Raw genomic sequence first — 275,938 nt, forward strand, 5'->3', positions numbered from 1 at the left:
CTCTCTACACAGTCCTGATTTGTTTCCTTTTCCATTAACAGGTATGACACCCCCCAGACCTTTTGTATTTCTAACTCCATCTCAGCATCTGCTTCCCCAAAAACTCAACTGGTAACACTTGATACCAAGAATGGTCTGAAAAAGCAGGTGATAAGAAAAGGCTTTCAGTCTGGCTCATTCACCACTCATCCGGTGGTAAGGACCCTATCCCTGGTGAAGTACAGACAACCCTTGGCATACGATGAGGTCCAGCTGTTAAAACTCTCATCATGGTGGACTGGGATGGCACGTGGCAGAGAGAAGAACACTGGTTCAAGCATTTGAAATGTATAGGGGGACTTATAAGTATGAGGATAATGTAATGTGTTGATTATTACTAAATTGTATTAAAAGGAGGGTAATTAATGAAAAGCTGAGAGCAGCTACAAATAATGGAAACTAAATATGAAAGGAGTCTTTACACTTTATCTTTCTCACTAGAGGTAAGCAGAAAAAGTTTAAGATAAGGCACATGATTTAATGAAGTTACTGAACTTTAAAGACAATTGAGTTTTCAACCAAAGCAGGGGTGTAATGCCAAAGTCAGGTCCTACTTGTCAAAACCTGGGACCATGACACTTGGAGTTGGAGTGTTTGAATGGATGTTCCTAGTCTCCTCTGAACCTACTGAACCTATAGTGTGGCTCACCCCTTTCAGTTAAGACCTAGCACATTCCTGTGCAGGAAGATCATACAAGGAAGTTTCCCCCAAAAGGCAACAGGTGACTCCCTCCTCCTCTCCTAGATGTCAGGCCTAAACCTAAGACAGTCAGCAATAATCTGGGCCTGGTTAGGGAAAAAAGTGACCATAACTTAAAGGAACTACAAGATGGCATCGGGGTGTGCTAGCAGAGATCAAGATGTACCATCAAGAAGGGAAGAACTTAAGTGTCTAGTTAAATTTGCATTGCAGAAGTTTTTTGTGTCAAGCATACTACCATTGCTGGAGCTGATTAATATGGTCTCAGGTATGTGGTATGCAACTTCAAATTGGTAATGAAAGCTTTTTCCAATTCCAAAGAGTAAAGGCCATCAGAAGCTCTTCATATTCAAATAGAATGGGCAATATTATTGACCTGGGGACCTCCATATTCCTTGGACCAAATGTGACTGTGAATGGACAAATATGGCAACCCTAGCCTAAGAAAGGCATAACAACTATGCACTCAGAGTTGGGGTCTCAGCACTGCATAGACCACTAAGAGTAGCAAATATGGTATCTTAGAGCAAGGAGAATTTAGAATGGATCACAGGAGAGGAGATTATGAATATCTGTTGTAGCTCCAAGATCTACAGCACCAGTGGGGGGGTGGTGTTAGTTTTTCCCACTAACCTCCCTCTTCTAAGTTTCCCCTTAGGAATGAAGACCCACCAGAGCCTTGGAAAGAGGCTCCTTACACAGTCTAAGGGGTAGACTGTGTCAGATAGAGATGTGCTACTCAGATCCCCCTTTAAGAAAAAACTCATTGCCTGACTATGAGGAGTGTCATTCATTGCAACCTTTGATTGTTACCTTCCTTTTTTTAAACAAACAAACAAAAAAAAACAAAACCCTTTATTTTATTTATTTAAATTTTTTTTTATGTGATGCTGAGGATCAAACCCAGTGCCTCCCATGTACTAGGCAAGCGCTCTACCTCTGAGCCACAACCCCCGCCCTTGTTATCTCCTTTAAGGTCAACCTCAGCCTCCCAGTCAAGGTCATTCTCTTCTCAGAGCAGCCCTTGGCCCAGAACAGAGTGAAAAGGGCTGGCCATTTCCGAACAACACAGAATTGCCCTAGTGGGTCATGTACTCCAAAGGTCCCTGTTGACTGGCAAAGACTCTCAGATCAGCATCATGGTCTGACAGCCCTTCCTGGCTTCCTTCCTCTACTGGGCTGAATGGAATGTCAACTTCCCCCATGAGAAAAGATATGTGCACATCTCCTCCTTTCTGGAACCTGTTTATATTACCATATTTTTTAAAAGGAGTCTCCTTTGCAGATGTAAGTTATAGATCCAAGATGAGGGGATCATCCTAAATTATCTGACTTGGCTCTAACTGTAATCACATGTATTCTTAAGAGACAGGCAGAGGATAGAGACACAGAGAAGAGCAAGCAGTCATGTGACTACAGGAGCAGAGGTGGAGTAACACAGTAGCAAGCCACCAAGGAATGCCTGGAGCCCCCAGAAGCCGAAAGGCAAGGATCAGAGTCCACTGGAGCCTTCAGAAAGATTGCAACCCTGCCAAAACCATGATTTTGGACTTACAACCTGCAAAACTATCACAGAACATTTTTCTGCTGTTTCGAGCCACCAAATGTGTGGTGATTTATCACCTTCACAGATGACCCTCCTCAGTCTCTGCAGCTGCTTCTTGAAGCAGTGCAACCTGCAAGAGTGTGATAGGATAGTGTGAAATGGTATGACTGGAAGGGCATGTAGGAAGGGCACCTAGACCGGTCCAGGGGCAGAGGAGGGACTAGTGGGACAGGCAGGAGGACAATCCAGAGGAAGAGACATCAAGCAGCCCAAAGGACGGTGGGAGCCAGCCAAATCAAGAGACACTAAAGAGAAAGCATATCACACTGGAGGAACTACAACTACTCAGGATGAGAGAAAGGAGTAGTTGTGGGAGGTAAGTGCGGGGAGAGAAGTGAGGTCAGATCCAACTGGGCTTTGTAAGTGATCTTAAGTCTTTGTATTAAATCTGAAAAGGATTTTAAACAGCAGGAGCCCTGGCCAGCACTTCGCTAAGAAAGACGAATTCATTCAGCTTAAGAGAAATGTAAGGATACTACTGTTCCTGAGAAAGATACCACTATAAAACCTTCTCAGTAATTGATGGCTTCGTGTGAACAGCTGCATCCCATCCCATTCCACCAATGTTTTTGCTGGGGACATGGAGACATTATGATGGCCTCAGGCAGCTTTCTCTTCAGAGTTTGATAAGGATTATTTACAATCTTTTCTCAACTTCATATAAAGTGTAATGCAAAAACAACTTCAAGTCTTACCTTCCACCATCAACCCCAAATCCCTTCTACCTACAGATTCTGGGGCTGCCTTTGGCCATGGGCTTTAGGACAAGGAGTATTTTCAATCTAGGGAAGAGCAGAAAAATGGCACAACGATCTACAACCTTACGTTACTCTGCAGGGACAGACCAGGAACTGGATGGGGTTGTTATCTCTTCAGAAGCAGCTGTGGGATGTAACCAGGGAGAGATGGCAGCCCCACCACACTCTAGGAAGGCCCGGCCTACACAGGAAATTGTTATCTTACCTCCCTTTGGGAACAAAGGGGAAGCGTTGTTTGATGCAGACTTCAAAACAGAGTGGCCTTAGGGGCACATCTGGTGTATTTTCTTTGGTCCTCCAGAGCTGTTGTTGTATTTAATTGAACCAATATTCAAATATTAGAGGAGTTCCCATGACAGTTCAGACTGCCAGTGTCTCTTGTCGATTCACGCTCCTTCCTGTAGGGATCAGAGCTCAGCGGTGACCACCCCTTCATGTGTATAAGTGGGCTCCCTTCTACGCTGGGACCCATTCAACTGAATTCTCCTCATCACAGAAACCAAGTGCTTTGTTTTCCTAACGAAGGCCTGAGAAATACTTATCTGTATCCACATTCCCACCAAAAGTGGGGAAGTGAGTGTTACATAGAGAGGATCAGAATTTCTGCATGAAGGGGAAGATACTATCATATTTCACCTCTGACGCCAGTCAGCTCATTTGATTCATTTACATGTCTGATTTTGGAACCCTTTTCTTAAAGGTTACAGGGCCTCAGTCCCTCAGCTGTCCTAGTACAGTTTCTTTCTTCTACCTGTGGCATCTCTTGCCAATTCTTCCAGATTAAGCCTCCCTCCAGGTCTTGGTTTTGAGCAACTAAGCTTCACCCTAGGCTGGAACCACAGCAGCAGGGACCATTCCTGGGAACCTAGGGGAACTGCAGAGAGAACTTCAGCAGAAAGGCTCTGAACAGAAAGAAGATTGTATGATTTCTTTCCAGGTGCCTCTCTCTTTTTCTCCTCTAACTGGTTAACACACCCACATACCCAGTGATGCCAGGCCTCACTCTTGAGGGCATCAAGAAATGGAATTTGAGCTAGGCAGGGTGGCGCATGTCTGTGATCTCAGCAGCTCAGAAGGATCACAAGTTCAAAGCCAACCTCAGCAAAATGAAGGTCCGTGAGACCCTGTCTCTAAGTAAAATACAAAATAAGACTGGTGATGTGGCTCAGTGACTGAGTGCCCCTGAGTTCAATCCCCGGTACCCCCAACACATGAAAAAAAAAAAAAAAAAAAAAAAAGAAAGAAATGGAATTTGAGTTCACTCACGAATGATTCTTCTTTCTCCTTTAAAATCATTGGTGACTAAGTGATCAACCTGAGGAACTAGTTCCACAGTGCCAGCCTGGTAGTAGGGAGTGGAGTTGCATCTCCTGTCTCCATTTGGGGGCCATTTGGGGGAGAGGAAAGAATCTGGTGGTGGCAGTTTCCTTTGCTAATTCTGCAGTCTATATAGTGTGCTACAGGGTGGGGTGGAAGATAGGGTAAGTGGAGGCAGTAGAACAGATCACCATTACAAGGGGGAGAGTTTCATCAATGACATTGTTAGAATCACAAGCATAATTCAATGACCACGAATTCAGCATTTGCAACAAATCTTCCCCTGACCCCATGTTATTATTGCTTTTAAATTCTCTACAGAAGAGGTGCCACCTCCTTATTTCCTATACCCAGGGTATCCACAGCCATCGCTTACCCCATCTGAGATGCCTTGTGGCTCCCCACTGTCCACTGCAGCTCTCGCTGTCTCCATGTCCAGCCTTCAGCTACATGGTTTATTATTAAATCAGGTCTCACTAACTTGTGTGTCTGACCTGATCCCCATCCTCAAAACCCTGGAAGGTTATATAATCAAGTTCACTTTCTACATGAAGAACTGAGACTTAGGGAGGTGAGAAGACTTTTCCAAAGTCAGAGTAGGAAATGATCAAACCCAGAGAAATTCAGGTTCATCTGATTTCAAGTACTTGTGCTTAACTGACCTGCACACCCACTTTGTTCTTTCTGGTTCGTTTCCCAGTCTTCCCAGTTTCTGGCCTGAGATCTATAGCTTCTATTTAAACTTTGGTTCTCCCCTAGGACAGAGCACTGGGGTACCTGGGTTTTTCTAATCAACCATACTTAGGATTCCTTCTCTTCCATGGGGCCACTCGCTTTCCCAAGGAAGATCCCCCATCTAATGCACAGTAGGTCCTTGGTCCTTGGTAGGTTTGCCCCTTTCTGTGAGCAGGAGCTGAACAACAGGGAAATTCAAGGTTGTTTTTGCATGTGCTGGTGTGCGTGCCTCTGTGTGCGTGTGTTGTGTCATGTAGAAGGCTGGAGATGTGGAGTAGTGTGGAGGTGCCTGGAATGGCCAAGTCCTGTGGGACAGAGTAAGTAAGTGGAGACAAGGGACAAAACTAGGAAAGGCAGATCCTGACTGAATGCCCTTGTACACTTCATAAACATTTCTTCCATGTAGATTTCCTGCCTGGAAGACTATTCCCTGTGTTAATGTTTCCCTTTCCTGCCTGATGTTCTTCAGGAACAATTCCTTTGAGCCTTGAACAGTCAGTACAAATCCCCACATTTGAAGAATAAAGAGGCATCTTCCTTGTCCTTCACCAGGTCCTGTCTCTCTTCTCTCAGACCCAAGACATTAGGACACAGGCATAAGCACCTGGTCCTCCTGTGCCACATACAAGAAAGCCAGGCAGGCCATTGTTCTCAGGCCAAAGAAGGAAATGGAATAAAGGCATATTTAAATCAATACCTTTTAGGTGCTACAAAGTAGTTTTAGAAATAGATTCTGATTTCATATGTAATGCACATTTGTTGAAGAGAAATAGAAAATCTATTTATACAAAGTTAAAATTCTCACCACATATATGGGGAATCATTGATAACATCTTATTGCATATTACCCAAGACTTTTCCCATTAATATGGATGTATATATGCATGTACATGTTTTTATAACAAGCATGAGAGGTACATATAGTTTTATAACCCACTTTCCTAAGGAACTGATTATTATGGTTTTGGTACAGTTCAATACTTTTCTAGAAATAGAGGTTTCCTTAATTTACACTCTCTTAACTATATGTAATTTAATACATCATTTACCAAACAAATGACTATGGGTGGGTCAGGAGCAATTACATTTCTGACTTAAGTTTGGCCTATTATGTGCTAGAAGAAGTACATGCATCATCTCATTTAACCCTTACATTAAGATGATTTTATCACACTCGTATAGACAAGAAAACTCACCCAAGCTCACAAAGATGAAAAGCAGCAGATCTCCTAAATTCTAACATAAAATATAGCTCTTTTCAAGTCATTGATCTTTTAGGGAAGTAGAATTGACTTAGGGCAGGCAGGAGAAATATGTAATTCTACCAATGATGTGATTTAGATGGTAAAAGAACATGTCCACAATTACCATGGGGCTTATGTCCAGCACTTGGTGTACTGTCTCGGATGAAGGCCCTTATAGATGAAGAATGTCAATCACAGTCTCTACCAATGATATGCTTGATAGCAATATGCTTCTTACATGAAGCAATATGCTTCTTACATGAAGGAAATCAGGGAAACTAAGGCAGCTAAGCAGACTCCTTAAGAGTCAGATCATCTTCGTTTTCTGAATAATGAGAAAAATAGGCAGATATTTAACCAGGGCTGGGCTGATTGAAGCTGATTAGCAACAATACCAGCCCTGCATTGAGTTCCTAGGAATCCCAGGCAAATACATTCAGGGCCTATTAAATTCAACTTCTCTTTTGGAAAAAGGTCCCCTCTGTACTGTATCCTGTAAAAATTCAGGATAAAACAGACAAATCTCCCTGTGGTCACTCATGGATATTGGCTGACCACATTCCTAAAGAGCAGGACAAATAACTGCTCCATATTAGGAATCCTTTCTTCTTCTGGAACTGAAACCCAAGAATGTATGTGCCTACTTACAGGTTTCGGTATTCCTGCTCTAGGAGTTGGAGGATTAGCACTCTATAACTTTGCCCTTGGCTTGAAAGGGGAATGGTTATTTGCTAGTACAACAGTCATTCATTTCCTTCAGTGCTTCAGTCATAACTCAAAACTATTTTAATGTCTTTGAAGAGAATTAATTAACTCTTCTGTTGATACTTCTAAAGCACTTTAATGCAGGTCTGGTTTTTACTTGGCCTTTAAAAGAATTTCCATGGCAGCCATTTAACAGATAACAGACTTTTCAGGAAATGTCCAGTGCTTTGTAGCATTTGAAAAGGATCCTGTTTAATGGACATTTGTGCAATTAAAAATATAATTACTCATTGATAAAAGTGTACTATTGATGAAAATTCCTCTAAAATGAAAGGTAAGTCTCATAATTGATTTTTTTTAAATCAGGAAGTAATGCTGTGGTCAATTTGTTTAATTATAAGGAAACTTTAAAGTTTAGGGCAGTTCTCAGACAGTGCCAGGAAAATCACAAATTATTTAAAATCTCCAGAGTGAAATTCATTATTTCTCCTGGTGGTACATCCCTACGTCTGACAAGCATTTTCACTGCAAATGTTTTTCTTCATTTATCCTTAAATCGAATTTGTCAAAATCATTAAACACCTGCTGTGTGCCAAGTTAACTTGGCAATCATTATTTTAAATAATTTTCAAACACAATTCCACACAACAGGTAGTAGTAAAGTAGAAAAATCTCCTCATATTCCAGACAACAAAATTAAAGACTGGGGTGTAACTAAAGTCATACAAGTTATAAAGATCAGAGCCAGAATCTGAACTCAGCCTTCAGCCTACCATGCCCAAAGGTGTCTTTGCTGAGGAGCTACTGTGGAAGTAGGCCTGACTCCACAGTTACAGGCACACCTGCCTCCTCTTTCTTCCTTGTCTCTAGAGTAGGAATTGGGGGCAAGCTCCTAGGCCTACTGATTCAATCTTTGTTTTATGCTCTGGGCACCTATATCTTTAAAGCTTTACAAATCATTTTTTCATAGAAAGAATTGAGAATCCTGCTTATAATCTATGAATCCAATTTCTTTGGCCTCTGTTCATAAATCTCATTTCTATAAACCATCTTCATTTTGCTGTTATTCCCTTTGGGATCCATTCCTCATAATTAATGTGGAGTAGCCCTGTAAGAGATTGCCAGCTCTAGGAGACAGAACAATAGAAAGTGCAGCTTGCTTCCTTCCTGTCAAACCTCCTCAGTATCTTCTCACTCATTCAACATCTAGGTTAAAAAAAAAAAAATCAGCGACTTTCCCACCCACCTCCCCAAGTTAAAAGAAGTCTGAATGTAACTTTAGAGACAGAAAACATTGGTATATCTGAAAGAACATGGAAAGTCCAAGAGCCTTTTATTGAAACCCTTGTGGCATTTTTACTTAAGTCATTCAATCTCCCAGAATCTGTGAAATAGGAATCATCACAGATATCTCTTTCATCTATTGAGGGTGTCATACTCAAAGGAAAAAGAAATTCCAAAATACTTAGAAAAAAAAAATAGAGATTGGGAAAGAGAGAGAGAGATTCTTTAAAGATGACAAATGGGACTTAGAAATGGCAGTACACATATGATTAAGCTATGGACATGAGAGCCGGACTGCCTAAACTCAAATCCTGGTTCCCCTGTTTATTGGCTGTGTATCTTGAGTAGGCCATCAAGGTCATCTCTATGCCTCAATCTCTTCATCTGTAAAATAGATGTAATAATAATATCTATCTCATAGGACTGGAAGTAGAAGAAGCAGAACAGTGGACGCATAATGTTTTTGAGGTTTTCTGTCTTGTTTCATAGAAACCTGTCTTGATCGTAGGTAGACTAGAGCTTGCAGAGCTTAGAGGCAACACTTGTGCCTGTCCCCATTGGCCTTCCTACCACCCTGACTGCTGTCCTCACTTCTGCCTAACATAAGTTCCAATGGTCCTGAACCTCTGGGTGCCCAGCTTCTCTGGTCAAGGACAAGAAGAATAGGATTTAACATATTAATAAACATAAAGAACAGTATCTGGAACATAGTGCTAAGAAGCATTTGCCATGATAATTATTATTGCAGCACAGAACAAAGCAGCTTTAATATCTTTAACATGACCAAGTCCCCAAAGTCCCACACTGAGGGGCAGCTGCCCAGTCTCTTGGCTCTTCCTAACATTTCTTTTTCTTCAATTAATGCCCTCTGTCTGCCTTCCAGATACTTTCTTCACATTCCCCATCCACTAAGCTCAAGTTCTTTCATATGTAATGTGGTGTGTCCCTTCTCCTGTCTGTTCAGTCCAGTGCTCTGAACCTTTGCTCCTATCAGCCTAACAGAGATTGTAGAGAACTGGGAAAACAGAAGGTGGAAGAATTATTTTGTCTCATAAATACACAAATGTATATGTAATATATCTATGATGGACAGCACCTGGTGGGTACTCAATGATACAAGTTTTCATCTCTTCTTTATATCAGTTACAGAACGAGGGCAAAGTGACCCATTTAGATGTTTATGGAAAGTCTGATACCACCAATTTCTTCTGATTCACAGTGTGTTAATTAACCTTTCTGATGACTCTAATTCTAAAAACCAGTAACACAGATTGATCCACAGGTTGGAGCATATGCAATCTGAGACCTAGAGTTGTGCGGCTACGTGAGCTAGGGACTTGCTAAATTTAAATTAATTAAAATCAAATAAAATTAAAATTCAGTGCTTCAGCCACACTAGCTATATCTCAAGGGCTCAGTAACTCTGCGTGACTGGTGGCTACTACATTGGACAGCACAGAGGTGGAACATTTCCAACATAGCAGGAAGCTCTGTTGGACAGAGTCAGTCTCTAGAGAGGGAAACGTGCTATGGTATGAATATAGGTAAGGTCCCTCAAAGTTCAAGACTTGGTCCCTAGTTATTTAGAGGTGGAACCTTTAGGAGGTGGGACTAATGGGAGATCCTTAGGTCACTGAAAGCATGCTCTCAGAAGGAATTGTGGGACCCAACCAGTTCCCTCTCTCTCTCTCTCTCTCTCTCTCTCTCTCTCTCTCCTCTCTCTCTCTCTCTCTCTCTCTATCAGCCTCCCCTCTTCTCCCCAACCCTCTCTGTCCCTGGAGCAGGATGTGACCTCTCACTTTGACACAGGCTTCTGCCATGATGTGTTTCCCTGCCCTAACCAAAGACCTAAACCTAGGGAACCACCCAATCTTGGTCCTGAACCTCCAGAACTGAGAGCCAAAATAAACCTCTGTTTCATGAGCAGCCTGTCTCAGGTACTTTGTTGTATTTATGCAAAGCTGACTAAAAAAAAAACAAAGAACAATTTGTCCACTCAGAGCACCTCAATTCAGCACTTCCCAAGCTTCTAGGCTTCAGTTATAGGAGAAACCGAGCCTCCAGAGTTTTAAGACCATCAGAACTGCTTGTTGGGGCAGAGTTGAGGGTAGCAGAGAGGATGGTAGGAAGGAGAATTGGGACAAATACAGGTCCTGTATGTAACTTCTGCCAGTTTAAGTCTTCTTAAGATCAAGACAGGTCTACAGTGGCCCTCAAAATGATTTGCCAGGCACAGTTGCACGTGTGTGTAATCTCAACAGCTCAGGAGGCTGAGGCAGGAGGATCTCCAGTTCAACACCAGCCTTAGCAAAAGTGAGGTGCTAAGCAACTCAGTGAGACCTTGTCTCTAAATAAAATGCAAAATAAGGCTGGGGATGGAGCTCAGTGGTTGAGTGCCCCTGAGTTCAATCTGCAGTACCCCCCCAAAAAATAATTACTCATTCTACCTCAGTCATTCTGCCTCTTATAATTAAACTGGGAAAAGAAATCTGAGGTTTTCTCTTGGCTTTTAAAGTGAAGTGGAAAGTGGGAGCAGTTATTAGGACATTTTGAAGAGAAAAATATCTGAAAACTTAAGGGGCCTTCTGAAGTCTCCTGCCTCAGTTTCCCTCCTTTTCCTGCCCTTTTTCCTACTTTTTTTTTGGGGGGGAAGGGTTACCAGGAATTAAACTCAGGGGCACTCAACCACTGAGTCACATCCCCATCCTTATTTTGTATTTTATTTAGAGACAAGGTCTCACCAAATTGCTTAGCACCTCGCTTTTGCTGAGACTGGCTTTGAACTGGAGATCCTCCTGCCTCAGCCTCACAAGCTGCTGGGATTACAGGTGTGTGCCACTGCCCTCGGCCCTTTTTCCTACCTTTTTTTATTTCTTTTAGGTACTGAGGGTTGAACCCTGAGGTACTCAGCCACTGAGCCACATCCTCAGCTCTTTTTATATTTTATTTTGAGTGGTTTAGGGCCACGCTAAATTGCCAAGCCTGGCCTCAAACTTGCAATCTTCCTGCCTCAGCTGGGATTACAGGCGTGCATTACCACACCCGGACCTTTTTCCTACTTTTCCACAGAACCAAGAAACAGAGATAATCTCTGATGTTTATATAATTTACCAGGTCCTCTTTAGGAAAAGGGATTTAAAAAATCATAAATATAAATTAAGTATAAAAATGAGTATTTATTTAAACTTCACATTCCTGGAATCTTAGAAATTTGGGGCTATTCCTCTGAGATCTCTGAGGAATGAGATCTGAGATAGCTTTAGCAATTTACCAGAAATCAGTACATAGAAATGCTTTCCCAATAACAACATGGTTTTCCCTTCCCACCCAGAACATTCCACAGCTCCCTGCAACAACTGGAATCACAGGAGCTGTGCAAGTAGAAATCTCTAGAACTCAAACTTTATTAGCTCGACAGTAAATCCACTCCACCATGGACCATGGGACTTCAGGTGGAATTAGAGGGTAAGACTCAGGTATTCCAATCTTCCATTTTTTTTTTTTTTTTCTTTTATGAATGAAAATGTCCCAGCAGAAGTAATTCCCCCAATCCCACATCTCTTAACATTAGGGCTGAGTAGCTGGGTCTCCTGTTTCTCAGCTTGTGTTATTTTATCTGATAAGTGGTAGCTTCATGAAGTAGCCAAAGCCCTGAGATTATAGTCGGAAAATTTTAGTTAAAAATTCCTCACCGGCATTTTACCAAAAGTGGGATCTTGGGCAAGTCCAAAAGCTTCTTTGAATCTTGGTTCCTTTGTCTAAATACAGAAAGTATCCTGGAGACCTCTTGGTTTTGTTGTGTGTAGCAAGTGAAATAATGTATATGCAAATGTATAGACCATAGTAGGTGCTTAATGAATGTAGATTGTCTTTCTTATAGGAAAATTTATAATACAATTATAATTTCTTAAACTGTTTTTTGCAAGTCAAAATGAAAAAAGACTCCTTCTATCATTTTTGCAATTCAAACAACCCAGATGTTGGGTATCCAGTGTAAAAAAAAATGCCTTTAAAATTAGCTCTAACCATCTAGAAAAATAAAGTGCAGGAGCGATTTACAATTAATATATTCTGCATTCTGTTTATGATGTCTTCATGGGTAGTTTTATACATTTAAAATATGAATTCAAACCAATATTTAAAAGGAAGGGTATTGATTTTATTTCCAGTTTTATCCAATGCCAGAAGAGATTTCATGCTGTCATATATACATTCAAGCAGAAAGCCATTTCGCTTTTTCCATTTGTTTTCATTACATACTTTTTTTCTATATTTGTTCTTTGACACTGTTTGTATTGAAGCCAGGGTTTGCCTTCTTTTCACTTTATCTCTCCATGGCAACAGATAGATTGCAATGCCACACACAAAAAAATGCAGAATTACAACCTCCCTGCCAGATGAAGCAGAAAGTACTGTGTACTGTGTAACCAATAATGAAAACTTGAGATAGTTAATGAATAAGCCGAATCTTTCTTTTTCAGACAGAATATAAATCACAATTCTCTTTTGCATCTTCTTTTCTCTCCCTAGGAAAGACCCTTAGTGGGCACTCAATAAATATGTGTGCAAATGAAGGACTGATTGACTATTACCGCTTCCTTTTTAAGCATTCACCAGTCATCTGATTAATATATTTGAAAAGTTGTAAATAATAATTATAGTTCATTGAATGCTTTCCATCTGTTGTGCACTGTACTACATGCTTTATATACGTGAGTTCATTGCACCTTTGCCACAGCCCTATAAAGTGATTATTATCATCTGTTTGCAGATGAAGAACCTGAGGCTGAGAGAGGCTAAGTGATGTGCTCAAGGTCACAGCTCACACTAGGAAGTAGAAGAACTAAAATTTGCTACTTTAAAGTCTGTCTGACACTAAAGTTTGGCCTCTTAACCTCTCTGCTGGCTTGCAAGTTCAGAATTTTGCAGGGAGATCAATGCCAATTTTGTTGCTCTATTTTTTTAAATAAGTTAGCACCTCCATTTATATTTTAAAAGAGGGTACATTTGCTCATCTCTAATGTGTTCCCAGTGCTTTCTCAGAGGTTTTGACTGTGCCTCTGCATTATAATCCTAGTCTCCTTCAGTGCATAGGATTTATCTCAATCCAGAGACCTGGAATCATCTGAAATAGGTATACGGCCTCTTTCTTTATGATTGTTATAATCCTTCCAAAATTAAGTCCAAGTTCTTCACTGAAGATTTTTCTCTTTGATGACTCATTTGCCTTAGAAGCACTTGTAGGATATTGACATAAGCACATGCTCTGGGCTCCTAGGATTAAATCCTGTGAGATTTGGATCATGTCGCTATCAAGATTTTCTCATTTGTAAAGTGGGAATATAGTAATATGGTATCAATCTCTTGGTATTCTTGGGTGCTCAACAAACACTAATTCCTTCTTTTTTTGATAGAAAATGAGAGATTAGACTCAACCTTCAGATATGTTATCTAAAACATTGCCTAAATAGGTCTTACCTGATCACTTGCTGTAAAAAACAAACACTGCTCTTTCTCCATACCCGCATGCTGTTTGTTTTCTTGACAGCACTTATCTAGCATTTGGGTGTTTATATTGCTTAATTTTCCTTTCCTTTATGCATCAAGTTACATAAGGATGGCAACAAAATCTTTTCTATTCCCTACTGTACAGTCACCATGAAGTGCAGTGATTGGCACGCAGTGTTCAACCCAATAAATATTTGTCAGATGGGGTTAAAAAGTTAAGTAATGCCTTCCCACCAGTTCCTTATCAAAGTCAGCCTGTGCACCATCATGTGCTATGTCACCGGGCCCAGAACTCAGGTGCCATGGTTGACCTTCCTTCATCACTTACTGTCGATTTTTTTCTCAGCAACTTGTTTCAATTCTGCTCTTCCCCCCACCCCAATTCTGTAGCAACATGTTTAGCAAGTCAAGACATGTTTATATCACCCCTAAATTATTGCCACAACCTCTCACACACCTTTTCTTTACAATCTCTTTCCCATCCAGTTCTCCTGCAAAAGCACTGGGGATTCTTTTGTTTAGGGATTTACTGAAACTTTATGGCACTTCACGTGATACCCCTTCACTCTCATTGAAATAGCCCATTTACTCATTCATCCTAAGACCAGACCTAGCCTAGAAAAATTTATAGTTCACTAATGCAGAGCTTACTCATTTCTGTTCTAAATTTTTTTTAGTATTATGCTCCCAACTAAAATTCCTTCTCCATTCTTCTCTGTCAAAACTTACCCTCTTCCTACAAATTCCTGGTTTGAAGCGTAATTCCCACGACTTGAGATATAGCTTCTCTCTCAGATGTATTATTAACTAGTGAGGGATCATGAATGTGCCCTTTATCTTTCTGGCAATTTACCAGAAACTTCTCTTTGTTGTTGTTGTCATTATTGGGATTGAACACAGGGCTGCTCTACTACTGAGCTACATCCGCGACCCTTTATTTTTTATTTTTTATTTTGAGACAGTTTCTCACTAGATTGCTGAGGCTGACATAGAACTTATAATCCTCCTGCCTCAGCCTTCAGAGCTGCTGGGATTACAGATGTGCACCACTGCACCCAGCCCAGAAGTTTCTACATAGAAATGCTTCCAACAAAATCCAGTGTTCTGGGATTCATGGTGCCTTAGTCAATTAAGGTTACTCTTTTACTGGTGTCCACAAATATTTACAACTTGGAGCACCAAAGTAAGATTTTAGGTGAGTGAGGAACATGTCTTTCCTTTACAAAGTTGGAAAAGTGATTATTGTGAATATGAACCACTTATTAACCATATCAAATTTAATGAAAAAATCTAATTAAGTAATAATAATATGGAAGTCAAAGATCTTGAAATGCATTCTCTTCAGCTATCCATGCTCAAGTATCCCTTGGAAAAACTTCCTATTGTCCTGGAAATATTCTCCTGTTTGAAGGTCACTGGACTAGAAGACACTTGAAGTTCTTTCCAATTTAAGATTCTATGTTATGGTGTGGATTTGAGGTGACCCTCAAAAAGTTCCTATTAATGCAGGAATAGTCAAATACAATGATTGGATTGTGAGAGCTGTAACCTAATTAGTTCCTCACAGTTTGAATGCACTGACCAAGTGGTAACTATAGGCAGGTGGGATGTCAATGGAGGAGAAGGGATACTGGAGATGTGCCCTGGAAGGGTATAATTTCCCTACAACCCTTTCCTCCTACCCTCCCTCTCTGCTTTCCTGACCCCACCAAGAGTTGAACAACTTTCCTCCACTGGACCCTCCTCCACCCCTGATATCTTAGACCCAGAGCAATGGAGTCAGCCGTCTATGAACTGAGACCTCTTAAACAGTAAACACCAAATGAACTTTTCCTCCTCTAAGTTGTTTGAGTTAAGTATTTTGGTCATAGCAATTAAAAAGCTGACTAAAACATTATGATTCACATTTAAGTTACTATCTGGGCCTTCTGTGAAGTAGATTCTAGAGTTAGTTAATCTGCATTCAGAGTCCAGTGTATTCTACCAATTGTTAGAATTACCAATTCTACCAATAGCTGAATAACCTTGGGAACATTACTCATCCATTCCTTGACAATATAGATTGAGTATCCTTCGTCCATAATGCTTGGAACCAAAAGTGTTTTGGACTTCAAATGTTTAGGAGGTTTTAGCATATTTACTTATACATGTTGAGTTGTCTTGGGGATGAACCCAAATCTAAAAACAAAATTTATTAGTTTCCTACATGTAACTTATGCACAAGACTTAAGATGACTTTATACAATACTTTTAGTATTCCTGCATTTTTACTTCAACTCATCACATGAGGTTAGGTGTGGAATTTTCCACTTGTGGTGTCATGTCAGTATTCAAAAATCTTCAGATTTTGGAGTGTTTCCGATTTGGGACCTTCAGATTAGAGATACTAAATTCGTAGTACCTCTCTTCCTAGTTATCATGAGGAGTAAATGAGCTAAAGTAGGTCAAGCACTTAGAACAATTTCTGGCATATACATTAAGTTTTTAATAAATATCTGTCACTACTTCTACTGCAGCTACTGCTACCACTAATGTAATCAGAGAGATGCCCTGGCAAGAGTTTGAGAAGTCAGTCATTTCGGCATTGTTGAAAAGGTATCTGCACACAGATGGTAAAGAAGGCTTGTGCGCTGATGCTTCTAAGGAAATTCTTTCATTGAACAAATGCCTATTAATCACCAGCTGACTCTGTGCTACCAGTAACAAATGAGTCAAAGGCCTTGCACTCCTAGAGCAAACAGCTTGGAAGGGAAAGTTGTGTCAGTGCATGCTAACGTGCAATTCAGGGACAAACTGGTAGACAGTATTTGCTACAGGAAGTCAGAAAGGGGGAGTGTAGCAAGGGCTGAAGGCTAGAAAATCCAGCTATACTCTGAAAGTGGACTTGCTTTGGATCAATGTGGAGGGGACTGAATACAAGCAAGCTTTCATATTTTATCTGCAGCCAGAGCTTCAGGGGAGGAAGAAGAGCTAGTATAAGAGATCCGTGAGGTGACAATTGATGAGAATGAATGCAAAGACCTGTTCTCATGTCCCAAATTTTAACTGAACAAGGTCAGGAGTAGGTAAGCCTAAGCTGACAGTATTTCTTGTGAAAAAGAAAAAAAAAAAAAAAACAACATACAAGAAGGGTAAATTAGGTATCAGTCAATTACAAGCTCCATATAAGCAAAAGTTTTATATTCTGGACTGAAATGCTTGATTCCAGAGTAGGAGACTATTGATAAAATTGGGGAGATCATTATTCAAAATGAGGGATTTTGATTTTGCTTTGGTTTTGTTGTTGTTGTTATTCTGTAGATTTTTGTTTTTGTTTTTTGATTTTTAAAATATCGTTTCCTATTTATGGAACTTTTGTTTGCTTCTTTAATGCTTTAGGGTACATATTTTAAAAGTTTAGTTTTTAAACTTTTAAATTAAGATTATAAAGCCTATCATTCAATTCTAGTAAATTTAAGAATCATTTTTAAAGGGATTTTGAAATAATACTTGGTCCTAATCATAAACATAAGGATTTGAAATATACATATATATAAATATATATTGATATAGTCTTAAATTTTTGCAAATCTCTTTAATGTCTGACTTAGAAGACAAAATTTCCCAATCACTTAAGTAATTATTATAAAAATAATGTAAACATGACTCGATTTCTATTAAATGTTCCAATACTGCATATACACTGAATAAGATTTTCACTTAATATCATAAGTTTAAGTTATGAATTATTGGGACCCTACTCTGCACCTAATCGCCTGGCTATGCGGCCCTTCCTCTGATCCGCCACCTGGAGCCCTGTACAATAGCTCCGATACCCAGAGACCCGCCACACACCTCCTCCTCTGGACAGCCGCCCGGTTTCCGACGCAGTCACTAGGAGTCCAAGCAACTCACTTCACGTCTCCTCCTCCCGCCAACCTCCCATAGCCCTAGGCAGTCACTCCAAGCCCAAGTGACCCGCCCTGTTCCTCCTCCTCCTCGGGGTAGTCCCCCGGGTGTTCAGGGGTGGTGGCTCCGAGACCAAGTGACCCACCATGCTCCTCCTCCAGGCAGGCCACCGGTGTTCAGGAGCGGTCGCTTTGAGTGCAATCAACTCACCACTTGCCTCCTCCTCTGGCAACCGCCTGTGGCTCTGATGCAGTCACTCCTAGACCAAGCGACCCACCGCGCTTCTCCTCTTCCTCCGGGCAACCCCCCGGGTGTTCAGAAGCAATTGTTCTGAGTCCAAACAGCTCACGATGCAGCTCCTCCTCTGGCAACTGCCTGTGGCTCTGATGCAGTCACTCCTAGACCAAGCGACCCACCGCGCTTCTCCTCTTTCTCCGGGCAACCCCCCGGTGTTCAGAAGCGATTACTCTGAGTCTAAATAGCTCACCACGCAGCTCCTCCTCAGGCAGCCGCCCGGAGCCCCAGTGGTTGCTCCGAGTCCAAGCGCTGTGCTGAGCCGCCTCCTCTACGATGATCCCAGTTGTCCGAGTTCACTGCTCCAGCCGGCGGAGGGGCGTCTCCCCAAGCACCTCTACTTCACAAAGTTCCCTGTGTTCCGGGGCTACCGCCCCATCCGGGACGCCTCGAGACTCACCCGGCGGCTTTGAGTTGGTCCCAAGTCTCTCACTATCTCCTCTTTTGAATCCTGCGTCCTGGAGCAACGTGAAATGCAGCCGCCCTCTAGGCCGCCATCTTGAAACTCCCACTTTATGCTTTGAATATAGCCGTGGGTGCTCTGTCCATATTGTTATATTTTGACATCAGGTATTTTTCTTCTATCTCTTTATTATTAACCTTTTTGTGTGATATGTTTTAGGAGTGCCTTTTGTAAGCAACATACACCTGAATATTGAGATACTCAATATGAGAGTCTCTTTTCATAGACATCTGTGATTTATTTACATTTATTTTTATTTTATTGATTTATGTTTCAATGCTGGGGGTTAGATGTATGTTAATTACAGACATTCGAGCTTGTTTATATCATGTTATTTTGTATTTTATTTTTGCAATTGTTTTTGTTTGCTTATTTTCCCCTCCTCTTCTACCCTCAGATGAACTGATTGAGTTTTGCTACTCTTACATAAATAAGTAGTAAAGGTATAGAAAATGTGAACAATTAAAAAAAAGTTATGAATTATTTAAATTTGTGTAATATGAATGGCCTTTAAAATTTTCTAGTTATTTCAAATACATAAAATACTAAATATGTACCAATTCCTTGACATAAAAATATTAATATTCTTGGCTCGATTTTCTTAAAACATACTTATATAATTCTAAATCTTCTAAGGTTGGAAAGGCCTTAGCCTTTAAGTTAAATATTTTAGTATCCTGCACAATTTTGGGAATTACCTTCTTATATAATGTGGGAATGACCTTCTCAGAATGAAATTACAAAATGATCAGGGATTTCAGTGGTGGCTGGCTGCTTATTTTCCTTTGGAAGGTTGATGGAATGCTTTGAACCAAATTAGCTTTTATTGTAATGACTACATAACTTCAGAGTTTTATGGGGTAGAACAAGGGGGAGAAGGAAGGACAAGTTACCCATTTCCCTGGACTCAAGTTTTATACATTACCTACTTTTTATTCTTCGCACAGATGTCTGTAATTCTTATCCAAATCAACAACTTGACTAGATTTTACATTTCCTTGGCTCTTAAGATAATGTCATTTTCATCTAACTCTAAAAGGTTCTGTACTTGATGAAATATTTCAATTTTTGTGTGTGTGTATTTGGATTGCTTTAAGATCATGCCTCTCTTGCAATTAGTATTAGGATATGTATTAAACTTTTGCTATCACTCAAGGTTTTGCTTTACTTTTCATCCCAACCTGTAAGACCACTCTACTGAAAGTCCAAACCCATGGTATTTGGTGCTGGGCAGACCATGTCAAGTGCCTTCTATTCGTGGCTACTCCAGGTGCTTTGAGAGAGATTATGACAGTGACATGAACATCTTCCAAGGACAGTCATCTAGACTGCGAAGAGGAATAGAAACAATCATCCATGTGGAAGGGTGAAAGGAAGGGACGACAGGGAGACATGACAACAACCCACAAATGTGTGGATGACTTCTTCTATTTGACTCCTGAGACCACCGGATGGATGTAACAGAGTAGCAAATGCAATTCAGCATAAGGAAGAACTTTCTAATAATTGGCTTTCTTTATAAGGGAACAGATTACCTTGGAGAAAATGAGTCCTTTGTCACTGCAAGTATCCAAGCAAACCTGGGTACCCATCTGTCATCTATGTACTAAAAGTTTCTAACAATAGTTGTGAGGTTGCCTTAAATGATTTATAGAATCTCTTGTCTACCTTTGAAAATCTCTGATTATAGAAAACAAAGTTTACAAAGCTAAATGGCTCATAAAAGGAATCTATATGTCAAAAACTTAATGATGTCATTCTGTTGCTCCAGGTACTGGACCATGGGTATGTCAAACCTCTTCCTGATGCTAGAAGTCTTCCTTTTTCCAGGAACAGAAAACCCTTTGAGTTTTACAGAGAGATTATAAATGGAGATGGATCAAGGAATGAGGTGGAGGGAGGAGAGAGGAAAGGAGTTGCAATAACAGCTGGAAGAAATTAGAACCACAATCAAATCAAAGGAATAGCTACCCTGAATGGAGAGAGAAAACATTACCACTCTGTACTTTAAGAAAGGGAAATGCTTTACCTAAAGACTATTGCCCTTGGGCTGGGGTTGTGACTCAGTAGTAGGACACTTGCCTAGCACACTGAGGCGCTGGGCTGGATCCTCAGCAGCACATGAAAATAAGTGAAGTTTTGAAAAAATAGGGACTACAGCCCTTGAAAACAGGTGTGTTTGTGTGTGTGTGTGTGTGTGTGTGTGTGTGTGTGTGTGTGTGTTTATCTCCATGTGTTTATCTCATTCTATGTATGAGAAGTAGGCAATTATAATTTGGCCAAAAATCATTATCAACTAAATAAAGGTCATCAGGTCTTGGACAAAACAAGTCATCTGGACCCTTCATTAATTTTATATCTTCAGAATATTAGCTAATATTCATTGAATCCCTGATCAGTGACTGGAGCCACACCAGGTATTTTCCGTACTCCATCCTGTTCCACACCAGGTGTAGGCTCTGTACAGTGCCAGAATCAGAGAAGACAGGGAAGTCTAAAGGACATCATAGAAAGAAAGATATCTATTAACCTCTCTTCACACAATTAAACTTTCAGATTCTCTGATAATATACTTGGCTTTGAAGCTTGGCTCCACCATTTCATCAGATACAGAAAATTTAATTTCTTCAGTTTTCCTAGGTGTAAAGTGTGGATAATGTGGATAGATGATATACCCACTATTTCATAGGAAGCATTATGAAAATTAAATGAGGAGATGCATGTAAAGTGATTACTACAGTACATTTTTCTTCCTTTTTATTTTTTGCAGTGCCAAGATTGAACCCAGGGCCTTACTCATGCTAGGCAAGCACTCCATCACTGAACTACATTCCCAGTCCTAAATAAGTGCCCCCAAAATGGAAGTTTTTTTCTCTTTCAGAGTTGGGTGAGCTTTTTTCTGTCAAGGATCAGATTATAAATATTTTAGTTCTGCTTGGCCATTGAGTCTCTACCACAACTACTCAACTGCCCAATTACTTTATTTATAGACACTGAAATTTGAATGTTATAAAACTTTCACACACCCTGAAGTATTCTTTTTCTTTTATCTTTTTCAACTATTTAAAAATACAAAAATCATTCTTAGCTCCGGGTCTGCGGGCTGTAGTTTGCTGATCCCTGGGCCAGCATTCAGAAAACCTTTGCCTCCACTCTACATTAGCCATAAGCAAGGTCCTCAGGTCATTGGCTCTTGTCCCCAGAAGACTGTTTCCCTTTTTAATATCTCATCATTTTCTATCTTCGACTGCAAAATGAAAACATCTCTCCACTGTGCTAAATCTTTCCAGGGAAGCAGGCAGTTTTTTGGGTACTTCCAACCTTGGTAGAGGCAAAGAGTGAATTCATGGAAATCTGATGGCCACAGCCTCCTTACCAGTCATCTCTTTTACCCTCCCACGATACTCATTCAAACCTACCTGCCTCCCTATTAGAACATTTCATACTCCATCACTTTCATCCCTGTGCCACAAGGGTGGCACAACCTAGATCCCATGGCAACCACTTGAAGCTGATCTTGCAAGCAACATGGGCTCCATTAAAGTTAGAAAATTGTAAAGTGATAAAAATTGGGAAACCCACAGCCTATTAAGTCCCCTTTGTGAGTTGTCATTGCCACTTTTTTATCAGAACTATATTAATGGATGACCTCTGAAATAAATGAACATTGCCATCGTAATGCAATCCGAAATGTCAGCCAGGAACTTTATAATGCATGAAGACGTGCGTTCTACAGCTTTCCTGGAGAGCAACTTGGCCATACGTATCAAGATTTTTAAAGTTTCCAATCCTTCCGACTAAGTAAATGACCTTCCAGAAATGAGCCCTAAGGATATAAGCATACATATACAAAAGATTTTGAGCAAGATATTCATCACAGCCTGTGTCCATCAGAGTAAAATCTTAAGAAAGACTAACTGATTAGCGTAGTTGGACTTGTGATTTTTCTACCTGTCTTATGGTAAACCATTGGTCCTTTTCAGGAATTATGGGTAGGAAGACAATTGTTCTCACATAGTATTTAATAGCATAGGAAAACAATCACAATATAAGAACAGGAGAAAAAACCAGATATAAACTGTCCATATTATAGATCTTAATTTCAAATATACAAGGTAATTCAAAAAGAAGTAGTTATTTGCAAAAATTAATTATTCAGTAACTATGTTATATGTGATTCAAAATCTATTTGGAAAGAAATTTTCAGTGTTCTTTCTGCACTTGTACAAGTGTTTCATATGTGCCACACTGCAACCACAGTCTAATTCATCCTAGCATATCACTGCAAACTGTTAAAGTGACAGCTGGGATTCATTCCTTCATTTCCTTAAGGCTATGAAGAAAAAGTGGTACAAACACAAGGTTTTTGACATAGACCCACAAGGAGAAATTGAACAGCAATTTGTTCAATTATTTTTAATTCACATGTAGCTACATCACATAAACATTTTTGAATAAGCACAAACACATATAGAGAAAAAGGCATTAGAAGGAGGTACACAGAAATGCAAACGTTATTATCTCTGGGTGATAAGATTACTATTGTGCTTTGCTTCCTTCTTTATATTTTTCTGTATTTTGTAGATTGACTATCTCCATAAATGAGCATGTATTTCTTTTATAATAATAAACAGTAAAGGGTTTTTTTTCCCAAGATACAAGTATTAGTATTCTTTTATCAAAATAATAACAATAATGACCACACCAGGTCCCATCCCTGAGCCCCCACCTCCACTCTCTTTTCTCTGCTCCTACATGTGGAAGGTGAACCCTCGAGGTAGGAGGAGGATGCAAAACCATTTTAATCAGTCATGAAACGTACTCTGTGCTGATGGTTGGTGCTTCTGCAGATCCACTCTCTTCTCTTCACTCCAAGGCCAGTGATCATGTGGACAGATCTGCAGAGGTCTGCTTTAAATGGGCTTCTTTGCCCTTCAGCATCAGTCGTATTTGGCCAAGACAGGGTGTATGCCTGCGGGATCTGCAAAAGCCACAGCTCCATAGCTCCTGTCCGGCAGCCCTTTCCCCACTTTTCTCTCCTTAAATTCTAGTAGCTGGTTTTGACCCTGCCCCTTCAGACCTGGTGGTGAAAATGACTCCCCACTATCACTGCTCAAGAGGGTTGCCCTATTCCTTATAGAATTCCCTAAGTTCTGTCCACACCATTGGAATCAACCATTTATTATATTCTCTCTCCTGACCTGACTTGAGCAGCTGTATTTCCTGCTGAGTTGGAGACAGATGGATACTCACATTGCTCTACACATCCTGGGTCCACCACACTCATCCCTGTTTACATTCGACCTTTGGACCCTCCTGGGGTCTCCCACATGGCATTCTCCCCACAGGAAGAGTGGACTCCTGGGATTCCCTGGGCCTTGCCAGACTTACTTGCCCCTCAGATCTCTGCCCCTGGGATTAGGAAGTCTGGAAGATGAGGCCTCTCATAGTTCATAAAAGCAATCCTCCTGGAGAGTCCTGTTTCTAAATGCTACTCCAATGTAGGCTCCCATATCTGTGGGATACCCCAGATATGCCATCACTGTCCCTTTCTCCTTTCCATTGCATTTTTCCAATACATCATCTATTTTTATTTCTAATCCCCAAATTCAAACTTCGGCAACAGATCCCTGATTTGAGGAAAACAGCCTCAGCCTCTCAGTTGTCTGGGTCATAAGAAGTTCAGTCTTGTGCTCCTATTTACTTGTGTCTCCATTTACTTCAAACATTGCTATACCTCTGTTTGTTGCTGTCTCTACTACGGTTCTGGCCCAGATCCTAAAAGGAAGTGGGAGGTGTTAGGAAGTAGGAGAGGAACCAGAGAATAATCCCAGCCACACATTCTGGTGGCTGATACATGAATCACTTGTGACACTCACATATAAGAAATATTCCTTCCTTACCTTTTATAAATTAAATGAAATCTGAATTCAAGTCTGCACATCTGGAGGCTAGACGTGTCTGGTTGTTTGCCTATCACCACCACTTAGCAGAATCATATAGAAACCCTTGGTCTCATGTGACACCAGGAAGATGTGGACAGTACCTGGATCTAATGCTTCTGTCCAGAGCCAATTCTCCATTTTCCATCTGGTACTGGGCCTTTCTCTGGATGGGCTAGTTTCACATCCACTTACAGGGAACTTCTCCACCAAACATAGGTTCTACTACCAGGACTGTATCCATTATCTTTTGCCATTTAACAAACCATCCCAAACTTAATAGGTTATGACAACAATGATTTTTTTATAACTTGTGATTATGAGACTGGCTGTCTCTTCTGCTGGTTTTCTCTGGGATAGTTCACATGGCTATATGCAGCATCAACAATGGGCTGGCTCAGATAAGACATGGGGGTGACTAGGCCTCTCTTCCACATGGCCTTTCTTCTGTATGTCTTCATCTCATGGTGGTCTCAGGATTCCAGGAAGGTCAGAACAGAAGATATACATTCTCCTGAGGCCCAAAGCAAGTTGGACAGTCAACCCAGAACCCAGGGGACAGGAAAGTGATTCCTGCTCTTGATGTGAGTATAACAGGGGTTCACTTGATGCTTTGACTATATCCCTTGTCACTTTAAAACTTACATGATTTTGTCTTTTTCCCAACCTTTTCCCTGAATTTCTCATCCCTGATCTTCTTTTCCCTAAACTTCTCCTCCCTGATCTTCTTTTCCCTGATCTTCTTCTTGCTCATCTCTCCTCCCTAAACTTTTTCTCTCGAATCATCTCTATACAAGTCCCCTGTTCCTACTGATGGGCAGAATCACACAGCCTTTGGGACTGGAGTCCCCTCTGTTTCTCCTTTGCTACCAAAGCAATAAAACTTCTATAATATAAAGTTGCTCCCCCGCCCTTTACGCTGCAGCCATTTCTCCCCCTCCCATCTTACAACCTAGCTTGTCAGTCTGTGAACATCCTAGCTAGCTATTGGTCCATTAGTCACCTGCAAGTCTCCTTCTCAGTCATTGGTCCCTTGTTAACCCCGAAATTCCAATATTTAGGAGAAGCTCCTGCGCCATTTTCTCTCTCTCCTCCTGCCTTTCTCTCTCTCTTTCTCTCTCTCTCTTCTCTCTCTCTCTCTCTCTCTCTCTCTCTCTCTCTCTCTCTCCCTCCCTCCCTCCCTCCCTCCCTCCCTCACTCTGCAGGGAGACACTCTGCCTGTTTGCTTAATAAACTCTCTTATATGAGTTCCCGCTTCTGGAGTGGTTTCTGGGTTCTTACACTTTCTTTTTCCTTTTCTTCAAAACCATGTTCTCATTATTGGATTGGCATCAGGGACAAGGATCAAACTTTCAGCCACAGGAGAAGTGACAATATCACATTATAAAAGGACCTGCAACATGGAAGAGATTGTGCCATCTTCCAAAACAATCTACCAGAAAAGAGGGAGGTAAAATGTCTCTCGGGTTTTCTTGAGAAACCTTTAACAACAACGAAGATATCATTGATTTTTTTCAATCAGATTATTTTTCCAAATTACTATTTTTGTAACAAGCTATATTATACAAGAGCATATGTAATATTATAATAAAATAATAATAATTAAAAATTAAACCATTTTTTTTTTAAAAAAGTAGCATTCCCAAAACCTTGGAATACATTCCTCAAATGCTTCTTCACAATCTTCCCCTCAACCCCTACTCACCTCAGTGGTAACCACCCCACTGCATTTCATGCTAATTAGTCCCCTGTGTTCTTTATAGTTGTATCATAATGGTGTATATGCCTAAACTATTGCTTAATTTTGCCTGTTTGTTGAATTTTGCATGAAATAAATCACTGTGACTTGATTTTAGCAGTCAATATTGCTTTTGAGATTTATCTCTGTTGATGTAAATAGATGTATTTTTTTTTATTTTCACTTTTACAGAGTTTATCATTGTGTAAATATACCTTGATTTAATTATACATTTTACTGTTATTGGACTTTAGGTTTTTCCATTAAAAAAAAAATATGGACAATGCCATATTTGTGAACATCCTAGCTAGCTATTGGTCCATTAGTCACCTGCAAGTCTCCTTCTCAGTCATTGGTCCCTTGTTAACCCCAAAATTCCAATATTTAGGAGAAGCTCCTGCACCATTTTCTCTCTCTCCTCCTGGTTTTCTCTCTTGAGAAATGCTATGAGCATTCTTTATGTCACTTGTACATGCATATACAAGTGATCATCTAGAGTACAGAGTAAGAACCCTGAGTTGTGGTGTACACACTGTTGCTTTGCTAGGTAATACCAAACTCTTCCCCAGCCTACCCCCTTTCCAGGAGCATGTGAAAGCTCTGATTGCTCCACATCAGAGCTAACATGTGACCTTTGAAAGTTAATTTTTTCAATTAAATGATCATTAATTAGTATCTCATTAGGCTTTATTGGACTTTTCAGTCAATAGTGGGGTTGAGAAGGTTTCCATAGGCTTACAACAGTGGTCCACTTTATGCTTTGAATATAGCCCTTGCTGCTCTGCCACTGCAACTAATTTTTAGAATGGACATGTTTCTTTCCCTTCCTCTCTCCCTGTTCCTCCCTAATCTCTCCCCTTCCCTAATCTCAGGGGAAATAGGATTACCTTGCTTCCCCATTTTAGGCAGATTTAGCTGTCTTTGAGCAAACACCCACTATAGGAAGGAAGTAATCCAGATGTTGGGGATGGTTCCAGAAGATCACAGAAATGACGGTCTCCCAGATTAGCAAGTGAATTACAGTTCCAACACACAACACGTCAAATGTAGCCTTTAATCAACTCTTTAAAAGCCCCCTGTTCTTGCTGGTGGGCAGAATCACAGACTATAGGACAGGAGACCCCTGTTTCTCCTCTGCGAGCAAAGCAATAAACCCTCTTTTACTTTTTTCTCAAAACCATGTCCTCATTATTGGATTGGCATCGGGGACAAGGACCAAGCTTTTGGCAAGATTTATTGATCATGCTTGTTTATCTGTTATTCTTTTGCCCAACTTGATTGAGTTGTCCTTTATTTTTACATTTTTATTTATTTATTTATTTATTTATTTTGTGGGTAATAGGTATTGAGCCCAGACCTACTATTGAGTTATATTCCCAGCCCTTTTTATTCTTTATTTTGAGATAGGGTCTCACTAAACTGCTGAGGCTGGCCTTAAATTTGCAATCCTCCTGCAACCTTCCAAATCTGGGATTATAGGCCTGCACCACCACACACAGCTACCTTTTATCTAATCTTAAAGCTTCTTGAATACCTCAGTACTGTCTTTGTAATATATACTGAAAAAATCTTCTCTCCCAGTTAATGGCTCATCTTTTTATACTTGCCAAATTAAGTTTCCCTAGTATGCCTCTAATTATATTCAAAATGATCCCACATCTCTGACCTCAATCCCATGTCCTTGAGCTACATTTGTACACTTAAACTCCCTTCTTTGGAGGGGGACTAAAGTTATTAGGCTAGAGATTCTCATACAAACGAGCTTCTGGTAGCCCCACCCATTTCCCTACATGCTCACAAAGCTACAGCTTCCTAGAATTCCAAGTTGAGCTATGAATGGTCAAACAAACTACTAAGGGAGTTTGCGGATGGAGTCGGGCAATGGAGCAAGGAGGCCACCCAGCCCCACTGCTCAGGTCATCCATCAGCAGACCCACAAACTGCAGAGAGTTGACAGGAGGGAGTGGAAGATTGGAGTCAGCTGGAGCTGTGCATACATCGGGAAACCACCTCTCTTTCAGCTTTGGGTCTCAGTAGCTGTTCCTGCTCTCCCCCTTGCCTCTTATTCCTTTTCTCTCTCCTTTAGGGTGGTTCTGTTTGCAGTCCACAGCAAACTCAGGGAAGCATGGCATAAGACATTTTACCACCCCGTGGACAACCTAAACAAGCATCCAACTGAAGACTCCATGGGAACTTTCGGTCATCATCTCTAGTAATTAGAGAAATGCAAATTAAAAACACCCTAAGATTTCATCTTACTCCAATTAGAATGGCTGTAATCAAGAACGCAAGCAATAATAAGTGTTGGGATGGATGTGGAGAAAAAGGCACATTCATACATTGCTGGTGGAGTAGCAAATTGATATAGCTACTCTGGAAAGCAGTATGGAGATTCCTCAGAAAACTTGGAATGGAACCACCATTTGACCCAGCTATCCCACTTCTCAGTTTATACACAAAGGACTTAAAAGCAGCATACTACAGTGATGCAGCTACATCAATGTTTATAGCAGCTCAATTCACAATAGCTAGATTGTGGAACCAACCTAGATGCCCTTCAATAGATGAATGGATAAAGAAACTGTGATATATATACACAATGGAATATTACTCATCCATAAAGAAAAACAAAATTATGGCATTTGCTGGTAAATGGATGAAGCTGGAAAATATCATGTTAACTGAAATAGGCCAAGCCCAAACAACCAAAGCCTAAATGTTTTCTCTGGTAAGTGCATGACAATATATAACGAGGGGTGGGTGGCATGGGGAAGAGAAGAATGAAGGAACTTTGGATGCTGTAGAGGAAATTGGGGTGGAAGGGGGTGGGGACCGAAAGATAATAGAATGAAACAGATAGTATTAACCTATATATATGTATGATTACACGAATGGCGTGAATCTACATTGTCTACAACCATAGAAATGAAAAGTTGTACTCCATTTGTGTACAATGAATCAAAATGCAGTCTGTAAAAATAAAAGATTTTAATATTAAAAAAAAGACATGTTACCACCCCATGGACAACCTAAACAAGCGTCCATCTGAAGCCTCCACGGAAACTTTCCATCAGTTTGACACTCCTGCTGTTCCACAGCCTAAAGGGATACCCGGACTTAGACCTTTCAAAGCATTCCCTTGGCAAAGTACCTGTGAATTGCATTTTGTTTATTTTCTCCCACGTGTTCAACGTGAGAAACAGGGGGATCTATGTCCTTCTGAACTTTCCCAAGCAAACTTCAGAGTCACCTTGGAGTAATCTTAGGTTCTTTTCCTCTAATTCCAAAAGCTCATCAACTCCCCATAAGGCCTAAGATATTTTAGAAACTACAGGGTTTGCCTCCTAGGTGGAAGACAGGATATAGGCACCATGACATGTAGAATATTAAAAGTCATCTTTCTAGCGACTCAGAATGTAAAGACATCTATAGTGACAAGCTTAGATAACAGATTTTAAAAAGCAGACAAAGATCCTCAGGGTGACCACTAAGCCTTCACAACCAGGGCTTTCTCCACTCAGTGTCTGGGACAGAGCCATTGGTCCATAAATGTTGATTCAATAAAAGGCACAAGGCCCCTCCCTTGGGGGCCCACACATCGCCTCTCTGGCTCCCACCACACCACCACCCCAGGCCTGCCTCACAACATCAGCACTGTCCGCATCTCCACTTCCTCTTCCCTTCTTTGGCTTCTTCTTTCCACTCAAGCCACATGGCATCGTCTTCTCAGATTAAAGTTGAGATTATGCCTTGTTAATGCAGATTGTTTACATTACGATAATTGCAAGGAAAAGATTGTGCCCTCAAGCAGCTTCCACAGAACAGCCCTGCAAACCACCTGGAGGCCAGGCTCCACTACGGAAAATTGAACAGAAACAAATACAAGAGTTCTATAAATTACCCTGCCACATCCGCTGGGAGAAAGCTTCCATGGTTCTGGTCTAAAATGTCTCTGGTGGCAGGATAGGGTGGGGTCAAAGGGTTGAAGCAGAGTCTTGATGGCAGGACAGCAGGTCCATCTCAAGGCTGGGACTGGCGAGATGCACCCAAGACTGCAGAGCCTGGTTAACTGCATCACTCATTTGGCAGTGGATCACATGTTGCATGCCGCACATTCTGATGATGTCATCTTATGTCTCCACTGAGTTCTCGAATTCTCATTTCTCTTACATGGTTTTGTACCCTGCCTTGCCAACCATATTCCAATTCTATGAGAGCAGGGACCCAGATATATGCCTCCTTATATAACACGTAGAACTCTACAGGTGCTTGATAAATACCAATCCAATGAAATCGTGACTTTTAAACATTTAACTCCCTCTCTTTCCAAAGGAAGATCCTAATTATTCTAGTCTTTCTTCTCTTACAGGTGATTTCTCCAACATTGAATAATTATAGTTATCTTCTCCAAATAATCTTTCTATGTGCAAAGAAAGGTATTTCAGTTAGAGAAGAGTCATGTATTTAGAGAAGCAGATATTTCATTTTTTTATGAAAGACTTTTTAATTTCCTAAACGAGGTTGATGAGACTGTGCTTTTCTTATCTATCTTAGGTGAAGTAATGTATCTACTGCGGGCATCAAAGTGTGACCCACAACCCTTAAGCGTCTTGAGACCCACTAAAAAAATCATTTATAATCATCACTTCGCTGTATTAGCACTGACAGTACAAGAGCAATGGTGGGTCACACTGCTGGCTCCTTAGCATGAGTGGTCACTGTATTCTTCGCCACCATGCATTCAGTTAAAAAAAAGAAAAACAAGTCAATTTCATTTAAAAGTCCTTGATGAAGCTGTAAAAAATATCAATTATATTAAGTTGTGAGCCTTATGAACATATCTTTTTAGTATCCTGGGTGACAAAATGAGAACCATACATAAATCATTTCTGCTGCATTATAGATATGAAGGTTGTCTTGAGGAAAATCACACCTGCAATTGAATTGTGAGTTACACTCATTGCTTTTTTGCATAGAACACCAGTTTTATTTGAGAATGACTGACGGACAAGTTTCGGGTATAGGAATTGGCAGATATTTTCCTCAAAATTAATGAAGTGAGCCTATCATTTCAAAGAACTAAAACTGACAGTATTTGTTGCCAATGATAAAATTCTAGTTTTCAGGCAAAATTTAGAAGTTTAGAAAACTTGTATCACTCTGAAAACTGAACAGCTTCTAAATGCCTATAGACTTTTCTGATGAGATCCATGGTAACATTAACAACTACGTAGTTTATATTATAGAATGAAAGATATCAACCTTAGGAATGTCTACAGAATGACTGGAACAGTAATTTACAAATGAATAATTCACTATGTTACAAAAATTATGCACATGTTTAAAAATTATTAATTATTCAAATTGGAAGATAAGCCAGAGCATTTATAATGGAACATGAACATTAATATGGCTTCAGATTCCCCATTACAACTAACCTCTAAAATCTACCACTTGCTGAGTTTAGGTATGGTCTCAAAGAAGAATATCTGAAGTCATCAAAAAAGACTGAAAATATATGCTTCTTCCAACTACCTATCCATGTGAGACCAGAATTTCTTCATAAACTTCAATTAAAACAGCACTTCAACAACTTGAATGCAGAAAAATATAATCTTCCAACTCTTTTCTACTCTCATGCATGACAAATTTGCAAGAATATAAAACAATGCTATTCTTGTCATTTTTTTTCATTTGGAAAATATAGCTAATTAGAATTGTCATATTTACATTAACATATATTATAGATTGGTTGTAATTTTAAATTAACCCATATATGACTCTTTGGAGTCTCAACAAATTTTAATTTTTGGGTCCTAGAACCAAAAAGTTTGAGAACCACAACTCAACTTATAGGTCTCCTTCTTTGATTGTACTTACTGGTAGGGAATAAAATCTTGAAAGGATAAACTCTATAAAGTAGAACCAGATTATTTTGCCCATGTGCCTCTCTCACCGTTGCCTACCCTGCAGCTCCTGTAGCATGATTACAGTGGTCCACATGGCTTGATTAAAGAAAGTCCTGTTTCACTTGACAGAGGTGCTGAGTGTTATTTGAAAACACGAGATTCTGCCTTTCCAGATCATTCACAAACATCTTGAGAAGGACTGCCCTCTGTATTTATTACCCTTAAATAGAAAACCTGTCTCAAAGACAATCTTCTGCCCTTAACCACACATTGCCCTTGGTTTCACAAAACTTCCCCATCAGATTGTCAGTGGCATGATCTAGACAAAGACTGATGGTTGTCAAAATCCCCTTCATTCATAGTTCCCCTTCTCTGTGAATACATGTAACCCCTTGAGGATTTGTAAGGGATTTTTTTAAAGCATGATTTCTCCTTACAGGACAATTTCCCCAAATAATTCAATATCCTTGCAACTCAAGTGACTTATTCAACAGGGTCCTAATTACCCAGAGATGCTTCATGCTAAAATAGCATTCCCTATTCTATGTGATCTTATAATTCCTGCCTAATTTCTGATCTAAATTTGATCTGAGAGAAGTTAGTTATACACGTTCCTGTTTGTCATTCATGTAAGCTCTCCCTTTTCCCTTGAACCTTCTGACCTCCAGTGACTTCTTTTATTGATCTACTATACAACATACAATTTTTCCTCCAACATCTAATTATTAAAATTGGTGATATTCATTTCTCACGAATGAATTTTTATAATCTTCGGATCCCTTCTGTATTATTTGTTTTAAATGTAGCTACAGATATTTATTTCAACCTACCATTTTAGTCTTATTTCCTTTTTTAAATTAGGCATCTTAATGTTTTTCCCCCTTATTTTACTCTCCCTCTAGATTCTAAATTCAACTATGTGACCACTGTTATGTAACAGTTCACCCGCAACTACTTTCTGTAGCTATTCCTGATCACCACTCAAGACAAAATGGAATATGATTATTTTCTTGTGGATTTAAATCTAACTTTTCTAAAACAAACAATTTGTATGACCCCTAACTCCTTATTTCTATAGTGGGTCCTGATCCAAAAGAATTGCTACCAAATGTATAACTCCTTATGGGGAGAAGTACCTGGTTCTTAACAGTTGATCTAATTGTGTAGCTTTCCTCTTATTGTAACATATCAACACAGTTTCATCACTGGCAATAAACACTTGTCACTGGGATAAATGCTGTTGAGGGTACAGTTGTGGAAGACAATACAAGGACCGAGCACACCATGGCCTCTGACTTCCAGGAGCTCAATCTAACGAGGAAGGTAGAGTCTAAAATGAACTATTCAAATTGGCACAAATCATGCTTTGGGAGCTCAGGAAGGGCAGCAGGAACTCCTGGTACAAGAGCTACATTCTTGAGGTTCTCCATCAACCTTTTTGTGCTGCCCTTGTTTCCCTGAGCTATACTGGTCTCGGCAGTTAAAAGACTCAGGTAACCAGCCAAGATGTTGGAATCCATCCGCCTGGAGAGGTTATATTTGACACCCTGTATTTCCCAGCATGCTCCTTTCTGATGGGCACTTTAATTGATGTCAATCTGCTTGGAACCCCACTGCACACCCAGACTGTGACCATGCCTGCAAGAGCCTTCGGGGTTGGGCTCTGCTGCTCTTGCTGCCATCACTGAGAAAGTTCTCTCTCTATATTTAAACACTCATACTCATATATGGATTTTTTAAACAAGATAATATTATACTATGCTAATTATTTTAAAACTTCTCTTTCCAATAATACATTAACAAATCAATTCATAAAATTCTACTTTTTCCTTTTCATTAGACTCATAATATTCCATAATCTGCATATATCAGAACTTATATAATCATTCCCCTACTCAGAAATATTTACATTATTTCCATTTTTTAAGACAATACACAATGAACATCTTGAATGGCAAATTATGTATATGCACATTTTTTATACATAATACTGAAACAAGATCTAAAACTTCCTACTAATCATGCTGCTTTTCACATACAATGTTTCACCTTTTTCTATTTGTTCATCCCCATAATACATCAAAAGCTTTTTGTAGCCTCATAGTTCTCTGTTCTTTTATTTGTTCAAAAATATGTACACTATTTTATCCTCAACTGATACTATGTATCTTTGTTGTATCTTTAATTCCTAGCACAGGTGCCTAGCACATAATAGTTATCTAGTAGACTGGAAGGAGAGAGAAAGGGAGGAAGGGAGAAAAGCAGTGAGGAAGGAAGGATGCAAGGAAGGACAAATTGACAAGTACTTCAGTGCCTTCATTGTCTTTCAAACTTCCATTCGCATGTCTTTAGTATGACTTTCCTACCACTTTCCATAATAGCAGGTTGCTTACAGAGGTTTCAATTCAGTCTAGGAGCCAGTCTATAGTGATAGAATGTGACCATAGCAATTTTTTGTTCCTTGACTTTGGAAGCCCTAGAATCAAGAAAGAGTTCAGGCATTGCAGATTATTTGCAAAATGGGCCACCATCGGTTTGGAGGCTGAGGCATGAGGATTGTGCACTCAAAGCCAGCCTTAGCAACAGCGAGGCACCAAGCAACTTAGTTGAGACCCTGTCTCTAAATAAAAAATACATAATAGGGCTGGGGATGTGGCTTAGTGGCCTAGTGCCTCTGGTTCAATCTCTGGTACCCTGTTCCCCGCCAAAAAAAAGGCCACCATCATTCCCGTGCTTTAGTCATCCATTCATGTGTCTTTAATCTTTTTCAACCAATGAGACAAGCAAAGACTTGAAAAGCATTTATATACTTGGGCTTATTTTTTCTGGCTGCTTTTGGGAACCCTGAGACCACCATGTGAGAATGCTACAATTCGAGCTAGCCTATTGGAGGTTTAGAAACCACAGAGGTGGTTCTCAACTAAGGCTGTCTAATGAACCATTCCACCATCCCAACGTGAACCAGGCCTATCAGTGCTGCTATCTCAGGGCCCCAGCCACATTGACACCTGACTGATCTCAAACCAGAAGAAACGCCCACAGCTAACACAGAATTACATGAAATACTGAACGTTCTTCAAGCAACTATGTTTTGAAGCTTTCTATTTAGTACATCAACAGCTATCTGATATATGGAATTTACTGGAAAAGGACAGCATGAAAAAGAATAATTTAGATTATCTCTTAACAAACACACAAAAGCCATACATAAAATATAAGGATCACAAGTTCAAGGCTAGCCTCAGCAACTTAGTGAGAACTTGTCTCAAAATAAAACATTTAAAAAAAGCAGCTGAGGATGTAGCCCAGTGGTTAAGCACCCCTGGATTCCATCCCTAAAACCAAAAATAAAAAGTTAAATTAAATTAAAATTAAAAAACAATTTCTAATATATACTTTAATGAACAGCAACGGAAAACAAAAGGAAATTTTAATCTTACAATGTTATCTTCCCCTAAAAACTCACATCAAATATTATAGTTAATGATAAAATTTAGAATTGTGCCCTTTAAAGTGAGGAATAAAATTAGAATATCTATCACTGTTTCTATTCAGTAACATTCTAGAATTCCTAGTCATTGTAATAAGATAAGAAAAATAAGATATAAAAAATTGAAATTCATAGACAATATGATTGTGTAATACAGAAAAATCCAAGGACATCTGAAATTGCTATAAGGTTAAAAGATTTAAATATGTGGGTAGGACATAAAACCAACACGTAGAAATCAATATCCTCTCCTTTAATATCAGCAGTTACCAATTAGAAAACAACACATTTTAAAATAATTAGCACCACATTCAAAGCCCAGTCTACTCATGATCTATTTACTCATCTTGGTTATATTTCCAGGGGGTGTGGATGGACTAGTTGCATGTTTCTAAGTCCCATGGAGGCAGGAGAAATGTCTGTTTCACTCACCACTGTGACTCTAATGCTTGGGAAGGAGAAGGTACTCAATAAATATTTTTTCCTAAACAAACTGATAGGGTGACCATCTGCCATGGTTTGCCTGGGACTGAGGAGCTCCCTAAGACTTTTAGCACAAAAACCTTCAGTGTCAAATACAGGATGGCAGTGCTGAGCAAAGTACAACAGTTGGTTGCCCTACCCATTAATAAAATCCAAATGAAGGGAGAATCTGAGTGTCTCTCCTTGCTTAACCAAGGATTTAGTTGTTGCTTTTGGGATTAAAAAAAAAAAAAAAAAAAAGAAAGAAAGTGAATTAATATTTTTACTGAGGTTGTTTTGGTCAGTAATTAACCACATCAGGCAGAAGTTAAAGAGTGGGGTATGAAACAGTGCTTTTCCATAATAAAACTCGTACAATGATATTTTGGGATTTATGATAATATAAAAACCACTAAGATTATGTAAAATTTATAAACACAAGATTCTGCCTACATTCTTCCTAACACAATCTAACAGCATCTCAAAGTGAGAAGTCATTAAAGAATTTTCTTTTATTTGCAAATAACTGCAATATCTTTTCTCCCAAAAGCAAACAGAAAAAAATCAAGAAGCCCTATTGCTCTAAGAATAATAGTGAAAGAATACTCATCTGATGAAACAACTACTTCTGATGAGAAATGTAAGTAATTAATTTGCACTACATTCAAGACTTGAAAATTAATTTTTCTTAAAGTCCCTCAGCAGCACAGATTTCTATTTCAAAATAATATTCATTTATTCAAAATATTGAGAAGGAGATAAGTGCCACAGACTAATCAATAAATAAATATATGCTGTGATGTGAATATATGTGTTCCTCCAAAATTCTTGTGTTGCAACTTAGACCTCAAGTCTGGAAAGTGATTAGGCCATGAAGGATTAATCCTACTCTCATGAATAGGATTAAAGCCCTTAGAACCAGGCTTCAGTGAACTGTATGACCCTTCTCTCTCTCTCTCTTTCACCTTGTGAGGATACACTGTCCATTTCTTCTGTCATGTGAAGACAGCAGCCAGATGCCATCTTGGAGGCCAAGAGTGAGCCTTCACCAGATACTGAATCTGCTGGCACCTTGATCTGGGAGTTCTCTGTCTCCAGGGTTGTGACGAATACATTTCTATTGTGTGTAAATTGCCCAGTATGTGGCATTTTGTTATAGCAGCAGAAACAGATCAGGACAACATCACTTACCAGAAAGTGTCCTGTCACTTCCCATGACTTACCTACTCACAAAAAAAGCACAAATTCCTTCCACATTTGTGACACTGTGAAATGTATATTTAGTCTTCATTCCTGTTTTCTGACATACACCTCCTAAAACATTTGGCATCTCTGGAGTGGCATATCTTCCATATGCTAATAAGGTAACTGATGACTGAGGAGAGGACTCCTAGATAGCTTCAGGAAGGGAGCTGGTCACCAGAAAGACCAAGGCAGGATTAGAGGTTTGGAACCATCAACCCCACCCTCCAAACTCCAAGGAGGATAAAGACACTGAAGTTCAAGTTGATCCCCAATAGCCAACAATTTAATCAATCACACGTATGTACTGAAGTCTCTGTGAAAACACAAAAGACAAAGGACAGTTCATATGGGTTTCCAGACAGTCGAGCAAATGGAGACTCCTAGAGAGGACATCTCACCTGGAGATAACATGGAAGCTCTGTCTTGCCCTAATCATCTTTTCCATCTGGCTGTTCATCTGTAGCCTTTGTAGTAGTCTTCATAATAAATGGGTTAACATAAAATGTTTCCCCGTTTTGTGAGGCACTCCAGCAAACTAGCTAAAACCTAAGGAGAGGGTCATGGGAACCCCAACTTTTGGCTGGTCAGTCAAACACCTGAGTCACAACCTGGGACTTGTGATTGGCATCTGATGGGGGTGGGACAGTTTTGTGGGAATGAGCCCTCAACCTGTGGGATCTGATATTATAGTCAGGTAGATAAAATAAGCATTGTCTGTTGCAGAATTGCTTGGTGCAAGGGAGGAAATCCCCGCACAACTGGTCACAGAAGGGCTCTGTGCGAAGTATTGTATGAATGACTATAATAGAGTAAGAAAGAACACTCTGTTTTTACCTCCTATTGATTGCTTCTGCCACCAAAATTAGTGGTTTGTATGAGTAGGAAAAGCACTTTGGTCTTTCCTATATCTTTACAGCATTTTTTTTGACTTACCACTTCCTCCTGAAATCGTTATCTCATGTATGGCTTCTGTCTTATTCCTCTTCTGTTACACAGTCTTAAAATATACACCTTTATGATAATTATTTGTAATTCTTAATTCTACCTAAGCTGTCCAATGTCTGTTATAGTAGAAATAAAAGCAGATACATTTAGGGTGCTTTTGAATTGATTAGATAAGAAGTAACTGAAAAGAAGATAAATAACATATACTAAGCTCCTACAATAAACTGTTAAGCAAGTTGTCTCATTTAATCTTAAAAACAACTCTGAGAGTTGGTTATTGTTACCTTTGTTTAACTGTGAGGAAACTGAAGCTTGATCAGTTTGATCATATTGAATAAGGTCGTCCAGCTACCAAGCTGTGGAGTTCAGATTCAGTTCCAGTAGATCCATGTTGGAGGCTGTGCCTGCCACTGCAGCTCATGTGGGTTCAGATGCTCAGGTGGTTTGGGTAGTCCATAATAAATTAAGAATTTGGACCTAGGTCACTGAAAAGTGACTGTTTTTGGTTTTGGCTCATAAGAAATAAAATAAAATTGAGTAAATGTGTACTTCTCATTTGAGATGTGATTTATATCTTCAAATATAATTAAGCTCAACTAATAAGTCACACATAATTTTTTCTTGTTTTCCTCCAAAAAGTAGTAAAACTCACCACTCTGTAGATAAATCTGTTCTCTTATTTGTGCTTCAACATGTATTTGTAGTTTAACTGAGGATTTTATATTATTTCAAAACTTCATCTAATTTAGGATATCTCATTTCAGATCAGATTATCTGATTGAAGGTGCAACAGACCATCCACAAAACCACAATTCCTAAGTAATTTTTCTTGCATTAAAAAAAATTTTGCCTCAAATGCTTGACTTCATTAAAATTCAGATTTTCAAATGTTAATTGGCACCACTGAATTCTTTGTTAAATCAGTTAATACTTTATAAAAAAATCTTTATAACATAACAAAAATGTAATTTTGTATTCAAAAATTTTTATAATAAATAAGGTTAGAAAATGGGCAGGTTATACGGGATCCTATAGATCAGATAAATGAGTTGTGACTGTAGGTACATTCAATTGGGAACCAATGGAAGATCTGAAGCAGGGAAACAACATAATTTGACTTACATTTTAAGAAAAACACTCCCACCGCTGTGTGGAGAGTGGATCATAAAGGAAGGCAAGAGTGGAATCCAGGAGTTGCAGTCCAACGACATCAGGGGGATAGTCAGTGTTGGCTGGGAATGATGAGGAAACAGTGGAAACAGAGAGAAGGGTCCTCTTTGTTATCCTATCAGTGGTCTGCATTGCGGGTGAGATGGCTAGAGAGAACAAAGTGTCATAGATACTTCTTAGGTTTGAGGACAGAGCTATCGATGGAAGCATTTCTTGAAATGGAGAACAATAGAGAAGCAAGATGCTTACTCTATTACATAGTTTATGCATGTATGTGTTTAGGGGTTGGCATGCCTCCTAGAATTTCACCCCGTTCTACCACTCATATACATTTTGTAGTTTTCTAATTGTGGCAGAGACACTCTAGGGTAGACCCTATGATTCCAACCCCTCAAGGATTTCCTCCCCTCAAGTAGGGAACCTGTGACTTCTCTGTACATCATAAATGTGTCAGGACATACAGGAAAATATGTCCATGATTGCATTACACAATACTATAACCCATTGCTAGAAAACTCTCTCCCTTGGGTTTCTTTGAAAGAGTAAGCTGCCATGTTGTAAGCCAGCCTATGAAGAGGACTCAATGCAAGCAATGAAAGCAGCCTCTGGTTAATAGCCAGTATGAAACCAAGGTCCTCCATACCACTGTCTGCAAGGGACTGAAAGTTGCCGACAATCACATGAGCCTGGAAGCAGATCCTGCCCCACTGAACCTCAGGTAAGGCAGCAGCCCCAGACAACACTTTAATTGCAACCTTTGATACCTGAAGAAACTAAGCTGTGCCTGGACTCCTGACCCACAGAAACCATGAGAAAGTCAGTAGGTGTTGTCTTAAACCATACATTTATAATAATATTGTTAAGCACAGTAATAACCAATATGCCAATTTTCTCAAAAGATCTTCTTAAAAGAAACTGTAGTCATAATGGAATTCATATTTATCACATATATAAATCTTTATTCCTGTTTTGAAAAAGTCACTTTTTGTAAATGTATATGATGTTCATAAAAATGTAAGGCTACATACTCTCTCCAAGAACAAATGTATAAAATTGATGCATATAGCTGTAAATTTAACACCTATATAGAACTACAAATTATAAGGAAATCTGAATGGGTGAATCAACTTGCTTAAATTCCTACAGGTAGTTAGTGACAAAAAGCAAAACTTACCACACCAAAATATGATTTCAACGTACATGTGACACATAACCACGAGGAAAATCTTGATAATCTTCTTTTTTTTTTTTTTTTTTTTGGTACCAGGAATTGAACTCAGGGACACTTAACCACTGAGCCACATCCCCAGTCCTTTTTATATTTTATTTAGAGACAGGGTCTCACTGTGTTGCTTAGAGCCTCACTAAATTGCTAAGGCTGGCTTTGAACTCGCAATTTCCTGCCTCAGCCTCCTGAGTCACTGGGATTACAGGCATGCACCACTGTGCCCAACATTCTTCTATCTTTAAAGTAGGTACTATCAAAACTTTTAAGAACTCCTAAAAGGCCAAAAAACATTTTTGACCTTGAGGATCTACTACCATATATAAACATCAGCATTATGAAGCTCATCAGCGCTGAATCAAATGGCTTTCGCTTGTATTTCACTCCTTAATTCACTCTAAATTATTTAATAATAAAAGAGAAAATGGTTTTTTAGCTCTTCTGTTCCATTCAGGTTGTCATTAGATACATATGCAGCTATAGCAGGTGCTGAAAAAGGAAGAGCACACAGTCTCTGGACCTACAAAGCTGGTCATTTGAAGAGGCATGGATAGATCTGTCTCAGCTTAAAAAAAGGCTGTCTGAAAGTATTTCATTTGGTCTTGATAAGAAAGCTTTCATGGTAACACATGCACAGTGCCTTTAAGAGTAAATGTGTCTGCTGTTCTAATTTCTACACAGAAAGGAAAAGAGAGGCCTGCAGAGACAGTGCATATCAAACTCTAAGCAAGTGATGGAGCAAATCACATTTTCATCATTTTGTCATCCTATTCAATAAAAACCCCGATAAACAAAAAAAGAACATGTTTTTATCATACTGGGAGTAACCGGTCAAAGTGAACAATTGCCCAACCACTATCAGGTGTGTAAAGTGGCAGAAAGTTGCACCGATATCACCAAAAAACGTTTGGACTTTGCTGGAAGCCTATGAAATGTTAATAGATAAGCCTCAGTGTTGAGCAGGCAAAACCTAATGTCCATTCAATTCTTGAGCACTTACTATGGATCAGACACTGTTCTAGGCACTGGGAATGTCAAAATGAATAAGATGTAACCTTTGCTTCCAATAAAAATAAATTGCCTTATAATAGAAAAATATTCAAGCCCCAAATATATAAGGCTACACAGAGAAGTAAAAGATTAACTGCACCATGGGAGCTAGAAAAGGCTTCTTAGAGATGTCTGAGTTGAGTGAATTTTTGAAGAATGAATAGGAAGATAATCAGGAAAAAATAAGAGACAACCAAGTATAAAAATCACAGCAGATGCTTCCCAATTTCAGAACTCACTACTGTAATCAATACAGTGTGGTGCAGGCATAAGGACAGACATATAGATCAATGGGATAGAATTAAGAGTCAAGAAGCAAGTCCTTACATTTAGAGTCAAGCTAACTTTCGATAAAGGCACTCAAGACATTTTGATAGGAGAAAGAACAATCTTTTCAATAGCACTAATCACCAGATAGCCATATGACCAAGAATGAATTAGACCACTACACATACCAAAATCAATGTGAAATGAATCAAAGACCTAAAATGCAAGAGAAGAAACTCAGAAGAAAATAAAGGTGTAAATTGTTTGATACTCTAGAGTAGACAAAGCCTTATTAGGTATGATACTAAAAACTCAAGTGTCTAAATTTTTTTAAAATCGGATTTCATCAAAATTAAAAACCATTATGCTTCTTTAGACACTTCATTTAGAAATTAAAATGATAGCTAACACAATGGGAGAAAATATTTGCATATCATTTACTTAGTGAAAGGCTTATTTCTAGAATATATTAAGAAACTCTTACAACTCAATAATTAAACTACAACAAATATAAAATGGTATATATTCCAAAGGATATGTAATAATGGCCAATTAGCATAGAATTAGATGCTCAACATCATTAGCCATCAGGGAAAGTAAATCAAAACTACAATAAGTTGCCACTCTGCACCCACTAGCTAAGTTAGAATCCAAAAGAGAGACGAGAACAAGTATTAAAAAGACTGTGAAGAAATTGGAACCCTCATATGGTACTGGTGACAATCTAAAATAGTGCAGTAATTTTGGGAAAACAATTTGGCAATTCCTCAACGTTAAACATAGAGTTACCATATGAGCCAACAATTCTACTTCTAAACATGTAGTCAAGAGAAATGAAAACATATGTCCACACAAAAACTTGTACATGAACATCCATAGCAGCATTATTCATAATAGCCAGAAAGTAAAAACAACACAAATGTCCATCAACTAATGAGTGGATTAATAAAATGTGTTATATGACTACAATGAAAGAGTATTTGGAAATTAAACAAACAAACAAAAAAAGAATGAAATATTGATACATGTGACAAGGATGAACCTTGAAAACTTGCTAAGTGAAAGAAGCCCGGCATAAAGGACCAGATCTTGTATGATTTCACTTACTTTAAATGTCCAGAAGAGGTGAAACCATAAGACAGAAAGTAGATTGATGACTGCCTTGGAGTGGAGATTTGGAAGGGAAATGGGAATAACCAAAAATGGATCTAGGGTTTCTTTTGAGGGTGATGAAAATATTCTAAAAGTGGTTGTGGTGATCAATGCACAATCGTGTGAATGGGGTAAAAATCATTGAACTATATACACTCTAAGCAGGTGAATTGTACAATGTGTGAATTGTATCTCTACAAAGTTGTTAGAAAAACACAATGGATGTAGGATTCATGAGGGTGTGAATGGCCCAGATTCTTCACCCCTCTCTGTACCTACACCCTTTTCCACATGACTTTCCATTTCCTCTCATAGAGAGAATCATTTCCCCATCCACTGAATCTAGATTTATCTTGTGACTTGCTTTGTTCAGGAGGGTGCAGCAAAGTGACTTGATGCCTGGAACTTGAGCCCAGGACTCAGTGCCTTGGTGACTTGAGCCTGAGACTCAAAAGTCCATGCATGTTTCCACTTCACCTTTGCTCCTCTGCATTGCCACGAGAACCTGCCTGGATTAGCTGATAGAGAATGAGAGTTATGTGATACAGAGAAGATTCTTGTCATTCATTCCATCTGAAGTCACCCCAGAGGAGTCAACAACCAGCCAATTCTCAGACATGTGAATGAGCTCAATGATGACCAGAAAAACTATCCATTCAAACCTAATTATCAACCTTTAAATTCATGAACTAATTAAATGTTTGTTGTTTTAAGTTACCAGGGGAATTATTTGCAGCACTGTGTGTGTGTGTAAATATAGGCAACTGATATGGCAGGATAGCACAGCATTCAACTGTCATCTTAGCAGAAACTTGAAGGAAAAGGATGAAGATAATATGCAATGAAATTTGGACACTCCTGACCAAGTCCCTTACAGAGAAAGAGTAGGAGAGTTAGATAAACATGTATTCAATTGTGTGCATGCATAAATATATAATACTGGTAAAAATAGTACAATGTTGGGAATTCCATAGTAATGTTTTAAAAATATAGTTTATACTATTTGTTATCTAGACATGATCACACTGAAATTTTTACCTTAATTTTTTTCAATGTAAAAGTTTGACCAAGCAACATCATATCTGTGATATTCTTGCCACAAATATATAATCTCTGTCTATTCATGAGGAAATATCAGGGTAATTCAGATTCTAAGACATTCTGCTAGTAAACTGACCAGTATCTTCAAAATGTCATGATTATGAAAGAGAGAAAGATTGAAGAACTTTTACAGATTGGAAGAAACCCAGAAAACACTATTAAATGAAATGTGGAATCTTTGGGTTTTAGAATCATAAAAGGACATTAGTGAAAAGGTTGGCAAATTTTGAACAAGATCTTTGAACTAGTTAATAGTGTAAAGCATTAAGTCGGTGTTTATTTTCTGGTTTCAGTAACTGTCTTATCAATAAATTAGCTTATAACATTTGGGGAAGCTGGGTAAAGGATTAAATGGGAATCCTGTGTACTGTTTTAATAAATCTAAAATTATTTCAAAATAAAAAGTTCTAAAAACAAGTTAGACTAAGTGTACAATCACTTTTATAAGTATGTGTGTGTGTGTGTGTGTGTGTGAGAGAGAGAGAGAGAGAGAGAGAGAGAGAGAGAAAGAGAGAGAGAGAGAGAGAGAGAGAGAGAGAGAGAGAGAGAGAGAGAGAGAGACTGGGGATTTAACCCAGGGCATTCTACCACTGAACAACGCCCCCAGTCTTTCTCCCTTTTATTTTTATTTTGAGATAGGGTCTTGCTAAGTTGTCCAGGTTAGCTTCTAACTTTCAATCCTCCTGCTTCAGCTTCCTCAATTTCTGGGATTTTAGGTGTATAGTACTGCACCAAGCTCACATTTATATTTTTTTTTTTTTAAAGAAGAGTACACAGAAAATTGTTAACAGTAGTAATTCTCCAAAAGAATTTGCTGACATGCTAGACACTATTTTGGTAAGGGGGCTACAGCAGTGGACAATAAAGCAAACTCCTTGCTCTGATGGACTCTATTTCTCATATAAAGTAGATAGAAAACATACCGGACAATTTCAGGTGGTGCTAAATACTATGTAGAAAATAAAACAGGATAAGGGAGTAGGAACAGATGGGGTGAGCTACTTTAGGTGGTCTTTGAGGGAGTGTTATTTGAATGAAACATGAGTCAAGTTTATGAAGATTTTTTTAGGCAAGGAAAAGCAAAGCTAAGACCCTGGAGCAGAAGCAAGGATGAAGTGTGTCTGGATGGCATGTTACTAGGTCAGCCTACAGCAGTAGGCATTGTCTAAAACAGGAAGGATGGCATGAGGAATTTGTATTTTATGTACAAAAGGAAGCAATTGGATGGGCTTAAGAGAGGTGGGACATGATGCAACTGGTTTTCTTTAAAATGTCATTTCATTTTTGGTGAAAAATGACTGATAGGAGGATAAGAGTGGCAGAAGGGAGCCCTGTTGGGAGGTTTTTGTAGTAGTCTCAAGGAGGGATGGTGGCTTGATTAGGGTAGTCAGTGAAGTTTGAAAGCAGTGAATGATTCTGGATAAGAGTTTGTTGGAGGTAGAGCTGACAAAATTTTGCAGATGGATTGTCTACAGGTGTGAAGATAATTCCTTGTTTTCTTGTCCAACTTGGATGGATTTGGGTGCTATTTATCAGGGAAGCATTATTAAAGAACAGGGGGTTTTGCAGAGAGGGACACAAGAATTCTGAACATTTTAAATTCAAGGCATTTTTTAGACTTTCATTATTTCATCTTTTTGCAATGGTTATGTAATAAATATGTAAATGCAAAGTGAGGTTTTTTGTGCTTACATTTTTAAAAAGATAATGAAGTAAGTTTTGGAACATTCAAAAAATGTTAAGCCAACTGGATACTTCAATTATTCAAATAAAGACAGGGGGCCTATCTCACCTGGAAAAGTTATTGAGATGAGACTAATAAATAGGACAAATGCCTCCGTCTTGAAAACAAGTAGTTGTAGAATTCACAAGTAAAAGTGATGTATTAAATTTGTTCCTGAGCATGAACAATGATGGGCATCCATGAGTGAACCTTTTTTACAATTGTCACAGCCCATAAAAACACAATGTTTTTTAGGAGAAAAACAAGTGAAATCATGCAGCTCTCCTTCAAGTTTAGAAAGGGGACTCTGACCAAATGTGCATGTAGGAAAAGATAAAGTGATAATTTCTTCTTTAAAGGAACAATGCAGAGGGAATCTGAGGCAGATAGGAGGGCAGTTATTGCAGAGACTAGGAGATACTGGTCAAGGCTGTGGTTCTGGAACCATATCAATGGCCTGTGCTCTGATCTCACCTCCACTACTTAGCTAGTTGTATTACTTTGTTCAAGTTCCATAACTTCAGTTATATGCTATATAAAATAGGGATGTGCCCCACAACCCTCCTTTTCAGACTCCCCTTCTCAGCTATTAGCTCTTTTGGGGGGATTGCCTTGGCTAAGGAAATCATCTCTCCTAAGATCACATCTTATTCCAGGGGCAGTCACCTGAGTGATCAACAGGGTGCATGAAGGAAGGCCTGCCTGTGTGGTTACAATGTAGGCCAGCTAGCAGGGCCTCTCTAGCTGCATGCAGTGGGCTCTGGCTCTCTGCCCAATCCTGCTTTCTCCTCCTTCCTTCTCTATGTGTTGATCCCAAGACCACTAATAAACATCCTGCATGCTAAACTCCCCCTTGGACCCAGTTTCCCAGGGAACCCAACCTGAAACATAAGTGTGCCCTCTGCATAGGGTGATCCTTAGGAATAAACAAGTCACCGTAAAGAAAGTACTTAAAAGGGTGTTTGCACATAGTAAGGGAAATGTCTGTGTTGGCTGCCAGTATTGATCTTCCTGGGGATTACCAACTCCTATAATAGTCTTTATTTTTTCTACAGTCATAAAAGGTCATTGGAGTGTTTCGAGTTAATTTTCCATATGTTGTAAATAAAATTAACTGACTTATTTTATGTGATAAGATAGAAAGTTGTTTTGGGCCTGCTCGTTGCTATTGTAATCCCTTTATTCTTGGTGTCAGGGGCCATCTCCATGTTTGAAACCCAACCATAAACATGGTTGGATACTGGAGTTTGGGGTTTTGTTTGCTTTTAATTGAGAAAAGGTAGTAGGAGTGAGCTGTGTTTTCATTAGGCTTAGATTACATGTATCTCCTAATAAAGCTTATTCATGGCAGGAATCTGCATTTGTAGGGTCCTCTTCTGAAATTTGAGGAAACCAATGTCCTGACTCAGTTTATTCCGTTCAGACAGAAAAAAAAATTCTAATAAACAGAAGGTTGACTCTTAAGCTCACTTTGTTGTTCCTCTCTCTCTCTCTCTATCTCTCTCTCTCTCTCTCTCTCTCTCTCTCTCTCTCTCTCTCTCGCCGGGTTCAAAAGTTCTAAAAATAAGAATAATCACAAAACTTTCATACTCACAAACAATGAATACAAGATCATATGAGACAAAATTGGAAAACGAATGTTCTCACAAAAATCAGATTATTCATTAGATGAGGCCACATCCCAACATATCAGGAGAAAGAACTGACCAATGCAAACTGGCTTAAGTAGCAGCTATGGTTGCTAAATAAAGATAAATAAAGATATCTTTATTTTACCTACAAATCTTCAAAGAACATTAATGTTCATTTTACCTACAATTCTTCAAAGAACATGAATGGTTTAAACTATGTATACAACAAACAACATGTGACTCTGTTCTTCCTCTTCTAACTGGAAAGCCAAAGGGTTATGATCCCATTCTTCCATATTTGTCTACTATTTATTCCCTGATAAGGAAGCTTTCACACTATGCAAATAGGTAAATGATTAAAGAGGTGGTCCAATTCCCACTGCCCTGTTTAGTGGGAATTCTGTGCTGTTTGTTTCTTACGCCCCTTTGTACCTCCATGACAGGTCACAGCTCCTCACTCCAGTGGGCACCTCTTTTCTCAGCCACAAGTTGGATAAATCGGGAGTGGCTGGCATAAAGCTTGAGCTTATCGTTAACATCTACCCACTTAACTTCCTTGGCATCATCACCAGCTTTCAGGGGAAGATGGTCCATTATTTCCCCTGTTTCATCATGGTAGTTCACAGCCTCTGTCTCCATCCACGCATTATCTGTGTTCCGAGGATCATCCACATAGCCTTGATAGACCACAAAATGTTCCTGGCTGAAAAGTCTGTGCAAGTCTTTCTCCAGCTCCTGCCTTTCTGCTCTAGATTTCTGTAAGGAGTTCATGGCTTCCTCACCAAATTCTCTCTTCAGCGTGGTGCTAATCTTCTCTCCTGGATCCACCATCCCCCCTGGGATTGCCCATTCACCACAATCCTTCCTTTTGATGGCTACAAATTGCAGCACGTTTTTCCCAGAAACAGGATGGATAACTGTGTTTCCCTTGGCGTCCCTTTTCCACCGCGTTAAGATGGGATCTGCAGCATGATTGGGGCCCCAGCGCCCCAAAAGCCCTCTGCCAGCCAGCCCTGTCCGACCTGCAGGATTTCTGGGTCTACCATTTTCAACTTCATATAAGCCATTCTGGCTCCTTCTCTCTACAAGCCCATCCTTTTCGTTGAATTTGGGAGAGAAGCTCCTTTCACCCACCTGGGGGTCTGCCCATATGGGCCCAGCCAAAACCGAGCGGGCCGTGTACTCCACCGGGCTATACTCTCGCCACTCAACCAACCAGCTGACTTTCTCATTGGGGACCTCGCTTCGCTCCACATTAGAGCCAGGGTATGGAGATGTCCTGGACTTTTTGTGCGGGTTCACCTCAGTAAAGTTCGAACCCGACATGACAAAGTTTAGAAGAAACCCACCGGAGGAAAACGGACTCCCGCTGGCCTGGATGTTGGGGCGGCTGCTGGGTCTGACTGCTACAGAGGCCAAGGTCACAGAGAGAGACACAGTCACTACAGTCTTTGCTAGATGGCGTCCGGCCATCCGCAACCCAGTGATCCACAGGAGTTTTGGCCACTCTTTGCAGGTCCAGGACGCAGCCTCTCTGCAGATCTGAAGATCTCCCTGAGGAGGTGGCCACGTTTATCCCATAAATGCCCTCTGACGGCCCGACTTTCCTAAAAAACTACCTGGTGCTTCCAACCGCCAAAACTTGGGAAGCGCGTGGGACTAACGTAACTGCGGAACAGTTGGTTGTGCACCCAGCTCTGTGCCCCGACCCAGGGGCTTATCATGGCGTTTTTAGTTTAAATTGAGAAATCTGGACATCTGAGAGGGTTCCCAAGCAGAAAATGCCTGGGTTGAGAGGATCGTCCTAACACCACCAATAAAATCAGCAAACAAAAAATTTTAAGGTAACGAGTGCTTTCTTGTTTTCTAAGTCATTAACCATTTGCTGGTAAATTTAGTTAATAGGTTTAAGACTGTTGTGTGTTTGGGGGAGGGCAGAAGGAATGTGGGGGCTAAGGTGGACAAAATTTTGTAGTTGGGATACTCAAAAGACCAGAGAAATTGACCTTCAAGGAAAGGGAGAACTCAACTGGTACACTGGGCATGGTCCTGATGAAAAATTCGTGTGTATGATGGAGATAGTTTCAAAACGTGGGTTCAGCTTCCACTACCTGAATAGTTTGAGCAAGTTGCCTAATCCCTTATTCCAAATGAGATTGGCTACAGCTTGGCAGGTGCTGTGCAAGCATCCAAGGTTGTATTGAGAGGCCTTTGCTCTTACAGGATTCTCTGTCAGGAGGTGGTACTACATTTATTTAAAAATAAAACCAACTCTGGAAATGTAATGCCAGATAATAGCTAAGACTAAAACACAAATTCTAATCCCATTTCCAATCCTCTCTTAGAAATGGGACCTACTTGGACAATGTTACTTAAAACTCTCTTCAGATTCCTGTGTGCACAATGGAAATGTTAATGATAACTACTTCATAATATTGCCATGAAATATAGTATGTTACAGGTAAAGCTGTTAGCATGATGTATAGTCCACAGGATACACTCAATAAATTCTAGTTTTCATTGCTATTAGTTAATTAACTTTTTAACTCTGCACTTTGAAAACTGTGTAAAACAGAACAGCCAAAATGATTATGGGAATTGAGCAGCTTGCATATGAGGTCAGATTTAAACAACCTATGATTTCTGTCTGCAGAAATTCAGGTTGAAAAATAATAGCACCTAAGTCCTGAAATAATAAATAAGAGGAAGAGACACAGGGAAAGGCATATTATCATTTAAAACAGTTTTAGAAAAAAATGAGTATCTAATTGAAATTCAAAGAATATTTAACATTTCCCATAGTTTGTTCCATGTTGTATTAATCCCATTAGGAAGAGTTTCAGTCAATAAATGATTTTATGATTAAATATGTTTCAGGAGTTCTATGTATTTTATCACTCTCCATCCTCCCAAAAATTGTTAGTCAGCTTTTTGTTGCTGTGACCAAAATACCTGACAAGAACAACTTAGAGAAGGAAAAATTTATTTGGGGCTCAAATTTTCAAAGATTCAGTCAACCAACTCCATTACTCTGACCCAAGGTGAGGTGGAATATCATGGTATAAGGGTGTGGCAGAGGAAAGCTGCTCAGCTCCTGGCAGGCAGGAAGTGGAGAGCCAGGCATTAGGGACAAAATATGAACCCCAAAGACATGTCCTCAGTGACCTATTTCCTCTTCTCATGCTCCACCTGCCTATAGTTACCACCCAGTTAATCCATTCAAATTATTAATCCATCAAATGGGTCAATCCACTGATTAGGTTACCATCCTTATAATTTAATCACTTTACCTCTGAACATTCCTGAATTGACTCCCATGAGCTTTTGGAGGGGACACCTCACATCTGAACCATAACACTCCCCTCAGAAATTCAGGATTTAGAGATCCTACCTAAAACTGCTGAGAAGAGAAACTGAGAATATTTTGAACTCCAACAGAAAGAATTCTCTAATTTTTCATCAAGATTTTTAAAAATTTCTTTTCACTGTTTAATTTTGACCTTAATGATACATGGACATTTATACAGTTTCCTATATTTTTTTCCTTCTCATCTCTAGCATTTTTGAAGCCAATTATTTTCCATGGGTTGTTTTTTGTGAACTAGTATATTTGATTAGTATAGTTAATTTTGATTTGTATTCTTTTATTTTCATTTTTAATTTTATTATTTAAATTTTTGCTTTATATATATTTTTTCTCCTATTTCCCTTGATTTTCTCTTTTCTTCTACTAACAGCCAATCCCTATTGTTCTCTCTTTCACTCTTCCTTTATTCTTCTACTTCTATCTTCTCTCCTCCTCCCTCATAATTATGATATCCTAAATCACTTCTATTCTTTCCCTGTCCACCATTTTTTAATGTAAACTCTTTTGCAAATTTGCTATTTTTATTATAGGCATTATGTGATAATTATTTTGTAATTAACATTGTAGATGTCACAGTAGGAACTATTTGATTTAATGCTTGTAAATTGTTTGCTCTGATTGTTGTTATTTCTCTCCCCCTAAACAGTGAGATACTGGAAATATTCAAGGACACTATAAGTCCACAGGGTAGAAACTCTACTGCCTCAGATCCATACTATTAGATGGAAAGACACACAAACAACATGAAAAAGCAAGGGAACAAATCCCCCCAAGCAAACCAAGATACTCCATACAGAATTCATTGATACCACAGTGGAAGAAATGTCTGAGAAGGAGTTTAGAATGTACACAGTTAAACTGATCTGCAAAGTAAAGAATGATGTAAGAGAGCAAATACAGGTAGCAAAAGATCACTTCAATAAAGAGATAGAGATTCTGAAAACAAACAGAAATCCTTGAAATAAAGGAAACAATAAACCAAATTAAAAATTCAATAGAAAGCATCATCAACAGACTAGACCACATGGAAGACAGAAAATTAGGCAATGAAGACAAAATATATAATCTTGAAAATAAAGTTGACCATGAAGAGAAGATGGCAAGAAACCATGAACAGAACTTCTAAGAATTATGGGATAACATGAAAAGACCAAAATTAGGTTTTCATCTGTTCCTAATTCCAAGTTCCATGCCTTTTCCTCTCAGTCTAAATCCAACATATTTTTCCAGACTCATCTCAAATCCTATGCTGTGCCTCTATATGTTTTTATGCCTTCACAAATATTTCAGTAAATATTTATTGAATGAAAAAAAAAGATCAAATTTAAGATTTATCCGGATAGATGAAGGTGCAAAGGAATACACAATCTTTTCAATGAAATAATATCAGAAAATTTCCCAAATCTAAAGAATGAAATGGAGGGCTGGGGTCGTGGCTCAGTGGTAGAGTGCTTGCCTAGCATGTGTGAGACACTGAGTTTGATTCTCTGCACCACATATAAAGAAAGAAAGAAAATAAAGGTCCATCAACAACTAAAAAAAAAAAAAATTATATATATTTATATAAAAGAATGAAATGGAAAATCAAATACAAGAAGCTTACAGGACTCCAAAATTACAACAGACCCACATCAAAGCACATTATAATGAAAATGCCTAGCATACAGAATATGGATAAAATTTTAAAGACTGCAAGAGAAAAATATCAGATTACATGTGGGGGAAACCAATTTGGATCTCAACTGATTTCTCAATCTAGACCCTTAAAACTAGGAGGTCGTGGAATAACTCATATCAAGTTCTGAAAGAAAATGGATGATAACTAAGAATCCTACACCCAGCAAAATTAAGCTTCAGATTTGAAGATGAAACAAAAACCTTCCATGATAAACAAAAATTAAAAGCATTTGCAACCAAAAATCCTGCACTTTGGAATATTCTCAACAAAATATTCCATGAAGATGAAATAAAAAAAATAGTGAAAACCAGCAAAGGGAGGAGCTACACCAAAGGAATAGTCAATCAAAAGATAAACTAATTCAAATTAAAAACTAAAAATAAAAGAAAATGACCAGGAACACAAATCATATCTCGATAATAATCTTGAACATTAACAGTCTAAATTCAACAATCAAAAGACACCGACTAGCAGATTGAATTGAAAAACAAAACCCAACAATATGCTGTCTTCAAGAGACTCACCTCATAAGCAAAGTCATCTATAGACTAAAGGTGAAAGAATGGGAAAAACATATCACTCACATGTATCATATAAAGAAGCAGGGGTTTCTATTCTCTAAAATAGACCAAGTTATGTAAGCTATATAATTGAAATTATACAATTGTAATATTATCTTATTACAGTTTTAGCATCTGTAGGGTTGTTTTGATAGCTCCCTTTCCATTGATATATTTTCTTGTTTTTTTTTCCTTAGATTTTTATCAACTTTTAGTTGTATTATTTCTTTTCTATTTCACATATTTCTGCACCTACTCTTATTTTTTTCTACCTATTACCTAATTTGAAAATAATTTGGTTATTAATCTAGCTTCTTTCTGATACAAATACTTTATAAGTTTTTAGTGTACATCTGAGTACTATTTCATCCCAGAGATTCTGATATTTTAAGCTTTTATTGTCACTTAGTTCAAAACACTTTTTATTTACTTTTTTTTGTGCTTTCTTCTTTGATCTGTGAGATATTTATAAGTGTGCCCTTTAATTTTGAAGTAGTTGAGAGTTGGGGGTGAGGTTTTATATATCTTAAGGTGGTTGATTTCTAATGTAATAAATCATGCAGGAAACACAGTCTGCATGATTTCAATTTTTAGAAATTTCTCAAAGCTTATTTTATGACAGAATATAGTCTATCCTTATTAATTTTCTAGCTGTCATTTTTGTGTATAGTTCTCTATAAATAACAAATAGGTCAAGGTGGCTGATAATGTTGTTAAAACTCCTAAGTCATTACTTCTTCCAGCAAAATTAGGGGGCTTAAAATCTCCAAACATGATTGTGGATTTGTTTTTCTAGTTTTAGTAATTTTTACTTCATATATTTTGAAATTTTGTTAGTAGATACATACACATTTAGGATTATATACTTTCTTGAAGAAGTTACACTCTTATGGTTATAAAATGTTCCCCTTTATCTCTGAAAATACTTTTTCTTGAAATCTATTTTATGTTAATAGCTCTACTTCAGATTTCTCATGCTTATTTTCCCCTTCTTTTGCTTTTAACTTATTGATGTATTGATATTTAAAATGTGGCATATGTATATAGTATATCATTATTGTTTATTTTTCTACACATGTTGAACATTTATACCTTTTAATTACAATATCTAGATCATTTATATTTAAATTAATTATTGATATTGTTGAAAAAAAGAACACCTGACCTGGAGGTCAATGGAAAATTAGATAAATGATAGGCTTAATGATGTAATATTTTGGAAAATGGGTTGAATAGTCCTGTTGTCAGAGAGAAGATTGTTGGAATGCTTTTGCTGCAATTGTTCATTCTCTCATTTATCATATGGTACACAGCAACAGATTTATGTTATTGTTTGTTAACACTTTATTTTGCAAATAAAAATAATATAAACATGTATATGTATGGTACTATACCATAGGCAATCTCTTATGGTTTTAATGTGGAATTCTCTAACAGTAAATAATGCTGGGTATGTTTTCATATGCTTATTTGCCATTTCCTTATCCTCTCCAATGAAATGTCTGTTTATGTATTTTGTTAATTTTTAATTGCATTACTTGCTGATTATTGAGTTTTTCAGTCTTTGTATATTTTGTAAATAAGTATGTGTAGTGCAAATGTTTTTTCACAGTCTATGGATTGCTCCTTTATAAATGATTTGTTGACGAAAAAATTTTTAAAAATATATAAAATAAAATAAAATATTAAAAAAAGAAATTCAGGATTTACATTAGTGTTTTAAAGACCTGAGAATTCCTTAAGAACAAAGGAAATCAATTCTAAACTGTTTAATTTTGTTTCATCCAGTATTTTCCCAAAATTATTTGACCAGAAAATGCTTCTTTTGTGTAGTAACTGGTAAAACTTTAGGAACACACTTCCTCAAGTTTAGAAAGGTTTCAAAGTATGTGTGTATGATTGGGGATAGATCTCCAACCATTTGAAGTCATCTCCATCATCATTACTATAGAAGACAGATAATGTGCAGCCAATGCTCTCATAAAGAACTCTAAACTAGGTGCATGAGCCAGGCATCCAGAAGGCTTGAAATCCAGAAATAGCAGGGACTATGGAGAACAAAGTATTAGGAAAGTACTGAGAGCAGAGAAATATGGGACTGGGTCATCACTAACCATTGTTGCCATCAATATTGTTGAGAATTTACTGAGCACAAGTAATGTACCAAATACCACAGAGTGATCCACTAAGGATACAGTTCCAAATCTGTAACTCTTGTTATGCCTGAGTTTTTTTAATCATGGAAGTCCTGTTCTTCTGTGCCTCCTAGAAATGTATTAAGAAAACCACCAATATAAAGACTTAAACATTTTAGGAGACAATACTTTTCAATTCCTCATTTATTATTTCCAGATATCCAAATTCGTCTCATAAGAAACAAATGAAGCAAATGTCTTGGGGCTGGTTCTAGCTTCCTCCTGCCATGGGCTGTGTAGCTTTGCTCTTGATACTTGGTTTCTCTGGGTCTTTGGTTCTTCACTATAAAAGGAATCTGTTGCCCTCTATTATCTACAAAAGTCCTTCCGGCTTTAAAGTTTTATGATTCTAGAATCTATAAAAATCTCATTATTAGAAGGCCAAGGTCAATTTTTGCTATGAATCAAAAAGACCAGATGTTCAAACATAAACAACCAGATGCTTAGGGGGAAGCACACACACACACACACACTTGAGAATAGCAAGAGAGCAGAGAAGGCATGATGTATCACATAAGGTGCAGAAATGTAATGGGCCAAAGAATTCATGGAACACCTGGAAAGAGAGTTCCAAACCAGCAATAGAGCATTTTTGTTTATTTTTAGCATCATCAAAGGGCTTAAGACAGTTAAATCAGACCATTTGATGATCATTTGGAGTCATCTCCATCATCAAAACATGCACTAAGGGAAGGAAATGATATACTATAGTAGAAACCAAAAGAATTATTTGCAGGGAAGCACTGGAGAGAGACTCTTTCCTAAATTGTCCTCTGAGGCATAAATGTCTGAGATAGCAGAATAAACAGAGCTAAGCAGAGAATTTTCAGGTCCTCTCCAAGAGAAAGCCCTAGAAGAACTATAAGGGATAATCAGAGAACAAATTTTTGACCTGTCACTATGAACTATGCCTGGTAAGAGATTTCCTGTGTGATTTCCATTTTATTGAGAATATTATGGAAGGCAGAGGGGTGATGAGGAGGACCAGGGTGATTATAGGGCTCAGGCAGTACAAGAACCCCTAACTATCCTTCCTGCCTTTCTTTGGGAAGTAGAAACAAGTGATATCTAGCACATTTGATTATAAAGAATTATCCTTCTCTTGCTAAAGTGGTGCTAAGCTCAATTTCAGAAAGAAATCTGAAATGAAAGCAGACAAAAGTTATTTCCTTTATTGAATGAAGTAACAATCATAATACATAACAATAAAATAACTGTCATTTATGAAGTTCTGGATATCAGACTATGGTGAACAGTTTTGTTCAGTTTTTAATTCTGGTTCAGCAACTTAGTTGGTTAACCTTAGGAAAGTTTCTTAACTCCTCTGGGCCTGAGAATAATAATGGTATCTATGCTATAGAGTTGATGTGAGAGACTTCATTTAAGGAGCTCAAAATAATGGTCATGGCAGGACCTCAACAAATACTATCAGCTGTCACAACTGTTATTATTAAGTGCTTTACGTGTATTTAATCCTCAAATAACTATGGATTAGGACCATATACTAATAATATCACAAGTTAACAGACTGAGAACATCGTAGTTTGTGGATCACAAAGTTAGTATATTTTTCAGAATTGGAATGACTGGACAATAATAAACTCATACTTTATTGATAGTCTAAATGAAGGTTGAATTTGATTGTATATGGCAAAACAGCACTATTCAGTTATAACTAAAAATTAGAGTTACATCAAGATGGTTCTGGGTCTTCCTCTTACTCTCTGTAAGAGGAAGAGGTTGGAGACAGTGGAATCCTTAGCAATCTATTGTAACCACAGAGTTGTCAAGTAAAAATGTCCTCAATTAGGGGCCAGTTCAGACTAAAAAGATAAAAGAGACAAACCGAAGTGCAAGTGGAGGCCTAAAGATAAGGAGGAGTCAGAGATCACTCATTTTAGTCCAAAAGACCCAGTGGAAATGATGGTGATCGGCAGAAATAGGGAAGTCAGGCAATGATGGTTTCACCAGTAGGGAGCATAGGATGGGTGCTTCTGGAACTCAAGAGTCTGCCACTAATGTTTTTGTGCCTCGGTTTCTTCTTTTACAAATGAAGAGTTGATCTAAAATTGATCCTTTGGATTCCTAAAAAAGGCATGTGAAGGAAGTAGAAAATGTAGAAGGTAAATTTCAGGGACTGAAGAAGCATTGAGTGGGTTGAGGATGTAGCTCAGTGATAGCCCTGAGTTCAATTCCCCAGTACTGGGGGGGTGGGGAACATGGAGTGATCAAAGTATTAGATTGAAATCCTGGATTAAAATTAAAAGAGAAAAATGAGAAAACTGTTGACTTTTTTAAGATTAAGGAAAATCATACCTTTTTAAGAAATTACTTAGGATATTAATTCAGCCATATGTAGAACCAATGCTGTCCATAAATTAGTTTAAGAAATCTAAAGTAAAATGTGTGACCCTGAAAGTCAAATAGCCTTTATTTGTAGGAGATAAGCTTCAGTTTGTGTAGTGTGGCATGAAGGTGTTGGAAAAGTCCAGCTGCTCAAAAAATGTCTTCCTGGCCTTCTTAAAATACTGCTTGGATTTACACCATTAAAATAAACCTCTTCGAATGCACTTTATGTTGTAAAATGCACATTTATTTCACATTCAGCTGTTGTCATGCTTTCCGGTGAATTAGTGTAGCAGGATGACAACTTGCTACAGAGACCAAGATCTGGAAGGGCAGGAGAAAGGGATTCCTTTGGTATGTGTGGTATTGCTCAAGTCAGTTCAACATGTGTGGGCACCTGTCTCGCTCCAGACACAGAGCGAGGTTCTAGAGACAAAAGGGCAGGTGCGGTTCATTGCCTCAAGATGCTTACAGTCCAAAGACAGTGGGCTGCATAAAGATCATGGGAAAGAGGGAGTTTTGAAAAGTGGGCCCAGTGACTACAAAAGGAAAGGCAGAGGGAAAAGAAGATTGTTGTCATCCATCACTATTTCGTTGTGTAATTGGATACCCTAAATTTAAGGAAAGGCTTTTTCTCATTCCCTGTAAGAACCTACTAAAATTTAGGCTAGTGGGTGTGATACTCTGTGGACTAAGGAATAACAGATCATCCAAATCCCTTTAATTCAATGAGTTTTTGGTCCTTTGAAATTTAAATTTGAAAGATTTTATATCAGATCTTATAAACTATATGGTTGACTATGAAATACAAGTCCATGGCTAATTTTCATGCTCCCTACTTCCCTGGTACTTTACAGTATGGCAGGATTGCTGAGATTGATGGGAGGAATCAGGGTTGGCAAGAGCAGGAAGCAGTAAATACACAGGAATTGGAACAAAGGTATATGAGAACTTCTTTCAACAGTAAACTACAGGGGCACCATATTTTCACAGATGACATGAAACAATCAGCATAAGATATAACTGCATGCAATGCAGGGCTTAAAAATTTGGGGAACCAGTTTTGGCTTTGGTATCTACTAGTTGGATACCATGGGAAATCATAACATTTGCTTGTCCTTACTGAGTACTGACCGTATACCAGGCGTGTGCTTCATTTTTTTTAAATGGACACATTACCTTTATTGTATTTATTAGTTTATTTTTCTGTGGTGCTGAGGATCAAACCCAGTGCCTCATACATGCTAGGCAAGTACTCTACTACTGCCCCTGTATTTCATGTTTATAATGGAATGAATTTCCCTGAACCCCCAAATTATATCTGTTGAAATCCTGATGGTTTTAGGAAGTGGGGCCTTTCAGAGGTGATTATGTCAGGATGGTTGGAGTTTCATGAATGGGATTAGTGCCCTTATAAAAAGGGATCCCAGAGAACTCTCTCACTGTCTTTCCATTGTGAAGATACAAGAAGTTGGCAGTGTGCACTCTGGAAAAGTACAAGTGCTCTTACCAGAACTCTGACCATGCTGGCACTCTGATGTCAGAGAACTGTAAGAAGTAAGTGGCTTAAACCACTCAGTCTATGGTAGTCTGTTATAACAATTCAAACTGATTAAACCAATATTTTTACATGTCATAGCAGTTAATTCTTATGACAACCCACTGAAGCAGATTACACCATTTACCCTACTATATAGATGAGGAAACTTAATCAAAGGTAAGTTCAAGATCCTACAATCTTTTTCAAAGTAGAAATTTCAAGCGGGGTAGTCAAACGCTAATGTCCATTTTTAATCGCCTTGATTTCCAAGTGCCCCAGTCTTTTAGGCCTTAGATTCCTCACTTAAAAACAGATATGTTGGAGCACAATAGTACATGCCTGTCATTCCAGGGACTCAGGACACTGAGGCAGGAGGACTGTAAGTTCAAGCAGGCTCAACAACTGAATGAGACCATATCTCAAAATAAAAAGGGCTTGGAATGTAGCTCTGTTGTATAGCATCCCTGGGTTCAATCCCTGGCCCTGCAAAAATATGGAAATAAATAAATAAATAGATAAAGAAAACTACTTCAGGCTGGGAGTGTAGCTCAGTGGTAGAGTACATATTTCACATAGGCAAAGTCCTAGATTGGACCCCCAAAATAAATAAGTAATGAAAGAAATAAAGAGCATTACCACATATACTATAAAAATAAATGGACACATTAGGCTTGACGATGTTGAGATTTCTTGATGGCTTTAAAATATTATGGTTCTACTTATATGAACTATACTTGTATTTACTATGTTTATAGCGAATCTGCATTTCTGAGACGTAAAGACAAATTTCTGAAATATGGTCTAATTATCCTAGCCTTCCTTTAGATTTCAGTCAAGTCAGATATTATTTTCTGTCCCACCAAAAATACCCTTCCTTAATAGATTAATATCCTTTCAAATTCTATCCTTTCTTCAAAAGTCAGCTGAAATGCTATCTCCTCTCAGTAGTCATGCTAGATATTTGGAGATTTTGAGTGAGAATGGGTTAGACAGTCAGGGGTTGAGATTTGGGGGGAAGTATCTGTGCTAGTAAAGGGAAAAGATATCGACTAAGAAGAAATAGTGGAGGGAAACACAAACATGACCAGTTAAGAGAACTGTCAGCAATGTTATGGGCGACCTGCACATTCTCTGTGACAGGCAAAAAGCCACAAATTGTCTTCAACTATGCCCAGCTAATAGGTAGGAGATGAAGATTAAATGAGATAATGTACAGAAAATATCTAACACAGTGTCTGTAAGAGCAATGTTGTGGTAGTTCCCATTGCATTGCCTATTAAGGAATCTGGGAATCTCTTCATGCTGAAGAAGGCTGAATCCTGCTCAGGGAGGGATATGATAAGCAGAGGTGAGAAGAGACTCAGTGGGGGAAAGAGATGTCAGGAGGAAATAGTTGGGAACACAAAGAATATGGGAGCCATAAATAGAGAAGAGAGAGCAAAAGAAATGTCAGGAAGTCATGGTAGAGAAGAGAAGGATAGGAGGAGAATGGAGCCAAAAGGCAAAGAGAAAGAGAAAGGAACTTGGGAAGAAAAACTCTGGTTGTACTGCAGATTCTAACCTGGAGGAAGAGTCCCAGAGGTAACCAGGACTGCACCCAAGCTCAGGGCCACAGTCACTTCTCACTGTGCTTTCAGATCCATTCTCCTTTTCCTTTTCTGGCTTGTATTGTGGGAATACTGACATCACCCTCAGGTAGTCCACTGGCTTGTCCTGCTTTCTACCACCGGGTGGCCCTGGAGAGGGGGAGGAAATGGGTAGCCAAGGAATTTCTCCCCAGCCCCCTGCTTTGGAAGGGGTCTCCAGTAGTTGCTGCACTTCCTTCAAGGCTTCAGTTCATGAACAATGGTTCAATGGACATGAACCAACCGCACACCGGTTCAGTTCAATGGACTAGCCTTTCATGGTTCTGGCAGCCTTCTCTTTCAGTCCCTCAAGCCCTAGGGGAAGAGATGCTTCCAGCAGTTGCTAATCTCCACACTACCTCATCCCCCTTCATTTCTTTCAACAATTTCGTATCTAATTGGCTGCAATAAATTATCACTACTGAATTATCTGGGAAAGAAAACTTCACTTTCATTTGGATTCCCCTCAAGTTCAAAGACACTTTCCCAATGGGAACATAAGCAGCACATCTAGAGAGAAAGGAATCCAGTCATCCCAAGAGTCCAGGGTCAGGGTCCATCCAGAGGACGACGATTAGAAGCAGTGTTTGATCAGACAGGGACAAATCCACACCAGTTCTTGGGACTGGGGGCTCCTAGCCCAGATAAATATCTGTAAAATGACAGAATTCATGTCTGTTCATGTCTATTCCTCCATGATTTACTTTATTCACTTTGATCACTGTGAGCCTTGGCTCAAGGAATATCTCTGTAGAATTCAGTTTTATTCCTCCAAGGCTTAAGTGCCCATTATGAGTATGGGGGTACACGGTGGTGGGAAATAAATGCACAGACACAGGAAAAATGGAGGGTATGCTCAGCTTTGGGAGGTATTTGCTTTGGGCAAGAAGAAGTTTGTGATCATTATTAATTGAGACTTTAATTTTTCCAGTCTCAGCAACGCTGCAGACACTGAAAGACTATAGGGTATTATTCTTACTACTCTCATTTCTCTCATCACCAACGCCCTATTAAAACCAGGCTCCTCTTAAGGAATCCACAGAACAGTCGGCGTACAGCCTAGGCACAAGACTGAACCCCAAGTCAGACTGATGCCAACCACAATCAGTGGAATCTAGGGGGGGTTTTGACAGGTGGAAGGAGACGGGGAGTTTTCAGGCAGAGATTAGAGCAGACTCCAAATAGAGAGTGTAAAAAGATAGGCATCTGACGTTCTGTCTGTAGACAGGGGCTACCCCGTCTGTAGAAAGGGTGACAGTTGGGTAGTGGAGAGGAGATGGAAAGGTGGAGGCCAGTTGTGGGAGACTCCGAGTTTTATGCATTGGAGCTTGAGGCCATGGGGCGGGGTGGGGGAGTCATAGGAGGCTCTTGAGCATCAGAGTGACAAGGTCACTTCTGGGAGGGCAACGTTGAGTGCTGTGCAGAGGACAGATAAGAAGCAGAGAAGCCTGAGGTAGGGGAAGGAACTTCCAGCTCCCAGAGGGCAGCTTATACTGGAAGCCTCGATTTGACCATCGCCAAAGGAGCATATTCACATTAGAGGAGCTTTTCTATCTATTCAAGGGCAAGCTTCCTCCGTCTGTGTGTGTGGGATGAGGATGTGTGTGTGTGCGGGGCAGGGGGTGCCTCTTCTGCTGTTGGATGATAAGAAGTCTCCAGCTTAGGAAGTTTCGAGTTTCTCCTTGCCAAGGTCGGTCCACTACAGGTGGGCGATTGCAAGCCATGGGCGAACGCCTGGCTCCACGCCTGTCCTGGACAGCCGCCGCGCTCGTCCCCTCCAGGCCCGGGCAGTGCCGTGGGCCGTGCCGGGCAGGCGCTCGGGGAGCTGTGCGGCGGCAGCTTGAGGAGGCCTGGCGGGCGGCGGCGAGAGGCTGTGCCCCAGTTTGTGTCCAATCAGGGAGTGCGGGCTGTGCCCCGAGCCCGGCAGCAATGCGTAAACAAACCCACGGCAACTCCTCCGCCCCCTTGGCGCGCTCGCCCCGCGCCCGCCGCCGCCGCCGCCGCTACCGCCGCCACCGCGAGCTCCGCTCTCCTTGCGCCCGCCCGCTGGGTTGCCCAGCCCCCCGCCCCGCGCCGCTCGCACCCCCGCTGCCCCGCCCCGCCCCCGTCGGCGCGGGCTCCCTCACCTACCGCCCCACGCGCGCGCGCGCTCACGCACCAGGCGCCCCGCGCGGCCCGCCCGGATCGTGGCCTCTCGAGAGCAAGGTAAGGGCGATGCGCGGAGACCGAGGCGACTTCCTCGCCCGGCACAGCCCGGGGAAGTTTCTGGCGTGGCTGTTTTCCGCTGGGCTAGGGGAAGGCCCCCGGCGCCAAGCGAGCCTGGCGGGCGGGAGGGGGCCGCTCGGCGCCGGGGGTCACAAGTTGCCTAACCTGACATTGGTGCTGGCTGCGCGGCGGGGCGGGCGGCGCGCGGAGAGGGGCTGGAGGCGCGGCGGGCCCCGGCGCTGTGCCGGCAAGGGGAGGGCCCGAAGGAACTTTCTCCTCCCCAGAGGGGCGCCTGCCAGCCCCGGCAGCGGCCCCGTCACAGGAGCAGCGGCTCCCGGGCTGGAGGGAGACCATGAAATGTGTTTGAAGAAGCTGACGCAGTTTGTGACGCTCGCAGCTTCCTGATGGGGACCGGCAACAGTAGCGCCTTCGCCTTAGAGGGACAAGCCGAGTCGGCGCTCGGCCCTTCCCCCGCCCCGGAGCCGCGCGTCCGGGCGCCTAGTTCGGGGGCCGGGGGCTCGGGGTGCGAGCATCTCCTCCCGGCCGGGAGACGGGCCCCGGTAGCGCGCGTCGCTTCCGTTTTGATTAGCTCGGGTTATTATATAAGATGTCACGGAGAGGAAAGGGGCGAGCGGGAGGCGCGTCGGCGAGGGCGCTCTGGCCTTCCGCGAGTGGCAGGGAGCGGCAAGAAGAGGGCCGGGCGGGGACCCACCTGTGCGCCCTCCGCGCCCCCTGCGGGCGCTGCCCGCGCGCGTGTCAAGGTGGGGTAGGGGAACAGCCGTGCCCGCCACTCCCCTCCCAGCCCCGGGAACACTCGGGCCGCGGCCGAAATGTGCTGTTTCCTCTCCGCCCCCTCTCCTGGGTCTACACGTTTCTGGCTCCAGGCGTTTGTACTTTGAAACATTTGTTTAACATTAAGGAAGCTGCGTGTGCGGCCGTCATAGTACGCCCAGAACGTGTGGCCGTGAGCTGCAGGGCGGTGAATGAATCATCGCCCCGCGGACCCGGCTCGGATGATTCATGCGGGGTACACACAAGTGCGCGTACTCGCCGTGTGCCTCAGACCCAGGGAGAGCGGCCCTTCTGCAGTGATGACGCCTGGAGGGGCGGAGGAGAGTTAGTGCACAAGGGCAGTGGATTTTCCCTCTTTCCACAATAACTTTGAGGCTGTCAGGTTCCCCACCTTCCTCGAGGCTTGTTTCGCGTTTTTGGATAGGTGACAAGATTCCACCTGGCTGCATTAATGAGTCGGTGGAGGAGCGCCGATTCGCTGCAGAGCTGGGTACTGTCTCATTCAGAATTTGGATGGTGTCAAGTGAGGGAGGTATCGGACTCTGAAGGAATTCTTCGAATAATTTCGTGTACTAAAGCAGCTATCCAGTAATTAGCAAATATGAAAAGTAAGTGTATCTTGAAAAAATAAGTGGCTCCTTAAGTGGATGGTCTTAGAGATTAAATTTTGGGTTTTTTTGTTTGTTTGTTTGTTTGTTTTAAAGGCCGGATTCTAAAGAGAACCTAGTTTGTCATTCATAAACCGATTTTTCCCCCATGTGAACATCCTTAAACACTAACTTGACTCATTCCCTTCCCACTCCACACTTGTAGGATGAATAGTTTTGTCATCATATTGGGCTCCTCTCAAACGGTGTCTATCCACCCAGGCCTTCTCCATCGCCCTACTAACCTCTTGACCCTTCCCGCTTCAACCACCCTATGTTGTCGTGTTATATTTTCTTCATAGCATTTAATCGTTGTTTGATATTAATTTGTTCAGGTATTCTTTAGGTCCTGTCTCACAGAGTTGCAAGCTCCACTGTGGTAGGGGATTTTGTTTGTTCATTGCTATAACCCTAACATCTAGAACTATGCCTGGCATAAATGAGGCACTCGGCATTTGTTGACAAGTGAATAAACTTTTTTCCTGATTTCTTGATAGGACTATCATTGGTAATTTAAATTGAATGCCTTTTAAGGGAAGTCACCAAGGTGGTACAGTTTTAATTTCTCTTTTGACTTCTTGTTTTCATTGATTGATTTTCTCTTCTGTGCTGTTAACTTAAAGCACAAGATGGCTTTAAGCATCTTATGCTAAGATGCTTGGTATGAAGAAAGAAGGCATTTGGATCCTTGTCAAGATAAAGTGCATTGCTGTGTAGGTTAGTGGATGATTAAAAATATTATCTGTGCTACTTGAAAAAGGAGTGCAAAACACTGAAGTAGAATCAGCAAAGTAAAATTCTCACATTCCTCTATGTTTCCACTCATTTCAAATACTGATATTCCATATTCTTTCCAACTACTTGTAAACCATCCTCAAATTTAGCTGTACTTTGGGAAGGTCGACAGTAGATATGAAGTATTACTTTAACTACGTGAATACAAGGTTTATTCTACAGAGGCCTTAACTCAAATTTAAATTTGTTGTTGTCGTCGATGTCAGTAACTCCACAGAAGAGTACAGTAAAGGAGTTGTTTAAAATTATAATATAAACATCTTAAATGAATTGGAAAGAATTAAGGATATAAGTCAGGAATGCAATGAAAGAAGGATTTGGATACTCTTCTAGGTGATTAACTTAGGTCTTGTAGCTATATTTTTCGTAACTTAGCACTCCAAAGTTAAAGAAGAGTGGGCACTTCCCATAATAGTAGCTGTGATCACTTTCAGAAGTGATTAATCTCAAGAGTGATCTCAAAGACAATCAAATTTTAGAGCTAAACGTGACCTTGAAATTATTTGGCATAGTTCTTTCCTTTTTACCAATCTGTTTACTGAGGAAACTAAGGCACAGTGACTTGCCCAAGTTTCAGGTCTGGGATTAGAACTGAGTCCTGACTCCTACTCTGGGCCTTACATTGTTGAAAGTCCCTGAATTAGTCCGGGGTGGAGGGGAACGGTTTGTACCATCAGTAGATTGTCTCTTGTTTGTGAATGTTCAGGCAGCAAAATCATGTCTTTTGTAGCTTTGTACCCTTCAGTACCCCTGGGCATATAGGGGCTCAGTGAAACTTGTTGAATGTGATTGGATAAATGGATTTTTAAGTTGAAAATATATTTAAGGTGGGAAAAGCAGGAATACCAATCTGTTTTCTAGATTGAAGAGGTTTTCTGATAACAGAATGAGAATGTTGGGGGCTGGAGATGCAGCTCAGTGCTGAAATACTCACCTAGCATGTTGGAGGTGAGCTAGGTTTGATTTTCCCAGCACCACAAAAAGGTGGATGGAGAGTCAACCTGCAACAGTTTAGGGCTGGAAATATTGCACAGTGGTAGAGGTCTTGTCTGACGTGCATGAGGCCTGGTTCAACCCCCAGCACCACAAAAAAAAAAAAAAAAAAAAAGAAAGAAAGAGAAAAAAGAGAATGAGAAAATGTTAGCAGTAAATAGCCTTGGGGCGGGGGGGAACCTACTGCTTAATTGCTAAATTTTCATGCTCCCAAGAGTTTTTTTAATGACTTAAAACTTGTTAAGTATTCAGATCACTTAGTTGGCATATTCACTGGAAAACAGTAGGAGACAGGAGTCAGAACATCGGAGTAGGGCTTGTATCTGCCACAGAGTTCAACAGAAAAACCTAGTCTTTCCCGCCAAACAGTTGGGGCTGAAACTCAGCTCTACCTCTAACATGCAGAATTCTATACAGCAGGCTACTTAATGTCTTGGGAAATTCTCTCTCTCATCTCTAAAGTGTGTGTATGTGGTAGTGGTGGTAGGGTGCCCTTTACCTTGAGGTATTGTCGTGAGACTGGCATAATGTATAAAAAGTCTGCTGTATGAGGCCCTGTAATAGTGCTATAGTTACAACTATTGATTTATATGACCAGGGGATCAGCAAAATGTCTCAAATCTTCAAATTCCTCAACTATAGAATTGGTTGTTGGGATCAGGGGATGAGAATTAAATGAGTTCTAAGGTCTTATCCAACACTGTGTGATTTGGGAAACCAATTAAAAAATGTACAAGTCAGTGAGTTTAGTTTAAATAAAATGAGTCCTATACTCTTGATCTAACAAGAGGAACTACAAAAATAATGGTTAGTTTCTAGGCCTAAGAATTTGCTTTCATTAACCTTGATGATATAAAGTCTGTTTTATTATTTTGTATGCTATAAGATGGGTGCAAATGTAAGCTGAATATTCTCTCATTCAGCTTACTATATATCAAGCAGTGCAAGGAGGACATGGGTTAATCAGACATGGAATCTTTTCTTTGAGAAGTTCAACAGTCATATAGAGAGGGTAAGACAGGTAATGAGAAGCTGTGTCACATGGAAGAACTGTGACAGAGGCACAAAGAAAATGCTTTTCAGAGAAGGAAAAAATCTATTATTAGCCAGAAAATTTGGGAAAGAATTAGGGAATTTTGAGCAAGACCTTAAAGAATTGGTAGAACTTCAACCGGTGGAGATTTGGAAACCTTAAGACTTGAAGGAAAGAATATGGGAACATATGCAGGAATGGAGAGGACTGTGGTTAAACTGCAGATTGAGGAGCGTGAAGGCAGTTTAATGGGAAAGAAGGCTGCATGGGAGGATTAGGACCACATTGCAAAGCATCTCAAATGCTAGATTAAGCTGTCGATTAGAGAACCATCAAAGATATACTAAGTCTGGAAATGATGTGATCAAAGCTCTGCTTTAGGATTGAGCTGCATTGGGAGCCATGGGTAGTCCCAGTTAGGGGACTATTAAAATAGCCTCCAGAAAAGAAGTGATGAAAACCTAAATTAGGGTGGGAGCAGGTGGGTTGGGTTAGATACATTTAAAAGTACATGTGAGAGAACTTATTGGCTCATTGGATGTGGGAGTTGAGGAAGAATCAAAGATAGAAACTGAGTAACCTAGGATGGGATTGATAGGAATCCAAATAGGTAGTCAGGAAGGACCACTAATAATATACCTGCAGGTAGTGTTCAACATCTAATTAATATCTAATTAATGGAGACGATTATATATTAGGATTTGGATATGTTAACTCTTCTGTGCTGAGGAACCATCCAGATGGAGAATCATTAAAAACAAAGACAGATTGGGGGTATCCTTTTCAGGGAGAATGGTAAACCTATGAGAATATCCAGAGTGAGTAGGTGAGAATAGGCCTAGGCAGAGCCTTGGGAAAGACAGTGTTTGAAACCTTGGAGGAAGACAGAAAAGGCAGCCAAGATATGAATAAAAGAGGCATAAGAGAATGAGGAAAAGATAGGTGTCCCTAAAAACTCATATGCGAGACAGTGTTAGAAACTTTTGAGGGGAAGTGATTGGGTTATGACAGCATTAACCTAATCAGTTCATTAATCCACTAATAGGGATTAACTGGGTGGTAAATAGAGGAGGTGGGTCATTGGGGGTGTGCCTTTAGAATATATATTTTATCCCCAGAGAGTGGATATATCTGTCTCTCTGTGTCTATCTCTATCTCTATCTCTATCTCTATGTCTATCTATCTATCTATCTCTTCCTCTCTCTCCTTCCTTCCCTCCTGGTGGCCAAGTGCTAAACTGCTTTTCTCTTCTGCATCTTTCTGCCATGATTTTCTGCCTCACCTTGGGCCTAGAGCAATGGAATTGGCCCTCTACAGACTGAGACCTCTGGAACCATTAACCCCCAGATAAACTTTTCATCCTCTAATGGTTCTTATCAGATCTTTTTGTCACAGCAGTGAAAAAGCTGAGTAAAACAATAGGGTAAAGAAGGTTGGCTGGAGTTGTGGTGCAGTGGTAGAGTGCTTGCCTGGCACATGTGAGGCACTGAGTTCAACCTTCAGCACCATATAATAAATTTAAAAAGTTATTATGTTCCCCTACAACTAAAAATGTTTTTAAAAAATAAAGGTGAGGAAGGAGAATTTGGAGGAGCCTGATAAATTTGAGGGCTGACTCTGGAAAGCAGTGTGGAGATTTCTCAGAAAACTTGGAATGGAACCACCATTTGACCCAGCTATCCCACTGTTTGGTTTATACCCAAAGGACTTAAAATCAGCATACTACAATGAAGCAGCCACATCAATGTTTATAGCAGCTCAATTCACAATAGCTAAACTAGGGAACCAACCTAGATGCCATTCAGTAGATGAATGGATAAAGAAACTGCGGTATATATACACAATGGAATACTACTCCACCATAAAGAGGAATAAAATTATGTATTTGCAGGTAAATGGATGGAGTTGGAGAATATAATTCTAAGTGAGATAAGCCAATCCCCAAAAGCCAAAGCCTGACTGTTTTCTCTGATAAGTGGATGCTGATACATAACTGGGGGGGGCAGTGGGTAAGGGAAGAATGGAGAAACTTTGGATTGTGTAATGGGAAATGAGAGGAGGGCAGGGGGCAAGGGGAAGGAAAGATGGTGGAATGAGACAAACATCATTACCCTATGTACATGTATGATTACCCAAATGGTGTGACTCTACATCATGTACAACCAGAGAAATGAAACGCTGTACCCCATTTGTATACAGTGAATTAAATGCATTCTGCTGTCATCTATCATTAAATAGAACAAACAATAAAAAAAACTGAGGGGCTGAAGAATTGGAGGTGTTCATTAGATTTGTCAGGGAGACCATTATCTGTAGCCTTTGAGGAGCAGGGTCCAATGGACAATGAAAAGACAGGTCATTTGTATATCTGAGGAGTAACTAAATGGAAGGGCAATGGAGAAAGCAAATATAAACTATGACTAAGCTTTGAAAATTGGAGAACACAATCACCCAAGATTATGAAAATATCAGTGAAATTTTCTCAAATAAAAAACAGGAAGGCCCAAGACTGTGGGTGGAGTGACTGCCAATAGAGAGGAAGGGACCGAAGGTCAAGGAAGGCAGTAGGAGAATTAATGTGCCAGGCACTCCTTAAGAATGACAAGAGCAAGGTTGGGTGACCACACATCTGGATTGCCCAGTACAGGTCCCAGTTATCCAAGTTTAATTAATTATGGGATAATATTTGGATAGATAATGCCCATTTTTAATCCAAAAGAAATTCTTTTGAAAACAAAGTATATGATCACCCTAATTATGATAAAGAAGTTATTTGTGAAAAAAACGTGGTGATAAGACAAGAAAAGGAAATAAAAGTATACTGATTGGGAAGGAAGAAATAAAAATGTCATTATTAGAAGATAACATGATTCTATATAGAAAATCTGAAATAATCAACCAAAAAGCCTTTTGAAACTAATAAGCAATTATAGCAGAGTTGCAGGATACAATGTTAATATACAAAAAATTAATCACTTTCCTAAATACCAGAAATGAAACAATAAAATTTGAAATTAAGAATATAGTTCAATTTACATTAACACCCAAAAAGAAATGAAATACTTAGGTGTAAATCTAACAACATGTATAATATTTATGAGAGGAAAACTATAAAACTGATGAAATAAATCAAAGAAAAATTAAATAGATGGAAAGAGATTCTATGTTTATGAATAGGAAGACTCAATATTGTCACGACTTCCCAAATTGATTTATAGATCCATTGCAATCTCAGTCAAAATTCTAACAAGTAATTTTGTGGATATTGAAAAACTTACTCTACTCAAGTTTCTAAAGAAAGGCAAAAGACTCCAGAACAGCCAACACAAAACTGAAGAGAACAACAAAATTGAAAGAAACATAAATGACCTAACTTTAAGACTTGCCATAAGATGTAGCAATCCAGGCAATGTGGTATTGACAAAAGATTAAACAAATAGATCAGTGGAACCGGATAGAGATACCAGAAATGGACCTCCATAAAGATAATTGACTTTGAAAAAGGAGAAAAGGCAATAAAATGAAGAGAGAGTCTTTTCAGCAAATGATGTTGGAACAACTGAACATCCACATGAAAAAAATTAATCTAGAATACAAATCTTATACTCCTTACAAAAAGTAACTCAAAATGGATCTAAGATCTGAATGTTAAACTGTAGAACTCCTAGAAGATAGCTTAGGAGAAAATATATATGATCTTTGATTTGGTGATTGCTTTTTAGATATGACACCAAAGGCATGATTCAGGGAATAAAGATTTCATAAGCTGGGCTTATAAAAATTATTTTTAAATCCTGCCTTGCAAAGGACACTGTGAAGAGAATAAAAAAATGAGCTATAGGCTGAGAAACAATATTTGTGACAGACACATCTAATAAAGGACTTTAACTCAAATATACAAATAACCCTTATAATTCAATAATTAAAAAAAAAACACCTGGATTAAAAAAAGTGGGCCAAGGTCCTTAACAGACATTTCACCAGAAGAAAATACATAGCTGGGAAGTAAACATATGAAAAGATGTTCCACATGAAGCACTATCAGGAAAACACAAAAAATAGCAGTGATACACCACTACACACCTCTTAGAATGGCCCAAATCCAGAACACTGACAACATCAAATGATAGCAAGGATACGGAGCAACAAAAACACTCGTTCATTGCTGGTGGGAATGCCAAATAGTACAGTTGTTTTGGAAGACAGTTTGGTGGTTTCTTAGAAAACTACATATACTTTTACCATGTAATTCAGCAGTTTCTTTCCATAGTGTTTTACCAAAGAAACATGTTCACAAAAAAACCTGGATAGTGGTATTTATAGCAATTTTATTAATAATTGTCAACACTTTGAAGCAACCAAGATTCCTTCAGAATAAACTGGTATATCCAAAGAAGAGAATATTATTTGGTGCTAATAAGAAAGGAAGAAATGAGCTATCAAGCTATGGAAAGACATGGAGGAAACTTACATGCAGATTACTAAGTGCAGAAGCCAATCTCAAAAGCCTACATACTGTATGATCAATTTCAATTATATGTCATTCTGGGAAAGTAAAAACCATGGAGACAGTTAAAACATCAGTGGTTGCCAGGAGTTAGGGTGGAGGGGTAGAGATGAATAGGAAATGCACAGAGGATTTTTAGGGCACCAGAAATACTCCATATGATACTATAATGGTGGAACATGTTGCTATACATCTATCCAAACCCACAGAATGTACAAGCAAAAAAGTGCAGATGTGGCATGGAAGAAGAGAAATTAGATGAAGGCAAAAAGAATTCTGAGTTTTAAGGAGCAAAGCCAATAGCTGGGAGAAGGCTGTATTTGAAATGTGTTGTTCTCTTTTGTTGATTTGCCACAAATAAGGTGAGAGTGAGGCATGAAGTTGAGGTAGAGGATCCTGAGTCAGAAAGACTTGGAAAGCTGCAGATGTACATGCAATTTGAAGATCCGAAGGTGATGAGGGCTGGACAAGTTGCTAGAAGGCCTTGCCCAGTGATAGCATAAATCGTTATTGTATTCCTGACTTTTCTCCAGCAATGTTCAGAAAATTTGGAAGTGGAGATGGTGTGTGGGTATCATTGAAACTTCCTACTCTGTGTACTACAGTGTGATGGGCTGGGGATTGAGTAACAGGGATGACATCAGTGTGTGTGATAGTTGGTTCTGCAGGAGCGAAGGAAAGTGAGAAATGGGAATGTGGAGGGACGTTCTCAGGGTAGTGGTAAAGGGCACGAGGAACTTTCAGGGGAATTTACAATCATGGAGGGATCAGTTCTGAGTGATGATGAAATTGCAAAGTGTGGCTGAACTTGAGGATGGTGAAGGGACTCAGATCATTGCAAGCAGAAGGTCATTAGTCCTGAGGCCAAAGTATCAAAGTGATTGTATATCAACGTCCATGTCTGTTTAAAAAATTAGAATAGAGGATACATATTAAAGCCTTTCTGAGCATTTAGTCCATTGGATTGGAAAGTGCTTTAAAGACAGTAAAAAGATATTCCTTCCTTTAAAAGAGGAGGAAGCTCTAAAGTCTTTCAGACACTTTCTAGAAATGTGCTAAAGATCACAGACATGTGGCAGAGCTGGCACTGGAAAGAACTGTTTTCCCTGAATTTCAATTAATATTGCCCTGTAGGGCAAAAGTAACTGAAGTATCCACTGAACAAAATGTTAGAAAGCTTCCCCAAGTACAGCTTGCCTAGTACTTTAGAACACCAGTGTAAATGGGCACAGAAATCAGCCGAGGGGCGTTATGGCATACAAGTTCATGTGCTCTGACTTCTAACTAAAGGCAGGTGAGAGCATCTTTGAAAAACCTTAAAAAGCACCACCAATTTTTAAAAAGATAAGAATCAACAGGTAAACAAAATATGAACTTCATTACTAATGAAGCCTAGATTGGAAAATATACCTTGGTATGAAGCCCAAAATGATCTCATGCGCCTCCCTTTCCCTACCGTAAACTTCCCACGGAAAGTTTGAGGCTGTAGAGCAGAAATAGTTACCCAGGTTTCTACCTTTTACTGTCTAGGTGGAGAGCAAGAGGAAGAAGCCAAATACCTCATGCTGAATATCTTTGGTAGAAAATCTCTACCCATTTTAGAACTAACTGATACCTGTGAAACAGTCACACACAAACTGAATAAATTGTTCTACCTCTGTGGGGAAGAACATGGTGTAGGATGAGATGCCAGGAGTGGATAGTGAATATCCTTCCTTTGGAAACCTCCTGAGTGGCAAAGAGGTAGTGTTTTCCCTTCCACATAAACTTACTGACCACTTACAACTGTTGTTTGCTTTAAGTTAAACTACCTTCTGAGGCAGCAGGTGCATTGTTATGAGCTGGGAGTGGGTGAAATGACTACAACAGTTTGACCACAGACCTTTGGTTTGTCAGTTTTGCAGCCTTTCTTCATGGCTCCCTTCTTCCTCACTGGGCATCTCAGGAAACTCACAGATGTCGTGACAAAGACTGCCAACTTTGAGATCCTGTCTTCTTACTAAGAACTTCAGAAAAGTAGTTGTTTTTTTCCCCCTTGTAAAATGTTTAAGCCTTTAACTAGACTTACGTTATTATTTTATGTCCTGATTCTGTCACTATTTTTAATCCTTGACTTTTTTTTTTATGGTGATGGGGATCAGACCCAGGACTCAGACATGCAAGGCTCACTCTACCACTGAGCTATATCCCCAGCATACTATTTGTAATCTTACTAACCAGTGTTTAAGTGCCCCAGTTTCCTCATCTGTAGCATGGGAGAAAAATAATATTTGTGCTATCTCCTGGGGATTTGATATGAAAGTTCTTTGCAAATAAATAGTGATATGCAGATGTAAGGTATCAATATTATTACCATTGAGGATGGAATGTCATCTGTGAAGTTTAAGAACTTTTATTTTAAATAAAATGTTTTGAATAAAACAAACTATTTCAATTTGGTGGACACTGGTTTAGCCTTTTAAAATAAATCATGGCAGTTTTTCTCCTTTATCTATGTCAGACTATAATTAATTCTAGCCATGTGAGATGAAAACAGTAAGTTCTCTGACAAGTGAAATTTCTGCCTTGTCTATTTCTCTTCTAACATTTTTTTAAAAAGTTCTTTTTATTGCAAAATATAACATATACAGAAAACTTTTGAAATGTAAATGTACACTTTAATGAATTGTGAAAAGTAAGCAGCCATGTAACTACCATCCGACTCAAGAACTAGATCGATAGAATAAAATCAGATTCCCCATGGGAATTTTTTCTCCTCTTAGATGCTTGGTTCCCCCAACCCCCTGGGAAGTCATAAGTAGTAACAGGAGGCAATTATCAAGTTTTGGTGGCTCCAAACTTTATGCTTCTTTCAAATGGAATTAGATCAAAGGTGTAATATTAGTGTTTTGTTCTAAAAATTCTCTTGTAATTTCTTATTTTTATATTTGCAATTTAGTGTTTAGGGCAAGCACTGGGTTTTCAGACTTAAAGAGTAAAATCTGTAGGCTAATCATCTTCAGATTTGTGTCCTTTTACATGATAGTGAAAAGATTGTGATCCTTGGATATGAGAAAGGTCTTCAGGCTTGATTATTTTTTAAAAGTTCTCTTCTTTCCTCCTTTGCCTGTTTTTAGAAGCAATACAGACAAGATTCAAGTACTGATGATAGCTTTGTATAGTACACAGAGGTCTGCTTGGAAAATACTTGACAGTTATCAAGGCAAATACCTTTCAGCTCAGGTCACCCACCAGAGGAGGATATGAAGTAGCAAGGAGTCAGTGAAAAAACTTTATTGCATGAAAATACATATTTACTTTATTAATATTAGTTTAGTGTTATAAGTCCTATTGTGTTTTAAGACTAATGAAGTAATAGATTAAAAGTGTTTTGTGTTATTCAGAAAAGAATTCTCTTGAATAATATTTTTCTGTGATTAAGAATGAAAAGACTTTTCTCACATTTCTTACATCTTAATAAATAGTACGATAATTGGGAAAATAGCTACTTAGATGGGTCTATTAAAAAAAAACAGAAAAAGCAGTGGGTGCTAAAATAAATCAAAAAAAGAAAGAATCTTCTCTGATGGCAGTTTCTGTGGTTGTAAGATTTGGTTAATGGATCTTCAGTTTAGAATTTGGTATATTGAATACATGTGTTTACTGTCAGTCCCTCCTGAAATTGAAGAACTCTTTTCTAAGTAAAATGAGAAGCCTTAGGTAAAAGACCTAGAGATGCTAACATTTGAAGTCCCACAATGAAAAAAAAAAAAAAATGACTTACAACTTTTTCTTTCTACAGTGAACCCACCAGTCAATAACCCTACAACCCTATTCCCTCCCACCCATCATGAACATGAAACTCACAGTCAGCTCTTTAGTGCCTTGCTCTTAAATACAAGTATGTGGCCAATAAATATGAGACATTTGAAGAAAACCTTCAACACCACCACCAGCAAAAAAGGCTGAAACCAAAACAAATATGAAAGCAACAACAAAATCAATCATGGAGAAAGCAGAAATGCAAAGAAAAAAAGAAAATGAAAATAATCAAAGCTAACCTGCTTAATATGTACAGAGGTGAGAAAATATTGCTCTCTAAAATAAGAACAGAGACTGTGAAAAATCACCAAAGAATAAGAAATAGACCTTAATATTTAAAAATAAAATGGCAAAAAATTCATCAAGCAGGACGAGTAGAAATTAAAAGCAAAAAAAAAAAATCAAAATTAGGAGAGAGTAATAGAACTAGAGGATCAGTTCAGCAGCTGTAATATCAAACTAATAAGAGTTCTGGAAAGAGGCTCCAGAGAAAAGCACAGGACAGGAGATATTGCGAAGAAGTAATACAAGACTTTTCCCCAGAACTAGAGGACATTAATTTGAGGATTAGCCAGGAGAATGAGGAAAAAAAGACCACAAAAGACACCAAATGTTTAAAACATATCACTGTAAAATTTCAATATACTAAGGAAAAGGGAGCTATCCTAAATCCTACAATATAGGTTGCATGCAAAAAGATTGGAGAATGGAATGGGACTAGATGTCACAATGGCAACACTGGAATCTTCAGAACAGTGGATGCATTCCTTCGGAATTCACAGGAAATTATTCTCAATCTAAAATTTTAAATGCCATCAAACTATCAAGTGCAAGATAGCATACAAACATTTTGAGGCCCTGAAAGATCTAAAAAAATTTTAATTCACTATGCATTATTTCATAGGAAGCTACTATAAGGTATCTTTTATAAAATCATAATGTGGGAATAAGCTATGAAAAAATAATACATGAAATTCCAGAAGCAGATAGTCTGATACAAAAAGAAGAAAGAAAAAAAAGGAAATTTTAGAATGACAGTTTTAGAAACCAGTCCAGATCCAAATAGAAGGCAGGATGATTCCAAGTAAAAATAAAAACAAACCTGATGGATAATCTGATACATTTGGCCAGGTGTAATTATCAATTCAAAATAACCTTATTGGGGGGCAGTTATAAACTCCAGAAAAATAAATGGCTGTACAAGAAAAGAAACAGTGAAAATGACTCAGTAGATATTTACAGAGCTCATAATACTATAAATCACTAGAATGCTGGTTAGAGTGTAAGACTGTGCTTTTGTAATAGACACTCCCCAGATTGTGACTTAAAGAACAAAGTAATTTATTTTTATCCCATGTGTCAGTTCAAGGTGAGTATTTCAAGTGGGTTGATGTGCTTGCTTCATACAGTCCATTCAGGAACCCAGATTTCTTCCATCCTGTGCTCCCAGTATTCTCTAGGGCACTGCCCTAATCTGTATGGTCAAAACCTGGTCAGTCAATGTACATGCTCCAGCTCATAAGAAGAGGAAAGGGTAACAATGGACAAGTGTAAGACCCAAGCCTGGAAGTGACGGACATCGCTTTCGCTTATATTCTAAAAGCAGAAATTTAGTCACATGGTCACACCTAGGGGCAGAATTCAGAATTTTTAACAACTGGTAGCCCAGCCACTGACAAGTTGGAACACAGGTCTGCTGTGAAGTGGAGGCAGGTCCTGAAAGCTCCCAGATGCATCACATGCTAACCCTTTGTTTGCTGGATTATGGGAAATGGTGGGTTGGGGCGTGTCCAAAAGAGGGCTTGGATGAAACTTGGGTAGCAGCTATTTACCAAGTTGGCATTGAAGTCTTTTAATAATAATTAGTACAACTATACTAAAACATACAGACTAAATATTGACCATGACTATATCTGACTAAAGGGAGACTGGGGAAAGGAGGTTGCCATGATTATATCAGGGGAATGGAAAAGCCTCAGTTGGTATACAGTGGGACATCTGCAGTTGTACTAGTTAATAAATGTCTAACAATAAATCCAGAAACATACACATATTGTTTAGAATATGAAACTAAATTTCAGAAGAAATAGCTAAACATTTTATTAGTAATTCCCCTTAGTGGAGAGGTAAAATGGGATACTGCTATTTTTCATTTTCAACTTGATAGTAGACTTTGAGTTTTCAAATAATTTGCATGAGTTTCTTGGATAAAATAAAATTAGTAAGAAAAAAAGGGTAATACAGCAGTAATGAATGAAGAATGATTTACCTTGTGTCTGGAGCTTTAAATATATGTATATTAATTATTAAGAAGCATTTTTACTTTGAAGTTAGAATTCTTCCCCACAATTGAGATCCCAGCACTCATTCTCTCTCCAAATAGTTTAGGGGAGCTTTTAAAAACTTCACATGACTCCCCTTCCAAAGATTCTGATTTATCTGGCTTATTGCCAGACCCCAGGGAATTAGTAATTTTTAAATCTCCCCAACTGCTTCTGGGCTAATCCCTCCAGCCAAGTAGTTTAAATATCTTTGCTTCTAAAAATCTTTTGTATTCTTCCCAGCCTGTCCTCTCTCACTGCTTCTACTTCAGGTGAGACCTTCTCTACCCTCAGGTCTGAAATAGTTTGATCCCCTTCACTTCAGACAAGTAGTAAGAGAAAAAGGGAGAGAGATGGGGGAGGGCATTCAGATGACCTGTGAGTAATGGAAATGGTTTTCAGACAGCCAGTGTATCTTTTTGTTCTGCACAAACTACTTAAATTGATGACCTTATCTTGAATTTCCTATGGAGTAATTTTAGAGCTCTAGTTCAAGCAAATTTGACCTTAGTAGCTTATTGTTATATCTTGATCTTTAGTGTTAATTATTGGGGCTATATCAGCTATACCCCCCAGGTTGCTCTCCAGTTCTTTGCTCTTCCCTAGGTTTTGCCACTTAATTTCCCAGCAGTGTTCTTCCAGGAATTCACCAATAGCAATATTTCCACTTTGCAACCAAAATCATCAGCACTTTTCATAGCTCACTACTTTCTATGAAGGAATTCTTAGAAAGCAAGCAAGACATAAAGGGACATAAGAACTATATGGTTTCCCAAGGTTGGAATGTTTTTGTATTAGATTTTAAGGAGATTTTGTATTACCAAAAGAAGAAATGTTTGTTGTGTATATGGATAAATGTGCTAGACATCAAAGAAAACCTTTTCTTTTCTTCATTACTAGGAATGGAACTCAGGGCCTTGCCTATGCCTGGCAAGCACCCTATCACTGACTCAATTCCAGAGCCCCAAACTTCTTTATTTTGTAGAAAGTCTAACTAGATTTTTTTAGAACATCGAGTTACAGATAAAACTTCCTTCATACCTTTCCCCAGTTTCATTTTCTGCCTCCCTAGACTCAGCTGCCCCCATGAATCAGATGTGTAAGTGATCTACTTAAAACTGATTCACATCAAGCCAATGCCCTCTCCTATGTAGTGCTAGGACTTGCCTCTAGCATTCTGTGTGTGGAAAACTATCCTGACTGACTTCTGGGAAATTACTTTACATTATATACATTCATACAATTGGGCCTGAATATGGTTTTTAAGGTGAAGTACTGATCCATCTTATCAGCAAATCTTAAAGTTTGCACACTTGATCCAAGACTCTTCTAGGCCAGTGTTTCTCACACTTGATTGCACACACATCACTGGGAATTGATGGCTTTACACCACAGCTTCTGATTTAGTTGTTCTCATATAGGACCTGAGAGTTCGCATTACTAAAGTTCTGGCTAGTGGTCTCAACCCTGGTTGCATACTGGAATCATCTGAGAGTTTTTAAAAAGTACTTGTATCTGGAATCTATCTGTGATGTTTCTGATTTAATTGGTTTAGGGTAAGGCCTGGGCATAATGAACAGATAGAAATGATTGAGATATACATATGTATCAATTTGACATTAATGTGCGAATAGGTTGAAAACCAACCACTGTTAAAAGTAAAGGTAAAGATCTTCATGTGTGGATTTTGTAGCAATTTGGAAAGCACCTCAGATAACCTCTATGATGTGAATATACGTGCTTTGTGAATATAATGCATGGAGAAGAGGATCTTCTTCATCACCAGGTTCCTGGAGATGATATGGAGGAGACTTCACACCAAGAAAGAAAAAATGGTCTTTTAATAAATAACAAAACCCAGGTGTCACCTGATACAGGAAGGTTTGAAGTGATGAATGAATGCAAATTTGATATCTCTTTGTTCAGGGGACCCTTCTGTTTTCTGTGTCCTTTCAATAAGCATGTTATAAGCACAACCTTAATGCTTTGTTTTCTTCAGAGAAATCTATGTATTTATTTCTTATCTGTTTATGTTTACCTAAAAATATACATGCTTGCAAAGTTTCTGCATAGCCAGAATTCTAGTATCTACATGTTTCATGGCCCTTATTTAGAAAAATTTAGAGTATTTTGTATACATTTACTTGTCCTCAAAAATTGAGTAACTAAACATTCTTTCGGAAGGACCCTTGTAATACTCAGAAGCTCAGAGTGCTAATGGCAAATTGATGATTTGATTTGCTCAAAAATCATGGACCTTTGTTCAAATGTGAAGTGTTTTGTTATTATTTCAAAGATGATCCTAGAAGCAGAGAAAACACTTTTATATATATTAAAGTTATGGCTAATAACAACTTCTTGGAGACAATAAACCTTAACCAGTGGATTAAAATGAAATATAATCGTGCTGTTAGATTGGAATTCTCTCCTCCACTCCCCACTAGTCAGTCATCAAACAGTCCTTTGATTTTATTTTCTTGATATGATTTTGTCTCCTGCATGGTCACTGCCTTCAGTGAGATGCTTATTATTTGTATTCATATTAATTTCCTCACTGAACCTCCCTACCTCCATCTTTCCTCTTAGATTCTTCTGTCAGAGTCCTTTCTTGTGGAGAATAAGTTAGTGGGTATGGCCGCTCCTTTTGGAGAGCTTAAGAGTGTCATGTAGCACCTTCTGACTTTGCCTACTTTTTCTCCACCCTCATGCCCTATCACTTCCTTGAGTTGAGATTGAGGATTGGGGAGGAAATATTGGAGGTGTGAAGAGAAAGGTAAAGAGGCATGAAGCAGTGGTTTAGGAGAGTGGGAGAGTAAATGGCACTGGGGAAGTGAAGTGTAGTTCCTGGGCAGTGTGAAAGGTCTACTGAGATGGTTGATTGTGGATTTGAGACCAGCCAGTGTGTGGCTGCAGGGGCACAGGGGTAGAGGGCATGAACCTTGTCTTCCCCCAGTGCCTCACCAACCCTTTGCACTTCTCCTCTCTACTTTTGTACAGACTGGGGCTCCATCTGAAACACTTTCCCTACCTTCTTTGCCTGGTGTCCTCTCTTCAGACCTTCTTCCTTCCCCATGGTATTTGGTCATCTCCCTCCATTCTGTCCCCTTTGTCCCATTAGCCAGCCATTGTTATTGCCCGTACTCTGCCACAACAAGCATCTGTTCACATGGGCCCCCACTAGATTGTGAACTCAGCAGGGGTAGGGTGTGATTATTTGAAATTCTTGCTCATAACATGGAGTGTGGCACATACTAGACACAATTAATAAATAATGAGTGAATGAATGAAAGATTCTCAACCCTGTAAAGTGTTGAGACATGTACTTTATGGATTGAGGGTTCAAAATGAATTCTTCTTAGTAATATATGATGTAAAAATTATTATTACTAAATAATTATCTAATTATTATTCTGATCTACCTCTACCAAATATTAAGTTAATAACATCTCTCCAGATATAGGTACAGTTGTGTAGATGTATATATATATATATATATATATACATACATATATATATATATATATATATACATACATACAGATCTGCATAAAAATGGAGAGAAATTAAAAAGATAAAAGGGTATTCATAAATATTAGATATCTGGGATAACAGACTTCAAGGAAGCCTGCACACTGTACATGGTTTAGCTGTTATCTTTCAGATAGGCTTCCTTGGCTAGGAGGAAGCATGTCAGCCAGTTTTGAACACACCTATATTTTCAAGTTGCCTTGAAGGTATAAGTGTAAAAATGTAGTTGGAAAGGTTTTCTTCAATCATGTGGAAATACATGGAATTTTAACTGCTAGACAATTTAATATCATTTATAAATTAAAAACACATAAATTAACATGTGCCATTTGTCCTGGAACATCTTAGTTTATTTTGTCTACTATAACAGAATGCCATAAACTGGTGGCTTATAAACAACAAAAAATCATTTCTCACAGTTCTAAAGACTGGGAATATCAAGATGAAGGTGCAGGCAGCTTCATATCTGGTAGGGACCCACTTCTGGTTTCTAGATGACTCCCCGTGGCTGTATCTTTATGTGATAAGGAGTGACTGGTGGATTCTGCGCTCTCCTTTATAAAGGCACCAATCTCAATTGTGCCCTCATGAGGCAATCACCTTCCAAAGGCCTCACCTCCTAATGCCATCACCTTAGGGGTTTGTATTTCAATGTATGAATTTGGAGGGAAACACAAATATTCAAACTAAAACAGACATAATAATGTGACTCACATATTTCTTAGGAGGGAAAAGACTTGGATCCTGGTTATGGTGGGTTACTAAAGGTTTCTGGTGTCAGACAATCTGCCCTGCCTCTCTCAGCTTTAGTTTCTCCATGTATAAAACATGAGGTTTGGTCTAAATTACGACCAAGGTCATTTTGAATCATCTGTGATTCTGGAAAGTTATGAAACACAGCCTGTAACCATGGTGAGGAAAGTTGATTGGTGGCTCCAAAAATAGACTTATTTTCTCCTTCTGTATAACATTGATGCTCTCCCATTGAGTAAGTCACTCTGTGTATCTTGCCTTAATAAAACAATTTCTTGATTTCTTTTTATGCCAGCTGCTCAAAAGTGAATGGAAGACTGTCTGAAGAAATACCAAACAAATGAGCCCTTGCCTCGTGTTTTGTATGTGGATCAGAATTATTGTGCTGTTTTTCATTTCTGTCATAGGTATTCAAAAAAGCAGAAGGTGGTGATTTGCTAAATTTAGAAACTATTTCACGTCAGTTCCTGCTGTCATTTGTGTTTGTATGAGAACCCCATTCAAAATATATCTTATTTATCCTTCTCTTAAAATATACTTTCTTTCATTATTGCCTTTCTGCTGGCAGAAAGTCCATATCTATAAATACTTACAGATTTTTGTCAAGATCCTTGCTTTGGTAGTTATTTTTCTCTATTAACCTATAGGTAATCTAGTTAGACACCATCATATTTTGCCCCTTAAGCGCTTTGACTTCTCAGTGTGTCGCATCCTAATCTTGTCTTTGATGCAGTGATATCCTAAATGGTCCTCTGAAAATTACTCAGGTTCCAGGGTCTGTGGTCCTGCTCCTTGGTAATTGTCCCTGCTCCAGAAATGTCCCATCTGAAGTGAGATGTCTTGTCTTGGTTGGAACAAGTATCAGGCTGGTAGGCACTGTCTTCCTGTCTGCAATCATCCATGCTGGATCCAGCCCTCTGACGTAGAAAATCAGCTCATTGAATGAACATTTTCAATGCCTAAAGAAAAAAAAACAAATTTAATTTTCACTTTCTTTATTCTGTAATAATCTGTATTCAAAGTATCACATCACTGACCAGCTACGTGAAAATAGGCAAGTTGCTTACCCTTTCTCAGCCTCACTTTCCTCCTCAATAAAGCTTGGATTTTATTTCTAGAAAGTCTTTCTCTCTAAAATTGTCTCCCTCCCTTTCTTTCTCCTTTTTATTTTTTTCTATATAGCTTTGTCATCCTCTCTCTAGCCTTAAACTAGCTGGGTTTCTGTACACTTTGAGACCAGATTAACAACTCATTTTGTTTTGCTTGCATACCTGCAGAATAGTACAAAAATAAAGCATTCATATTTTTTTTTTAGAATTTATGATTAAACGCATTTTCCCCAGTGAGCATTTCTGTGAGTCTTTATTAATGAGAATTAAATTGGTTAGACACTACTGACCACAGCTCTGGGGAAATACTGAGAGAGCAGTTCTTTGATATTTACCAATCTTGCTCATCGTCAGTCAGGGATCTTTGATCTAATTAGCATTTTCAAACTGTTGAAATTAAAGGGAAAATTCTATGGAAATGGGGTTGGAAAATGTTCTAGAAATAAGTTCTCATTCACTCATTCAAGAAATAACTATTGAACTGCCTATAGGGAGTCTTTGGCTATCAATGTATAAAATAAAGATCCTTGACTTAATGGAGTTAATTTTCTACCAGGAGAAGACAGACAATAATCAATAAGCATAATAAGTATGTTATATGTTTTGTTTGAAGATGCTAAGAACTATGGGCAAATGAAAAAATTGAGTAAGAAAAGGGGAATCGAAGGTGGGCAGGGCATGGAGACTGGGTTGTAGTGTAAATAAATACCATGATCAGGAGACAGGGTGTGATAGGTAGTATGACCCCCCCACCAAAAGAGGTCCATGCTCTAATTCCTGAGACCTAAAAATTGATTATACTGCATGACTAACGGGACTTTCCAGCTTTAATTAAGCTTCCATACCTTTATGGAGATGTTTCTGTATTATCAAAGTGGCCCAATTGAATCAATGTGTCCTTAAAAGTGGCGAGATCATACTGGGTGTACTCTGGGAGAGGCGGCAGAAGTTGGAGTGAGTCAGAATGTGGGACTCTACCTGCCAGTGCTGAGGGGGCCACGTGGAAAGCATGAGAAAGAAAGGGACCAGCCTTGAGCAAAGATCAGCCTCCCAATGATAGCCAGCAAGGAACTGGGGCCTCAATCCTGTAGCCGGGAGAAACTGAATCCAGCTAACAGCTGGAAAGAGATTCATCCCTAGAACTCCAAAAAGGAATGAATTCCTGCTAACATCTTGATTTTGGCCTTGGAAGACTCGAAGCAGAGGACCCACCTGATCTGCAGTGTACCCAGACTTCTAACCTGCAGAACTGGGAGAGAATAAACGAGTGTTGCTTGAAGCCGCTTTATTGTGGTAATTGGTCATGGCAGCAATAGAAAACTAATCCAGAGCGGAAGGGAGTTAGCCAAGCTGGTGGTATTGGGGAAAGAGTATTCTAGGCAAAGAGAACAGTAAGAGCCAAGTCCTAAGGTGAAGTACACCTGAGTGTTAGAGGTGCAGCCAGGCAACCAGTGTGACTGGAATAGAGAGAACAAGGGGATTAGTAGGAGATGAGGTTAGAAAAGGAATTTGGTGGAGGGTGGAGACCATGAAGGGCTTTGGCTTTTATCTAAATGAAATAGGGAGGTGCTGTACATTTTGATCAGAGAAGCAATATGACTTACTTCATTTAAAAAAGGATCACACTGGCTGCTCTGAAAATAGCCTCTAAGGGAGAAGGGGAGAAACTTGAAGGAATCCTGACACAAGATATAGTGGTGGTGCAGACCAGAAAGAGTGGAGAGGGTGAGAAATGGTCAGTCTTGATATTTTTTGAATATAGTGTCTATTTCTTTGTGACTTAGATGTGTATGTGAGAGAAAATCCAAAAATTATTCCACAGATTTAGGCTTGAATAGCTGGAGAGATGGGATTGTCAGCTAAGATACAGAAAGCTGCAAATGGAAAGACCTGTTGTTTATGGAGAGCTGGAAGTTAGTTTGGACATAGTACGAGATGTCTGTTAGACATCCAGTTGGAGATAGAGTTTTGTAGGCTGAGTATTGTCTCCCAGAGATGTCCACATCCTTCCTAGTCCCCATAACCTGTGAATATGTCACCTTAGGTAGTAAGAGGGACTTTGCAAACATGAATAAATTAACCTTGAGCTGGCAGAATTATGCTGGACTATCTGAATGAGCCCAATATATTCAGGAGTCCCTGTAAGTAGAGAACCTTTCCCATGGTGTTGAGAAGCCAATGTGGTCAGAGAGAAGCAATGTTGCTGACTTTGAACATGGAAGAAGGAGGCCATGGGCCAAGGAATGTAGGTGGCCTTTACAAAGTGGAACTGGCAAGGAAATGAATTCTTAGAAATGACTAATAGATATGTTAGGGAGGCTATTCACTGTTAATCCACTTGCTCCTGTCCATTACTAGTCAAGTGTTTCCCCATAGAATGTTAAGTCCATCACAGGACTGTGCATGGTTCAGAGCATCCCTCCAGATATCCCCATGGTGGTAGCAGAGCAAGGCCATAAGAGATTAAGGTGTAGTTGAAGTGAGACGCCTATCAGCAGGGCTGGAGTGAAAAGGTCCACCAAGAGTTGTGAAGTGGTTCATAAGTGTCCAGTATCAAAATTTATTGGTTACCGAAATCTATGCTAAAATTTATTATAACACAACATAATCAGACCTGAATTTTGATATATAAAGTTCAAATTCTGATTTTCTTAGATTTCCTAGTCTGAACTAGGGATGTTGCTTAGAGGTAGTGTGCTTGCCTAGCATGTGGAAGGCCCTGAATTCAATCCTCAGTATAAAAACAAAATACAAAAAATCCTAAGCAAAGCACATGGGCATATACATTGAAACAGCTGAGCAACCGCAGCTTGATGGAAACTCAGTTGCATGCCTCTTCCCACCCCAGGGACTTTGCACTTATGCCTTCTTGGTCTTTTGTTCAACTCTTTATGTGGCTTCACATTCAAGCAGGTTTCAGCAGAAATGATAACATCCTTAGATTTTCCTTGCTACCCTAATAGAATATCCCATCCACCCTTGACATATTCTCACCCAGCTCCTTCCCATTGCTCTGATGTATTTTTCATTATTTCAGAGAGTGACAAAAGTGATTTGTCCATTACTTATGTGTTTATCGTCCATCTCCTTCCACGTTTATGTACATCTTACAGCTTCATAAGGGCAACTTGACAGTAGTATCCCCAGCACCCGGTGAAAGGAGCCAGGTCCATACTTTTTGACTACATGGTTTTCATAATTCACCTTCTTTCTTCACTTTTTTCCTGGTGCCTGGTTTCATCCCATCCGATGAAGTCATTTACTAGATGAGGAACTGCTGAGACACTGAGAATCTCTGGAAGACAAGTTACAGTCCCTCCCCTCAAGTCTCACAGTCTGTAGGGGACCTTCCAGGTTCTTTTTATCCTGTGCATGTGGAAGCCACTCACGTCTTTTTTTAAAATCAGAGAACATGATATGGTCTCTATGTTAGAAGTAACAGGGGAGTCAATTAATGGCAGTGTCCTGGTTGTCTGATGCTGAGTGACAAACCACCCCAAAACCTAGTGACTTACAATGACAGTAATCATTTCTTATCTCTCTCAGTTTCTGAAGTCAGGAATCTGGCATTCAGTGGACCGTGCGGCCTATTCTCTTTCCAAGCGGCATCTGTAGGGGTGGGGTGGGGTGGGAGCTCAATGACTGGAAGCTGGAATCCTCTGAAGGCTTGCTCATATGTCTGGTAGGTGGTTTGAGATACCAGGGCTGCTTGGGCAAGTCCATCACTGTGTGACCTCTCTGTGACATGTTATTTTCCAAGGATGGCTGCATCACCATGTGTCTGTGGAAAACAAAATCTCTGCAGGCAATCTTAACATCACAATAGCTACTGGCATTGTTGAGGCTTACCGTGGTCCAGGCAGTGCTAAGTGGTATGCATGTATTCTGTTATTTTACTCTTTACACATCTGTAAGGTAGCCACTTCTTTTTTTTTTTTTTTTTTTCTTTCATTGAAGCAGTAGAGACTAGGTGAGGTTATGTGACTGGTGTATGCTCCCAAAGGACTTCAGAACTTAGTGGTGAAAGGGCTAATGATGGAAGATGTGTGGGAGCCTTGCTTCCAGAGGAGAAGCGGAAGCACGGATCTGCTCCTGACCCCTCCGTCAGCAGTCCCTCCACTCCATGTGGCCTCCTTTCTCTTTCCTCCAGTATCCGTTTATCTTCATTTTCTCCAATTACATTCCACTAATGTTTTTCCTACTCCTTTTTTCCCCCTTTGAAAATATAAATCACTCTAGTTGTGTTTTTGAGACTGAGGACTGATGTGGAAATATGTCAAGAAAAAGCATCCAAAGTGATTTTTGAAAATCTTTTAGGACAATAAATATTGCTATATTGAAAACTTTTATATAGAAGAGGGACACATTTCCTTTTATCAGTGAATCCCAAACTTTTTTGCAACCAGAGGTCACTTTTGAGAAGGACCTATATCAGTGATTTTCAGAGGAGGGTCCTCACCCTGATAGAGGGAGACCAGTGTACTTTGTAGGTGCTCCCCACCCTTACCCCACACCCCACAGGTTTCTTCATTCCTTCTTGAGAATCACTGGCCAATCCCACCAGAAAGGTAGTAACTGCAGACTCTTGTTCATTTTCAACCTTAGCCCTGAACCTCTTTAGATACTACCGTTTGGCATATGTTTAATGAACTGATTCCATAAATGTGCAGCCTCCTGGACTGCTGATGCTTCTGTGTTTTCCCCTGAATCTTGGCATCTGGTTTTTAGAAGTTAGAAACGTATCTGGTGTTTAGGGCCTCTCCTAAGTGCCTGAAAGAGATGACAAGTAAGTATTTGTTGTGATGTCCTCATGACAGCGATCTAAACACAGACAGACCTGCCAAGGATGCAAGAACAATGCTCCTTGTCTGGTTTTGTATTGCTATTTAGGAAAGAGCTCAGGCTCTTCTCAAGATGATCTGAGGATTCATTCAATAAATATTGATTATCTGCTAAGCGCAAGACACTGGGGGAATGAATCTGCACAGGATACACAACAGACCCAAAATATCTGCCCTCACAGAGCTTAAATTCTCATTGAGATAGTGAGTAAATACAGAACATGTGTAATTTGTCTGTGGTTAGAATACCGTGGACAGAAATTAGTCCCAAGGAGGGGAAGAAGAGGGTCAGATATGTCTTTCTACCCAATTATGCCACATGACTTCCCATCTTCTCCAAGTGGAATCCCAGAAGGCCCTATGTGATCCAGCCCCATCTCCCCCACCTCAGCCCCTGCTGCTTGTTCTCAGCTACACTGGCCTCCTTGCTGGAGAAACCTTGGGCCTCAGTATTGTTCCTGCTACTGCCATTTTCCTTTCTCTCTGAATAGCCACTCCTCCTTCAGATTAACTGAGACAAATTCCCTTACCTCTTTTTATCTTCTTGGCTATGACTTTGCTGACCACCTTATTTTCTATTTCAGTCTCCCTCCTTATCTACCCCAGCACCTCTGCTGTCCTGGAGGTCACAGCCCAGCAGAGGAGGCAACCAGATGTCACCTGTGGGCACAACCATGAGCAGAGCAACTTCACTGGCACCTGCAGGTTGGAGAGCCCAAGTTCATCTCTGTCCTTCAGTACTGTTGGGAAAGTTCTCATTAAATGCTCTGCCTAGTGGTAGCACAGTGGGAATCTCCACAGCCTCTGCAGTAGCACTGATTCAGCCCTGAACTTACCTAGCGGGAATTCCCAGCATGACATTTACTCTTGTCACACCATGGGCCCATACTCTTTTGGATTGGATGTACTTACTTGCATTTGAAGGCCCTCCTTCAGAAGGATGATTCTACCCTGAGTTTGGGCGGAGTGTGTTCTGCCTGGTTAGTCCCTCCTCAGCCAGGCCATTCTTGTTCTTCTCTGAGATGTTTCTCTTTCATCACCCTCTGTGGCTGCCTCTTTGTTGTTCTCAGCTTTCAGTTTCACTGGCTGGGCTGACCTTTTATGTATTTCTTGTTTTTGTTCAGAAACTGAAACTGCATCTCATACATAACTGACTGGCATCTGGTTCATTCCCATTTTATTAAAACTGTAGCTTCTTTTTCCTTGTATGTACCACTTCTTGGTCTGACAGCATTAAAAGGAATACCCCTGTTTCCATAGGAAGACCTCCACAGTGCACAATTTGTGTGACGTTAATAAAAAAAATTTAAAACGTAGTTGCCACACGTTGGGTAACCTAGGAAGCAGATTCTGAGGTGGGCATCTACATGCAAGAAGGGTGGGAAGGAAGCCAGGAGGGCAGAAGTGAAGTTGAGCTGGGGTGCCAGCCCCATGGGGAGCTCTGGAGTTTGAGTGGGGCTCTTCAGAGTTGTCTTGACTTTGGCTGAGATGGTGAGACCTTTAAATCCCGTGTCCCTCAGTTATTGCATGTTGGCTACCATGGGAAAGTGACCTCTTCAACTGAGGCCATTCCTGCATAGGCCAGCGGCACCCTGGCAAGTATAATATAAAGACCCATGGTGGTGGTGGTGGGGTCTTCTTCAGTATCTCCCAGCATCTTTTGCATTATTGTAGTTGAAATTCTGCTTCAACTCCAAGACATGACACAGCATTTGAGCTAAGAAGTAACCTTGTGGCAACTTTAATTTAATATTGAAATCATAGAATATCAGAGTCCAAAAAGGCCATTGAGATCATCTTTGCAGCCCTCTTATTTGACAGAAGGAAAAGTGAAGTGATAAAAGAAGGGAAATACTCAGTGTGTTTCCCAGACATGGACCCTGAGGCAAAGATTTGAGTAGGTAAGTTTATTTGAAAGCTTCTTCCCAGAAATGTCATCAGGGAAGTAGGAAAGGGGGACCAGAAGGACCAGAAAAGAAAGAAGTCAATAAAGGGTGTGTTCCCAATAAATTACTGTTGAAGGCAGCTGGAACTCAGTCTCTTCAGGGACCCCCAGGCATTAGTCTTACACAATTCAGAGTTGTCCTACAGAGAGGGCAAGGAAACAGGGACATTGCCCATCACTGCCCATCCATCCTTGACGGAGAGCTGTTTCCTGGAGGCATTAACTTCCCTACATTTTCACCTCACTCTCTAAGGGGGCCTAGCCTGTTCCCAGAGATAGAATAAAAACCACAGGTGGCCAGACGCTATGGAGCACACCTGCTCAGGAGCAGAAGAATCTGAGGCAGAAGGATCGTGAGTTCAAAGCCAGTCTCAGCAACAGCAAGGTACTAAGCAACTCAGTGAGACCTTGTCTCTAAATAAAATACAAAATAGGACTGGGGATGTGGCTCAATGGCTGAGTTCAATCCCCGGTACCAAAAAAAAAAAAAAAAAAAAAAAAAAAAAAAAAAATAAGTCCAGGTGTCCAAGAGAGCTGCCTTCAGCAAGTGAAGGTGAGCCGTTGAAGAAAGGGGCTTAGGGGGATGGCAGCACCTGCTTCAGGGATTGTCCCAAACTAGGAACTCAGGTATTCTGACTATTGGCCAGGGCTCTTCCCAAAACAGTTCTAAGGAATCCAGAGAAGAGAGTGAGGGTATAGAAGGAGCAGGGGATGTAGCCCCTGTTTGAGAAACAGTCTGACTGGAGGGTCACATAGTCATTCATGTCTGAAAGAAGAGGAGAAGATATGTAAGCATTACAGCAGCACGAGTGGATGCCATTGTGATAAAAACTGTGCACTGCATTTGTTACTGTGCTGCTGTAAAGGGCTGCTCGTTCATTTTTTTGTTTTTAAGAGATTTAGTCTTAAGGAGTCTCAGTGGGAATTTGAGTGTGATTGACATGGATGAGAGGCAGGATAGCATCCTGGTGAAGAACTAGAGGTCTCTGGAATGTGCTGACACATTCTTCATCCTATCTCCATGACCTTGTGGTCATTGGGCAGAGTGTAAATTAAACCCTTGGTCTCCTTCTCTATAAAATGGGATCACTAATTAGAGCCCAGTCGCGAGGGTGTTGAGAGCACTCCATGGAGTAATTGATGTAAAAATATTTAACCTAGAGCTTGCCATGTAGGAGTTTGGTGAACATCAGCAGTGGTAGTGATTATTGTTGACAGCGGGGAGTGGAAAGGGAGGCTCAGGTGAGAGGATGGCCAGGGCTTGGGTAGGCAAGAGATTCAAGAAGCACCAGGAGGAATGCTCTGAAGTGCAACTCCTGAAATGCTGGGGAAGCAATGGGGGAGGCTTCAAGTTGAGACCACGCTTAGACCACGCTCTTATGGGAGCCTAGCTTCCATCAAAGCAAACCCTGTGGGGAAACCCAATATGTAAAATGCATAAACAGAACTACTCATTTGAAAATGGAATGGGGAACCAGGGTCTTATCTTCTCCTTTCCTCATTCGACCACCCACAGCCCCAGAGGGAATTCTGAGAAACCCCAAGGCTACAAGAACAAAAACAATTTCTAAAGGAGAAGAAGAAGAAGGGGAAAAAAAAAAAAAAAAAAAAAAACTGTAACACCTTATTTGTTCTGAATTGAGTTAGTTTTCCAGAGAAATACTTTTTTTAGAAACTCTTCTTGGATTAAATTTTGCTGGTGTTGTTTTTTTACCTTCTTAATAAGTCTGAGTGAAAACCTTTAAATCTGTACTTGATGATTTTTTGTTTATACTAATGAACATTTGGTTACAGTTCTGTGCTTTAGGATGGTGCTCTCCAACCTCTGAGGTTCTGAAGAGTTGGGACTGTTGGCTGGTAGGAATTGTTACAAGCAGCAGCTTGGTATCAGGGGAAGCTCCTGAATGTGGGAGCCACACTGTCCAGGCTGTATCCTAGCCCTGTATCTTACTAGCCTTACCCTCTATCTTCCTCAATTTCTGCTGCACATTGGGAACAATAATCATATTTACCAAAAAGAGTTCTGTTGAGAAACATTAAATAAGTTTTTGATATGTTCATTACTTAAATAAAGCCCTACATATAAAAAGTCCTTTACCAGTGTGATGATGATGATGATGATGATGATGACGATGACATAGTATTTGGGTTTTTGTTTATTTGTATTGTAACTTTATTTTATATATTTATTTGTTTTATGTGGTGCTGAGGATGGAACCCAGTGCTTCACATGTGCTAGGCAAGCGCTCTGCCACTGAGCCACAGTCCCAGCCCAAGTATCTGGTTTCTTAAATAGTTTTCCTCTCTTCTTTGTTGTAGCATAGTGGTTAAGCCTGTAGAACTCTGAAACTAACTAACCTGGATTTGAATCCCACCACCACTGTGATCTTGGGAAAAGTTAATGTAATTCTCTCTGATTCAGTTTATTCATCAAAAGAATGTGACTAATAATACAAACTAGTTCACATGGTTTTTATGAAGATTAAATAGTGTAAAATTTGTAAAGCCCTTATTAGCACAGTATCTGGCACATAGGGAGTGATCACTGTATAGTAGCCATCATTCTCATTAATTATTAAGAGTTCAAATGTAATATGTAGTACAGAACCAGGAGTTTTTACTGTATTGGATTCCTTAGAAACCTTTGAAAAGTTTCTTTTTGTTACTTACTTTTTTTTAGTTAATAGAGGCGATTAACTTGTTGATCTTAAATAGTAAGTGTTTTTAGTGTGCTTCTTAATGTTGGGACAAAGGGTAGGTGTGTGGAGAGATTAACCATTTTTGCTATATAATATGATGCTTATCATCAAACTATGACTCCAAATTTCAGATGTATTTATGTTGAAAGCGTTAGATCATTTAAAAGGTTGGCATGATTAGCATTCATACCAGGGGATTTTTTTTCAAAGGAAAAAAAACAATAAGGAAGTGTGTTGGTGGAAGTGACTAGAAGCAACACAAGGTAGGCAGCAAATTTTCTGATGCATCAAAAAATAAAAAGGCCAAATGTGTGATAAAAAGCAAGAAAGCAAACCACCACCACCAGCAGCAGCAGCAGCAATAATAAACTGATTTTGTAGACTTGGGGAAAAGGGGAAGTTCAGCCCCCATCTCCCAGCATATCCCTTGGTACTAAGCATGTTAAAGGTTAAATCATACTGACCTACATATGAGGGTTTTGTAGAATTGTCTAACCACGGGGCATGAGGCACAAGAATTTTTGTGTGTTCTTTCAGGGTTACCTGGAACACTGTCAGAATTCCTAGACAAGAATTACCTAATTCTCTAGGGAAATATACCTTCATTTCTCTTACTTATTGATGAGTTAGTAAGACCCAGATTCTGCAAAGTTAAATGTGAATTTGTAGTTTGATAACTAGCAAGTGATTTCTATCTGATAGTGAAGGTACCCACCACAGGTTATAGTTTTATTGTCCTGTGGGACATTAGCTAGTTTTTGTGACTAAAGTAGAAATCTTATTTCAGCATTCTGTCACTGACTGTATATATTTCTGTCTGTCCTATACTCCACTGTACCAGATGTACCATCCTGCTGGTTTCCTCATTTAGGAATTAAATAAGTTTTGAACACAATTCAATATATATTTGTATAAAAGTCATGTTTTTAATTTTCCTGAAAACTATATCTGACAAACCAATTGCCTATTTATAGAAATTTCCTATTTTCTGCTTTTTGTTTGCTTTCCATTATAATTTTGAAATTGAAATAAGTCTTTTATTCTTTTAGTGTAGGTATTCTTTGAACAACAGAAACAAGTATAGGTAGTCAGAAGTTTTAACCTTTTGGTTTTAGCCTCTTTAATTTTTGTGAACCTAATGATCTAAGTTAAGACCCACATCTCTGAAATAAATATTATGTCAGTGTAAGCTATTGTAACATTTTAATGCAGTTTTCATAATGTATTTGTGCAACTAGTTGTCATTTACGGTTGTTGAGTTTGTGAAGCATGACACCACAAAACTGTAAAAATGTTTCAATTCACATAACCAGAACTACAAATGAGGTAGTAATAAAATTTAAGAGTACATGTTTTTGAATATTACTTGCTTTTATAAAGATGAAGTTTTTCAGATTTATGAATAGAATGTCTAATTTGCATACTTTGCCCATTCTTTACTCTGAATAAAATCTTCCAATAAACCTTGCAGTATGGAAGAGGGCCAGCTGTTAAAGACATCTTATACAGGATTCCAGCATTGGGTAATAAATTGAACTTAGGACCTTAGGTCAGATTGTTGATGATTGTCATGTAAAACTTTATATTAGTCCCATCTCCTTTTTTTGAGAAGTTTGTGCTCCATTATCTGTTTTAGATACTTTAAAAAAATTAATTGTTCTAATTTGTTAAACATGACAGCAAAATACATTTATCCATTTTGATAAATCATACATAAATGGAGTATAATTTCTCATTTTTCCGATTATACATTTTGTGGGATCACATTGGTAACTAATGTTTACCTAGCAGATATTGATTTGACTTAATTAATATTTAATTCTTCTAGAACCTCCTCAAAGACAGGGTCATGTTTATATTCACTATTGTGCTCCAGGCACCTGGCGTAGTTCCTCATAGATGGTAGGTGCTCATCAAAATAGTTGTGGGATGATTGAATGACTGCATGCCACTTTCACTCCGTTGCAGAACAAGGAATGCATTTAAAAGAACTTGATAACAGAGCAGGGTGCACACCTGTAATCCCAGTGACTCTGGAGGTTGAGGCAGGGGTAGTCTCAAGTTTGGGACCACCTTCAGTGATTTAGCAATACCCTGTTTCAAAATAAAAATAAAAAGATCTGGGAATGTAGCTCAGGGTAGTGTGGCCCTGGGTTCAATCCCCAGTACCTACCAACAAAGAAAAAGAAAAAGAAAAAAAAAAAAAACTTGAGTATTTCAAATGCTGCAAATGCTGAATATGATTGTATGTTTTATCCAGTTCTTCGCTAAGCTCCTAGAATCATAGAAATACAGAACATCCTTTTTTATTAGTATATAATAATCATACATAATAATGAGATTCATTGTGCCGTATTTGTACACGCACATCACATCATTTCATCATTCCCCATTACCTCTGCTTTCCCCCCTTTCCTTTTTCTATTCAACTGGTTCAGGTAGTGGGGAAATTTCTACTATTATTATTTTTTAATTAGTGCATTATAATTATAGATAAAAGCAAAATTCATTGTGGTGTATTCATACATGGACTTAGTGTGATTTGGTAGATTTTATTCCCCAGTACTTCCCCACCCACTCCTCTCCTTTCTTCCTCTCTATCCCCTTCCTGTACTCTGTTAGATTCCCTGTTGTTTTCATGAGATCCCCTTTTTATTCCTTCTCTCTCTCTCTCTCTCCTTCTCCCTCCCACCCTTCCTCCCCCCTCCCTCCCTCCCACTCTCCCCACTTCTCCCCCCCCCCCCACCTCTTTCTCCCTGCTCCACTCCCTCTCTCCCTCTCTGGCTTCCACAAATGAGAGGAAACATTGTACCCTTGACTTTCTGAGTCTAGTTTGTTTCACACTTAGCATCACATTCTCAAGTTCTGTTCATTTACCAGCAAATGGCATAATTTCATTCTCCATTATGACTGAGTAAAACTCCATACAAGTATATAGACCACTTGTTCATTATCCATTCATCTTTTGCAAGAAAGTATTTCAATGAACACCCATACATCTCTCAGTTGTATTCACCACTTGTTAACCTGTTGCCACCTTTGCTTTATTTCTCTATAGCTGTGCACATGATTATAGCTTTCACTGAACCATTTAGAAATAAGTTACAAATAGAACTCTTTACCTCTAAACACCTGGGCTTGTAGCACCCAAGGAGGAGATACAGTTGCCATCATCTTTTTATTTAGTTATAATGTTTCTTTAACCTTTTCTCAATTTTTCTTTGTCTTTCAATGACCGTTACTATTTTTGAAAAGCATAGGTTATTTGTTTTGTAAAATGGCCCTCAATGTGAGCTGATTTCATATTTCCTCATGATTAGAACCAGGTTAGATATTTTGGGCAGAAATATTATGTAGGCAATGATGAATCTTCCTTGTATATTGCTTCAGCAAGGTGCATGATGTCAGGTTGTCCCATTAGTAGTGTTAAATTTGATCACTTGGCTTAGAGAGTGTTGATCAGAATTCCCCACTGCAAAGGGACCTTTTTTCCTTTGTAATTCCTAAGTTTCATTATGAATTTTAATTACATAAAACTACAGTCTATGAAGAGCTATTGTAAAACTACACAAATATCCTGTTCCTCAGTAACTTTCACCTAATGGTTTTAGACTCCCTAGAAGTTCTTGCCTGAATCAATTAAAAACAGTTGCAAAATGGTGATTTTGTAACTCTCTCATTCCTTATACAATTATAAGTTGGCAATATGTTGTAAAAAGGATTTCTATCTTTACCTGTTTGTTTGCTTGCTTGTTATAAATGTGGACTCATGGATTGTTTTCTTTAAATACAGTGTGTTATAATTCATTAATGTCATTCATTTTGAGGTTCACATTATCCTAGAGTTAGCCTATCTAATTTCACTGATTCTTAGCATCTAAGGAGAGAAATACCTAATCCCAGGAGTAGTAAATATTTTTAGTCTATTCACAGTACTTCTCAAATTTTAATTGCACATGAATCACCCTGGGCCCCAGATTCTACATTTCTGATGAGTTCCCTGGTAATGCTGATGGTCCATGGACTGCAGTTTATGAATCTATAGGCTGATCTAGAAGAGTTAAAGCTCATGTTGCTCTCCTTGTCTTACTATGAAAATTTTGCCTCTTCAACATGAAAAAGAATGATCCTTTGGAGGAAGAACTCTGGTAGACCTAGGGTGACCTCACCTAATTGGTGTTCAGAAATTATGATAATGAGGAGAACTACATTCTCCACATTCCTTATTACTTTTACATTTCTCTTGAAATCTTGACCCTTCAGGGAGTTGACTTCAGCCACTGGTTTCTGGGTTCTGGGGAAATAGGCTCAATCTCTGTGGTGGATGTGTATCTACCCATGTTTTTGAAGAGTCAGCTCAAATTCTATCAATGAGCGAAGTTAAGCAATTTGAGTTCTCAACAAAAAAACAAATGTTTGTTTTCTTGCTCTCTGGGAGTATGAGCTTTCTGCCATTGACATGTCCTTCAGAGACTTTTGGTCAAATAATTTCCTTTTTCACTTTAGAAGTTGTTTCTAGACAGATAGTTGTTGGCGCTCTGGTCATTTGTCGTTTGTTCATAACCATTGCATTCATTAAAAATTTCCAAATACACATGGTATTCTGTATTGCTTGGTAACCTTGTTTAATTTGTTTATATCTTTATCAGTAATCCTTTTTTCCTTACATAATTTTATTTGCCTATCATCTGACTTATATTTCCCTTTACTTATTCTATTAAGAATTGATGGTATTTTTCCTTAAAGAAGAGAACTTCACAAGGGAGGGACTCCCTCTGTGGAGGTCTGAGAGATGCATCAGAAATCAGAGGACACCTGCTGATTTAAAATTCCAATCATCCTAGATTAGCAGCTACTAATGGCATTGGGGAATGAGTGAATGTGGAATGGATGTGTACATGTCAACTAAATTAACAGAATCTGGAAGATTTCCAAATTGAGAGTTTTTGGTTTTGCTTTGCTTTGTTTGTTTGCTTAATCTCTACAATTTGTGTCTTTTGTTGTTTCTGGCATTTAGATAAATATCTGATAATAGTGTCAGACTTCTATGAAGCCTGGTCAGTTTCTGACCTATATATGACTCACCACTTTGTATGTCCCACTGCTTTCTCTCAGCTCCCCTTCTTCACAGAGGACTGACCCTACTGAAGGATATTAGACACCCTTCCTCTTACAAAGAATCTTCCTGCTGCTAGAGTTCCTTTCTGTGCCAGGAAATGCTCCACACTCTTTTGATTGGTCCTCTGGGCACAGCACATAGTTACATGCTCATGGAATAAAGTGACATTAGGAGTAATTTTATTCTCCCTTCCTCAGTAAGGTGTGTTACTGAAGGGTGTTAATATAGCCACACTATGGTAACGTTACCTCTGAAAGCTAATCCAGAAATCTCCTAATAAGGTACTTAAAAGGAGGTAGGTACCTTTTAAACCTTCTTTGTTGGAAGATGCCACCTGAAGATTTTTCTAGTATCCAACTGTATAATTGGTTTAGCCTGGTTAGAGTTCATTGTCCCACCGAGAGTCAGTGGTTGCTATAGCAGCATGAGACCACAGAACTTGTAGTCTGCAAGCCACTATCACAGTATTGGGGGGCTTGGTCATGGCTGCATGCCAAGCCCTCTGGAAAGCAGAAAGGCTGTTTCAATGCCTCTAGTGCTAGACACCTGGCACCAATTAGATCACACCTGCTTGCTGCTATTTGGTCTCTCCCTTTCTCTCTCCCATGAGTTATATTTTTTTTAAATCATTGAAAATCAAAAATATTTCAGATACTGGTCCAGATCTCTGTGTATCATTATAACCTCTCAAAAATGTGTATAAATTCTTGGGGGTAGTAATAAGAGAGCAAGTTTCACCTATTCTTTAATTTAAATGTAGAAGAACATATCATTTTTTCTGACAATGAAAATTTTTCAGAGGAGCTGCTTCACACACACACACACACACACACACACACACACGGGAAGAAAAAAAAAAAAAACCAGGAGGACTATGGTAGCATCCTTAATAGTGCCACAAGCAGTGTTTAACATGCATGAGGTCCTGCAAGGTATTTGTTAAACGATTGCTCCAAAGCAAAAAGAAATGGCAACTGAGTACATTTTATTTCCATTTCCCATCTTATCTACTTTTGCCAATTATTATTTTGGTTCCAGAAAACTTAAATCTCTAATTATATTTCCAGTGCTGTGTTTGAATATCGCTTGAACATCAGTCCCTGGCTATTTATGCACACATATGTACATAATCCAGCTTGCTACATCCAACACAGAAGTGCAAACCTAGTTGTGCAGTTAGCTAGGGGAACTGTTTGTTAGGTTGAAGAATACCCTGGAAAGTTAAGTTGGTCCCTTAATTTTGCATGAAAGGTCTTCAGATGAGTTTTTAGAGTGTTACTGCATGACAGTATACTGTATTAACTTTACTTGCTATATGACTATAGAGGTTATTGTAAATTCACCCAGCATTTATTGAGTACCTGCTAGATTTACAGACCTACCTGTTCTTGCCTTCAGGTTATTTATAACTGGACCTGATCCACATAAACACAAAACATCAATACTGCTACAAAATTAGTTGCAGTATCAGGTGCATGGGTCTCCAGCAGTTCTCAGAATGGAGAGATTCCTATGAGGTAGAAAGGGTGGACAAAGGAACACTGAGGGAAGGTGCAGGATTGCAACTGGCCTAATGGCTGGAAAAGAGCACTCCAGGCAATGGAGCATGGCATAAACAAAGGCTGGAAGTGGATGTTCACACTGTGTTTGAGGGACAGTGAGAAGTCTGGCTGGTCATTGAAATAGAGGTTTTATGTTGGAAAGAGTGGAGATGATGTCAGAAATCTCCAGCCCCAGAAGTGTTCAGCTGCCACAGAGCAAAGTGGTCTGCAAGGTGGTTGAGTAGCAGCAGTATGGTTCTGAAGGTACACCATCAAGCTCCACTCCTGCCTCCATCCATCATGAGCTGTGTGAATCTGGTTATCAGGCAAGCTCTCAGTGCCATGGCTTCCTCATTTCTAAGGTGATAAATGAGGGATTCTTTTATTTATCATACAGGGTTGTGTAAATGACAAAGGAAATAATAGCCATCTAAAAGGCTAAGCACCCATATTTGGTAGAACTCATTCCATTATTAGCTATTAAGGAAGGGTGAGAAGTATTCTGTGCTCTGGAAAGCTTCCAGTGTGCAGAATTAGGTTGATGGAAGCTTTGGGAAGTTGCCTTTCACCTTTGTGGAGTTAAATACAGGATTTTAGAGGAGTTGCCATGATTTTCAGCTTTTGTACATGGGAAGGCATGGGAAAGAATGTATGGGGTGATGTGTTGAGCAAGGCAATTCTGTCTCCCTTACATCTCCAGTTCACAGATTTGAGGAATGATCGTGTTCAAAAGCCATTCAGAAATGATTTAGTCACAGTCATTGGGAGTGTCCTTTAATAGCCAGTGAGAACTCTAATGTTGGTCAGTTGGAGGAAGTGAATTATTTGGCCAGAAATAATTGGAAGTTTGCTTGCTTTTTTTTCATGGTTAATATTTTATATCATGTATCTAGAGGCTACTGTGCTGGCAAGGGTGGGATAGAGGATTGAATCTGAATAACTTTCAGTGGAAAAGAACTACTATGACTGTCCCTAGAAGAACTGAAGTGCCTAACTACACCATGTGCAAAGGGCTGATTCTCTTTTATGTCAGCACTTCAGGTGGATAAGAATGTGGAACGTGTTTCTCTCTATAAAAACAAGAATTCTGTTTGAATATTCTTTCTTGAAGTTTTTCTTCTTTAACCATTTCTTTAGCTGAAAATAATTCTAATTCATCTAGTAGGAAGCTTGAATTTTTACTAAGCTTCATGTCTTTGAAAAGATAGGAGTAAGGCATGTCGGGTCCTTCTTGGAGGAAACTGTGAACAGTTTTATGGCATGTGCATTATGCTATACAAAGAAACAGCATCTTCAAAAGATACTATCACACTAACATTTTTGTTTATCACTGTTTTACTTCGTTGATTTTGAATGTTATAGATGTTTCCATATCTGTTTTAGGGAGTATTCTTACATGAAATTCATGTGTTTTCAAGGGTCAAGACTTAGAAATGCTAATAGTGAGTCTGTTGTAGCCTTCCAAATATGCTGTGTATTTATTGATATCAGTAGTTGTCAATTGCCTTGATATTTGTGCCTCACAGAATACAAGAGATGAATCTGTTAAAAGGATGATTTTAATATTTGAGGAAATAAAGCTTTCTATTTCTCAGTCTGTGTAGTCTTTTTTTTTTTTTTTTTTTTTTTTTTTTTTTTTTTTTTGTGGTGCTGGGGATCGAACCCAGGGCCTTGTGCTTGCAAGGCAAGCACTCTACCAACTGAGCTATCTCCCCAGCCCAGTCTGTGTAGTCTTTAAAAGATGTTCTGCATATGTGTGTAGATATGTTTTTATAGATATATGTGTGTAAATGTCAAGTAATCTCAGAAACTTGCTATTTGTACCAGAAATTAGTTCTGTGCCAGATATTATGCATATTAATCCTGCAAGATTCCTTAGAATAGACCCAAAAGAATATCTAGAATTAAGTACTCATGGATTAATTTTAAAATAGCAATATTCTGGTGTATACACTTGGGAATTATACTAATATGAATAGAGATTAGCTACTCATTTCTGTTTAGTTCAGTCCGTCCCTCTCTGCATCGGTTTCCTTCCTTGTCTTCCCCAGATCCAATGCAATCATCCCTAACTTCCTCCCTGTTCTTATATACACTTCATCTGTGGACATGTAGCCTGCTGCTAGTCCACTTGTCCATCTGTACAGCTCCTTTTCCAGTGTGGCTGTCTTTAAATCATTATTATGGAAACATGCTATTCAATTCAGTTGGGTTCTCAGTGTTACATTTTGTTTGTTTTTTTAAATCCTCCTAAGTCTGGAGAAATTCGCTTCCATTTCCCATAGCTATATGATCCTAAATTTGATCAGTTAAGCTCTCTAACTCAAAAGTGGTTGGGTATAGTCCCTTCTCCTGGTGGAAATGCCCCTGAGGGGAAGACCCCTTCCCTGTTCATGCAGTTGGGGTGCTACTGAGCCAGTCTCTGCCTCTGCCATCATGTGGCCATCTTTGCTCTACATCTGTGTCTTCACGTGGCATTCTCCCTGTCTCTCCTTTTCTTAGAGGGCCATGATCTTATTTAATTAAATACCCAGCTACTTCACTGTGATTTAATCTTAACTTGATTGTACCTTCAAAGAATCTATTTCCAAATAAAGTCACATTCACAGGTACCAGACTTTAGAACTTCAACATTTCTTTTTGATGGACACAATTCAACCCCTAATAGGCATTTAGAGTAAATCAGTGCAGTGCTTCATATGTAATACTTAACATGACACCATATTAAAATAATAAAGTAAGACTGAAATGTTCACATGATTGTTGAGTATGGATATTATAAATGTCAACTTTTAAAAGCTAAATTTTTAAAATTTGGTTTCATTAGTGGCTAGTTTATTGTTGAGTACTTCCAAAGTGAACTGTTTTCTCATATAAGTATATGTCTGTGCTTATAACTTCAAATTCTAATTGCAGAAATCCTTACCTTTTCTAGTAAAAGTGAGTGCTCCATTTAAAACTTCAGATTACGGGTAAAAAGGACTAAAGAATAATTAAGGAAGGAAATACTGTAAGGGAAATGGTGATCTACTAATTTGTAATCATCAAGTTCCAGTTAATTTCCTTGGCAATACTGGTGATAAGCATCATTCTAACATTTTTAGGAAGTGAAGTAGCATTTAAAGTGTAAGTCAGAAACAACAGTTCTTAACAAAACTTGATTTTTAAAAGCATATGTGAATAGAGTACATCTAATTACTTCTCCTCTTTGAGGTTTTTTTTTTGGGGGGGGCAGTTTTCTCAATTTAAATAGCAATATTTAAGTTATCCGATATCAAAGTAGACTCTTTTGTAATTCAACAATATACATAACAAATGGACACCAGTTTTTGTGACTTTTGTGCAAAATTCTTTGAAACCCTCTTGCCCTATTCACAGATTCTTCTTGAGTTGGATAGTCTAGTCATCCAAACAAGCTAGAAAGGGAGACTATTGTCAGTGACTGTCCACAGTGTAAATTTCCTTGTTTAACATTATAGAAATAAAAGCATTTCTCCTTAGGCTAATTGAGCCAGATCACTTTCCCATAGCTGCAGTGTCCTTATTTTCAAATGTGCCCTCTCTTGTTGCAGCTGCTGTCTTTCAAAGATGAGGGGATGGTGGACTCTCACCACCCTGTCCTTCAGGGCCTCTTCTCAGACCAGGACCCAGGCTGCTGAAGCTGGAGCTGGCAGATAACACACTCCAGCATGACTTCCTGAGGTCAGGCCAGCTTGCAGCACTGTCTATAAGTATGTGAGCAGATAGCTTACTCCTTGAAGTCCTCTTCTCTTAGGTCAGCACCCTAGAATCTCAGACAGAATGGGGAAATACATTCACTTTAAATATCATCACTAAGACTCTTTGATGTTTGGAAGTCATAAGTGTGGGACCAAGTATGCTTTTTGGCAAGTAGGAGAGAATGTTTTTGTTTAACATTCATTTTCTCTTTGTTCAAAGACTTTCTCCATTGTGACAGAGGAGAAAGATCGAATTATTTTGAATCTTAACAAAGCAGAGTAAATAGTAAGCTTCTAACTCCCTGAGCTGTTTGATATGATGATGGTGATATCATTTGGTAGCTAAGCTTCTATATTTTATTTATTGTCTAAAAATTAGAAATCATAAAAAAAAGACATTGCACTAAGATATTCTGATTTTAAACTATCATCAAGACCTTAGAAGTGGTCGATCGTGGGATGTAGGAAACTTTTAAATTGTTATTCTCTATGTATATTTATGAAAGCTATTCACTAGATCAGGAGTTAAGCAGCTGTAGCCCCAGTTTCAAAGTTTTATTGGAACACAGATACATGCATTTGTTTACATATTGTTTTGTGAGCTTTTGTCCTACTTGAGCAGAGTAGAATAGTTGCCACAGAGACCACATGGCCTGCAGAGCTTAAAATATTTACTGTCTTTCCCTTTACAGATAATCTTTGTCAATCCCTATGGTAGGTAATGCTTCCAAGTTGCACAACCATATAACCGAAGATCTGGAAGGATCCTTAGAGATTACATGTCCCAAATCTAAAGCAGTTTTATAGATAGGGAGATCAGGTCTCATGAAGTAACTTGCTAAAGATCTTCCTATTGGCTAATTATTTTCTTTACCTTGCTTTTATAAAGAGAAAATTTTTTACTTTATAGAATATAGTCACAAAATATTAACTTTATACTTCAGGATACTTGCTTTCACTATTTAAGTACAAAGCAATGCAAATTAATACTCAGAAAATAACTTTGTGGGCATTGAAATAAAATCTGAAAATGGAGGATGAAAACATTGGCCTAAAACTCTGCTCCTGGGTGGCATCAGAAAACACTTCTGTGGTGACTGGTTCTATGTTTGCCAAACTTGGTGTCTACCTGTCCTAGTCAGTGTTGCCCGCACAGCTGAGATCTTGTCTTTTGCACTTTCCTTTTTTGCTCCTTGCTGATTCCTCTTTTTCTAGTCACATAAACTTTTTTCGGACAGGGTGAAATATAATTGATTATAAATAGGTTTACTAAATATATCATATTTTAGCCAGTCCTGCCTCCCTAGGTCTATACACCACCAGGGCACTCAATTGGAGTTTTGAATGTTTATAAAACTCTTCAGATAATTCTGTATGCATTCCTTTTTAAATTTTCATCTGGAGAAGACCAGTTTAAGCCATGACTTCCATATTTTGCTCATTTATCTCTTAGAGAGTAATCTTATTTTCAGATTAGGTGGGGAAAGGGACACCTGGCAGGGAAGTTAGACAATTAACTTTTGCCTCTGTATGTATCCTAAAAGGAAACATTTGTTCTAGTATATTGACTTGGTTCTGTTTCTGACTTTCCCATTTGCTACTAATATTCACAGCTTTGGGGATTACGCCTTGATGTCTTTATAACTGGCAGAGTAGGCATATGGGACTAATTCCTTGACCACTCATAGTGTTTTCTTTCCGCCAGAGTTCTTGTCACTTGATCATGTTCCACTTAACACTTTATTAATAAATTTGGTATATTGCTGAATAATTGTTTCTTGTGGATAAGTCTCTATTCCCTGATGTGATTTTAATTAGTAGTTCTAGAGGGCAAGGATTATGACTTTACACATCCTTCTCCAAGTAGAATCCCAAGAAAGAATACACAGGATCTGTCATAAAATGTGTCCAATTTTTCAGTTTTTGATAAATATTTATTTGAATGCTTACTGTTTGTCATCCATTCTGCAAGGGACACATAATCAAACAGAAGATCCACTGGGCTTATATTCTAGTATGTGGTTCAGATCAGTTAAATAATCCAAGGCACAGTGATGTCTGATTTAAGAGAATTAAGTATAAGTTATTATTTATGTATATGGTCTATATCTGTAGAGAATGACCCTCAGCAACTTTGAGGTATCCAGGAAGGTGGTTTTTAAATTAGCTGTTATTTAAAGAATTAACAAAGGTTGACTAAACTTGCAGGGGTGGGTAAAGGTGAAGGGATTAGATAAGGATATCCATTTGGAAGAAGACCCATCTATCTAGCCAGAGGATAAAGTGTGTCTTTACAGCTCAGTCATGGAGTTCAAGCAAGGGGCTGTAGAAGTAGCAGGAATGAGGATGGCCTTATCAGATGTTTGGACTTTCTCTTCAAAAAAAAGGTTCTTTTAAAGCCAGGGAGCAGCATGACAAAATTTGTAGTTAGAAGAAGTTCTCTGATTGTGCTGTGAAGGATGGTTTAGCAGACAAGAGCCATACGGAGGTTACTTAATAGTCCATTGAGTAATGGTGGGTAGAGATGACAATGATCTGAACTGGGGAGGTTAAGTGGAGAGATTCAGGAGACATTTAGCAGAGAGAGTCCTTGAGAATTATTAGATTGTGAGGGAGGAGAGCAGTAAGAGAAAAAGAGAAATGGTCAAGGGCAATTGGAAATCCTTCAGTTCTCTATTCTCCTCCCATTCCTCCATCATTGATTTTAAGCAGTCATTGATTTTGAGCTACAGTGTTTATGGTCAGAAAATAAATACACTTGGCCCTGTAGGACACTTATGTTAAATTTTAATATTCTCTATAATCTCTATAGGAAGACTTTTAGATTACAGAGGGTAATTTATATGTTAAAGATACTCTGCGTTAAAAGATTAAACAGAATAGTCATATAATATAACAATAAGGAAAAACCCATCTGATTTAATATTTTAGGGAAATGTTAATATATAATCATATTTTTGAAATAAGTCATGCCATTACAATCAGTTAATTTTGATGATATATTTACTAAGCAAGAAAGGAATGTGAACTGTTCAGTATGGAACTGTCCATCCATTGCCTGTCCTTAACTGAAATAAACACATAAAATAAAATATAATGAAAAATTTTGTTAGATATACATTTAATCTTTGAGTAGTTCCAAGGTTTATCAAGAACCATTTGTGATTCCCTGAAAGGGTCTGGGTCAACCATCAAGTGAACCAATTTATCACTTTGGAGTTATGCTTCTTTGATCAGTGTCAGTTGACTAGTTTGCTCCTAAATGCCACCTAGGCAGTAATTTCCCTCCCTCCCCTCATTCACTCTTTTCCTCCTTTCTTTCTTTTCCTTTTCTTCTTCCTTCTTTTTCCTCTCCTCTTTCTCCTCCCTCTGTCTCCCTTTCCTTCTCCACTTGTCCTTCATTTGTTTTTTGTCTGCTTTTATTTATTTTTTTTTTTATGAAACTTCCTTACCCTTAATTCTTATACTTCAGAAGTTCTTCAGAGAGGTTTAAATGAAGCTTCACTGACACCTTTGTTTTGATCTTGGTGCTACCAAAATCAACTCTGTGATTATGAATTTACCACTTCTTGGGATCTTGGTTTCTACATCTTTAAAATCATAAGATTGTAGTAGCTTAGTGATAAGGGGACTCCCAGATAGGATTCTTTTATCCTGCCTTTTCTTTTTCCTGGCCTTATATATTGAGTTGTTCTGGGCCTTTGCTTGAAGTTCCCACTGGTATTTGAGGTGTGTTTTTAGAGCTATCCTCATCTTGAGGCTTCAACAGTTAGTTCTCGCACCCACTGGCAGGACCAAGGGATAATGGAGAAGTAACTGGAAAGTAGCCACAGGGCAGAAGGAGAGGCCACACCGCTGCTGAAAGTTCCATGTCTGAAGACTTAGAATCTGCACATAGCTCTGTTGCTCTTTGTAACATTCTCCTTTGCCACTGCTTTTGTTATTGTTTTTTTAAGAAGAAAAAAATATTTGCGTGTTTTTTTTTTTTCCTTTTGTTTGTGTGCACTTTATTTGTTGGGGTGGGAGAAATGGGTTGGTTGCTGAAGAGGGAGGAGAATCAGAACATTTTGCTACAATCCATACTGCTTCTAGGATACAAAGCATAGATTTCCTTACAAAACACTGCCCCCCCCACACACACAGACACACATGGCAATCCCACTTCACAACCTTCTCAAATAAAAATATAGACATAAAATATAAAGTAATGAAAATGTGCTCTGTAGCATATTTGTGATTCCTCCCTCAATTGCTAACATATATATCCTAATATCTACTCTTAAGTTTATTTCTTTGAGAATGCTAATTAACTCCGCTTACTGCTAATCACCAATTACATTCATGCTCCTAGGACTTTATTAGCTGTTATTCTTTAAAAAAATTAAAATAGGTTCTGGCATAAAATAGAAAAATATCAAGTTCTTTTGTATATGTTGTAGTATATACAGTAATATCATCCATTGCATATTTTAAATACAATATAAATCAGGTGACTTTTCTGTATTGATCTATTCAGTTTCTGGATGAAGAAACAAAGAGTAATCTTTCTGCTACTAAATAATTCGACCTGTCTTGTTTCTTTTACTTACTGTGATTTCTGTGACCCCAGTGTGGACATTGGCATATAATTTTGCAAAATGGTACTTAAAGGACTATAAAAATGTGATCATTTAAAGTTGTTTCAGAAAATGAATTGTTCCTGCTGTGATATTAAAATGGCAAAATGTTTTACTTATGTCTGCATTACATAAGTTTAATTACAAAATGAATAGTTTTTAAACTGCCTTACTCCACTTTTTTTGGTAGAATTTCTTCTGGGATACAGAACCAGTGGTTGCTGGGTTTATTGGTTTGCCTCTAGAGTCATATCCACAATCTAGCACTCTGGCAATAAGGTGATTTCTGTCAGTTGGGAATAAAGCAAATACTTGGCATTAACTTTCAACTGTTTAGCCATCCCTGCTTTGGCTTCTGCAAAGGAGACAATGATGTAATTGCAACATTTTTCCTCTTTCTGATATATCAGATTGAAAGTTGCCTTTTGAAACTTTCCATTTAGAATATTCTTTTTAACTTTTGTTCCATCAATGAAGAGTGCATTGATTTGCCTACTATCCTGGGATTACTAGATTGCAGTCTTCTAAGGAAGTGAAGGACCAGGTCTAATTTATGTTTGGCAAAATTATGGTTGTAGTAGAAATTTGCGAGTGTGTGGAATGTAGCAGAATAGGATTGAATGACTGAGGAATGCAGCTTTAATGCAAGCTTTTGAATGAATGTTTTTGCAATGAATGGTCTCTTGTAAATCTCAAAGTCCACTAGAAAGAGTGCTGGGTTTTTTTTGTTTGTTTTGACCCTTGCAAACAGCAATAAATCTTTTTCACTTACCCTCCCCCTCACCCCCATCCCCACAACATTCCAGTTACTTAGAATTGTCAACTATCAGGATCACTGGACCCACCCAACACTAACAAGTTCGTTAATGGTTTTTAAATAAGGTACAAATCAAGGGATGTTTTCGTTCCCACTGCCTTCCAGGTGGGACTGATTTCGGAAAGATGCAGCTAAGGAGGCAAATTTTGCAGGGTGACTCAGTCTCAACTGTGACCGTTGCTTTTAAACTCGCCAGGAAAAATATACTAGTCATTGTTATGATGAAAACAACCGAGGGGCGGGTGGCGAAGATAAGAAGAACCCAGATAAAAATTTGGTCAAAGCTAGGAGTCATGCGCGAGCCACCTCAACAGAACTGGCAGGGCGGTCGCAGCACCTGTGAGGAGCCGGGGCAGGCGGGCGTGGCCTGCGGGCGTGGCGGCGGTGGGCGTGGCCCGGCGGCTGAGGGCGTGGCCAGCTGCGGGCGGGCGGCGCCGGCGGTTGAAAGTGGGTGGAGTTGCCCTTGGAGGCGGCACCGGCCCTGGGCCCCGAGGCCCGCCGCGCCCTATCGGGCCCGAGCCGAGTGGCCCCGCGGAGCCGGCGCGCTCCCGCCTGCAGGGGGAGGGCGGACGGGGCGCTGGGACCGGCCAGGCCGCGGCGGGCGCTGTTTCTCTTTCACTTTCCTTCGTTCAGAGGCCGTCGCGCTGTCGGGCGAGGAGCTGCGGTGGTGGCGGCTGGGTAGGTACCGGGCGGGCTTGGGAGGGGCCGGGACTCCGGCGGTCCCCGCACTCCCCGCCCAAGTTTGCGCCGCGGCGGGAGCGGCACCTCTGTGGACACCTGCCGTGGCCGGCCCCGCCTCAAGTCACGGGAGCCCCTCGGGGGCGGGGGCGACCGACTGGGGTCCGGGGGCCTCGGAGCCGTGCCCTCCCCTCCGGGAAGGAGAGGGAGGCAGCTGCCGGCGGCCGGCTCCTGGAGAGGCGGCTGGTCCTGCCTGTGCAGCCCGGCCCGGCTCGAGCGGCGCGTCGGCTGGGCCCGGGCCCGCGCACCTGCCGAGCGGGCGAGCGGGCGGACGTGTGCTGGAACCGCACGGATCTGAGCGCCGGGTCCTGTTGGAGGACGCGGAAAAGTTCCCTGCCGCCCCCGCCCCGTTACTGCAAGGACTTGCTTCCTTTAACTGTCTGGTTGACAGGGCTCTGTGCCTTACGATCGATCGTAATACCACCCAGGTCGGGACCTTGCATTTCCTCTTTCAGAGGACTTTCTCTTACTTTGAAGCTTCAAGACAAATCTGTGGGAAAGGCAGGGCAGTTAATCCCAAGGTATAGAGAAGGAGCTGAAACCCAGGCATGGCTATTAAATGCTTCGCTAAAGGTCATACAGGGCTAAGGGCCAGAACCCTGATGTCCCGGTTAATTATACTTTCTTTCTGTCACACCCTCAACACTATTTCCTGAGCGGATAGGATGATTACACGCGGAACCTATTCCCTGAACATTTGCAATGGGTACGTGTGGAGGGAATGATGCCTTTTACTTTTCCGGTTACTTCATACTTGCCTATGCGTTACTAGTTAAGATGGGGGAAAGTTCCTGTTTACAGAATGAATTTAGGAAAATCAGCATCTACTTTCATGTATTTTCTAAGAGGACAGACCTTCCTTGTAAGAAACTAAAAACTTTTTAAAACTAATCTTAATTACATGCCAACTCTGCTAAAGAGTGTGAGAAAAATTAATGACATTCAGTTTTCACTGTGAGTTAACTAGTTCTTTGTATTTTGTCTTGTTTAATCCTCACCACTCTAGGAGGCTGACACTCATTTTCATTTTAAAGCCTTGAAACTTAGAAAGTAACATCGCTTAAGCTATGTATTTACTAAATGTTACCAGTATCTGTTGAGGATTTTGCAGTCTAATAGAGGAGATAAACAATGTAACTAAAAATAAAAATGAAATGTAATATAAAAATAAGGGTTAAAAGGGAGGAGAAATACATTGAGGATGGCATTGGAGAAGGGTTTCGAAGGATGGGTAGGATGCAAAAGAGAGGAAAGCTTATTGGATAGAAGATACAGAACCTGCATAGAGTAGTGGAGGGGAGTGATCCATTCAGTTTGCCCTAAGAAAGCTGTTGAAGGATATGTTATGTGTGTGTGGATGGGGGATTGTGTTATGTGACAGAGCAACTTAAAGATTTTTCCTGTTTATAAAAAGGAGACACTTTGAGATGAAGACTCTAATGTAAAAGGATAGAATAAAATAAATCTGATAACAGAATAAAGATGGACTGTAGGTGGAGAGATAATATGCAGGTAGAGTGGCTTGCATGGATGGAAATAGATGTCAACTGATTTGTCTATTGACTGATTACAGGGTACAAAATGGAAATAGGAACATTCCGATTGGGAGAATAATGAATTCAGTTTTGAATCTTTTAACTTGTATCCACAGGAACTCCTGATAAAGCAGTCTACAGATAGTTAAAATGCATTACTGAAGAGGAAAGATAACAAATCAGAGTTGATAGCCTTGGGTGTCATTAGTATGGAGGTGAGAGTTGGAGCTCCAAGATTGGATGAATTTGTTGTTATTCTGAATTAAAGTGTAGCAGATTTGCAGGTTAACTGCACATTAAACGGTATACAACCTATTCACCCAGTTTGAACCATGCAATATTTGCTGTTAATATAATGATTTTAATATGGTATGAAGAATTTAACACCTTTTTCTCTCATCTTCTTAAAATGATTGTGGAAACAGTTATGGGAAAGCAGAGCTCCCGAAAGGAGTGATGATCATCGATCTCATGATAAATCTGGATATTAGTTCTCATGCATCAGGACATCCTATTGGGAACACCACGCCAGCTCCTGGGATCAGACTTTCATCCACTTAGTACCCTTGTTTGTCTGAGCTACTAAAGCCAGCTAACTACGAATGGCTACCCAAAGGAAACATTTGGTGAAAGATTTCAATCCTTACATTACCTGCTATATCTGTAAAGGGTATCTGATCAAGCCAACTACAGTAACAGAATGTCTCCATACCTGTGAGTATTCTTTATGTCATCTCCTCATCAAAAATTATACCTATATCTATATTTGTTTCTTTAAAGCTGCCATGTTTAGTTTTTTAATCAAAATTTAACTTTTTAAAGAGGAATTCTAAGAATTATCTTTGAATGGGTTTTCAGATTATTTGTCATTGGGATGTCAGTGGCATGTAATTTTTTTGTTATTTGAATCTCAATACACAGTTGTTTTTTATCAAATTATAAAATGTTCTAAAAACCACAAGCATACTATTGGTTACAGCTTTTTAAAAAATGAACTATTTCAGATTTTGTTTTTAAAAATTATGCTGAAGGTATTAATGTGCTCATAAATTTTGTTAGACTTTGCATACTTCACCTCATTGGTTCTCAAATTGTGTGATTCCTAGGCTGACAGTGTCATCAACAGTATACCCTGGAACTTATAAGAAATGCAGGTTATCAGCCCCATTTTAGACTTTCTGAATCATATCTGAAGATATTTCATTTTCTCATATTGCATTCTCACCTGTCCCATCAGAAGAGAAAGAAACATTTTTATAGCCACTTATGCCAGGATTACATATGCTTATATTTTCTTATTTTAATGAAAGTAATTCCAGGACACTCAAGTTTAATGCCTATTATTGCATCAAAGTAGATACTTTGTATGCTTGATTTCATTTTAGCTATACAGTAGCCTTGAAGCAGTTTGGATTGAATCTCTAGAGAAAGAAGGGTATACAGATTTATCTTCATTTTATGGACATGAAATTAAGAGTTAAGTAAATTTCCTGATCTCATAGTTACTGAGTGGTAGACCTGAGTTCAGTTCCAAAGCTCATGCTTTTTCTAATATAGCTTGGTGGGGTTTGTTTTCAATTTGTTTGGTAAATCTTCCTCTGCTAAAGTGACATAATATTATACCAGTGTTTTTAAACAGTGGTGTAAAATAGAATCACCTAGATGTGGTTAAAATGGCAAATTTTATATTACATATTTTATACCTCTTCACACACACAAACACAAACACAAATAGAATCACTAGAAAACTATTTAAACATACACATCCTCAGGACCTTACCTGGGAATACTAATACTAATACTGTGGGTTTTTTGTTTATTTTTAATACTGTGGGTTTTGTGGTAAAGCCTGGGCTTGTGTATTTTGGAAAAGCTTTCCCATTGATGCTGCTGTATCATTGCTTCATGTTATTCAGTTAGCAGTTAGCTATGAATGTCATGTTATTAATTTGCCATTATCCTGTGTCATTATTTTAACTTGAAGAGTTTGTAATTAATAGTCCTTGAACACACATTGATTACCTACTGTATGTCAGGCACTTTTCTAGACACAGAAGGTAAGTAGCAAAACTTTCTGCTCAAAAAGTTTACATGCTAGTAGAGGAAAATAACAAATATGTACAATGTTATGGTTAAATACTCTGAAGAGAAACAAAGACTGTAGATCGGATATAGTGGGTTATAAGCGTATCTAGGTCAGCCTCTCATATAATGATATTTGAACAGAATATCATTGAGAAAGGATTGAGCTCTCTAGATATGTGGGAAAAACATTCTAGAAAGAGGGAAGAGCAAATACAGGATTTGAAGTGGAAATGTTTGGCAGGTTCAAGGAACAACAAATCAGTCAGAAGGCTATCACTGTAGGTCAACTGAAAGGTTATAGGGCCTCAAACAAGGTAATAAGATATAAGATTGAGGTGAAACGTGATTACATTATGGACATTTTGGAGGCAGAGCTGTTAAGGTGTGATTACTCTAGGATAGGGACTTAAGCCAGTTGTATTTTCCATTGTTCCAGGCATGGTACCTGGACATGGTTTATGGTTTGTCTTGTTTTGCTTCTTCTAAAAGTTATGCATTGTTTTTATGTTTGGATCTTTCCAGCAAAAACTGGCAACTCTGGAAGATAAGGTAAAACATAAATTCCTCAGTTTCCATCTGAATACTACAAATATTATAGATGTCCTTCTGAAAAAAAAATTTTTAAATAAAACCCTATCTTAAATGTCCCCTTTTTTTGGAGTAAAATCAAAAGACTTTGCAAGTATATACAATTAGTTTTTAAGTAATGATTAGTTTTATGTTCTCAATAGCAATTTTAGACCTAACGAGGTAAATGATAATTTAAACTATGCAGTTCATTCTGGCCTAAAAGATCTTTCAGCATTCATCAAGCACCTTTACAGATAAAGAATGAACATGGGAGAGCTGTGATTAAAATACATTGGTAAATCACAAAAATGTAGCCTTCATCATCAACAGAGAACCTGGGAGAATAGACGAAATGATGGAGTCAAGTAAATAATCTACTGCCTGAGGAGATCTAAGGAGTGTGTTGCACTAAGTTCTTGGATTTCTGTGTAGTTTTTGTTTGTATTTATTTTGATGTTTATAGGCAAAAACTAATGTATTTGCAAAGTATTTCCCTTTTTGCAGTGATAGTATTAATAGTATCATATAGCAGTGTTATGCAACCTTTGGTTGAGTCTTTGATGTGTGGTGATACTCTCTGGGTTTTATCTCTACTGCCTGGTTTGTGCATATGTATTATAGGGCAGATACAGTAGTACTGTGATTTGGAATGGGTATAAAATTAAGTAAAATGGCCAAATGGGAAAGTCAGTAAGAAATATTAAGTGATACTGTGGTATCCTATAATACTTTTAGATCTTGATTTAGTTTTATGAAGAAAACTCTTACTAAAATAACTTTGCACAAAGACTGCAATTGTGTAATACTATAATTAAAGAATGAGTAAACACTAGTTCTTGTTATGAATACTTATAAGAAATCTAAAGATTTCGGTGTTACTATTCAAGTGAAAAACATATAAGTGAAATTTTATTGTTGGTGAACAAAACTAGAGATGGAATCTAGCCTCCAAATTACGTAGTCAGGTGAAGAAGAGTCAAGAAATTTATGATATAAATTCATATGCTATAAGTGTAATAAAGATAATGGCACAGGTATTGGAGCAGAGTAGAATGCAAAAGAAGAAATTAGAATGTTTCTGAAATTCCTAAAGCCATAGACCCTAGCTCTTACTTGGACTGAATCAGATGCCCTTGGACCTGGCTTCAGTAAAGGTGCAGAAGGCTACATTACTGTGGGAGGCAGAAGTCAACCTCACTTTGATGTGAATAAACAAAGTTACTTCAACCTTCTCTCAAATTACTATGCAAACACATTTCAACTCTCTTTTCCTCAAGCCAGATAGATTGATGCTTCCCCGTTTTCCATAGAAATTCTGGAGGTAAAACTGCCTGACTGCCCTGTGGTTATAGAAGGTAGGACCCACAGGGCAAGCAGATGCTGCATACAGCTCTCCAGCTAAGTGGAAGAAAGAAAAAGGGAAAAACCAACCCCTTTCCCCATACATACACACACAAAAGGAAGAAGCCATTGGGTGCAGTGTACAATCCTATAATCCTAGTGAGAAGGCTGAGACAGGAGGGTCACAAATTTAAGGCCAGCTAGTGAGACCTTCTCTCAGAATAAAAGTTTAAGAGGGCTAGGGATATATGTCAGTTATAGAGCACCCATGGGTTCAATGTCCAGTACTGCAAAAAAAAAAAAAAGGGGGGGGAGGCGTGGAGAGGAGGCGACACATGGTGGGGTACCTATGTCCCAGGCTCCTGCAAGGAGATGCAAAAAAGCATAAAAGTCACACCTTTAACTAGACTCCCACTTTGTTTACTAATATCACTTCCTTTACACAGGTTAAGACAGTTACTAAATAGATAAAACTTTAAAATGAATTTTAAAATGAACTAAATACACATTAACCACAGTGAGATAATTTTAATAACCTGGCCTAAGGAAAAACCTGTCTACACAAATAATTTCTTAATGATTAAAGTAAACAATTCTGTGTCAGGCACAGATAAGGTAAATTTGGAACTTACACTCTAACAAGCAAAATTTTCATAAGCCAAGAAGAGATTCTAATACTCATAGTATTCGGATGTATCTTTTCCTTGTGAACTCATCTACTCAGAGACTTCAACTAACAACGCTGATGTCTCTTAAACCTTTGTCTTATAGCTATCTTCTCTTGGCTTTAGAATCCCACTTGGATGTCCTAGCCCAGTGGAACTCAGCACATCTAAGAATGAACAAGTGGGATACCAACACTGAGTTGTCACAACTCCACAGAGTCCTTTCTGGTCTCTCTCTCTGGTATTTCTCAAGACTGTTCCATCAGTTCCATCCCTCTGTTACTCTTCTCTTTCAGACCCTCCTTACTTTCTACCAGAGCCACTGCAGCACATTCTTAACCTGTGTCAGAGTGGCGGTACTTAACAACTGCTTACTATCTTGATCCCTGTGACTCTTGAGCCTACCCCCAAATTTTCTAAAGGTACTTTGTTGCCTTTAGGATAAATTAAATCACACTTAGCTGTGATTGGTTTCTACCTGTCTCTTTCTGCTACACCACTTAACACACGCATGTACAGGTACTTAGTTCAGTTGTTTACTGTGCTTGGTGTGAACTACTTTTCCTCTGGACCCAGTTAGCAGTTATCCATCTTTTAAAACTCATTCCCTCAAAGATGTGCAGTCCACTTGCTTCCACAGACAGGTATGGGTAAAATGTCTTCTTGGTATCTGGGATTTGTGTACTCAGTATTAAAGATTTAATGAATGAATGACTAATAAATTGATTATTTTATTGTGTTTTTTTCTTTCAAAAATTTGACTGAAATGGTAGCTAACCTGAAAGGCAGTATGTAGGCAGTGTTGGTTAGGAATTAGAATTTTAGAAATGCTGTCTTGTAGAATCTACATAGGTGTCTTGTGGGTCTCAGGAAGAGGGAAAGACTCTAGAGACTAGAAATAGGTAGTCCTAGATTAAGGAATGCTCTATCTCTTGCACCAGGATCCTGAGAAATTTTCTGAAGCTGCATAGAATATGTTTGCGGGGGATTGTATAGGTTGTTGACTTAAAATGAAAGACTTCACTTAAACTAAGGACAAAGGAGCTTTGTTCAGTCAACTCAAATGTGATGAATGCTATGTGTTGGTTCTTAACCCTTTTGTGAACAGAGGTCCCTTTAGGAAGTCTGATGAGTTTTTGCTCAGCACAAAGTATATTTATAGACATGAAATTCTGTGGTACAGGAAAGAAAAGCTTTCTGTTCTTTCAGAGATTATGGTAGTAATTCCTTACCACAGAATGAATTATTGGAAAAACACATTGTTTTATTTATTTTTAAATTTATACCAAGAAGAAGGATTCATTGGTAAATATAGTTGATATTGCAGTTAAAAGACCTGGTGATTTTATCTAGCCATTTGTAAGAGTGAAGGAATAACTTAATCATATGATGGCAAAATTGAAGTACTCCCAACCATTTTATTGTTTTTGAGTAAGTATGAATACACAAATAATTGAGGCACATAGAACACACAATTATTTGAAACTTAGCATTTAAAACGCTTATGCTGCTGAGTGCCACCATGGTGTAGGCCTTTAATCACAGTGACTCTGAAGGCTGAGGCAGGAGGATCCCAAGTTCAAAGCCAGCCTCAGCAAAAGCAAGGTACTAAGCAACTCAGTGAGACCTTGTCTCTAAATAAAATGTAAAATAGGACTGGGGATGTGACTCAGTGGTCAAGTGCCCCGAGTTCAATCCCTGGTCCTGAAAAAACAAAAACAGAAACTCCCATGCTACCTATACTTGCTACTCAAAGAGCAGTCTCCAGATTGGCAGCATCTACCAGTAACAGCATCACCTGGGAACTTATTAGAAATGTAATTCTTGAACTTCACCCTAGACCTACTGAATCAGTCTCTCTGGGGAGAAGGCCAGAAATCTATAATAACAAACCCTCTTGGTAAGTCTGTGGTATGCTGAAGTTAAAGAAGCACTGCTCTGAACCAGACATTTATGATACTGGTATCTCTGAAACTGGGCATTGTACTTTTAATCATACATAATTAAAATAAGTGCTAATGAAAGATTAAAATAGCAGCTATTGTTTATTGAATGTTTGTCATGGGCTTTCCATTAGTTGTCTTATTTAATCTATCAAAGAGCCTTCTAGCGAAGATGGTATTATTTAATCATTCAGTAAATGCTTATTAGCACCAACATGTGTCAGTCATATTCTGGCCACCAGGAACACAGCAGTAAACACAACAGGCATAGTCTTAACCCTCCTAGAACCTGTGTTCTGATAGGAAAGACAGACAGTAAGCAAGCAAAGAATGTAGTTTTAGATTCTGTTTATAATAAATGCTATGAGGAAATGAAGCAGAGAAAGGTCTTTCTTGGGAGTTGCTATTTGAGCAGACACCAAAATAATAGAAGGAACTAAGCTACAAAAAGGTTTGAAGAAAGAGTACTTCACATTCTTATTCTAAATTTTTTCACAGAGACAAGATTGAATAATGTTAAGGAATACAGGCAATGAGTGCTTGAGCTACATTCTAACTCTACCAAGTGCTTTATGGCATTTCCCTAATTTTTTTTTCCTCTTAGTTCTGCTTAGGTTTATTTTCTAAAATTTCTTTAAGCAGCACGTTAATTGGTATGTATGGTGGGGCAACCACTTTATGTTTTGGTGATTGTGTGACCAGTTCAAGTAAAATGTTTTGGGTTGTACTCAAAATGGAGGTATCAGCATATTGCTGTTACGTGTTTCAAATAGTATTTTGACAGAAATATTCATTAAAGTGATTTTAGTGTTCATTTTGATGACTTTTTAAATTTGAAGACTAATTATAGGTTTTAAATAATATGGGTATTACCTATTATTAGTAATAATATTAAAGATGAATTATATTAGTTGTAAGTTTGTCTTAACTTTTAAAACTGTGTTGGCTAAGAATGTCTAAATGGTTGAGCAAAAGCATCATAGCTGACACCAAAGGACAAAACTGGGGAGAGCAGTAGTAAAGAAGTGATATTATTTTCTGTATTGACCTCAGAATAAATAACATATAGTTCAGAATGAGTTGGGACTAATATCAATGTTAAACTGGGGAAAGTACAAAAGTATTCAAGTAATCGTGGTGAATATATAGGTATTTTAAGAGTCTAGCTAGAAGGTTAGATGTAAGCATTATAAATAAATACAGTCTAACTTTGTAGAAAAAGATGTTTTCTTTTGAATACTTTGAAGACTTCACATCTACTGATGTACTTACTGGATTTTATCAGACTGTTGTATCAAAAGATTTAAAAACAGTAGGTAAAATTATTTTCTCAGAATACTCAACCACTGACATTCCTTTACTGAATTAATAGAAAATTATCAATGTTAGATTATAGTTAATATTGAATTAGCTCATTTTAATTGTCAAAAAAGTCACTGATAAACTAAAAATTTCTTCTATTGCTTTAGTTGGAAATGTAGGCTGCTTTCTGATTTAACTTTGGTAGTACATTGATAGGCCCTAGAGTCTTGGCGCCTGTTTTTAATTCCTTACCCTCTTTCCTCATTAATTCCATAAATATTTACTGTGCACTTCCTCTTCCAAGTCCTGTTCTAGGCATTTGAGACACATCAAGCAACATAGTAAACATCAGCAACAATAAGTAAATCATAGTGTATATTAAAAGATGATAAATGCTGTAGAGAAAGGGAAAGTCAAACTGGGCAAGGAGAATTGGGCAGTGAGGTGCTATGATTTAAAATCAGCCTGCATTCAGGGTAGGCCTCACTATAGTAACATTTGAACAAAAACTTGAGGTAAAGGAACTAACCAATCAGATATCCGAAGGAAGAGTGTTTTAGGTAGAGGGAATAGCAGTATCCAAGGTTCTAGGGTAGGAGTGTGCCTGACATGTTGAGAAATGGCCATGAGGCTAGCATAGTTGGACTTCAGTGAGTGAAGGGGTGTTCAGAGAAGTGATGGGGATGGGGATGGCCACTGTACAGTACACAGTTCTTGGAGGGCCATTTAAAGGATTTTGGCTTTTATTTTGAGAAAAATGAATACCCCTTTCAGGGAAGGTTTTAAGTAGAAAAATGATATAATCTATCTTATGTTTAAAAGAACCACTTAGGCTGCTCTGTTAAAAACAAACCTATTAGGAGACTGTTATAATAATCCAGGTAAGAAGTGGTGATGGCTGGCATCAAGGTGGTAGTGGTAGAAAGTTGTCAGATTCTGAATGTATTTTGAAGGGAGATCCATATGTGTCTAATGAATTACGAAAAGAAAAAGGTGTCAAGGATAGCTTCAAGATTTTGGCCTGAAAAACCAGCAGGATAAAGACAGCATCAAATGATACAGAAAAGTCTAAGGATGGAAGATCAAGTTATTTATGTTATTTTAGAAATTGAATGTAAGTTATAATAAATTCAAATGGAGATAAGTTGGACATATCAACCTGAAGAAGATTGTCTGCATATAGACCATACTTAAGTAATGAAAGCATGAAGAGAGTGAGGAGATAGGAAATAGAAGAGGAACAAAGATTAAGCCCTGGGACACAGAAGGAATAAAAGGAGCAGTCAATGAGATAGGAGAAAAATGGAAAAAGTAGAGTTCTGCGAAGGAAAGTCAATGTGTAGCATGAGGAGAAGGAGGAATCCACTATGTTGTCAGTTGAGTAAGAGAGTACTGAGAACAGAACACTGAATTTAGCAGTGCATGACCTTGTCAAGAGCAGTTTCAGTGGAGTGGGAGGAGTGAAAATCTGGGTAAAAGCACTTAACTTCAATAAAAGCAAGGGTTAAAAAAATGGGAAGAGACAAATTGAAAGAGTAAGTATAGGTAGCTCTTTCAAGGAGTTTTAGTGCAAAGGAGAACAAAAATGGAGTGACTGCTGTCAAGGGAAGTATAACAAAAGTGCTTGTTTCACATTGAGGAAATAATATGTTTTAATGTTAATAAGAATCTTCAGTAGATTCTCATAGGTTATGGTGAGGGGATCTTATGCACAGGGCAGGGATTGACATTAGATGAGTATGTGGAATTTCTGGAAACTGGCAAGAGCACAAAGTGTAGATGCTAGTAAGTGAGCAGGTGTGGTGGTGCAAGTTCTCTTTGATACAGGTTTTTTTTTTTTCTTTTTCCTTTTGTTTTCAATAAAATAGGAAGTGAGGTCTTCAGTGGAAGTGAGAATGGAGGATATGATAGGGGTTTGAGGAGAGAGAAGAAATAAGAAGTACTGGCAAGGAGTATAATGGACTTGAGGCATTGAGTATGACTGCGTGACAGATGGAAAACTCAATTCATGAGGTTCATGGTCATGAATTTAAGGTGAGAGATCAATCAGCATGGTTGCATATTTTTCTCTCATGATGTCTAGCCATCATCTTATAGAAGTAGTATATAGAGAGATTTGGATTTAGACAGAATTGTAGTTTAATTAGGCAAGTATGACCAAAGAAGAAAGGGCATTTTATCAGTTTTTCATTACTGTAATGAAATACCTGAGGCAGAATGCGCATAAAAGAGGTTTATTTAGCTCACAATTTGGGAGGTTTAGAGTTCAATATCTGGCTACCCTCATTGGTTTGGCCTCTGGAAATGGCAACAAATGGCTTGGCATCATGACCGAAGCATATGTAGGAGCAAGTGGTCACCTCTCAAACCAGGAAACAGAGAGTGGGAGATGCTGGGCCTGTTCTTTTCTTAACAGCCCTTTTGTGAAAACTACCAAGGAGTTGCAGGAGAGCTACCTTAATCCCTTTCAGTGTTAGTGTACCCAAAGACCAAAGGACCTCCCACTAGTCTCCACCTCTTAAAAGTCCTACCACTTCCTGCAACATCATTCTAGAGACCAAGCTTTCAACATAGGAACCCCGGGGGCATGGGCAGGGGTCCACAACTGAACTATAGCACAGGGACAAGAAAGTAGAAGTGGGGAAGAGCAGAGCTATGGAGACTGTATGAGGAAGTGATTATCTTGAGTGATCATACAATTTATACTGGTAAGGAAAGGAATGAGGGCATCACACGCTCAAGCTTTATGCAACTGTCTAGACCTTGGAGTCCAACTTAATTCCACAAGCCAAACTAAAAAGTGAGTAATCTTTCCTGTCTCTTAGACCTCTCAAGGTCTCCTGGCCTACTCAGTTTACAATACCATGCTTGAATCAGACTCTGTATTGGCCCTGATCAAAAATGCTGTTATTCCTTTATCCTACCAAAACAAACAAACAACAACAAAAAGGAATATAGTATTCTACTTAGAAAATAATACCATCCTCAGTGTTCTCTGTGAAATTGCAATTCGTGTCAGTCTTTGAAAGAGATGTGCCAGATTTAACAACATAAGAGAAATAAAGCTGTTCATTGGTTCTTTATGTACGTAAAACAAGGAGATACTGATTCATGGAAGCAAATTACAGCTATTCTGGATTTTTAAAAATTAATATTAGTTTCACATGTAGGAATACAAGAAACTGATACCTCTTTTCTTTGCACATGATTGTATCTTACTTGTAAACTGTTACCAGATAATTTTCAAGACAAATAATATATAGAATGAGTATTTTCAAGAATGGTACATAGGAATTGAGTATCTAGCTCAGTGGTAGAGTGCTTGCCTAATATGCATGAGGTTCTGGGTTTGATCCCCAGTAACACACAAACACACAGAACAAAAAGACAGTTAAATGCTTAGGAAAAGAGAAAAAAGCATGCATCTAAGCTAAAAGATAAAAAAAAAAAAAAACAAAAAACAAACAAACAAAAAAAAAAAAACAGTACAACCAGATGATTTGAACAAAGGAAGTCAACCCTTGGTCAGCTTTAATAAACAGAACATTACCAATGAAAAACAATGTCAAGAACAGGAGAGAAATGGCTATTATTGTTTTATTATCCATGATATAAGAATTTGTGCCCAAAAAAATCTTCATCAATTATTTTATGCTATCAAAACTGGTAAGCTTGTTCTCTGATACACAAGAGATATGGGTGGGTCATATATCCCAGAGAGCAACAATAAATAGTCTTGTACCTGTTGTGGGGATTCCCCCAAGCACTTGAAAAATAGAATAACTCTTTGGTAATTCATCTGTGAGATCCATATATAATAATGTATAAAAGTAAGTATATTCCAAATGATTGGGATGAGACTAGTGATTGCAATCTAGCTTTTACACAAATGGGGCTGGACTGGTATTGGTTTAAACATGATGTTAAGGACAGAAGACCTAACAGAGAAGTGTTGGTGACTCTTAGAAACTCACTCCACCCCATCCCAGAAAAAGAAGTGTCCTGCTTGAAAAGCTAGGCAGTTCCATTGAGGTGAAACAATGTATCTGAAACATCATACTTGAGTTGTAAGACTAGCCCTGGTTGGAAATGCTGGTAGGGTATTAAGACTAACTAACAAGAGATGATCCATTGTTTAAGATAGCATATCAAACTAATCATAGTTTGTATTTAATACTTGATTCTCTTTCTTATGATTTTATGTTCATTCAGCAATCTAATTTATAGTGACAGCTCATATTAAGTGCTTACAAGTTACCAGATGATGCAAATCAATAAACATTACATATATTATCTCAATCCCTATAAGAACTCTGTAAGAAAAGTACCTTTGTTATCTCCATTGTACAGAGAGGCACAAAATAAATAATTTGCTTACTGGCAGACCTGGCGTTCAGATCAAGGCAGTCTGTATCAGGATGTTTTGGAACAATGATGTTGTACTATCTTAGCTTCTCACATAGATCTCCATTGTAGGTGCATTAGTCACATATTCATTTGATTATATCTTATCCTGTGGCTATGATTTCCTAATGATTATAATAAAATGACTTCTGATTATGGTTTAGCAGAGAGCCAGATCCTAGAATGGGGCAACCTAACAAGGAAGGTACTAGCCAGGAAAGTTGTTCTTTTGTTTGTTTGTTTTTGGTTTTTTGTGACCAGCTCCTGGCCTCATTGGCCAGTGTTTCCCAGTTTTATCTGGCTACATCAGTGAGAAGTCTTTGCAGAGTAGAGTCCTAGTGCTAATCTCCCAAGTATTCCACCTGGTCTAGAGTAGAACCTACAAATCTATTCTTTAAAAAATCTCACTGGTGATTGTGATGCCCATATAAATCTGAGAAAAACGGCTTTCCAAGGCACAGTTTTCTCTTGATGCCAGGGACCAAATATTATTCTAAGGTACAAATCGCATAGTGGTTTGGATACTAAGTCTGGAGATGCACCATCTGGGAATGGATATCATCTCTGCTACATAGCAGGCAGCTGTAGGCAACCTGCTCAGGCTGTCCAGTCTGAGTGTGTGTTCCACATTTGCCAAAGGGGGATGGTAACAGTCCATTCTATAATCCATACAAAGCTCTGAGCCCAGAGCCTGATATTTAGTTAGTGCTCAGTAAATGTCAGCACTTGTTATTTAAGTGTTTTTCCAACTGGGGATATTCTTTGGTGAACCTAACTCCATTTCTGACCCTAGTGTTTCATGTGGCTGTAGGATCTGTTTTTAGACTGGCTAGTGAGAATGGAGATTCTAGTTGGTTTTGATACTTAGACTCAGTCATAGACTAGAACCTTTTCAACATAATTCTGGAACCAGCTGAGTTAACAAGTGCGGTATTTAGAGAGCTTGGATTAAGTCTTTAAGATTTTTTTTTTTAATGTGCTCTACTGCTATTATAGATTTCAAATTATAAACTAAGACTCACAGCTCAGTTTTCTAGTGATTAGAAGTTTTTTAACCATCTAAGGGAAACCAAATTCTCATTTTACTTTTTTCAGTTAAATTGAACTTCTGTCCTGGATTTCCTCAGGTTCTAATCTATACAAGGTTATGTTTTAACAGCTTTTAAAGCCACATGGGAGATGTATTTTCTAGATTTTTTAAAAAAGGAACAAATAAGCTACTTGAAAGGCATATTTTGTACAAAATATACTAAAAAAAGATCTAATTGTATAAGTTGACATGTAAGGCTTTCTAAGGCATTCTTATTCTAGATATTGTAGACCTATGGTAATAAAATGAGAAGTAAATGTGTCCTATAGACATACATTGGTTTAAAAAAAATGGACTCTGGATTCAAATCCTGCTTTCACCACTCCTGGCTTCATGATTTTAGATAATTTTGCTATAATTTCCTACTTATTCATCTCTAGGAGGCCCAATAATGCTAATTAATAGGGTTGTAGTGAGGATCAAATTATTAAATAGTGTTGAATCAAATGGGTGTTGATCACTACATATATGTGTGTATATATGTATACATATATATGTATATATATAATATATGCATGTATATACCTATATGGTATGTGTGTGTGTGTGTGTGTGTGATGATGATGAGGAGTGCCTGGCACATAATCATTTTATGTGTTGATGATAATAGCAATGATAACAGACAACACCAAAAAACAAACAAAAAAGAAAAAATACTGAGCATATTATATTGTTCAACATCTTTAATTTTTCTTTCTAAAAGACTATCTGAAAAAAGATTTTTAGTGAAAATAATTTTTGGCCTAAGCCTCCGAAAAAAAACTTTAAAAAAATTCATATCAGAACCAGGTACAGAGGAGCATGCCTGTAATCCCAGTGGCTTGGGAGGCTGAGGCAGGAGGATTGCAAGTTCAAAGCCATCCTCAGCAACAGCAAGGTACAAAGCAACTAAGTGAGACTCTGTCACTAAATAAAATGCAAAATAGGTCTGGGGATGTAGTTTAGTGGTTGAGTGCCCCTGAGTTCAGTCCCCATTACAAAAAAAAAAGTCAGTAGGTGAGCTTGCCTACAGAAACCTCTCCTTTTTCATCTGCAAAAGTGGAACAATATACTTTATCTCAAATGTTGGTATGAAAGGTAAACTTACTTCTTGATGGGAGTTTCTGTCTCCATCTAGAATAGCACTCCAGTGGAAATAAAATTTGAGCCACATGTATAATTAAAATTTTTCTAGTAGCCACATTTTTAAAAAAGAAACAAGTGGTTAATTCTAATAATTATATCTAACCCAATATCTAAAATATTGTCATTTCAACCATGTAATTAACAAAAATTGAGTTATTTCACATTTAATATTATAGATATATATTTTTTACAATTACAGCCTGTCTCAACTTGAACTAATCACATTTCAAGTGCTCAGTAGCCACTTATGGCTTGTGGTTACCATATTGAACTGTCCAGATCTAGAATATAAATTAGTATTCCCCATCAGTGTTCTTGGGTACTGGTGCTGCTTTGACCTGGAGCAGTTAGCATAACCTATTCTTAAAACCATGTGCATCTTTGGGTGCTTGAACCTCATATCTCTTCATCAGGCAACTTGGATTAGTATAGGATAGGGTCCTATCCTTAGCTTTTTGGCTAACCTATATGAGGATTTGCTCTGGGCATTACATGTACCTCTCTGTTTGATCAAAGCCAGTACAGTACCAGGGATTACTAAATCCATTGAGTGTGATAAACATTTGAACCACAAGGATCAGAACTTCAGGTCAGGATCAGGCTTTGTATAAAACCCCTTCACTCTTGTTTCTTATCTGACCTTTTTTGCCTCTTTCCCAAAGCTCAGAGACTAATCTAGTGTTTCTGGGGAAAGAGCAAATACCAGTCTTTTGAAGGAATTCAACTTCTCTCTCCTCCACTTCAATTTGTTATAACAAGGCATCCCCTGTATTCTTAGAAATTATTTTGACTTTTTAAAAGGTATTTAGAAACCTTTTTGGGGTCAAGAGATTTGGGGGGCAGTGAAGGTATTCAATTGTACATGTTAACAGCAAGTTAATTTTCCATATCTGAACTTTTAAAAATGTTTTTCTGATACTCTCTTTGACCCATGTTTTGGGAGAATTATAGTGAAGGGGATGTTATTCTAAATAGCAATAGGAAATGCGGAATGGTAGGGAATATGGGACTCAAGTGTACTCATTCCACAAAAAATCTGCTCAGTTGTCACCTTCTTAGGGAAGCCTACCTCATTACTCTATCTAAATAGCTACCAACCCCCAGACCCTGTTTCTACCTTTTTGGGGAGGAGGTGATAAAAATATTACTTACCACTGACTTAAATTATTTACTTGTCTTTCTAAATAGAATGTAAGCTCCATAAGGATGCAGACTTTGTTTTGTTTACTCCTTTATCTCCAGCTCCTAGCATGATGCCTAGTATTCAATAAATGCCTGTTGAACCAATGAATAAATAAGTGAAAATGCAAAGGTGTTATTTTCTCCATATACTAAATGATTTTAAAATAAAAAATACCTGGTAAGTTCTTGTCTAACTACTGTTAGTTTGGCCAGTGATAGGTTTGAATTTAAAGACCTAATTTCAGCGATAGGAATCCTACTGCTTGCTCTTGACCAACCATTTAAGTAAAGTTTTACTTTTAGAGTGGGGGGCGTGAGGAGGGAGAAAGAAGTAGCTTGGAATGCAATTGTAAAAGGATGGTGGAGTAACTAATCTATAGCTGATGAGAATTTCAGATTATACTGGGTAATAACATGGAGGAGGGTATTAGAAAGGGGAATTGAATTGAAATTTTATAGTCCAGATGCTGTAAATGTATCTAAGGTTTTCAGGCAAGACTGTTGGCATAATAAATTAAAAGGTGAAAGAGTCATAACCAGAGAAATTAGTATTACTTAAAAGAAATGTGGGGTTATATAGGTTTATGGCCCCAAATCCACAAATCATCTTTCCATTGTCTCTGTTTAGAATCTGTGTTTAAAATTTTAATTATCCCTCTCAGTTTCTCAATTGTTCTTCCAGTTTACTCTCATGCCCTTGTACCAGTCTAATACCATTACCTGTACTTTGTGCTGCACAGAACTATGGTACTTTGAGCACTGATTCATCACATTCTGCAAGGACCAGAAATTCCCATTGTAACTCCCTATCAATAAAACTAACCCAACATGTTGAGAACTCTCAAGTTCTATTAAGTTCTATTAAGAACTATTTGATATATTCAGACCGATTTTTAGCAAAAGTAGTAAAAGCAAACATAACGGTTTCTACTTTTCTCTTTTTTAATTCTTTAAATGAGGAAAACCTCTTTTGTGTAAATATGCCAGCTTTTTTAAAGGAATATGAGTAGAGTAGTATTTAATAAAAAACATTAAGCAAAATAGACTACTTTTTATGTTGTATAATAGGCTTTCATTTCAGTTGGGTTTTTTATAGTGTGATAAATTTAAGGTTTTATAAAGTTTGATTAAATAATAGTATTCCATTTGTGTTGTAGGTAATTTTTGACTGTTTCTAATTACATTTAGAAATTTAATTGTGATAGTTTAAGCGATGCATTTTAACCTAACCTCTTCTTTCTTCTTAGTCTGTAAGACTTGCATTGTCCAGCACTTTGAAGATAGCAATGATTGTCCAAGGTGTGGCAACCAAGTTCATGAGACAAATCCATTAGAAATGTTGAGGTAAGGAAATGTATTTTAAAGTTCAAGTTTAAATGAATTGTATAAGCTATTAGTTTTTATTATATATCATGATATTTCTTGATGTCTTAATTAATATGTATTATGAATTTTATGATCGTTCTTTTAAAGAATTTTATTTCATTTTAAAGTATCTTATTGAGTTAAAAATAAGACTGTACCTTAAATATTTAGGAAATACATTTACAAAATAAAATTATAAGTTTCTCTTAGCCCCTTAGAGTGATTTTAAGTGTAGTTATTTTCAGATGCAGATGCTATGGGTAGATATAGTGGCAACAGTCTGTAGAAGTTTGTTTTCCATTGCTTCATTATTTCCCATTGAGGAGAAAATGTTCATCAGCCAATAGTAAGAATGATGAAAGAGGACATGGAGGGCTTAAGAGAGAAAAGAAGTGTGTTGTCCAAGAGGTAAGTTGATAAGGAAAGTGTAGTATTATTCTTCTTGGCTTTAAAGACACTTTTAGGTTGTAGTTTTGCATTTGAAGGGAGATGATTGTTTTCTTTTCCAGGCATGAGTACATAGCTGATGGAGAACTGAATTTAATTAGAATTATGATTGTACCAAATAATTGTGAACAAGTGAGAGAGGGACAGGGAATCAAGGGTATGTGCAAGGGAGTGATTTTAATAACTGCCTGTGGATCACATCCCTTAAAACTGTATTAAGAGAGCAGTGAGAACATCAAAGTGGTGAGGAATGGCCAGACATGGTAGCACATGCTTTTTAATCCCAGCAGTTCAGGAGGCTGAAGCAGGAGGTTCTCAAGTTCAAGCCAACCTCAGCAACTTAGTTAGTGAGGCCCTAAGCAACTTAGTGAGTCCCTGTCTCAAAATAAAAAATAAAAAGGGCTGGAGATGTGACTCAGTGGTTAAGTACCTCTAGGTTCATTCCCCAGTTCTGAGGGAGGAAAAAGTGTATGTTGGGAGGAACGGAAATGATGGAATGATATAATAGAATTAAACCTCTATCTTCCATAAAAGGAAGTCAGAAAAAAAGCATGCCTTTTTAAAAACAGAAATATGAAAGTAAGTACTAGAAGAAAAAGGTTGGATTTGAAAGTGGTTGCCTCTGGGATTGTAGAAATCAGGTATAGGGAAGATGGTGCCTGAGAATGTTAAATTTTAATGTAAACTTTGTAGGGAAGTTTGATTTGAAATTATGTATATGTGTTTGGCTTAAAATGTTAGGAAGAAAAGTACTGTTTATTGTGTACAACTACTATCGAATTGGGGAAACATTGTTAATGAGTTAGTATTTGAGTTATCTTAAAGAATAAAATTAACATTGGCTTGGCTGGAGCATAAGAAGAGCTTCTGAAACAGAGTGAAAAACATGAGGGAGAAAAACAGATTGGAAAATAGAAGGAATTCTTGGAATAACTGAATAAACCAGTTGGCTAGAGAAGAGAGACATGGGAAAATAGCACCTGTTAGTGAACTCAAGTTATGTAAATACTTTATGCCAGGTAGTAGGGAGAAGTTAGTCTTTGAACTGGGAAATAATCAAATGAGTACTCCAGAAAAAAATCATTATGAGCACATCAAGTTAAAGGAAAATAACTCTTTGTCATGGTCTAATAGGGTGTTGACTTAGAGAAAGGAAGGGGTAAAAGATAAGTGAGAAAAACCTTGAGGAGCTGTGAGTGAAGCTTGGTGAGAAGTGTGTGAATCAAGAGAGAGAAAAGTTAAGAAAATCCTTTCATTTTGAACCTATTTGGAACAGTGTGGTGTCATTTAGAAATTCACTTTTAAAAATGAGACAGTAGGGGGTAGGGAAGGGGATACTCAATATTTTATTGTAGGACAGTTGATGAGACGGTCTTGACCTAGATGAACAAAAGGAGGTGATGGAGGTATTTGGCTTCTGTTAGCAGTGTGGAACTGGAGCTCAGTAGAGAGGTGAGATGTCAGGGGTGGGCTCTGAGGGCCCCAGAGCCGCACCGTGACTTGATCTCTAAGGTGGCGCCTGGGAGCTTGCCAGACATAGCTACACTCATATACACGTTTTAGGAAGTAACTCTGGTTGGCTGTTGTTCATGAGGCAATCCTGGTATCTGCCTGGAGACTGTTCCTTGATAGGCTGACTTTCCTGGTAGTCTACTCTCTGATAGGCTGATGTTCTCAATATAAGTCTGAGACTTGTGGAATAAAGCCCTTTTTGGTTCCTGTGATCAAGAAGAGCGTACTCGTTGTGATTGTCCCCACGGGCGGTGGGCGATCATAGTGATAGACTCAAAGTTAGTTGCCTATATGTTAGTTTCAAACCATAGAAGTAGCTGAGGTCCTTAAGAAAGATGGCTTATTGAGAAGTTTAAAGAGTGCAGAGTTCAGAGCAATGGAGAATACTCAGATTTAGAAGTACAGTCAGCCCTCTGAGTCCATTGGTTCCTCATGCATGTATTGAACTAACCTTGGATTCAGCATATTTGGGGAAAAAATTGCATCTCTACTGAACATATACAGACTTTTTATTGTCATTATTCCCTAAACAATACAGTGTATTAACTGTGACCTTTCATTGAATTAAGTATTGTAAGTAATCTAGAGATGATTTAAGGTATGTGGAAAGATGTGCATAGGGAACATGCTAATTATACCATGTAAAGGACTTGACCATCCAGAAATTTGTGTACCTGTGGGGGGTCCTAGACCAATCCCCTGCCCACACAGAAGAGTACTTTAATAAAAAGAAAGATAATAAGAAACAAAGAAAGTACAGACAGGAAAAAAGAGAAAGAGAAAAGAAACCGTGAATGGAAGTTTTGAGGGAGGCAGTGATAAGCAACACTGCTAAACTGCTGCAGAGCAATACAGGAGCAAAACGTTAATGTTTATAGCAGATCAACTCAGAATAGCTAAACTATGGAACCAACGTAGGTGCCCTTCAACAGATGAATAAAGAAAATATGGAATATTACTCAGATTTAAAGAAAAATGAAATTATGGCATTTGCTGTAAATTGATGGAGTTGGAGAATATTATGCTAAGTGAAATAAGCCAAACCCAAAAAACCAAAGGCCAAATGTTTTCTCTGATATGCAGATGCTAATTCACAATAAGGTGGTGGGGGGGTGTAATAGGGAAGAATAGAGTTACTTTATATTAGGTAGAGGGGAGTGAAGGAAGGGGAAGGGGCATGGGGAAGGATAGTAGAGAGAAACAAACATCATTACCTCATGTGCATATATGACTCAATGACTGATGTGATCCTACAATATATATAACCAGAAAAATGAGAAATTACACTCTTTATGTATTATCTATCAAAATGTATAAATGCATTCTACTGACTAACTAATTAGAACAAAGATATTAAAAGATAAATAGATGACAAAAAAGTTTTAAGCCTATTTAGTATGAAGTTACTGATAATTTTGAAAGTTTGAGAGTAAAAGAAGCAAAACACAGAATATGTGACAGAAATAACATAGATCATGCTTTTAGATTTCTTCTATTAAGAGAAGGGATTGTGAAATAGAATTTCTTCTAGTTAAGAGAAAGGATTGTGAAACAGAATAATAGCTCGAAAAGATAATGAGTTAAACGTAAGTTTTTGGGTTTTTTAGATATGAAAAAGCTATGCATATTTGTCAGAGAAGAGCAATGCTGTTGAGCAGGGTCAAGGAGATGGAGTGAGAGGAGGGTGTTGTGGGAGCAAAAGAGTGGGTTGAAGGAATACAGCCATGAAAAGGAAGGGTTGTATAGCAGGAAAAGAAAACAAAATGTCAAGATAAGTATTTGAATATCTTATCTAGGAAGGTAGAATAACAAATGGTCTAAATTTCTAAGAAAAGAGGAATGGAGGTAATTTCCTTCTTAGAAAGGAGCCAGAATCATGGTAGAGATCTTGAGAGCGAGTGTATCAGCTGTTGCTGCATAGCAGACCACCCCTCAATTAATGCTTGAGACACTATGCGTTCATTATTTTTCATAATTCCACGGGTCAGCAGGTCACTTTGGTTTTTCCTGGGCTCACATGTATGACTGGGTTAGCTGCACATTGGGTAGGCTGCTCTGCTGCTTTTGGCTAAGTTCTGACACATATTAGGTGGATGGTCTATGGACTAGTCTTAAGATAGCCTAAGCAGGGCAACTTGGCTCTCCTCTACATTGTCTCATTTTCCACCCTTATTTTTATGCTAGCAGGATTCTGAGAGAGAGCAAGCAAAAGTGTTTGATGCTTCTTGAGACAGACTCAGAACTAAGCACAGGGTCACTTTTGCCACATTCCGTTTAGCAAATTTCAAGGGCAGCCTGTATTCTCAGGGTTGGAAAATAGACTCTACCCCTTAATCAAGGGAGGATATTGAGAGAGCTGAGGGTCTGGGACCATTTTTTAAAATAAGTCTCTCACTGAGGGAAAGCTAGAAATTGGTGTGCTCCATATGTAGCAGAGTTTGGTATAACAGGTATGCTAAAATCACCTGTGTTCTGTATTTTGTAATAAATCTCAAACTATTTATGTATGTGATTTTGATGTTTTCATTGTTAGTATATATTCTTGCCCCCCCCCAAGGTTGGATAATACATTGGAGGAAATTATATTTAAGCTGGTACCTGGACTACGAGAACGTAAGTTGCTCTTTAGGTTCTTGCAGACTTTTGTGTTTTATGAAATCAACTTTTCTCTTTAAAATTTCATGATTGTTCCTTAGTTTTTATACTTTTTTTTTTCCTTTTAAATTAGAAGAACTTGAGCGTGAATCAGAATTTTGGAAGAAAAATAAGCCTCAAGAAAATGGGCAAGGTAACTTTTTATGTCTGTATCTGACAGCATCTCTCAAATTGGCAACTTTTTGTTGCTTTGGTGAACCAGTATCTATCTCTCTTCAAGTGCAGATTTTCTCATGCAGAAAATTCATGTACCCCTTTACTTCCATTTATTGACCTCTTCTTCATGAGATTTATATAAATCTGTGCAACTCTAGAGTCACTCTAATTGAGAGTAATTAGAAATAGAGGAAACCCAGCTTTGGGACAAGAAAAGGGAGATAAAAGAGAAAACTGATTAGCTGATTATAGCAATAATTTCTGGAGAGAAAAAAGAAACTGATGCAAGAAATAGCCAAAGCTTTCAATCAAATAATCAGGAGTTTTTAATTTTTTTTTATTTTATAAGTTCATTTGAATAGGAAGGGAAACAGATGTGACTGAGAGCCAGACCAGGGGATTTTTCTATATTCTGATCCTCTGGAATGAAGTTTTTGTAGGCAGAGCTCAGATGATACAAACCCATGTACCTAGTGAGTGAGTGCATCCCCGCACAGTGTCATTGTTTAAATGCCACAGCTATTAGCATGTTACATACTTTTGCCATTCACATCTCTTTAATGAAGATTTAACATGTTACATAGTTACATACATGTTAAAAAACAATTCTCATTTTTTCACTAGCTGACTTTATGCATATCTAATAATTTGAAATTTTAAGAACTTAAAGAGAATATTTTATAATTTAAAAGGAACTCTTGGTTTTTAATTTGAAGAGACATACTACATTTGGAAGTAATTTTATATCCTGTCTGCGTTCTAAAATGGTCTTAATCACTAATTACAGTTATTTTTGTGACCAGATTTAGCTAGTCTAGAATCTTTCCTTTGTCCCAGTAAACTAGAAATCTTAGGCCCTGGTAAGTCTCTAATGGTTTTTTTGTTTGTTTTTAATATTTCATTGTTGAGTTCATTAGAGCAGTTTAAAGATATTATAACTTTTCATTATTTTTCTTCAAAAACTGTTAGGAAAGTTGATTTTTGTCAAGCAATGTTGATTAATTTGAATTTTTCAGTTACATCTAAGTTGGTTTCCTTTATATAGATGATACTTCAAAAGTTGATAAACCTAAAGAAGAAGAAGAAGGTGATGAAAATCAAGATGATAAAGACTATCATAGAAGTGACCCACAAATTGCTATATGTCTAGATTGTTTACGAAATAATGGACAATCAGGGGACAATGTAGTAAAGGTGAGCGGACAAATACAGTTGTACTTTTAAATGATAATTTTATAATAAGCCCCTGATAATTTGTTGTGGAATTGTCTAATGCTGCAAAAAACATTTTTTTTTCTAAGCTTTCACTATTATATCCCAAAAGCATGCTCTTCTCTGACAATCCTATATCTACAAATGGTCAAAGCAATTGCTTTTTCAAGTACTAATTATCCTGGGCCAATGCCACCATCTAGTGGCTAAGGCAAGAATCACATCTCCATTTGTCCTCTCCACCTCCTTTTTTTGTCTCAATTAAATTTTAAAAATTTGTTTTAATTAATTCCATAACAGTATAATGCATTTTGATATATCATATATAATGGAGTATAATTTCTCATTCTTCTAGTTATACATGATGTAAAATCGCACCAGTTGTATAATTACATATGTACATAGGGTAATAATGTCTGATTCATTCTAGGATCCTTCCTAGCCCTGTACCCTCTCCCCTCCCTTCACTCACCTCTACCTAATCTAAAGTAACTCTATTCTTTTAGAGCCCCCCCCCCATTGTGAATTAGCATCCCCATATCACAGAAAACATTTGGCTTTTGCTTTTTGGGATTGGCTTATTTCACTTAGCATGATATTCTCCAGCTTCATCCATTTACCTGCAAATGCTATAATTTCATTCTTCTTTAAGACTGAGTAATATTCCATGGTATATATATAAACATATAACATTTTTTTTATCCATTCATCTGTTGAAGGGCATTTAGGTTGGTTCCTTAGCTTAGCTATTGTGAATTGAGCTGCTATAAACATTGACATGGCTGTCATGTAATATGCTGAGTTTAAGTCCTTTGGTTGTAAACTGAGAAATGGGATAGCTGAGTCAAAAGTTGGTTTCATTCCAAGTTTTCTGAGGAATCTCTTTACTACTTTCCATAATGGTTAAACCATTTTACATTCCCACGAGCAGTGTATGAATGTAAAACCCTCACATCCTCACCAACATTTATTGTTGTTTGTGTTCTTGATAATTTCCATTCCGAGTAGGGTGAGATGTTTTGTTGGGAGTTCACATGCATTGTTTCTCCTCTTTTTTAAGTTTGGTAACTTACTCAGACTCGTAATTCATTTAATTTTGACCTTTATTTTTTATTTTAATTTGTAACTCAGCAAGTTTTCCATACCAAGGATAATATGTTTTATGAATATATTCAATTGGTTTTGAAGTGAAATTGGGTATTGTAAAGTACTTGTGAACTTTTAAAGTGCTTGAAGACTCTTCACTATTTCCTATAGACTCTCCATTTCTAATCCTCTTTCCCTCTGTGTCTGTTAATTGACCCTTTTCATAAAGCATCTTAAAATACCCTACTCGCTTTATTGAATTTTTTGTCTTTAAATATTACTCGAATAATAACTTTTATTCTTTCTACTGTAGTCACCTTTAATTACATTGTTTACTATTTTTATCTCTAGATTTTTTGTCACTTTGTTCTAGCACATGTGAGCCATTGAGAAGGTTGTTTTTCTCTTTGCATTCTCTGTATTTTTCAAATGTCTATATCCATTGTTCATTTCTTCTAATTTATTTTACTCCCAGTACATAAATCTGAAGATCTGTGGATTGAACTTTTTAATAATACATTTAATGGTATGTTCCTCTTCGGAAATGAAAAACAAATAATTTTTCAACTAAAACTAAGTTTTCTCAGCACCATACAACAAATAATATATATGATCATGGTAATTCAATGATTATTTATCCACCAAGTGAATATTAGGCAATGATGATGTAAGTAGTGAGAAAAAACCTATTGCTTCAGAAACTTGTTTAGGTCTTACACATACCAGGAGACAGAATACAATAAGATTGTTGATTTAGTTAATGGGGAATTGGTTGGACATGGTATGAAATAAAATATAAACACCTTTAGAGAAATGACCACAGTTCCTGTTTGTCCTTCCAGTCCTCCCTGTTGCTTTTTTCATTCCAGTGCAGCATATCTCCCCTTTTGTGTTTTCATGAGGGTCTTTATGGCTCTGTCTCCCTCTTCTCCCCAGCTACTTCTATAATCTCCTCTTAGAGGTTCTTCTTCAAAGAGATTGTGGTCATCTTTTAGCTCTCTGATTCATGAGTTGTTATCTCATAGTGAAAGTTAAATAAATGGAAAGGTCAAATATATTCTTATAAATAATTGTGAAACAATGATTTCTAGTATGAAGGTTAGAAATTCATCTTAAACAAATAAGTATTCCACTTCAATATTCTTTTTGGCTTCTGACTCTACTTCCAGTTGGCCTTTTATCCATTCACTCTTTCCTTTGTATACTTTTCATCATTCTTATACCTTCTTCCTCAAAACAATTTTCTTAGCTTATAAGTGACTTCTGTGCTACCCCAGTTCTCACTTTGTCTCCCGGACTTTTCCTACTTTGTCTCCACTAACTCTGCTTTTTAATTTCATTTTTATATGTATATTCAAATACTTAAGATCTCTTCCATTTATTTTCTGTCATCAGCTATGCAGAGAACTTTTAAATCCCTTTTACCAATCCTGCTATTTCTCCTAAGTGGAAGTATTGTATCTCTACTTTTAAAGGCTTATTGAGAGTTTCACTAACACCTCAAACTTAATTTGTCTTAAGGCAGATTCATTATACTTTCAACCTAACTTAACTCCAGAGATTCAGTTTGAGTTTTAACTACCATCTTTCAACCAGTTATACAAGTTCAAAACCCTGGGATTGTCCCTGACCTTTTATTCTTTTCCTTCAACCAGGCACTAAGTCCTGCAAAATTTCTCCATTTAGTGCCACTCACCTTCATATCTAATTTTGGAACATAGTTTCTCAAGTGGTTTCTCCTTTTGTTATCCAGGGATAGTGCCACTTGCCTGAATATGGGCAAGTCGCAGGTAAGGGCATGGATCATGACCAATTTCAGGGCTAGAGAGTAAATATTTTAGGCTCTATAAGCCAGATGGTCTATGTTACAGCTACTCAACTTATTCATTGCAGCACTAATGTAGCTGTGGATAATAGTGAATGAATGGGGATCTTGTCTTTCAATAAAACTTCATTTAGGAAATCTGGTGATCAGCCAGATTTGACCTGAGGACATGGCCAAGGTTTACCAACTTTTTGCCTACAGACTACTTCTTCACTACCTACATTATCAATGGAGGCCCTTTGCAACTAGCCCATCTCTTGCTAAGTTTATCTTCCATTAACACCCCTACCCCGTTATAATTCCATTCACTTCTCAAGATCAATAATAGTTACATTACATATAAGGTGTGTGTGTGTGTGTGTGTGTGTGTGTGTGTGTGTGTGTGTGGTAGAAACCATATATCCAACAAAAGATTTGCATTTAGAATGTATACAGACTTGTGTTATCAGTTTTTTGAGGCCTCTAAATTTTTGACTGATCCTTCCTTTTTGGTATCTTCTTCCCTCTTTTCCTCATCACTTTATGCTTCTGTCCAGACCCAAGCAGAGATCCTTATACTTCTCATTATTTTTTTCACCTAGTTGAGTCTCTTTTCTGAAATTATGTAAGGCTTAACATTTATCATTCAATTAGAGCTTAATTTATTATATATTAAGTGTGTTCCTAAGGATGCTAGGCACTAATAGTCTTTTCTCTTTTGCAATATATGATTTGTCCTTGAAAACTCCTCACAGGAAAAGATACCTAATCTGTATTGCCTCATAGCTTTCTCAGCCAACTTATTCTGCTTTAATGGGTTGTGATTCTCAAATGTGGTGGCAGAGTAGTTGCGTGGTTTATACAGTATGCCTACTGCTTTTATAATATGAAAATAAAAGTCAAAAACAGGATGTAAGTAAAAACAGTAGAGTAAGAACCTCCACAAAAATTTGATTTTCCATAGAAGTAATGAAAAAGCTGGAAACATTTTTTTAGGATCAACTTTTTCAGAGATCTGATACTTAACCAAAGGTTTACAGCAGCCCATGGAGCATTTAATCAAGAAGATGGCTGACTTGTGAAAACAGGAGGCTTTGTGTCATTTTAACTTGCTTTAGTTTCATCCCCCACTTTCCAGCTCTGCAGTGGCCTTGAAAAAATTAACAGCCTGCTTTCCTATTGCAGCCTCTTAGACACCAAGGGGGAAAAACAGGTGGAGTTCTTTCAGTCTCATTACTAAAAAAAAAAAAAAAAAAAAAAATTTAATATTGTCCTCTCTCATTGTTTCCTGGAAAGCCCCATTTTCAAAGATGTCTGTATCTGACCTGACTTGGAACTTGCCCAGTGGAAAAGGATTCCTCTGAGAGTGGAAAGAAGGGGCATTTGCCAAAATAATTATAGAAACATACTTTAACTTCATGATTGACTGAGGCATAGGCAGTCAGTAGACTAACCTTAAGAGAAAAATGGGGGAATGAGATGTCAGTAGGAGCTTTGAAAAGTTCTGGCACATTCCTTAGAATCTAGAAGGCCATAGGGTTGTGTACATGCTCAGGGAAGACACGAGAAGGCCCTAAGCTTGTACCTACTGCTGACCTTGAGGCTCTGCACAAGCAAGAAGTGAAGAATAAAGCAGAGTTGTCAATCTGATTTGAGTATAGGAGGTTTGCTGCATACACAGTGATATTGTGACTAATACAAGAAAAAAGGTCTCAGTTAATAATTCAGTCTGTACCCTAAAAATAGAAAGAAGAAGAAAACTAAAATCAAGCAGAAGAAGGAATAAAGATTAGATTAGATTAGAATATAATAGACAATAGGAAAAGAAAAATTTTAAAGACCAAAAGTTTGTTCTTTAGAAGATCAACAAAATTCAAAATTGTTAAACCGTTTGCTGAATGAACCAGAGAGAGAGAGAGAGAGAGAAGAATGAATTTATCAAAATCAGAATGAAACAGCCATAACTATCAACCTTGTAGAAATAGAAGTGATTGTAAGAACTATTGTATGCCAACAAATTACATAGCCTAAATGAAATGGAAAATTCCTTAAAATATAAAAGCTACCAAAACTGACCCTGGAAGAAATAGAATAACTGAATAGATAAATAGCAAGTAAAAGAGATGAAGTGGTAGCATTTAAAGAATTAGCTCCAGTCTTTCACAAAATTTTCCAAAAGATAAAAGAGAAGAGAACATTTCCCAACTCATTCTCTGAGGCCAGTATTACCTTGGTACCAAATCAAAGATGTTACAGTAAGAGAAAATTGTGGAACTTTTATGCATCAAAAGACATGGTCAATAGAATGAAAAGGCACCCTGTGGAATGGGAGAAAATACTTGCAAATCATATCTCAGAGAAGGAGATAATATCCAGAACATGTAAAGAACTCTGTAACTTAACCAAAAGAAAAAAAAAATCTAGCAATCTGATTAAAAATTGGGCGAATGATTTAAATAGGCATTTCTCTAAATGTGATATACAATAGCCAATATTACTAATCAAAGAAAGCAAATCACAACAATAAAACATTGCCTCAGACTCATTAGGATGGGTACTATACCCTTTTTGTTGTTTTTGTTTTGTTTTTTGTTTTTGTTTTATTTTGAGAAAATGAAAATGAAAGAGAAAATAGTGTTGCGGATGCTGTAGAGAAATTGAAACCCTTATGTTCTGTTGGTGGGATTTTAAAATGGTGCTATCATTGTGGAAAACAGTATGGTATTTCCTCTAAGAATTATAAATGGAACTACCATATGATCCACAATTCAGATATATATATCCAAAAAAATTTGAAAACCTGTCTCAGAGCTTTTGAACACCCATGTTCATAGCAGCACTATTCGCAATAGCCAACAAGTAAAGCAACCTAAATGTCCATCACCAGATGAATGGATAAACAAAATGTACCATATACATACAATGGAATTTTATTGAGCTTTAAGGAAATCCTGTTTCATCCTCCATCATGGATAAACCCAAAGGACATTGTGCTAAGTGAAATAGCCCAGTTACACAAGGACACACTGTATGATTTCTCTTATATGAGGTAGTCAAATTAATAGAAACAGAAAATAAAATGGTGGTTACCAGGATCTGAAGGGTAGGTGAAAGGGGTAGTAGTTGTTTAAAAGGTATAGAGTTTCAGGTTTGTAAGATGAAAATGTAGTGGACTTCTGTTTCACAACAGTGTGAGTATATTTAACATTACTGAATGATATACTTTAATGGTTAAGATAGTCAATTTTACATGATGTATTTATTTCTTTTATTGGTACATTATAATTATGCATAGTAGTCAGGTTCATTTTGACAAAATCATATGTGTGTGGAATTTTACTTACTCCATTTCAGTCCCCAGTATCCCCTCTTTCCCCCTCCTCTCTCTTCTCTCTCCCATTTGTCTTCCTGTGCTCTACTGATCTTCCTTTTACTTGTTTATTTATTTATTTTATTTGTGCTTTGTAGATATACATAAAAGTGGAATTCACTGTGGTATATTTATACGTGCACATAGCATAATTTCGTTGAATTCATTCTGCATTTCCTCCCCTTTCCCAAACTTCCTTTTCAGTTTCCTTCTTCTGCTCCACTGATGTTCCCTATATCTTTATGATATCCCCTATTCCCCCTCCCTCTTTTTTCCCCCTTTATTTCTCTCTAGTTTCCACCTATGATAAAAAAAAAAAAAAATTCAACCCTTGATTTTCTGAGTATGGCTCACTTCACTTAGCATGATCTTCATTTACCAGCAAATTCCAGAATTTCATTCTTCTTTATGGCCAAGTAAAACTCCATTGTTTATGTATTCCATATTTTCTTAATCCATTCAGTGTGATTTGTTTTTTAATCACAGTTTTGCAAGTGTTAAAAAAAAAAAGTTTTAGAAAAGAAAAAGTATGAACCAATTTTCCTCATGAACATAGATACAAAACTCCTCAACAAAATGTTGGCAGACTAAATCTAACAGCATATAGAAAAGAATATATACCAGAGCCAAGGTTAACTCAACATAATGAAAATCAATCAATTAATTAATATCCTATTAATAAAGTACAGGGGTGAAAAACTACATGATCTTCTTACAGAGTAAGGAAAGCATTTGACAAAATTCATCATCCTTTTTTTGACAGACTAGGAATTAGAAGGAAACGTCCTTACCGAAATAAAGACATCCATGTAAAATTTAGAATTAATGATCAAAGACTGAAAACTTCTGTAAAATCAGGAACAAAACAATGATTTCTGTTCTTATCACCTCTATTCAGTGTTGTACTAGATGTTCTAGCTAGAACAAATAGACAAGAAAAAGGGATCCATCCAGACTGTAAAATAAGTAAAAGTATTTGCAAATGGAGTAGTCTTATGTATAGAAAACTCTTGGGAATCCACAGAAAAACTAATAGCTAATAAGTTGAGCAAGTTTGCAGGATAAAAATCAATGTATGCAAATCATGAATAAACTAGGAATAAACAACCCAAAAATGAAATTAAAACAATTCCACTTAGAGTAGCATCAAAAAGAATAAAATAGTTTCTTTTTTTAATTTATTTTTATTGTAAACAAATGGGATACTTGTTGTTTCTGTTTGTACATGGAGTAACAGCATATCATTTGCATATTCATACATTTACATAGAGTAATGATGTTTGATTCATTCCGTTATTTTTTTTCCTTCCCCCCCACCCCTCCCACCTCTCTTCACTCTATACAGTCCCTCCTTCCTCCATTCTTGCACCCCTCCCACCCCCCAATACGTGTCATCATCCACTTATCAGTGAGATCATTCGTCTTTTGGATTTTTGAGATTGGCTTATCTCACTTAGCATGATATTCTCCAATATCATCCTTTTGCCTGCAAATGCCATAATTTTATTATTATTTATAGTTGAGTAATATTCCATTGTATATATATATACCACAGTTTCTTTATCCATTCATCAATTGAAGGGCATCTAGGTTGGTTCCATAGTCTGGCTATTGTGAATTGAGCAGCTATGAACATTGATGTGGCTGTATCTCTGTAGTATGCTGATTTTAAGTCCTTTGGGTATAGGCCAAGGAGTGGGATAGCTGGGTCAAATGGTAGGTCCATTCCAAGTTTTCTAAGGAATCTCCACACTGCTTTCCAGAGTGGCTGCACTAATTTGCAGTCCCATCAGCAATGTATGAGTGTACCTTTTTCCCCACATCCTCTCCAACACCTATTGTTGCTTGTATTCTTGATAATCATCATTCTAATTGGGGTGAGATGGAATCTTAGTGTAGTTTTGATTTGCATTTCTCTTATTACTAAAGATGGTGAACATTCTGTTCACATGGTGAAGTGTCTGTTCATATCCTTAGCCCATTTGTTGATTGGGTTATTTGTATTCTTGGTGTAGAGTTTTTGGAGTTCTTTATATATTCTGGAAATTAGTGCTCTATCTGAAGTATGAGTGACAAACATATTCTCCCACTCTGAGGGCTCTCTCTTCACATTGCTGCGAAAAAAATTAAATAAATAAATAAATAAATAAAGGTTTCAGCAAATGAAGTCTAAAGACAAAAAAAAAAAAAGAATAAAATACTTAGGAATATATTTAACCAAAAACTAGAAAACATTGTACAAAAAAATTAAAGACCTAATAAATGAAGGCATCCCTTGTTTATGGAGTAAAAGACAATATCATTAAAATGGCAGTACTACACAAATTGCTCTGCAGATCCAATGAAACTTGTACCAGAATTCCAACTGCCTTTTTTGCAAGAATTACAGCTGATCCTAAAAGTCATATGAAAATCCAGGGAACCTAGAATAGTCAAAGTAATCTTCAAAGAACAAAGATCAACTGGTCAGGTGGTGCATGCCTGCAATCCCAGCAATTTGGGAGGCTAAGGCAGGAGGATAGCAAGTTCCAAGCCAGCATCAGCCATTTAGTGAGTCCCTAAGTAACTTAGTGAGACCCTGTCTCTAAAAAACAAAAACAAACAAAAAAAGATCAGTCAAAGTTTAGTGACTCAACTCCAATTTCAAAACTTGGTTTCAAACTACAGTAATCAAAATAGTTACACTGACATAACATGTATATTAACAAAATGGAATTGAGAGTGAGAAATAAACCCATACAACTGTGGTGAATTTATTTTTTACATGGGAACTAAGATAATTCAAGGGAAAAGAGTATCTTTCAACAGATGGTACTGGGACAAATGAATTATCTACATGCACAAGAATACAGTTGGATCCCTGTCTCACACTACATACAAAAATTAATCTAAAATTGATTAAATATCTAAAGAGCTAAAACTGTGAAACTCTAAGAAGAAAATGTAGGGATAAATCTTCATGACCTTGGATTTGACAGTAGATTCTTGGAAATGTTCACAAAAGCACATGAAGAAAAGAAAAACTAGATGAATTGAACTTCATCAAGATTAAAAACTTCAGTGCATTGAAGTATGCTATAAAGAAAATTTTTAAAAAACATGAATGGGAAAAGATTTGTAATTCACATGTCTAATAAGCTTTCAGTATTTAGATATATAAAGAACTCTTAACAAATCAGCAACAAAAAGACAAGTTAATTTTTAAAATAGGCTAAGGATTTGAACAGACATCTTTTCAAAAGAAATAGTCACATAGTCAATAATCACATGAAAAGATGATGAAACATCCTTAGTCATTAGAGCTCTGCAGATCTAAACCAAAATTAGATACCATTTCACACCCACTAGGAAAGTAATAAATGTTAGGGAGGAGACTGTGGAGAAATTGGAGCTCTCATATCTTGGTGAAATGGTATAGCCACTGTGAAAAATAATTCAGTAATTTCTCAGAAATTTAAGCATAATTGTTACTATTTGACCTATCAATTCTACTCCTAAGAATATTGATCATATAAAAATTTAAAACATGATTCATACAAAATCTCATATGTACGTATATATTTAAATATAGATCATATATATGTACACACATTTTTTTCATCATAGAATTATTTATAATAGTCAAAAAGTGAAAACAACCCAAATGTCCCATCAGTCAACCGATGGATAAACAAAATGTAATATATGCACCCATTGCAATATTGTTCAGCCATAAGTGTGAATGCAGTATTTATTTGTGCTACAACCTGGTTGGACCTCGAAAACACTGAGCGAAGTGAAAGAAAACCAGACACAAAGACCACATATTGTATGAGCCCCTTCGTACAAAATACCCAGACTCAGTGATTTCATTGAGAAAGTAGAGTTAGCAGCTATCAGAGGCTTGAGGAGAAAGAGGAATGGGAAATGACTGCTAATGGGTAAGGAATTTCTTTTGACAATGATAAAAAATGTCTTGGAATTAGATAATAGTAATATAACTTTGTGAATGTTATAGAAACTACTAAATTATATACTTTAAATGGTGAATTTTATTGCATTTGTATTATGGTTTAGTTTTTAAAAGTGTCAAGCTTGTCAGTTACTTTGGTGGAGATATAAACCATAACATTCTGAAGATGAGAGAAAAATATTTTAAGGGATCTGGGTTTAAAAAACAAAAACTCAAGAATCCTTATCATCTTTATCATAAAGACTAGAACTTTGTTGAGTTGTATCCCAGAACTATATATAGGCCCATTTAACTTGCAGTAAAGACCACTCTCTTATTTCAGACAGTGGTCTTTCAACTCTTCAAAAACAAAAGGATAAATGATTTTTTTAAAACCTCTAGAGTAATGAATTTAGAAGTAGGCAGGAAACATTTTTGAATTCTTTTTCTGGCCTCAGTTGAAAGGGACAGAATAGAAAGCAAGGGTGTTGTACCTTGGAGATGGAAGGTTACATTCTTGAAACACAGAAGTCTCCCAATTCTTTAATATTTCTTCAAGTATACAGTTGTTCCTAAAATATTGAACCCCTCTGGACATCTGAGCAGGTCTACCTCCTAGCAGTCTCTCTTCAAACCACAGTATATAATACAAATGTTTCCATTTTCCACATGTGTCATTCCAGACTGGAATTTTGTTAGATTGATGTCAAAGTTTATTGAATTATAAATTTCAGAAACAAGCCTTTGACCCATTTTTAAAATGTGGTTTTAAAACTCTTCTGACATCTCTAAAAGATTAATATTTTCTGAAAGATCGAGTAGTGATATCAAGGTCATTTCTGCAATGATATCAAGATTCTTCTGCAGATGAGATTACATTTAAAGGTTTTCCAGTGCCCTCACATGCTTGGACTTTACTGAAACTTGGAAAACTATACATAATGATTCTTTAATAGGATATTTGGAGTAGAAAGAAAATTGATGGTAAGGCTTGGAGTAGTTGAGATGATATGAACAGATAAGAGAAGGAAGCTGGAACTGAATACCCATCCCTTTGCTTTAATGCTGTCTTTGTAATCCCATCTTTGTATTTGAAATGAGTAGAGTATGTTTTACTGTCAATGTAACTTTCAACTCATTTATTTTCTTTTAATGAATACTTTACCATTTGAATTGTGATCAAGTGTCATTTGTGGATTTGTTTCTGTTAATCTTTGCCAAGAACTGTGTTTTACTAGGAAGTGAACATTAACTGAAATAGTTCTACTTTTGACTTAGTGAATTTAAAAATACTTACAGTATTGTTCTGGATGCTGACCCAATAGGAGTAATACTTTGTGTCTTTAAGATTCCATTGTTCTTTATAGATTCTGGAAATTAGCGCTCTATCTGAGGTATGGTTGGCAAAGATATTCTCCCACTCTGTAGGCTCTCTCTTCACATTTCTGATAGTTTCCTTTGCTGAGAGAAAGCTTTTTAGTTTGAATCTATCCCAGTTGTTGATTCTTGCTTTTATTTCTTGTGCTATGGGAGTCCTGTTAAGGAAATCTGATCCTAAGCCAACAAGTTGAAGATTTGGACCTACTTTTTCTTCTATAAGATGCAGGGTCTCTGGTCTGATTCCAAGGTCCTTGATCCATTTTGAGTTGAGTTTTGTGTAGGATGAGAGATAGGGGTTTAATTTCATTCTATTGCATATAGTTTTCCAGTTTTCCCAGCACCATTTGTTGAAGAGGCTATCTTTTCTCCATTGCATATGTTTGGCCCCTTTGTCTAGTATGAGAAAATTGTATTTATTTGGGTTTGTGTCCATGTCCTCTATTCTGTACCATTGATCTACCTGTCTATTTTGGTACCAATACCATGCCGTTTTTGTTACTATTGCTTTGTAGTAGAGTTGAAGATCTGGTATTGCAATACCCCCTGCTTCGCTCTTGCTACTGAGGATTGCTTTAGCTATTCTAGGTTTTTTATTCTTCCAGATGAATTTCATAATTGCTTGCTCTATTTCTGCAAGGTACATCATTGGGATTTTAATTGGAATTGCATTGAATCTGTATAGCACTTTAGGTAGTATAGCCATTTTGACGATATTAATTCTGCCTATCCAGGAACATGGGAGATCTTTCCATCTTCTAAGGTTTTCTTGAATTTCTTTCTTTAGTGTTCTGTAGTTCTCATTGTAGAGGTCTTTCACCTCTTTTGTGAGATTGATTCCCAAGTATTTTATTTTTTTTTGATGCTATTGTGAATGGGGTAGTTTTCCTAATTTCTCTTTCTGAAGATTCATCACTTATGTATAAAAATGCATTGGATTTATGAGCATTGATTGTGTAAAGAACTCAAAAAACTCTACACGAAGAATACAAATAATCCAATCAACAAATGGGCTAAGGAAATGAACAGACACTTCACAGAAGAAGATGTACAAGTAATCAATAGATATATGAAAAAATGTTCAACATCCCTAGTAATAAGGGAAATGCAAATCAAAACTACCCTAAGATTTCATCTCACTCCAATTAGAATGGCGATTATCAAGAATACAAGCAACAATAGGTGTTGGCGAGGATGTGGTGAAAAAGGAACACTCATACATTGCTGGTGGGGTTGCAAATTAGTGCAGCCACTCTGGAAAGCAGTGTGGAGATTCTTCAGAAAGCTTGGAATGGAAACACCATTTGACCCAGCTATCCCACTCCTTGGCCTATACCCAAAGGACTTAAAATCAGCATACTACAGAGATACAGCCACATCAATGTTCATTGCTGCTCAATTCACCATAGCCAGATTGTGGAACCAACCTAGATGCCCTTCAGTTGATGAATGGATAAAGAAACTGTGGCATATTTATACAATGGAATATTACTCCGCAATGAAGAATGATAAAATTATGGCATTTGTAGGCAAATGGTCGAAATTGGAGAATATCATGCTAAGTGAGATAAGCCAATTTCAAAAAACTAAAGGACGAATGATCTCGCTGATAAGCGGATGAGGACATATAATGGGGGGTGGGACGGGCTAGCATTAGGTTTAGGGTTAGGTTTAGAGTTAGGCTAAGGAGAGCGGTAAGAATGAAGGAAAGAAGGACTGTGTAGAGGGAAAAGAGGGGTGGGAGGGGTGGGAGGGGTGGGGGTGAGGGGAAAAATAAAATAAACATTACCCTATGTAAACGTAAAAAAAAAAAAAAGATTCCATTGTATTTTGTTTTTGTTTCAGTGTTCAGATAACTTTTCAGGTTGTGGGATATAATTTTCACATATTGGTTCACATGTTTATAATGTTTATAATCTCATTTTGTTTCATTTTTAGTTTGAATATCTATTCTGGGATATTTTTATGTCTTAAAGATGCTCATGCTTAAAGAGTGAATTGGTGCTACTCTGCATTTTACAAATGAGACACAGCAGGGCACACTGAACTGTTTTTTTCAGTGAAGTACTATTGTAGCCCCTTGGGGGACATGGTTTTCTCTACAACTTTTAGTTGCTGACGCATGTTGTGACCTAACTGGCCTCTCTCTGTTGCATGACGGGGCCCCTCAGAATCTCATTTGAAATCACGCTATTTCTAAAATCATTTAAGTTATGGCATCGTGTTTAGAAAATGTCTCCAGTGCTTTCAGAAGTGATATTATATAGTAAAATATTTGCATGCTTTTTGTGACATTTCTTTTGTTCTTTTTACTTAAACTCATGGTGTTTTGTTTACTAAAATGTCTTAGTAATAAGCAGATTGTCTTTTTGCCAGGATTTTCCTCGAGTACATACTCACACTTTTTTGAAGAATGTCTTGTCAGTGCCTGAGAACCAGGAACATTTTTATTCACAAGTATAAAGAGCTATAAATTGAAATGTTCTCACAAAGCATTTAGAAAATACTCAAAATGATAGTATAGTGAAAATGGTTCACAAAAAGTAAAGTAGAATGTTTTAATTAGCTATCTTTATTTCCTTAGGGTCTAATGAAGAAATTCATTCGATGTTCTACACGTGTAACTGTGGGAACTATTAAAAAATTTCTAAGTTTAAAACTAAAGCTTCCAAGTTCTTATGAGGTAAGTTAAATAATGTCTAACCTTGCTTATTTTGATAATTCTCTTCTGAAGTAAAATTCTAACACAAGGACTGAGTTTTAACATAATATATTCAAGTTAATTTTGTGGAAACTTTCATTTTCTTATAAGAATTTAATTTTTAGAATATAATACTCCATTTATGTAATATATAATTTCATGTATGCAAAAATGATATTGTTTACCACTAGGCTAAAATAACATATTACATCTGCACAATGCAATTTACCACTTTAATCAGAAAGGCAAATTGCCCCAATATTGATCATAAGTAGCATATAATGTATTCAGAGAATAAACAGTAACCATAGGAAAAATAAAATGTGATAGAATTTGAACACAGGCATTGACAAGTATGAAGTCCATTTTAAAGGAAGCCTTTGATTTTAAACTTAATTTTTCTCTGATGACTAATTAGGGTCTGGGTTATTTTATTATTATTATTTGGTCCAACAAACACACAACAAAAATTATAGAGACATCAATTTTTGTGTTTAAAATTGCAACAATTACGGGGGCTGGGGATATAGCTCAGTTGGTAGAGTGCTTGCCTCACAAGCACAAGGCCCTGGGTTCTAATCCCCAGCACCAAATTGCAACAATTAGGTTTTGGAGCCCAGTGGTTGGTAAAAGTAAAAGATAGCAATTTATAGATAGAAACACAGTGAAAAATTGACAATGAACTCATTTTTATGATTCGGTTTTACATTTTATTTTCTTCTTGCAAAATACCATGTACAGTTTTATCTCCTTACTTCTTAAGTCTTACTCATTAGTTACCAATTTCTAGTTTCTGTTCAGAAAGTTGTTAGAGTGAGGAACACTTACTGTCTGTATTACTTCTGGCAGTTTTTTATTTGTCTGCAGACAAAGATGGAAAGAAAAGAGACAGTTCTTATCTATCCCGAAGAATTTTCCTATAATTTCATAGAAATATTGATTGGTCTCCCATTATTTGGCTGCCTGGCATATTGGAGGATGTTTTAATGAAATGCCTGACAGCGAAAACTTCTTTTACAGTTTTGTAATTGGGCAGGATAGTTTAGTTTAGTTGTTAAATGATTAGTAATAGCATCCTACATAAATTCCTTTACTTCTTTGCTTGTGAATTTTATAGGCAATATAAAGAAAAGGAGATTATCTACTTTGTCCTTTTTAAGAGTTAATAAAAGGATGTCTGAAAAACATTTTGAAGTTGATGAGTCACCATAAATCATCAAAAGATCAGTAATTCACTTTCACATGTCTAATATAATTGGGACTATGTTTGTTTTAGACTTAAAATTCAAAGCTGTAGTTTCTATCTAGCCAGACAGAGAATTATTTAGAACTCATTCTGTAGGACTCCTCTTCACACTTATGAAATCTTACTAGTTGATTTCAGTAGCTGGAGAATTGAAATGTTTTTTTTTCTTTTTTTTTTTTTAGTAAACAAATGGGATACATGTTGTTTCTCTGTTTGTACATGGCAAAAAGGCATACCATTTGTGTAATCATAAATTTACATAGGGTAATGTTGTTTGATTCATTCTGTTATTTTTTCCCTTCCCCCCACCCCTCCCATCCCTCTTTTCCCTCTATACAGTCCTTCCTTCCTCCATTCTTGCCCCCCTCCCTAACCCTAACTCCAACCCTAACACTAACCCCTTCCACCCCCCATTATGTGTCCTCATCCACTTATTAGCGATATCATTCGTCCTTTGGTTTTTTGAGATTGGCTTATCTCACTTAGCATGATATTCTCCAATTTCATCCATTTGCCTGCAAATGCCATAATTTTATCATTCTTTATGGCTGAGTAATATTCCATTGTATATATATACCATGGTTTCTTTATCCATTCATCAATTGAAGGACTTCTAGGTTGGTTCCACAATCTGGTTATTGTGAACTGAGCAGCTATGAACATTGATGTGGCTATACCTCTGTAATATGCTGATTTTAAGTCCTTTGGGTATTGGCCAAGGAGTGGGATAGCTGGGTCAAATGGTGGTTCCATTCCAGGTTTTCCAAGGAGTCTCCATACTGCTTTCCAGAGTGGCTGCACTAGCTTGCAGCCCCACCAGCAATGTATGAGTGTACCTTTCTCCCCACATCCTCGCCAACACCTATTGTTGCTTGTATTCTTGATAATCGCCATTCTAATTGGGTTGAGATGGAATCTTAGAGTGGTTTTGATTTGCATTTCTCTTATTACTAGAGATGTTGAACATTTTTCCATATGTTTGTTGATTGCTTGTAGATCTTCTTCTGTGAAGTGTCTATTCATTTCCTTAGCCCATTTGTCGATTGGATTATTTGTATTCTTGGTGTAGAGTTTTTTGAGTTCTTTATAGATTCTGGAGATTAGTGCTCTATCTGAAGTATGATTGGCAAAGATTTTCTCCCCCTCTGTAGGCTCTTTCTTTGCATTGCTGATAGTTTCCTTTGCTGAGAGAAAACTTTTTAGTTTGAATCTATCCCAGTTATTGATTCCTGCTTTTATTTCTTGTGCTATGGGAGTCCTGTTGAGGAAGTCTGGTCCTAAGGCGACATGTTGAAGCTCTGGACCTACTTTGTCTTCTATAAGATGCAAGGTCTCTGGTCTGATTCCGAGGTCCTTAATCCATTTTGAGTTTAGTTTCGTGCATGGTGAGAGATATCAGTTTAGTTTCATTCTGTTGCATATGGATTTCCAATTCTCCCAGCACCATTTGTTGAAGAGGCTATCTTTTCTCCATTGCATATTTTGGCCCCTTTGTCTAGTATGAGAAAATTGTATTTATTTGGGTTTGTATCCGTGTCCTCTATTCTGTACCATTGATCCACCTTTCTATTTTGGTACCAATACCATGCCGTTTTTGTTACTATTGCTTTGTAGTAGAGTTGAAGATCTGGTATTGCGATACCCCCTGCTTCACTCTTTCTGCCAAGGATTGCTTTAGCTATTCTGGGTTTTTTATTCTTCCAGATGAATTTCATAATTGCTTGCTCTATTTCTGTAAAGTACATCTTTGGGATTTTAATTGGAATTGCATTGAATCTGTATAGCACTTTTGGTAGTATGGCCATTTTGACAATATTAATTCTTCCTATCCAAGAACATGGGAGATCTTTCCATCTTCTAAGGTTTTCTTTAATTTCTTTCTCTAGTGTTCTGTAGTTCTCATTGTAGAGGTCTTTCACCTCTTTTGTGAGATTGATTCCCAAGTATTTTATTTTTTTCGATGCTATTGTGAATGGGGTAGTTTTCCTAATTTCTCTTTCTGAAGATTCATCACTTATGTATAAAAATGCCTTAGATTTATGTGCATTGATCTTATATCCCGCTACTTTACTGAATTCACTTGTGAGATCTAAAAGTTTTCTGGTGGAATTTCCTGGTTCCTCTAAGTATATAATCATATCATCAGCAAATATGGATAGTTTGAGTTCTTCTTTTCCTATTCGTATCCCTTTAATTTCTTTGGTCTGTCTAATTGCTCTGGCTAGAGTTTCAAGGACGATATTGAAAAGAAGTGGTGAAAGAGGACATCCCTGCCTTGTTCCAGTTTTTAGAGGGAATGCTTTCAGTTTTTCACCATTTAGAATGATATTAGCCATGGGCTTAGCATAGATGGCCTTTACAATGTTAAGGAATGTTCCCACTATCCCTATTTTTTCTAGTGTTTTGAGCATGAAGGGGTGCTGTATTTTATCAAATGCTTTTTCTGCATCTATTGAAATAATCATGTGATTCTTGACTTTAAGTCTATTGATATGGTGGATTACATTTATTGATTTCCTGATGTTGAACCAACCTTGCATCCCTGGGATGAAACCCACTTGATCATGGTGCACTATCTTTTTAATATGTTTTTGTATGCGATTTGCTAAAATTTTGTTTAGAATTTTTGCGTCAATGTTCATTAAGGATATTGGTCTGAAATTTTCTTTTCTCGATGTGTCTCTGTCTGGTTTAGGTATCAGGGTAATATTGGCTTCATAGAATGAGTTTGGGAGGGTTCCCTCCTCTTCTATTTTATGGAATACTTTGAGAAGTAACATTTTGAAATGTTATTTATAGAGATATGTTTAACTATGCTTTGTCAAATTAATGAACAACAGCCAGAGTTCCTGTGACCTTCACAAGGATTTGGGGGTGTTTTTGGTTACTGCAACCTAGACCAAAAATGAGCATTTATTAGTGTAACCCTTTTTGACATTTCATGCGTGGAAAGAAGAGGATACTGTAACTGTGGTGCAAGTTACCAACCAAGTAAACCAGCCTGCCCTAGAACACACAGACCTGTGTTATAGTCCTAAATGTTGTGTCAATTTAGTTATCAGTAATTACTAGAAATTCTTATAAACCTTAAAGGTTCCATAAATTACTGTATCCACGTTCATTACCCTCTTTAAATCCGAACTAGGTAACCCCTTTCAATCTTGGAAAGTCTAAAGGATTCTGAGAGTTGAATTTAGAAGCCAGAGAAGCTGTAAGGAACTGTGAGCTTGCTATAGTTTGTTCTCATTCAGCAAGGGGCAGTCACAGAAGTATGTCTAAAACCTCTAAGGTTGCACAGATATGTGGACTAAGAAGACCTTTATTGCATTTATAAATTATGTGTATGAACTTGAGATCCAGATTATGTGGGACAAGATAAACAGTGCTTCATGTTACTTATATCTGAATTGTTAATACTGTGTGAGAAAGAAAAGTGGTAGAAAATAAAAAATTCAGTGTTCTTTTAAATAATGAATAGTTCTATTTTGTTATTGAAAAAAATTGAAATTTGAAAAAAATGTGTAAAACTTATGAATTGAAAATACTTATGTTAATATATCTGTAACTATTCTTTTTAAAGTTGGATGTGCTGTGCAATGGTGAAATTATGGGGAAGGATCATACTATGGAATTCATCTATATGACAAGATGGCGACTAAGAGGAGAAAACGTAAATTGCTTTTATATTTACCTATGTGTATATTAAATTATATACTACTATATTATTAAAATTTAATAATATTACTTAGGAATTTTTTAGAAACCTGATTTGGGAAGGAGAAGAAACTGGTTCCTTTTGTTTCTCCCAGCACTCTGAAAAAGCTGGTCCAATTACAAGACCAATGTCTGTGTTACATGTGTTTTTGTTTTTTAAGGTGAGTTTAAAACTCCATTTAAATATGCTCAGGATTCTGCTAACCTCAAGACAGATGACACATATTTTTTTAAAGCTCAGTAATTGATAGGAACTTACAAGTACATAGAGTGGGAATGGAATTTATTTACAGTTGTGATAAAGGGGACATATAGGATAGAATCTGGATGATCTCTTTTTCAGGTACCTCCTTTACATTGAAAGTATAAAATCAGGCCTAAGGGTAAGTGAATTTGCTGTGGTGTCTGTTACCAGAATTCAATTAATATGCCCAGGCCCTATGAAAAATTATTTAAAGGGGAAAACCTAAGAAAACCCAAAAAAGAAACTTTTGTATTTTGAACTCTGTTTTTAAATAGTCTTAATTTAGGTTTGAGTACACCAGAGTTTAAGTAACATGGGATATTAGGGAAATTTGAGGCCCTAGGGTTTGTAAGATTGATTTGTGGGAGTAAGGAATACTCAGAAATGCTACCAGAAATTCTCTTCATGATCTGAGTGATGAATAAGCCCTAATTATGACTGACGGAAAAGTTGGACTCGATAACTTCTAAGGTCACTTAAGACATTAAGTTTCTGTGGTGTTTATGGTACAATGCCATACTTTTCAACTCTGAGTAATGTAATGCTTTTACTTTGTAAATAGGTTTTATTACATTTTATTATAAATTATTCATAAAATAAAACAAAATTAAGAAATGTTACCTCCCCCAAGGATAGGTAATGTAAAATCCAGATATAACAGGAGTTGAGTAGTTCAAACATACTTCATTGAATGTAATTATCTTTAGAAATGTTATAAAGCAAACATCAAAAAATTACTGTTATGCTATTCAGCAGGTAAGACATTTAACTGTTTATCAGAAGAAATGTCTTGATATGATGTAATAATAAATGAACCACCTAATTTCTTAAATCAAAATTTTTTCCTATTTGAGTTTCATATGGGTGAAGCCTTCCTTGTGAAGCTGAACGCGTTAGCCATAGCAAAAAGAGTTCAAGACCAGGAAGAAAAAAAGAGCACCTAGTGTCAGTTACCAACTAGTTGTGTGATCTCTAAGAACACATCAAATCTCTTTGGGGTTCATTTTTTTAAAAAATACAGTTGTCTTTGTATTTGGTAAATAACTACTTGCCTTTCTGTGACATTTTATAGTGTTTTTAAAGGGTTGTATATGAATTATTCTTGTTTTAAGCATTAAAACCAAAATGTTTCATATACCAGGTGCATATTGCAGAAAGAGTTAAGATCTCTTAGCCAGTACTGTTGGGGAAGGAATGTTGTAATATTACACGTAGCATTAACCTTGTATTGAATGTACTTTTAGCTTTTGTTGGTAGTTCAGTGAACATTTTAGTGTTTTAGTGCTGATAATCATCATTATGAATATATTTTCCTGAAGATTAAAAGAGATGTAAATGGCCATCACTGTGAGGCCTCTTCTGGTGCTCACCTATCCTACAAGATCCCTGCCCAAAGCGGCCCAACACTGACATTATTTTAAAGTCAGATCTAATTTGCAGAAATTTTTTTGTTAATAGACTATCAGTTAAATCAGTTTTTGCTGTAATTACATTTCTGATCACACATTTCTGAATAGTTTGAATTCTTTAGTTGAGTCTTATTTTAATAAAAGTTCAAAAAGTAATTCAATGTCTTATTCAAGTGAAAAACTAAACAATAATAAAAATTACCATCTTTTACATCTAGTACAATAGTAAAGTAATATATTAGTCTATTTATTTTCTTTTATTTTTTTCATGACAGTCCTGATTCTTTGGTTGTTCTTCTCCAAACCTGTATCTCCTGCAGTCTTCATAGTCTCAGTGGTTTTGAGATTGGTAGCTTCATTTTTCCAATTGCTCAAACCAAAATTCCTGAAATCAGCCCTGATTATATTCTTTTTCTTTCACTCATCTTTAGCAAATTCTAACCACTGCCATCAAAATACTAGAATCAGAGTCCTGCTGTGTCTCACTACTACTCGGGTCTTACCCACCATGGCCATTCTCCATATAATGATTCTGAAAGTCTCCCAGCAGGGCTCTACCCTACCTACATGTTCACCTCCCCTGGCACCACAGCTAGAGGACATGTCACTTTGTGCCATCCTGTTCAATATCATTTAGATAAAAGCCAAAGTCCTTCCGGAGACCCATAGAGATGGCCCACACAGTTATCCTGGCTCCCCTCTCCGACATTACCATTTCCTCTCTCTTTGGCTCACAGCCCTCCAGACAGTGTTTTCTGTGCTTTCTCAAGCCTGCCCTACTTGCAGTGCCTTGCCAGGTATTCATCCCAATAGTTCCTTTACACTCCTTACTTCAATAATTTTGCTTCTTTGTCACCTCAGTGAGGTCTCTGATCTCCCTTAAAATTACAACTTCCTCTCCAGATGACGTGCTTATTGTTTTTCATGGTTATTTAAAACCATCTGACATGCTGTGCCTCTTATTTATATGTTTATTATTTGTCCCCTAACTAAAATGTAATCTAAAAACTGAGATTTAAGCCAGGCATGGTGGCATGCATCTGTAATTCTAGCAACTCAGGAGACTGAGGCAGGAGGGTGCAAGTTCAAGGCCAGTCTCAAAATTTAAAACAATAGAGAGGGCTGGGGATGTGGTTCAGTGGTTAAGGGCTGTTAGATTCAATCCCTGGTACAGAAAAAAAAAAAAATGAGATTTTCATTTGTTCACTGTGAATCTCTAGCACCTCACACACTTCCCTATACATTTGTTTGAAGACTAAATTAAGTGAAAATTTTATGTTTTATGAAGTAGTAGTTATGCAAAAATTATCCTGAAGATACTTTCATTTATTCAAATATCAATTTCTCATTTGTTTTCCGTTAAAAAAAAGAAAACCTTTAAATTCTTGCTCAGGTTCCAATTAAGTACAAAATTGTTATGTTAGATGAATTCTGGTAGAAACGTGACCTGGACAAATATAGCAGTAGTAATAAAACCATCATTTCTTCAGTAAGACTGTACTAGCCTATTTTTTGTGATTTATCCCTTCCCATCTCTGCCATCAAGAGACCAAGATGTCTAAAAGCTCATTATTCTGCCTACTGCCATTGATAATTAGCTGTGCTTTGTGTTGGAGTTGTTTTCCTAAACTAATGACTGCAATGTGGTTCTTTCACTGCTTATACTTTCTTATAGTAAACATTTTACTATACCACCTGGAATCAATTTATTTGCATACACATATTCACAGGTCTTAACTCTATTCTAAAGTTTTTTTAAATCAGAAATACAATTTATTGAATAATAATACCTTAACCTTATTTCAAGATATCAACATTATCTACAAATGTATACTTGTATATGTATGTGTACAAACATACACATCTGTATATATTTCTGGACATTCTTGTTCTTTTGAGCAGGTCTTATTATGAACCAGTATTACACATTATATAGCTTCTTAAAAAGCTGACTATATAACATCCCTGTGAAATCCCTTTTAGAAAATTGTCCATTTTCTTTGGGATAAGTTTGATTGAGTTCACACTAACATGTCTTATAAAGAAAATAGACCTTCTAAGTTGCTTTATGATGTATGTTAGTACCTATTGGGGCAAAAACATTTTAAAAAGTTGTTTTGTCTAGTTTTACCCATTCTTCCTGATGAACTGTTGAATGGGATTGTGATTGGCAGTGAGTTATATTTCTAGGTTGCTTCTCAGGAATTGGCATCTTTATAGTTTTTCATTGTATTTGGGGTTGTCGGAGATTTCCTCATATGTTCTATACCCTTTGTCTATGTCTTAGTAAATCTGTAGTTTTCTTTCCTCCTTGTGTCACCTCTGGCAAGGCTACTCCATATTCAGATCACCACTTCCCTTGTCCCATTCCTACCCTTCTGGAGAAGTCTCAGGAAAATTAATTTTGCCCGCAGTCCTCAAGTAGTGGGGTGTCTCCCTGCACCACACACTTCTGCACCACTGCTTTCCTCTATCCCGGAGTAGTTCCACTTCAAGCATAGCCCCTTCTCTTTAGCCCCTGCCCTTCCTGGACCCATTTCTCCATTTTGATGTGTTTTTGAAAGATTTTTATCTTTAGGAATCAAAACAAACATCCAGTCAAACTTAGATACCTCTTAGAAAATTTTCAGTTCTTAATAATATTGCCACTGCAGGATTTCTTGTACTCATGGATGACCATGATGTTTTACTTCTTACTTAAAAAATAAATAAATAAACAGTCTTCTCAAACTTTAATCCAAATATAAATCATCTTGGGATCTTGGTAAAATAGATACTGACTCAGTAAGTCTTGGGACAGGGCCCACAGTTCTGCCTTTCTAGAAAGCTCCCAGGAGGTGCCAGTGCATCTGATCTTTAACCATCCTTGAGTAATAGGGTTTTAGTGTGATCTATGCCTACTTACTTGTTCTTTGGCTTCCACATCTATAAATTGAAGGTATAGAATTAATTCAGAAGGGACTCAGTCATCTAATGTCATCATCAATCTAATACTTGAATCCTCTTCATCACAGTTTTTTGAAACATGAACCATATATATTATTTTGCAACTTCTTTTTCTTTCTTGGCAATAAATCTTGTGGAGAAACAATAAACTTTTAAATAATTCTTTTTAATGTAGTGATAAAACTCAATATGTATGAATGTAACACTTTAATGGTGGACATTTCGGGTTTTTTAAGTTTTTTGACATATACATTGCCATATGTTTTCTGGTACATATATTTTTTTGCAATGTGCAAGCATATCCATTGTCTGGATTCCTAGAAGTATGTTTACAACAGAGTATGCATATGTTAAATTGAGAGATAATGAAAAAATGTTCTCTAAAAAGGTTTAACAGTTTATAATCATACCAGTAATGTACAAGGGAGTGCCCATTTTCTGACATCCTCACCAACACTGCATATTATCAATCTTAGATTTCATCTGTGAACTTTCATATTCATTGTCTTGTTTTTTTTTTATGTTTGTCTTTTTCTTATTGGCTTCTGGGAATTCTTTATATATTCTGTATATGAATCTTATCTTATATAGGTTGCAGTAATTTTCTCCCAGATGTGTCCTGCTTCCTAGTTTTCCTTGGTTGATCCTTAAAAATTAAAGTGCCAATACCTGTGTTGAAAAGTTGAACAAGAATTAATGAAATATTATATACTCAAGTTCCTAGCAGAGTGCCTGATATAATGTTAATTATCTTAGTAATAGCTCTTGTATGTTAACTTTCATTATGATCATAGTTCCCTCTTCTTCACTTGATTCCACCTCTGACCTCTGTCAGTATCTTTCTGTTCAGTCCTTTTGTCATCACAGCCTTTTCTTCTCAAGAATCTTTTGCTAGTTCAGCACAGAAGTGACTATACCATGCTTATCTTTCTTTGACTTATTTTTGTATTATTAGGCAGTTTTAGGAAAAGCAAAGATACCATCCTGATACCAAAGAGACTAATAGAAAAGAGAAGAACTAGTGAAATTGTCTTTTTTCCACTTTAACTCTCTATTCTTATAGAATGCATTGTGCAACTAGTCTGGTTAGGAAAAGTTGAATAGACCAGTGCTTGAGAACTCTTTTTTGGAACTCTACAGAGAAAAAGGACGTCACTAAAGGATCATACCACCGGGCACATTTCACAGCATACTGATGAGCACAGTACTCAAAATCAAGGACCAGCTTCTAAAGAAAAAAATTGCTAAAGTATTTTGGGGAAATAGAAAATTTATAATCAAAGTATATCTTTTAAAATCTCTGGGAAGTTAGAAATATTCAGGTTTATTTACAATTCCTTCATGTATTTAATTTTTCCATTTTGAAGAATGTGCAATGTTGAATTCATATATGCATGATTTTAAGTATACATATTGTTTTATAGTCCCATTATAATGAAAATTATATTTGTATTTAACAAGTTGTAGCATATTTTGGAAGTCAGTAATGATTTCACATGTGGTTAAACTGTTCCAAAGGTAGTGGGTTTACAAATGATTCTACTTGGTAGTTTAAAAAATATTCATTCATTAATTTACTCATAAAACAATGAGTGGCTGCTGTGTGTCAGTTCTGGGCCTTAACTATATAAGATTGCAAATATAAATATTCAAGGAGCTCATAATCTAATGATGTTAAAATAGATATGGAGGCTAAGAATCTAATTTGGGCAATATAAAGAACCTAAATAAAACAGAAAATGGATCCCTTATAGGTTGAGTGAAGTTCCGTGCCCTACACAGAGCTCTGATCTCACTGAACAGTGCTGCTTTCAGGGGTAGTTGAAGAGGAGACCTAGGAGAGACTGATCGCAGGAAGGGATGGAAGAAAGAGGGTGCCCTCATGTACCAAGAGGTGAGGATTTTCTCAGGAACTAGTATTTGAAAAGGATATGGAAAGGGTAGGATACCATATTGGCATTTTCAAAATATTAACCTTACTCATAGCTAGTTGCCAAAATTACTTCAAGCTAAAAATTTTACCAATCACTAAGTAATTAAATCTATTTTTTTCAAAATCAACTATCATTTTCTCAGTGTTTTTTTAATTAATCATGTTGACGCTTACTGTTTAACGTTAAAATATTTTAAATAATCAGTTTTAAATATGTATCCAGTTGTGGATGCCTCTTATCTGATGAGTTCATCTCCTCCGCAGTTTCGGTGTCTGAACTGCTCAGCTACGCAAGTCTGCTCTCAGGATGGCCCTTTGTATCAGGTAAGAGGCACTCACGACGGTACATATGACCATCATGATGCCATGGCGGTGATCGCTTCATCCCCAGCTTGAGTTCCTGAGACATGTCACTTTGTAAAACTGATATTTTTATGACATTTTCTAAACTTAAATCCCCAAAATTCCCCATTATTTTAGTTTTCCTGAATTATTCAACTTTATTGAATACAAAATGAAATTATAAATATTAAGTCCATTATTTATGAGTCAGAAATTTTTAATAATTACTACTTTCAGTCCTTGAGAAATCTCTGATCCATATTGGATTGGGCTGTTGCCTTCTTTGTATAAGTGATTTTTATTTTTATTTTTGTGGTGCTGGGGATCAAACCCAGACCTTCCACACACTAGGTAGTGCTCTACCCCTGAGCTATAGTCCCAGCTCAAAATGTTGTTTTTGTTTTTGTTTTTTAATGAGTCACTCATCTACAAGTGAAAGATGAAATGACAAATTAGGTGACTAAATTGCAGCAAGAAGAAATTCTAATTGTGAGCTTGCTTACTGGGCACTGCTCTAAGTTATTTAATCTTATTACCTCTTTTAATAAGGAAATGATAGTGAGCTAATTTAGTAATATGCTGATAATACTGGAACATGTGTCTGAGAAAAGTTTATCTAACAAAAATACACTTTAAAATTTTTTGGAGAGTAGAGAATTAAATGTACTATAATAAGGATTATTTTTAGGTTTAGAGATATCTATGATTTAGTCTTGTGGACTAATAATCAACAGCATTTCATTAAAATACCCATTGTTCTTTTATGCCAGCAATTAAGGTAGTCTTCATCCTATTTCCTTGGAACCAAGAAAGGAGAATTATGTAACAAGTAGTAACTAGTAAACTTCAGTGTGGCAGTTTTGGAGTTGGGAATAAATAAATGTTAAGTATTAAAATAACACTTCAATACTAATAAAAAAAATCTTAATTATCACCTTATCTAAAATTTCCCTCAGTTTTTTGGTCACTGCTATTTGTGGAAATCCCCATGCCTTCATTAAAATGTATGCTTTTTTATACACAATGTTGAAGTCCTAATTTTTTAGCAGTGGGGTAAGCAAATATAATGACATCTGTAAAGGCCAAGAGGAAATCATTTAAGGAGAAAAGTCATCCTTTACCTTACATTACACAGATAAGGGTAAGGGGTGAGCAAATTTCAGCAGCCGAACTGGTGAAATTTGTAAAACTCTGAAGTGTATAAATGTTTCAGCTTCAAGCTTGGTAGCTGATTTGGGGCTGATCCACTGTAGTAATATACTGTGTTCATAGTTGTAACTCATAAACACATAGCTTTTTAATTCTTAGTATCAATGTTTGTGTCCTTAGAAATAAAGATGTTCTTAAATCCTGGTGCAAAGTATTAGAAAATGATTGGTATGAGACAAATTTTCAAATCCACACAAAATTCCTTCTCTTTCTTCAATACTTCATTATAGATAATAGTCTTATATATGTAGATATATATTATAGATAATAGTCTTATAAGAAAATTAAAGTCGTTGTTAATAGGATGTACCTTTACTAGGAAAAAAATTCGTACTTTTTTATTAGTATATACAGGTAATCCTAGTGCCTGGAGAGGAGACAGGAGGATCAGAAATTCGAGGCCAGCTTCAGCAACCTAGCAAGGTCCTCAGCAACTTACCAAGACCCTGTTTCAAAACAAAAAAAGATAAAAAGACCCAGGGATGTATATCAGTGGTAAAGCATCCCTGGGTTCAATCCCCAGTACCAAAAGAAAAAAAAAAGAGAGAGAGAAAATATATATATTTTATATATGCGCAGAGCTGGATAATATTAAGTTTTTTAATTTTGTGAATTTCCTGAAATAGACAACTTTCTAGAAAAATATTAGTGGTTCAAAATTTACCCAAGAAGGGTTAGGAATGTAGCTAAGTGGTAGAGAACTAACCTCCTAGCATATGTGAAGCCCTGGGGGGAACAAATTAACCCAAGAAGAAAGAGAAGTTAAACCACTGATTCACAAAAGACATTTTAAAGAATTAACTTCCTCAACAGATACCCAAGTGGGCTAGGCATGGTAGCACACACCTGTAATCCCAGCTGCTCAGGATGCTGAGGCAGAAGAATTGCAAGTTCAAAGTCAGCCTCAGCAACTTAGTAAGGACCTAAGCAACTCAGTGAGACCCTGTCTCTAAATAATAATAATATAAAAAGGGTTAGGGATGTGGCTCAGTGGTTAAACACCCCTGGGTTCAATTCCTGGTACCCAGAAAGAGAGAGAGATACCTAAGCAGTTTTATGGTCACATTCTCCAAATTTCAAGAAGTAGATCTCTTCATGATATATATAGTTTTAAATCATTGAAAAAGGTAGAATTCTTCCAAATTCATTTCACAAAGGTAGCATAAACATGATAGCAAAACTGACAACCCACAATTAGAAAACCAGTACCAAATTTCATTTTGAATATAAGTATGAACATGATAAGTATATACTAAAATATATTAAATATTCTTTTGTATGATATTTTTTGGTAGTGCTGGGAATCAAATCCAGGGTCTCACACATGCCAGGAAAGTGCCGTACCACTGAGCTACATTCCTAGGCTTTCTTGGGTACGTTTGATCCACTAAACATACTAATATATTATACAAAGACTTAGAATTTTTATCAGAAATGCAAGAATGGGTTAATAGTATGGAGTTATCTCCTCTTTTTAAGTCTTTTCTCTCTCTTTCTCTCTCTCTCTCTCTTCACACACACACACACATATAATATTTAATAAAATCCAGTTAAGTACTGATATTTTCCTAACAGGTTTTTATTTTGAAATTTTTCTGAACAATAGGAAAATTGAAATAATTACTTAAGGAATAGTCTTTGCCTTTACCTAGACTTAACCAATTAACAGTTCATTACATTTCCTGCCTCCTTTACCCATCTCTTCCTCTTCCCATATCTTTCTCTTATTACTTTCTTTATGCATTGTTTTTTTATAGAACTATTTAAAAATAAATCAGGTATTATGACAGTTGATGATTAAATATTGCAGCAAATATTTCCTAAGAACAATGATCCCTTCATAATATCCAAAATTCCATTTCACACACCAGAAATTTATAGAGTTTATTTAAATATTATAAAGATGTCAGTTCATCCCATAATTAAATTATGAAGTTAAACGTAATTTCAGACATATCTTTTCTAGGTTCTTACCTGACTTGACAAATTCAGTCATTCTAAAGTTAATCAAAAAATACAGATGCTTCTGGTCAGTTACATTTTTAAAATGAGTAGAGGGAACAAGTGCACTGCCACATACAAAAATGTATCCTAAAGTTGAAATAATTAAAATAAGGTACTAACTTAACATATACCTGAATAAAAAGTAATTATTCTGAAAGACTCTAGTATATATGAATCTATGGAAACAGAGGAATAAAAAAGATTCATTTATCATTGAGCATATTAGTATTGAGCATTTAGTAGGCATTGGTCACCCTTCTAGCCCTGGGGATATAAAGTTAAAGTGAACATAAACCTTTTTTCTCATGGAACCTTTACTATAATGACTATAACAGATGAAAAAGAAACAAGTACATTCTATTATTAGAAGAAATTGAAAATAGATTAACTGAATTTTTTTTAAGATAATCAAGGAAGACCTCTTGATACGGTAGGTTTTGATCAAAAGGAAGTGAGAGATGTAGCCATATGAATATCTGTTTGTAGAACCCTTGGGCCCAGGGAACACATTGCAAAGGCTCTCAGCAGGGCGTATGTCTCGTTTAAGAATTGCAAGGAAACCAGTGGTGCTAGAGCAGACAGTACAGGAAAGGGTGGTTCAAAATTGTGCATTCAGAGATACGGTGTTGAATGATGGGTGCAGATCTAGTAGGGCTTGTTTTCATTAAGTGTACTGAGACTGTGGCAGGGGAATTTAATCCATACCTCATATTATACACCAGTGTAAATTTCTGATGGTTTAAAGTGACAAATAGTCAAAATGATACCATGAAAGATCAGAAAATACAGTTGAGTAACTGGTCTCGAGTGGGAATGGTCTTTCACATTGCATCTATGAAAAAGAACAAAGAAATCAAATTAACCACTAATACTGAAAAGTAAGTGACAAAAATCCCACAACTAAGTAAATATTTGTAATAGATAACAAAAAAGGTTTCACGTCCTTAATACATAAAGAATTCATATAAATCTATAAGAAAAAGCCAAACTTTCCACAGAAAAAATGAACAAATAATATAATTAGGCAAGTTACTGAAAAAGGAAATACAGCTGGCTAATAAGCATATACAGATTCTAAACATTAACTTCTTTGGAAGTCAAGAAATGAAAAAAAAATACTCTTTTATGTTTATTAAATTGCCAAATTAAGAAAGGTAAAGGAGAGTACCCAATAAGGCTCTGGAGGAATGGGCACTCATATTTCTTAGAGAAATGTTAAAATAGAACAGCATTTTTGAAGACCAGTGTAATAGTACTTATCAAAACACCCTTAAAATGTGTATGCTGTTTAAATCAGTAGTTCCACATCCAGAAATCTGTCTTGGGGGGATGGATATGAATCAGTGGGTCAAGATTAATTTATAGTAGCATAAAAATGGAAAGATCAAATGTATAGCCAAAGGAGATATGGTTGACATATAGTTCATTTTTAACAGCATAAGATACAGCCATTAGAAAATGATCATTTAGGAATGTATTAAATGATATGGAAATGTATATATGAAATTTTAAATGAACACAAAGATTTTTTTTGGGGTGCTGGAGATCAAAGACACAAAGATTTTTAATGGACAAAATTGTTTATGAAAAAATATGTTTGGCATAATTCCATTTTGAAAAAAAAATAGATAAAAAGACTGGAAGATCTTTAGATGATAGGATTTAAATAACTTTTCTTTGTTTATTTTCTGTTGCTTTTCTGAATTTTCTAAATCTATAATAAAAAGTTTTATAATAAAAATACAGAGTGTATTCTTTAAGGGAAAAAGGTAATCAGCCAAGGAGAATTTTAATCATTTTCTAAATTTATTACATTTGAAATGTACACTTTTATAGTATATTATTTTAATTACATAATGAGTCTTGAGGACTAGAACCTATGAAACAGAATTATTACAATCACTTAATGCAGGGAGAGGCCATATTTCATTTAGTAAGTGGAATTCCACCTTCATAAACTAACTGAAACACAAATGGAACTTAAAGTATTAACTATTAACACTGAAGAATTTTCAGTGTTACATTTTAATAAAATTATTAATCTCTATACGTGGTCATAGAATCAATACAAATGGTTTTTTGGAGGGGAGAAAGAAAACCATCTTTAGCCCAAATCTGAGAAAATCCCAACCAATGACAACCAAGCCATTTTATTCCCCTCTTGCTTTCATCCTTAGTAGAATTGTTGATTGATACTTCTGTATATGTTCAATGTATTCTAAAATGAGTTACTTAATTACAGGATGTATGCAAATTCAACAATCAGGAATGGAAAGAAAAAGTGAAGATTATTATAATAAACAGAAAGCTGTGGGTTGGAGTGAAGTAGAATGGGAATTAGTGAAGTAAGGATAGGAGAGTATGTGCTAATGGTCTCAAAATGTGGCTGAGCTTCAGAAACTTCCAGAGAATTTTGTAAAATATAGATTTCTGTGCCCCACTCCTAGATAATCAGATTCTGCAGGAACTGCATATTGAAAATAAAAACAAGTAAAATTAAAACCAAAATACTTTTAGACCATGAAAATTTCAAGAGACTAAGGTTGTTACTCTAGCCCTTAGAAAGCTAGTAATGGCATGTCCCTGGGAGAGCACAATGTAGGGCATTTATTCCTACCCATCTGTCCTGTCCTGAACTGAAAGGTAAAAGATAGCCCAACGTTGAGTCTTGTCAATATGTAGTGTAGCTGTAAGTGCTGCAGTGATCATTTTCAGAATTGTAAAATCTCAGTCTGTCCTTTGTATCTATGTGAAAGAATAAAGTTCTCTACTGGATTTTTTCATTCGCCTACACTAAGGGAAGAAACATGTTAGTTGTCATTTCCCCCTTTTCTTGGTTCCCTGAAAGTAACTACTCAAATTATATTTTTAAAAGGGAAACCTACAGCTTTAAGAAAAGGAAAATTATTGGTTCTCCTGCCTTTTCCAACTTCGTGATGTTTTGGTTCTATATTATATGGGAAATAGAGGTAAAAACAGAGGCAGAGGGGGCATGGCATATGCCTTTATCTGCAAGACGTTCTTTCTAGTACTATATGGTAACCAGATTCATGATACCTTTTCTAAATAGAGGAACACCTAGGACAATATGAGCTTTTTAAATTTATGTATTGAATCTGAATATATAATAGTATCAACTATTGAAAAAATGCAGTGACCTAATATTTCATGTGACATTAGCTACTTGTTTTTCAGTATTTTTAAGACCATTAAAATAAATCTTAAATGCTAAAACAACAAAAAATATCAAACTTATAAAAAAATGTGCTTTGGAAAACTACTCCAGTTTCACAGTTTCAGAGCATGGAGTCTCTTAATGTGTGACTCAGTGGGTTCTCACTAGCAGCAGTTCCATTTGTTCAGCCCCCACCCTAACACCTGGGTTACTAGAGGAACACTTGAAAGCAGAACATGTAGCTTATAATCATCCATCCATCAGCCCCACCTCTCCTTGGTCACATATGCAGCCCCCCATTGTCCATAGGCTTTGAACTTGACCTCTGCTGTATATTAGTGGAAACTTGATGATTAAAGAAGAATAATGGCAATCAAAAGAAATAATGGTAATAATTTAAATCATAAATAGCAACTTAAATCTTAGTTGGTATAATCACTAGCACCAGGAAATGTAGTAAATTATAACCCCAAATGCTTAAAATCTTTTGTATGTAAATTATATTGTTTTTATGCAAACAGAGTCTTATTCATCATCTGTTTTTATTTTATAGTCATACCCTATGGTATTGCAGTATCGACCAAGAATTGATTTCGGTTAGACCAAGGGGCCTAGATTTCACTGAAATGAATCCTGCACTATTTGTTTACTCGTCGACAGATTGCACAGTGAACGGTGTGTGGACTAGAGGGACACAATCAGATTCTCAGCATGCAAATAAGGCCATTGTCTGTCTCTAAAATTGTCAGTTACATTCATGTTGTTTCTCTTAAGAGCAAACCAAGTGCCATTCTGCTACTGAACCATCTGCATAAGGTATTTGTGCTGTCTCACAGTGTGCACGTCATGGCTGGAATCAGTTAGGTGTGCAGCCATGATTCATTCTTCTGAATATTTTGCTTGCCTGTTCCAAGATTGTTCAAATGTTTAATTACACTAGTAAAATGGCTCAATCTTTGTGGTGTTGCAGTTTTCACATACTTAACTATTTTATTAATTCTCGTTTAAATAGGGTACTATACAAGAACCTAATAATTATATCTTGAAATTATTTTGTATGGAACTGTATTTAGAAAAGTGGTTTCTGAACCACTGTCCTATTCTTGGTAAGCTTTTTGTGTAAGAAATAGTTCATTCTTGAGTGTGCAAGTCCTTTTGTGAAGAATTCCAGTTATTCTTTAACATTGGAGCACATCATAATTGTAGGCATTCTAAGCATCTCTCTGTGTAGTCTACCAATTTGCACAAGGAAGGCACATTAGCCCTCCAGATCAGAAATGTAGGTGACTTCTTGGACAACCTAAGTTAGATTCAAAACCATTCACAATGTTGGCAGCTGATCACATTTACTTCTAATAAAATTAATGTGTAAGTAAGGTTAATCGTTCATAATGCCTTATGACAAGCGGGTGCTGCTTCATGAAACTTCATTGTATAGCCCATTTTATGTATGTATCATTACTTTGTTGCTGTCGTTTAACGAATGCTTTGTTTTTCTTTTTAAGTTGGCCTTAGGTGTGTGGCATTGTGGCATGCAGAGGGTTATGTATGATGATTTTAAACGTTAGGATTTTTAGAGCAGATAACATTTTATGGCTTCAAAATTCTCAAAAACAGTTATAGGTTCAAACTGTTAGTTACCTATCACATTTCCAAACCATATGCATCAAATAGATTAAATACAGTGTAGTGGATAAACATGCTAACCAAAATTAATGGTTTAAGGATATTTTCTTTTAGATACTATAGCAATGGGTGGGGGTGGGATTATTGTTTTATACATGAATTCATTAAAGGTCAGAACTATGATGATGTCATTGATTTTGCAGTTTTGTTATAAGTCTTCCATTCATTACAGTTTAGTCTGCAAGTCAAAGTCTTTTTACCTTAAATTAGATGAAAAACTTCATTTTAAAGCTTTTAAAATCCCCAGTTGTTTTCACAAAACCTCCTTGGAAATTGTTTTATCAGTAGCTTTGAAACAACCTTGCAATTTAGGACAAAATCTTGGAGATTAGGAGAAATTACTTGTGTAATCTAACATGAGCACAATCTATGTGTTACATACATAGTTTTTATATTGTATACATGGTAGTTGTGCTACATTTTCCAGTAAAATGTATCACAGTTAACACCTTCTGAATAGAAATAAAACATTGTACAACTCTAAGAAATATACAAAATACATCTCAACATTGATGCATTTCACAAAGTAAAAGCTTAAAGTTAATGATACCCTTTACGTATATGTTTTATCAAGTCCAAAAGTCTGTATTAAAGTTTTCTGTTTTTGTTCTGACTTTGGTGAAGAAGTTTACAGCAGTACTATCTTAGCTTCATTTTGTTGGATTATGTGTGTTCTTGGAAAGGGTTTATAAGCAGAATTTATAAGGCAGTTTTTATTAACTATCAATGCTTGGAAAAGACCATTACACTCCACCAAAAACTGAATTTTGTTATCCAGTTACAGAAATTATTTTGCTGTACTGTGAAACCTAGTTCCTAAATATCCTTGAGAATTTTTTTAAATTATTATAAAAGTGTCACATCTAGATTAATGATTTAAAACAAGTGTCTTACATATGGAAGTTAATTAACTTAAATGAATTAAGAGTACATTTTGAAAACCACAAATGAGACTTGGATGTTTTGGCTCCACAACCAAAACTTACGGCCATAAACTAGTTTTATATACAAGATCTCTTTAAATTTGACCCTTGCCTGATCATATGTAATTTCACTATATTCCAAGGAAATATATAGGAAACAATTATGGAATTGAGAATAGGTGTATATAAAATTGTTTAATGTTAAAGCACTGACATTTTTATTGAAATGCAATAGAATTTGTGCCAAAACATGTTAAAAAAAACTTACATAAAGAAGGACATCAATTGTTAATTGGACAAAGGTTCACATTTGTTGGTGGTCCTGAGTAATGTGGTATTGCCACTAGAGCCTAGACTTCTTCAGCTGACCTCTTGGTGTGTCATCTATAAGTTTCTAAGAATGGGACTGCTCTCATGTCCAGTAATACACTAAATTCCCAGTTAATTATCACTTACATCAGGTCACAGAATTTGCAGGCAGGCAGGTATGGAAAAAATGTACAGGCACCTTTTATGGTTAGCTTTATAAAATAAGGTGCTAATAAAACAAATGCTTCATATTAATAACCTATAGGAATAATATTCTGAATCTGTAAAATCAGAGAATAACCCTAGATTTACACTTTAATCTGTTGTTTCTTAAGCAATAAACTGAAAAAAAAAACCTTTATTTCCATAAAAGATTTTGTTATCTGTTTAATCTGCCTTAAATATCAGATATAAAAGGGTCAAGGAATCTTGGATATAAAGAATGTCCGTGGTTTATAAGTGACATGTTAATTGAAGTAATCACATCAGTTAATAGAGAAATCAAAATATGACCTTCTTTCTAGATTAACAAAACTCCTAAGATGCATGAAAAAATAAACTAAAACGCTCACTGATGAGGTAATATTCAGTCTTGGATTTGGGTTACATCCTTTAACTACTTTTAGAAAAGCGTATTATTTCTTGTTGAACATCTATCCCAAACTAATATGCCACATTTTATAAATGTAATGGGTTTGCTAAACTATATTATATACTCAAATGTTACCTAAATTTGAAGTGATTCTTTAAGGAAAAAAATATGCTATGTAATATTGTTTAGCTTTATCGAATATTTAAGAGAAAGTGCCTCATTGCTGAAGTGCATTTCTGTTTTAGATTTATTGCATCAATTTTGAGTTATCTGTATGTCTCTCATGAATTGTTTCATATCTAAATAGGCACTTGTAAGTTAATCTCTTTTTAAAGATTTTCATAAGAATATAGATATCACCAAAGACATTTTACTGTTAATTAATAATTGTGTTGGAGAAACCATTTTAACAGCTTAGAGGTTGGAAGTTTTTAGGTAGCAACTTAATTTTGTATAGTTAGGCAATAACCTTGATTAATTGTTAAAACATCACCAAAGAAAGGCTTTAAACTGAATTTTCTTGGTGAGAAGGGTCAAATGCAGGTTTTTCTTGCAATAATCAGAGCACACTTCCTTTCAAGTGTTTTCACTGTTTTTAAGCACCATCTGAACAGATTTTAGGTATCCTCAAACATGAGAAAGAGATAAACATGTTTTTCTAAATGAAATATGGGAGAAATACTTTTAAAAGAACATTGAAATTATGATTTTAAATTTTATTTAAAAGTCTTTCATTCCATGGAGGCAGTATAAAATAAATTATACTTATTTAGTTCCCAGAATCTTAATAATATGAGAAATTTTATTCGAGAGACTTTGGTAAAAATATTGACATCCTTACTTATGAAGAAGATAGTACATTTTTCTAGATTTACATAAGTGCTTTTTGTATATTCAGAAGCAAAATTTTCATAAGGGCCTGTTTTGTTTTCTTAAAAAGTAGCTCTTTTTGTCTTATTTCTCAGCAGTAACTTTATTAAAACTTAGCCATACAAGAGCATCTGCATACATCAAGAGAGATGTACTGTTATGCCATTTCTCCTCCAGAGTCATTCTGTGTTGCACCTTTAAGGTAAAATTCATTTTATGAAGTCTGTCTGATGGGTCACTAGGTAAACCTCCTCAAATAGGTTAAATGTGAACGCACACTCTATTATGTACTCTGGTCTATCATACAGAATCTTCCAGCAGCTAAGCTTTATACCAGATGTTGATTGGTTGTAGGAATTTTTAAAATGACTGCATTTGCCATAACTTTTCTTTTCTGGATTTGAAACACAAAAACTTGAAATACTGTTATCATTATTTTAAGATATACAACCCTATAATTTGGAGAGCAATAAAGAATGTAACACATCTGCTAGATCTGGTTTTGAAAAACATTAAATACACTAAAGACTCTGAAGCCCTTTCAAAGCACAAGATAACCAACTGTGTCTGGATTTACTTGATATACGTAGTTCAGTAATATTTTGGTGGAAAACATAAGATAAAGTTTATTAAAATGTACTTAAATATACAGTACAGGGTTTTCCTAGTGTTGGGTTTTTAAAAAGCAGTGGTGGTTTTCCAGTAATTTAAAAGTGATTCTTTTCTTATGACACAGTTTTCACAGATAGTGTTAATTTGCTGTCCTTATCATATTTTCAAATAGAATTCAAATGCTTGAGCACTTCCTCTTCAGAAAGTTATAAAATTAAACTTAAAAATAATTTAATTACTTCAAATGCTTATGCAAATATGTCTGTATAGTTGTTATGTCCCTTTTTCGATGATTCAGAACTGAGACTTTCAGAAATGCTTAGTTTTGAAATCTAGAATCAAGTGAAACATACATGTTTAATATACTAGATCTAGTTTTCTTCCATCTTACAGAACTTCGTGGAATAAGCAACTAATCTAGTACAAATGAAGATTAACTATTTCTGGGTTTTGTAGAGATAGTAAACAGTTTAATTTATTTATCCATACACTTCACATCAATCCACTGGAGCAGGAGTTCTACACATTAAAATGTAATGGGATCAGCCTAACATTGTTTGAGATCAGTTTTCTTTTGCTGTATTTTTTAGAATGGGGTTGGGGGCCTAAGTGTCCTTATGAAGCTGTGGTCCAGGACAAGAGCTTGTGGGGGGAGTATCAATGTTCCGCTGCTTTCCTGCATCTGGCAACACAACAGCGATCATCCGTTTATATTAGGGTAGCCCTCACAATAAATAAAGCTATCATAGAATATATTGTAAAGTTATGTTGCTAATTTTACTTTGAAATATGAAATATTTTAAGCTTTTTGTCAAAAGTGGTAACATCTTAATACAAATAAAAACCTTTTTGTGGTTGTAAGATTTAGCTTATAAATCATTCAAATTGAAGTGAAAGAATTACCAGGTCATTGTTAATGACTTAGTCTATTAAGAATATATGTATTTTTGTAAAGGAAAAGCACTTGTAGATATTTAATCAGTACAAGATATATGTCTGTTTTGCAGAAATAAAATGCTGCTTAGAGATTCTCTTTAAATATTTTTTATTTTTGTGCTCAAATGTATTTTCTGTTGATCTATGGAATGTTCTGTACAAAGCTGTATGATTGTACTGTTGGGCTAGATACATTTTTTTTTTAATCTGAACTTAGCCAAGTATATTTGACCATGTTAAAAATAGTATCTTTGTTATTAAAATTTTGATTGCATAATTTGTTGTTTGTCATATTATTTACTATTAGTAACTGTAGATTGCAGCCTTGGCTAAAAATGTCTCCTTTAAGTACTACTTGTGCAGCAAATTTTATTGAAATTCATTGTGTGCCTGAGATCTGAAGCTTCTTCTGAAGCTTCTTCACCTTTTTAGTTTTAAGGTAGCAGACTGCTCCTCAACTAAAACTTCAGGTGTCTACACACAGAAGAATTTTGTTTTGTTAGATTAACCAATAGATTTCCCAATAGAAAGCAGTTGGGGAATCAAAGAAAGGATTTCCTCCTTCAGTCAAAGAACTTGGCTTGGCTTTGTTTTTTTTAATACCCTCCATGTACACTTAGCTGGGGGATTTTTCCCCCCTTTTTCCTTTCTTGAGGCTAAAGCAAGACCTTTAAGTCAGAGAGGCCATGATGACTTATCTCTGCCTCATTGTTAATAGTGAAACCTCGGAGGTGGCTGGAAACCCCTGCCTTCAGTAAGATATGGAAAGAGCTTCCCCAGGAGCAGCGTTTGGCTTCCTTCCATCTTTTGCCTGCATTCTCACCAAGGCTGCTGCTCAATGGGAAGATTGTTCATGAGAAGTGCTCAGAGGCAGGATACGTTCCTTTCCTCTCATGTCATTAGCCAGATGGTTGCCCAACTGTAAGGAAGGCTGGAGGACACAATGAAGCCATGTCCCAAGCAGAGAAAGAACAGTTCTGTAACATGCTAATCACTCTTCTAGACCTCCATTTTAGAAAAGGGGTCTTACTTTACCCAGGTCTTGAAACGTTGTTGTCAATGCGGGCTCGACTCTGACCTCTTCACTCATTTAGAAAGATAGGGAGGGGTCTTGTCTTCAGGCTAGTCCTTAGAAGCTCAGCCTCTTAATGTAGCTGGGCAGTCTGCAGGTGGTATTTTTCTGGAAGCCAAGTAAAACCTGCTTAACACCCAAATCCTGCTGTGGAATTTGGGGTTCCAGGATAGCTACCCTAAAAATCAAATGGAGAATCATGCCCAGAAAAAATAATAGGCAGCAGCACTACCCAGTGAAAAGAAACAAAGCCTGTTTCTCCTTAGAAAACTGGCCTCATACAAAAAAATTCCTGCTCCTCTTATAAAAATTCCCTGTTCCTTTCTATAAAGCCCTTTTCCTTAAAAGCCCAAGATCCTCCTTACAAATCTAGCTCTTCCTACAATGCCATGTTGCTTCTTTAAACCATACTCCCACCAAGCCCCGCTCTTCCTTAGGAAGTACAGCTCCTCAAATAGCATCCTGCACCTCTTACAAAGACCTACGCCCTGACTTTCCATACAAAGCTGCACTCCACCTTCAAAGCCCCACTGACAGCAACATGCTCTGCTGCTTTTACAAAGCCCTGTGCCTCCTCCCAAAGCCACAACCTCCTTTAAAAATCCCGCCCCCCATATTCCTTACAAAACCCTGATCCTACAGAGCACCACTGATAATTACAGGCCCTGCTGTTCTACAGGGTCCTCCTTCCACAATCCCTGCTTCTACAAACCTTATTCCTCCTTGTTAAGCCCTGCTCTTCCTAAGAAGCAAACTAACTCCTTTGAAAATTTACTTTTCCGTACCAAGTTTGGCCCTCCTACAAACTGCTTTTCCTTGAAAAGGCCAGGTTCTCCTACAAAGTCCTGCTCTCCTTGAAAGCTGCTCCTTCAATGAGGCCTGCCTGCCTCTAAGTCATGCTCCTCCTTCCAAATCCCTGCTATGGCCTGCCCCTCCTATAAAATCCAGCTTTTCTTACTAAGTCCTGTTCCACTTTCACAAAGCTCTGTGCCACCTAGAAAAAACTCCTCTTAGGACACCTGGCTGCTTCTGAAGAGTTAGGGGCCTCCTAAAAAGCCATGCTTCTCATTACGGAGCCCTGCTCCTCACAAAACCTGCTGGTTGTACAAAGCCCTGTCCATCCTACAAAGAGCTAGGCCTCCTGAAAATTCCCCTACTACTGACAAATTTGTGCTCTTCCTTACAAAGCCCCACTCCTGCTTACAAAATCCAGGTCCTCCGGGCTTCGCTTTATTCCTCTTACAAAGCCTGCTCCTTATGAACACTGCTCCATCCACAAAGGCTGCTGCTCCCTACAGTCTACTTTTCAGAAAGCCTGCTGCTTCTGTCCACAGATCCCTGCTCCTTACAAAACCCTGTTTGTCCTATAAACTCTGTCCCTTCTTACAAAGCCCAGCTCCCTCTTATAAACAAACCTTTGCCCCTGGAACAAAGCCCTGCTCCTCCAACAAGCCCCAGTCCTGTTTACAAAGCCTTGCTCCTCCTAAGCCTCCCTCCTCCTTAACTAAGCTGACTCCATCTGCCTATGTTCTGCTCCTCCTGACAAAGCCCCATTCAAAGCAGGGAGCCCTGCTCCTCCTGACAGTGCTGCTCCTCTTTAAAAAAGCTTTATTCTCCCTACAGAACCCACTACTTACAAAGCCTTGGCTTCTCAAAACCCTCCTCCTCCTACAAACACTGCTTTACCTGACAAAGCCCAGGTAGATCTTCCTAGGAAGCCCTTTTCTCCTGGAAACCTCTGCTACTTCTACAAACTCCTGTGCCTTTTACCAAATCCTACCCTTCTGTGAGCCCCGCTCTTTCTACAAGACCCACTCCACCTTCAAAGTGTCCCTCTTCTTTGTAACACCTGTCCTTTAAAAGCTCAGATACTCCTTGCAAAGCTCTGCTTCTCTTCCTAAGGCTCACTCCTATTTAAATGCCCTTCTAGGTACAGTGGGGCACTCCTGTAGTCCAGCTACTTGGGAGGCTAAGATGGGAGAATTGCTTGAACCCAGGAGTTAAAGACCAGTCTCAGCAGTGCACTGAGACCATGTCTCAGGAGGAGAAAAAAGAACTAAAATGCCCTGCACCTTACAAAGGCCCCTTTCCTTCTTAGAAAGCCCTGGTCTTCCTACAATCCCCTGTTCCTACTTATTTACAAAGCCCATTCCTCCTACATGGTCCAATCCATATCCTACCTCCTCAAGGGGGTTGATCCATACTTCCTCTCTCTTCACAACACTTGGCACTTTTATCACAGTCATGGATGTCTTCCCAGTAGATGGTAAGTTTTGAAAGGGGTGTTGACTTGGTCACTGTGGTATATCCCACACACTCATAAACATAAATTGCAGAGTAACTGGCACCCCTAAACAGTAGTGACTGAAACTGGACTTCAGAAGGAGGAGCAAAGCCCGCACGGTCTGTAGCTCCTTCTATAACTGTCGCCTTTCCCAGCACTGTCTGCATCTCTTACTTCAGAACTTGCACATGGTCAGTAGGAAAGGTGTAAAGGTGCCAGGTGGGAATCTTTTCAGTTTAAAAATAAATGCTGTGTCCTTCGTGCAAGATTCCTGTAAATGCTGTGAGGGCAGATCTGCTTCCTGTTCCCACCATATTCCCAGCATTATCTAACACCAGAAAATAAAGGGGTGAAGAGGGGGAGACAGGAACACATTCCCTAGTCAAGCTGTGGGCCCTGGCACTGGACCTGAGGCCCCAGAGACCTTCCATTGGTCACGCTCCCATTGTTAGGTAGCTGAGTCAGCCATGAGCAGGGCATCTCGAAGGACAATAAAGGGCAATAACAAACAGGGAAGACATCAGACATGCATCACAAAACAGACCACATGGAGCCTTATCAGACAGGTGAGCATCTGGAAAATGGGGGGTAAAGTATGCCACCTTCCCAACCCATGGAGAATTATAACCCCTTAAGGGAACTATTTCTTGAAATCATGGGAGACTTTGCTGAAACAGACAAGCTTCAGGGGATGTGATATGTCGAACCACCCCCAGCCATAGTTAATTATAATCCCTTAAGGGAACTACTGGTTCCAGACCATATCACCACTCTCTTATGACCAGGTCTCCAGGACCCTCACTTATCACCAAAACCATGTCACGACCACCCCTTGTGACTAGGTCATCATGACCCTCACATTGGAAATTCGCTAAAGGTTATACAGGGGATAATTAACCACTTACTGGAGTACAAGAGAACGGAACAGGGACAAAAAATCTCAAATCCCTTAAAAACTCCCAATTCTGTTAAGGCCACACCGTTCCCTTTAGAGATGGTCCCAGCTGCTCAGTGCCTGTGGTATATGCTTATCTCTCCTGTTCTCAGGTTCCCAAATAAACTACTCCCTCCTTCGATATGTGACTTGAATGAAACTGTTCTCACAAGATCACAAGAACAGGTGGCTATAGATTACCACCATCCCTTCAGCTGTGTAGGTGGTGGGTTTCCTCAGCAACAACATCATGGAGTCATGGAGCTCCCAACCAGTCTCTCTCTCCTCTCCCTTTTTCTCTCTTGTCCTTTTCCCTTTTCCAGAAATTACCTCGGTCAAGCCCTCAGTACACAGGACCTAGTAGGAGCAAGGTTGGTGCATTCCTGCTGGAGAGATCAGGCCTGAAGGGCTGGGCTGTGCAGGGTTTACTGCCCGGGAGCTCATGGCTTCCTGCTCATCCTCAACTCTATGTCCCCAACCCGGGATGGCTGGCTCACACTCACAGAGCAGCACTGGCTGCCCTGGGAAGGAACAAGGAGAGAATAGTCTGGATAAAGCAGTGTAATCCATCCAGCTCTTAGAGAAAGCAGAATCCATTATTTCTATCTTTTTTGCTCTCTATTCATTTCTGCTTTTTTTTTCCAGTTTCATTATCATCTCCTGCACTTCTCTCTCCATATATTTTCTCTCCTTTGAATTCTCTCCTCCTTTTCTTCTGTGCATTGCACCTTTCATTTCCTATTCCCCTCTTGTCTCTTTAGTCTCAGTCACTTCTAACCTCCTCCCTTCCTTTTCCCATCTGTTTTTTATTCTTACCTCTCTTCTCCTTTCTGTCATTTCCTGCATTCCTTTCCTATGCTCTCCTTCTCTCTCCTTTGCGCTTCTCCTGCAGGTTAATTCTTTCCTTCTGGTCTTCTGCACTACTCCAGGTCATGCTTGTCCCTCCCAGCTATTGGAGGATGATTAGCTGGAGAACTGCCTTTTGGAAGTCACTGTGTGCCCCAGAAGACCCTCCATGTATGTCATTCCTGTGATCAACATATTGTTGGGGGGCATCCACACACACGAGGTGCTGCACTAGGCTCTGGGGTGTGATGATGAGCCAAATTCCGCCTGTACACAAGCAAAGCTTACAGCGAAGAAGAGGTGAGAGATGCAGACATGAAGCAAACACAGTAAATACTTGATAAAAACACTGGTGAAGGTTCTGAAGGAAATAAGTGCCATGAGAAAGGAGGGGGTCCCCACAAGAAAATAACACCTCAGCTGAGACCTGAAGGATAAGCAGCAGTTTGCCAGGCAAAAAGCAGGGGATATTATTCCTGAGTAAAGGTCGTCTCAGCATGGTCTTGGGGCAGCCCAGAATCTGCAGGTAGCCAGTGCGGCCAGAATGAAGAGACAAAGAGGCTATCATGGGAGAGGATTCTGGAGAAGGCGGTGAGACAGGGCCTTGTGGACACCTTAGGGCCAAATTTAAAAGCGTATGTTTTATTCTGAGCATGATAGGAAGACTTTAAACAGTGGGTTGACATCCCTTATAGTCTAATATTACCACTCTGGGAGCTTGATGGAGGGCAGGTTGTGGGAGGATATGGGCGAGGAGAAAGACAGAGCAGATTAAAACCCAGGGCAGCAGTCCAGGCAAGGAAACAGCAAACGATCCCCAGGGCAGTGTCTGTCAGTGGGACTCGAGGTGAAAATAAGCACTGATAAAGGAAAGTGGGTCTCTGCTCGTCTCACTCCCACCCAGTGCACTGTGCTTACCCCTCAATGTAACCCAAGTCATTAGGTCCAGGGTGAAGCTCCAGACATGGTGAGGAAAATCCAAACCGAGAGGGTGGGAAGACGATGTGGAACTCGAGAGGAGCAGCCACAGACAAACTCTCACTGCTGTCTCTAGAAACCTGGAGAGGCAGGAAGCTGAGCTCAGTTTGGAGAAGGGAAGAGAAAAGCCTTCTCTACCAGCCCTGCCCAGGGCCTGTCAGCCAGTGCTCCCCACACAACCAAAGGCCTGCCAAGTACCTTGCATTGCCCAGCTCAGCCCCTTCTCCCCAAAGTTCTGCTCTGGGACGTCACCTGTGCTGCCTGCTCCTCCTCTTCCTTCTCTTGGCCCGGAAGTGAGTTTTGCTCCATCGCATCTGTGTTTCTCATCAGCCAAGCAGAGACTCTCTTCCCTCTCTCTGTCCTGATGCCTCCTGCTGAGAGGACCACCAAAATATAATAGGTTATAGATTAGGGGGAGCTCCACAAATATGCACTAAAGTAATCTGCAGTTATTAGCAGTATGTGTGTGTGTGTGTGTGCGCGCACGGCCCAGTGTGTGTCTGTGATGCAGGGGTTTGAGCCTCACAACAAGCACCTGCCCTACCACTAGCTATACCCTCAGCACCAAATGTCTCTTTTCCACTTTCCTTCTGCTTTACTAGAGAACCAACACGGCCATGCAAAGGATACAGGTGACTCAAGAACACATGGACTCTCTGCCCTTTTCCATCACAGAGGTGATCCTAAATTTTGGGTGCCATGGCATAGGCAAAGAAACCACTCAGGTCAGAAAAACCCCAGAACACAGAAAATTGAGGAGCCCAATTTTTTCTACTTTTTGATCAAACAGGGAAGGGAAAGTAGGAAACATGTCAGTTCACGTCCGATGGACTGAAGGGTTCTGGGGTTGGGGATCTTCATTTCTTGTGTGGCATAGTTATATAATTTATATTATATTATATTAATTAATATATAACCTATTACTTCCATGTTTTTTTGTTTTTTCTTTACTGCATCAACAAGTTTCTCTTGTGAATGCATAGTCTGGCCATAGCCAAGTAAAAAGATACTCAGTGAACTCTCAGAAAAATGCAGGTGCACTTGATCCTAATTTACAGTCCTGGGAAAGATGTAACTTACTGATTTGACTGCTGGAAGCTAGTGGAAATAAGAAGGTGAATAGCCTAAAGAATTTTCCATCTCAATCCCTGATTCCTTAATACCCGTGATCTTTACTAATAAAAGAGAATCTGTTGCCTTTGCCTTAAGCTGTGATGGCAGCTTAATATGACTGCATGAAATGAGGATGAAAGTCTAAATATGCTTTTTAAAAGTTCATAAGACTAAGTTTTATAAGTAGAAAAGGTCATGGGATTTGAAGTGGAGAGATAGAAACTTTCACTTTTAACTTCATTCTGTTGTATTTTGTCAAATTTGTTTCAAAGGTCAGAAAATAACAAACAGAGCAATAAAAAGTAAACTCAGAAAGAATAAAATTTATGATTTTCCCAAGTGCAGTAGTTAATATTGCTCCATGAGTCCCACAGGCTCCTTTCTCAGGAAGTCCTTTTCCTGCCCCACCACTGCCAGTCAGGCCTTGCACCTCCCCCAAGAGCCCTCCACAAAAACCCACTGAAGGTATAACTACAAATCAAGTCAGATCCCTCCCGGGAAATTTACAGACCTTTGTACTTCATCAGAGGACAAAATTCTAAGCCATAGGAAGGAAACTAGAGAGGTCTGAATGTATCCTGAGATAGGAGTCAGGAGATGTTTATAAAATTTTAAGAAATGTGTTGTTTATACAAAATAAATCAAATGGGTGGTTTACAGCACAGAGTTTGTGATCAGAGATCTGTGTGCAAATGTTTTTCTGACATATACTTTGGGCAAGATATCTGCCTTAGGGCTGGGGCTGTAGCTCAGTGGTAGAGCATTTGCCTCGTACGTGTGAGGCACTGGATTTGATCCTCAGCACCACATAAAAATAAATAGATAAAAAAAGATATTGTGTCAATTCACAACTTAAAAAAATATTTAAAAAAGATATCTGCCTAAGACTCAGTTTCCTCATCTATCAATTGGGCATAATAAAAAGACAGTGTTGTTCTGAAGAATACATGTGAAGTGCTCAATAGAAAGCAGTCATTACCGTTTAGGTTTATGAACTGCAAATGCTATTTATCTAGAATGGTAAGAAATTATAGAAAAGCTACACACAATGTTTCTTTGGCAAAAATCCTGGATTGCTTTTGTGTTAAGAAATGTTAATATGAATGATACGCAAATTCAATCAATACTATTCCAGTATTAAATTTAAATCAGTATATTGTACACACCTTCCAAAATGTCTGGATGAGCATGAGTGTCCTGCAAATACCACCATTCATTAGAGCCACTTGCTTTCCCCTTTCTCTCCTTGCTCAGTGTTCTTCCATTGCTCTTCATTGAATTGAAGAGAATGCTTGAAGGAGGACTGAAGCCTCCTGACGCCCACCACGTCCTGGGAGTTAAAACTGTTTAGGTTTTAACAGGAGTCACTTGGTTTCAGCATGTTAAAACTTCGGAAATCTCCCCAGTCCTGTGCAAACTGAGATGGTCTTCACTCTGCCTGGCGACCTGGCTTACCTTTGTTGACTGTACTCAAACCCAGTGGCATTTTTCCCTCAGAGAGTAATTTTGCTAACATTCCTGTGAGTCTCTTTAGGTGTGATTAGAGTGAAATCTGGGCAACACAAATGGAATAAAAAGAGGGAAGCAGAATTATTTCCCCCACTCCCAAGATAACTAACCCAGAGTTGAGGTGATTTAAGGGGTTAAGGAGGGATATGTGTGTATGCCTCTGGGTGCTTTGCTAGCCATGTGATCACATGTAGGAGTGTGTGTGTGTGTGTGTGTGTGTGTGTGTGTGTGTGTGTGTAATATGCTATGGAAATGAAAGAAGGGGGAGAGAATCTGATCTGTGCAAGAGCTTCTGGATGTGAGGGAAGCTGTGGTGGCTGCAGTTGAGTCATACAGTTCCCTACCCTGGCCTCCAGGGGGCGCCATCAGCCCTCAATAGTACCTTTGCCCAACTGGAGGAAACAGATCCACCTTGAGGATGGTAAATAAGAGAATGCAATGCATCTTCAGGATTAGGGCATGCAAGAATGAGGTGTTTGCACCTCAGAGGAAAGTCTGAATATAGTTGGAAAAAACACCTCATTCTCATAATATTAAAGTTCTTCCATTCCTCCTTTACTTTGGAGAGAATGAGGAACATTATTCCAGCAATCTTTAGGGAATATCTGCCCTCAGGAAAAAGAATTCTGAAAGGCTGTTAACAGCAGGGAATGGTGAGGCCTGGCCTCCCTCACCTGGCTGCTTTCTCAGGGCTCCTGGTCCCTCTGGGTCACCTGCTTCAGTGAATAGGGAGCTAATTGCTGATTGCCTCCATGCTGATTGATGTACATTTGTTCCACTTGAAATGTTCTGAGAAAAGAACTGTTTCTAAAAAAGAGAACCTTGTGTGGGCACAAGGAACATTAAGGGCAAGATTCCAAAAACACTAGGGGGTCGACCTTTCTCTGTAAGAATGTGCCATAGAAAGCAGAACATGGCTCACAGCATCCTCTGGTAATCTAAGAACACCCCCAAAAAGCTCAAGCACTCACCTTGTCTAAATCCTATTGGTGGGAAACAACAAATACAGAAGCTGGCATCAGAGCCCAGGCTGGCTCTGTCTTTGCCCCTGGCATGACTTCTTGGTAAGCCACACGAAACCAGGACTTCATTTTCTTCATCTGTAAAATGGCGGAGCTGGCCTAGATGGTACCCAAGCTCTCTTTCATGTCTGGCGCTTCGAGGGTCATATTATTCACCAAAGAACTGGTTCTCAAACTTTTTGCTATTGGGACCCCTTCACAACTTTTAAAAATATTGAGAACTCCAAAGAGCTTATGTTTATGTGGGTTACATAAATATCAATATTTTATCATATTAGAAGATAAAACAGAAAATTTTAAAACACAAGGGTACTCAAGTACACATTCCATTAGTTATCAACACAATGATTTTATCACCCATCATGTATTCTCTGGAAAAGTCCATGGTGAGAATGAGAGTGAAAATGTAATAACATTAGACTTATTATGAAATAGTTTTTATATCACAGAACTCATCCACACACATAAAGGGTCTCATTGACCCTCAGGGTCCGCAAACCACACCACTGTGAGCCATACTGGTAGGAAACAGAACACAACTTAAACACAGTTAATTATCCAAGAGTTGGCACCCAAACCAAAGTGGGTTATTGACCCCTTTGCTTGGGATTTTTGGATTTGACGCTGAGCAGTCTCCCTCTGGTGACTGAAACGGGAAGTTACACAAGCATCGAGGTTGGAGTCTGGTCATGCAGAGTGATCCAGCCTGCAAAGGAAGGGAAGGAAGCTTGACAACACATTCCCAGAGCAGAAGAGACCAGGGATCCGGCCTCATGCACTTTGAGAACCTGGCTTAGTTATTCATGATGCCAATCGGCATCTCTGCTCTTTCCCAAACTTGATTTTGAACATTTTCTTAGATTTTGTGACTCAATCAATTCCCCTTTGAGATAGAGGTAAGTGAAGTTCCAGTTCTGTCACTTGGAACCACAGCCTTAGCCAAAAATGGTATATGACCGGCTTTTGAGTGATTACAATGAATACTAAGTAGGAATCAAGCAATAACTCTAACTTCTCACCCTTTTACCTCATGTCTTTCTTAAACATATCCATTTTAGTAAATGTCCCATAAGGGCCAGTTTTGAAAGCTTTCCTTTTGGTTCCAGGGATTGAACCCAGGGGTGCTTAACCACTGAGCCACATCCCCAGTCCTCTTATGTATTTTATTTTGAGACGGGGTCTCACTGAGTTGCTTGAGGTCTCAATAAGTTGCTGAGGTTGGCTTTGAATTTGCAGTCCTCCTACGTGAGCCTCCCAGGCTGCTGGGATTACAGACATGTGCCACCACGCCCAGCTAGTTTTAAAAACCTTTTAAGCAAACTTTTTATTGAATTACAACACACACACACACAACACAATCACGACATTTCACAAAATGCACATACCTGTGTAATTAACACTAAGATCAAGATCAAGAACCAGAACATTCTGGGCCACCTCCCAGTCAGTATGCCTGCATTCCAAGTGCCAGGTGCTTCACTTCTGATGTCAGAAATGAGTATGGCCTGTCTTTTGAACTTTAAGGAAACATACAGGATGACAGTTCACTTTTTTGTCTGATCTCTTTTTCGTGGGTAAGTTCATCCCTGGTGTTACATGTGGTTGTAGTTCCCAGCTTTGGATTTTAAATGTTATTTTTATTTACATTAAGTAGGCTGGAAATCAGTACTGGGGATCTAGCAGAAGTGACTGTTTTCCTGCTAATATATTAAACATGAAGGTAAAAGATCTAATTCAGACAAGCTGCCTAGGATTTTGCAGCAGATATAAATCAATCTTATGAAACTGGAAATTCTATTCAGATTATTTGTTTCTCAGCTCAAGTGAGGACACAGGCTGCTTCCTCCTTCTGAAGGAGGAAAATCAACAAATGATCTGCCTCCTCTCCTTGTTCAGAACAGAGCTTCTGAAAGAAAAACCTGGCACAGCTCTCCTTGAAAGTGACCCTTTCAAAAAACCTAATCAGACCACTTATTGTTTATTTCAGTGAATAGCATTCAATCACTCTGAAGACAAATAGTCTTTACTGAAAATTCTATCATAATTTCTGGAAGACAACCCCATTCTTCTAATTTTTACCAAGCAAGCAAACAGTAATTTATCCACAGGGGTTTTCCATCAGACCTTTCTCCACCAGCCCTGTGATAGAGATCCTGAATAGAGATCCGAATATAATTTCCATCAGTACCTTACAGTTTTTCTTCTTTATCCTCCATAAGATTTATAATTTAGAATGCAATAACAACAAATCCTATATTCAACTTCCTTAAACAATATGTTTTCACCAGAAGTAGGGAGCTGAGTTAACATTGCCACCAACCTTTCTGTATTGGTTGTTCTTAGGAGATGAGAGGACCTCATACATACAAGTAGACTAGGGCTATTCCAGGAGTTCCATCCAGAAATAGCAACTTCCAACAGCAAAAAGACTTCTCTCTCCTCCTCTCTCTCTCTCTCTCTCTCTCTCTCTGAAAACCTTACTTCTCATCAGCCAGAATTACACCTAGGTACATTGGAAAAGAACAACCAATGGCAGAGGGGACAAAATATCATACTTAGCACAGAATCACAGTGTTTATCCCTCAAATAAGGAACAGAGTCCCCTTAAGGGGTTGCTTTCCAACAAAACAATGGCTCTGCTGGCAAGGAAGAAAGAGAGAAAGATTATTGGGCTGAAAACTATCTCACCATTGTCTTCTACTATCCACCTCGAGTTTCCCAAAACCATGTTCCGTATGTTGTTCCAAAAATGCTCACAATTCCATGAAATATACCTAGTCCTCCATTAGTAAAATCAACCTAAACTCTCATTAAGAAGAAATAAGGTAAATCCAATTTAAAAGAAAAACCCTCCCATTCAAAAGTGACTTCCTCACTGGTCCACAGTACATTATTCCCCACAGGGCAAGTGTAGACATACTCTTCCCACAATCCAGAAATGGACTGTTTCTCTGCCAGTCCTCTGGCCATCCCTGATTCTACTCCCCTGAAGCTTCCTTTGCCCACTGTCCTCAGTGGTCACCTCTGGGGTGAGCCATTGGAGATGATGCCCCCCTGAAACCTGTAGGATGCAGTAGCCCACTTCCTGCAGGTACAGATTCAGTGGCCTCAGGACCACCTTAGAACTTGACTGGTTCAGAATTTTGTCAGTCAAGTTTGGAATTCACTTCTGGCTAATTCCAAGAACCAATGATGGTCGGTCATCTTATCTAACTGAATTAAGTTTATGAGTCCCACAAAGCCTTTCTCCTTCCTGTGTGTCTGTGATCTTTTTACGTCCAAACCCAAAGTTTAACACCCCTCCCCTTAAAGCAACTGATTGCAATAGCTACCTGGTTAAAGAGGGAGAAGGGCAGAGAGGGGAGAGGAGGAGGTTCCACCTGAGATCTCAATCTTCCTAGGTGCCTCCAAGCTACATTGCGCCTCTTGACTTGTGATGAATATTTGATGAGAGATATTAGGGGGAGGTGTAGGGCATCAAATTTGCTTTTGAACCAATCCTATCAGTCTTATCCCCTGCTACTTTTCTTCCTTCCTACTTTTTGGAGGTGGGATCAATTTTCTGCAAATTTGGAATTCATAAGCTTGAAAATTTCCAAATTATGATCTTTAAGTCAACTTAGATGATAGGTTACAGGCAGAAAGAGTCTGCACTAGAAAAAAACAATAACAAAAATCCGTTTTCTTCCCTTTCTGCATTCAATCACACCATTTTTTAAAATCCAAACTTGCCCCTTAGATTGTTCTACAAGAAGTAACCAGTATGTGCCAATATTCCCAATTTTTCTACCATTGATCCTATAGTCTTTGAAGGCACATGGTCAGGGTTCTAAGGTCCAACAGGAGTTATGTGACCAAAATACCACTGACTCAGAAATTTCAAGAAATTATTTTTGCTGTTATAAAGTATGTAAGAGCAGCATTTAGGGAGAAATGGAAGAGTTAACCACCAGGTGAAGCTAAGACTCATCACACCTCAGTTTGACATGTTCTCTTTTGTATATGAATAAACTTCAGTTTTCCCCTATCTTGCCTTTTCGTAAATTGTTTTAGGATCTATAGGGAAGGAAATCTCACAAGTAAGCACATTTTGAAAAGGGATTTAAATACATACTTTGAAAACAAGGTGAGTCAAAGCAAACAATGTAAAATATACATCTGAAAATAGATTGATATACTCTTACAAAAGGGGGAGTCATATTAGTTTGAACCAAAGAACAAAGGGGAGTATAACACTGAGAATTTCTTTGTTCATTGAGATTTTTAACTTTTGGAAAACATAATATGAAGTTCTCTTCATTATGGACAGTCCTAGTTAAATTTTGCTTTAAGGAAGAAAATTATCTTCAATGTCCCATTAACTGCCAATTGATTTTCCTCCACAACTGGGAGAAATATTATCTGACCCTTCTGATCTTTTCACTCTAATTCATAATCAAGATTCTAATCCATCTATATGTTGCACACCAAATCCCACAAGACTGGAAAGTCTTGGTGGTCCAAGCACTAATACTGGCCTCCCAGAACTCACATCATGGTTCTGGTGGTATAATTCTCACCATGTATGTTTGACATTTTTTGACATTATGATAGCCATATTGACTCTCCTTCCACAAGTGAACCCTGTGGTATTGAGCAGAATGTTAGTCAGTTCTTTTTACACAAGTACGGCATATTTGAACAAAAACAAAAACCAAGTTCCCCCGCAAGGAAGATACAGTATATCATGTTAAACACTTCATCTTTTATGATTCCTATGTTCCTAACACATACAAGGTGCTAAGTAAGTACTTACTGCATGGATGAATAAATGAAGAGACATGCCAACTTGTTTGGTCAGATAGTCTTGACTAAATATTTCACTGGTCACATTGTTTGCAGTTTACTAAAATGCAAACAGGAACCAGACATGAAAAAGCCAGATTTCTGTATAGTTGAATCAGACTTTGAGTCTTGCTTTTCTTGTCAAATGGTGTCCATCAACATCCAGTCTTACCCAGGTTTGAGTTTTAGAAAGAAGGAGGAAAGTTAAAAATTCCAGAATGAACCTCTTTCTACATTTATAATATTTATATATATATTTTATAATATTTATATAGTATATATATATATTTTTAAGTTGTCAGTGGATCTTTTATTTTACTTATTTATGTGTGGTGCTGAGTGTCAAACCCAGGGCCTCACACATGCCAGGCAAGCGCTCTACCACTAAGCCTCAACTCCAGCTCCTCTTTCTACATTTTTCTTCTCCAGCCCCACATACCTGATTCTAAGCCACATGTCTGTGATATTCAGCCTTGAAACACTGTAGTGATTGGTCCCAGAGAGCCTCCTTAAAACTTCCTCTCCTTCCTCCTTCCTCCAGTCTTAGAAATCACCACCAACCTCCCTCCAATGCCCATAACATTGCCCTTCCCACTGGTACTGTTGTTAATCCTGCAGATTGCATACGGACATAGAATTACTAAAAACTCCTGGCTTTCTTTATCACAGTGCCTGAGTTTCTGAAGGTGGGTTACCCATTCACAACCCCAGCCACTAGAACAGGGCCACACACATGACTCACATTTGTCAAACCCAGAAATAAACAGCTGACATACATTTTTTTCTCCTCTTCAAATTGAAAATTTAAACATCAGAAAGGAAAACTGGATAAAATTTATTTCCTCAGTAATAGGACAAAGTAGAAAAATAAAACAGAAAATTCAGTATTTATCTGGAAAATGAATGGAAAGGGGAAAGTAATCTAATTCTCTGTGGACTCAATCATTTGGAAGAATGTGCCTAGCAAGTGAACATTCCTTGACACGCTCCCATCGAGATGGGTCAACTGTGTCTTTTCTCTTTGTGTCTGGGCCTACCTCAGTGACTTAGTTGTAACCGTAGAATGCAGTGGAAGCCATGTGACAAAACTGAGGCCAAGTCAGAAAAGGTCAGCCTGCTTCTACCTGGTCCTCTTCAGAGCCTGTCCCTGCCAGCATGGGAGAACTCTGAAGACCCTGGGGCTGCTATGCTGGAGAAGCTTCTTTTCTGGTCAACAGGCCCACTGAGTTGTCAATCAACAGCCAGTGTCCACTGCTGGCCTGTGTGTGAGCCACCTTGACATCTAGCTCAGTCGAAGGCCCAACCAACATTTGCCTGCAAACTCGTGAGAGTCAGCAGGCATTGCCAAACTGTATGCAAATCTAACTCTCGAAAGACAATTATTTTAAACCACTTAAGTTTTGGTGAAATTCATTACACATTAATAATAATTGGACCAAGTGCCTCTGGGGGTTACTACTGTAGTAAATCCCTGAATTTTTTTTTTTCTATTCTTGAATGTGGCAGTTGAACCTTTTGTTCAGGTCAAACATACACAAAGACATACAAGCATACCATTCCTTAGTGTCTTAGCCCATAAATATAAACAACATCCAGAGACTGCACATGTAGAATCCATCAATATGTAAATTACAATCATAAAGGGCCTCCAGAATGGAAGCAGCCTCTGCTTAATTAAGGCAAGAAATGTAAAACCTGTCTTAAGATTAGAGTTGTAAGAATAATTATTAGAGGCTTCTACAAAGTGATGTTTCTTAGTTACTGAACAAAGGCTGGTTACTAGAAAGGTTCAGAAATTATTCTCCTCTGAAAGGAAATGAGAGGAAAAAACATTCACCGAAACATCTTGTGATTGAAGCCAGCTCTGCCCCCACATAGGGCCGTGATGCTGACTTCATCCCCTACAACGTCCCTGTGACTAATTTCTGACAATTAGTCCAAACTTACAAATATTCTCTCCAGCCAAGGCAACAGTGGGGAACCTTTCCATATGGCCAAATCTTTCCACAGTCAATAGGGTTTACAGGATTCGTAAATTAGAGCTTTCACTTGCATAAAAGGAAAGAATTACACATGTACCCGTTTGTTCTTCCCTTGCTTGTTCCCCTTCCCATCAGAAACGTGCCACATCCACGTGCAGCTGTCCTCCAGCTGAACCAGCTTTCCTGAGCGGTGCCCGTCCTCACAGGTCCTGCCCTTTCCCACCAAACCTCAGCACTCTCAGGGTTTGGGAAGGACTGGCCTGGCCTGGGGGGCAGTGGACAAAGCTGAACTGTCATCACAAATCTTCCCTCACAGCATGGCTGGTGAGGACCAAGGTAGCCCAAGGCCAAGAGCATACAAGGCCGGGATTTTGTGTTCAGGAATGACTCCATGAGAAGCTACCTGCAACGGTCCCTGAGTCTGAGAACTGTACCCCAAATCTTGACAGCCTTGTACCTGAGCAATCTTGTCGCAAAGATCCCTTGGAAATCCAGAGAGGCAGTGGTTTGCCAGCTATAATCAGAAGAGCCACAGGGACACACCTCAGGGTTACCACAGAGAATAAAGCGTGGAGGAATTAGAGGAGTGGAATTCTAAGCCCCTCACCCACATGAAACTAGAGCATCTCATCTTTTTCCTGGTTTGCATATTCGTCTGGAAATATTTCATTTTTTTAAGAAAAGTGCTTGCTCTTAAGAATTATTTGGAGATCACTGCAGAGTAGAAAGAGGATAAGCAACAGAATCAGAAGACCATGGGCTTCTACATCTTATTGGCATCCACTGAATGTCAATTCTTCTGTAAAATGGGGATGACAATGCCAAACTCACAGTATAGTGAGGATCAAATGAGAGGATGTGATCAGACAGTTTAGCAGATAGTACTCATTTGATAAATGATGACGTTTGGGCTTTAAAAAGTCAGTAAAATACTCTTCTTCTGCTCAACTTCAAAATCAACTGAGAAAAAGACTCAGAAATAACACAGATAAAGCCCAAATGGAGCAAGGCTTTGGAGAATGTGGTTTAGCTCTATGTCAACAAAGGCCTTTCCAATGCTGCATCCCAGAATTAAATCTGCCTGCTCAATCACAAGCAGAGCTGAAATTTTGCAGGCTTCTGGCAGAGAAGGGAACTTCCTTGTAAAATTTACAACACGAAGAATCCCTCTGCAGAAAATCAGATCCCAAATAGGTAAGCAGGAGGAAGGGGATAGTTATACAGTTAGGTATTCAAACTCACTAACAGATAAGTTACTTATATGACTTACAAGTTACTCAGAGCTATTACATACAGTTATATATATTCACTACACAACTATAAAGATACTGTTTATTTTGTGTTTTGATTTGCCTTCTAACAATAAATCCAGAATTTTTCACAGGTTACAGACAACTACCCATTTATTTCTCAAACTTTTGTAATATATCAAGTGAAGAGTAAGATATTGATTGGGAATGTATCCAAACAGAAAACTCACCAATTTAGTTGTAGACATCCCTTGACAAGGAATTTTCAAGAAGATGAAAATGTATGAAATGGCAGATGGATTAATGTCATTATAGTCAAAATGGGCAACATAACCGACTACCTGTGAAACATGAATATATAAGAGCTATGGCTTACGACTGGTTTCTTCATCTAGGATGGCTGCCCCATAACTTGACAAACTTGACCAGAGATCCGTGTGTCATAAGCCCGGTCATGCATTTGTGTAAACCTTTGGGGTAATTTTTCAGGGGTGCTTATTAGTTACTGTTAGTAATATTAGTTGGTACATTTAACTTCTGTGGTCATACAAAGACTTACAGTTGGCTCCCTGACTCAGAGTATTTCCATCCACCCCCAGGGTATATCTTGCCTAGAATATAAGCAGATTAAAAAAAGGCTTTTACAATAACTCCCCAGCCTCTTTTAGCATGAAGGTTAAAACTGGGAGAGTACCAACTGCTCACCCTAATGTCACAGTGCATAATGTACATATACCCTACCAAGATGAAAACTTCAACTCAGTGTGAAGACAAACATTTACTCATACCTCTCAGAATTCACTCAGCTTAACTAGTATTAACACTAGTCTCAAGTTGCCAAAATACTTGGAAAAGGGACTAAGTGGGTTTAGTTTATTTTGTCCTGGTTCTCTTTCAGCCCCCATTCTTAGCTTTCTGCTGGAAGAGTTTGCCATACTTGATTATAAGAAATGGAAAAGGAAACGATCGTAACCTGTGAGAAACCAGTGACAGGAAACAACTTCATACTATTTGGCAAAATAGAAATAGAAAGGCCTTGACAGAAACGAGTTATTTCTGAGGGCAAAGATTTAAGAGATTTGGTGTTTTTTTTTTTTTTGGTCTCCAAAAACTCCATAGATTTGAAGAAGAAATAAGACAGTGAAAATAACAGCTAACATTTGTTGAGCTTTTACTGCGTGGTATGTGCTAAGTACTTGACTTTCATTATTTCATTTAATCCTCACCATGCCTCAATGAAATCAGTTGTTATATTCCCATTTTCTAGAGGAGGAAACAAAAAAGATTAAGTAACCCCCCACAATCCACAAACTGGTAAGTGCCAGAGACATGCTTAGATCAAGGTATCCTGAGGTAAAATATTGATATCATCGGTGATGAAAATCAATCAGGGTCGAGTTCCATTTCCCCACATGAGAAGATCGAACACCTGATAAACACAAAGGCAAGTGTAGAAAGCAAGTTTTATTTAAAGAATAGAGCAGAGATGGACTTCTCTGCAGAGAAAAGGCCCCAGAGCTGACTATCCAAAGAAGTGAAGGTGTCCTGCCCTTTTATACATTTTAGATTTCCTTTGTTCTCATGCTGTCCTTCTCCCCTTATCTTGCCTCTCTCTTCTCCCCATTCTGCTGACCTGGCCAAAAAGGTGGGCCAAAAGGTAAAGGTGGAGTGGCAAGAAAGGACCAGATCAGGAGGAATTAATTAACAACCCTTACAACTCCCTACAGGGAGGAACAATTCCTGGGGCAGGTTACCTTAGCAACAGGTTGGAGGAGGACGGGGAGGGACTTTGGAGATGATGTCAAATTTGATTTTATTCCTTTCCAACCAGCCCCCACCTTGCTAATTGGATCCAATTATTTATTATCTACATTGACTGCTTTTGTCACCTGGCTTCAATATGTGGGAAGTATCGTCATTGCTGAAAGAATCCAAACTTGTATTGATATTTTTTACAGAAGGGCCGTATTAGGTTCAACTGGTGTTGATGAGTTTAACCCACAACTGAACTCTTTGGAAAATTCTCTTCTTCATTACTAGAAGCAAAGTCCTCACCACTTTTTAGAATAAACCCGATTAGACAGGATATCCAGGCAAGGAGTTCTGCAAAAGCAAATTGTTCCTGCCTAGAGGACATTTAACAGAGTATGAACAACAGAAAAATATTGTGGTGCTAGAAATGGCCCATCCCTGGGCTTCTTTCTCATTTATAAACTGGGAATGTATTTTACACAGTCAAGGTTGGAGTAAACCTTTGGTCTCAGTTTAAGATACAAAATAGCTGAGCACAATGGCACAGGCCTATAATCCCAGCAACTGAGGAGGCTGAGGCAGGAAGATGGCAAATTTGACCCCAGCCTCAGCAACTTCACAAGACCCTCAGCAACTTGGCAAGGACCTGTCTCAACATTAAAAAATGAAAAGGACTGGGGATGTAGCTCAGGGGCAGAGCACCCCTGGGTTCACTTCCCAGTACCAAAATTAATTAACTAATTAATTAATTAATTAAAAATGCAAAATACCCAAGGGTTGTGGCAATAACCCATTATCTAATATTCACTATGCTACTAGGAATGAAGAATCTGAGAATAGAAGAATAGAATAAAACTTTGGGTAAATAGGTGTTAAAATAAACTAAAAATGAAGTATCTCGTTGAAAAATACAGTACAAAGTTTCTTAATGCATCTTTATTAGAAAACCATTTTCCCCCCCAAAGAAAAAGGGATAATGTGGTGTGAAAACCTATTGGAAACATTTTAAATTGCATTACACTGATCTTTTGGTTAAGTCTGAAAGGCAACAATACCCTTCTTAAAAATCTAAAAAACAAGATTTGGAACCATTACTAATCCAAGGGTTGCTAGCCACTGGCTTTTAGCTCCCTGGATACAAGATTTTCTAAATAAGCCTTAAGTGTTTGGAAATGGCCTATTGCTTTGTAAAAAGCAATCTTCCATGTGAGGGTGAGGGATGATGGGCAATTGGCTTTGGAAGTAATGTAGGAACATTTTATGATCAACTCAAACCCATGGTTCTACCTCGTGCTCCATTAGAATTAAAAAATAATTGTAAGGCCAAAAGGAACTTGGAAAGAATCATCTGACTCAACCAGAATCAAGATTGGATGACCCAAAGGCTACCTGTGGAGCTAATTCTATGTATTATGCATGAATGCCAGTCATCAATATGATCATTGAAAATTCATTAAACTGTTGAGCACAATGGTAGAGATGGGGCTGTGAAGAATGGACGCTTATGGTTCCTACATTCAGGCACTCAAAGTAAAACTGAGGACACAGGGCATCTCACATCAAAGATGGAGCATGATACAAACCAGAATTTGATAGATGACATATACATGGCACACAAAAAACAATATTTTAGTGCTTTACGTGAGAGAAATCTTTGCAAAATGGAGAGACATCTAAGTCTTTAAGAGGATTTAAAGATTCTGGGAAAAATAGGAGATAAATCCTGGGAAAGATGGGAGAAAAAAGGCTTTCGAAGTTTAGATGCTCCATCATGAATCTGGTCAAAATGGTATTAATAACTCAAGAGTCATTTGAGAGATTTTATTGAGCTGTCTACTAATGATAAGTCAGAGTAGGGGAGGGATCAGGGAAAAAGTCATGGGAATAGTCATTTCAAAACAAGATAAGCTAGCAAAACAGGATGAACTAGCTAAATTACATCACCGCCTAATTGTCAGAGCAGGACATGCAAAGAAAACAGGGAGTCCAGAGTAAGACCCTAAAATGGCTAGATAAGACATGACCAATCAACTAGCTAGAAACCAATCAGAAGAGGGAGCAATAACTGCTCTAAAGAAGCCCATAAAAGAGAGTGCTCTAAGACTTAAATGCAGTCTTGCCCCTCCCGTGGACTGTGATGGGAGACCTATAATGTCCCTTCTTCTTAATAAATTTTCTTGCTTGTCTCGGCATTCGGTGTTTATTCTTCAGCTCCGTGGAACACAGATCCAATCCAGTTTCTGCCAGTAGCACATATATGTTATACTTCAATAAAAACTAATCAGTTTTGAGGACTACAAACTTATAAAATAGTTAAGTAGCATAGAAAATTTTAAAGGAGATAGTAAAAGCTTTACAGACAACTCTTCCTGTCTCTACCTCTCTTTGTTTCTCCTGATACAGATGATTCGTAGAGATCAAGATTAGATTATAGATAATACATCATATATGTAAATATGTTTATATTCATGTATTACATAAATGGAACAAGAACTAGTTATTTTGACTTAAAATGATGCTTCTTTTCCTAAGACAGAATAAAGATGGTACTTCAGTTGAAGCACATAATCAATCCATATATGTGTAATCTTCCCCAAAATTATAGAGTCCAAGGACAGATCTGAACACAGCAAAAGACTGAGAAATCTGGGCAAAGAGGGGGTGAATCTCTGGAATTTTGAAGAATGAGGATTTCCTAGCAAAAGATTCTCCCAGGAAAGATGCTTGGACTGGAGTTCTGTTTGGATAATTCTGTTTGGAGTTCTCTATAAACAGAGCTTCACAACACAGACAGCTTGTATTTTTCCTCCCCTTCCCCACAAAAGCATCTGCCAGAAATGCATCTGCCCTTAGGTCAATGTGTAATCATTGGCCTTCTTATCTCCACCATGGCTTCAACTGACAACTGAGAATTGTTCTAGGAGCCCTCCCAGAGGTTACAACAAAGTAAGGGAAGCCTTCACTGTTCTTTGCAGTGCCAGAACTTACATTGTTTGTAGGTAGGATTGAAAGATTTTGCAAAAACAAACAACAAAACAACTACAACAAAAACATAATGCCCTATTAAATTTGAATTACAGATAAATACAAATAAAATTTTAGTATAAACATTTTTCATTAAATACTTGGGGACATACTTATACAAAAATATTATTTTCATTTACCTGAAATTCAGTGTGAATACTATACTTTACCTGCAAATCCAAATACTTGAATCTACAATTACCTTCCCAGGAAGTAGTTTATTCCCTACTTTCAAGTTATATAGGAAGAAAAGTAGTTTTCATAAGATTCTAAAACTTGACCAATATTTACGTCATGTTTTTGTTCATTGATTTTATGTATTGTTTTATTTTAAAATTGATACATAATTATAGGTAAACCGTGAAGTAAGAATCTTCAGAAATTTGCTCCTCCATAAAAGCAACAAAAATATTAGCAAAAGTTGTTGAAAAGCAACATTTTCATAATTCTGAAAATTAACTATATAGTGACAATAATCCAAAGAGGGTTTATTAAAGATAAATGACCAAATCTCATTAGTATTGGCAAGATTTGCAGTGATTTAATTTGTCTTATTGCCATACTACTCTGTGAAGCTCTTCAATACAGAGGTCATAGGAGGAAAGGTCCTCTGCAAACATAATGAAAACCTTCATCCTGGCAACCACTGAAGGTGGTAAAGTAGGTCTGGAGTTCTTCCAACACACCTTTTTCAGATAATTGTCAATATTTGACCCATCTGGCAGGATTCTAGAAATGTCCAATTGCAGAGCTTGCCTTTATTTGGCATGACTCAGATATCTTTCATTTTGAGCAGCTTTTTTCCCCAGGGAGTTTGTTGAAAACAATCAGTGGAAATTGTTAATATCACAGTTGTCTGAGACTACAATCATAGTTGGAGCCAACACAAAGCTAACCAAACAACTTAACAGGAAAAATGAGGAAGGAGATGTCCATAGGGGAATTTGAAAAACTCTAACATATTCCTTGGTATGTTACAATCAGTTTATTGTCACTATGACCAATGAGAAAAATTTAGAGGATAAATGATTTATTTTAACTCAGTTTCAGAGGATTCAGTCCATGGCTGGTCACTCCATTGCTCTGGGCCTGAGCTGAAGCAGAACATCATGGTGGAAGGGTGTGTTAGAGAAAAATTTCTCAGCTCATGGCAGTCTAGAAGCAAAGAAAGGGGCTAGGTAGGAGATAAACACTTCCAGGGCACACCTCCAGTGATCTACTTCCTCCAACTAATTCCCACCATCCAGTAGTTCCTTCAGCAATCCATGAATAATCCACTTAGTGGATTAATCCACTGATGAGGTCAGAACCCACATGATCCAATCATTATCTAAAATCCCCACCTGTAAACCTTGCTCCATTGGGAACCATACTTCCAATACAAGACTTTGGGGAATATTCCAGATCCAAACCATAACATTTGACATTGAGAAGGCCACACGTGTATTTAAAACTATGTCCAGGGCTATACAATTGCCCAGGAAACACCCAAGAAATCTCCATTCTATATTATTATCATTAAATAATCTAGTGGTCTTCATAAGCAGGAAGTGAAGATTACCAGAGTTTAAAACTTTATTATTGAACATTAAAGATGTTGCCTAGGGCTGGGGTGTGGCCCAGTGACAGAGCACTTGCTAACATGTGTGAGGCACTGGGTTTGATTCTCAGCACTGCATATAAATAAATGAATAAAATAAAGGTCCATCAATGTCTAAAAATAATATTTTAAAAAAATGTTGTCCAAAACATACTCAGGTCCCATCAGTAATGGTTGGTTCACTTAGAAGTTTAGGCATAAGTAACTTTCTGTTAAACCATTAGATAACCATCACTAAATTAATTAAATAAAAGACTTCATTGCCAAAGATGACTAAGAACATAGACTTTACAGAATTAGGTCAGGAAAGTTACTAAATAAACAGAAATAATAATAGTAAGCACTTAGAAAGGAAAACCATATTTCAAGTGTTGGAACATTATATTTTTTTAAATGTCAACAATAAAGTTACCAGTCATGCAAAGAAATAAAAAAAGTTTATCCCATACATGGGGGTTGATAAAATAATCAATATAAACTATAGGTGAACAGCCCCAGGTGTTTGAACCAGTCAACTTAGAATCTAAATCAACTATTTTAAGTTTGCTTAAATGACTGAAGAAAAGAATAAGGATTGTCTCACTAAATAGACAATATCATTAAAGAGGTAATGAAGTATTAAAATAAAAATTACAGTTAAAAAGCACAATAATTGATATGAAAAACATCAGTAGAGAGGTTTAACAATAGTTTTGAGCTGGCAGAAGGATGAATCAGGAAGCTTGGAAATAGAACCATTGAGATGATCCTGCTTGAGGAATAAAGTGACAAGAGGTAGAAAAAGTCTCAGAAACCCATGAGACATCACCAAGTATACCAACAGATGTATAATTCAAGTCTCAGAAAGAGGAGAGAAAGAAAGAGGCATAATGAATATTAAAAAAGGTCAAACTTCCCAAATTTAATGAAAATATTTATTAATCTATATATCCAAGAAGCTAAACAAAATACAAGGAAGACAAATTCAGAAACATACCCAGAAACATAGCCAGACACATCATAACCAAACTGTTAAGACAAAGACAAAGAAAGAATCTTAAAAGAAGCAAGAGGGAAGCAGGTAAATACATACAAGTGATCCTAAATAAGGTTAACAGCTGATTTCTTATCAGAAAACATGGATGTCAGACAGCAGTGGCACAACATATTCAAAGTGCTAAAAAATGACTATCCATCAAGAATTTTATAGCCAGCAAAATGATCCTTTGAAAATAAAAAAGAAAGTAAAGTGGTTATGTTACTTTGGAAAACAATATGATGGTTCCTCAAAGCATTCAACAGAGTTTTCATATGATCCAGCAATTCCAGTCCTAAGCACATACTTAAAAGAACTGAAAACATATGTCCACACCAAAACTTACAGATGAATGCTTATAGAAGCATTTTATAACAGATGAGTAAAGACAATGACCCAAATATCCATCTAATAAAATGTGTTATAATATAAATAATAATAATAAAATAAAATGTGTTATACACATACCTTAGAATGTTGCTCAGACATAAAAAGGAATGAAGTATTGACAATAATACATGAGTGAATCTTGAAAATGTTATACTGAGTGAATGAAACCAGGCACAAAAGACTATGTATTGTAGGAAATATCCAGAATTGGCAAATTACTAGAGATCAAAAAGCAGAATAATGGTTTCCAGGATTGAGAAGATAAGGAAATGGATAGTGACTGCTAATAGGTATAGGGTCTCTTTGGGAGATCATGAAAATGTTCTGGAATTAGATAAATGGTAATTGCTTCACAACTCTTCAAATATACTAAAACCAACTACCTTGAGAACTATAAAAGATATGAATTTGTGGGTATATGAATTATATCTCATAAAAAGGGGGGAAGCACTATAGAAACGTTAAAAGTAGAAAGTCAACATGCCCCGACCACAACTCCTTCTACCATCTATTTATGACCATTAGAGTTATAACAAATACTTTAATGTCTTGTGTACTATTTCTATTATGTGTGTCATTTCTCTGTCAACTCTGAGAAGTCAACTTGAATTTTCTAGAGGAAACAGGTAGATAACAAGTCTGCTTTTTCCCTCTGCTTGGAGAAATCTTACTGGAGATGATACCTATCTCTTAATTGACAACCTCAATGGAGACACAAGTAGACTAGGGGGAAGCCTTATACAGGGCCCCAGAAAACTCACTAGTCGAATCCATGTTGTTCCTCCTTTAATAAAATAAAACACAGATATTTGAGCTGAGTCTTATGATACACACACACATGCACACACACACACACACACACATCATTCACCCCTGGGCAATTCTCCACCCTGAGCAAGTAGAACTTCTGTAGTGCTGTCCCACTTAGAAAAAGAGTTGTTGATCTCCCTCCTCCTCCCCACCCAGCGGCGGCCCCTCGGGCAGGGCTCTCGGTTATTACAGGGCACAGGGCGGCGCTGAGCGGAGGCGGCTGCGCAGAGCAGGGCCAGGTTCGGTTCAACCGGGACATGGAGTCAGTCGGAGGCTGACGCTGTGGCCTCTTCGACTGCGGATCTGGCCATTCCCCAGGAGGCACAGGTGCCTTTGGACTTTACTTACTCTGCCCTGCATGTGTGGTTTTGTTGACTTGTATAGATGTTTGAAGGCTGCTACAGGGAAGAATAGATGAATTAACGAAATTGGAGCGTTTTAGAAGTTGAGGAAGAGATGAAATTTTAAGAATAAATACCCAATTTATCACAGTTTTGCTCGCAGTCAGAAATTGGGTGTGGGAAATCAGAAACCTACATCAAATTAGAAAAACTTGGAAAGTTTCACTCTTAAAGGATTTAAAACATGCAAACATAGTAACCTTACAAGACATCATTTACACACATAAATCTTTGACTCCGGTCCTTGAGTATCTGATGTTTCTATACCAAATTCTACATAGGTTAACTTATTGCCAGAAGAATGGTGTCCCATCGAGACTTGAAACCACAGAACCTTCTCATAATAAAAAAGGGAAATCTGATCCTGGGCCGACAAGTAGAGGATTTGGACCTACATTTTCTTCTATAAGATGAAGGGTCTCTGGTCTGATTCTGAGGTCCTTGATCCATTTTGAGTTGAGTTTTGTGCAGGGTGAGAGATAGGGGTTTGGTTTCATTCTGCTGCATATGGATTTCCAGTTTTCCCAGCACCATTTGTTGAAGAGGCTATCTTTTCTCCATTGCATATTTTTGGCACCTTTGTCTAGTATGAGAAAACTGTATTTATTTGGGTTTGTGTCCATGTCCTCTATTCTGTACCATTGATCTACTTGTCTGTTTTGGTACCAATACCATGCCATTTTTGTTACTATTGCTTTGTAGTATAGATGAAGTTCTGGTATTGCAATTCCCCCTGCTAAGGATTGCTTCAGCTGTTCTGGGTTTCTTATTCTTCCTGATGAATTTCATGATTGCTTGCTCTATTTCTATGAGGTGCGTCATTGGGATTTTAGTTGGAGTTGCATTGAGTCTGTATGGCACTTTTGGTAGTATGGCCATAGACTTCCTTAACAGGACTCCCATAGCACAAGAAATAAAAGCAAGAATCAATAACTGGGATAGATTCAAACTAAAAAGCTTTCTCTCAGCAAAAAAAACTATCAGCAATGTGAAGAGAGAGCCTACAGAGTGGGAGAAAATCTTTGCCACTCATACTTCAGATAGAGCACTAATCTCCAGAATCTATAAAGAACTCAAAAAACTCTACACCAAGAATACAAATAATCCAATCAACAAATGGGCTAAGGAAATGAACAGATACTTCACACAAGAAGATCTACAAGTAATCAACAGATATATGAAGAAAATGTTCGACTTCTCTAGTAATAATAGAAATGCAAATCAAAACTACCCTAAGATTCCATCTCACCCCAGTTAGAATGGCGATTATCAAGAATACAAGCAACAATAGGTGTTGGCAAGGATGTGGGGAAAAAGGTACACTCATACATTGCTGGTGGGGCTGCAAAGTAATGCAGCCACTCTGGAAAGCAGTGTGGAGATTCCTCAGAAAGCTCGGAATGGACCCACCATTTGACCCAGCTATCCCACTCCTCAGCCTATACCCAAAGGATTTCAAATCAGCATGCTACAGAGATGCAGCCACATCAATGTTCATAGCTGCTCAATTCACAATAACCAGATTGTGGAACCAACCTAGATGCCCTTCAATTGATGAATGGATAAAGAAACTGTGATATATTTATACAATGGGATATTACTCAGCCATAAAAAAGAACAAAATTATGGCATTTGCAGGCAAATGGATGAAATTGGAGAATATCATGCTAAGTGAGATAAGCCAATCTCAAAAAACCAAAGGACGAATGATCTCACTGATAAGCAGATGGTGACACATGGGGGAAGAAGGGGGCAAGAATGGAGGAAGGAGTGACTGTATAGAGGGAAAAGAGTGATGCGAGAGGTGGGAGGAAGGGAAAAAATAACAGACTGAATCAAAAACTCTTACCCTATGTAAATGTATGATTACACAAATAGTATGCCTTTACTCCCTGTACAGAGAAACAAGATGTATCCCATTTGTTTACAATAAAAATAAATTTAAAAAATAAAAAATAAAAGAAAAAGAGTTGTTTATTCAACCTCATGTACAGGGCAACAGGAAGAAATAAGAGGAACCTGAAAGGACTGAAAGGCCCAGGAGTAGATACCAGAAGGTGATACAAACTAGATGAGAAAAGTAAATATGGACATGATAGATGGATTAACTGGGGGATGAAAAGAAGAGACTGTACCAGGAAAGTTCACCATCAAACCAACCTGGATGAAAATATGTAGACTCTGCAGACAGGCTGAAAAAAACATGGTGCCACTTCAGACTCCACTTTCATCTAGAGCGAAGACGGAGTGAAATGTGGGGGAGGGGAAGTTCACAAAGTGAGCACATAGTTCACTTCAGATTTAGACCATATTACCTATCTAGAAACACTGATATCTGTTAAGACCCATTCTCTTTAAAAAGCAGTTTAAGTGTATTTATTTTCCTCAAGCATGAACTTTAGGTTCTTATACTCCTCAATCCAAGGGATAAAACAAACTATTCTTTCAGTCTTCCCCTCACATTATTAGGTCACCTTATTATTGACACCCAAAACTTCAGTTGAGCAACTCATTTGCTCTTAGTGACTCTTAGTGGCTCTAGTCACTGTGAAATATGTAAGCAATTATTTTTCCCACTTTGAATTGGTGGTTGAAAAGCTTAGTGATGAATTTATGCCCCATCTGTAGCAGAGGTGTAGGGACTTCTTAGATGTGTTTTTGTAATAGCCTCATTTCTAGCCCCATATTTTTCTCTGATTTTTGTTTTCTTCCCTATTTTGGTGCACATGTAGTCCACCAAGACACATGAAGAATGGCAGTCATTTCCCCAAGTTACCATGGTGGCAGCAACAGTAACTAGTAAAGGGAAGGCAAATCTCTTGGGACTCTAATCTAAAATACCTGCTGCATACGAAGGTTCCCCCTTCACTGCTTATCATTAGAAGACTGGAGTTCTATTGTTCTTTTCGCTGCTGAATACAACTAGGTCAGTTTTATAATGGAAATAAAGGTTGGGAAGGTTATCTTCATCCAACATTATGGTAACTGATGAGGTGTAAAAATTGTTTAGAGATCCTGAAAGATTATTTATGAATTAAGACTTGCAGATATGTAACACATCAGTTCTGTTAGCTTCTTTTGAGAGATAAAATGACAACATGTGAGCTGCCTACACACATAGGCTTTCAAAATTATCCCCCGAAAAACCTCTGGCAAAAGGTTTTTTTTTGCAAAAAAAAAAAAAAAAAGGCTGAGAATTTTGGAAAGCCTGTCATTCATGAAAATGGAACAAGGAAAAAACCCATCCAGTAGACTGGGAATATGTTAATAAGTTTTGAAGGTAACCAGAAACCTAGGTGGAAAAAAAAATAAAAAACTTATGATAAATCAAAGTCCAAGTCACATAGGGGTATAGGATCTAAAGTTTTACTACCCTCATGGGTGCAAGAAACCAAAGTGACACATTAATATTAAAATTGGCCTAGGATTTGCAAAACTTCAAGGATTGAAGCAGAAATAAACTCAAAATAATTCTTTAGGAATACTTGTGTAATTCAGAGCACACAGTATTCACTCCCCCACCAAAAAAAAAAAAAACCACTAAGATAACTTTTTCATAGGAAAGAACATTATACGTTACTCAAGAAAACAATGTACCTTAAGGGAGAATTGACAGATGCAATAAACCAGAGAAGCAGCATTTTCATGGAGAAAAAAGTTCAGTCTATAAAACTAAAATAGGTGTATGTGTAAAATAAAGACATCATAATGAAAGAACACAATGGTATGTAAGAATGCAGAGATACAGAAAGGGAGAGACTAAGAACAAACAACTCTTAGAAGTGAAATCCTGTCTAAATATCAGATTAGACACTGAATGGAGAATTCATGAACTGGTGAATAACTTTGAACAAATTACTGATGATACAGGACAGAGAGATAAAAAGGTAGAAATTATGAAAAAGAACTTGAAATATGGAGAAATGAAGGCAAAGGTTAATCTTTTATGTATCTAACATGTTTACTGAGTGCAACAGAAAATTGAGATAAGTTTATTTAGGCTATTGCAATAGATAAGTGATCATTAATGCAATAGATAAATGTTCGTTAATGAGAGGACCTGGGGTTTGTAGCACTGGGTACAAACAAGAGAGTCACCATGAGTCTCATGGGACTCATGGGGAAGGATGGGATGTGTTTTATGTAGGACTATGTAAGGGCAGAGGGTCCTTTGAAATTAACTACTTTTCAAACACAAAAGACTGGGGAGAGTTCTTAATTATTCCTGTTTTCTGGAATCTCAGATCTCAGATAAAGTCCAATATTGCCAGTTGGGAGTTCCTGAAAGACAAAGTAGAAAGAATAGAGGGAATCTGGAGAAGAGATAGTCCGAGCATTTTTCAGAATTAGAGAAAAACTTAAATCCTCAGAATCATGAACTACACTGGGTCTCAAATAAGGACAAGCAAAACCAAAGCCACTTCTAGATGGTAGGAACATTTCAAATAAAAAGAAATATTGCGAATTAAGAATATATGCCTTCCTCTTTACTTTTAGAGCTATTACCTACATTTCAACTATTACTGGTTTTATACAGTTTATTCTTTTTATTGGTTTCTTTCAGAAATTGAGAACTTATACAGAACAAAAGTCAGTTATTAAAGTAAGACTTGGAACCTTAGCTTGGGCTGCCCTTTCTCTGCCACCATGGATTTCTTACCTATTTTTCCTGTTTGGAACTCAGTTTATTGCCACCTTGGGTTTCTCCTTTTCTCTCTTGTCTCCCCCTTTTCTCACATCCGAGTCAATTGCCTTCCTTCTTCTAGATTGCTCCTGAGAAATCCCACATTTTCTCTAAATTATTTTCAAAAACCATCAGCCATTTCTTTTACTGTCACTTTCTCTTTCTCCTTCCAGACCAAGCTCACTCCCAAAGAGTCCTTCAATGTATTTCCCTAAGCAAAGCACCTCAAATGATACAAATGTCACTACTCAGGTATATGAAAGTTGCTGCTGGTAGTTTTGTTTGTTTTTCAGCAACAATTATTTTGCCCTTAATTATTAAGTTCTGCCTTAATAGATACATCTACCTTTCAATCCATCTTTGACCCCTAATTTTCTGTGCTGGGTGTTATGGTTTGGATGTGTCTCCCAGAAAGCATGTGTGGGAACTTAACCCTCAATGTAATAGTGTTGGAGGTGGGGCCTAAGGGGAGATGATTAGGCCACATAGGCAGAGCGAGTGAATTAATGCACTCATGGTGGGGGTAGATTCTATATCACAGTTTTTTTTGTCTCTCTCTTCCACTCCCTTTTATTCTCTCTCCCTCTCCCTTGTCCTTCCACCTTCTGCAAGAAGGACCTCTCCAAATGTCAGGCCCTTGATCTTGGACTCACAGCCTCCAGAAATTAATGTTCATTATAAATTACCCAATCTCACCAGGTATTTTTGTTATAGTAGTACAAAATAGACTAAGGCACTGAGCCAGTCTTGGAGTGTGACGAGAATGCATTAAGGATTCTTATACATGCTTTGCTTGAAAACTTATTAAAATTAGTCAAAAGCAGAAATGGTCTGTTATTTGTTAGGACATATAAAAATAGATAAACCAAAGCAGCTACATCAAAGCTATCTCATAAAAATGTTGTATATACATATTCTATTAATGTTTCTATGTTGCAGATGAGGAAACTGAAGTTCCAAGCATTTAGTTTACTTCTCCAAGTTTATGTAGCTAGTAAGTGGTTGAGCTGGGATTTCAACCCACATTTCTGGTGCAAATTACCATTTTCTTTTATTGATACCACAAAGCCTGTAAAGTTTCCCTTTCAATTTAATATGTTTCATTTTAACCTAAGGGGAAAAAATTGAAGGTTGTTGCAACTACAATACTTTGTATTTCTTCCTAAGCGTCATGATTGAGTACAACAGGAGCTCAATTCCCCTTTTCAATGGAAGTTCCCAGAGGGTAAACAGGGAAAGAACACGTGCGTCTCTTCAAGTTGAGCCTTACAAATCAGCATGAAAAACACCTAGCAATGTTGTGACTTTAATATTTACGGAAATCAGATTGGCCTCCTCCATAGCTAATGAAGTGGGTACCTTGATGGCCCATATTATTTCCTGTGTATGGTGTTCCAACTATGTTGTCAGCCAGCAGAACCACCTCATTAGGGCTGAAGAGTGTCCTTGTGAAAGCATTGCCCTAAAATTTGCTGCTGCCAGACTCATCATTCTTAGCTTCTTAATGTCTCCTGAGGATCCTGGGCAAAGGGACAAAGGAATATTGTCTTTTTGACTTCAATTCAGTTGGAGATCAGAAGTTGTATGGAGCTGTTGAGTAAAATCATTTGTTTATATATTCATCCGACAAATATTTGAGCACCTATAATGTTCCCACTTTGTGCCTGGCACTGGGGATATACTAACAAGAGACAGTCCCAATTCTCATGTGGTTCACAGATTAGGCAAGGAAACCAACATGAAATAAATACTGAAATTACATAAGTAACTCAGATGGCACTTTCCCCACAAGCAGACTCTTCTTGCTAACCCTGCTGCTGGACACAGCATTTCTCTCCAAGAAACAGTTAAGCAGCTTCATGCCAAAAGCATCGTTGAGCAACACAAGTGCTGATTTTCTTACAAAAATCTCCTGTTACCTGCAGCAAAGCCAAGGGAAACTGCCTGAATCTCGGCTCACCCACATAGGAAATAGGCAAATGATGGAAATAAGGAAAATACTAACCTATTTTAATAGTTTGCCTATTTCTTATGCAGGTGGGTGGCTGAAACCAGCCAGCTGGGACCAGGCAAATTCCCTTGGCTTAGTTGCCAGTAACACTATAGAAATCTTATAGGAATCTCCTATTTAAAATCTCAGTGAAATGGCACACCTCAGCAAAACACACTAAATTCCCTTAGGATGTGTCCGATCTCCAATTTGGATTCTTTTCTGCCCAGAACACTGTTCTGGACCTTTCCGTCTTGGGTTCTCATCTTCCTGTTCCCCTCCACTCCCTGGAACTTTCATTTTCCTATCCCCACCCCAATCCACCCCCATCCTGGTGAGCAATTCAGCTTTTCTGAGTCTCCTTCCAGCCTTGCTGGCTGCAGTATCTCAGGTTTTGGCAAAGACAAGTGCTCCAACCTCTGGAATCGCCCTGAGAATTGGGGCGTAAGGGTGGGGGATATGTGATATTGAAAACTGGTTTGGTACACTTAAATAGATAGTAATTATAATTGTGATCATTTGCTACAGGGAGAGGTACAGGTGCTAGGAGACTGAATAATAGGCCAGCCTGGTGAGATGGCCAAGAACAACCAGCTGTGTACAGCTCAACAGTCTCATCGGGTCCCTGACTCCTGAGTCAGCCTGTGTCTAATTAGGAGCAGCCACAATCACTATCTGAATAATTCTTTGGGAGAGAGTTTCTTCCTGAATGACTGGATTCACACGGGATGAGAAACTGTCTCTCTCCACTAGGAAATGGAATAAAACAACTGACTCACATTTCACGCTTCTGTTTTTGCCAAGCATAGATGATAATGTCTCAGTGCTCAGATGTGGGCTAGAGCTGAATCTGCTTTTTATAACTGACTGATTTGGTGAAGAAGTTAAATTTCAGGTATCAGGGAGCCAATGGAGGCATAATGAATCAAGTTCCAGGTCCTAGACTCCATGGGAATCTTGGAGTGAGGCCATTCCTCCATCTTGTGGTCTGATCTAACCCTATACAGGGCCTGAGGATGTCCTGTTGATTCGAAAGTCCCCTGCCACAAACCTCATCCTCAATGGATGTCTCCTGGAGAGATACAAATCCTAAGTTCTTTTTGAACATGTTTGATGTTCTTGGTCCAATGAGCCCAAGGCTTCAGAGGCCATGAGTGGATCTCACTTGCAAAGGTCAGAATTTGAGAATATACAACAGAAAATAAGCTCAGGGATGAAACTAGAAACCAGCCTGACCACCATGGCCAAAAGCAAGAACAACCCCCAGATCTGGAGCACTGGAGAATCCAGTGTCAGTGGGCTGCAGTTTGTTGGGGAGTTGGGAGCAAGTCCTCTGACTTGCATTGATGTGCCTTCTAACCACTGACAGTGATTTAAAAAGGCAGTCAGATACTTTGCCACTGTAGGTATTGTTTATCGTGTGCTGGGATAACATCACAGTAAGTACACGGCCATACCAAGGTGACAGATTTTCTTCAGTAGCTCCAGGGAGTTCATACAATCCACCCATTCACATGGTTGGTTACAAGATATGATTCTGTCATTTTTAAAAAACAGCTTGCCAATTAAAATGTGATCATTTTTGACCCTTTCCCTTAAAACTCACAAAACTAAGAACTGACAAGTTAAGCTCTTTCGTGGGTAGACTGTGGACTTACCATCAGTTGACATTTACTCAGTTTGGGACACACATTAAGAAATCCTCACAATACACAGATAATATAAGAACTTTCATTATTTTATGGAGATGGGAACTAAACTTTAAAAAGTAACTTGGTCAGTCATCCAGTGAAAAATCGTCAATGCCAGGATTCAAATCAAAGATCCTCTAGGGCCAAGCCCACATGGATAACCATTCTACTCTTTCCTAGGAATGCAAGTCAGCTATCCTTATTAGTCTTCTTTGCTGTCGTTTGTATTCACAGTGCAACTGATATTGTCCCTTGCCTCACCTCCATTCTACAGTTTGCTCTAAGAAAAACAATTCTTCCTATCATTGATTCTTCACCAGTATAATTTTATCATGACCGCTCTGTTCCTCAACCCTTCTGCTCCTGATCAAGTCAAGCTAGATTACCATACCAAGTAATGGATTCTGATTTTAGAATGTTCATCTCCAGGAAATGAAAAACTACCATTCAGTTTAGAATAATCCTGTAGGAAATATCAGTTTTGCCCAAACATGACCCAGTTTGAACACTTTTTTAGCTGAAAATGTAGGCCTGACATAGAAACCATAAAGAGCTGCTAAGACATCATTAGAACCTGTTAGAAATTTATGTCAGTTAACTCAGATTCCCACTGAAGTCCAAAGTAGAAAATGAAAAAACATTTACCACAGAAGGGATCATCTGTGGTGTTCTCTGGGACTCAAATTACCATCGCTGTGCCACCAAACCTGGGACCTGCAGAATGATAATAATGCCTGTAGATTGTTGAAATTCTTAAATGAAAAAGTGATTTATTTTATTATCTAAATTATATACTTTTTATATACATTCGAGTAAGCTGTCTCTTCCCTCCTATAATCACAAAATAAGACTGAAAATAACATTATAGAAAAGTGGGAAACATTTCAACATCCAGAAAGTCCAATAAAGAACCTTTAAACATAATTTGAATAAGATTTTGTAATTAAGTGTATGTAATTTACCTTTATTCATGGGGACTGTGAATGAATTATGATACTGAATTAATTGTAAGTAATGAGAAAATAGTGACAAGAATAACATTTCAAATAGATTAAACTACTGTATGACATAGAGGAAGCCAGGTTTCTCCGAGTTGAAAGGAGTTTAAAACTGAAAAGGGTTGTTCAGAATCACCACTGTAGTACATGGGATTGGTTGATGCTATGGTTTGGGTATGAAGCATCCCCTGAAAAGCTCATGTTAGGCAGTGCAGGAATGCTCAGAGGTGAAATGGTTAGCTTCTGAGAACTGTAACCTAATTGGTGGATTAATCCAGTTGATGGATTAATAATTCAAATGGATTACTGGGCAGTAACTGCTCCCGGGTGGAGTATGGCTGGAGAAAGTAGATCCCTGGGGGCATGCTTTTGGGGAATATACTTTGTCTTTGGCTTCTCTCTCCTCTTCTCTCCATTTCTTTCCTTTCCTCTCCCCCTGACACCCGCCCCTGTCTCTCCATCTCTCCCTCTCTCTGCTTCTGGCTGCCATTAAGCGGAGCATCCTTCCTCTACCACACTCTTGTACCATGATGTTCTGCCTCGCCTCAGGCCCAGAGCAAGGAAGTAGCCCAAACATGGACTGAACCTCTGAAACTGTAAACCCAAAATAAACTTTCCTTCTCTAAGTTATTCTTGTCAGATATTTTGGTCATAGCAACGAAAAGCTAACACAGTAGAAAAGCTAATCTCAAAGTATTTCCCTTACAAATTACTTAGAGGTGGATGGATTCACAGCATGGATAACAGGACTAGCTGACATGGTATGCCTCCTGATAAGACACACAGAGTAGACACAGCTTCATCTCTGTGGTGTTTGTGCCAAAAACCTATAATCTGAATCTCATTGTGAGAAAACTTATGACGAAGTAAAATTTTATTTTTTTATTTTTTTTATTTTTTTTTGTAGTCTTTTTTTTAATTTTTATTATTGTACACAAATGGGATACATGTTGTTTCTCTATTTGTACATGGCATAAAGGCATACCATTTGTGTAATCATAAATTTACATAGGGTAATGTTGTTTGATTCATTCTGTTATTTTTTTCCCCTTCCCCCCCACCCCTCCCACCCCTCTTTTCCCTCTATACAATCCTTCCTTCCTCCATTCTTGTCCCCCTCCCTAACCCTAACTCTAACCCTAACACTAACTCTTCCCGCCCCCCATTATGTGTCCTCATCCACTTATTAGCGATATCATTCTTCCTTTGGTTTTTTGAGATTGGCTTATCTCACTTAGCATGATATTCTCCAGTTTCATCCATTTGCCTGCAGAAGTAAAATTTTAAATTTCTTACAGAATAACTGGGCTTTAGTTTTCACAACAGTCAAAAACATGAAAGATTAGAGATGAAGAAACTGAATGAAGATTACAAAAAGATTTAGAGATGGGACAACTCAATGCAGCTCATGCTCCCAGAGCAGATCCTGGGCCAGGAAAAAGAATAACTATCATAAAGATTATTGAAACAACTAGAGCAATTTAAATCTATTTTAGGTTATAATATATATCAAAGTTACAGTTTGTGATTTTGATTATTGTAGTGCAATTATGTAAGAGAATTTCCTTTTAGGAAACGTACCTGAAATAACTTATAGCAAAAGAATCATAATATCTTTAAGTTACTTTCAAATGGTTTAGAGGAAAATAAAGAGTATGAGAGCAAAAGGTGAAGTGAACAAAATGAAATATTGACCACCGGCAAATATATGTAAATGAAATAGAGGTGCTTTACTGTTCTTGTTACTTTTCTCAAAGTTCAAAATTACATTAAATTAAAAATGGTGAAATTTCATATTACATTTAGAATATTCAATGTCTCTTTTTAATTTATTTTTATTGTAAACAAATGGGATACATGTTGTTTCTGTTTGTACATGGAGTAACAGCATACCATTTGTGTAATCATACATTTACACAGGGTAATGTTTGATTCATTCTGTTATTTTTTCCTCCCCCCCCACCCCTCCCACCCCTCTTTTCCCTCTATACAGTCACTCCTTCCTCCATTCTTGCCCCCCCACCCCCCATTATGTGTCATCATCTGCTTATCAGTGAGATCATTCGCCCTTTGGATTTTTGAGATTGGCTTATCTCACTTAGCATGATATTCTCCAATTTCATCCCTTTGCCTGCAAATGCCATAATTTTATTATTCTTTATAGCTGAGTAATATTCCATTGTATATATATACCACAGTTTCTTTATCCATTCATCAATTGAAGGACATCTAGGTTGGTTCCACAGTCTGGCTGTTGTGAATTGAGCAGCTATGAACATTTATGTGGCTGTATCTCTGTAGTATGTTGATTTTAAGTCCTTTGGGTATAGGCCAAGGAGTGGGATAGCTGGGTCAAATGGTGGTTCCATTCCACGTTTTCTAAGGAATCTCCACACTGCTTTCCAGAGTGGTTGCACTAACATGCAGCCCCACCAGCAATGTATGAGTGTACCTTTCTCCCCACATCCTCGCCAACACCTATTGTTGCTTGTATTCTTGATAATCGCCATTCTAATTGGGGTGAGATGGAATCTTAGTGTAGTTTTGATTTGCATTTCTCTTATTACTAAAGATGGTGAACATTTTTTCATATGTTTGTTGATTGCTTGTAGATCTTCTTCTGTGAAGTGTCTGTTCATATCCTTAGACCATTTGTTGATTGGGTTATTTGTATTCTTGGTGTAGAGTTTTTTGAGTTCTTTATAGATTCTGGAGATTAGTGCTCTATCTGAAGTATGAGCAGCAAAGATTTTCTCCCACTCTGTAGGCTCTCTCTTCACATTGCTGATAGTTTCCTTTGCTGAGAGAAAGCTATTTAGTTTGAATCTATCCCAGTTATTGATTCTTGCTTTTATTTCTTGTGCTATGGGAGTCCTATTAAGGAAGTCTGATCCTAAGCCAACAAGTTGAAGATTTGGACCTACTTTTTCTTCTATAAGATGAAAGGTCTCTGGTCTGATTTCAAGGTCCTTGATCCATTGTGAGTTGATTTTTGTGCAGGGTGAGAGATAGGGGTTTAGTTTCATTCTGTTGCATATGGATTTCCAGTTTTCCCAGCACCATTTGTTGAAGAGGCTATCTTTTCTCCATTGCATATTTTTGGCACCTTTGTCTAGTATTAGAAAATTGTATTTATTTGGGTTTGTGTCCGTGTCCTCTATTCTGTACCATTGATCTACCTGTCTATTTTGGTGCCTATACCATGCCGTTTTTGTTACTATTGCTTTGTAGTATAGTTGAAGTTCTGGTATTGTGATACCCCCTGTTTCATTCTTCCTGCTAAGAATTGCTTTAGCTGTTCTGGGTTTCTTATTCTTCCAGATGAATTTCATGATTGCTTGCTCTATTTCTGTAATGTACGTCATTAGGATTTTAATTGGAATTGCATTGAATCTGTATAGCACTTTTGGTAGTATGGCCATTTTGACAATATTAATTCTGCCTATCCAAGAACATGGGAGATCTTTCCATCTTCTAAGGTCTTCCTCAATTTCTTTCTTCAATGTTTTGTAGTTTTCATTGTAGAGATCTTTTACCTCTTTGGTTAGATTGATTCCCAAGTATTTTTTTTTTTTTTGAGGCTATTGCAAATGGAGTTGTTTTCCTCATTTCCCTTTCAGCTGTTTTGTTGCTTGTGTATAAAAACACTTTAGATTTATGCATGTTGATTTTATAGCCTGCTATTTTGCTGAATTCATTGATGAGGTCTAGAAGTTTTCTGGAGGTTTTTGGATCTCTAAATATAGAATCATGTCATCAGCAAATAGTGACAGCTTAAGTTCCTCTTTTCCTATTTGTATCCCTTTAATTTCTTTGGTCTGCCTAATTGCTCTGGTTAGAGTTTCGAGGACAATGTTGAATAGAAGTGGTGAAAGAGGACATCCCTATCTTGTTCCCATTTTTAAAGGGAATGGTTTCAGTTTTTCTCCATTAAGAATGATGTTGGCCATGGGCTTAGCATAAATAGCCTTTACAATGTTCAGGTATGTTCCTACTATCCCTATTTTTTCTAGTGTTTTGAGCACAAAGGGGTGTTGTATTTTGTCAAACGCTTTTTTTGAGTCAATTGAAATAACCATATGATTCTTATCCTTAAGCCTATTGACATGATGGATTACATTTATTGATTTACAGATGTTAGACCATCCTTGCATCCCAGGGATGAACCCCACTTGATTGTGGTGCACAATTTTCTAAATATGTTTTTGGATACGGTTTGGCAATATTTTGTTAAGGATCTTTGCATCTATATTCATCAAGGATATTGGTCTAAATTTTCTTTCCTTGATGTGTCTTTGCCTGGTTTGGGTATGAGGGTGGTATTAGTTTCATAGAATGAGTTCGGTAGGGTACCCTCCTTTTCTATTTCCTGGAATACTTTGAGAAGTATTGGAATGAGTTCTTCTTTGAAGATCTTGTAGAACTCAGCTGAGAATCCATCTGGTCTTGGGCTTTTCTCGGATGGTATGTTTTTAATGGCTTCTTCTATTTCATTGCTTGATATTGATCTGTTTAAATTGTGTATGTCCTCCTGGTTCAGTTTGGGAGGAGCATATGTCTCTAGAAATTTGTCAATGTCTTCGGTAGTTTCTATTTTGTTGGAATACAGATTTTCAAAGTAGCTTCTCATTATGTTCTGTATCTCAGTAGTGTCTGTCATGATATTTCCTTTTTCATCACGAATTTTAGTAATTTGAGTTTTTCCTCTCCTTCTCTTTGTTAGTGTGGCTAAGGGTTTGTCTATTTTGTTTACTTTCTCAAAGAACCAACTTTTTGTTTTGTCAATTTTTTGAATTATTTCTTTTGTTTCAATTTCATTGATTTCAGCTCTGATTTTAATTATTTCCTGTCTTCTACTACTTTTACTGTTATTCTGTTCTTCTTTTTCTAGGGCTTTGAGCTATAATGTTAGGTCATTAGTTGTTGACTTTTCGTTCTTTTCTGGAATGCGCTCCATGCAATGAATTTTCCTCTTAGTACCGCTTTCATAGTGTCCAGAGATTTTGATATGTTGTATCAACATTCTCATTGACCTCTAAGAATTTTTTTATCTCCTCCCTGATGTTTTTTGTTATTCATGTTTCATTCAATAGCATATTATTTAGTCTCCAGGTGTTGGAGTAATTTCTGTTTTTTATTTTGTCATTGATTTATATTCTCAGTCCATTATGATCTGATAGAACACAAGGCAGTATCTCTATTTTTTTGCATTTCCTAAGGACTGCTTTGTGGAATAACATATGGTCTATTTTTAAGAAGGTTCCATGTGCTGCTGAGAAGAAAGTGAATCTGCTCATTGATGGATGGAATATTCTATATATGTCTATTAAGTCTAGGTTATTGATTGTGTTATTGAGTTCTATGGTTTCTTTGGTTGGTTTTTGTTTGGAAGATCTATCTAGTGGTGACAGCAGTGCTTTAAAGTCACCCAGAATTATTGTGTTGTGGTCTATGTGATTCCTAAAATTGAGAAGGATGTGTTTGATGTACAGGGATGCACCATTGTTTGGGGCATAAATATTTACTATCATTATGTCTTCCTGATTTATGGTTCCCTTAAGCAGTATGAAATGTCCTTCTTTATCCCTTCTGACTAACTTTGACTTGAAGTCCACTTTATCTGATATAAGAATGGAAACCCCCACTTTTTTACTGAGTCCATGTGCATGGTAGGTTTTTTTCCCATCCTTTCACCTTTAGTCTGTGGATGTCTTTTTCTATGAGATGAGTCTCTTGCAGGCAGCATATTGTTGGGTCTTTCTTTTTAATCCATTCTGCCAGTCTATGTCTTTTGATTGATGAGTTTAGGCCATTAACATTCAGGGTTATTATTGAGATATGATTTGTATTCCCAGTCATTTGGCTTATTTTTGGTTTTTAAGTTGGCTTGGTTTCTCCTTTGAGTGGTTTCTCTCTAAGGTAGTTCCTCCCTTTGCTGACCTACATTGTTGTTTTTCATTTCCTCCTCATGGAATATTTTGTTGAGAATATTCTGTAGTGCAGGCTTTCTATTTGTAAATTCTTTTAACTTTTGTTTATCATGGAAGGATTTTATTTCATCTTCAAATCTGAAGGTTAGTTTTGCTGGGTCTAGGATTCTTGGTTGGCAACCATGTTCTTTCAGAGCTTGAAATACATTGTTCCAGGCCCTTCTAGCTTTTAGAGTCTGGGTTGAGAAGTCGGCTGCTATCCGTATTGGTCTCCCCCTATATGTAATCTGATGCTTTTCTCTCGCGGCCTTCAAAATCCTATCTTTATTTTGAATGTTAGGCATTTTCATTATAATGTGCCTTGGTGTGGATCTGTTGTGATTTTGTGCATTTGGTGTTCTGTAAGCCTCTTGTATTTGATTTTCCATTTCATTCTTCAGGTTTGGGAAATTTTCTGAAATTATTTCATTGAATAGGTTGTTCATTCCTTTGGTTTGTATCTGTGTGCCTTCCTCAATCCCAATAATTCTTAAATTTGGTCTTTTCATGATGTCCCATAGTTCTTGGAGATTCTGTTCATGATTTCTTACCATCTTCTCTGGGTAACCTTATTTTCAAGATTAAATATTTTGTCTTCATTGTCTGAGGTTCTGTCTTCCAAGTGGTCTAGTCTTTGGTGATGCTTTCCATTGAGTTTTTTATTTGGTTTATTGTTTCCTTCATTTCAAGGATTTCTGTTTTTTTTTTTTTTTTTTTTTTTTTTTTTTTTTTAGAATCTCAATCTCTTTGTTGAAATGATCTTTTGCTTCCTGCACTTGCTCTTTCAGCTTATTGGTATTATCATTCATTTGCTCTCTTATCTCATCCTTTGCTTCGCAAATCATCTTAATCATGTATAATCTGAAGTCCTTTTTTGACACTTCTTTTAACACACTGTAATTGGATTCTGTTAAAATAGAACTTAGATTTGTTTGGATCATTTTCTTCCCTTGTTTTTTCATGTTGTTCATATCTTCCCCTCTAGCAGTGCAGATCTGGGGTACTGCAGATTTCTCCCTATAGGCTTATAGTGGCCCTATAGGTTTCCAAAACCCTTTCTTTATGGGGAGATCAATATTAGCAGTGCCCAATTCAGACACTATGCTATCCTAGACCAAATAACCCCTATGAGGACAGTAACAAAATTGTCATAATAAACAGAAAGAGTTCAAATATTATTTTCAGGAAAACAAACAGATTTGCAATAAGTTCTGCAGTTTCAAATGGAGGACAAAGAGGATGCAGAGGGATGTAGAATGTGGCTGTTAATGGGATAAGAAAAGAATATACAGAAGTTCTAGATAATAGAAAGGGTGAGAGTGTAATCAAAAGAAATTGGATGTTAGCATGCAAAAAAGGGAGAAAGAGACTCTGAGGGAACAGGTAAACAAAAGGAAAAGAGAGCAAGAAAAGTAAAGAAATAAAAACTTAAATTTTTCAATAAGGAGAAAAAAGAAAATCTACAGTATAACAGTCATATAGTAAAGAAACCTCCCAGTGTTCAGTAGCCTGATGCATGAGAGGTACCTGACAATGAGCTTCAAGCCTCCAGCAGGCGTCTCAGGATGGGATTTGCCCCACCTAAAGATCGGAGCTTCGGCTTCCAGGATTATCCAAGTTGGCCACTCTGGCTTCGAAATGTGTTGGCAAATGGGGGGCTGCAGTTCAGGGTGTGGCCGTGGTCAGCAGGAGGTCCTGGAGGCAAGATGCAGTTGGTCAGGCAGGGGTCCTGGAGGTGGGGTGTGTTTGGTGTGGTTGTGGGATCCTGGAGGCCACGTGCAATCAGTCAGTCTGGGGTCCGGGTGATAGGGCGCAGTCAGTTGGTCTGGGGGTCCTGGCGACAGGGAGCAGTCAGTCGATGTGAGGGCCCCAGAGGCAGGGAGTGATCAGTTGGGCTGAGGGATCCTGGAGACGGGGCTCAGTCAGTCCGGCCAGGGGTCCTATGGGGCCTGGCTGTTGTCTCAAAATGGCAGCAGCCATGTGCAACCAAACCTGCAGGTACTATAACAGTGAACTTCCAGGCAACAGCAGGCAGCTGGTGTTCCACTGGTGGTCTGTGATCAGTTTGCTGACTGTTGTTGGACAATCGGGAGGTGAACCTCGTGCGTTGGGTGATGGATAGGTGTAAGGCAGGTGATGGACAGGCGAGAGACAGGCAAATGGCAGATGATAGGCGCCTGACAGTGAGCAATCTGCACTTAAAAAAGCATCGATATGCTGGCAGACTGCAGGTGATCACAGCAGACAAATGGGGTAAACAGCAGGGGATCGATAAGCAGCAAAAACTGCCTTACCAAGAAACAGATATCCTCTGCTTGAAACCAGAGTTACGGAGCGACAAGGAACGCAGCCTCCCTCTAGTCTGCCATCTTGGATCTCCCTCTCAATGTCTTTTTTTAAAAGATCAGAAAAGAGTATGTACTTTGCTATTGCTACTGTAACAAATTTAGTAGCTTGAAGCAACCCAAATATATGCCTTTTCCAACGTCTGGAGACTCCTGCACTCATTGGCTCCTGGCACCTTCCTCACATCACTCTGACCGCTATTTCCATGATCACATCTCCTTGCCTGACCCTGTTCTTCTTGTCTCCCTCTCACACTTTTGTGAGTACATTGGACAGTTCTAAACAGTCCAGGATAATCTCCCCACCCATTTCTGAATTTAATCACATCTGCAAAGTGTTTTTCACCACAAGTCCTAGGGGTTAGGATATGTAAACCTTTGGGATTTTGTCTACCATTATTCCATCTAACACAGAGTAATTCGGTTTACCATATTAAAAAGTACCATTTCTTGCCCCTCTCAACATTAAGCAGAATTCAAAGAACTTTGTCTTGAAGGGGGAGATACTCTTTGGTCTAGGAGATACAAACTCAGGGCACTGAAGATACATAATATTCCACATATTGGGGAAAGTGTATAAAGATGTTTGTTTTATTATTCTTATTTAAACAGTACTTACAGGTTTATGAGTTAGTATGTAATTGTTTCTAAAAATACATAGACTTACTTATAATGATAGAATCTTCTATGCTGATAGACTTATCTTTCTCAAGGTCTGGAGTGTTTTGAAGACTATTCTACTTAAATGTTTTTGAAAAAGAAATTTTAAAAACAATTTATCATCTCATTAAGGTTAATTACATGGAATATGATCTTAGTTAGCAGATCTAGCAACTGGTGTCTTAATCCTAGTTATGACAGAGAACCTGGACCCATCCCAAATATTTTTAGCAAAGGTCTAGTTAAATTACAATGTTTTCATACTAGGTCGATCATTAAATATTTTAAGTTAATGACCTGTAGTAGGATGTTGAACAGGACTTTTTCTCTTGTTCTAGAACTGACTAGAGTTGGAGGTGATAAGTAATCCACATGCTGAAGGGAGCCTATAGCACTTGAGGCCAGGCACTTCAGGGAAGAAGAGGTGGGCTCAGCTACCCAGCTAGCAGCACATCATTCCCCTCCAATCCATGAAGATCACTGTGAGAAACAATAGTTCAAAGAGAATTCTGAGTCTTCTGATATCAGTCTTGTGGGGAACACAAGAGCTTCCCATTCTGTCTTCATAAGGGGACTATTCCTAAACAGAAATAAGAAAAAGGAAGCAGGTAGAGGTGCAGGCAAAAAGGGAGTCCTCACATATTATTCTCTGCTCAATACCTCCTCATTTGGTGGAACTTAAATGACTTAATGTCCTCTGTGTCTAATTTGAGCAGAAGAGAGAGACAGAAAGAAGACAGAGAGCTGGGCAAAGAGGCTACAGCATGGAGGCGTCTGCCCACCTACTCCTGGGCTTCCTGTGCTGAAATGATAATTGGAATGTGGCTGGACTCAGGCCACCTTGCTGGGTACCCTACCCAAGGGACTTGGGCACAAAGAAAGAGACCCCCAGAAGCAAGAGGGGTAAACTATTATGCATAGGAGCTGAGAGAGGGTTGAACTCCTGCATATTTACCATGCCAACGAGCTGTGCCCTGCAAAAAAAAACTTCCTATGAGGTCCTGAAGAAGCCACGTGTGTACCCTATGAACCCAGTAGCCTTTTAAATTCATCACCATCAGAACACCTCAGTCAGTCATTGCATTCATATGCTTCCATGGCCAAAACAGAATACCTTGGACTGGCATGCTTTAAAAAGCAGAAGTTTATTTTCTCTTAGTTCTGGAGGATAAGAGTCCAAAATCAAGGGTCGGTTTCCTCTGAGGCCTCTCCGCTTGGCTTTACGTGGTCATCCCTCTGCAGGCACAGCCCTAGTGTCTTTTTTATGTGTCCAGATTTCCTCTTGGTCTTATTTTTAACTTAATCATTCTTTTAAAGGTCATTTGCACTGTTTCTAATATGACAGTTTACTATCCCCAAGTGGGAGGGGGTAAGGGGAGAAAGAGAGAAAGAGAGAGAGAGAGAGAGAGAGAGAGAGAGAAAGTCATAGTTAACCAGATGTTCCCTTGGGAACATTTGGCAATATCTGGAGTCATTTTTGGTTGTCACAACTGTGTGGAGGATTATCCCAACCCTCATACAACTCTGTAAGGTAAGTTATCTCTCCCTTTTATTGCTGGGGAAACAGGCTTAGAGTCCAATGATTTCCTCCAAGCCACATAGTAAGCAAACAGGGATGGTAGATGTGAATGCCCTTGCCAGGCTCTTCCAGTGTAGAGCAGAAGCAGAGGGAGAGAACAAGGCCTGGGAGATGAGAGAAGAAATGCCCCTTTCCCAGGAAAAGTTCCAGATGCCATTCTTGCCGTCTCATTTGAAATTTGCAGCTAGGAAACAACATAAACTCGAGCAGACTCTGTTCTCTGGGAAAGAACAGCCTGGCAAGGTCCTGGTTTGCGTCAGAGTTGAACTGGAGCCATGGATTTCTGTGGTCCTGGGAACCACAGTGTCCACCCTGCTGTGTCCTTCCCCTTCTGCCTGAGGTCCCAGCTGTGCCCCTGATGAATCACTTGTGACTGCTCAGAGGAACCATGCCATGCTGTCTACATTCTGCCTTCTCTGTGGTAGGCCTGACCTCTTCCATGCACAGGGACTTACCACCAATAAGATCACATGGTGAAGCCATCTGATAAATCTAATTTACATTTCTTATCATTTGTACCCAACTGTGTTCTCCACTCTACTTTCACATTTAATCCTCTTGAACCTTTTAGTCAGATTTTGAATACTGCGTTTTCCAAATGATCATGCCATCTTGAGATAGATTTTCATCATAATTACGCCCTCCAAAGTGCCTTTCTAATTGGAAATTAACTTTTTTTTTTTTTTTAATGTGATGCTGGGGATTGAACCCAGGGCCTTACACATGCTAAGCACTGGTTCTACTGGAGAACTAGACCCTCAGCTCTGGGTTAACCTCTTTGTTTAAAGGGATGGGTACCTGCAAATCCATTCTGAATCCATTCTGTCTCTTAAGAGAGGCTGTGAGTGTCACAGACTTTTAGAGGATTTGTATTAAAAACTTCCGAATTTGTAGGCACTATGAAAGCTCTTAGTTCTTATTTAAAGTTTTACATAAAAGAAATAGTTGGTAGGGGAAAATTGTTTTCTCCACCCTAGGGCTACGAGAATAAATGATCCTTTCATTAGCTAAGAATTTGTAGGTGTGTACCTGCTGGGATTTCAAAGGGCACACATTCTATGGCCAAATATGGCCTTGGCATACAGCCAACCTTGCAGGAGCACTGGGTGTTACAACTTTAGTCTAATGACAAATGTCATCTTACCATGACCTAAACTTTGTACTGCGCTGGGGGTAGTTCTTCAGTTGGGCCTGTGGTGCACAACCTCAGCCTTCCTACCGTCAGCTGGTGGTATGCTGGTTGCCTCTAGAAACAGACAAACTGTCATTTGAAAATCAAAGTCACCAAGTAACAAAAATGTGTAGGACCTCTAAAAATCAGCAGGAAGAGAATAAGTGAAGCCACATGAACAGAACAGCAAATCAGGTGACACCTAGCAACCTATTCCTTCTGTCCATTTAATTCTGATTTCTGGCTGGTTGGTATAGTTTAATTATCTGATTTAGGTGACCATTAATTGTTAAGATTTTGCTTGGGAAGAAATTCTCATTCAGTTATCTTTTTTTGCCCTGAATCCTCTTGATTTTTGATGATTGTATACAGAAATTCATTACCTAAAGGTTTTCAGACCTTTTATTTTTTTAACATTAGCCACAATAAGAAATTAATTTCAAATTATGACATAGCTTGCACACACACAAGTGTGCACACATATGCTACCTGATGAAACTAAAAAAGTTCTACAAAAAATATATTTGCTGTAACTATTTGTCATTTACTTCACTAATTTCATTTTATTCCATTCCATTCTAGTTTACTCTAATCCATTTAAAAAGTGTTTTTTTCTGCACATTGAATTAATTTCACAACCCGTTACAGGGACATGACCTGTATTTTGAAAATGTATTACATTATTTGAACTGTTGTCTAAATTATTACAATTGATAGCATTCTGATGAAATTCAATGTGTAACTAGAAAGTGAGTTTAATTATCATTTTCCAAGATAGTTTTGTGCGGAATTTATAACATTGCTCACCCAAATCTTAGATGGAATTGTCATGCATCCATAATTTCACTCTTTTCTCTTCCAATTCTGATTGTCAGATGTGAAAACAGTGTAAATTATTAGTTTCCTTGCTATATCCTCAAACAGACATGGCTTCTGAGAACTCTGGTTGATGTGTTGTATCTAGGAGGCTTGGCAAGACAGGGGGCAAGATGCCACTTGGCTATGTTCATGGTATATGCCAAGATAAAGAAGCCCCTGCTGGAAACAGCATGCCAAGGAAGTGAGAACCACAACCTGGAATTAGCACCAGGAAAAGAGAAGTTGCCAAGAATAAAGCCAATTAAGAAAGAAACTGTGAAAGACATGGATGGAGGGAAAGAAGGCATAGCATAAGGCAATTTCCAAACCAAAGAGTAAAAAGTTATGAGGGTTCTTTTCCTGCTCTTGTTACCTTGGTTAGGAGCATGCTCCAAACACTTGAAAAGGAAGCTCCAGGGCTGTTCCCCAGAGCATCGTTCTAGAGTGAAAATTCAGATTCACACATAATAACGAACTCCATGAGCTATTTTCCTTTAAGAACCAGATATTAATCAAAGTTGCATACCCCTTCTCACCCATATTATATAATGGTAAATGCCAGACATCAAATATTTCACCCATAAATCTGTCGGTATGTATGTTAAAACAACTTTTAGAAACAAAACTAAAATTTCCATTGTCTACCTAAAAAGTTTTAGCTATGAATTTTTTTACTATCACTCAGGTTAATATTCCCATTTCCCTGGTTATTCTGCACATTTTTTAAAGATCAGAATCTAAATAATTAGGCCCATACATTTTAATACATTTAATGTATTTTAATTGGTTGATCTATCTCATTTCATTTCTAAATTTCCCCTTTTGAGTTGTTAAGAGGTAAAATTCAAGACCTCTTTTTTTTTTATTGTAAACAAATGGGATACATGTTGTTTCTCTGTTTGTACATGGCGTAAAGGCATACCATTTGTGTAATCAAAAATTTACATAGGGTAATGTTGTTTGATTCATTCTGTTATTTTTCCCCTTCCCCCCCACCCCTCCCACCCCTCTTTTCCCTCTATAGTCCTTCCTTCCTCCATTCTTGCCCCCCTCCCTAACCCTAATTCTAACCCTAACACTAACCCCTCCCACCCCCCATTATGTGTCATCATCCACTTATTAGCGATATCATTCATCCCTTGGTTTTTTGAGATTGACTTATTTCACTTAGCATGATATTCTCCAATTTCATCCATTTGCCTGCAAATGCCATAAATTTATCATTCTTTATGACTGAGTAATATTCCATTGTATATATATACCACAGTTTCTTTATCCATTCATCAATTGAAGGACATCTAGGTTGGTTCCACAATCTGGTTATTGTGAACTGAGCAGCTATGAACATTTATGTGGCTGTATCTCTGTAGTATGCCAATTTTAAGTCCTTTGGGTATAGGCCAAGGAGTGGGATAGCTGGGTCAAATGGTGGTTCCATTCCAAGTTTTCTAAGGAATCTCCACACTGCTTTCCAGAGTGGCTGCATTAATTTGCAGCCCCACCAGCAATGTATGAGTGTACCTTTCTCCCCACATCCTCGCCAACACCTGTTGTTGCTTGTATTCTTGATAATCGCCATTCTAATTGGGTGAGATGGAATCTTAGGGTGGTTTTGATTTGCATTTCTCTTATTACTAGAGATGTTGAACATTTTCCCATATGTTTGTTGATTGCTTGTAGATCTTCTTCTGTGAAGTGTCTGTTCATTTCCTTAGCCCATTTGTTGGATTATTTGCATTCTTGGTGTAGAGTTTTTTGAGTTCTTTATAGATTCTGGAGATTAGTGCTCTATCTGAAGTATGAGCGGCAAAGATTTTCTCCCACTCTGTAGGCTCTTTCTTCGCATTGCTGATAGTTGCCTTTGCTGAGAGAAAACTTTTTAGTTTGAATCTATTCCAGTTATTGATTCTTGTTTTTATTTCTTGTGCTATGGGAGTCCTGTTGAGGAAGTCTGGTCCTAAGCTGACATGTTGAAGCTCTGGACCTACTTTTTCTTCTATAAGATGTAAGGTCTCTGGTCTGATTCCAAGGTCCTTAATCCATTTTGAGTTGAGTTTCGTGCATGGTGAGAGATATGGGTTTAGTTTCATTCTGTTGCATATGGATTTCCAATTCTCCCAGCACCATTTGTTGAAGAGGCTATCTTTTCTCCATTGCATATTTTTGGCCCCGTTGTCTAGTATGAGAAAATTGTATTTATTTGGGTTTGTGTCCATGTCCTCTATTCTGTACCATTGATCCACCTTTCTATTTTGGTACCACTACCATGCTGTTTTTGTTACTATTGCTTTGTAGTAGAGTTGAAGATCTGGTATTGCGATACCCCCTGCTTCACTCTTTCTGCCAAGGATTGCTTTAGCTATTCTGGGTTTTTTATTCTTCCAGATGAATTTCATAATTGCTTGCTCTATTTCTGTGAGGTACATCATTGGGATTTTAATTGGAATTGCATTGAATCTGTATAGCACTTTTGGTAGTATAGCCATTTTGACAATATTAATTCTGCCTACCCAAGAACATGGGAGATCTTTCCATCTTCTAAGGTTTTCTTTAATTTCTTTCTTTAGTGTTCTGTAGTTCTCATTGTAGAGGTCTTTCACCTCTTTTGTGAGATTGATTCCCAAGTATTTTATTTTTTTCGATGCTATTGTGAATGGGGTAGTTTTCCTAATTTCTCTTTCTGAAGATTCATCACTTATGTATAAAAATGCATTAGATTTATGTGCATTGATCTTATATCCCGCTACTTTACAAATTCACTTATGAGTTCTAAAAGTTTTCTGGTGGAATTTCCTGGTTCCTCTAAGTATATAATTATATCATCAGCAAATAGGGATAATTTGAGTTCTTCTTTTCCTATTCATATTCCTTTAATTTCTTGGGTCTATCTAATTGCTCTGGCTAGAGTTTCAAGGACGATATTGAATAGAAGTGGTGAAAGAGGGCATCCCTGCCTTGTTCCAGTTTTTAGGGGGAATGCTTTCAGTTTTTCACCATTTAGAATGATATTAGCCATGGGTTTAGCATAGATGGCCTTTACAATGTTAAGGAATGTTCCCACTATTCCTATTTTTTCTAGTGTTTTGAGCATGAAGGGGTGCTGTATTTTATCAAATGCTTTTTCTGCATCTATTGAAATAATCATGTGATTCTTGACTTTAAGTCTATTGATATGGTGAATTACATTTATTGATTTCCTGATGTTGAACCTACCTTGCATCCCTGGTATAAAACCCACTTGATCATGGTGCACTATCTTTTTAATATGTTTTTGTATGTGATTTGCTAATATTTTGTTTAGAATTTTTGCGTCGATGTTCATTAAGGATATTGGTCTGAAATTTTCTTTCCTTGATGTGTCTCTGTCTGGTTTAGGTATCAGGGTAATATTGGCTTCATAGAATGAGTTTGGGAGGGTTCCCTCCTCTTCTATTTTATGGAATACTTTGAGAAGTATTGGAATGAGCTCTTCTTTAAAGGTTTTGTAGAACTCGGCTGAGAACCCATCTGGTCCTAGACTTTTCTTTGTTGGTAGGCTTTTGATGACTTCTTCTATTTCATTACTTGAAATTGGTCTATTTAAATTGTGTATGTCCTCCTCGTTCAGTGTAGGCAATTCATATGTCTCTAGAAACCTGTTGATGTCTTCTAGATTTTCTATTTTGTTGGAGTATAGATTTTCAAAATAGCTTCTAATTATGTTTTCTATTTCAGTAGTGTCTGTTGTGATATTTCCTTGTTCATTCCAAATTTTAGTGATTTGGGTTTTCTCTCATCTTCTCTTTGTTAGTGTGGCTAAAGGTTTATCAATTTGTTTATTTTTTCGAAGAACCAACTATTTATTTTGTCAATTTTTTGTATTGTTTCTTTTCTTTCAATTTCATTGATTTCAGCTGAGTTTAACTATTTCCTGTCTTCTACTACTTTTGGTGTTGCTCTGTTCTTCTTTTTCTAGGGCTTTGAACTGTAGTGTCAGGTCATTTATTTGTTGAGTTTTACTTCTTTTATTAAATGCGCCCCATGAAATACATTTTCCTCTAAGTACTGCTTTCATAGTGTCCCAGAGATTTTGATATGATGTTTCTTTGTTGTCATTTACCTCTAAGAATTTTTTAATTTCCTTCCTAATATCTTCTGTTATCCATTCATCATATAATAGTATATTGTTTAATCTTCAGGTGTTGGAGTAGTTTCTGTTTTTTACTCTTTCATTTATTTCTAACTTCAATCCATTATGATCTGATAGAATACAAGGTAGTGTCTCTATATCTTCTTGCATTTGCTAACAGTAGCTTTGTGGCATAATAAATAGTCTATTTTAGAGAAGGATCCACGTGCTGCTGAGAAGAAAGTGTATTCGCTCTTGGTTGGATGGTATATTCTATAAATGTCTGTTAAGTCTAAATTATTGATTGTGTTATTGAGATCTATGGTTTCTTTGTTCAATTTTTGTTTGGAAGATCTGTCCAGTGGTGAGAGAGGCGTGTTAAAATCACCTAGTATTATTGTGTTATGGTCTATTTGGTTTCTAAAATTGAGAAGGATTTGTTTAACATACATGGATGAACCACTGTTTGGGGCATAGATGTTTATGATTGTTATATCTTGCTGATTTATGCTTCCCTTAAGCAGTATGAAATGTCCTTCTTTATCCCTTCTGACTAACATTGGCTTGAAGTCCACATTATCTGAAATGAGGATGGATACTCCAACTTTTTTGCTGGGTCCATGTGCATGGTATGTTTTTCCCCATCCTTTCACCTTTAGTCTATGGGTATCTCTTTCTATGAGGTGAGTTTCTTGCAGGCAGCATATTGTTGGATCTTTCTTTTTAATCCAATCTGCCAGTCTATGTCTTTTGATTGATGAGTTCAGGCCATTAACATTCAGGGTTATTATTGAGATATGATTTGTATTCCCGGTCATTTGGTTCATTTTTTAAATTTTATTTATTTATTTATTTTTTTGACACAACTTGGTTCCTCCTTTATTTGACAGTTCCTTTAGGAAAATTCCTCCCTTTGCTGATTTCCTTCTTTGTTTTTTATCTCTTCCTCATGGAATATTTTGCTGAGAATGTTCTGTAATGCTGGCTTTCTTTTTGTAAATTCTTTTAGCTTTTGTTTATCATGGAATGATTTTATTTCCTCGTCGAATTTGAAGGTAAGTTTTGCTGGGTATAAGATTCTTGATTGGCATCCATTTTCTTTCAGAGCTTGATAAATGTTGTTCCAGGCCCTTCTATCTCTTAGGGTCTGGATTGAAAAATCTGCTGATATCCGTATTGGTTTCCCCCTGAATGTAATTTGGTTCTTTTCTCTCACAGCCTTTAAAATTCTGTCTTTATTTTGTATGTTCGGTATTTTCATTCTAATGTGCCTTGGTGTGGGTCTGTTGTGATTTTGTATATTTGGAGTCCTATAAGTCTCTTGTACTTGATTTTCCATTTCATTCTTCAGATTTGGGAAATTTTCTGATATTATTTTGTTGAATAGATTATTCATTCCTTTGGTTTGTTTCTCTAAGTCTTCCTCAATCCCAATAATTCTCAAATTTGGCCTTTTCATGATATCCCATAGTTCTTGGAGATTCTGTTCATGATTCCTTATCATCTTCTCTGTTCAACTTTGTTTTCGAGGTTAAATATTTTGTGTTCAATATCTGAGGTTCTGTCTTCCAGGTGTTGTAACCTATTCGTTATGCTTTCTATGGAGTTGTTAATTTGGTTTATTGTTTCCTTCATTTCAAGGATTTCTGTTTGGTTTTTGTTCAATATCTCTAACTCTTTATTGAAATGATCTTTTGCTTCCTGTATTTGCTCTTTTAACTGTCGATTGGTGCGATCATTCAATGCCTGCATTTGCTCTTTCATCTCATCATTCAATGCCTGCATTTGCTCTTTCATCTCATCGTTTGCTTCCCTAATCATTTTAATTATGTACATTCTGAACTCCCTTTCTGTCATTTCTTCTGCCATGCTGTCATTGGATTTTATTGATGTAACATCTAGATTTGTTTGGGTCATTTTCTTCCCTTGTTTTCTCATATTGTTCAGGAATCAGTGGATCATTAAGATATTGCAGATTTCCTCTATTGACTTATAATGTCCCTGTAGATTGCAAGAATATCCACTCTTATCCTTCAGTAGCCTGAAGTCTTGGAGGAAGTTGATAATGCGGTGCTCCACAAGGAAGCTGCCTCTCTAGGGGTGGTGACCCTCAGGTGGGGTATATTCCCTGATAGTGGGCAGAGGTGCCTCCACTTGTTGACCAATGGTCATCCAAAGGTGAACTAGGCTGCGGGCTGAGGCAAGGCCTGTTTGTGCCTGTGTCTCTGGTTTTACCATCCTTGTGGGATAACCTCACCCTGCGGGGAAGACTCATCCGGTGGGGAGGTCTCGCTGGTCAGTTCCCCTCCTAGAGGTTCCCCTCAATCTACAACTACCGCCTGGGCTGGGCTGCCTTCCTCCGCAATGTTCCCAGGGGCCCAGACCTACCTCCTGGGCCTGGGAGCCTCACCCTTCGCAGACGAGTCTCCTTAGGCTGCCCCTCCTCAGAGAAGCTGCCCGCAGTCCTGGAACCTTCGCTCCGCCCCTAAGCGTGTCACTGTGCAGCTCTTCCACCAAGAAGCCGCCTAGATCCTGGGACCCTGCTCTGCACCTAATCGCCTGGCTATGCGCCCCCTCCTCTGAGCAGCCACCTGGAGCCCCGTACAATAGCTCCGAGTCCCAGAGACCCACCACACACCTCTTCCTCCGGACAGCCGCCTGGTGTTCCAACACAGTCACTAAGAGTCCAAGCAACTCACTTCCCGTCTCCTCCTCCCGCTAACTGCCCATAGCCCTAGGCAGTCACTCCGAGTCCAAGTGACTGGCCCTGTTCCTCCTCCTCCTTTGGGTAGCCCCCAGGTGTTCAGGAGCGGTCGCTCTGACACCAAGTGACCCACCGTGCTCCTCCTCCAGGCAGGCCACCGGTGTTCAGGAGCGGTCGCTTTGAGTCCAAACAACTCACCACTTGCCTCCTCCTCTGAGCAGCCACCCAGAGCTCTGATGCAGTCACTCCTAGACCAAGCGACCCTCCATGTTCCTCCTCTTCCTCCGGGCAGCCCCCCGGTGTTCAGAAGCGATTGCTCTGAGTCCAAACAGCTCGCCATGCAGCTCCTCCTCAGGCAGCCGTCAGGAGCCCCAGTGGTTGCTCCGAGTCCAAGCGCTGTGCTGAGCCGCCTCCTCTACGATGATCCCAGTTGTCCATGTTTACCACTCCAGCAGGGGGAGGGGCATCTCACCGAGCAACTCTACTTCACAAAGTTCCCTGCGTTCCGGGGCTACCGCCCCATCCGGGACGCCTCCTCAATGGGAGAGACTTACCAGCGACTTTGAGTTGGTCCCAAGTCTCTCACTATCTCCTCTTTTGAATCCTGCGTCCTGGAGCAACATGAAATGCAGCCACCCTCTAGTCTGCCATCTTGAAATCTCCTCAACCTTCTTAAAATGTGATAAGGCCTCTTTTAATAATGGAATTTTTCCAAGGAAAACACTGATAATTTATTTCAACTTCTCAGCTGAGAAAAATATCTCCTAGGCTCTGCAGATGAGGAGAAAAGCTTGCTTCTGGTGATATTGATACAAACTGGACCCATCTCACTGGCCTCCTTCATTCCTAAGATCTCTTCCGTTGAACTCACTCCTTTGTACTTTGAAAAGACCTCTTTTAAAACACTACTGCATTCAATTCCCTTGCTTCTTGTTTTCTATAAGTAGGAAACCTATTAATGTCTGATATTACTCTCTTCAATTCTTTGCCAGCACAATGTTTATAAATAATGGCCCAGGGAGTGACAAGCCTGGTGAGTCATCAGAGTCAATGCTGTGCAGCAGGGTTTTAGTGTTGAGTATATTTAGTTTTCTTCTAATTCTTAGGAAACTGATAATCCCCGTAAATATTGCTTTTTGTGTAATGGTACATGCCAAACTAAGATGCCAGTGTGTCTTTTTGCAGAATGAGTTTTTCCATGTTCACTTGAATGAAAAAACTTTCCCATTATCTTTTAATGTGTGTTTGTTACCTTTCGAAAACTATAAAGTGCTGGGCATGGGGGCACATGCCTGTAATCACAGCAACTTAGGAGGCTGAGTCAGGAGGATCACAAGTTTGAGGCCAGCCTCAGCAACTTAGGGAGACCCTAAGAAACTTAGCAAGACTCTGTCTCAAAATAAAAAATAAAAAGAGCTGGGGTTGTAGTTCAATGGTAGAATGCCCTTGGGTTCAATCCTCAGTATCAAAAACAGAACAAAATTGTAAAGCATGTCCTTGTATTTTTAAGCTAACAAGCATTTGGAAATAAAATTTTGGTTTTTCTTTTCTTTTTTCTTTATCATTTTGTTAGCTTTTATTTTTACCTGGAATTCTGGGTCACATGAGTACTAACAGTTGTGTCCAAGATTAGAAACCCACAACATAGTGACCATGGTAATTTTTAAATCAACTTTATGGAGGTGTGATTTGCATAACAAGAACTGCATCCATTATAAGAGGAGAGTTCAATGAATTTTGACAAATGTATACATTTCTACAACTTCTACCCCAGTCAAGATAGATATAGAATGTTTTCATCACTCCAGAAACTCCCCTGTATCTCTCTGAAGTCATCTATCCCATGCCTGCTTAGCTCTAAGTAACCATTCATCTGTTTTCTGTCAATAGAGAATAATTGTGTCTGTTATACACGTTAATTAATGGAATCATAAAGTATATACACTTCTGTGCGTGTGGCTTCTTCAGTTCAGTGAAAGTTGTTGAGATTCATTCACGTTGTTGGATGTGCTCAATACTTTTTTAAAATTGCGTTCTATTACTTACATACACCGTAATTTGTTTATCCAGTCACTTTTGATGAACGTTTAGATTGCTTCCAGTCCTTGGCTATTTTAAACGAAACTGCAAAAACAAATGTATACATATGCTTTCAGTTCTCTTGGGCAAGTACCTAAGAGAGGAACTGCTGCAAGAGGAAGAACTTCCTAAGAAACTGCCACAGTGTCTCACAAAAAGGTTCTATCATTTTTCTCCCATGTGCAAGGCAAGAGAATGCCAGCAGCTCTGGGCCCTCACCAACACTGGTTGTTGTCAGCCTTTTAATCATGGTCACCCGGCAGGCTTGTCAGAGGATCTGCCTGTCATTGTAAATTGCATTTCCCTAAGGATGGAAGGTGTCAAGCGTATGTTCATGTGTTTATTGCCTTCTTTGTGTATCTCTTTGTCAAGTGTCCTCTTTTTCTGCTTTTTAAAATTGGGTTGGTTGACTTCTTATTGGTTTGTTATATACTCTGGATATAATTCTTTGTCCGAAATACATATCATGAATTTTTTGTCCTAGTCCGTAGCTTGCTTTTTTTGTATTCTAAGTGGATTCTTCCAAAGGGCAAAATGTTTTAATTTTGATCAAATCCAATTTATCATGCTTTTACAGTTTGGTCTTTTTATGTCCTAAGAAATCTTCGTCTACCCCAAGATCAAGATGATAGTCCCCTATATTTTCTGTTAGAAGAATTATAGTTTTAGCTTTTACATTTAGATATGTGATTCATTTAAATTTTTGTTTAAGGTACAAAGTAAGAGAAGAGGTTCATTTTTGTCCATAAGATCATTACACGAGCTGGGGTTGTGGCTCAGAGGTAGAGCACTGGTCTCGGACGTGTGAGGCAGTGGGTTTGATCCTCAGTACCACATAAAAGTAAATAAATAGACACCAAGGTCAGACGCCATCGCTGAGCCTGGCTGCCTGCCCCCATACTGCTGAGGGACACTGCATTTGCCTCTGTGCTGACTCAGCGCACCCTCGCTGGGGCCCCCCAGCTTCTTGGGAGGCTGGTGCAGGCATTTTGAATTATTCCTGAGGGCATAGCCATCATCAGATGGCGGCTTTCTTCCTGAGACACCTACAGGAGACTGGAGGCCCTTTGACAAGACTCAGGATTCAAGAAGAGGAGATATTAAGAGACTCAGGACCAACTCAGAGCCACCAGTGAGTCTCTCCCACTGGGCAAGGCTCCCTGGATGGGGCAATAGTCCTGGAATGCAGGGAACTTTGTGGAGTAGATTTGCCCAGTGAGATTCCCCCGCTGAAGCAGTGAACCCGGACAACCGGGAGCACTGCAGAAGAGGGCCTCCCAGTGAGAGGCTTAGAGGCAGAGCGAGGGTCCCAGGCCCTGGTGGCTGGACCGGACTGCAGGCAACTTCTTGGAGGAGGGTCACCCAGCAAGAGGCTTCGGCACAGGGCGAGGCTCCCTGGCCCAGGCAGTAGGTCCGGTCCCCAGGGAACGTCACATGGGAGGGCTGCCCAGCGAGAGACTCACTTGCAGGGCAAGACTTTCTGGTCCAGAAGGTAGGACCAAATCCCTAGGAACATCACAGAGGAGGGCTGCCCAGCCCAGGCGGTAGTTCTGGACTGAAGGGAACTTCTCAGAGGAGAGCTGCCCAGCGAGACTTCCCCACCAGTTGAGTCTTCCCTGCCGGGTGGGGTTTCCCCACTAGGGCGGTAGAACCAGAGACACAGGCCCAGACCAGCCATGCCCCAGCCCGCAGTCTAGTCCCCCTTTGGCTGACCATCGGTCAACAAGTGGAGGTGCCTCTGCCCACTAGCAGGGACTATACCCCACCTGAAGGCCCCCACCCCTAGAGGGGCAGCTTCCTTGTGGAGCACTGCATTATCAAGTTCCTCCAAGACTTCAAGCTAATGAAGGCTAGGAGGTGAGTTATTGGAAATCTACAGGGACACTATAAGTCAATGGGGGGAAAACTGCAATATCTCAGAGTTTCACTACTAGAGGGGAAGATACCTGAGCAATATGAGAAAACAAGAGAAGAAAATGTCCCAAACAAACTTAGATGCTACATCAATAAAATCCAATGACAGCATGGCAGAAGAAATGTCAGAAAGGGAGTTCAGAATGTACATAATTAAAATGATCAGAGAAGCAAATGAGCAAATGCAGGCTTTGAATGATCGCATCAATCAAAAGTTAAAAGAGCAAATGTGGGAAGCAAAAGATCATTTCAATGAAGAGTTAGAGATACTGAAAAAAAAAAAAAAAAACCAGAAATCCTTGAAATGAAGAAAACAATAAACCAAGTTAAAAACTCCATAGAAAGCATAACCAATAGGATAGAACACCTGGAAGACAGAACCTCAGATATTGAAGACAAAATATTTAATCTTGAAAACAAGGTTGAACAAACAGAGAAGATGGTAAGAAATCATGAACAGAATCTACAAGAACTATGGGATATCATGAAAAGGTCAAATTTAAGAATTATTGGGATTGAGGAAGGCACAGAGAAACAAACCAGAGGAATGAACAATCTATTCAATGAAATAATATCAGAAAATTTCCCAAATCTGAAGAATGAAATGGAAAATCAAGTACAAGAGACTTATAGGACTCCAAATATACAAAATCACAACAGACCCACACCAAGGCACATTATAGTGAAAATACCTAACATACAAAATAAAGACAGAATTTTAAAGGCTGCGAGAGAAAAAAATCAAATTACTTTCAGGGGGAAACCAATATGGATATCAACAGATTTTTCAATCCAGACCCTAAAAGCTAGAAGGGTCTGGAACAACATTTATCAAGCTCTGAAAGAAAATGGATGCCAACCAAGAATCTTATACCCAACAAAACTTACCTTCAGACTTAACAATGAAATAAAATCATTCCATGATAAACAAAAGCTAAAAGAATTTACAAAAAGAAAGCCAGCACTACAGAACATTCTCAGCAAAATATTCCATGAGGAAGAGATGAAATACAATGATGTAAATCAGCAAAGGGAGGAATTATCCTAAAGGAATAGCCAAATAAAGGAGAAACCAAGTCGTGTCAAAAAAAAAAAAAATGAGCCAAATGACCGGGAATACTAATCATATCTCAACAATAACCCTGAATGTTAATGGCCTGAACTCATCAATCAAAAGAAATAGACTGGCAGATTGGATTAAAAAGAAAGATCCAACAATATGCTGCCTGCAAGAGACTCATCTCACAGGAAGAGATACCCACAGACTAAAGGTGAAAGGATGGGAAAAATCATACCATGCACATGGACTCAGCAAAAAAGCCAGAGTATCCATCCCCATATCAGATAATGTGGACTTCAAGCCAAAGTTAGTCAGAAGGGATAAAGAAGGACATTTCATACTGCTTAAGGGAAGCATAAATCAGCAAGACATAACAATCATAAATACCTATGCCCCAAACATTGGCTCATCCCTGTACGTCAAACGAATCCTTCTCAATTCCAGAAATCAAATAGACCACATAGTAATATTAGGTGACTTTAACACGCCTCTCTCACCACTGGACAGATCTTCCAAACAAAAATTGAACAAAGAAACCATAGACCTCAATAACACAATCAATAATTTAGACTTAAAGGACATATATAGAATATACCATCCAACAAAGAGTGAATACACTTTCTTCTCAGCAGCACATGGATCCTTCTCCAAAATAGACTATATATTATGCCACAAAGCTACTGTTAGCAAATACAAGAAGATAGAGACACTACCTTGTATTCTATCAGATCATAATGGATTGAAATTAGAAATAAATGACAAAATAAAAAACAGAAACTACTCCAACACCTGGAGATTAAATAATACACTATTGAATGATGAATGGATAACAGAAGACATCAGGGGGGAAATTAAAAAATTCTTAGAGGTAAACAAGAACAACGATAGATCATATCAAAATCTCTGGGACACTATGAAAGCAGTACTTAGAGGAAAATTATTTCATGGAGCGCATTCAATAAAAGAAGAAAAAATCAACAAATAAACGACCTACAGCTCAAAGCCCTAGAAAAAGAAGAACAGACCAACACCAAAAGTAGTAGAAGACAGGAAATAGTTAAAATCAGAGCTGAAATCAATGAAATCGAAACAAAAGAAACAATACAAAAAATTGACAAAATAAATAGTTGGTTCTTTGAAAAAATAAACAAAATCAATAAACCCTTAGCCACACTAACAAAGAGAAGGAAAGAGAAAACTCAAATTACGAAAATTCGGAATTAAAAAGGAACTATCACGACAGACATGATAGAAATACAAAACATAATTAGAAGCTATTTTGAAAATCTATACTCCAACAAAATAGAAAATCTAGAAGACATCAACACGTTTCTAGAGACATATGAATTACCTAAACTGAAACAGGAGGACATACACAATTTAAATAGATCAATTTCAAGTAATGAAATAGAAGTCATCAAAAGCCTACCAACAAAGAAAAGTCCGGGACCACATGGGTTCTCAGCCGAATTCTACAAAACCTTTAAAGAAGAGCTCATTCCAATACTTCTCAAAGTATTCCAGAAAATAGAAGAGGAGGGAACTCTCCCAAACTCATTCTATGAAGCCAATATCACCCTGATACCTAAACCAGACAGAGACACATCAAGGAAAGAAAATTTCAGACCAATATCCTTAATGAACATCAACGCAAAAATTCTCAAAAAAAATTTAGCAAATTGCATAAAAAAATATATTAAAAAGATAGTGCACCACAATCAAGTGGGTTTCATCCCAGGGATGCAAGCTTGGTTCAACATTCAGAAATCAATAAATGTAATTCACCCTATCAACAGACTTAAAGTCAAGAATCACATGATTATTTCGATAGATGCAGAAAAGTCCTTCATGCACCCCTTCATGCTCAAAACACTAGAAAAAATAGGAATAGTGGGAACATTCCTTAACATTGTAAAGGCTATCCATGCTAAGCCCATGGCTAATATCATTCTAAATGGTGAAAAACTGAAAGCATTTCCCCTAAAAACTGGAACAAGGCAGGGATGCCCTCTTTTACCACTTCTATTCAACATTGTCCTTGAAACTCTAGCCAGAGCAGTTAGACATACCAAAGAAATTAAAGGGATATGAATAAGAAAAAAAGAACTCAAACTATCCCTATTTACCCATGACATGATTATATATTTAGAAGAACCTGGGAATTCCACCAGAAAACTTTTAGAACTCATAAGTGAATTCGGTAAAGTAGTGGAATATAAGATCAATGCTCATAAATCTAAGGCATTTTTATACATAAGCAATGAATTCTCAGAAAGAGAAGTTAGGAAAACTACCCCATTCACAATAGCCTCAAAAAAAATAAAATACTTGGTGATCAATCTAACAAAAGAGGTGAAAGACCTCTACAATGAGTACTACAGAACACTAAAGAAAGAAATTAAAGAAAAAACTTAGAAGATGGAAAGATCTCCCATGTTCTTGGATAGGCAGAATTAATATTGTCAAAATGGTCATACTACCAAAAGTGCTATACAAATTCCATGCAATTCCAATTAAAATCCCAATGACATACCTCACAGAAATAGAGCAAGCAATCAGGAAATTCATCTGAAGAATAAGAAACCCAGAATAGCTAAAGCAATCCTTAACAGAAAGAGTGAAGTAGGGGATAACGCAATACCAGAACTTCAACTATACTACAAAGCAATAGTAATAAAAATGGCATGGTATAGGCACCAAAATAGACAGGTAGATCAATGGTATGGAATAGAGAACATGGACACAAACCCAAATAAATACAATTTTCTCATATTAGACAAAAGTGCCAAAAACATGCAATGGAGAAAAGATAGCCTCTTCAACAAATGGTGCTGGGGAAACTGGAAATCCATGTGCAGCAGAATGAAACTAAACCCCTATCTCTCACCCTGCACAAAACTCAACTCAAAATGGATCAAGAACCTTGGAATCAGACCAGAGACCCTTCATCTTATAGAAGAAAAAGTAAGTCCAAATCTTCAACATGTCGGCTTAGGATCACACTTCCTCAACAGGACTCCCATAGCACAAGAAATAAAAGCAAGAATCAATAACTGGTAGATTCAAACTAAAAAGCTTTCTCTCAGCAAAAAAAAAAAAAAAAAAAACTATCAGCAATGTGAAGAGAGAGCCTACAGAGTGGGAGAAAATCTTTGCCACTCATACTTCAGATAGAGCACTAATCTCCAGAATATATAAAGAACTCAAAAAACTCTACACCAAGAATACAAATAATCCAATCAACAAATGGGCTAAGGAAATGAACAGACACTTCAAAGAAGAAGATGTACAAGCAATCAACAGATATATGAAAAAATGTTCAACATCTCTAGTAATAAGAGAAATGCAAATCAAAACTACCCTAAGATTCCATCTCACCCTAATTAGAATGGCGATTATCAAGAATACAAGCAACAATAGGTGTTGGGGAAAAAGGTACACTCATACATTGCTGGTGGGGTTACAAATTAGTGCAGCCACTCTGGAAAGCAGTGTGGAGATTTCTCAGAAAGCTTGGAATGGAACCACCATTTGACCCAGCTCCTTGGCCTATACCCAAAGGACTTCAAATCGGCATACTACAGAAATACAGCCACAACAATGTTCATAGCTGCTCAATTCACAATAGCCAGATTGTCGAACCAACCTAGATGCCCTTCAATTAATGAATAGATAAAGAAACTGTCGGGGGTGGGGTTAGCGTTATGGTTATGGTTAGGGTTAGTTTTAGGGTTAGGGTTAAGGAGGGTGGCAAGAACGGAGGAAGAAAGGACTGTATAGAGGGAAAAGAGGGGTGGGAGGGTTGGGGGGGAAGGGAAAAAATAACAATGAATCAAACAACATTACCCTATGTAAATTTATGATTACACAAATGGTATGCCTTTACGCTATGTATAAACAGAGAAACAACATGTATCCCATTTGTTTACAATAAAAAAAAAAGAAACTGTGGTATATATATATATATATATATATATATATATATATATATATATACACAATGGAATATTACTCAGTCATAAAAACTAATAAGATTATGGCATTTGCAGGCAAATGGATGATTTGGAGAATATCATGCTAAGTGAGATAAGTCAATCTCCAAAAAAACCAAAGGATGAATGATCTCACTGATAAGTGGATGATGATACATAATGGGGGGTGGGAGGGAGACAAGAATGGAGGAAGGAGGGACTGTATAGAGGGAAAAGATGGGTGGGAGGGTGGGGGAGAAGGAAAAATAACAGAATGAATCAAACACCGTTACCCTGTGTAAATGTATGATTACACAAATGGTATGCCTGCACTTCATATACAAACAGAGAAACAAATTGTACCCCATTTGTTTACAATAAAAAAAGAAATTTAAAAAAATAAATAAATAAAATAAAGGTATCGTGTCCATTTTTTAAAAAAAGACTATTACAATTGTTTACATATCATTTGTTAAAAAACTATTCTTTGTTCACCTTTACTGAAAAATCAATCGACCACCAATGTGTGGATCTGTTTTTGGGATCTCTATTCTATTCCACTGATTTAAATGTTTGTGCCAATAACACACTTTCTTGACCACTGTGATTTTGTAATAATTCTTGAAATCAAGTGGTATAAATCTTCCTACTTGTTTCTTTGTCTAAAAAAATGCCTATTTTGGCTTATTTGCATTTCCAGATAAATTTTAGAATTAGTTGTATACAATGGAATGCCACTCAGTGATTTTAGAAAGTTAAATATTGATACATGCAAGAACATTTTAGATGTTTAAATATTATGTGAGAAAAAAAAAACAAGCAAAAAAGAATACATACTATCTAAATCCATTTATATAAAATTCTAGAAAAGGCAAAATGATCTATACTGACAGAAAGCAGATGAGTTGTTTTCTGTGGATGGGACATGGGAGTTGGGCAGCAGAGGACAGGAATGAGATATTATACAAGGATAAGAGAAGACTTCCATGACTGATGGATGTGTCCTTGATTGTGGTGATAGTTTCTTGTGGTGATATGTAGGTCAGAATTTATCAAATTGTACAAAAGTCCTATGGCTCATTGCCTGTCAATTATATTTCAGTGAAGCTGCTTAAAAAATAGATATTGCCAAAAATGTAGCTAAAGAAAGTTTAGTGAGATGTTGTCTCAAAATAAAATAGGACTGGAATATAACTCAATGGCAGAGCACTGCTGGGTTCAATCCCCCGTACTCCATTCCCAAAACTGATACATTAATTTCTACTTTGGCCAGGATGTCCTTTTTTTCAAAAAACCAACTTTCAGATCTGATAATAATTCTCTTTATTGTCTTCCATTTCATTAATTTCTATTTCTATCTTCATTATTTCCTTCTGTCTACTTAATTTTACTCTTCCTTTTCTTAACTTAATTTGGAAACTTAGATCATTGATCTTAAAACATTTTTCTTTTATAAAATAAGCATTTAAGACTCTAAAATCCGTAAGTCCCAATTTTTAATAAATTATATTTTCATTAGTATTAGGTTCAAAATATTTTAATTTCCCTTGTGTTTTCACTAAGTTCTGAATTATGGATAAATGTGTTATTTCAATATCCAGGTATTTGGGGAATTTTCTAGAGAGCTTATGAGTATTAATTTCTCATTTAATTTCATTATTGCCAAAGATAACCTCTATGTGATTTTAATCCATTTAAATTAATTGAAAGATTTGTTTGTTTTTAGTATGTAACTATTTCAGGAACTGTCCCAGGTGCATGTGAGAAGAATGTGCATTCTGCTTTGTTTGGTGTAGTTCTCTGTGTCTATTGTGTATCTGCATATGTAGTGTCATTAAGATCTCACACATGCTTACTGACTTTTTACTTATTCCAGTTACTGAAAGGGGAATGTTAAAAACACCCATTATGGCTGTGGAGTCATCTATGTGATTTCTATCTTTGGTTTTTCATTTCTGGTCTCATAAATTTGAAACTTATTAGATGCTATGTGTTTAGGATTATTATGAACTACTCTTTTATGTCCTCTAATACTTTTTTCCTTGAAGTCTAATTCATCCGAGATTAAAATAATACTGCCAGTTTTCTTTTGCTTAAATTTTGCCTGATATATTTTTTCTGGTACATTTGTACTTTTAGGCTGAGAGTGTGTCTCTTTTAGATATCATATACTATATTTTATTTTTGTGCAACCAGAAAAGTCTCTACCTTTCAAGTAGGATATTGTTTAGTCCATTTACATTTAATAAAATTATTCATAAAGATGGGATTTAAATTTACCTTCTTACTATTTGTTTTCTTTTTGTCCCTTTCACTTGTTTTATCCCATTACTTGTTTTCTGCCATCTTTTGAGTTAGAATTGAATTTTTTAAAATATTTCATCTTAGTTTCTCCATTGACTTCTTAGTTATATCTTTTTTGTATTAAATTTTTATTGGTTTAGTGGTTATTCTAAGACTAACAACAGGTACCCTTAACAAGGTCTATTTAGAATCCATATCTATTTCTTCCAAATCATACTTCACATCTGACCTTTGCATTTCCTACTTCATCCTTCCCATCTTACCTAATGCTTGTACATCGCACTTCATACTTCCTAATATCACTTCACACATGCAATAAACTTATGATGTCATAATTCCATTTACTTACCTACTTTGTTCATTGTGCTACTGTTGCTTGTGCAAATATTATAAAGTTTCTTTACATTATTTTTTCTTTAATAGTCAATTTACTTTTAAAGAAATTAAGAGAATAAAAATAACATTTTATTTTAAATATGCCCTCGTATGTACGTATGTACCATTTCTGAGCCTCCTCTATCTTCATTTAAATTTATGTTTCCTTCTGTATCATTTCCTACTAGCTTAAAGAATACCCATCAGCATTTTTCATGATGCAGATTCTGATTAATTCCCCTAATTTATCTGATAATGTCTTTACTTAGCTATTTTTCTTGAAAAATACTTTTTACTACATATAGAATTGTGGGCGAACGAGGTTTTTCTTTGTTTCATTTTTGGCTTTGCTTGTTTGTTTTTATTAATCTTTTAAAATTTGTTCTAATTAGTTGTACATAACAATAGAATGCATTTATACATTTTGATAAATCATACATAAATGGAGTGTAATCTCTCATTTTTCTGATTGTACATGTTGTAGGATCACATCAGTCATGCAGTCATTTATGTACATGAGGTAATAATGTCTGTTTCACTTCAAATATGCTGTTTTAGTCAATTTTTTCATTGCTGTGACTGAAAGACCTGACAAGAAAACATTGCAGAAGAAAAGTTATTTTGGCTTATGGTTTCAGAGGTTCAGTCCATGGTCAGCTGACTCCAAAGCCCTGGTACTGAAGTGAAGCAGGATCAAGATAGAAGGACATGCCAGAGTAAAGCAGCTCAGGAAATGGCAACAAGGAAACAGAGAGAGGGGTCCACCCACCAGGGACAAAGTATAAACCCCAAATGTATGCCCCCCCAGTGACCTATCTTTTCCAGTCACACCCTACAGTTTTCCACCCTGCCTACAGTTACCACCGAGTTAATTCATATTAGTGGATTAATCCACTGATTAGGATTCAACTCTCATAATCCAGTAATTTCACCTCTAGCGTGTTCTTTCATTGTCTCACACATGAGCTTTTCAGGGACACGTCATATCTAGACCATAACACATGCCACTCATTGCCTGCAATATTATTTTTTTCCCTGCTTACTTTCAAGACTTTACATCTTTGATTTGCAACAGTTTGATTGATCTAGGTGTGATTTTACTTGTATTTTTGTTGCCTGGCTTCTTTCCTAGATCGTTAAGTTAATGACTATTATCAAATTTCAGGAATTTTTAATTTTAGAAATTTTTGGCCATTATTTCCTCAAATGTCTTTTCTATCTTCCCCTTTCTCAATGTCTTTTCATTCTACAAATTCTATTACATATATGTGAAATTTTTTTCACAGGATTCTAAGGTTGTGTTTACTTTTATTCATTTTTTCTTTCTGTGCTTCATATTTAAAAAGCTATTAAAGAAGAGGTCCATAAATGGTAAACAAGAGGGTATGTTTAAAAGAATTTCAGTGTGTAGATATTTTTCCATTTCTCTGATGAAATTCCTTATGTTTACTCATTAAGGCATGCTTTTCCATAGCTCTTTCATATTCATCTTTTTCTGTTAAGAAATTTATAATAGCTGCTCTAAAGTTCTTACAAGGTAAATCTAATATCTGAGCCATCTTGGGGCTGGTTTTCATTCACTTCTTTTGTTCTTGATTGTGGATCTTATTTTCCTGTTCCTTTGTACATCCAGCAATTTGAGTATTGGGTATTATTCACAATACAGTATTGAAACTCTGCCTTCTGTTATATGCTTTAAAGGAATACTAATTTTTGTTGTAGCATACAGACCAATTACTGGCTGATCCCCTGAACTTGTGTAGATTTGTCTTTATACTTTGTCAAGTAGATCTATGGATAACTCTCCTATTTAGTTTCTTGTAAAGGATTCATATTGTAGAGCAAGTTGAGAGAATAAATCTTACTCTCACTAAGGTGTGGTCCTTATTCCTAAGGTGCAGCATTCTTGGTTTCAAACCTTAAGAAGTTTACAAGATCATAATGATGACTGTCCCCTGTAGCTGTGGAAGAACTCCAATATCTCCAAATTCTGTTCAATCTTTATCATCTCTTTCCACACTCAGTTATGTAGTAGTTGTTTTCTGGTAAAGCCTTATATAGTCTTTCCCTCCATATATGATTAAAATTCTCAGTCAAAGACTGGGGAAGAATTCCCTCCAAGACCTCACCCCAATTCTGTGTAGCTCCTTCCATCTAGCACCTTGCCTTGCAGATTCTAGTAACTTCCAATATCCCAAACTCTGACTTATGTTTCCTTAGCTCAGCAGTGTGATACATAGTGCTCTGCTTACATCATAGCTCCCTGTACCATGTCTAGGAGAATGTTGCCAGGCAAATCTACTATAATGTGAGGCTTGTCTCACGGATTTTTTTTTCAGGGATCATGGTTTATATTGCCTGTAATCCAATGTTTCACAATAATTTTTCATATATTTTGTCCAATTTTATGATTGCTTACCTCAGGAGGATAAATCCAATATTTGTTGTTATATCATAGCCAAAAGCAAGATTGGGTCAAGATTTGAACTCAAGAACACAAATGAAAATATTTTTTGAATCTCTTCCACATTCTCCATCCAATTTTCTTTCTTTTTTTTCTTTGTGTGTGTGTGTGTGTGTGTGTGTGTGTGTGTGTGTATGCCTAGAGTTGAACCCAGGAGTGTTTAATTGAGGCAAATCCCTAGCCCTCTTTTTAGTTTTTAATTTTTAGACAGGGTCTTGCTAAGTTGCTGGGGCTGTTCTTGAACTCCCAATAGCCTGCCTAAGCTCCTGAGTCACTGGGATTATAGGAGTGGGCCACCACCCCCAGCTCCATCCAATTTTCTAAAGCTATAACATTCATATTTATGGAACATAAAAAGGATGCAAATGACTTAATTCAAAAAGGAGTTTAATATATTAAGCTTGTGAAACTAAACCAATTAGACTAACTTGGCCATTTGCAAATACTGTATTACTCTGAGATTGTCTGAGATTGACCATTAAGACTGAATGATTAATCAATAAGCCCTTCTCTAACACCACTACCCATGCAGTCCATTAGAATCTGGGCCTTAGTGTATTGGATGACTTACTGTGTCTGTTTTCAATTTTGCATCATGGGGGAGTCTGGACCAAAAAAGAAAAGAACATTTGAGCAATCCACTATTTTTATAGAGCAGAATAGTTAACACTATCAAAATGTTGGAGAAAAAAAAACAAATGGATGATATTACCTCATGTTGGAATAGTGAATATCTTAACTGGATCTTTCTCTTAATAATTATAGAAGGACAAAAGCTGTTATTATTCCCATTTTATAAATGAGGAAACTAGGAATCAAATAAGTTAAAGGACTTGCCCAATGTCACATAAGAAGATGATGACAGAACTCAGAAAGGCAAAGTCATTGTGAGTAAATGTATCAGTTAGCCCTAAGGATGAAGCACCTGAGGCCATCTCTGGGAATAGACAGAGTACATAGCCAACTATAAGGTGTAACTTGAGAGATGCCAAATCATTTATTCCCTAGTTTATCACAGGGTCTATAATTTCAACATTAATCATTCATTTTAGATTGAGACACTGATGATCCATTGACATGGAGGTCTAATTACCTTATATTGTACAGCAATTCACAATTTTTCAAATGTGTTTTACATTTAATAATAGCACCTAACATTTACTGTTAGTACTTTCAAATAGTGTTTTCTGTGGCAAACACTATATAAAGTGCTTTGCACATACTATTTTTATCTACCCAAAATTCTGTGGGAAGGGAACTATATTTATCTCCATTTTATATATAAAGAAACTAAAGCATTTAGAGATTCAGTAACTTGCTTACGATCATACTATTATAAAGTAGAAAGGTTAGGATTTGATTCTGGATTCAGAATTCTTACTTTTAACCACTAAATTATTTGTTATGCTGGTTAATCTAATTCAAAATCCTGAAAGATAAACACATTGCTAAATTATCCTTTTTTAGATAAATAAAAGGAGATCCAGAAAAATTAAGTGACTTGTCCAAGGTTCCCCAACTAATTATTAGTTGACTCTTGAATAATCCTGGGAATCATGACTCCTCATCAAACTTTTTATAATATACTAAACTAAAAGGATTACTACTTAAATCATTATCAACAAAAAGAGAGATTGAAGCTAAGACAGTTATATTTTTATGAGAACTGAGGATAAGATGTCTTGAGAAGCTAAAAAGCAACCTGTACATTTTCTAATCCCCAGGTGGTAAGGGAAGATATTAATTTTATTCTACAAATATTTACTGATTCCCTCACTATGTTCCAGGTATCATTCTTGGTGCAGGAATAAATCTATAACAAAGCAAATGAAAAAAAAAATCCCTGCCTTTATTGAATTTACATTCTAGTGAAATCTAAAAAACATGATACAGAAGAATTATGCTGAAAATAAAAAGGAACAATATAAAGCAGAATCTAAACTAAAATCAGCTAGAATTTTTTTTTCCCCAAAACTACTCTTTTTCTTCAGTAACTCACTTATTTCCCATATGCTCCTTCTAGGAAACAACTAATATTAAAATGTGGGTGATGAACAAATACATTGCCAGATTTGTTATTGATGGTATAAATTATAGACTATCAAAAGAAGAGTCAAGGTCTTCCAAATAATAAGATAGAGATATAAAGACAAATTTTACAGTATATTCAAACACATAAAATGTTTTAGAAAGTTGGCTAGCCTTGAAAAGAGGGTTATACTATATCAATAAAATATAAGATTCTTCTTATTTATTCTTTTAGATTATCAGAAGTTCTTACTACTTACAAAGTAGAATACTGGCAGCTAGAACAGGTGGAGTCTTTGATGAGGAAGAAGACTGATGAGCTAACAATAGTCATCCAAACTACCTCAGCAGCATCATTTTAACAAAGATCTAGCTTCTCCAGTTCTCTACTTGGATTTATTTTAACAAACTCATCAAAGTTGACAAGGGACAGATTCTTAGTTCAGGATAGAAAAACCCCTGCTTTGATTCTTTAGCCTGAGTTGCTAGGCAGCAGCAGTTCCCAATTTGAGGCACCCAGCTCTTGCTTTTATCAGCACTTGTCAATCAGGCCCAGCAGGCAAGAGCCTTCATGAAAAGCTTATTTTCTCCTCGTTTTTTTCTTTTTTTCTTTTTCTTTTTCTTTTTCTTTTTTTTTTTTTTTTTGGCTACCTCTACTCACACCAATCTTGTGGGCTCTCTCCAGGGCCACACTATACTTCAGAGGGATAAAGTATTCCTAATACCACTTCATTCCTAAGACTCAAGAAGGTATTCCCCTCACTCAACAGACTGAAATTCCAGATTTCATTCTTTTGGCTAAAGACTGTTTTACAATGCAAATTCAGTCTCTGTCATTGACAGGTTTGGGTGAATGGATTTATCAAATCATTTCCACCAGACAGGTGGGTGTGATAGAAGTCTGGGAGGCCAGCAGAAGAGCAGTTATAAGGAAAGGAAGAGCAGAGAGAGGAAAAGGCATTGTGAAGGGAGCAAGGAATCCAGGGAGCAAAGTCAGGGCCACTGATGAGAAATCTCTCTGCACCTCAGCTTCCCCAAGGGCTGGTCTTATACTTGTCAACTAAGTCATGGTCTTTCACTGAACGGGTCCTCAATATCCTCGTGTTGTCCACTCACGTTAGTCAGGAATGGAAAGTAAAGGTCAAAATGGAGGTGTGTGGAAGATTCTGGAATCAGCTGTTGAGACCCCCGCTTTAGGAACGAAGGACTAATCACCCACAGCTGTTGGGACTGCTGTCTGCACCCTGCCCTCAGCTGGCAGTCCCCTTTATAGATTGCCTCAACATAAGGAAACTGCCTTCACCAAGATCATATCTCCTTCCCTAGAAGCTCCACATCAAGTGACTGATTAACAGGATGGAGTAAAGGTCCAGCCTTGGACAACTGTATCCTTTCAATGCACCTTCATTACTTCAGTATGGTTGGCTGAGGCATCTGTTCACATCACAACCTAACTTCTTCCTCTACCCAATCCTGCTTGATTTCAAAAGCACTCCTTTAACAAATTCCCTGCATGCTAAAATCCCCAAGGTCTGCTTCCTGGGGATCCCAGTCTTTGATAACCAGGCTGGGAGGCTTCCATTTCTCAGATGAGGAGGTCTTGGACTGCTGTACACAGCTGCTTACTACTCTGGGAAGACTTTTTCAGTGACAAAGGGAGTCTGAGTAGGCCCAGGGAAATCTTCCTTTGTTCCTGAGAGAGGTCCTGGAAACAGACATTAGACAACAAGAGCAAAGGTGATCCATTTCACTCAATAAGCATTTCTGAGCATGAACTCTTCAAGCACAAAAGTATTTCCTGCCCTTGTGGTCACTGTTGTTATCATCATCTTTATTGTTATCTGTTATATTTCAAGTAGAATCCTCAGGTCTGATATTTCAAGAATTATGAAACACTATCCATTCTTTTCACATTCCCCCTCTGGTTTCCTGGACAAAGGTGATGTCTCCTTTTACTCTTCATATTTCCAAATAGAAGCATACTTACTTTTCAAACCATTCAGTTATTAACATTCCCCCATCTGCCAGATCATTCTAATTCTCTTTCTCTGGATCTTAATTTCTGCTGATTTCTTAAAAATTTGTTTTAGTTGTAGATGGACACAATACTTTTATTTTATTTATTTTTATATGGTGCTAAGATTCAAACCCAGTGCCTCACACGTGCTAGGCAAACACTCTACCACAAGCTTAGCACTCTGCTGATTTTTTCGAGTCATAGTGATTATATGTTTCTAAATATGGTTGAACTAGGGTTTTGAACCTAGGTGAGATTATATTCTTTTGGTTTGTTCCCAGTGTTCTCATTGAAGGTATTCAGTGGTTTTGTGGTAAAGCTATTCACTGGGTCAGACTGACTTTAGAACTTCTCTGAGCATATCTGATAATTCAAAGTTCATTCCCATAAGCAAAATTCAAGTTATATTTCTTCACACTCCACTTTGTGTCTGCCTTGACTGACACCTGGCTGCTAATTTTCTTGTGAGCTCTCTATGATTATCTTCACTGGCTGCTATTTCACTCCCTGAAATAATTTCATGTCTCCTATAAATATAGAAGGTTGACCACAGATGTACTTTGTTAGTATGTTCCTAATCATGAAGAATAACTAGTTCCCGTGGGGTCCCTCAGGATTCCATTATTGAGATCTCCATTAAGTGCTCATATTTCTACCCTTTGTTTCCTGGGGGGGTTGTTTGTTTATTTGTTTGTTTGGTTTTTTTTACATTACTTTCCTTTGCAAAATAACCCCATAAATTCCATGATTTTGTACACTGGGAACTGATATAATGTGGTGGTAACTAAAGGACTATCTTAGTATATATATTGATCCTGAGATTTCACAGATGTACCAGTCATTGGTTGATTAGTTCTTTGCCAAAAGAACCCAGAAAGTTTTGGGTATTAACATGGCTAAAACAGGATCCAGGGCTTTTTAAAGTCCAGACTTAGACGCAGTGTTTTTTTGCCTTTGTCAGTCCTGCAGTGAGTTGTGACCTCCTTCATTGACCCTAAATCTTTTCCACTTTTTGGTTGTGATCTACCCAATTCCAACGTCCTGAGTTTGGTCCCTTTAGTATTCTTCAGCTTAAATTCACTTCCTTCAGATTTCAGAATGAGAAAGGACACAAAAGCTCTTGTGAAATTATTACCTTTGGGAAGTGGACAAATTATCTTAGGAAAAGCAAGATCAATAACAGACTTCCAATGCAATGTAGGCAGCAATGGCACTGTATAAAATGTCGCCATTGCATTCAGAGTTACTTTTCAAGATTTAGGCCAAATCTTGGGAGTCTGCTTCTTATTAGAGACTGTGAGGAATGATGTGAATGCAATTTACATCACAAGGAACAAAAGCTCCTATTCTCTTACACTGATCCATGAAGTAGGCATCTTATAAGGTATGAATATAAAATCTCTATTCTTCCTGGCTGTGAATCACATCTCTAAATATAGACTTGCATGTGTGTGCATGCACACAATTGTAGCAACTTTCCTATTGACTCAAAGGATTTTATTTCAGCTCTTCATTTCTAAGAAGTCACTGTTCTCTCCTATTCCTGTAGGCCTGACTCACCCCTCCCCATCCCTTTTGCTCCCTGTAAGATAACAGAGACAGATTTACACAACTAAAGTACAGGGTATTTTTAGGAACAAGCTGCCACTGAAAGTTAGCCCTCTTGATGGGAATCAAATCGCCATACAGTATTTCAGGAAAAAACTTCACATCTAATGACTACTGATAAAGCAACATGCATGTTGTAAACCTTTTCTTTTAGACACTGAAAGCCTAACTGATCTTCTTTGATTTTTTTATTGAAAACTTCCAGATATAAATCTGTCCAGGAGATAGATAATTTAGACTCATAATTTGTTTGGATATTTTTTTCTTCTGTTACCCTAAATATTTGACTTGATATTCTACCTATGTTTGAAATACAGTGAGAGCTACCTGTTTTTATTTGTGCTAGTATTATTCCGTAGGACACCCAATGCTACATCATACAGCCATGCGACTGAGTGATGGAAAGTTGGCAACCCAACTATTTGGTTTATAGCAATATGTGTGGTATGCTATGACTTGAATGTTTGTCCCCGCTCCCAAATTCACAACTTAAAACATAATCCCCAAAGCAATAGTGTTGGGAGGTACTTAAGTTATGAGGGGGGTTCTACCCTCATCAATAGACCGATGCTGTTAGTCTATTCTAGGTCTTAACAGTGGGACCTTGCCCTCTGTTGTCCTTCCACCTTCTGCCATAGAATGATGCAATTAGAAGACCCTTGCCAAATGACTGTGCCTTGATTTTAGACTTCTCAGTCTCCAGAACTGTGAGAAATAAATTTCAGTTCATTATAAATTTCTCAGACTGTGGTGTTCTGTTGAGCAGAAGAAAACAGATGAAGACATGGTAATATCATCACAGGAAAGTTAGAATGACCAAAGGAAGCATTCAAAGTGTTTGATTTAAACAGATCTACAATCACAAAGTTTCAAGAACTATGCATGCCAGAGACATCCTGCTATCTATGAGGTTATTCACTTTATCATTAAGCCCATGTCACGAATGCAGGTATTCATGTCTCTCAGAGTTGAGAGCACCGAGATCTCACCACTCGAGGCACATCCACTCCCTACTTCACCCCCAGCCTGATAAAATAATGAACAACCTGGACTCACAAAGTTAAATAGATGAACAGCAGGACAACAAACAGAACTCAGGTCTGGGAATTTTCACTTCCTGTTAAAGTACAAATGTCATGATCTCTTCCCTGTTCCTGCCCAGGAAGAAATTCTAAAGAAATGTCAAAGAACTATGAGTTAGTAAGAAATTGCACATTATTAATAAAATTACAATGATGTTAAGTGATTTGTATTTCATTGTACTTCAAAGCCATGTAGAAGTTTTTGATGGTTATTTCTGATATTTTCCAGTGTCTTACAAGCTAAATAATGAGATTATTATTTTTTTCCTTCTTTCCTTCCCTCCTTCTTTACTAGAACTTATTTGATTTTTTTATATATAATTTCTAAGTGATCATTTTATACAGGTAAAGACTTTACAAAGAGAAAACTTTGCCCATATGTGTATTTTTTTGTTGTTGCTGCACTCAAGAGTTTGTTCTTTTGGCAATTTCTGAAAAAGCTGAAGAGACACTGTGACTATTGGCATCTGGTATGTAAGCAGACTATAGTGTTATTCCAAGGGTCTGGATGTCACAGGAAAGGAAAGAGTTCCCCTTTTGGGTTTCACTTATTACATGAATTATTTATAAGGGAGGAAGGGGAGGGAAGGAATGAAGGATGCATTTGCTATATGTAATTCACTTTCCCATGCAATGAGATTCTCTGTGACACCTTTGTAAGGTTCTTGGCTATTTGTTCTTCCTTGAAAACTGAAAGCCAATTTGCGAAATCCAAATATTATTAAATTGTTTCGATTTTCCTAAGATATTTTTGCCTTTTTAACCAATAATATCCTCTATGCACAATCACAAGAACCTTCTCTCTTACACAATTTTTGAGATTCATCTTGTATATACAACTAACAAAAACATCCCCAAAGCATCTGACTTTAGACATGAGGACATGCTTCATTTTGTAGGTATGTGTACAAGTGTGTATATGCCAGGGAGGGAAGTTCTTATATCCACAGTACTATTGTAAATTTCTCCTTGTATTCCTTCAAAAACATTTTGTTTTATAAATCTTCATTGAATGTCATTTGGTTCATGAAAGCTCATGCCTATCCTCATTGAGGAAATTATACTTGATCACTGATTGCATTTTTTCTTGAAGTCTACATTAATATTATGGTGACTCTTTTCTTTAACCATTTTGATTGAGGCATATTGACTCATTGGGGGTATAAACATGGAACTGCTTTATTATACAAATAACTGTTGTCAGCTAAGCTGAATAGACTCTACAATATTTTAGTTTGATCTTATAATTCTCATTTCTTATTAGGTTATTGAGGCTCCCAGTTAAAATAGTAATCTCTTCCCCACTTCGAACTACAGAATAGATTTGATGAGAAAGAGTCCATGAGAGTAGGGAAAGGAGAGGAAGTCTGCAACACAATTAATAGGCTCTCTTGCCCCTTCCCTCATTCCTGTGACTGTCTCTCAGCTGGTAGCAGGGAAAGACTTTCTCTTATGTGGCTGAAAAAGGGACATTCAGGATTTCTGATTTGTTGACTGTAAATATTATTCTCTCATATGAGCAAACACCAGTCAGTGGTGACGAGGTAGCTGACTCTCATTGTCTGTCATCCTTGCTGAACCAGCTCATTATCTAGATGGAAGATATCCATGGGTGAGGGTTTCAATCCCAAGAAACTTCCCCAGGCACAGGACAGCTCTTGTGAAAATCCAATGTATCTTCAATCTGGCCAAAAGATGGTACCCGACACATGTGCCATTCCTCTGCTACATATTACTCTTTGACCCAAGTTATGTTAGTCTCCACCAAGCTACAACTCCCATCCTTGTCTGCAGTTTTCAATTCCAACTGGTGAGTCTGGAGAGATCCACATAGAGATTATATATATAAAAATGTATATATATACACATCTTTATATACATAATAAGGTATATATGTATATATACACACACATATATATATATATGTATATATACACACACACACATATATGTATATATACCTTTTTTTTCCCCTGAATTTCCAGGAACTCAAGGAGAAGGCCTCATGAAAGAAGTTTCTTGTCCCCTCTCATTCAGCCTTCTTCCCCATCCTGGGGCAAGTCAGCAATCACTGTAGCTTTCAGAATTTTTTTCTGGAGTGCAAGATATAAGCCTCCTTTTCACACAGAAAAAACAGTCTCTCAAATTTCACATATTACATAGCTTACATTACCAGAAATTTTAGCCCTAGGGTGGGGAAAAGGGAGAATGTACCTGAGTCTGCAAGCTTGGAAGCCCTAAGGATGTCACAACTCTTATACAATAGGGGTGGTCTCTCTCTCTCCCCGCCCCTTACTCCTTGCTGCACCTCACATTCCCAATCCCCCTTTCTGGGGTTAAATGTGAGGTAGTGGGGGTTAGCCCCATTGAGCTTCATTCTACTCCAGATAATAATTGATGATAATTGCTATGCTTTCCTGATGGTGAATAACACAGAAATTCCCCTTAAGCATTTTATACAAAGGAATAACAATCAGATTTGTATTTTCAAAAAGACTACCAGACTATGTGTACTAAGTTTGAAATAGGTTTAAATAAAAACAGGAAGCCAAGTTAGGAAGATATTGTAAGAATCAAAGAGAACAATGGTAAGACTTGAACCAGAAAGCAGGTGTGGAGATGGTGAGGAGGCAACAGGTTCATTGAGAGGTTTATGAGGTGGAATTGACCTGAAAGACTCTCCTGTACTAAGCAGGTTAGTGCATGGCAAACAACTATATGTGTGCTAAATGGAGAAACTGGAAGTTTCTATGTGATTTCTAGTGAATATATTGGAATTTTATGCTGCTTTATCTTTCCAGGGAAAGATGCTAATGCAGACAAATGAATAGTCCTTCCTAAAATTGTTAACAAGTTTTTTGTTTGTTTGTTGTTATCAATCCCTGAATATCACGTTTATTACATTCTGACACAGCCACATAAATTTTCGGAAATGTCTTTTTTTTTTGGAAACAAAGAATAGCATTAGTTAATCAGCATTAGTTAAACAGAGAATCAAACCGTTTAAGCATTAGTTAACCAGATAATCAGAACTGGAGAACTCACAAAATGAGTTGGCATTATTGTCTTGATTGCCATCTACTGTTAAAAATTCTGCACAACAGACAAGGAGCCCTAAGGATGTCACAACTAAGGGATCTTGCTACTTGAAATTCCTGTGTTAGTTTCCTCAAAGTCTAGTATATTAGGTGAATGCCTGCCAACTGCAATTCATTTAAGTAGCTGTGTGATTTTAGACAATAACGTTATCTCTGTGGTCCTGTTTCCAAATCCATAAAATAAGCATTGGTACATTTCCAAGGTTCTTAAAAACTCTGCATAGTTCAAAGGCTTGTCTTTTTTGTGGATTGGAAAAAAAAAACATCTAAGATGAGACAGATGTCTTTTTGCTTGAAGTTAGTCATCAAAATCTACGATGAGTTAGGTTCTTGAGTGACCTTGAATTTTGAGAGCTCACATTCCCTAGTTTAATCTCATCACAGGTTCCCTATTACTTCAAGTAATTGTCTATACTGTTAACACCATGGGCTTTTCTAAGAGTAAAATCAAATAATAAAATATAATTATACTAATAATCAAAATAATCTAGCTGGTCTTTTTTAGTTATGACAGACATTGCTAAGATTTTGGTTAGTCATCCTTATCAGAAAACAAAATATGCAATTTCTCTATTTTTTTCTTATAAATAACATGCATTCATAATTGTATTAATATTAGTGATACATAATAAAACTAATATAAAACAAATATTTAAAGAATGAGCTAAAGGTAAAATAAAATGTTATTTTACTAATTGATCTTAGGAAAAAAGAAGCATTTTGCTCACTGAACTAATATTCTAGTAGAGTGAGACATTAACTCGTGTACATATATGACTTCATGACTGATGTGATTCTGCAATATGTATCAGAAAAATGAGAGATTACACTCTATTTATATATGATCTATCAAAATGTATAAATGCATTCTACTGTCATGTACAACTAATTAGAACTAATAAAATTAAAAAATTAAGAAAATAATATTCTGGTCCTTTAAGAAAGAGTTTAAAATAAGAACAAATTCTTTCTTTTGTACCTGCTCATATATTTATCAATACTCTTCATTCTCTTATGTATGTCCAGATTTCTATCTGGTTTCATTTTCCTCCTACTTGAAAGACTTTCTATACGATTTTTTGTAGTGCTAGTTGGCTGATGATGAATTTTCTCAGCTTTTTTACACATGAGAATAACTTTATTTTGCTTTCACTTATGAAAGATATTTTTGCAAAGTATAGAATTCTAATAGGTATATTTGCTTTCAGTGCTTTAAAGTGACTCCACTTTTTTTTTACTTACATTATTTCCAACAAGAAGTCTGTTGTCATTTTTACCTTTGTTCTTTATGTGATGTGTTTTTATGATGGCTCTTTTCAAAATTTTCCCCTTTATTACTTATTTTAATCAAGTTGGTTAGTGTTGGGACTAATGACACGTTAACTAACTCAGGCTGACTCCTTACTCCCTGGCAAGTGAGCAAGGCCTCAAAGGCGGTTTCAAAGGTTAATGATGATAAATCCGACCACCATCAGGGATTGGTTAACAACGTGATCAGCTGATTGGTTCCTGCCTAGCCTCCACCCTACATAAAAGCTGTGTGATTTCCTCAATAAACGAGTTCCTGCTGTGACTGGTCTCCTGAAGAGTCTGATTGTCCTCCGCCTGGAGGGATGGGTGCCAGGCAGTCAGTCAGCCCTACCTTTCCCGTCTGACCTTGTTGGGGAGTGCCCCCTTCCCTTGCCGCTGGTCGAGAAGAACAAGGGGACTTAAGACCCAACAGGTTAGGATGCCCTTGGTTCTTTCATTCATTTGGCTTACAGCTCACTGAGATTCTCAGATATGTAGATATTTAGTTTTTTTTTTTTTTTTATCTAATTTGGGGAAATTTCAGCCATTATTTCTTCAAAAATGTTTGCTCTTAGCTCTTCCTCACCTTTGCAATTCTTATATAATATATATTTTCAGTGTGTTTTTCATCTTATACATTGTATTTTTCATCTCTAGAAGTTCAATGTGGGTCATTTTTATATCATCTATATCTCTCCTGAAACTGCTCAGGTTTCCCTGTACATATTTGAACATGTGGAATATATTGATCATAGCATTTTAGACATTCATATCTCTTAATTCTATAATCTATTGTTTCTGGGTTTGTTTCAGATTGACTTTACTCCTCACTGTGGGTTATCTTTCCTCTTCTTTGCAGGTGTTTTTTTTTTTTTTTTTTTTTTTTTTTTTTAATAGGATGCAGGGTATGGTGAATTTTACATTTTGGCATGCTGGGATGTTTTGTGTTCTTTTTAATACTCTTAAACTTTGTTCTGGGTTATAGTTGAGTTCCTTAGAAACAGTATGAACTTTTTGTGCCTTACTTTAAAGCTCTATGAGGTGAAACCACAGCAGCTTTTCATCTCAGTAACTAATATCCACTAGGAGTGATTTTGGCCCTAAGGGAAGGAACATTTGGCAATACATGGAGACACTCGGTTGTTATAACTGGGGAGTAGAAGTGCTACTGCATCTAGTGAAAAGAAATATTCGGTAATGCACAGGACAGTCCCCCACAACAAAGTATTATTTGGCCCAAAATGTCAATAGAGCTGAGTTTGAAAAACTATGGTCTAGGGTTTTTCTGACTCCACTATTGAAATAGCACCTTTCTGAGTGCTCTCCCTGATGCACCTTTCTGAGTGTTGTTCCTGAGTTCTCTGTCCTGGCTGTTGGGAAGATGAACTATTCCAAGCACTGGGGAATGTCTGAGAATTATTTTTCCCCCTTGTTTCTGGTTGAGTCAGGCAGTTTCTTCACACCCATGTGCAGAGCAGTTCTCAGCTAAAGAGTGAGAGGACCACTCTACAGATGTTCACAGCTATCTCTGTGAGACTTCTGCTCTCCAGGATTGTGCCCATGAATTCTAACCACTCTGGTCTCTGAATTTTCAGCTCTGTCTCCTGAATGCAAGTTGCCCACCAGGATGTTTGGGATTTCTTCCTGGTGCAGTGTCCTGGAAACTCTCTCTGAACAGTTGGCTGGGGTGATTGTAGGGCTCACCATATTTGTTTTCCTTATTTCAGGGATCACTGCCCTACATTGCCTGTTGTCCAATGTCTGAGAACCACTGATTAATATATTTTGCATAGTTTTTTTTTTTCAGCCATTTGATTCAGGAAAGTGAGTCCAGTCCCTCTTACTCCATCATGGTCATGAGCAGAAGTCCTTGGCTAGTTAGTTTTAGAGTTGAAAGTATGCTTTTAATCACTGAGGACTTGTACTATTATTAGCTAATGTCTTAAGGCACAATATCACAATTCATTCTTAAAAATAGTTCGAATAGTTTTGGTAATTTACATGATTTTCCCCAACTTTGCATCAGCTGTAATTAACTTAGCATTGCTTTTGTCTTATTAGATGGTTAACAAAAGACTCATATAGGAGTACATTTGTCATCTCTGCCCTTTTGTTGGTATTTGCGTTATTGTATTATTCTCAGGATGTGTTTTATTGTAAAAATCTTTTATCTTATTATAGAAAAACTCAGTAATGTACAAAAGTAGACACAGCAAATGAACCTTGTGCTCTTTCCTTCACTCGGCTTCATCAGTTATCAATTCATAGCCAAACTTGTTCCATCTGTACTTCCACCCACTTCTCACAGCACCCTCCCTGACCCTAGATTATTCTGAAGTGAATTCCAGGTAGCATATCATTTCATCTATAATTGTGTCAGTGTGTATATCAAAAAAGCAAACTGCCATTCCATTAGCACACTTAAAAAACATAACGATAACTCCTTAACATCATGAATAACACATTCTTCAAACCTTCCTGATTATTTCAAACTTTAATTTTTTTATTAATTTAAATCAGCATCTAAATATTGTTCATACATGGTGATTGTTTATATAGGTTTTAAATTTCTTTCAAATTATAGGTTTTTCTCTCTCTGTCTCTCTCTTTCCAATTTATATGTTTAAAAAAAAGTCACCTTGTCCTATATATTTCCCCATCACCTGGATTTTGCTCAGAGGTCAGGTGTCATGTAACACTCCATGAACAGTGTGCAATTTTATCAGGAGCATACTTTACGATGCTAGTCACCTTAGATAATCATTGCATAAATCCATTAATTCATTATGGACATGGATTGTTATAATTTTATCATTCTTCTTCATTTATTTGATGGAATACATGTGTAAAGACAAGACCCTCTCTTCACACTTATATTCTATCATGCCTTCTTCATTTAGTAAACTGAATATCTCTATAAGTCAATATTTTTTAAAAAAATTGTACCAGGGATTGAACCCAGGAGTGCTTACCCACTGAGCCACATCCCCAGTCCTTTTAATTTTTTTTTATTTTGAGACAGGGTCTCTCTAAGTTGCTTAGGGCCTTGCTAAGTTGTTGTGGCTGGCTTTGAACTTGTGATTCTCCTGCCTCAGCCTCCCAAGTCACTGGGATTATAGACATGTGCCACCGCACCCAGCTAAAGTCAATACTACTTACTGTCAATTTTTCTTTTCCAAGGAATAGGAACTGTATAGTAAAAGAATAATGCTGAATTCTTTCCAACTGTTGATTTTCTCCTTACCATCCTCCAAAAGCAACCAGATTTTTTATCATTAAAAACACATAGATTTAAATATATTTTATGTGTTTCAATTCACTGCACTTAGATTTCTTTTTAATGCTCAATTTGTCCCAATCTCTGGATAGTGGAAGCCAATTCAAGTTGACTCCTTCATTTTTCTTGACATGACCCCAGTAGTCTTTAACAGCTTTTTAAATATCTGGTTTAAAAAATAATTGGGCTTATGTGATTATGCTCAATAATAAAAATTTTCTAGTTAGAGGTTCTACCATTTTGCATTCTCCCTGCAATGCAAGAATACTGGTTTCCCCTCAGTCTCACCAATAAAGCATTGAGTCAGACTTCTAGATTTTTGCCAGTCTGCCAGGTGGGAGTTTTAGTTTTTATTTATCACTGTTAGACTGAATATCTCTTCATATGGTTAAAAGCCATTTGCTGTGTCCTAGCCCAGTTTGCAATGATCTTTTTAACAATCTGAAGTTTCTTTGCTAAATGCTCTTACACCATGTGTCTATTTTGTAAAGTTAGTCTAGACACAATATAATCTGTAAATTCATTTAACCGGGCAATAGGAATTTTAATGTGCTACATGCTGGAAGCAAAGAAAGACTAAGGCATGACAGAGAGCCTCTGTGAGTGACACAGCTCCCTTTCTTCTCTTCCCTCAGAGTTCCTCATATTCTATAGGTGACACATTAGACAGATAGAATAAGTGATGGTGCCAAGGCAAATCTGTACACTATCATTTAGGAATGTTTCATTTATTTCTAATTTTCTTACATTTGAAAAGACAATATGAGTTACCTCAATAAAGTTGATTTCTGTTAAGGAATATAATTAGGTCTAGGTTTTCTTTTCACACCCCAGCAGCTCATCTTGCATATCTCAAACTAGGGGGAGACAAAAGTCACTCTGGAGGCAACTGACCAGAAGATAAAGTTCAAACTTTTAAGCTCGGCCTAACAGAAGCTACCTCAGGATGTGGTGCCTGTCCCCATGCCAGCCTCATCTCACTTCACTCCTCCCCTGGCTCCAGTTATACCTAAGTCCTTGCAGTTTCCTTAACATGCCTTTCTGTTTCAGGCATGTTGCACCTTCTCCCCACAGACCAGTAAGCTCCTGCCATGGGCTGCCACATAACCTGCACAAATACACTGGGCTAGGCAGCTCTGCTCCCAGGCTGCCAGAAAAGAGACATCTCCTTTATGGAGTCACCCTGACTTTCTCAGGCTGACTTTCTCAGGCTGACTAAGGCTCACCAGGAATGGTATGGCAAAATCATTGACAGAGCTGTTTGGAGAACCTAGTAAGTAAGCACAATTACACCTTTTCCTTTGACTAAAGATCATTCTCCAACTCTCTGCTATTGGTAAGGTAGCTTCAGAAGGAGGCACAAGAAGAAGTGACTGAGATTGTGCCTGTTTCCCTTTATTCCCCTGGCTGAGGGATCAGAGCCTGGGCATGGGTCCTTGGAGACAAGGAAGAAGCAGAAGCCCCCAGTGGGCACATGGAGAGAAACTGAGCTGGAGGAAAGAGCTAAGCCAAAAATGGGGTTAGATAGGTGAGTCCCAAAACTCACAGAGAAGTCAGGTGGAAGTCAATTAAGAGCAACTCAAGGAAGCAGAACTTCATTGTGATTTTAGATGGAAACACTTCTGTCAAGATTTACCCTATTCCAAACAGGAAGAGGGGCTTACCAGGTCATACCTGTCTACCGGGCAGGGTTACCATGTTTCAGCATAATAAGGTTCTTACCTCTTGCTTCCTCTAGACTTGCCTATCGGTGGCTGACCCCACCTCCACTATTCATGTAGAACCTCCTCTTCCCCTTGGCATGACCTCCCTCCCATTCTCTATCTTCAGTCCTAAGAAAGCCCCAAGAACTGACAGGAAGCTGGGAAGTCCAACATATTTGTTGGCCTAAGCCTGTCCAGAGAACACTAAATAAAGCTAACCCTTAGAATCCCATTTGCCTTCTTATATTGATCACTTAATGGGTTCAAACCCAATGCTACTGACATTGCAGGCCTATTCACAAATTTAATTAGATAAACTTAATCCACCAAATGTGTTCCACTTGAAGAAAGACTTAAAATAATGTGAATGCTTAGCTTAAAATTGCATTTAGGCTTCATAAATTCATGGAAAGTTTATTTAAGATGCTGATTCCAGGGCTTCTCTCTTGAGACTTTGATTCTGGAAAGCTTGGGATAACACTAGGGACTCTGAATACATAAGTTTTCTGGTGAATTTGGATATAGGTAGTTTTCAGTAGCCTAGACTAAAAAAAAAAAGGCTGAGAAAGCTACTGCATGGGGGATGGTCCTGCTTGTGTAGGCTGCATCCCTGCAGTGAATTATGGGAACCTCCTGGTCATAATTTGGCTTCCCTTGTGGCTTGCCCACAGGAAGATAACTCACAACCTGCTGACATAAGTACTCTGCTATGGACAGCTGTCTTTCTCATTATAAAATCTATCACTGGCATTCTGCTTATATTTTCATTTCTGTGGCTTTGGTTACTACAGGCCCTTCCTGACAAGCAGAGCTTCTCTCATGGTACAAAGCAGAGCTGATCAATCTCACGCGCTGACACGTCCAGAAGAATGTTCAGAACAGTAACTTCCTGCTCAAACCATCTGCTCTAATCCCCATAGCATCTACCCTACTCAGAGCTCCACCCCCGCCCGGCCTTTGTTCTTAACTCCCAGGGCCACCCACACAGCTACCCCTTTCCCAGGGCCCTGGGGAGCCTCTCCCCTTTATCAAAACCTCCTTGTTTCCTACCACTACTGTCTTTTAAAGGGCTCTAACCCTAGCTCTCTGATCTCAGCCCTTCCCCTTCTCTGCACTTGATCTGTGTTGTCAATCATTCCATCTGCTTTTCTTCTGTCTCTCTCTCTCTCTCTCTCTCTCTCTCTCTCTCTCTCTCTCTCTCTCTCTCTCTCTCTCTCTCCCTTTCCTTCCCTGGGATAGAACAGTTTCCAGTCCCTCCTCCAGGAGGAGGGTCTGACAAAAAACCCCTTTCTCTTAACTTTGTTTAGAGCATGCCTGACCTCAGAGGGGATTTGGGAATGTGCCATGCCCCAGGGAAAGGAAAAGTGGGAGGGAAAAATTCATCCTGCCAACAGGGTTAACACCAGACCCTTCCCTGTGTTCAGCTCACTACAGTGAATGTTGCCCTGTGCCGTGTCTTGGAAGCCAGCTGGTTTTCCTGGGCAATGCCCCCGTGAATTGCCTTAACTGCAGGCCTTAGAATTCACACTGTGTTACCATTCAAGGAAAAGAACAGAAGAAAAACCAAACTAGATTAGGCCAATCTTCCTTCCTGAGCAAGAGTGGGCTCTTAATAGCAGCTATGACTGACAGGTCACCCTTCAAGCTATTTACCTCAACAGATTAAGGAAGTAACCTACTATTTAAGCCTCTCCTTTATTCCACTGTTATGTTCTGCCAATTTCTGTTGCTATCATCATCATTCTAACCCTCGTTATCTCTCACACCCCAACTGCTGAGAGGGTCCAATTTCTGGGTTGAGTCTTCCCTCACCCCTACTAGAGTCATCTTCAGGAAACATTTTCATCATCTAACTTGCTGGCTCAGAGTCCTACTAGGAGAGTTGGAACCAGGCCTCCCTTTTCAGATCTCAGTGCATCTCAATAACCTAACTTCTTAACTGATTTCATTTTTGACTCTCCTCTTCATATGGGCCTTTCTTGGTACAGTGTTCCAAGACTTCACAGATAACTGCCTTCAGAGCCCTCACCTGTACTTCCTCTAAATTCCCCCCTTTTTAAAAAAATGTCATTCTTAAGCCTTACCCTATTTAAGTGAACAGCTGTCATAGAGGGAGCATTGGGTATGACATCATAGGTCCCAGAATTCCAGCTCTGAGACCTGGACTTTTTGGCCACACAACCTTGGACAGGTAACTAAACTCCTCTGAGTTTATTAGGCAATGATCATGCTTCACAGGGTTATGTATTCAGACCATCTGTTAACCTCCTGCATGAACTTGATGAAGAAAAAACAGGAAATGTTTTTACTTTCCTCCAGCCTCTGCTTTCCCCCTTGTAATATCAATGATCTACCAACTATCCTCTCAATTAGTCTTGCAGAGGTGTTTTCATTAACTCCAATTAAAAATATAAGGTTTTTGAGCATCCATTGATCTCAGACTTGAAGATCTTACCAAGTCCAAGTTCCTTTCAATATCTCATTCCACGTACAACAAAGCAAATAATGTCAAATTCTCTACCTAGAGACTGGCACATTTTATATGTTCAATAAGTAATTGTTATGTGGCTATTCTTAGAGAATGATAAGAATAGTATATTTGATCCTCCTCAGTGTCCATGGGAGACTGGTTCCAGGACTTCCTGACCTCAGTATACCAAAGTCTACAGATGTTCATGTCCCTTATATAAAGGAAGCAGTATTTGCATATAACCTACATACATTCTCCTATATACCTTAAATCATCTCTAGATTACTTATAAAACCTATACAAAGTAAATGAAAATAGTTGTTACACTGTATTGTTTAGGGATTGGTGACAAGAAAAACAGGTCTGTACATATTCATTACTGATACAAATTTTTTTTCCAAATATTTTTGGCCCAAGGTCAGTTGACTCCATGGATATGGAAGCTGCAGAGACAGAGGGCTGACTATACATATAAGGTAATCTAATGCTAGTTCCTCTTTTAACTTGTGTATTATTTGTTACCTATATCCTATAATACAAATATATTATATATTAATCAATTGGTCATATGCATATGACATTGAATTTTTAATTACAATATAAATCTCTTGAGTGCAAGTATGTTTTTTTCTCCATTCTCTATATTATCAAAACCGGATCTGCCATAATTTCTTAAGTAAATATTTGTTTCCAGTATTTAATATTTAATGATACTCAATTTAGAATTTTGTTACATTTTTCTGTGATAATTTTCCTATTGTTTTGTGAGTACATTTTGGTATATCAAGAAAGCTAAAACTTTGCTGAGTATAGATAGATGTCAAAGAATATGCTTCTTTGCTGTCCCCTAGTCAGTCTAATCCAATAGCACAGGTGAACGGACAGGAATGGTGCACAGGTTGCAGGAGAAAGGGCAGGGTTCCTATGAGTATATTGGCTTTATTAAAGAATGAGGTCCCTAGAGATTTTCTGAAAAACAGTGTTAAGTCCTAGAGATTCCTACAGGGAAATCCAACTGGTTGAGTTTGAAAGAGTAAGAAGACAGTAAGCCCAGTTTGACCTTAAAGGGAAGGAGAAAGAGGGAGGGTAGCTAGAAAATAAAACTAGCCAACAAAGAATAGGGGATATTGGACCACGTTATAAGTTAAAGTAAAGGCATTGCTGTGGCATGTCCTAGGGGTGAAAAGAGCAACCAGCATTGAGAGCCTAAGGAGGGATTAGCCTAGAACAGTTGTTTTTACCTGTGGATGATGTTTCCCTGCAGTGGACATTTGGCAATGACTGGAGACATTATTGGTTTGTTGGTTGGTTGGTTGGTTTTAAACGTTTTAATCTTTTATTAGACACTATGCAAAATTAAGTGCAAAAAGTACAAGCACAGTAGGAATCTGTGTTTCAAAATAATTTCTGAGATTTCCTTTCACTGCAGCTATCCAAAGCCAGGCCTACCTGGAACACCCCTTCTTAGGCTGGCCTCTCCTCTTGTTCCTCTCCAGTCAGGCTTTATGGGAAGGAGGATGATCTCAGTACTGTGTCTTTATTTTTTTAATTTTCATACTGATTTCCCACTATTCACATGCATTTTCGACATCTTAAGCTTTCCTACAAATGAGGTATCTCCAGGCAACTGGAGAGTTTCACCAATTCTGGCCTTGTAACTCCCAACAGATCCCGGGGAATGAGACAGACAGAAATGCAGAAATCAGTCTCCAGGTTAAGAAAGAAAAGCAGTATACATACAAAATACCCAAACGACCAGTCCACTCTCTGACCAACCTGTAGTGGGCCCTACCTGTTTACCAGGCTATGGTCCCCACCTCTCACTTCCCTGCCCACAGCACTTCCAGTTCCCCTTGCTGCCCAGGGCAGAATAGCTCCCCACACTTGACTTCCTACTAAGTTGGGGCTTAAGTATCCTGGAGATATTTTTGATTGTCACAACTGGAAGTGGCAGACATTGGTTCTAGTGAGACCAGGGATGCCTATAAACAGCCTACAACACCCCTTTCCCACACAACACCCCTTTCCCAATAAAGAGTTATCTTGCCCAGTATGTTAATGGTGACAAGTTGGCAGAAAGTGGCAAACCAGAAAGTTAGCATGAAACAGGTACTCACTTGAACTAGCACAAGTAAAAATTGGGGGTTATTGATAGGATTTAGGGGCATTTCCCAGAAACTGAGAGCAGAAGCACAGCTTGGTGGGCACTGGTCAGTGATCCGGAAGCCATTCCCTCCATCTTGCTCACTCTGGGGTCACTAACTTCCCACACCTGCTCTTCAGCCTCCTACTCTTTGTCTTCCCAAAGAATGGTGCAGACTGTTGCCCCAACCCTGACTCCACAGCAGTTTTAGGGTCAAACTTGTATATAAACATTAATTTACATCTTTTGCTTATTTAACTTTCAAAGACTGTCCATTGGATGGTCTGACTGACTCAGGTTGTGATCAACTGTGGCAGGAGGAAAAGACACAGTTGACTGTCTACTCAGCACTCTAAGGAGGAGGAATTCTTCCTCGAGTTGTAAAGAAAAAGAACATTTAAAGCAAAGACAAGAGAAGTTAAGAGATTCAAAAAATGTGGCCTAAGATCTTGATTAAAATAGATGGCCAGGTCCCCTACAATAGAAAAGCCTCAAAAGAGTTTGAGAAACAGCAGAAGTAGGGAGCTGGAAAAGAGCAGTGATGGGAAATTTAATAAGGGATAGAAGAGGAGGCAAAGAATTGCCAGTGGCTCTAAGCACTTCCACCGTGACTGGAAAGGCATCTGCCTCAACCAAATGAGGAAAAGAGGAATTCTTCCCTGGGCCCATGATCCAGAGGACCCCAGACTGCAAACACTGGGGAGTCATTGTTCGGTCTTACAGTATTTTGAAAGTCTGGTAAGTGTGTGTGTGTGTGTGCGTGTGTGTATTAACTTTGAGCATGTCAATGCACAGAGCTATTAAATTGTGCTCTTAGGTTGTTTTGGAATCTGAACTACAAAGAAATAGAGCAGTCACTTCAAATCTACAATTTACCTGCTACCATGGACAATGGCAGCCCACCTGGGAAGACATTGTGCCCAGGAAAATACATCTTGAAGTTCTTTCTCAAAACTTGTGAGCCAGCAGGAGAAATTAAAAGAAAGAGAATGAGGAGTGCAAGCAAATATGAGTAATTGTTTGTGCAAATGTGTAGTTACTTATTCTTTTGGGGTGTTTAATTTTTTGCCCTCATATGTACATTCTGAAACCATGCAGGATAATTGGTATATATCCTCAATCTCTACCTTACTTGCCTCATTGATTTAAAACAAATTTAACCCCACTGATTATTTTTAAACTATTGTTTTATTTTTGCAGTACTGGGGATTAAATCCAGGGATCCTTTGCCACTGAGCTACACCCCCAGTCCTTTTGATTTTATTTTGAGACAGGGTCTCTCCAAGTCACTCAGGCTGACCTTAAATTTGTGATCTTCTGTCTCAGCCTCCCAAGTCACTGGGATTACAGGCATGCACCACCCATGCCCAGCACCCCATTGATTTTGATATTCCATGAGTAAAACCTCAGAAAAGAGAGGGAGTGGAGAACAAGGAAAGGGGTTGCATTTGTAACAGTAATTCTGCTATAATACTTTTTAAGCCCAAACTCTGTGCCCTCTTTTCTGTGGGTTATAACTGCTTTGTTCTACAATGCCAAAGTAAATTTATTCCTTGGCATTTAAAAGAAACACACAAATAACAAAATCTCAATGTGTTAAATCAATTTCAATTTCTGGGAAGTGAAAGAATGAGCTTGTGTGTGTGTGTGTGTGTGTGTGTGTGTGTGTGTGTGTGTAAATTCTTTTCCAAGTCCCTTAGATTGTGCTGACACCATTGTTATTTCTTGAGAATAGATCTTCCCTAAGTCACCCACTCATATTTTGAAACTTGCCAGGATTTGAAATAATTTGATGCATTTTTAGTGCTAAAATTATCCTTGGAGGAAAAGTCCTACACACCAAACATTCACACACACACTCCTTCAAAAAAAAAGTCTCTAAAAATGAGCTCTTTGGTTGTTCGTGCCAGTAATCAAGGCTGGAGAATTCATCCCTGCCCAAGATGGGGAGGGAAAGAAATATGCTGTGCATCTCACAGCACATCTTCATCACCATCGTAGATTGGAAGCTTATTCTTCATTCTGCAGTATGTTCCCCTTCTCCCTCACAATTGGCATTCTGATTTTTGAGAGCTTCCTTTGTAGCTAAGCAAAAGGAGGAGTGAATCCAAAACCTCACATCTGCTGAATAGTTGGGTTATACGGATGGAATGGGAAAGGGCAGAATGAATAAATAAATCATATTGTTAGCTAAGAAACTGTTCCTACTTTTGAATGCAGTATTTATAGTCTAGAAAATGTACTAGTTTCTTTAAGGAAAAAATGCATCATGGGAATATCTGTGTATATGACATAGTATCAGCACCATGACTGCAAAAACAATAATTGCCTCTTTAACTAGTATTAGAGATGCTAGTGATTTAATTAATGATTTTGATTTGTGCTTAACTGGAATATGGCTACGTTATTTCACATAGAGGCAACAGCTGTTTTTGGTTTGTTTGTTTGTTTTTCTTTAAGATGCTCCAGTGACGTGGGCTATGAAACCCTTTCGTTTCACAACACTAACGCTACCACCATACACATAATGGGTAACCAAAACGTGATGACCTTAAAGATTCATCTGATCACAAGTATGGGCTTTGTCATTTACCCTCAACAATTTGTGTTTCCTCTTCCTGGAAATGCTTACTCCCTCCATGCTCTTCCTCCCCAGCCCACTTTCCCCTTCCTCTCTTCTTGCCATCTGCCTACTTCTCCTGCTTGATTCAGTTTACTTGCTCACTTCATCCCAAAGGCCAACTTAAATTAGGTGCCCTTCCTCTACGCCTTCCCACTTAATACTCTTCCTTTACCACTTAGCAAGCCCAGCTGTAGCCAGTTTTACCATCTTACTCCTCCCATTAGATAGTGGGATTGGGGGCAGTGACTGAGTACTTTAATCCCAGTATTTTATTTGGCACAGAGCAGACTCTCAATAAATGGTGGGTAAGAGATGTTAAGATGCTCTACCTATTGGGTTGTGTAAGGTTCCAAAATGAGAGTAGGCATATGAGATTAAATTTCAGATGGTAAGGCCATAGATGTTAGGTAGTTTAGGCAAAATGGAATATACATAAAAATTATTTTATTGTCCCTATATTTAAGTGGGAGTACGATACAGCTTGTGCTTGTCTCATGAATGAGGGGAATTGGGAAGGAAAATCTTCATGATTACTTTCTCTGTTCCAAGCATTTTTCACATATTCTTATTAATCTCTCTAGCAATCCCAGAGACAGATATTAATATCTCCTTCTTACAGGTGAGTAAACTAGAGCTTAGGGAGACCAAGACACTCACCAATACCACACAGTAAATAGCAGAGCCAGAATTTAAACCCAGATCTGTCTGCCTCCAGAACCCAAGTTTGCTTCCCTACTGGATGCTGCCCTTACAGAGGAAAGAACCCAAGGTCACAGACAATTACCCTTTTCACCTCTCCCCTCATCTGTCTCTCTACAGACCTCATAAAAACATGAACACTAGGAGAAATTGCCTAAGACATGCAGCCAAATGGTGGCTGAGATGAGAATAGCACAGGACTTTGTATGAGTGTTGGTCCAGAGGCCAGAAAGGAGCTACATTTTCTTCATAAAAAAAGGAAAGACCCTCGCCCATAATGTAAATTAACAAATCCAACAAATCCACTGGATTTTGGTAATTAAGTAGGTTTATTTTTCAAGCTCTGATTTCCACCCCCAAAATCAAGAAACAATATGAATTTTAAAAGGGACTGGCAAAAGAAAGTCAGTGTTATATCCAGGAAGGAGAGGATGAGAACTATAGTGTGCATTATAACAACAGTTATCTAGATTAAGAACACAATGATGTACATATTATTATATGAATTATATTTTTATTATATAGAATATATTATTATAAATAATCATGATAGAACCATGGTGGAGCAAAATCTTGACTATGATGGAAATGCCTATTTCATTAGTTTGTCTCAACCTTTCTAATATATAACCTGTGCTAAGTTTGAGAAGGATTTTGTGGGTTTACTAGTGGGGAAGCAGGATGATCACACTGGCCTGAAACACTGTGAATCTCACACGAAAGGCACCTAGCTGTCACCTGAGCACGCCCTGCATTTTAATGACTGGCTTCTGGTACACAGGCAGCTTCTTCAGTGTTGAAGTAATACTACATGTGTGCATACACACACACACACACACACACACACACAGAAAACTCCTTTGCATTTTTCAAGGGCTGCTAAAATGTAATTAATTTGAAAATCCCATTCAGATACAAAAGGGAAAAACTGACAATTTCTGCTTTTGAACATTCATGCATCTTTGTATGTACTTCTGCTCTAGCTTCATTTTTGCACTTTGCTATGGTGAAATGCAACTTCTACTAGACTGAAAAGTTAATAAGAGTAGAACTATATTTTCATCATCTCAGTAGCCTCAACCTGTCAGTGCTAGGTGTCTAATAGATGCTCAATAAGTGTTGAATAAGACTACCTAAAGGGGAATGCTTCTTGCACTTTATAATCTCATATTACCACCAGGGGGCAATATAATCAAGATTACTATACACCATAGATGCCTTTCAGGTAACAGAAGTAGCTTTTTAAAAATGTATCTAATTTCTCAGATGTTCTTTGTACATTTTGCCATGTCTTTTCAAGTCATGTATGTAATGTCAAGTCTGTATGTAATTTTGAGGAAACATTCCACAGATGTAGAAAGAACACTTGAAACAGACTTGCTGTGTCAGGGAGTCTAGGGATTAATTCCCTGACCTGGAGAGAAGAAACTGCAGACTAAAAAAAAAGAGACTAGAGGTATTCTTTCACTCCCTCCAGATATGAAGCAGCTATCTGAATAAATTAGTGCTATATCTTTAACATTTTCAAAATGCCCAAAACTCTATATATTGTTCTGAGGGTGAAGTCAAGCATCCTTACATTTAAGAAACTGAGGGACAAGGGAATACATATTTATGAAACCCAGGAAGACAGAAATCAAGTTCAACTTTCAGTCTAAGAAGTTCTTGTATATTTCTGAGGCAGGACAGAGCTCAGAAGCAAACACTTGCCTAGTGCCTAACACATGTGAGGACCTTTGGGGTAAGCTCAATATTCCTCGTTTTTAATAAACTACTACAGGTGATTCTGAAGTGGGTGGCAATCCCTAGCTCCACAAAAATACTAAATTAAGTTTTAAAGGATTTTTATTTCTGAGTTGTACCAATCCTATAACCTAGTTTTCCTTGTTTAGATTTCAGGCCACTGATGAGACAAAAATCCAAAGGGCAAGTTTCTGATGAGCCATCTCTGCTATGTAGTATAAACAAACATTGAAGGCCACTAGGTGACTACTGCCATGATGCCAGAGAATGCCTTTTCAATGAAGCCTTTCCCCACAGAATCTTTCCAGGTCCTTCTAGCTGCAAAACAAAAACAAAAACAAATGCTCCACTGGTTTTGCTACCATAATTCTTTGCTTGTACCTCCATGATAGTTCCCCTCATGTTCTATCTTAAAACCCCTCTTAGACTGGAACTTCCTGAAGGTCAGAACATGTTTGCTCAGGTTTATAATATGAACAGTGCATAATAATATCTTACTTAGATTTGGTAGATTTTGTTTCATTAAACAAAATGGAATTGAGTTCATGTTCCCCTGACTGAATCTGAAACCTGCTATTTTAGTCTGTTTTCATTTTCTGTTCACACAGCTGATCTAGTAGCACTACTTATCAGTTTTAAACTTGGATGGATTCTTGTGTGACTAAAGAACTTTCTATCATAAACATGTAGAGCCAGTAGCACAATTTAGTTAACAGATACTTATTACTTAACCTGAGTTCCCGTTCCCTCACCTGTATTATTAGGAAGGATGAACAAAAATCACATTTCTTTAAAAAAATTAATAACTAACATCCCTTTTATAACTTTCCATTGCTTACTGTTATTGTTTGGATATGAGATGATCACCAAAAGTACCTATGCTAATGTAGAAGGCAAAAGAATTAAAGAGTTGATGAATTAATAATTTGAAAGAACTAACTAGGTAGAAACTGTAGGCATACAGGACATGGCTGGAGGAGGAGGGTCACTGGGGGTTACCCTTGGGGATTTTATCATGTCCCCTGGTTCCTCCTTCTCTTTCTTTGCTTTCTGGTGGTCACAAGATGAGCAGCTTTCCTCTACCATGCCCCTCTGTCATGATATTCTGCCTCAGCCTAGGACCAAAGTGATGGAGTTGGCTGACCAGGGACAGAACTTTTACAACCATTAGCCCAAAATAAACTTTTCCTCCTCTAAATTGTTCTTGTCAGGTATTTCAGTCACAGAAATGAAAACATAACTAACACATTCATGAAGCCTGTTTGAAATGGCCAATCTAACTGCATTTTCACATTCAAATAAGTTTATTATAATCTTTCTAATTAATTCAAGCATAAATAATTGCCAATAACTGTTCTAATACTGACGGATATAATTCTAGCCTTAATCATTTATTTATTTGTTCAACAAATGTGTATTAAGTGCCTACTGGGTGTCAGGTTCTGTTCATGACACTGGGGACAGTGGTGAACAAAGGAGTCCATGTCCCTGCACAAGTAGTGCTTGTGTTCCAGTAGGAGTGAAAACAAAGGAACAGGGTGACTTACCAAAATTAAGTAACCCTGTGCAGCTCTATCTGACAATATTTGTATTATTGAATTTGATTTTTAAAGTTTTGAAATAGCTTGAGTTTCATGCAGTTTCCAGTGTTTAGGAAACTCATTTGCTTAGGAAAGAACAGTGGATAGAAGTTCTTGAGGTCCCCTCTACCTTGCACAATCTGGTCACAAATTTCCTGACTATATTAGTTTTCTATTGTGGTGTCAAAACTTACCACAAACTAGCAACTTAAAACAATATTCACACGTGATCATGAAGTTCTATAGGTCAGAAATTCAGGGAGGTTTAACTGGGTCCTCTACTTAGAGACCCACAAGGCTAAGGTCAAGAAGATGTCAGCTGTCTGGGCTCTTTTCTGGAGGCTCCAGGAAGAATCTGTTCTAAGATCATCCAAGTTGTTGGCAGAATCCAGTCCCATGTAACCATAGGGCTGAGGTCCCTGTTTCCTGGCTGGCAACCAGCCAGGTACCTCTCTTATTTCCTTAAAGTCACTAAGATTCCCCCTTGTGTGGCTCCTTCATCATCAAAGCTAGCAATGGCACATGGACTCCTTCTCACACTGAGTCTTTCTGATTTCTGTTGCCCACCTAGATAATCTCCCTATCTTAAGATCAATTGTGTCATACAATAGAACACAATCACAGGAGTGAGGTCTCATCACAGGTTCTGGGTAGGAGGGTAGGACTGGGGACTATTTTAAAGTTCTGCATACTACAGTAAAGCAGTCACATCAATGTTCATAGCTGCTCAATTCACAATAGCCAGATTGTGGAACCAACCTAGATGCCCTTCAACAGATGAATGGATAAAGAAACTGTGGTATATATACACAATGGAATACTACTCAGCCGTGAAGAAGAATAAAATTACAGCATTTGTAGGTAAATGGATGCAGCTGGAGAATACCATGCTAAGGGAAATAGCCAATCCTAAAACACCAAAGGCCAAATGTTTTCTCTGATAAGTGGATGATGATACATAATGGGGGGGGCATGGCAGTAGGGTAAGAGAAGAATGTAGGCACTTTGGATAGTATAGAGGGAAACGGGGCGGTAGGGATGGGGAAAGGAAAGTGGACTGAGACAGACATTATACACTATGTTTATGTATGATTACATGACTTGTGAATCTACATCGTGTACAACCATAGAAACGAAAAGTTGTACGCCATTTGTATACAATGAATCAAAATGCAGTCTGTAAAAATAAAAAATAATAATTAAAAAAATGAGTTAAAAAAAGAAATTCTGTAAGGGAATTAAGACAACTTTAGCTTTATGAAGGCATCTCAGTTTTGTCTAAACACTTGGAAAACAACTGTTGAAATATAAATATTAGACAAAAAAATAAAAAAATAAAATTCTGCATACCTAGGTGACCAGTGGAATTTCTGCCTCAAGGAATCAGTAGTTTAGAGACCTCTACTGACAGACAAAAGTATTTCAGACTCATGCCACAGATAAGTACTTTAGAATTATAAACATTCATTTATTTAAGAAATTAAGGTAAAATTAAGTTGAAATTTAATAGAAACTACATTTTTTTCATCCCCTTCCCTTTATGTCTCCTCCTCATAAAACATCAACTCTTCAGGAAAGTAAAATGTAAATAACAGATACATTGAGTACTTCCAAGTAACTGAGCATAAATTCAATTAAGAATATTAATGAGTTCTAATTTACTAAAATATTTTAATGCTCAATCCTCAAAGGTATGAATTAATAAACAATGATTTTCTTTTGTCCATTTTTAACTATCAGTCATTAAATTTTAACACTTCACCAATTCATCAACAGAATGTACATAGATATGATGAGGAGATATTTGAAAAGACAAAACAATAATAATGGTGCTTATCAGTTTTATGCAGCATTTTGTATGGAGTTGAAGATTAAAGAAACTTAGTTTTGTTTAAATTTTTGGATCTGACTGTTGACTATTTGAGATGGCAATTCAGTTTTCACTAAGTAATGATTACTTAAAACCTATTTTCTCTATTTTATGCCACACAAAAGGCATAAAATTTGTGTCACTGTGACTGCAATGAAATCACTTTTTATGATAGCAAACAAAATATATGATTTTAAGTTTTGAGAGCATTCATCTTTGTCGGATGTATTACATACAAGTGACTCAAACCATCAAAATGGTTAAATTCTTATGAATGTACATATTTTCCTTCAAAGTTTCAAAAATAAAGTTTATGAAGTGAGCACATTTACTCTCTGTAAATGACATCTGTCCAAACATATTAGACTAGGCGCACTGCCACTCACTTCAGAATCACCTACAGTAGCTTATTAAAAATGAGGAATACGAGCTTACCCCGAAGTTACCATACCAGCTAGGACTTACTTTATTGGTTTTAACAACAATAAACACAAAAAAATTTTAAATGAAAGAGGACTTACTGAGTCAAAGGAGTTCAGGGAATTGTCAATGTCATCAAAAACTAATTTCTTTATTTTTTTCCTCTTCATTCTGAAGAGAACTATCCTCTATTCCCTGAGAATCTGCTTCCTCGATTGCATCTTAGAAGACAGAGGAGGTTGTTCCTGCAAGTTCTCTATGTAAAAAAGCATTCTCCCTTAAAAGTTCCTAGAAAACACTTCTTTACCTCTTACTAACCTGAATTAGGTCAAGTGCCCATTCCTGATCTAATTCAGCCCAGAGATGGGCTCACACTGATAAACCCTAAGCAATGTGCCCACACCTAAATCCAGACATGGAGACGCTTTCTCCTAAAGCACATTAGGTAAGAATGGGAGGATATGAATGAACCAAGAAAGGAAAAATTGATGCCCACTATGTTCTCAGACTCTACAGTCACTAACATTCCCAGGGACATCGTTCTCATATAATACAATGTGAAGATCCACCCTTCTACCACCTTCCATGATAATTTTGCAACTTGACAACTTTAATCTCTAGGTAAAGTCTGAATTTTTATCAGCTCTCCCAAGTAACTCTGTTGTCCATTTTTAACTGGCTTTCATTTAATTTTAACATTCCACTATTTCATCAGTGGAATATGGATAGATATGAGCTGATATCTCAAAAGGCAAAAAAAAAAAAAAGTCTATCAATTTTATATAGCATTTTTATGGACCTGAAGAATAAAAAAACTGTTAGTTTAAATTTTTGGATCTGACTGTTGACTATTTGAGACAACAATTCAATTTTTCAAACAAGTCTGAAGACTATGCACTACATTGTGAACTCCTTGGAGACAGTTCAATTAATTCATATCCAAGGCATCAAATCAAATATATTGTTGGGTACCACACACAATTGTTTTGTTAGCAAAAACATTGGTTAATTGGTGACTAGCTTTTACCAACCAGGAAGTTTTTCAGGAAGAGCTTCTAAATTAAAACTTTCAGTGTTACATTATCTACAGTGAGAGATAGATAAGAGTTTTGACATTATTCTGGGTTTTCTGGGCTTGTAGACAAATGTTTCAACAATAGCAATTGACAAAAGAGTCTACAAGCCCAGAAAATCCAGGGTAATGTCAAAACTCTTATATTTTTCATAGGACCATCACTAAGAGTCCAAATTTGTCCCTAGAAAGGGGTCTTAGAAGAGGTTTTAATCAGTATAAATTATAAAAGCATATGAATACTAAAGTAGTTATGAAACTTCTTGACTTTCACTATGAGCTTTTTCACAAATGTATTAATACTTCTATATTGACAGCATTGTTTTTCCAAAAAGTAGATTTTTAGTGCCATTTAGCTTTCTGCAACTAAATAAATCTCCTTTGCAGTGAAAAGAAGGGCCATAGATAATAAAAAGTGGTCCATGATCATCAGAATGCAATTTTCATGCCCTGAAGTCAGAAAACCATTGACATCCTGGAAGGAGTCCTCATGTGGGTAATCCCCACTTCACAGGATGCTTTTATCCCATGGTTGATGAAGTGACTCAGCATGTCAGCCTCCTATGAAGAAATATATGACTGAAATAGCTCTAAGAAGGCTTAAAATCATCTCATTAGTTTGTGAAGATTTACCTATGTGCATGTATCTCATTAGTATGAATGCCTCTACCTAAAAAATGTTGATATTAAGAATCTTAATTTCACATTTGCCTGTCTTATAAAAATCAACTACAGAGTGGCATCAGCAGGATGGTAGAATAGAATTTTCCATCACTGTCCCTCACAGGACATTAATTTTCTCACTTTTTCTTATCTCTGACAAGTTTTTTTTTTTTTCATTGTGAAGGACATACTCATATACTTTTGTAATTTATAATGATTAAAACTTCTTTTGGAAATGCCTTTCCAAGGACAAATCTGGATTCTTAGTGACAGCCCTATTATTCCCCACTGCTGCTGATGAGACATTTTCTTATAAGAAACTATGCAAAAGAACCAAACAAAAATTCTGGAGCTAAAGAACATGATAACTGAACTGAAAGTTTCCAGAGAGCCTTAGTAGCTGACACAGCCTACAAGAAAGAATCACTGAGCTTGAGGACAGGTCATTTGAAATTGACCCAATCAGAAGAACAAAATGAAAAAAAAAAAGGATTAAAAATAAAAAACAGTCTATAGGACCATGGACATCATCAGATACATCAATATATACATTATGAGAGTCTTAGAAGCAGAGAAAAGGGCAGCAGAAACCTTATTTTAAAAAGTAATTATAGAAAAACCTCCCACATCTGAAGAAGGAAATGAATGTCCAGATTAATGAGGCCCAAGAACCCCAAATAGATTAAACATAAAAACATCATCATTGAGACACATTATAATTAAATTGCCAAGAATCAGAGAAAAGGAGAACTTCAAATGTAGTAAGAGAAAAACAACTCATTACCCACAAGGGAACCCTCCATCAGGCTCTCAGTGGCTCTCTCTGCAACAGTCTTACAGACCAGAAGAGATTAAGATCATGCATTCTAAATGCTAAAAGAATAAAAGTTCCAACCAAGACAACTCTGAATATGGCAAAGTTATCCTTGAGAAATGGAGGCGAGAGATAAAGACAAACAAAAGCTGAGGAAGTTCATTCCCACCAGACCTTATAAAGTCTTATAAAGGGGTTCTTCAAGTCTCCTGCTGCAGCAATACCAGTGGCAGCAATGGAGCTCAGTTCAGAGCAAGAATCCACATATTGTTTTAAGAAAATGGCAGACAAGGTAGGCCTTGGGAGAAATTTCCAATTTCAATAAGGCTAAGATGAAGAAAACTGAAGCACAGGAGAAGACACCCTGCCGACCAAACAGACCAGTGAGCAGGAAAAGCGGAGTGAAATTTCCTAAGAGCCTCAAGGATTCCCCACACCCATCATCTGAGCCCCCAGATGATGTGGAGGAATAGCCATCTGCAAGCTGCACTGTGAACCCTGTCACTCTGCATGATGCCACTGGCCTGTGGGTCTGAGGCCACCACCACCATTGCACTGCAATGGTGCACATTATAATTTATGGACTGCACATTATAATTTAATTATAATGTGTCTCAATGATGATGTCTCTCCGATCTGACCTGGGATATTATAGAAAAGTATTTGTGTGGTTAATGAAAATAGAATACCTCATGGCAAAAAAAAAAAAAAAGATTCTTCAAAATGAAAGAATGCTAATTAGTATTATGAAAATAAGTGAAAAATTATTGTAAAGGCAAGGATAGAATCGAATTCAGAATACCATAATATTGTTAGGTGATGTGTATGTCACTTTTAACCCTAGTAGAAAAAAATTTAAAAAAAACTTTAAAATAACTATAGTTAAAATAATTTGCTAAAGGATATACAATATAAAAAGATGAAAACTATGGCATCAAAAACATAAAATGTTGGGGAGGATTAAAGTATAGAGTTTTTGTACACAGTTAAGTTGTTACTAACTTAGACTATAATGATCCTAAAAATTTTTATATAAGCCCTATCGTAAGCACAATTAAAAGACCTCTGTTAGATACACAAAAGGTAAACAGAATAGAATCAAAGCATACAGAAAAGCATCAAATCATAAAGAGAGATATCAAGAGAGGAAGATTAAAATGAACTAAAAAACATTTGGAAAACAATTAGTAAAATAGCAATAATTAAGTCTTTACCTGTCAATAATTAATTATAAATGGATTAAATTCTCCAATCAAAAGAGTGGAGGAATAGATTAAAAAGAGAAAACAATATCCATCTATATGCTGCCTATAAGAAATTCATTCCAGCTTTAAGGACAATGCATTGACTAAAAATGAAGAAATGGAAAAAGATATCTATCCCATTCAAATGTTAAACAAAAGAAAATAGAGGTAGCTACTTAAATCAGACAAAAAAGTATGTAAAAAAAGAATGAGATAAAGATCATTATATAATGATAATGGAGTCAGTACATTAAAAAGATATAGCCATTGTAAATGTACGTGTCCAGCATCATTATATACCTAAATATATAAAGCAAAAGAGAAACAGACCTAAA

At 37.9% G+C, this 275,938-nt stretch overlaps 2 protein-coding genes and 1 long non-coding RNA gene across 16 annotated transcripts in view; 2 read left to right on the top strand and 1 right to left on the bottom strand.

Annotated features, from left to right (window-relative positions):
- LOC124985033 (uncharacterized) overlaps positions 1 to 4,215 on the top strand; it is a 9,152-nt gene extending 4,937 nt beyond the window's left edge. For 8 of the 10 annotated variants that reach the window (XR_007108777.1, XR_007108781.1, XR_007108780.1 and 5 more), the window contains one exon: positions 42 to 4,215. This is a non-coding gene — a long non-coding RNA (uncharacterized LOC124985033). The remainder of the gene's footprint in view (positions 1 to 41) is intronic. The other 2 variants (XR_007108784.1, XR_007108778.1) reach the window with 2 other exon arrangements.
- Positions 4,216 to 48,035: 43,820 nt separating this feature from the next.
- LOC124985767 (ADP-ribose pyrophosphatase, mitochondrial-like) lies at positions 48,036 to 49,064 on the bottom strand. The gene has a single exon (XM_047554383.1). It carries the CDS (start codon positions 49,062 to 49,064, stop codon positions 48,036 to 48,038), a length of 1,029 nt encoding a protein of 342 aa, XP_047410339.1.
- Positions 49,065 to 62,898: 13,834 nt separating this feature from the next.
- Positions 62,899 to 172,706, top strand: Pcgf5 (polycomb group ring finger 5). 5 transcript variants are annotated; one of them, XR_007108687.1, is made up of 11 exons: positions 109,194 to 109,361; positions 111,382 to 111,670; positions 127,911 to 128,007; positions 132,545 to 132,600; positions 132,716 to 132,775; positions 133,844 to 133,992; positions 148,163 to 148,261; positions 153,106 to 153,195; positions 159,593 to 159,732; positions 160,036 to 160,095; positions 167,055 to 172,706. XR_007108687.1 is itself a non-coding variant. In XM_047552093.1 (10 exons), exons 2-10 carry the CDS (start codon positions 111,559 to 111,561, stop codon positions 167,100 to 167,102), a joined length of 771 nt encoding a protein of 256 aa, XP_047408049.1. In that variant the 5' UTR covers positions 62,899 to 63,107; positions 111,382 to 111,558; the 3' UTR covers positions 167,103 to 172,706. The 5 variants fall into 5 exon arrangements, 4 of the variants coding, with proteins under 4 accessions (XP_047408049.1, XP_047408051.1, XP_047408048.1 ...); XM_047552093.1 differs by lacking the exons at positions 109,194 to 109,361; positions 159,593 to 159,732 and adding an exon at positions 62,899 to 63,107; XM_047552092.1 differs by lacking the exon at positions 159,593 to 159,732 and having other exon boundaries at positions 109,198 to 109,361.
- The last annotated feature ends 103,232 nt before the right edge of the window (positions 172,707 to 275,938 follow it).

This window comes from Sciurus carolinensis, chromosome 5 (assembly GCF_902686445.1).
Source record: "Sciurus carolinensis chromosome 5, mSciCar1.2, whole genome shotgun sequence".
NCBI classification, from domain to species: Eukaryota; Metazoa; Chordata; class Mammalia; order Rodentia; family Sciuridae; genus Sciurus; species Sciurus carolinensis.

Coding starts and splice junctions, on each gene's coding strand:
- Pcgf5 (XM_047552093.1), top strand. CDS start 111,559: ATGGCTACCCAAAGGAAACATTTGGTGAAAGATTTCAATCCTTACATT. Junction 132,601..132,715: donor GGTACCTGGACTACGAGAAC/GTAAGTTGCTCT, acceptor CTTTTAAATTAG/AAGAACTTGAGCGTGAATCA. Junction 133,993..148,162: donor CAGGGGACAATGTAGTAAAG/GTGAGCGGACAA, acceptor TTATTTCCTTAG/GGTCTAATGAAGAAATTCAT.
- LOC124985767 (XM_047554383.1), bottom strand. CDS start 49,064: ATGGCCGGACGCCATCTAGCAAAGACTGTAGTGACTGTGTCTCTCTCT.